This window comes from Vulpes vulpes, chromosome 4 (genome assembly GCF_048418805.1).
Source record: "Vulpes vulpes isolate BD-2025 chromosome 4, VulVul3, whole genome shotgun sequence".
In the NCBI taxonomy this organism is placed as follows: Eukaryota; Metazoa; Chordata; class Mammalia; order Carnivora; family Canidae; genus Vulpes; species Vulpes vulpes.
Window position 1 is genome coordinate 69046287 of NC_132783.1, and position 288358 is coordinate 69334644.

The following is a 288358-nucleotide window of genomic DNA, read 5'->3' on the forward strand; positions in this document are numbered from 1 at the left end:
CATCAACTGCAGCCCGACTTCCTGCCTGCATCTCTCCTCCCTCTCTGCTGAGCTCTGAGCAATATTTACATGAATTGGAGACAGGCCAGAAGTTAATTTCTCTGCTTCTTTTGTCTATTTTTTTACTTTTCTCGCAGGGCTTTATGTTCTGATGACATAGTTCTTAGAGCCAACAGTTAGTACATTCCTTTTGACAGTCCCATAGATCTTCCCTCACTCACCTTCTTTGTGAATGATGAAGGTGAAATGTGAATCCCTAGAGGAGGAGGAATTCCCTTCTCTCTACCAGGTGTTTCTTTTCTGTGGGGTGCCCCAGTGTCACAGCAGGATTATCACTTAGGTTGATAAAATATTGAGAGACTCTTTTGGGTGATGTTCTTCTTTTGGTCTCTGGAACATTTGGAGATGGGGAGAGGAAGAGGAGAAAATACAGAAGAATAGGATAATTATAAAGGAAATTAATAAAAGCTATCACATAGAACATATGCTGTGTGCCAGGCCTTGTACTAGATGCCAGAGATTCTGAGAGAAGTCACATAGAGATGGTGTTCCGCTGCTACTTCCATTTTTCAGTTATCCAGGAGGCCTTGCTCATGGTGGGTGCTCAGACATCTCTGATTTGAAATGTTCGCTTGTAGGTGGAGTGTCAGCATTGCCGCTCTAGAACTGCCTGCTTCTTATAGTGTGTACAACCACTCAAGAAGTTCCTATGAACAGTAATGCCATGGATCTAGCCCATGAGCAAAGAACAATACCTTGACTACTTCTACCAGGTCACTTGGGGTGATGCACAATGATGCCCTGTCCACCGATGTGATATTCTGCAAGTTCAAATAGGATAATGTCAAATGTGGCTCAAGAATTTTAAGATCATATAGAAATATTTCATTACACATAGCACTACTTCAACTATGCTCTCTAAACATTTTTAGACAAGGTCCACTTCTAGAAGTTGTCAGGGCTGTTGGATGTAGGGTGAATATTTCAGACTTTCAGATTTGTTCAAATGGTATCTCCATTTTTCAGGTAATAGAAAGGCCAGCCTTGTTAATAGTAGATACTCAGACATATGAATTATTTGTCTGTAAGTTGAATACCTACAGTTTATGCTAAGCCTGCCTGGTAAGTTGTTTTGTTTTGCTTTTTTCTTGGTAAATCTACCCAATGGTTCAGGAAATTCTCATGAACATTAATGCCTTAGATCTAGCCTATTAAGGAAAAACAAATTCCTTCTCTGCTAAGTTCAATTTAATAAAACAATGCTCAAAATCCAGTTTCGTGGCAAAATTCAACACTGTGTCTAAAACTTTACTTTCGTCCTGTTACATACATTATCTGATCTGATGATTCGGTCTCAACAAAGCCAGAAAATTGGCATGGCAAAATATCTTCTTTAATTATTTTACTGTTTTAAGACCACATATGTTTATATTGGAGATATATGTCATGTTTTTCTACCACTTTATGTGCCTGACCCAGCACATGGGAAGATAGCCGACCTTTCTACATATATACAATACATAGTGCTGACGTCATGCTGAGTCACTGGATAAGCAAAAAATGGCTAGCATGCTGGAGGCTTGATAAGACACTGTGTGTCAGATGTTAAGAGGTAAACCATACAAAGATTCTGAGCTCCATCCCTTACACTATATGACACAAAAGGCCTGCCCCTTTGAATGGGGCCTGGGCAGGAAAGAACTCTCTCCCTCTGTCCTTCCCACTCATGCTCTCTCTTTCTTTAAATAAAAAAAAAGGGGGGGGGGTGCTATAAAGCTCAGAATCTGTGAAGCACTTTACCACATAGATTTCTGTCTGATAGAAAAGATAACCTTATAGGTGACAAGGAATATTTGGTGCCAAATTAGAGAACTGTTACTTAGGAAAAGTAGAAAATCTTTGTGTCTACCTGACTTTTCTTCCAGGAACAAGAGAATATTACCTCTGCTCAATAAACTTTATTAAGTATTGTGGGAGACTAAAGGAAAATGGAAACAGACCCATAAATACAGAGAACAAACTGATAGTCTCCAGAGGGGAGGGGATGGGCAGAAATGAGTGAAGGAGAGTGGGTGATGCAAGCTTCCAGTTATGAAATGTATAAGTCATGAGGATAAGAGGTAGAGAATAAGAAATATAGTCCATAGTATTGTACCAGCATTGTATGATAACAGATGATTATCAAATGGTAGTTATGCATGGTGTAACATACGGACTTGTCAAATCACTATGCTGTACACCTGAAACTAATGGGACGTTGTGTGTCAGTGATACTTCAAATAAATAAATAAATAAATAAATAAATAAATAAATAAATAAATAAATAAATAAAATCCAATTTTCAGCCTATTATAAATACTGCTTATTTGAAATACCAGTTATATGCATGTTAACATATTAATAGAAGACATCCAGTAGGAAAGAAATCTGTTTAGCTGTGGCTTAACTGACTTATTAAGAAAAATGATCCAGGGGCACCTGGGTGGCTCAGTTAAGCTTGACTTTGGCTCAGGTCATGATCTCAGGGTCCTGGGATCAAGCCCCATATCAGGTTCCTGACTCAGAGAGCCTGTTTGTCTCTCTCCCTCTCCCTCTGCCCTTCCTCCTGCTTGTGTTCCCTTTGTTTAAATAAGCAAATTAATTTTAAACAATTAATTAATTAATTTTAAAGAAGAAAGAAAAATGATCCAAATTAGGATGCAGGCTAAAGGTATTCTTGGGGATTGTTTCAGTATCCAGGTAAAAGTTGCTAGCAAGTTTGCTAGAAAAACCTTGGTTTGACTTTCTACTTACTATTGATTAGGATATTTTGCAACTCTAAAGATTAGCTTGAGAATGCCTGGGTGGCTCAGCAGGTTAAAGCCTGCCTTTGGCCCAGGGCATGGTCCTGGAGTCCTGGCATCAAGTCCCACACCGGGCTCCCTGCATGGAGCCTGCTTCTCCCTCTGCCTGTGTCTCTGCTTCTCTCTCTTTCTCTCTTTCTCTCTCTCTCTCTCTGTTTCTCATGAATAAATAAATAAATAATATTTAAAATAAATAAATAAATAAAATAAAGATTAGCTTGAACACGGTTGGTAGTACAACAAATAATATTTGTCTTATTAGAGTAAATATAACCCCCAAAAGTATTGTTTATTGCCCTGTGGGAAATAAAACATGTTTGTATCTAACACAGGAATATTATTCTACATTAAAAAAAATTTTTTTCCTGATTAACATATGGACTCTTGTTATTCAAATGATTCTTGAACTAGTTTTGCCATCCTGCTATTCCTTCATTAACAATGCAATTAAAAGGATGCCTAGGTGGCTCAGCAGTTGAGCATCTGCCTTCGGCTCAGGGCATGATCCTTGAGTTCTGGGATTGAGTCCCACATCAGGCTCCCTGTGAAGAGCCTGCTTCTCCCTCTGCCTGTGTCTCTGCCTTCCCTCTGTATCTCTCATGAATAAATAAAATATTTTTTAACAAACAATGTAATTAAAGATCTTTGACATATTTTGATTTTATATTTGTAAGAGGTAGTCATGCTTTGTAATTTATTGAAAATTATGCTTTAAAAACTATTTCCAAATTCACCTGCAGAAAAAGCATTAGCTTTTTTTTTTCTAATCTTATTTAAGCCCATTGACATCCCTTGAAACTATATAACAAGAAGTCTGCTTTGGACACCTGCTGCCAAAGCAGTCTTAGACAGGAGAAATAAGGTGTGCATGGTTTGTAAGTAGGCATGATGATCCTTCTTGATTAAGCTGAGAGAAAATTTCAAGCAGCCCCAAAAAAGTCTAAACAGTGAGACAGTTATTCAATTTACATACTCCTCCTATCCCCTAATCACCCCTGACATTAAAATGAAGTACTGCTGTTTAGGAAAATGAAAGTAACATATACATCCTGATTTCAAATATTTAATTAGGTATTTGAACCTTGTTATAGATACATGTGTGTATATATATATATATATATATATATATATATATATACATACAGATATATATATATGAAGATGTATGTATATATATGAGGGTTTAAAATTTTTATTTATTTGTTTGTTTGTTTGTTTGTTTATTTATTTATTTATTTATTTATTTATGAGAGAGAGTGTGCAAGCAAGGGGAGGGGCAGAGAGAGAGAGGGAGTCTCCAACAGACTCCCTGCTGAGCAGGTAGCCCAAAGCAGAACTAGATCACAGCACCCTGAGATCATGACCTCAGCGGAAATCAAGAGTCTGTTATTTAATGGACTGAGCCACCCAGGCACCCTGAGGTTTTGTTTGTTTTAAATCAAAAGCAGGTTCTTTTTTGTTAAAGGCTACTAGGCAAAGACCAATAATCACAAAAATAAATATTAGAATTACAGGCAGCCACACAACCCAGAGAGAATCATACAATGTTTGGCTACTTACCCAATTCTTTTCATTTGAAAAATTGGGATCATACTGATGATGTTACTAATGTCATCTCCCTTTTTTCACTTAATAATATGTTATGAATATTTTCTTTTGTCATGTCTTCTGCATGATTTTTCATGGCCTTATTGTAGGGAGTACCATGGGCCATTTAGTTTGATGACCATTCCTAACATTTTCTTTAGTCTAGGTTCCTAGAAGTGAAATACTAAAAGGAAGTGTATTTTTCTCTCTTTTTTTTAACATGTTGCCAAATAGTCCTCCAAAAATAGTGTACAATTAAGAATACCACTAACAGGTGCATGAATGTGCGGTTCCTTACATTCTCCACAGTAGTTTTATTTGTGTTTCTGTTTTAGTTGCTTATTGCTATTTTTAAATATTGGTCCAAAAAATTAAATAAATAAATAAATAAATAAATAAATAAATAAATAAATTGGTCCATTTAATATCTTAGTCAATATGTGGTTAATTTAATAGAGAGATTGGTACCTCATGGTTTTAATTAACATCTAATTACTAGTAAGGTTGGGGATCCCTGGGTGGCTCAGCGGTTTAGCACCTGCCTTTGGCCCAGGGTGTGATCCTGGAGACCTGGGATCGAGTCCCATATCGGGCTTCCTGCATGGAGCCTGCTTCTCCCTCTGCCTCTCTCTCCCTCTCTCTATGTATATCATGAATAAATAAAAAATCTTTTAAAAAATAATAATTACTAGTAAGGTCAATACTTTTTCATATTTTTTCATCTCAATTTTCTAGTTGTGTGTTTATTTTTCCATGTGAATTTTACTTCTCTAGAAAATATTTTTGATTTTTTTATTAATATTGCACTAAGTTTAGAAATTAACCTTCAGAAAACTGGTGTGTTTATGATACTGACCTGTTCTATCCAAGAACACTGAACATATTTCCATTTGTTTAAAATCTATTTATGTACCTTTCAGAAGTGTTTTAAAATATCTTTATATAAGCTTTGAACACATATTTTCATTTTTATTCCAAAATGTATTGCCATATTATATAATTATTGTGTATCTGAAGGCTTTTAATTTTTATATGTTGATATTGTATTTTGCTATCATAATGAAACTGTTGTTTCAGTCAGCTTTATCATTGATAAAGTCTCTGAGACTTTCTAGGGATACTATCACATTATCTGCAATCCAGACAGTTTTGCTTCTTTTAAAAATTCTCCCACTTCTAATTTAGTTCCTTTTATTGTTTGCATTGGCTAAAACCTCCAGTAATATGTGAAATAATAAAGTAGATATTGGGTATTCTTTCCGGTTCCTGATCTTAACAGAAATGCAGCTAGCACTTCCTCTTTAAGGAAGATGTTGGTAGAGGAGTAGGGGAACTCTAAGTTTGTCTGGCCCCTTGAGTTCAGCTAGATGGTTATGAAATCATTCTGAACACCTGAGAAATCAATCGTAGATCTGAAAAAAGAAATGCTGCAATTCTACAGGTAGAAAAGCAAGTTTTTGGGAGTTTCTTTTAACAAGCAGACCAAAACACACCCAGGATCTAGTTTTTTGTTTTATTGTGTTTTGTTTTTTGGGTTTTTTTTTTCCTGTTGTCATTGTTATTGTTGTTTTATCTTTCTTTCTTTTTTTCTGTCCTGGACAAAATGATGATACAGAGAAATTCACCCCAAAAGAAAGAACAGGAGGTAGTACTCATTGCCAGGCTTTTAATCAATATGGATGACTAAGATGTTTGAAGTAGAATTTAAACAGTGATTATAAAGATACTATCTGGGCTTGAAAACAATCATAAAAGACACTAGAGAATCCCTTACCATAGAAATAAAAGAACTAAACTTAGGCTGAAATTTAAAATGCTGTTACCAACACAGTCCCAAGTGGAGGCTATAAAAAATTAGGATAAACAAAGCAGAAGAGAGTATCAGTGATATAGAAGATAAGATGATGGAAAATAAGGAAGCTGAAAAGAAGAGAGAAAAAACAGGTCAACACCTCAAAATATAATAGTGAAGCTTGCAAATTTCAAAGATAAATTCCTGAAAGCAACTTGTTACAAGAGGTCCTTAACTGACAAGGGTAGACACACAAGATTGATAGCAAACCTGTCCACAGAGACCTGGCAAGCTGGAAAGGGCTGGTATGATATATTCAATATGATAAATGGGAAAAATATGTAGCCAAGAATACTTTATCCAGCAAGGCTGTCATTCAGAATAGAAGAAGAGATAAAGAGTTCCAAACAAATGAAAACTAAAGGAATTTGTGAACAATAAAACACCCTGCAAAAAATATTAAAGAAGATCCTTTGAGTGGAGAGACCAAATGTAACAAAAACCAGAAATGAACAGAGACATACTATAGGAACAGCAACTTTACAGGTAATACAATGGTGCTACATTCATATCTTTTGATAATTACTCTGAATGTAAATGGACTAAATGTCCAATCAAAAGACATAGGGTCTTTTGGGATTAAAAAAAACAAGACTCATTGATATGCTGCCTACAAAAGACTCATTTTTAGATCTAAAGACACCTCCAGATTGAAAGTGAGGAGGTGGAGAACTATTTATCATGCTAATGGACATCAAAAGAAAGCTTGAGTAGTCATCTTTATATCAGACAAACGAGATTTTATTTTATTTTTTTTAAAGATTTATTTATTCATGAGAGACAGAGAGAGGCAGAGACATAGGCAGAGGAGAAGCAGGCTTCCTGTGGTAACCTGATTTGGGATTCAATCCCAGGACCCCAGGATCACAACCTGAGCCAAAGGCAGATGCTCAGCCACTAAGCCACCCAGGTTCCCCAGACAAACTAGATTTTAAACCACAGACTACAGTAAGAGGTGAAGAAGTACACTATATCATAATAAAGTTGTCTATCCAACAAGAAGATCTAAAAATTGTAAATATGTATGCCCCTAACTTGGGAGCAACCAAATATATAAACCAATTAATAACAAAATTAAAGAAACTCATTTATAATACAATAATAGTAGGGGACTTTAACACCCACTCACAGCAATGGACAGACACCTAAGCAGAAGATCAACAAGGAAACAAGGGCTTTGAATGATACACTGGACCAAATGGACTTAAAGATGTATATAGAGCTTTCCATCCTCAGCAGCAAATTATACTTTCTTCTTGAGTGCACATGGAACATTCTCCAGAATAGATCAAATACTGAGTCACAAGTCAGGTCTCAACTGATACAGAAAGATTAAGATTATACCATGTATATTTTCAGACCACAATGCTATAAAACTTGAAGTTAATCACTAGAAAAAATTTGGAAGGACCACAAATACATGGAGGCTAAAGAACATTCTATTGAAGAATGAATGGGTTAACCAGGAAGTTAAAGAAGAATTGTTTTTTTTTTTTTTTTTTAAGATTTTACTTATTTATTCATAGAGACACACGGGGGAGGGGGAGCATGGGCGGGGCAGAGACACAGGCTGAGGAAGAAGCAGGCTCCATGCAGGGAGCTGGACATGGGACTCAATCCCAGGTCTCCAGGATCACACCCCGGGCTGCAGGTGGTGCTAAACTGCTGCACCACAGGGGCTGCCCTAAAGAAGAATTTTTTTAAAATACATGGAAGCAAATGAAAATGAAAACACGATGTTTCAAAACCTTTGGGATGCACCAAAGGTTGTACTAAGGGGAAAGTATGTAGCAATACAGGCCTTGTTCAAGAAACAAGGAAACTCAAATACACAACCTAACCTTACACCTAAAGGATCTGGAAAAGAACAGCAAATAAAACCTAAACCTAGCAGAAGAGAAATAGTAAAGATTAGAGTAGAAATCAATGATATAGAAGTAAACAAAAAACACAACAGAACAGATCAAGAAAAGTATGGCTGGTTCTTTGAAAAAATTAATAAGATTAATAAACTCCTAGCCAGACTTACCAAAAAGAAAAGAGAAAGGACCCAAATAAATAAAATCATGAATGAAAGAGGAAATATCACAACCAACACTGAAGAAATATAATCATAAGAGATTATGAACAATTACATGCCAACAAATTAGGCAATCTGGAAGAAATGGATAAATTCCTAGAAACATGTAAACTACCAAAACTGATATAGGAAGAAATAGAAAACCTGAACAGACCAACAAAGAAATTGAATCAGTAATAAAAAAAATCTCCCAATGGCAATGCCTGGGTGGCTCAGTGGTTGAGCATTTGCCTTTGGCTCAGGGTGTGATCCCAGAGTCCTGGGATCGAATCCTGCATCAGGCTTTCTGCATGGAGCCTGCTTCTCCTTCTTCTTCCTATGTCTCTGTCTCTCTGTGTGTGTCTCTCATGAATAAATAAATAAAATATTTTTTTAAAAATCTCCTAATGAACAAGAGTCCAGGGCCAGGTGGCTTCCCAGGGGAATTCTACCAAACATTTATTTTTTTTTCTACCAAACATTTAAAGAAGAATTAATACCTATTCTTCTGAAACTGTTCCAACAAATAGAAATGGAAGAACAACTTCCAAACTCATTCCATGAGGCCGGGATTACTTTCATTCCAAAACCAAAGACCCCACTAAAAAGGAGAATTATAGACCAATATCCCTGATGAGTATGGATGCAAAAATTCTCACCAAGACACTAGCTAATAGGATCAGACAGTACATTTAAAGGATTATTCACTGTGACCAAGTGGGATTTATTCCTGGGCTGCAAAGTTGGCTCAACATCGACAAACCAATGTGATACACCACATTAATTAAAGGACAAGAACCCTATGATCCTCTAAATCGATGCAGAAAAAGCATTTGACAAAATACAGCATCCTTTCTTGATTAAAACTGTCTGCAGTGTAAGTATAGAGAGAACATGCCTCAATATCATAAAAGTCATGTATGAAAAACCCACAGTGAATATAATTCTCAATGGGGAAAAACTGAGAGCTTTTCCCCTAAGGTCAGGAGCACAGCAGGGTTGTCTACTCTCACCACTGTTGTTCAACATAGTACTAGGCATCCTAGCCTCAGCAATCAGACAACAAAAAGAAATAAAAGGCATCTGAGTCAGCAAAGAAGAAGTCAAACTCTTACTCTTCACAGATGACATGATAGTCTATGTAGAAAATCCAAAAAACTACCAAAAATTGCTAGAACTGATACAGAAATTAAGCAAAGTTGCAATAAAATAAATAAAGTCAATACACATAAGTCAGTTACATTTCTATACCCTAATAACAAAGTAGAAAAAAGAGAAATCAAGGAATTGATCCTATTTACAATTGCACCAAAACCCATAAGATACCTAGGAATAAACCTAACCAAAGAAGTAAAGGAATTGTGCTCTGAAAACTATAGAACACTTATGAAAGAAATTGAGGAAGACACAAAGAAATAGAAAAAAATTCCATGCTCATGGATTGGAAGAACAAATATTGTTAAAATGTCTCTGTTACCCAAAGCAATCTACACATTCAGTGCAATCCCTATCATATTAAATACCATCAACATTCTACATAGAGCTGGAACAAACAATCCATAAAATTTGTATGGAAGCACAAAAGACCCTGAATAGCCAAAGGAATATTGAAAAAATAAACCAAAGCTGGAGTCATCACAATTCTGAACCTCAAGCTGTATTACGAAGCTGTAATCATCAAGTCAATATGGTACTGGCACAAAAACAGACACATAAACCAATGGAACAGAATAGAAAACCCAGAAATGGACCCTCAAATCTATGGTCAACTGATCTTCAACAAAGCAGGAAAGAATATCCAACGGAAAAAAGACAGTCTCTTCAACAAATGGTGTTGGGGAAATTGCACTGCCACATGCAGAAGAATGAAACTAGACCTTTTGCTTTACCATAGACAAAAATAAACTCAAATTGTATGAAAGACCTAAATGTGAGACAGGAACTCATCAAAATTCTAAAGGAGAATGCAGGCAGCAACCTCTTCGACCTCTTCTATAGCAACTTCTTGTTAGACACATCTCCAAAGGCAAGGGAAAGAAAAGCAAAAATGAACTATTGGGACTTCATCAAGATAAAAACGCTTTTACATAGCAAAGGAAATAGTCAACAAAACTAAAAGACAACCTACAGAATGGGGAAGATATTTGCAAATGACTTATCAGATAAAGGACTGGTATTCAAAATCTTTAAAGAACTTATCAAATTCAACACCCAAAGAACAAAAGATCCAGTCAAGAAATGCTCAGGAGACATGAGCTGACATTTCTTCCAAGAAGGCATACGAATGGCCAATGGACATATGAAAAAATGCTCAACATCACTTGGCATCAGGGAAATACAAATCAAAACCACAATGAGACACCACCTCACACTGGTCAGAATGGCTAAAATGAACAATTCAGGAAACAATAGATGTTGTTGAGGTTATGGAAAAAGGAGAACCCTCTTACACTGTTGGTGAGAATGCTAACTGGTGCAGCCACTCTGGAAAACAGTATAGAGGTTCTTCAAAAAGTTGAAAATAGAGCTGCCCCATAACCCAGCAATTGTTCTACCCGGTATTTATCCAAAGGATAGAAATACAATGATTCAAAGGGGCATATACACCCCAATGTTTATAGCAGCAATGTCAACAACAGCCAAATTGTGGAAAGAGCTGAGATGTCCACCCACAGATGAATGGATAAAGAAGATGTGGTGTATATATGCAATGGAATATTACTTAACCATCAAAAAGAATGAAATCTTGCCATTTGCAATGACATGCATGGAACTACAGGTTTATTATTTTATTATGCTAAATAAAATCAGTCAGAGAAAAACAAACACCATATAATTTCACTCATATGTGGAATTTCAGAAACAAAATAGATGAACATAGGTGAAGGGAAGGAACAGAGAGGGAGGCAAACCATAAGAGATTCTTAACTATTGGAAACAAACTGAGGGTTGCTGGAGGGGATGGGGTAATTGGGTAATGAGCATTAAGGAGGGCAGTTGATGTCATGAGCACTGGATGTTATATGCAACTGATGAATTGCTAAATCCTACCCCTGAAACTAATAATACAGTATATGTTACCTAAATTGAATTTAAATAAAAGATTTTTTAAAAGAACTGATATATATAATCACATTGAGAAAATATCCATCAGGGGATCCCTGGGTGGCTCAGTGGTTTAGCACCTGCCTTTGGCCCAGGGTGTGATCCTGGAGTCCCAGGATCGAGTCCCACGTCGGACTCCCGGCAAGGAGCCTGCTTCTCCCTCCTCCTGTGTCTCTGCCTCTCTCTCCATGTCCATCATAAATAAATAACTCTTTAAAAAAAAAAGAGGAGAAATTATCCATCAATTTCTAGTATTCTGATGTTTTTTAAAAAGACGAATAAGAATTTAATTTTGTCAATAATCTTTCTGATTTAATGGATATGATGGTACTTTTCTTTTTAAATCTATTAAAATGGGGGACACCTGGGTGGCTCAGCGGTTGAGCATTTGCCTTTGGCTCAGGGCGTGATCCCGGGGCCCTGGGTCCATCGATCTCCCTGCACGGAGCCTGCTTCTCCCTCTGCCTGTGTCTCTGCCTTTTCTCTGTGTCTCTCATGAATAAAGAAAAATCTTTAAAAATAAATAAATAAATCTGTTAATATGGTATTTCCATATTGTAGGTTTCCAAATATTGAATCAACGTTGCATTTCAGGATTTAACTGAACTTAGAAATGAAGTGTGCACTATTTTCTTAACATGATTTTAGATTCTGTTTACCAGAATTTAGTATTTAGTATCTGTTATGGGCTGCATTGTGTCCCCCGAAAATTCATATGTTGAAGTCCTAATTCCCAGTAACTGAGAATGTGACTATATTTGGAGATAGGATCTTTAAAGAGGTAATTATTTTAAAATGAGGTTTTTATAGTGGATCCTAATCCAATATGACTGACTGCTGTCCTCAAGAGAAGATCTGGACACTGGCACACATACAGAGAAAAGACCAAATGACAACACAGGGAGAAGATGGGTATCTGCAAACCAAGTAGAGAGGATTCAAAAGAAACCAAATTTGCCAACATCTTGATCTTGGACATCTAACCTCCAGAACTGTGAGAAAAATCAATTTCTGTTGTTTAAGCCCCCGTCTGTGGTATTTCTTTTGGCAGCCCTAGCAAACTAATATAATATCTTAGCCTAGGTAATCATAAGTAACATTGGTCAGAAATTGCTTTTGTATTATTTTTAACAGCAATAGGTATCAACATTACACTGGTGTTACAAAAGGAACTTATAAGTTTTTCTTCATTTTCTATGCTATGAAAAAAGTTATGAAAAATTATGACTATTTGCTCTTTAAAGTTTTGGCAGAATTTCTCTGTGAAATCATATGAACCTGCTGCCTTTTTGTGAGCAATTTCCTTGATAATTTTCCCTATTTCTCCTATGGAATTGTACTGTTGGTCTATCTCCAGAAAATTCTAGTGAGGAGCAGTTTCCCATAAAATTATCTATTTCATTGGTGTTTTCAACTTTATGTGCATAGTGGTCCACAAAACAGTCCCATGGTTTTATAAATTTCTTCTCAATAGGTGTTTCCCCTTGGTCATTTCTTACTTTGTATATTTTATGGCTTTCTCCTTTTTTTCCCTACTAGGTTAGTTGTTTGAATACTTTATTGATTTAAAAAGACAGTGTTTTAAAGTTAATTATATCTATTTACATATCATCAATATCTGCTTTTATTTTTTATTTCCTTCTTGTGTTTTTTTTTGTTTTGTTTTGTTTCATTGTGTTATGTTTTTGTTTTTGTTTTGCTGTACCTTTTAGGTTCCTAGCTTCTGAGTTGAATATTTAATTCACTTTTTTTTTTTTACTTCTATTGATACAGATTTAAGGCCATTGATTTTTCTTCTGATAACTGCTTTAAAATAAACCCAATAGATTGATACATAGTTTTTTTTAAAAGATATTATTTATTTATTTGACATGGAGAGAGTGCAAGAATGCACAATTAGGGGGAGCAGCAGAGGGAGAGGGAGAAGCTGGCTCTCTGCTGAGCAAGGATCCCAGTGCAAGGATCAATCCCAGACCCTGGGATCATGACCTGAGCCAAAGGAAGACGCTTAACCCACTGAGACACCCAGCCATCCCAGATACGTAGTGTTTTAATTAACTAATTAGATTCTGTAATTTTTCTTTATAACTTCCCTTTTATTCAAGTGTTATTTAATGAAAAGAAGTTTTAAAAAAATTTTGATGAAAGCTTCCTTTTATCATCTGATTTTATTAATTCTGAATTGTATTGCATTGTAATCATAGAGTGTGTTTGTAATGATTCTGTTTTATGGAACTTATGCTTTTTTGCAACATAATATATAATCATATTTTGTGAATACTACACAGGCACTTGAGAAAGACTGTTATTAGGATGTGAAGTTCAATATATAGCCATATGATCTATCTTACTGATTTTGTTGTTTCAATTTTCTATATCTTTTTTCAATTTTAGTCCATCTTGACCTTTTTTCTATGCAGATTGATATGTGCAAGTGTGCTATCATTAGTGTGCTAATGTTTTTCCTGGCATTTCCAGTTCTTTTTTGCCTTCTAAGAGTGGCTACTGTTATCATTGCTAATTCTGGCTTTTATGTTAAAATATGTGCTTCTTGGGGCCCCTGGGTAGTAGCTCAGTCAGTTGAGCTTCTGACTCTTGGTTTCAGCTCAGGTCATGATCTCAGGGTTGTGAGATTGAGCCCTAGGACAGCCTCCCTGCTGCGCTTGGGAAAAAAAAAAAAAAATATATATATATATATATATATATATACATATATATATGTTTAGTTTAGTTTCATGTTTAGTGCTTCTTTATGTTTAGTGCTTTTTTTTAGCTTGAATTCTACTTTGCTATCAAGGTCACAGAACTTGCTTTTGTTGGCTTCCATTTTTCCATCACTTTGTTTTCCACCATTCTTTTATATAAAGAATTCAATTGATCTTCATTTATTAGACACATTAGAAAACTGTTTCATAGATTAACTAAATCCATTCACATTTATTTATTCATTTTGTGTTAAAATTGCCTTGTGTATAAATAATTGATATGTTCCTCTACATGATGCGTTTTCTTTGCTCTTTTATTTTTAAATTTTATTTTAATATTTAGGAAACTTTGTATTTTTATTCTAGAGCTTACTTTTGGAATTCTCTCTTTTCTGATGCTAACTCCTTTGCTACTTTCCTGATTTGTCCATTTGTATTCATATTCACGGATTCCCATCTGTTGTCTAGACAGTGAGTTCATTTTGCTTTTGCTTTCTCTTTTCCTTCTCCTCCTATTTTAGTGGCTTAAATTTTTATCTAGAATATATCACATGTATATATTGCTATTTTATCTTCTTTCCCAACTTTGTTTTGGTTATTTATTTATTATTATTTTTTTTAATAGACTCCACGCCCAATGTGGCACTTGGACTCACAACCCAGAGATCAAGAGTCATATGCTCTACCAGCTAAGACAGTTGAGACACCCCCTTGCTCTTAGATTTAAATTAATTACTATTATATACTCATCATCGTCTTTTTGCTAAAGATTTCTCAGTCATTTTTTCATTGAAGGTCATCCTCTCATAGAATCCTCAAGAAAGACTCATAAGTTCCATATTTCCCAAGCTTTTCTATGTTCAAAACTATTTTTCTGTAGTTTTGATACCTAAAGGATAATGTAGTAAGTTGAGTAATATCCTGCAAAAAGAGATGCTCAAGTCCTAACTCCACGTACCCTTGAATATCAACCTAATTATAAAAGGGATCTTTGTAGATATAATTAAGGATCTTGGGATAATACTATTCTGGATTTCAGGTAGGCCCTCAATCTAATGAGTAGTAACCTTATAGAGGAAAGAAGGTGAAATTTTAAACACAGAGGCACGTAATGGAATGCCATGTGAAGAAACAGATAAAGATTGGAGTTACACAGCCTCAAGGCAAGGAATGCCAGAATTACCAGCAGCTAGGAGACAAGCATGGAACAGATTATCTCTCAGAGCCACCAGAAGAAACCAGTGCTGCCAATACCTTGATTTCAGATTTCTGGCCTCAGAACTCTGAACTGATACATGTCCATTTGTTTTAAGCCACCAAGTTTCTGGTAATTCATTATGATAGCCCTAGGAATCCTAGGCAACACTGACAGCTTAGTTTGGTTATAAAATCTTTAGTTCATGCTTTCTTTCTTCAAGTTTCTCTTTTCAAAAAATGCTGCTCCATAGTTGCCTTACTTTGCATGTTACCTTTGAAAAGTATGAAGGCTGAAAGCTGCCTGATACTCTTGCCCTTGCAAGTCATTTGATCCTTTTGCCGGGAATCTTGGAGAATTTTTTAATCTTTAAAGCTTAGCCATTTTGCTATCATATGTCTCAGAATTGATCTTTGTCAATTTTCTCAAGTATTTGCAGGCTCTTTAAATAGTAGATTCAGATTATTTTTATTTTTGGAAAGTTTTCTGAGATTATAAGTTTTATCTGTTGTTGTTTTAAAGTAGGCTCTAAGCTGAGTGTGGAACCAACACAGGGCTTGCACTTATGACCATGACATCAAGCCCTGAGCTGATATCAGGAATCAGACACTTAACTGACTGAGCCACCCAGGTACCCTAGATTATAGGTTTTAATATTAGTTCTGGTCTATTGTTTTGATTTGCTTCTCCATTATAAGGGATCCCTGGGTGGCGCAGCGGTTTGGCGCCTGCCTTTGGCCCAGGGCGTGATCCTGGAGACCCGGGATCGAATCCCACGTTGGGCTCCCGGTGCATGGAGCCTGCTTCTCCCTCTGCCTGTGTCTCTGTCTCTCTGTGACTATCATAAATAAAAAAAAAATAAGAATTTTGGAACTTCTTTACTCATATTCCATTTCAGCCATTTATTCTTATTTTGATTGTTTTCCTGCGTCTTTTTTTTTTTTTTTTAAAGATTTCACTTATTTATTCATGAAAGACACAGAGAGAGAAGCAGAGACACAGGCAGAGGGAGGAGCAGGCTCCATGGAGGGAGCCGGTCGTGGGACTCATCCCAGGATTCCAGGATTACACCCTGGACTGAAGGCGGCGCTAAACCGCTAAGCCACCGGGGCTGCCTTTCCTGAGTCTTTTGAATGCGACTTATTAAATTTTTTTATTTGAAACTGTTTTCCCTCTGGCATTTAGCCATTTAGTCTTCAACTCTGAGATGATTTTTCATTTTCTTCCTTTTCCTTCTTGAGTCCAATCAACACATTTCTTCTCTTCCTAATTTTGCCTATTTTGTTCTTAGTTTAATTTCTGATTCAAGGCATTTTTCATATCCCAAATGCTTGTCTGAAAATATTCAATTTAATTTTGTGTATGGCATCGCAGTTTTCTTCTGCTTTCTGTCATTTTTGGGGAAATAATTTTTTTAAAGGTTTTATTTATTTATTCATGAGAGACACTGAGAAATTGGCAGAGAGAGACATAGGCAGAAGGAGAAGTAGGCTCTCAATGGGGAGCCCAATGCAGGACTTGATCCCAGGTCCCAGGTCCCAGGCAGATGTTCAACAACTGAGCCACCCAGGCGTCCCTTGGAGAAATAATTTTTAAAAAATATTTTATTTATTTATTCATGAGAGACACACAGAGAGAAAAAGGCAGAGACACAGGCAGAGGGAGAAGCAGACTCCCTGCAGGGAGCCTGATGGGGGACTCGATCCCGGGGCTCCAGCATTACGCTCTGGGCTGAAGGCAGGAGCTAAACTGCTGAGCCACCCAGGGATACCCTGGAGAACTAATTTTTATCAGCTGAAATGCTTTTATCTTCCTTTTCTGTTTTCTATAGTTTTGTGTTGATGAAAAGTCTATGCGTACTATGAGTAGAGTTGGCAATTGGGGGGTTGGTTTACAAAATGGCTGATTTGAGGGTGCTCTCCTTTGTCAGGGTAGTAAAACACAATTCATTTAGTGGATGTCTCTCTGAAGGGAGGAGAAAGGGATTGTGATTGTTGATTTTGGTTCTTACAGAATTCTAAATTCCCTTCTTTCTTCTTTTTCTCTGAACCACCAACTCTCCATAGCGTACCCTTCCCTTTTTTTAAAACTTTCTTCCCACTTTCCCTTTTCAGTTTTTGAGGCAATGACCTTGAGTCCTGCTTATTTTTAAGTTATTTCCTTGTGGTCAGTGTTTTGATCCATGCCTCCCTCTCTACCATAGTTTCATTTTTAAGTTTTCCTTCTCTCTCACGATTTTAGGTCAATTTTGGACTCCTTGTCCCTCTCTTCTTGTTTCATGTTTTTTTGTTTTGTTTTGTTTTTTTTGTTTTTTCTAAAATCTTCCTGGGCCCAGTTCTAAAATCTTCCTGGCCTCAGTTCTGTTCAAAGCCTCATGACAGAGCTGGACAATAGTTCTGATAAAAATTGGTGCTTGGGGGATCCCTGGGTGGCGCAGCGGTTTAGCGCCTGCCTTTGGGCCAGGGCTGATCCTGAAGACCCCGGATGGAGTCCCACGTTGGGCTCCCTGCATGGAGCCTGCTTCTCCCTCTGCCTGGGTTTCTGCTTCTCTCTCTCTCTCTCTCTCTCTCTCTCTGTCTCTCCATGTGTGTGTCTAATAAATAAATAAAATCTTTTTTTAAAAATTGCTTAACATAGAACCTGGTACATATCATGTATTAGTACTTGGTCTACACATCCAGGAAAATATCTCTTCATTTTACTTGAATCTTATTTTTACCTCAGTACTGCTTTGTTATTATATTCACATTTGTCTTGTACATTCCTTTTACTTTGATTACTAGGTGTTTTACTTTTTTTTTTTTTAAGTAGGCTTTACACCCTGGGTGGATCCCCAGTGCAGGGCTTGAATTCATGACCCTGAGATCAAGACCTGGGCTAAGATCAAGAGTCAGATGCTTAATCAACTGAGCCACCCAGACACCCCCAGGTATTTTACATTTATATTGCAATTATTAATGCCATTTTTTGGCAGTGTATGCTCAACTTTCATTCACAGGAAAACTTATTTTGTCAATTCTGGATTCAACTACCTCATAGAATTCTCTTATTGCTTCATTATTTTTTCACTTAACTCTCTTTGGTTTTTTAGGTAAATAATACAATTTACACGTAATGATAATTTCATCTTTCTTTTGTTGATAACTACATCTCATTTATTTTTGTCTCTTCCATCAGCTAGGACCTCCAGCACCATGTTTAACGGCGGCAGTGATGACGGTGTCTTTGTCTTACTTCTCTCACTAGAGAAAAATTCACTAGTAAGTATGATGTTGGATGACGGCTTGATCTAGATGCTCTTTCTCGGGGAACTGATTGTGCAATGTGACAGTTCTATTCTTACCATGTTAGTTTAGTAATAATATGTTTTTTAAAAATATTCTGTTGGATATGATTTGCTGTTGTTTTATTAAGGACTTGTATGTTGATATTTTTCTATGTTTTGCTTTTGGTGGCTTTGTTAGATTTAAATGTTAGGGGTCATGAATCTCATAAAATAGACTGAGAAATCTATCTTTTCTTATGCTTTGGGGTAGTTTATATACCATGGAAATTTTTCTTTAAAAATTTGAAAGAGGCCTTAACACAGGGTGTGTAAAAATAAGAAAAAAAATCACAAATAAATAAAAATATGAAAGAACCTATCAAGCATATTTTTCAGGTAATCCTTTGGTATGTTTAAATTTTTCTTCTTTTTTCTACATAGAAGGATATCTTTTATTGTTTTCTTAATTTCAATCAATAATTTTAACATATTTTTGAATAAGTGAAAGACCCAAAATTTGGAAAAGGACACATACCCTAATACCCTTAGTCATTCACTTCTCTCTACAGAAAACCACTGTTCCTTGTGTATCCTTGCAAAGATACTTTGTTAATATATGAATGTAAGCATGAGTATATACATATATTTGTTTTTATTTTTTACACAAACATAGCATACTATATATGCAGCCCTGCACCTTGCTTTTTTCATTGGACTTCTTAGGGTATGGTTCCAAACTGGCACATGTAGAACTGCCTCATCCTTTCTAAAACTTGCATGGTCTTCCATTGCCTGGATATATCCCCAATCTATTTAAATAATGCCCTAATACTAGCCTGTAGTTTCCAGTCTTTTGCTATTGTAAACAATACTGTAATGCGTATCTTTGTATGTATTTATCATCCCACACATGTGGGAGTATGTATACGCTTTAAATTCCTAGAAGTGGCACACCTATTAGAATAACTAAAATCCCCAAATACTGACAACATCAAATGCTGGCAAGGATGTGAAGCAACAGATGCTTTCATTCATTGCTTGTGGGAAGGCAAAAACAATACAGCCACTTTGGAAGACAGTTTGGCAGTTTCTTACAACCCTAAACATACAATCCAGCAATCTCTCCCCTTTGTGTTTACCAAGAAGAGTTGAAAACTTATGTTCATATGGAAACCTGAATGTGGATGTTTATAGCAGCTTTATTTGTAATTGCCAAAACTTGGAAGCAACCAAGATTTCCTTCTGTAGGTGAATGGATAAACTGTGGTACAGACAAGGAAATATTATTTAGGGCTGAACAGAAATGAGCTATCAAGCCATGGAATGACATAAAAGAAACTTAAATTCCTATTACTAAATGAAAGAAGCCAATCTGAAAGGCTACATGCTATATATATATATGACAGTATATATTCTGGAAAAGGCAAAACTTTGGAGACAGTAAAAAGATGAGTGCTTCCCCATGGCCAGGGGGAAGTAGGGATGAGGATTTTTAGGGCAGTGAAACTATTCTGTATGATGCTATAATGATAGATACATGTCATTATACATTTTTCCAAATGTACAACACCCGGAGTGAAGCCTAATGGAGGGAGTTTGGGTGATAATGATGTATCAGTGTACACACATCAATTTAACAAGTGTACCCCTCTGGTAGGGAATGTTGATAGTGGGTGGGGGCTGTGCGTGTGTTAAGGCACAGGGTACATGGGAAATTTCTGTACTTTCTTTTTGATTTTATTGTGAACCTAAAACTGCTCTAAAAAATAAAGTCTTTGGGCCAGTCCAGGTGGCTCAGTGGTTTAGTGCCACCTTCAGCCCAGGGTGTGATCCTGGGGTCCTGGGATCGAGTCCCACGTTGGGCTCCCTGCATGGAGCCTGCTTCTGTCTCTGCCTCTCTCTGTGTGTCTCTCATGAATGAATAAATAAAATCTTAAAAAAAAATAAAGTCTTTTGAAAATTCTAGAGGTGACATTGCAGGACTAAGGGATATATTTAAAACTGTAATAGCTGTAACCAGTGCTTTTCATAAAAACTGTAGCAGTTGACATTCTTCTCAACATTCTTCTCATTCTCTTGTCCATGTTTACATCTCAGTCTTATCAAGACAGTGTAATAAAACTTTTTGATTTTTATTAAAATGATTAAGGAAAAACGTATGGGCTTGACATTTTAGTTTTTATACCTTCTATCATAAATTACATAGAACATCTTTTCTTTCTTTTAGTAAATTTGTATCATTTGAATTTCCTTTTGGGTGAAATGCCTGTTCATTTTCTTTGCATATTTTTCTATTAGTTCTACACATACTTTTATTTATTTTTTTAAAGATTTTATTTATTTATTTATTCATGAGAGACACAGAGAGAGATAGGCAGACAGAGGCAGAGGGAGAAGCAGGCTCCATGCAGGGAGCCCGATGTGGGACTAGATCACGGGACTACAGGATCACGCCCTGAGCCGGAGGCAGACTCTCCACCATTGAGCCACCCAGGTATCCCCTGCACATACTTTTATAGTTAGAAATTCAAATCGGAATGGGAATGATGATGCTGAAATCTCATATTTTGATTTGAAAATTATAGTTACCATATACCTTGCAGTCAGCCTCCCATCTTTTTTTCCCCCCTTTATATTTATCTTTCTAAGTAGCCTCCACACTGGGTTTACCACCCTGAGATCAAGACAAGGGCTGAGATCAATAGTTGATCCTTAACTGACTGAGCCACCCAGGCACCCCAGGCTTGCATCTTTAAGCATGAGATGAAACTAGCACAGAATGAGAAAAGTGATAGGATATGGGTAATTTTTCTCTACATCTGGGTCCAAGCTCAGACTCTTTAAACATAAGAGAATACACTGTCCCTAAATATTATAAAAATCATAGAATCAGGCTCACTGTCTGGCTTCATTCTTGCTATTTTTGTGTAGTAGTCATGAGCTTCATTTCAACAGATCATGCAAGCTTCTTTGTAGCCTGAAATCTAGACCAGCTATGAAACATACTCCTGGTAAAATAAAGTTAAGCGTTGTAGCAGATAAGACCTGCAAACTGTTTAGAGTAGCCTGAATAACTCAATTGCTTATTTGGCTAAATAGGAGTTAAATGGACAAATACTGAGCATCTATTGTAGTATTATATAAGACACTGATGTTAGGCCTATGTAGTACTTTCCTAGAGCTGCTTTAATAAAATACCACAAACTGTGTGGCTTAAAATAAATTTATTGTTTCATGGTTCTGGAGGCTGAAATCAGGGTGTTGGCAGAGCATGGTCCCTCTGAAACCTATAGCGAAACCCTTCCTTACACCTTGGCAGCTTCTGGGGATTAGCTGGCTGTCTTTGACATTTCTTGGCTTGCAGCTCCCTAACTCCTATCTTTGCCTTGGTTTTCATACGGCATTTCCCTCTTTGTGTTTTTGGCTTCACGTGGCCATCTTCTCATAAAGATACCCTATTCCTACTCCAATATGGCTTCATCTTAACTCAATTAACTATGCCTGCAACCCTCTTATTTCCAAATAAGGTCACATTCTGAGATGGGGGGGGGGGCGGTTAGGATTTCAACATATCTTTTTTGGAGGGACACACTTCAACCCATAACAACCTTTCTCTAGAATCTTTGGGGAGAAGTGAGGGAGAATGTAAAAGCCAAAGATGCTGACACTTATATACGTTGCATTCAGCCCGCCTGAGTCCAGTTACTGAGATAAAGTTACAGCCTCAGCATTCACTGGAAGCACGCAGTGCAGAGGAGCTACCAAAAAACTTCAATCAATCCAGACTTCAGAGGAATTTACAAATCCAGCCCTATATGCATTCCACCCCCTTCCTGGTTCATGCTTCACTGAACTGCATGCTCTACCTTCAGCCTGTCACTCCTGTCCTTGATTGGAGGAATTACAAGCTTGAGTTAAGAGAAAAAGAAATGTACCAAGAAAGGTCAAATGAGGGCAGCCCAGGTGGCTCCGCGGTTTAGCGCTGCCTTCGGCCCGGGCTATAATCCTGGAGACTAAGGATCGAGTCCCATGTCGGGCTCCCTGCATGGAGCCTGCTTCTCCCTCTGCCTGTGTCTCTGCCTCTCTCTCTCTCTCTCTGCGTGTGTCTCTCATGAATAAATAAAATCTTTAAAAAAAGAAAAGAGGTCAAATGACAACCCCCACCCTCATCAGATTATAGGCTTCACACCAGGAAGATTCTCGTTTGCTTCTTGTGCTACTGTGCTTCATGGACCCCCTCCTGCTGTCTACATGAGCATCCTTATCACCCTCTGAAGGAGAGGAATCCACGGATGGAGCTCTTCTTGAAGTGATCCCAACTGCTCTCAAGTTTCAGTCAAAAGACATCCTTTTTGAATTCAACACCTGTTGGCCACTAAACCTATTTAGAGTCTATTCACGGAGGGCCAGATTTTACTGCATGGTTCAATCACACTTCCACCAAGAGCCCTTTCTGTCTGTCAGTGGGCAGGATTTGGACTTTTGTTTTTTCTTGCTTTTCCATAGTATTTATACTATTAATCCACTCACATCTAAGGGTTTGAGTCTTACTTTCCCAAATACAGTTTAGAGTAATTCTTGCCTTTTTCAGTGGCCAAAGAAATTCTAAAAAAGCAACAAGAAGTTATCCTTATATTAAGTGGGAAGAAGTCATAGTCATGCAAAGTAATAAAATATATACATATGCAAAACATGTTTATTGTTTTGCACCATAAGCTTCTCATAGGAATGAATATATATATTGAATATGTATATACACATATTTTTAGAGTAGCTTCCCCCCCTTTTTTTTTATTTTGGTGTGATGACTGTGTAAGTAAGTCCTTCTGCCAATATTTATTCCCTACTCCATTCTCCCATTGTATATATTTTTAAAGAGCCGGGACATTTTCTTTTGCATCTACAGTAGTAAATAATCCTTGCCTTGTCTGTTATATGATGGCTGAGCAGGATTTTTTTTTTTTTTAATAATTACATTTTTGTCAAGGTTGTTTTCCTATTACCTGCCTGATTTTTAGAAATTCAAAAAACCAACAGTTGTTTTGTTTTGTTTTTGAAATCAACTACACTTGAGTTATTTTTCTGTAGACATCAGACACCAGAAAGTGCTTGCTGACAAAGCCTGGTAGACAACACTCTGGGGAAGGCAGAAAGCAAAGGACCGTCCTGCTTTCCCCAGTCCTTGGAGCAGCAACTGTTTTCTGGAAAATGGGAAAAAGAAAGTAAGAGGAAAGTTAGGTTTGACTTAAAATTGTCACTTTCCAACAGGGAGAATGTCACTTTTTTATATTGCTTCAGCTGAGGCTTAAATGGGAAGTAGCAGAATGTATGATGTGGGGAATGAGGTACTATCTCCCCACTTTTTAGAAGTGACCTAATAAAATCTTTCCCAAAAGGAATATGCCTGCTCATAAATCAATGGAGTCAACTTTCAACCTATACCCTGCATTCTAGATTTTAGACACCAATGAGAGGCTAACAAAAGTCGCCTGTTAACTTGGGGGGGGGGGGGGGGGAGGGCGGGGTGGCCCCACGCTGCCCTTCCTCTAAGACGTTGGGATTTAAAGGATGGCATATGCTTCCTGCTCACTTCCTGCTCATCCGGGCATATAAAGCACCGTTTCATTCCACACTTTCTATTATCTGTACCTCCTCTCCGATGTCCTACACTCCCTGCCTACCAGGGCCCCAAGTACGGTGAGGTAAGCGAGGCACTCTCCTGGAGTCGAAACTTAATGGAGGCCTGAAAATGTCTCAGTTAATCAAGATCAGTAATATCTAAATGCAAAAATTCTTTTAAAAATTGGTAAACTAGGCCAGCTGCTGACTGCCTAGTTCTGTAAATAAGGCTTTCAAGGGTGGGATTAAGGTGAGAAGACAGGCAGGATCGCGCAAGTGAAAAGGTGCTTTTGAAATTTTGATATGTTGCTTATCATGGCTTTTTTTTTTTGGATTAATTTTGATTTTTTTAAATTATTTTTGACTTTAAAAAACATTGCATCAAAATATTTATCTTGATTATGGAGGTGTGGGTTGTTTTCTTTTTTTTTTCCCGAATGCATAAATTTTGGAATTGAGGCACGTGTCTCTCCCTAGCCGTACCCTAGCACTGGCCCTGTAAAATTACGGGTCAACGAAAATCTATCCACCTTGTTCAACCACGACTCTTACAGGCAAGAGAATCAGGCCGCTCCCCTCCCCGACCCCCAGCGTCCAGGTGCCCGCGCCACGAAGCCCCCTGCGGCCCGGCGGGGTTTAAGATCTTCCCCTCGGCTTTGGCTTTCCTCGCACGTGTACTAAGAAGCTACGCTGCCCTTGGATCGGGTTCTCGCTCCGAGCAGCCCGAGCGCCTCGACCGTGCTGTTAGGAAACGATCGCTCGCTCTCCTGCTGCAAGCTGTCCGGTTTGGCTGCTCAGCAACTACCTCCTCCGCCACGGGGCTGACCCGCAGCGACGCCGTCTCCAACAGCGTCTGCCCTCCGCACGGGGACGCCAGGTGACAGGACCTGCCCCAGCCGGGGTCGCCCGGGCCGCGGACCCGCCCCAAGCCCGGATCGGCTCGCCGTCCGGCCGCCACATCCTGTCACCGGCCATCGTGTGCTCTCGCCTGCGCGCCCCGCCGAGTCCTCAGGCGTGAGAAAGGGCTCGCGCCGCGCCCGGCTTTTCGCCGCACGGGACCGAAAAGCGCGAAAAAGCTCCCCGCGCGACAGTGCGCAGGCGCAGCGGCGCCCAGGGCTTTCCGCAGCGCGGTCCTCGGGGGCGCTGGCTGCGCGCCGGGCGCTCGGCAGCCCGGTGGGGGGCGCTGCGGGGAAGGCGCCCGAGGAGGGAGGGGGCTCCTTGGAGGGTGGTGCCGGGCCCGGGTCGCCGCCCTGCAGGGCGGGGACCGGTGCGGGCGGAGGGCCGCGGCGGGGACCGGTATGGGGCGGGCGCGGCCCGGGGCGTGCGCAGGGTCCGCGGGCCCGACGAGGCGGGTGACGGCGGGTGACAGCGGGCGGGGCGGCGGGCGGCGCCGCGTTCTCGCCGTCTGCGCGGCCGGGCCCGGAGGGTCGTCGGACTCGGTGCGCGCCGGGCCGGGCGGGCGGAGGCGCCATGCACGGCCCCCCTGCCGGGCCGCTGCGGCTGCTCCTGTGGCGAAGCCCGGCCGCCAGCACGTGGACCCTGGGCGCCCGCGGCCCGGGGCCCCGGCCTCAGCGGACGGGCCTGTGGCCGGCGCGGCCTTGGGGCGCGGGGCCGGGGCTCCCCGGGGCCGCCGGGGCCGCGCGAGGCCCGCGCCGCTGGAGTAGCGGCTGCTCGGCCGGGGGCCCCCGCGCGGCGGGCGGGGGATCGGGCCTCGCGCGGCTCCTGGCGCTGTGCGCGCGGCTCCCCGGCGGCTGCAGGTGCGGAGCGCTCCCCGGGCCCGGCGCTCCCCGGCTCCCGTGCGCTGGGCTTCGGGGCGGCCCCGCGGCCGCCGCCCGCGTCGGGGGCAGGGCCTGGCAGCGCGGGCCGGAGGTGCCTGCGGCCGCCGCGGCTCCCGGAGACGACTCGCAGCTGCGCCCCGCGGCGGCCAGGCGCTCGGAGGCCCGGAAGCTCCTGGGGCTGGCGTACCCGGAGCGCGGGAGGCTGGCAGGTAGGCTCGCTGCGTCCGCTTCCCCTCCGCGGTCAGCGCACCTTGCACCCCGCGGCCCTGGGCCACGCCTGGGCCACTTGTAACCCCGTGGAGAGGGACAGGCCGGGATCCCCCTTTACGTGGGGATCTTGAACCGGTGCTGAACGAGGAGTGCTCACCCTCGGTCGCACTGTCAGGCCTTTCAGGTTGGCTGAGAACCTGCTCACGGCTGTGCTTTATGTTTGTTTTCTCGGCCTGACACACGTTGCACAAGCGAGCAGCGGCGGCTCGTTACTGGAATCTTTGGGTCCGTTCCGCTTGGCCATTGCCAGCCCCCCCGCCCCTTACATTTTAAAATTTATTCTAGCCAAAAGTATATCTGGTTTTGTATTATGAAGTTATACTACTTTTTATGAACATTGTGTAATGTGTTGGGCCAAATAAGTCAGAGAAAGACAAATACCACTGGATCTCACTCATATGTGGAGTTTAAGAAACAAAACATGAGTGTAGGGGAAGGGAAGGAAAAAGATAAAAACAAAGGGAGGCAAACCGACAGGACACTCCTAACTATAGAGAACAAGCAGAGTTGCTGGAGGGGAGGCGGGGGATGGGTAACTGGGTGATGGCCATTAAGGAGGGCACTTGTTGGGATGAGCATTGGGTGTTATATGCAACTGATGACTCGTTAAATTCTGTCCCTGAAACTAATAATAAACTATACGTTAACTAAACTGAATTTAAATAAAAATTTAAAAAACATTATTTGATTTAGGCAACTTTATTAAACAGTCAACACGTTTTTTGTGAATTTATGTGAAGTAAAACAATGTAAACCTTTCCGTTTTGTTTCATGTGCCTTTTGCTTCCCTGAGTGGTAAGCAGGAAGTTACTAGCTCTTCAAGAAAACCAAACACTGGCATAGTAAGTGACCTGTGAACTCCAGAAGCTATGAGAAACTGTAGATCATAACCTAACTAAATCATAATTGAGTAATTTTTTAAAGGAATCAAAATGAATGTTTTTAGTACAATTTTCTATAATTCCTCATTTTTTAACCATAATTGGGAAAATGTTATCACGCAAGAGCCTTTTAAGATCTAAAAGATCCCAGGACCCAGGGATCACCACCTGAGCGGAAGGCAGACACTCAACCGCTGAGCCACCCAGGTGTCCCTCCATTTCTTTAATAAATATTTATTGAGCCTCCTCAATGTCATGGGGTTACATTGGGGGGTGGGTGGGGGCAGAAAGAAACATGATTTCTGTTCCTGTCAGGGCTTCCAGCTTAGTGGGGAAGAAACAAATGAAAGTCATATGACTAGAGAGAAAACTGCAACCATGATGAGGGCATGGGAAGAGGGTCAGATGCAGCCCTTGAAACAGGTGAGAATTCCACATGCTTTGCTGCAAATCCATTGCCTTAGAAAGGATTTTCCTAGAGAGTCATTTGTGATGTAGGGCAGATGGGTGCTGTGGAGGAAGGCAGGTGGAGTAGGAATGGCTTACTTCTCACTGTTGAAGCTTTGGGGAATTCTTGCTATCGTTTAAGTATAAAGAGAATTTATTTCATTGCTCAGTTGGTCCTATGCAGATTTTGATGGAAATAAGATCTTTTACTCTATTAAGAGAAATTTTTGAGACTAGAAGGTCTCGCTGGACGGTGAACTGCTTGAGACAGGTGCTGTTTCTGATTCTGTCTAGTTCTTAGCATGTGTGCAGCACAGGGCAGGGGCTCAAGAGTGCCTGAGATGAAGGAATAAGTAATGGTCCCACCAGGCCCAATTTTAGTGACTCTGAGCACTGCAAGGTGTGTCTGTCATTCCCATATGCAATTTGAGTGCAAGGAAAGCCAGTTTTGTTTTATTTCTGAAATACCAGGTGCTGAGAAGTTTTTTTAGATAAACCTCTCACCCTGTGGGCCAGAGTACTTTCCATTTTAGGCTTTGCTGGTGCCCACATGTGCTCAGCACTGTGGATAGTCCAGCCTGGCATCTCTCATAACCATCATCCCTGTACCTTCTTTCCGTTCCTACATGTCTTGCCATGCTAGTATGTTGAGACAGCTTTAAATAAAGCAAGAACTGTACCTCCTTTTATTTTAAGAAGAGTGATTTTGATCTGCCTCATTGAATGATTGTGAGCATATATATGACCTGAGAAAATAAGTCCAAGGTTGGTACACTAATTTTTTTTAAGATTTATTTATTTATTTATTTATTTATTTATTTATTCGTGATAGACATAGAGAGAGAGACAGGCAGAGGGAGAAGCAGGCTCCATGCCCGGAACCCGACGCAGGACTCGATCCCGGGACTCCAGGATCGTGCCCTGGGCCAAAGGCAGGCACTAAACCACTGAGCCACCCAGGGATCCCCGGTACACTAATTTTTTTAAACAGATTATAAATACATATTGTATCTTATGAGGAAATCTGATGAAAAACACTTACTTTGGACATATGGTTTCCTTAAAAGTCATTATATATGATATATTGAAACCAATCTGGGTGTTGGCATTTGTGAGATTAAAAGGAAGTGGGGTGTCATCATTAATTTGTAACTTACCATCATAAAAACAGCCTCAGATGTTGATACATCTCTTTGAAAGGGTGTGGATAAAGAGCTGTGTGTGTGTGTGTTAATCAAGAGGCCAAAATCAAGAGGCCAAAAGAAACTGAATTGAAGAGAAGAAATTCCAGTGTTAATTTGCTAATTTTTAGGAAAATAAATGCAAAAATCTTTTTTTAACGATTCAGCTCTACATTTGATTAACAGTATTTTCATCTGTCTTCAGCAATTTGTTGAATATGCCACCTGAAGTCTGTGACCAGAAAACTTTGATCTGAAGTAATTTATGTCAGAAACTTTAAAAAAGGTCTACCATTTGAAATGTTTCCAGATGTGTGGGGAGAACAGTTTTAGCATTATTCCCATTTTTTCAAGGAATAGGCACTGCAGTCTTCTCACCTGCCCCATGCCTCTCCTCCCTGCAGCTCACTTAGTATAGGAATTTGCAGCCATCTTCCTATAGCTGTGGCCTACAAAGTTGTTCTCCAGTCTCTCTCTGTTAATTCTTCATCTTAGCACCTTGGCCAGAAGAAGTCTTAAAAGTCTTCTTTTAGAAGGCACTGCAGTCTTCTCACCTGCCCCATGCCTCTCCTCCCTGTGGCTCACTTAGTATAGGAATTTGCAGCCATCTTCCTATAGCTCTGGCCTACAAAGTTGTTCTCCAGTCTCTCTCTGTTAATTCTTCATCTTATCACCTTGGCCAGAAGAAGTCTTAAAAGTTACTGGAGCTCACTGAGGAGCCCCTGGTGGACTGCTGGGATAAGAAGTAATTTGTTCCAGCCCTTAGCTGCACCTGGCAGATAGAAGGGGACTGTGGAGGGCTCTAGCCATCCCACTGAATTAGGGGCAGAGAACACTGCATAAATTGATCTTGGAAGTGAGCTGTGGGTCATTGGGGTACTGTAAGGTTATAATGACAATGCCAGCCTGGAGGTGCCCACAGGGGCAGCTTGCCTTCCCTACACTTTGCAGGCAGGTTCCTGGTTAGATTGTGTAAGGTACACCCCCACCCCTCCACACACACAGTTCAGCTGAGGCCTCTGTGGAGAACTGGGGAGGGTGCCTCTCTTGATAAGGGCTTGTGTGGTTTGAGATTAGGACAGTTCTTAGAACCTGATGCCCACCAGGAGCTTTTGCTAAATTAATATTTTATGAAGCGATCAAAAAGAATAGAGTGATAAAACCAGTGAATAAGCAAAGAGAGGGTGACAAGTGTTTAGAATGGCTGTTTCCTCGAGCCCAAATCAGGACAGAGGCTCTACTAAGGACTGTACTGCTGGCACAGTGAGGCTGAACCTTTGAAATTGAGACTGCTCCAGAAAACTGGATGTTTGTTCGCTCTGGAAATACCATATTTCAGAGAAAACATGAACATTCTGTAGCTGTGCTATGAAATGTGTTAGAATTCATTTAAGCAGAGAATGCATGCCATATTTTAAATGAACTTGGGATGAAAAAAAGTAGAACTCATTATTTTTATGTTGATTACAGGTTAATTAATATTTTGGATCAAATCTGTTGCTAAAATTCATCTTCCCCACGCCCCCTTACTCTTTTAATGTGGCAATTAGAAGATTTAAAAGTACATAGGTGTCTACTGAACAGGGAGTGCTGGAGTTAAGGGCAGGACTACCACTATTGCAGATATGGCACAGATGCCTCGGTCTCCAGCACATGCTGACCGTCTGGAAGATCTTTATTCTACAGACTAGGTGTCCATCCACCTGAGCAGTTCTCTAAACTCTGCTAGCCTGCCAGCCCCTGATGTTTTCATCCCTTCCCCAGCCAGCTTAGATGCCAGGTTTCTTCACCTCTCCCTTTACCTTGAAATATCCTCACCTCCTTTGCGCCCTATAATACCCACCTGTGTCCTTGGAGGTATCTCCTAGGCACCTGAAAATGCAACATGTCCAAAAACCAAAGTACCCTTCTCCCCAAAGCTACCTTTTCTGCTCCGTCACTTCTCTCAGAGAGTGGGCTGCTGTGTCCTTTGTCAAAGCTGGAGACATTCTTGGTTCCTCGTAATGACAACAGTAATACCTAACTATTGTACTAGATACTGGGCCTTGTATCAGATGCCTTACTTATACGTACTTAATTTACTTCTTATAATATTTCTGCAAAGGAAATATGACTTTTATTGCCATATTATAAAGAAACTGAGGCACAGAGAGGTTGAGTGACTCGAAGTCAAACAGCTAGATGGCAGAGTGAGGTCCATTTTAAAACCTACCCTCCTAACATGCTCCCCCAATCCAGCCAATCCTCAGGTCCTAAGAGTCTAGTTCTTAAAAACATCTGCAGTCTTTGACACCTTCCTTGTCCTCTCTGCCCCTACCCTAATTCCCTCCAGTCCCTCTTGCGTGGAGCAGGGGAACAGAATATTCTAACCAGTCTCTGTAGTCATGATGGCCTCTAGTTCTCCCCTCTCACTCTGCAGCCAGAGTGGATCATTTAAAATGTACAGTTGGCTATAGCACTACCTACCCTAAAGCCCTCTTAGCCTGCCATTCTGCAAATTCCCCATTTCAGTGTATAATATAGAACCCACTCTTTCCCCACTTTATTTCTCAATACTTCTTCCTTTGCACCACGAGGTCCCTGTCCTAGCTCTGTCCTCTGACCATCAGGCAGGTACAGCTAACCCCAGGGTCATTCCAGGATTAAAGATGAAGCACAAAAATGAGACCCCACCACTGTCTGAAGCATTTAATAGGCATTATCTCCTTCAATCCTCCCCAAAACCCTCTTACCCACCTTATTTCAAAGGAAACTCAAGCACAGAGAGGTGAGGGAGCTTGCCCAAGTTCACCCAGTTCATATAGTACAGAACTTCACTGAAAGAAAGACTTCCTCATTGTACCACACTATATTACAAGCAGAGAAAAGGACACCAGCCTGGGGTTTGGGACAGGCCAGGAAGCAGAAAGGCTCCTGCCTGATGGTCAGAGGAATCATTAAAAGATTGGCACTGTGTCTAGTAGGTGGTGGGCATGCTTCTTCCACCTAACCCAAACCTGTTTTTTCATGAGCTAACTCTGCATTTTAGGGTTTTTTCCCTCCTTTTGAAGACTATTTCTTTAACTTTTTGGATGCCATTATTCAGTAGAATGAGGATAACAAAGAAACCTGAAGGTATCTGTCAAGAGATACATAACAGTGGCTGAGGTCCCATTAGCAAGGATAGGAACAAGCAAGAGGCTTAACCATGGAGAAAAGTTGGAGAAGGACTTCAGAAGGATTGTAGTATAGTCAGCATGTTGGGTTTAGGGAGGAATCTGAAATGACAGGGTGCAAGTCTAAATTATTCATTAATGTCTTAAGACAGTGATATGTAGTAAAACCTGCATTAACAAGAATCCATCTAACTGAAATCTGAAAAAAAAAACCTTTTATTTTACTTTTGTCTACATTCAATTTGTAGGAAAAGGACACAAATGGCAATAAAACAAATGGATTATATATATATATATTTTTTTATTTTATTTTATTATTATTATTATTTTTTTAATTAAAAGGCAAAGGGGATATCCTGGAATGAGTTTGGATTCAACTAAATTCCTTCCTATTTATGATCATTATCATTACTGTGTAAGAACTAGTGTTCAGAATCAAAATCATAGGGCATTTCATTCACTAACTACAGATTCTAATCTGGAATAAAAACTTTGAATTAGAAGATTGGAGGAGAGAGGGAGAAATGGGCCCTTCTAGCACTTTGCATACGTTATACTCTTGGAAGCATTTGCCAGAGTGAAAGAACAGCCTGGAGAGACTAGCAGCTGGTGAAAGATGAAGCAGAAAGGTTTCTCAAGTTAATCCCTTGTTCCCCAGGACACCTCCCCCTGGAGCATGCCAAATCACCACAGTTGTGTTATGCTGAATGCCGGGTGAGATGTTCTGCATACCTGTGGGTTTCAGTCCCTCTGGGCCCTGTCATCAGGAGCGTGGCATTTCAAAATAAGACCCCAGCTTGACTCTTGGCCAGGTTCACATTTTTTGGTTATATTGTGATATTGGGATTTTAAACCAGACACAGGAACTTTGTGGCTCTGTGCAAGGAGTTGTTTCTGTTTGGATTTTCTGAGGTGCCAGATCTTAAAGTTCCTCTTTAGGCTACTGAGTAACTTTGGTCTGATACACTTTTGTGCCTTCTTTGCCAAAGTTCAATTTATTTGTTCATTCATTTGACAAATGTTTATTGAACTTCTACTATGTGTCTCTGGGGTGGGGATATAGCAGTGAACAAAGCAGACAAAAATCTTTATGTCCTGGGGCACCTGGCTAGCTCAGTCAGAAGAACATGTGACTCTTGATCTCCGGCTTGTAAGTTCAAGCCCCACCTTGGGTGTAGAGATTACTTAAAAATAAATTACCCTTTAAAAAAAAAAAAAAGATGTTTATTTATTTGACAGAGAGAGAGAAACAGTAAGCACACACACAAGCAAGAGAGAGTGGTAGACAGAGGGAGTGAGAAAAGCAGGCTCTCCCCTCCCTGAGCAAAGAGCCCAACGTGGGGCTCGATCCCAGGACCCCAGGTTCATGACCTGAGCCAAAGGCAGACACTTAACTAACTGAGCCACCCAGGTGCCCCTAAAAATAAATTCTTAAAATCATTTATGTCCTAATGGAAAAATAGACAATAAACAAGTGAAACATTTAGAATGCCAGAGGTGGGGGGTGCTAGGAGAAAAATGAAGAGGGAATGAGGCAGCCAGTATTGAGTATCTATAGTTTAAATAAGGTTGTCAGAAGGCCTCGAGAAAGGAAAAGAGTGATTATGTGAAATACTCCCTATTTAAAAGGCTCTCATTCTTCCTAGAGCTCTGCTCTATACTCTTTTTTTAATATAAGAAATACTTTATTTGCTCTATACTCTTTTTTTAATATAAAAAATAATTTTAAAAAAGATTTATTTATTTATTCATGAGAGACACAGACTGAGAGAGAGAGGCAGAGACCCAGGCAGAGGGAGAAGCAGGCTCCTCACAGGGAGCCTGATGCAGGACTCGATCCTGGATCCTGGGATCACAACCCAAACTGAAAGCAGGCACCCAGCCACTTAGCCACCCAGGTGTCCCTAAAAAATACTTTTTAAATTGAAGTATAGTTGATGTACAATGTTATATTAGTTTCAGGTGCATAATATATTGAATCATCAATTCTGTTACTCAGTGCTCACCACAATAAGTATAGTCACCATCTGTCACCAAACAGCATTTAGTACTTTATTACTGACTATATTCCCTATGCTGTGCTTTTTATCTCTGTGACTTATTTATTTTATAACGGGAAGATTGTACCTCTTAATCTCCTTTATCTAATTCTCAATACTTCCTCCCACTTTGCCTCTGGCAACTACCAGTTTATTCTCTATATTTAAGAGTCTAAGATTTTTTGTTTGTTCCATTGTTTTATTTTTTATATTCCACATATAAGTGAAATCACATGATTTCACATGATTTTTATATTCCACATAAAAGTGAAATCACTTTTCCCACAGCTTCACTTTCTTTGTCTGATTTATCTTGCTTAGCATAATAGTCTCTAGGTCCATCCATCTTATAGCAAATAGAAAGCTCTCATTCTTTTTTATGGCTTAAGTAATAGTCCACTGTGTGTGTACCACATTATCCATTCATCTATGGGTGGATACTTGAGTTGTTTTCATATCTTACTATTGTAAGTAATACAATCTACACTCTTTTTATTAAGGTTACATAAAACTAATACCTTTAACTGCAGTATTAGTATTAGGTAAAACACAAAGAGAAGTACCTATTGTTAGGAGAGTGTGAGAGCTCCCATCTCCCAGGGCTCAGTCCACATAGTATTCATCTAGGAGCCTTCTTATTGAATCTGTAATGGTGGCACTAGCTGGGTTCCTAATAGAATCAAACTCAAAAGGTATGTAGTGGTATATACAGTGCCCCCAATCACCCCAATCTTTTTTTCTAAGATTTTATTTAATTTAAGGAAAGAGAGAGAAAAGAGAGAAAAGCAGAGGGAGGGGGACAAGCAGACTCCCCACCAAGTGCAGAGCCCGACGCAGGGCTTGATCTTACCATCCTGAGATCAAGACCTGAGCCAAAACCAAGAGTCGGATGCTTAAGCCACTCCCCAACCCCAGTCTTAAAAAGGAACTACTGTTACTTGTTTCTTATTATTTTCCAGGAGATGTTTTGTATGTGTATGAACTTAAAAGCCAACAAGCAAATGTTAACACCTGTGTCCTGGGCTGTTTTCACTAACAGTGTATTTTGGTGACCTCAATACCTGGAAAATTGCTTCATTCTTCTTAATGACTGTGTAATACTCATAAAATAAATGTTCCTTAATTGATTTAACTTGTTCTCCATTGGCAGTTTGCATGCTTTGAGTCTTTTGCTGATACAAGTAATGCTGTAGTGAACATCCTCAGATGTGCCTGTTTTGCATACATATATGGGAGTATATGTATAAGTTAAAATCTTAGAGGTAGAATTATTGTATCAAAGGGAATTCACATTCATATTTTAACCAATATGATCACATTACTCTCCATTGCAGTCGCACCACTTTGCACACCCACTAACAGTATAAATGCTTCTTTTCCCACAGCTTCACCAACATGGTGTGCTATTGAACTCTTTGATCCTTGCCAATCCAATATATGAAAACTGGTTTATCTTTGTAGTGAAAATTGCATTCCTCTTGCTATGAATGCACTTAACTTACCTGGGGTATGTGTTGTTCCTAATTGGATTTTCTCAATATTTTCCTTTTTGATAAGACTGTCTCCCTGTTTTTTAGATGTGGGAACAATTGTGTTATTATGTATTTCTATATCATGCTGGTATTCTGGTGCTTTAATCCCAAAGCAATAAGATTAAGAAGGAACATATCACATGTGTAATGGATGCCAGTAACTATTTCAATACTTTAGATAACCTTTGGAAATAGTACACATAATCAAGAGCTTTACCTGCATTGTTTGATCTTCAAGCAAAGACACAGATGCCAGGCAATGACAATGTATAGCGTGAACGTTGGAAAAATGTCCTCTGAGCTGAACACCCAGATCAAGAGGCAGGAAGGGAGGCCAGAATGGATCTTCAGATTGTCATAGTTAACTCTTGGTTATTTCTGGCAAGGAAGATATCATCAGACCTGAGTAAAGTAAAAGTCATTCTGCCTGATACTTGGGTATGATCAGTCCCTCCCTACAGTCACCCTACTTCTTCTGTCCCTAGGACCCCCTGGGTTCTTGCCTTTAGTCAAGGGTCCAGGAGCATGAAAGGAAGGAAACTCCCAGCACCTGAGAGCAGCACCTGCTCTGAACAGCAGCTCAGGGAAAGAAGCTTGGTAAAGTTACCATCCTGCCCCTTGCTGAAGTGCTCACGGACCTGAAGCTGCTTGTGTTTTTCTAGCTGCAGTTGGGTTTCTGGCCGTGTCCAGTGTCATCACCATGTCTGCTCCTTTCTTCCTGGGAAAGATCATCGATGTCATTTACACAAACCCCACTGTGGACTACGGCTCTAACCTGACACACCTCTGCCTGGTGCTCAGCGGCGTGTTCCTGTGTGGTGCTGCTGCCAACGCAGTTCGCATCTACCTCATGCAGACTTCAGGTAAAAAGGCCCTCATTTTGAGAAAATGAGTGAAAATATCAGTGAGGGTGACAAAACATGAGAGACACCTAACTCTGGGAAACGAACAAAGGGTAGTGGAAAGGGAGGTGGGGTGACTGGGTGACAGGCACTGAGGGGTCACTTGGCGGGATGAGCACTGGGTGTTATGCTATATGTTGACAAATTGAACTCTAATTAAAAGAAAAAAAATATATATGCCCTCATTTTGCACGAGCAAGGCATTCCAGAGGACTTGTAGTGGGGTCACATGGGGTTGTTCAGGTGTGAGCTTCATGTGCTCCAGGATGTCTATTCCTCTTTTTCTACCCCTTGTTCAGCAAGGACAAAGCCCCAAGTGTGGCCAGATGGGCCCATGAGTTGTTTTAGATCAAGCACTCTCTTCACAACTGTCTTTGTACATGAACTGAAGTGAGGGAAACAGCCTATCTTATGGAAGGTTTGAGAACGTGGTCCATAGTCGGAGGGCTGGAGTTCTGAGCCTCCTCCAGGGACCTGTGGAAACCTTATCTGCTCTGTGTTTATATTTCCCTTTCAGTAGGCAGTGGGGTGATGAGTTTTTACAGTATTTCCCTGATGAGGCCTGGTTGTTAACAGGTGGGCAACTACCACAATAATCATAGAGCCCAGGATGCCCGACTCTAAATCGCTGCTCATTATTTAGCTAATAAAATACTCTGCAGATAATTAACCAGTTCTTGCCATTTGAAAGATCAATACAAAAAAGCATTGCCAAGGAGGAACAAAATTAGCTTTAGAGAATTTAATGTAGTAAAGCTTATTTGTAAATAATACTTTTTAAACATCTCTCAGAGATAATTGTATTTTATCACTGCATCCTGTTCTCCACATCAACAGTCTGTGTATGGTTACTAAGAGAAAATTAGTGCTTGTTACTGGTGCATGCATGTCAGTATGCCAGGGCTCAGGTGAGTCTGTTCCCATCAGATGGATGCAGGGTGCCAGACATGCCTCAGAGGGTGCAGTGCTCAGAAGAGGTTGATGACCTCTGGCCAACCTGCTGCCCATTAGGTGGCTACACCCAAGCTGATACCATTCCTGTTTGCTTTTGCAGGTCAGCGTATTGTGAATAGGTTGAGAACTTCATTATTCTCCTCTGTTCTGAGGCAAGAGGTTGCTTTCTTTGACAAGACTCGCACAGGAGAATTGATTAACCGCCTCTCGTCAGACACCGCACTGCTAGGGCGTTCAGTGACGGAAAACCTCTCGGATGGGCTCAGGGCTGGGGCCCAGGCTTCTGTTGGCATTGGCATGATGGTATGTTGGCCTGGCTTGTGCTGGTACCTTCTAGTTAGGGCTTTGGCCTGTGCCAGGCCTCTCAGTCATGAGATGAACTCAAGTTGAGCTGTTCTTATCACCTTGTAAGCCAAGAGTGCTATCACAGGCTGCAGGGACATGGAGATGGCTTCTTCCTTTGGGACCTCCTGCAACTTTTGTTTCTCCAGAATGACTTTCTGGAGAGTGGACAAGAGAGTGGACCATTTAGAAGAGATTACATTGTTGCCTGGATTTTCTAAGAATGTGTGAATGAATGTTGCAGAAAAGAGCCACAGGTGGAAGGAGCCCTTTGGGTTAGAGGAAAGATTGTAAGTTACATTCTCTCCTTGCCCGGCAAAAAGGCAGTGCCATCTTGACAAGACCAGAGGATCATTTCCTTTCCTCTTCTTGTAAGGAGGAGGATAAATGCCATCTTTCTATACACAGAAGTATATCTATACTCCATTGAAGTGAACTCTCTCTACCCCCACAGCCTCTTTCCTGCCTTAGCTGGGTGGCTAGAGCACTGTCATGTCTGCTTGCTTCACTTCTTCAAACCACGTTTCTCTTCAGACCTGTACTGCTGGCCAATAGAAATGTAATGCAAGCCACATAGGTAATTTTTAATTTTCTAATAGCCATACTTTAAAAAGCAAAAAGAAAGATGAGTTGAAAAAAACAAAAACAAAAAAAGAAAGATGAGGTGAGATTATTTTTTTTTTTTTTAAGATTTTATTTATTTATTCATGAGAGACACAGAGAGGGAGGCAGAGACACAGGCAGAGGGAGAAGCAGGCTACCTGTGGGGAGCCTGATGCGGAACTCAATCCCGGGACTCCGGGATCATGGTCTGAGCCAAAGGCAGATGCTCAACTCCTGAGCTACCCAGGGGAGGTGGGATTATTTTAATAATATATTTTACTTAACCCAATATAAACAAAGTATCATCAGTTCAACATGTAATTTACATAAAAATTATTAATCTGATAGTTAATATGATTTTTTTCATATTAAGATTTCAAAATCCAATGTGCCTTTTATATTTAATGGAACATCTCAATCCAGATTGGAAATATTTCATCTACATTTAGATTTATAAACTTTGCCATTGAAAAAGTAGATTTACATACCAGATTTTCCAGACATCTAAAACTTAACCAATAACTAAATAGAATATTCGTTTTTAAGTTTAAATTTTAATTAAAACTAAACAAATTTAAGAATTTAGTTTCTCAGTCACACTAGCTACATTTGATGTGCTCAGTAGCTATGTGACCATTATCATTTTAAGCAGTGCAATTCCAGATCTCTAGAATGAGGACTGTAATTAATCCCATATCCCAAGTGGAATAGCTTGGGCTTATGTCCTCTTTGCTTTCCATGTAGCACTATCAATCTGGAGCAGAAGGACGTGTACCAGACCGAGCTAGTAAGATCTGATTATGAAATGGAAAACTGCTTTTGTTTTCCCAGCCAAGAGAGAAGCCAAACTGGAAGAAGACCCACCCTGCACTAAAGCACCATTTCTAATATTTCTAAATATTGATAATTCTGGGGCTCAGGTTGAGTTTGGAACCTCTTTTTGTAACAGTTTCAGACAGTTCAGTATAAGTCTCATAGCTAATCAGAAGGAGCCTTAGTTTGCTCAGGCTGCCATAACAAAGTACTAAAGAGTGGAGACTTAACCAACAGAGATTTATTTCTTACAGTTAAAGAGGTTGGAGTCCAAGGTCAAGGTGCTGGCAAAGTTGGTTCATTGTGAGGCCTCTTCTCTTGGCTTGTAGGTGGCTGCCATCTTGACATATGCTCACATGGCCTTTCCCCAGTGCTTGTGTGAAGAATGCAGGTTCTTTGGTGTCTCTTCTTTTAAGGACACTGATCCTATCAAGGCCCCACCATATGACCTCATTTCACCGTAATTACTTCCTTAGAGACCCCATCTCTAAATACAGCCAGACTGGAGTTAAGGCTTCAGCATGTGAATTTGGGGGGACAGACATTCAGCCCATACAGGGCTTTATGATGTGGCATCACCTGGTCTTTAGCCCTGGAAGAACAAAAAGTATTCTTTGTTTCTCACAAACTCCCTGGACCTGATTTATGATTAGCCTGCTAATAAGAACCTAATAATGTCTATACCATACTGCAAATTTAGTAACTTAAGTCATGGGATCTTCCTTCTTATGTTAAGATGTGTGTTCCTACTATTCTAACACTCCTTTTTGGTGACAAGATCCCTTCAGAAAGTTATTACTAAACATGGAATCAGAGCACACAGAGGTGGGTGGTTCTGAGACAGTCTACCCAGGGGTTCTGATGCCCGTTTCTACCCTACCGCAGAGGATACCACATGCAGATGGTTTGCTTGAGCTCTGTTCTATTCGGGCACCAGAACCAGCAGGCCTACCCTAATTGAGTCACTGCCTCTGCATGTGCCCTGCTGGACTGCATGACTTGTCTGCTCAGGGTGGATCATTGCAAAATTGAAAGTACCAAGCTCATCCCTGCTTCAGGGCCTTTGTGCACTTGCTTTTCCAAGACCCTATTACATCTGAAATTGTCCTCTCTCTTTTACCCATTTTCTATCTAGGTCTCACCTTGGATAAAACTCCACATGGGTCAGGTATCTTTCAGGTGCCTGGAATAGCATGTGCTGTGTGTAGGCATTCAGTAACGAGCTGTTGAATAAGTAAATGAGTGAATGATTGGTTAATCCATCTATTACTGCACATTTCAGTCTGCAACTTTTCCTCAGTTTTTCAAGAACGCTTTATGCTGATTATACTATTTTCTGTACAAATGAGATTTGACAGATTTAATAATTTGTTGAAGAGATGCTAGGGCCATTTAAAATCCAATCACTAGATTACAGGGTTGACAGGAAAACCCACTATGTTATTTCTATAGAAGTTGATTATTTCCTCTTTCAGTAACTCCAGTTGTTAGAAATTCCTTATGTTGAGTCCATGTCCATCCTGCTGAGACTTCATTCCTCTGAGCCATGGAAACAGCTCCAACTCTCCTTTCACTTATTAGTTATGCCTCTCTACTGAGTCCTCTTTCATCCGTCATTTGATATGGGTGTCTTTGCCATCTTGATCATTTCAATGAGACATGTGGCCCTGGTTGTTCAGTGCCTTCAAGGGGATCCAGACTTGAATACGGAAGTCATGGTATGGTCTGGTCCGTGTGGAGCAGCCTGGGCCTCCTTCCTTTACTCCTGGCCTGTCTTCCTCTGCTCTGTGGTCGAACAGGGTGGTCTGCTGTATGCAGCACTGTATCAGCAACAGTACAGCACTGGAGGATAAAAATCCTTCCATCCTTTCTTCAGCAGCTCTGTCACCTTACCCCGGTGTGGTATGCTGAGTTTTCATGGAGTTTTATGAAGATTGTAGATGTCCAAAAAGTTCTACCAAACAGGATGTACAACTTTGAGACAGCACCTTCAAACTTGCCTACTAATTTATTTATTTATTTTTTTAAGATTTTATTTATTTATTCATGAGAGACACAAGAGAGGAGAGGCAGAGACACAGGCAGAGGGAGAAGCAGGCTCCATGCAGGGAGCCCGACACAGGACTCAATCCCGGGTCTCCAGGATCATGCCCTGGGCTGAAGGCGGTGCCAAACCACTGAGCCACCCGGGCTGCCGTTGCCTACTAATTTAAATACATACCCTGATAAGAGGTAACGAGAATATTTTGCTCTTCTGTGTAACAAACCCCTTTTGGCTTTTGTTTTTGACAGTTTTTTGTGTCACCGAATCTGGCCACTTTTGTTTTGAGTGTGGTGCCTCCAGTATCCATCCTTGCTGTGATTTATGGACGTTACCTACGGAAACTAACCAAAGTCACACAGGATTCCCTAGCACAAGCCACTCAGGTAAAGGCCCCTCCCCTGTGTGGTCTCCACTAGAACAAGCTCAGAGCCAAGGACTTGCAGGCAGACCCTAAGAAATGGACTTGGGCTTTTCAAAAAAGTACTTACTTTTCCTTAAGTTAGTCCTCAAGGTCTTAGAAACCTAGATGCTCTGCCTTCTAGACTAGATGACTACCCATACCTTGGTATAGATCTCACTTGGCTGAACACTGTATGAATTCCTTAGTTCTTTACCATTACTATTTCCTAGAAGATGGAAAAGCTAATTATATTTTAAAAATAGTTTCTGCATGACAATCTGTCCTTCATTAATTAATAAGTAAAGCTTTGCAATGCTATCCAATATCATATTTTTTTTAAGATTTTATTTATTTATTTGAGACAGAGAACACAAGTAGGGAGGAGGGTCAGAGGGAGAGGGAGAATCAAGTTCCCCACTGAATGGGGAGCCTGATGTGGGGCTCTGTCCCAGGACCCCAATATTATTAAGACCTGAGGGGAAGGCAGATGTTTCACTGACTGACCTACCCAGGAACCCCCAAAATTGTATTTATTAAAAATTAAAAATAACTTGCATTTTCATGTTACAAAAACCATGCATGTTTGTAATTGAAAATTTGAAAATATAAAGAAAAAAGTAACATATATAACCCTGTCTCTCAGAATGAATCTTATTAACATTTTAGAGTCCTTTTTAATCTATCTTTTTTCTCTGCATAAAAATATATTTCAGTGTCTGTTTCTTAGCCCTCCTGTTTGCCTTTTTCTCTACATATGTATGATGTGTGTATGTATAAATATTTGTTTCCAAAAATAGGATTGTTCATACACTATGCTTTGTAACCTATGTCTGATTTAGTCATGTATCATGCATGAGCAGCTTTCTGTTGATAGTGCCTTAAAAATGAGAGCCCCATTTTAACTTGCCTGTAGAAATCTTGTAATGTGGCATTCCTCCCCTTGAAACGTATTTATTATTCTCCTAGCTAGCTGAGGAACGTATTGGAAATATAAGAACTGTTCGAGCTTTTGGGAAAGAAATGACTGAAATAGAGAAATACACCAGCAAAGTGGACTGTGTGATGCACTTAGCAAGGAAAGAGGCATTTGCTCGGGCTGGCTTCTTTGGAGCAGTAAGTAGATGATTTTGAAAAGTGCAAAGGATGGATGTTATGACTGAAAGACATTTGTATTCTGTGACTTTGCCATGAGTAGAAAATAATTCTATTCCACTTCAAGACTAGGTGTGAGCATTCATAAACTGTTTCTGTGAAAGAAGAGAAAAACTGCTACATGTAACAAAAAACAGTGGGTGGTAAGACCGAAACAGTGTGGGATCAGACAGCTTCCTGGTGTGGCCCAGACCACCTGTATCCGCTTCACCTGGGAACTGGCTGGACACTCCAGACCTACGAATCAGAACCTCTGGGCTGGGGGCCAGCAATCTGTTTTAACAGGCCTCCGGGTCATTCTGATGCAGGCAGTGTGAAACCCACAGAGTATTAACCAAAATAACTTCAGTGTATTTCAAGAAAGAAGTATGACAAAATTGATCACATTGGTCACAACTCAAATACAACACGATTAGATAATCACCCTGAAGGGAAATCCATAGCATGTTCAAGTTGGAAAGAATTTCAGGTGATTCAATAATTATCATGATTTAGGGACACAGAGGCCCAGATAAGGCAGCACTGACCAGGGACCACACACCTAACGTCACTCAAGGCAGTTCAGAGAGATAGGATTCCATCTTCTTATCCAGCTTTGCTGGGGGTGTCAAATTAGAATATATAAACACATACATTAGCTATGTATTCGTCTTCTCCTTAGAGAGGGAGATCTTAATATTGTTTTTTCCTTTGCAAACTGAATTGATTGAATAAAATAGGAATCTGGTGGGTGACTCAGCTTCTAGGTTTTCATGTTGATGAGATTATTTCCTTCAGTACTGCACTATTTCAGAAGTATTTTTGTATTTGAAATTCAGATAAAAACTTACTATTTGGGAAAAATCTTGTTGTGATAGTTAATGCAAAAAAGGAAATTATAGGCCATGCTAATCCTTCTAGCGTTTAGGTCTCTGGTTCCCACCTGACATCTCTGTTTTCTTCATCTGACAGACAGGGCTCTCCGGGAACCTGATCGTGCTTTCTGTCCTGTACAAAGGAGGGCTGCTGATGGGCAGCGCCCACATGACCGTGGGTGAACTCTCGTCCTTCCTAATGTATGCTTTCTGGGTTGGATTAAGCATTGGAGGTATATAATTTAAATAGGTTTGGGAGTTACAAATTAAAAATCAGGTTATTGTTTCTGAAATAAAAATTTAACTTTCCCATTATATCACCTCTCATCTATTAACTTCAATTGAAAAAACATTTCCTAGAATGTTAGTCCAACTTGACTTTGAAAGAAGAAATAAAGATATGAATGTGATCTTTCCATGAGGTGAGCAGTTCCTTAGCTGGGATGTTGAGGATTTTTACAGGCCTCTGTGGCTCACTGAGCTCAGGGTCATACTGGAGCCATATTTTCCAACTTGCATGTTCAGACAGCTTGTTTGCTTTGGCCCTAGAATGTGAGGAGGAGGAAGGACAGTGACGAACAGGTGTGTACACAAAACCCACAGTCCTGTGGTAGTGGTTGTTTCACGACTGACAAATCACTAGAGAATAAAACTCCCTTTGTACAAAGTCAACCACTTTCAAAACTGATGAATGGTCATAAAGTATAAATTAGAAAGTACATGGAACAGAGTTGTTTACTTTTATCAGGAATCTCTCAGAGTTCAGCTTTTTTTGTTCATTCCTGGCTAAAGGGAAGCAAGGTCTATGGAGACAAAGCTGTGTGAAATCTGTGAAGTTTTCTTTTCTGTACTTCTCCTACATGCCCAGCCAAAGAGGGGCAAGCGATTTCCTGCTTTTAGTTTCCTTTCTTTGAAAACTGAGATGGAAAGATTAGATAAATAAATAGCTTGAGATTTGATGAATGCAACTCTGGTATCCCGCAGTGTCACCTCAACCCGAGATTTTTATTGTCTGTGTTTATTTTTTTTTAATTTTTATTTATTTATGATAGTCACACACACACACACACACAGAGAGAGAGGCAGAGACATAGGCAGAGGGAGAAGCAGGCTCCATGCACCGGGAGCCCGACATGGGATTCGATCCCGGGTCTCCAGGATCGTGCCCTGGGCCAAAGGTAGGCGTTAAACTGGTGCGCCACCCAGGGATCCCTATTGTCGGTGTTTAAAGGTAGAATCTTTTCCTTAAACATCTGCAAGCAAGTGAGGATATTTTCTAGACTGAGATTTCCAGAGATCCTGTTAAAATAGCCTGTTAGTTCTGCTGGCTGCTTTTGAAGAAGAACCTGCTTAAGATGGTTCGGGGTGCTGAGTGACTTGAGAAGTGAGTCGGTCTGGGAGGACCTGGTGATGTGCTGTTGCTTTTCTCTCCACCCCTGGGTTGAGCCTGCTGGGCTGCAGGGTCTCACGCCTGGGTGGTCGTGGTCCTTCAAGACTTCTGGCCTGCCGTAGAGTAGATTTGCCTGCCCCATGTCCCTTCCCTGTGGCCTCTCTGCCCACATTCCATGCTTGACCACAATCAGCTTTCCTCCCCGGCCTTCCCTAATCTTATGTTTTCTGCCACAAGTTGTTGAATTGATCTTTTTTAGTCTTTCTGCTTCTCCTGGCTGCTTTTCTCCAAACTATTTGACCTGATAGAAGCCATCTCTGCTTTGGTGTGCTCACTGCCTTACTTTTTGTCCTGACAATTCACAACTGTGTCTTGCACAGAAATAGTTTGGAAACACAGTTCTGTCTACTGGGAGTCCGTTACTTCTCTCATTTACAGAAGCTGCCTTTGAGGCTTTGTGCTCAAGGTTTGAGGATAACTTGGCTTTCTGAGCTGCAGGCTATCCCACAACTCTGGTCACTGTCTTATATGATACCTGCCACTTGGTGATGGAGGGAGGAGAAAAGGTATAGGTAGATGTGTAGGGATCTATTACCACACAATTTCCCCACATTTACAACCCAGATAACTACATAAGACTACAGGAACTTAATTCAAGAAATTGAGTCGATTTTTAATGTTTTTGTGAAGCTCACTCTTCAAAATAATGAATCTGCAAGCAAGAAATTCTATTTTATTTGTTAAATAAATAAGAATTTTTCAATGTTGTTTTCTGCTTAGAATTTCATAGTGAAAAATAAAAACAAATTCTACTTACGTTCTTTGCTGAGAGAGCGTTAGAATTACTGTTTGAAGAAAAGTATGCCTATTTGTTTTTTTTTTTTTTAATTTCTATTTATTTATTTATGATAGTCACACACAGAGAGAGAGAGGCAGAGACACAGGCAGAGGGAGAAGCAGGCTCCATGCACCGGGAGCCCGACGTGGGATTCGATCCCGGGCCTCCAGGATCGTGCCCTGGGCCAAAGGCAGGCGCTAAACCGCTGCGCCACCCAGGGATCCCCTGCCTATTTGTTTTGTTCAGAGAATGCACTTACATCTTCCTGCTGAACCCCAATCTCTTGTTTCTTACATATGTTTATTGAGTTGAAATTCACATAACATAAAATTAACCATTTTAAAGTTTACAATTCAGTGGTATTTTGTACATTCACAGTGTTGTACAACCACTACCTCACCTTAGTTCCAAAATATTTTTGTCACCTCAAAAGAAAATCCCATACTCATTAAGCATCTGTCTCCATATCCCTCCCTCCCTCAGCCCCTGGCACCACAGCTTGCTTTGTGTCTACATGTATTTACTTTAGTCCATAGAAATGGAATCATATAATATGTGGCCTGGTATGTTTGGCTTCTTTGACTTAGACTGATGTTTGCAGAGTTTACCCACACTGTAGCATAGGTTGGTACTTTATTACTTTCTCTGACTGAATACTACTACGTTGTATGGATAGACCACATGTTGTTTATCCAGGGCCATTTTGTTTTGTTTCTATTTTCCAGTGTCTAAACTACGTTGAACTATTTCCGACTCCTTCCTGCCTTCCTTTTTTTAATTAATAGAATTTTTTTCGATAAATTCTAGATTGAGGAGAAAAGTATAGAGTTCCCACATATTCCCTGCTTCTATGCAAGCACAGCCTCCCTCACTATCAACATCTCCCACCACAGTGATACGTTTGTTATGATTGATGAACCGACAGTGACATGTCATTATCACCCAAAGTCCATAATTTATATTATGTTCACGGGTGTCGTATATTCTATGGGTGTGGACATGTATCTATCATTACAGTATCACACAATCCTTTCATTGCCCTAAAAATCCTCTGTGCTCTCCCTATTCCTTCTTTCCCCTTACATCTCACAACCACTGATCTTTTTACTGTCTCCATAGTTTTGCCTTTTCCAGGATGTCATATAGTTCAGATTGGCATCTTTTCATTTAGTAAATAGCATTTAGGGTTCATGTCTTTTCAGGGCTTGATAGCTCATTTCTTTTTAGCACTGACTAATATTTCATTGTCCGATGTACCAGTTTATTTGTCCATCACATATTGCAGGACCTCTTGGTTATATCCAAGTTTTGGCAATTATAAATAAAGATGCTATACATATCCATGTGCAGGTTTTGGTGTGGACATAAACTTTCACCTTCTCTGGGTAAACACAAAGGAAATGAGATTGCTGGATCGTACATATGGCAAGAGTATGTTTAGTGTAAGAAATTGCCTTCCAAAGGGGCTGTACCATTTTGCATTTCTGCCAGCAATGAATAAGGATTCCTGATGCTCCACATCCTCACCAGCTTTTTGTGTTGTCAGGATTTTGGAGTTTTGTCATTCTATTGGGTGTACAGTGGTATCTCACTGTTGTTTTATTTGCATTTCCCTGATGACATATGATGTGGACCTATGTATGCTTATTTGTCATCCTTAGTGAGGTCTTTATGTTCAGATCTTTTACCTATTTTTCAGCTGGGTTGTTTGTTTTCATATTGTTGAGTTTTAATGAGTTCTTCTTATATTGTGGTTATCTGTCCTGTATCAGGTATGTCTTTTACAAATATTTTCTCCCAATCTATGCATCGCCTTCTCAATCTTTTTGGAGAGCACAAGTTTTTAATTTTAATGAAGTCAAATATATCAGCTCTTTCTTACATGGATTATATGTTTGGTGTCGTATCTACAAAGTCATCACCAAACCCAAGGTCATTTAGGATTTCTCCTATAGTATCTTCTAAGACTTTTAGCTTTGTTTTTACATTTAAGTCTATGATCCATTTTGAGTAATTTTTGTGAAGGGTGTGAGGTCTGTGTCTGGATTCTTTTTTTTTTTTTTTTTTTTTTTTGCATGTGACTGTCTAATTGTTCCAGCATCACTTGTTGAAAAAACTATCCTTTCTTTATTGAATTGCCTTGGCTCACTTGTCAAAGATTAATTGACTATATTTTTCTGGATCTTTTTCTGCCCAGTGCAATTTTAATTTAACCTGAAGAGTTTAAGCCACTGTATTTTGCCCAAATTTCCACAAATATATGCACAAAAATACCTTAGAAAGAATATGTGAATTGCATTTTTGCAGCATCCTTTCTCAGGGAAAGTGTTACAAGTATATAGTTGATATAGCCTAGTGTACTTGGAATTTGTTTGCTTTAAAGTCATTAATTAATTCATAGTTCAAAGGTGACTTTAAAATTGTTGGAATCTTTAACATTTCCAAATTCCTTTTCAGTTTTTAGTCTAGTAAAAGTTCTCTCTGTTGAGTACCTGAAATGGGGGGTTTGATTTTGTGGATTGAATTTAAAATGAATATTGGGATGTTTTATATTCCTTTAAGTAAGCATTATATTTTATTTATATGCTATGTTTTTTGACTAGGTAGATTTTCTCTATAATGCTGTGGTTTTAATTTAGTGGTTGATTACTATTATGGTTATATGCATTTGTAAATTCCCAATCAAACATTTAATCTTTATTAGAAAACAGTGAAATTGGAGGAGGAGAGGTTGAGGGCAAACAAGGGTATGGGACAGAGAGAATGTTGAATATTCCCTCTGGTTTCCCAGGTTGTGCCTCAAATCCTTTTTTGAAAGTTAACAAATTTTATATTAAAAGCAAATTATTATTACTATTCACATAGAACAAGGAGTAGCAGTTGGTTGTTGCCTGGCATCAGTGATGGTTATGTTTGCTTCTTGTCCTTAGGTCTGAGCTCTTTCTACTCGGAGCTGATGAAAGGGCTGGGTGCTGGGGGACGCCTCTGGGAGCTCCTTGAGAGAAAGCCTGAGCTGCCTTTTAATGGTGGGTCTCCCATGGGTGTGTTCTTTGCTGGGATTAAACAAATGTGGCTTTGGACAGTTAGACCAACTTCCTGCTTTACCTGTGAAGGATAAGTGTGATACAGATGTCATCCCTGCCACACAGCATAAAAGGGTAATCAGGGGTATGCAGTGAGAGAGGAAGGATGGTGCCAGGTGCTGCTGCGGGGCAGAGGATGGCCCTGGAAGTATGGGGGCTGACCTTACAGTGTGCTGTCCCTGCAGGTGACCACCAACAGCAGGAAGGAAACAAGTGCCCCCTGGGGGTGCAAATAGGAGGGGCCTTGGCGAGTCCACCAGATTCATCTTCTGGAGTGATTTTGATGTTGGGGTGGGGGGTGGGGGAAGACAGATCGCACAATATAAAAGCCTCTAAATTTCTGGGCTTTGGGGATTGGGCTCCCCAAAGGAATGCTGGTGTTAATTGACTAGAGCCATCTTTATCAATTCCTTTCTTGGAAGCTTGTACTCGGGAGAGCTGTGTGGCCTGGAGCAGTAACCACTCCTCCCTCACTGACTCCCAGGACATTGTTGCTTAGCCTCAGACCATGAGTGAAAGCCCAGTATTCTCTAGTGTGACAGGCTGGAGGAAATAAACCCAGCTGAAAGAGATTGAGCAACTTCTCCCAAGTCATTAGCAAGGCAGTACCAAGCTCTGAAGCTGTTGTGCAAGGCCCTTCCATTTACCATCATTCTCTCAAAATATTTATTTAGAGTAGGTAAGATAAACCCTGGACCTAGGGAACTACAGAGGTAGTGGCACAGAGAAGAAAGGCAATTGGGTTTGAAATCAGACTGTTCCGCAGGTGGAAACTAGCTAAACTAACTCTACTACCTGTCAGCTTGGACAGTTGGTTGTCTCTGAGACACAGTGTCCTGTCAGTAAGACTGGAGCAGTTATCTTTGCCTCTTCAAGATGAGAGAATGGATAAGCACATATATATAGTGCCTTATACAGAGTGGGTGCAGACCAGGCTCAAGGTAAGCAATGGACAGAGGCTTCTCTCTGCCAGCCCAGGCTCATACTCCAGGACAGCATGGGAACTGTGGTCAGGTCCCATCTGTAGTCAGGCAAATAGGAGAACAGAGTTCTGCTGTCAGCTTGATCTTTGCGTGACGTGACTAATATTCCATCTTGTTTCAGAAGGGGTCATTTTAAACAAGGAGAGCTTCCAGGGCACTTTGGAGTTTAGGAACGTGCATTTTGCCTATCCAGCTCGCCCAGAGGTGCCCATATTCCAGGATTTCAGCCTTTCTATCCCATCAGCATCAGTCACAGCGCTGGTTGGCCCAAGTGGTTCTGGCAAGTCAACAGTGATATCCCTCCTGCTGAGGTTGTATGACCCCATTTCTGGTGAGTGGTTCATCACACTGTAGGGGGAGGACTCTCTAGAGCCCTCTACTTGGATGTTTTAAGAGAGGACCAAATTATGCAAAGAGTTTATAGTATCAAAGTCTTGAAGTGCCAGGTGGCCTTTGTGTAAGGGAGTTGTTCCCAGGAAAGAACTCCCTTATACAAAGGTGTCCCTTTTAAATGTATACAGAAGGGACGCCCGGGTGGCTCAGCGGTTGAGCGTCTGCCTTTGGCTCAGGGTATGACCCCAGAGTCCCGGGATCGAGTCCCACATCGGGCTCCCTGCATGGAGCCTGCTTCTCCCTCTGCCTGTGTCTCTGCCTCTCTCTCTGTCTGTGTTTCTCATAACTAAACAAATAAAATCTTAAAAAAAAAAAAAGTGTATACAGAAGACCTGTCACACAGTTTGTATATTTCGTGTCTGCCCTCTTCAAGCCCCTGTGACTTCCTGAATTCTGCCTCCACTTGCCCCATGCTGATGTCTCCTTTGACACCCGCTCTCCCGGGAGAGGACGAGCAAGGTTGCTCCACAGCTACACGAAGGCGCCCCATCCCATGTGTGGCTGAGCATCACCGGCCACCACCAGCGGCTCAGCTTGTAAAGCTTCTCTGGGAGCCTTCAGGCCACGTCTGCCCATTAGTTGCCCTGTGGCTAGTGTGCAGACAGGTAGTTTGGCAGTCGGTGATTCACTTCTATGTAATTGCTTTATTGAAGCTATTTTGAGGTAGTAGGGATTTTCTTAATGGATTTTTCTTGTTCTGGTATTTTTAACTGAATTATAGTATCTTTTAGAGTAAAGAACCTATTACTTTATTTCTTTATATTCTTTGTTAATTAAGATATAATTAACATATAACATTGGTTTCAGATGTGCAACATGATTCACTATATTGTGACTATGATTGCGTATATTGTGAAATGTCAGGTTAACATCCATCACCATACATAATTATAAACTTTATATCCTTCTTTATATCAGAGCCTGGAGTAGATAGTCCATATTAATGGATTTAGTTTTGGACTGAGAAAACAATGATGTTTCTTAGCAAGAAAATGACTGTTATTAAAAAATTTTATTAATTTAAAATCAGTATGTCTTGTGGTCTCTGTATCTGTACTTTTTGGTTAAAACCATGAGAGAGGGCAGCCCAGGTGGCTCAGCAGTTTAGCGCTGCCTTCAGCCTAGGGCCTGATCCTAGAGACCTGGGATCGAGTCCCACGTTGGGCTCCCTGCATGGAGCCTGCTTCTCCCTCTGCCTGTGTCTCTGCCTCTCTCTCTCTCTCTCTGTGTCTCTCATGAATGAATAAATAAAATCTTAAAAAACAAAACAAAACATGAGAGAGCTGGTTATGTGCCAGATAATTATTTGATTTGCAGATCCTGACCCATAGAGTCACTGACTATATTAAAAGGGGTGTTAACTATACTGTTTGCCTCTGGAATCCCTGTTTTGATTCACCCTACTTGCTATAAAACTCTGAATTTAGAAAAAAATCCTAGTTAGGTGGATGCAAAGCAAGTCAAAATATGAAGCCTCTAGTTTCTTTCTCATGGTGGATCAATCAAGGAGAAAGAAACTACATGTAAATTCCAGCCTTGCACAGATTATAGAACCTTTGTACTTTTTAAGTTAAAGACCTCGGGTTGTTGCCAGTTTGTGAAAGTTTACAGCTGGCTTGTATAATTCCATACCACTGACAGAGAAAGCATGGCATTTCTTAGTCACCGTCATGGTCATCCCCAAGCATTATTGAGTTCCCTCTGTGTTACAAAATTAATTCTGTTAGCTAGGATCAGAGAATTACATTGGATTGTTTACAAGCTCTGCTATAGTATCAGATTCTTGGTAATAATAATAATGATTCTTTTCCAACTGCATCTGTGCAGGAAGGAATATTTGAAGGAGTAATAAAAGAGCTAAAAACGTCACTGGCAGATTTGAATTTCTAGTTCTCAAAACTTCACCACAGAACCAGGCCTTCACGGTATATGCTGATACTGACAGGGTCAGGAAACTCCAGGGTTGAGCAGCCACTGTCCTCGGTGCCAGCTTCAGAACTGTGCTGCCCGTATTTATGCCATCAAGCAGACATCACACTGCTTGCCCCCTTCCATGGACCTTGCTTCCAAATCAGTTTTGCACAAGTGAATCTTCTCAGGAGCCCTGAATAACTCTAGAAAGGAAGTCATTGCAGCAAAGTGAGGAGCTGGATGAGTGAATTAGTGGATGGGCTAGTCAGTAGACAGGGAAATTCCGTGAACTATGTTGATATTAGATTCTGTTTGGAGATTTTGAGTGTACTTTTGATCTTTAAAAGAACTGAATGTGGAATTTTTCCACCAGATCCCTTCTGTGTTTACATTAGTCTTAGCCCCATGACACTCTGTGACTTTCCTCTCCTCTCTACAAGGAACAATCAGTCTTGATGGCCGTGATATCCGTCAGCTAAATCCAGTCTGGCTGAGATCCAGGATTGGGACAGTGAGTCAGGTAGGAAGAGAGGCATCTGTTTTTATTATACTGCCTTTAAAATTTGATTTTATTATTTATTGTTCCTTAGACTTGAACCTCTTAAAAGAGAAGGGATGGAAATTCTCCAGATGTACTAAACTAATCTCAAATGGCATGTTTTTTAAGGTTTGTAAATAGTGCTATATCCTCTTCAGGATATTATTACCTTAAACACTTGAACCAGTTGAAACTGGCTTTTTATCAAAAGCTGGGCGCTAGTGTTACTTTGTAGTGCAAGTAGTCCAGAGGATAGGAAGAAAATGATAGAACTGTTTAGCTTTTACTGACTTCCCACAATTCCCATTCTCATCACCGGCACAGTGGTCCACTGTTTTACATAATGGGTTTCAGGGATAAGCAAGCAAAGATTATGGCAAGGGCCAGGGTCTCTTTGCAAAGAGGTTGCAGATTTCAAGGCAGAATGTTAGTGTAATATGGTCACTTTAATGAGACTGTTTTCATGAGACCATTTGGTGCAGGGAAATTTTGATGCAGCTGTTTATATTTTATTACCAGGCTGCGTGCATGGCAGACAAACCTGAGCCTTCCTTCATTTCTGAGCCTCTCCCTCTAATGAGCTTCCTCTCAGACCTCACCCTCACCCCACTCCACTAGGTGGGGAGCAGCGGTGGTGGTGATGGGGGCTGCTTGGTAGTTTAAGTATATCAACAGTGTATATTGTTTAGGGATGGAGAAAAGAAGCTGGAGGTTTATTTGCTTTTTTAAGACTATTCCACAGGGTCCAGTTAAAATGTCATGTTCCCATCTGGTTTGTGTATATTTCAAAAAGTAACGAATAGAGATGGATTCCCCCTTCATCCTTAGTGGGAAGTTTGCAGCTGGAAAATACAGATGGATCCAGCACCTTCCATACCTGACAGTTCCTAAGGGAGGGAGCTTACATTTATGAAGTATCTACTATGTGCCAGGCACCTGCCATGGGATCTCATTTCCTGCAATATAATGATGAAATCAATCCTGTTCATGGAAAAACATGAATTTTTCAGAAGTCATCTGTGTGAATTTATGGAGAATGAGGAAGTAGAATCAAAATAGTATAAAGTTGGCCACCTGGGTGGCTCAGTTGGTTGAGCATCTGACTCTTGGTTTCAGCTCCGGTCTTGGGATTGAGCCCCAAGACAGATTATAGGCTCAGTGTGGAGTCTGCTTGTCCCTCTCCTTCCCCCTCTGCTCCTTGCTGCCGCCCCCCCCCCATTCATGTGCATGTGCACATGTCGTCTCGTTCTCTCTCTCTCTCCAATAAATAAATAAATAAAATTTTTAAAAAAATAGTATAAAGTTGACCCTTGAACAACATGGGTTTGAACTGTGTGGGACCACTTATACATGGTTTTTTATGGTACAGTACCGTAAATGTATTTTCTTTCTTATGATTTCTTAATATTTTCTTTTCTTGCTTACTTTATTGTAAGAATACAGTATAGAATATATATAATACATAAGAGATGCATTAATCAACTATTTATGTTATTAGTAAGGCTTCCAGTCAACTGTAGGCTATTAGTGGTTAAGTTTTGGGGAGTTCAAAAGTTATACTCAGATTTTCAACGGCATGGGGGTCAGCACCCCTAACCCTCATGCTATTTATTCAGCTGCCAACTGTGTATTCTTTGGGAGGAATTTAATAGTTGCTTAGATATAAGTACTTTTTAAGCTTCACTACATTTCCTAAACATGGTTGAAGTCTCTTCTGAAATTTGCAATAAATATGTTTTGTTTCCAATTTGCAGGAACCAATTTTGTTTTCTTGCTCCATTGCTGAGAACATTGCTTATGGTGCTGATGACCCTTCCTCAGTGACTGCCGAGCAGATAGAGAGAGTGGCTGATGTAGCCAACGCAGGCACTTTCATCCGAAACTTCCCCCAAGGATTTAACACTGTGGTCGGAGAAAAGGGTGTTCTCCTTTCAGGTACCTTTTTGTTACTGCTTGGCAGCAAAAACTCTCTGCTCCAAATAACTCCGCAGTGTTTCATATAGCAGTATTAACTTCTAATTAGGCTTTTGTCCTTAGAGTTCATGATATTAGCCTTTCCATTTTCTAAAATCTTTTTTGTGTGTGGACAGCCCCCCAGTTTCCTTCACTTTCTACCCCAAAGGTGCTTCCAAATATCCACGGAGTGTTCACTGAGCAGTACTCAGCCATAGCAGCTTTTTCTCATCTGAGAAAAAAAAATATGTTTTGCAGCTTGAGATCCTTAAAATTGCAGAAAATAAGACAGATATCAGGTGGCAGGATGATTTGTTCAGGGAGCAGGGGCTGTAAATCTGGAGCAGAACTGAAATTGAAGTACTTTGTACTTTACGTGTTAGACCAGAGGTCCACAAACTTTCCCATAAAGGGCCGCAGAGTAAATATTTTAGATTTTATGAGCCATATGTGGTTTCTGTCACATATCCTTTGTTGATTTTTTTTTTAAAAAACAATCCTTTAAAACTGTGAAAACCACTCTTAAATTGAGGGCCGTGCACAAACAGGCCCTGGCCCCGATCTGGCTCACAGCGCCGTGTGCCATGCCCTGTGCCAGACACATGCAGGACTTTGAGGCTCAGTTGCTGTTCCCTGGGATGTTAGAGCACATCAGAGCACATTGCATTATGGGTGCCATATTTTCAGGAGGGAAAGAGAAAACTTGTATTCTATTGCTTTAGAGTGCAGTAGTGGGATCAATGAGTACTTAAAGGGAAATACATTTCTGGGTAAACATGGATAATGTTTTCATTACAATTATTGGCATGTGCTCACTTCCGTGGAATGAGCTCTCTGTCCCTGGAAGCATCTGAGCAGAGGACAGATGCCTCCATGTCAGAGTGAAGGTGGCTGGGTTGAGCTAGAGCAGTAGTCCTTTCCAACTCAAAACTTTTTGCTTCAGGTTAGACCACAGAAAATTTAACACAAGACATGTTTTTATTGTGTATGATTTTTTTAAAACAATAGGCAGTGGATGAAAAAATGTTTTTGATAGATTTGCGAGATTCTAGCAGTAAAATTATACATTGCTGTGTAAAAGTGAACTGCTCTGGCATCTCTGAAACACGCCCTCAAATAGAAAACCAGTTTCAGCTGCTCATGGTGACATTATTGAGCATCAGGATGTGGAGCTGGGAGCTACCTCACTCTGTCCAACAAGCATGTCACCTTGTCCCCTGGAATAGATTCTATATGTCCTTCCCTCTACCAGGATTTTCAAGCTTACATTTCAGAGTGAAATAGCCAAAAGTTTCAAACCATGCTCACTTTCTGGAAGGAAGGAAGAAAGGACATCTAGTGATAGATCCTCAGTGTACTGATTGGTACTGAGGATTTCTCAGAGCCGACCTGAAGTCCTCAACTGGCTACTCGACCAGCCCACCTCAGAGCACTCAGACATCCTCACCGACTTGGGGGGATCCAAAACAAAGGGATGTCCCTGGTTTCCTTGTTGTGAGCACAGGGCTGCCTATTTGAGGACAGCTTTTAGGAGCACCATATGTTTCAGATGTAATATGATGAATTGCACATTTCAGTTGTAATTTAATTTTGGTTCATCATTTGATGAGCTTCTCTTAGATGAAGTAATATAATTCAATTACTATTAATAAGTATTTCATCCAATAAAATCAACCAAAAGAGGAATGTTTTCATCAAAAATGGAGTGAGTTTTCTAAAACAAAGTAAGTCGGGAGGAGCCCTGAGTACTGGTGTCTGAGACTCTACTCGTGGTAACTTGGGAGTCCTGTGCCCTGGAGGAAAGGAGAGAGGGTGCTGTAAGGCAAAGTGGAGGAAGGGAATTATCATAGATATTCTGCCTACTGCTGTGCCATCTGCATTTGCCCACTCCCAGCCCCCAGTTTCTTCCCTTGCTTTTAGTAGAATTTGAGTTCTAAAAGGGAAGGATTAAAGTGGGTTACTCAGACCTTGGCTCTGCCGCTTACCAACTGTGAGACCTGGGACTGGGTTATTTTGTGCCTTGGTTTTTCATCTGTGAAAAGGGAAAAATTACAGGATCTACGTCATAGGACTTTTTTTTTTTTAAGATTGAATGAGATAACATTGTAATGCATTTAGACAATGCCTGGTACATAGGAACTCCTCAAGAAATGTTAGCTATGACAATTGCTATTAATTTTGAGTTTGATGAGGAGACAATATTTTAAAAATAGGTTTCCTTTCTACTGTCAATCTCAGCTGTGCCTAACCGGAAGAAGCTGTCTTCAAATTGCCACTAAGCTTATCAGAAAAACCTATTACCAAGAATTTTTGTTTAGGCTTTCACGTTTAAAAAAAAAAAAATTGTATTGTCATTGTCAGGTGGGCAGAAACAACGGATTGCAATTGCCCGTGCTCTACTTAAGGTAAGCTTGAAGCCATTTGGCTGGAATATTTCTATCATTTTTAATTTATAGGCCTTATAATTTATAATTTACTATTCTCCTTCCCTTTTTTTTAGAGGGGGAGGGTAGATGTATGGTTGATAGTTCCCATGAAAAATGAGTTGGGAATTCCACTGAGTATATGTTGTCCTGATTTAACAAGTATTTCTTAGGTATTAAGAGCCCAAACTGTGGTAGGGTTGTTGGAGGGAGAAAAGTTTAACACATGGACCTTCTGTCAAGAAGTATATGGTCTTGGTACGCCTGGGTGGCTCAGCAGTTGATCGTCTGCCTTTAGCTCCGGGATCGAGTCCCACATCGGGTTCCCTACATGGAGCCTGCTTCTCCCTCTGCCTATGTCTTTGCCTCTCTCTCTGTGTCTCTCATGAAAAAATAAATAAAAATCTTTTAAAAAGCAAGCAAACTAGCATATGGTCTAACGAGTGTAACAATGATTATATCAAAATATTGAAACAATACAAGTATGATTCCTTGTATAATCTATAGTCCACTGCTAAATTTAGTAGTATAGACTGGAAATACTTACACAAGACTCCTAAGTGTAGAGGGAAAGCCATTTCAGCTGAAGGCCCCAGACATTGCAGTTTTTAGGAAATGCCAGCATTCCCCTTTATTGTATAACTACTCCCCTCAGGTTTATAGGTGATGTTAAAAAAAAAAAAACAGCTTTATTGAAGCATACCATAAAAATTACCAGTTTTAAATATACTCTTCAGTAACTTTCAGTAAATGTGCAGTTGTTCAACCATCACAGTCCAATTTTAGAACATTTCTGTCACTCCACACAGATCCCTTGCACCCCCTTGCAGTCTTTCCCCATTTCCACCCTCATCCCAGGCTGCCACCAAGGTACTGTCTGTCTGTCTGTCTGGATTTGCCTTTCTGGGCATTTCAGATAAATGGAGTCAAACAAGATGTGACCTTTGCATATCATCTCTTTTGCTAGTATAATGTTTGTTTGTTTAAGCGGGGAGGGGCATAAGGAGTAGGAGAGACAGAATCATAAGCTGGCCCCACTCCCAGCATGGAGCCTAATGCAGAGCTCCATCTCATGACCCTGAGGTAATGACCTGAGTCAAAATCAAGAGTCAGATGCTCAACCAACTGAGCCACTCAGGCGCTCCACTAGTATAATGTTTTGGAGGTGTGTCCATGTCGCAGCCTACACCTGTCCTTTACTTCTTTCTCTGGCTGAGCAGTATTCCTCTGTGTGGGCACAACAGGACTCGCTTATCTGTTTGCCAACTGATGAACATTTGGGTTGTTTCCAGCTTGGGACTATTGTGAATCATGCTGCTGTGAGCAAGTAGTGGACAAGCTTCTGTTTGGACATATATTTACATTTTTTCTCAGTAACTTCCTAGGCACAGCTAGAATTTAATGTGTTAGAGACATTAGTTGATGACCTTTTCTGTTTTATGTGATACTCTTTAACTATAAGCAGGATCTTTTTTTTTTTAAGATTTTATTTATTTATTCATGAGAGAGAGACACACAGAGAGAGAGAGAGAGAAAGAGAGAGAGGCAGAGGGAGAAGCAGGCTCCTCACAGGGAGCCCGATGTGGGACTCAATCTCGGGCCCCCAGGATCATGCCCTGGGCTGAAGGTGGTGCTAAACTGCTGAGCCACCCGGGCTGCCCTATAAGCAGGATCTTGAGAGTCTAGACTCTGTCTCACTCACTTTAGATCCCTGCCTCACACTGCTAGTTGATTGGCCAGCAGGATAAAACTGCATCATCTACAATGTCCAGTCCAGTGACGCCTGTGATATTGCTTCAGAGTCAGCTCTAACTTTTCCATTTATGCACTTATCTCAGACACTTAGGAGTTTATGCTTTTCTTATTTGTAGCAGCTTTATTGTGATATAATTTACATTCTATACAGTTCACCCATTTAAATTGTGCAGTTCAGTGGGCTTCTGTGTATTCTGAGTTGTATCTATCACCATCATCAATTTTAGAACATTCTCATCACCCCAGAAAGAGATGCTTGATCCTTTACTAGCCACACATGACCTCCTCTCTTATTTCTCTGTTGACCCCAGCTGCAGGTAAACACTTACCTACTCTCTGTAGATGTGCCTGTTCTGAACATTTCCTCTAAATGGAGTCCTACAATATGTGGCATTTTGTATCTGGCTTCTTTTACTTAGCAGAGTGTTTTCAAGGTTCATCCACATTGTATCCTGTATCAGTACTTCATTTCTTTTTATTACTGAGACTTTGTGTTTTTATAATAAATTGTGTTCCTTTTTTTTTTTTGATATTTCTCTTTTTTCAGAATCCCAAAATTCTTCTCCTAGATGAAGCAACCAGGTGAGGATATCTTAACACTATGTGTGCCTGTATAAGCCAAATTCTTCCTTTACCAAAAACTTATTATTCTGTACTTCAAAGTGATACAACTGAAAATGCTGTTTTTCCCACTTCCACTTTAAAGTGACCATATCTGAATGGATAATGACAGTTGGGAGGCAGAGGGCAGGCCGAGTCAGAAGTTGAGGGTCCTAGTCTCAGTTCAGTCACATTTGTGATGAGCCCTGGATCACACTCAGCAGCAGCTTTACAGAGTGCTCTTCTCCTTCTGTGACAGCAGTTCTATGGAGAACAAGGATCCAAGTTTCTTTTGTGTAGTATTTTTATAATATAAAAAATATATAGTGGAATTATGTATAGAGTAGAAGTGATTTTGATTACAGTGGAAATTCACTGCTCCTCTGGGGCAACTGCGTTTATAAGGGGAAGTGCATGAGCACACAGCATGCACAGCACTGATGTCTCTGCTTTCTCACATGGTTCCTGTGAAAGCGCGCTGGATGCTGAAAATGAATACCTTGTGCAAGAAGCGCTGGACCGACTCATGGAAGGAAGAACAGTGCTAATTATCGCCCACCGTCTGTCTACCATTAAGAATGCTAATATGGTGGCTGTTCTTGACCAAGGAAAGATTACAGAATGCGGGAAACATGAGGAATTGCTTTCAAAACCAGACGGGATATACAGAAAATTAATGAACAAACAAAGGTTTGTTTCAGCTTAAAGAAGCAATTACTGATAAAGTGAACATGAGAGACTTTAGAGCAAACCCTTGCTGCAGGATAAAAAGAAATTTAGGGATGGTATCTAATCTACAAATCATACTTCAAGTTATTTAAAATATACCTATTTTTTCCAAGGTGGATAAAACATTGTTTTGAGATGTACCTATTCTCAAGACTTTTTTATTCAGAGTTTTAATAATTGTAACTTTCTAAATGTCTATAGCACTGAAGTTATTTTCAGGTTTTTTTACTTTCTTTTATCCTGGAATACTTTAATTAATATAACATGATGCCTCATTTTTTTTAACCTGCTGATACACATTGAAACTGTTGTCAAATGACAACTTTTAAAAGGGGATTATAAATAAAAAGCTTAACTATTTTAGGTGAGTTTGCCAGTCACTCTGTGTAATTCTCTTGGTAGTGTCCTACCTACATTATGTCTAATTTCACTAGATGAAAATCTCCCTCTTTTTCTATTCTGATAATCTCCTGAAGCAAACCTGACATACAGACATACAGGAATAGTTAACGGCACATGGCGAGGAGGGAACATTTATGTTCCCCACCTCCTATGTCTTCAGGGATGTGAAACTTTAGAAATATGTGTTCTTCTGGGATGAAACTGTGTTTAGATGTGTGTGGTTTTCAGCATTTTTAGCACATGAAAGTCTGATGAATTCTAAAAAGGGAAGAAGCCCATCCTTTGAATACGGAAACTTCTGTTTTCATTATTCGTACATTTGTTACTTTGGGAAGCGAGGCATGAACTGCTAGGTATTATCAAGAAGTAAAAATGAATTTTACATATAAGTTATCCAGAGGCATGTATTTTGAAAATCATCTTTTAAATATTTATAATTCCTAGCCAAATTTTACATTTTACCAGTTACTGAAATACTTTTGAAGTTGTTTCATTCAATAAGGCAAAAATCTAAATAATATAACTGTAATTTTCAACCTTAAAACATTTGAAGAAAGCTTAGTTCTTCCTTTTGATATTGTTTGTATCAGTAGTTTTCCTATTGATACAGAGTATCAATAAACTTTCAGAACTTGTCACTCACTCTTCTGAAAAGAGGATGATAACCCTTTTGATTTATGGTTATAATTTTATTCACCCAAATGCCTCAGAATTCTGAAAGCAGTGCTGAAAGCCTGCTTTCAAATCACTTCTGTTATTTTGCTGTTGCCTCAAGAAAAAGTGCTTTTTTTTAACATTGATGATGCCAGAACCTAAGAAATAACTATATTGGTATAATTAAAATGGAAGTTTGCCCATGTTCTAAGTATTGATTAGTTCACTGATTATACTGGAAGAAGAAACCACTATTTCCTGATGAGCGTGTAGTGTTATAATTCATTCTACCTAAGGGAATTTATCATTGAATAAAATGAACTCAGTGAATGAATGAACTCCATGTTCTTTGTATTAGGAAACAGTATATTTGTGACAATCATTTTAACAAGCTTTACTTGTATTCTTTATACAATTTGCTATTATGGCATGGTTCACAGCAGACGAAACAATTACAAGTTGGATCTGAGGGAAATCTCTTTGTGCCATAGAAATTATTTACAAAATTGACTTTGATTATATTTTATTTTCTAATACAAGATGTTCAATTGTGTCTTTAAGGAACATTTTATATCCCAGATTAAAATTTATAGTAAACTTTATTTGAGTCTGTCACTTCTTATAAAGCTTTATTCTTACTGGAATTTGACTATGGAGGTTCAGTAATAAAGAAAAAACTAACATTATAAATAAAGGAAAGTAGTAATTACAAGTTCCTTTCATATCCTCCTTACCTAAAATTGTTAATGTTCTCATTTTTATTTTTACCCTTTTGTTGTTTTGCTAGTTATAAACTGTTAGAAGGTGGGGGAGGGATAGTAAAGTATCCCCCAAACTGAGAAGGTTAGAGACGGGAGATTGAAATAGGTGACTCCATCCAATTCACATGGAGTTTACTTCAAAGAAACTTGTCGATGGGGGATCGAGTTGATGATAATCCAGGCAACTGCACAGCTATTCTCCATAAAGTCCAAACCTTGGTCTACAGACTTCATAGAGCAAAGGGATGTGTGGGTGGGGAGCATACTGTAGTGAGATCAAAGGGCTTGCATGCACCTAACCGGCAGCTAATCTTTAATTAGATATTGTGGTGCCATCCATAGGAAGTGTAAAGACTCTGTCTAACAGATTCATGGGAGACCAAAACAAGCCTCCACACATCCCAGCCTTGGTGTGCACTTCTAAGGTATGTATATTAATCTTCAAGGGACCTGGAACACAAGAGAGGTCATTGAGCAAAACTGAACAAGATGGAGGGCTAAAGATAGAGTCAGTATTGTCAGTACTCCTACATAAACTCTCTATTTAGTTGCTTTAGTGCAATAAATAAGTATCCTCTACTCCCACTGTGGACAAGGAATTCTGCTTTGGAGGTGATGACAGAATGAGTATCTGCCCTCAAGGAGCTTCTAGTTTATTTAGAAAGAGATAAAGGAAACAAAAAGTAATTACAAGAAAATAGCTAAATAGCAGAGGAGTTACTGCACCAATTTGTTTCCCGAGTGTTTGCACATGTTACCATGTTTGATACTTTGACAGTTCTATAATTTAAATAAAGGCCTATCATCCCCTTTTCACAGAAAAGGAAATAAGAATAGGCAAGTTGTAAATTAGTTCAGCACTGGTGCTGTATACTAGGAGATATTAGAGAAATGGGAGCTGGATCATGGACCTTCAAAATCATGCTGAAAATCTTAGCTTTCATTCTACATGCATGGAGAACAATTGAAGGATATGTATGTTCATATAAGCAATTTAAAAAATAAGCAAAAAACATTTTAATCACCAGAAATACTGCATGTGAGATAAAATTTCATGTTAATGAGCTTAGTGTTTGTTGTCCACCTCCCAGGCTCATCTCTATGTGCAAGGCCTTCTCTGACCTTGGACTTGACTTGTTCTCAGGAAATAACCATAAGCTAAATAAGCTGTTTTAAGCTAAACCCATTTTTATAAACTAAGGTTCTATTTTGAGAAATCCATTTTATTCCATAAAAATGCCAAAGCTGTTAGAAAATAAATGAAAACAGGGATCCCTGGGTGGCGCAGCGGTTTGGCGCCTGCCTTTGGCCCAGGGGCGATCCTGGAAACCCGGGATCGAATCCCACGTCGGGCTCCCGGTGCATGGAGCCTGCTTCTCCCTCTGCCTGTGTCTCTGCCTCTCTCTCTCTCTCTGTGACTATCATAAATAAATAAAAATTAAAAAAAAAGAAAATAAATGAAAACAAATATAAATGTTACAAAACATTAAGTGTATTAATGAAAGAAGTATGTGAGAACTACATTGTAAATGTTCCTTTGGGGGTGTCCTTCTACATGATTTTTATGTCAGGCATCATGGCAATCTCTGTTCATTCATTTGAAAAATATTACTGAGCATTCTCTACTTCTCCTATGCCTACAAAGGACCCATGTCTCCTCATGAAACTAGCCCATGGGTCAGTAAACGGACCTGCTGCCTGATTTGTATGGTCTGCAAGCTACGGATGGTTTTTACAGGTTTTTTTTTTAAGATTTTATTTATTCATTCATGAGACAGAGAGAGAGAGAGGCAGAGACACAGGCAGAAGGAGAAGCAGGCTCCATGCAGGGACTCAATCCTGGGACTCCAGGATCACACCCGCTGGGCTGAAGGCAGGCGCTAAACCACTGAGCCACCCAGGGATCCCAGTTTGTTTTTTAAAGATTTTATTTATTTAGTGAGAGAGAGAAAGAGAGCACACGTGAGCTGGGGGAGGGGTAAAGGAAGAAGGAGAGAGAGAATCCCAAGTAGACTACACTGAGCATGGCGCCTGACTTGCGGTTCCATCCTACAACCCTGAAATGATGACCCAAGCCCAAACCAAGAGTCCGATGCTTAACCAACTGAGTCATGCGGGCACCCCAGTTTTTACAGCTTTAAATGATTTTTAAAATCAAAAGAAAAATATTTCATAACACATCAAAGTTATATGAAATTTAAATTTCAGTGTCCATAGAGTTTTATTGGAACACAGCCACACTCATTTATGAGCAGTTCCAACAGACTAAACGGCCCGCAAGCTGGAGACGGTCTTTGACCCTTGACAGTCTCCTGACCATTGAACTAGTGAAAACAATATGCATTCTTCCCTGCTTGAAGGACTAAATTCCTTTAAACTGCAATGAAATTTATAGTTATCTCAAAGTCCCATTGCCATTAGATGGCAATTAAATGAATGCCTTGAAAATGATTGGGCGTGGATGATTTCTATCATGAGTTTTTCATTGTTCCCCTGCCTTTCGATTTTAATGTCACCATTACTATGTCAGTGATAATGGGATTCTAACAATTCTACCACAGCTGCAAGAAGTGATTCTGGCTACTGTCCCATTGTTGATTGCAGTGATTAGTACCACATAAATCAAAGTTTGGTTTTAACTGAAAGGGTAGCACGTTAGGAAGGGAGGCACATGTTCAGGTTGAACGTCTCACAAATGTGCATGTGTCTAGACATACAATGAGATATTTTATTTCATTTTTTAAAAATTTTATTTATTCATGAGAGAGACACAGGCAGAGGGAGAAGCAGGCTCCATGCAGGAAGCTGGACGTGGGACTCGATCCCAGGACAGGGATCACAACCTGAGCCAAAGGCAGATGCTCAACCACTGAGCCACCCAGGCGTCCTGAAGTATTTTATTTCAATTAAAAAATGGGCTCATCGTGGGAAATATCAGAGAGGGAGACGGAACATGAGAGACTCCTAACTCTGGGAAACGAACAAGAGGTGGTGGAAAGGGAGGTGGGTGGGGTGATGGGGTGACTGGGTGACGGGCACTGAGGGGTCACTCGATGGGATGAACACTGGGTGTTATGCTATACATTGGCAAATCGAACTCCAATAAAAAATATACAGAAAAAAAAGGGCTCATCGTGGACATACTGTTCTTAGACCAACCTGCTTTTTAAAATTTTACAATGGAATATTTTCCTATATCCTTAAGTATTCATTACACGCATCTACATGTCTTCTTTTAATGTGAATATACTACAAAGCTATCATTGTACATCTTTCTAGTCTTCGCTATTATAAACAATACTATGTATATAATGACTTTTGTTTTTTTCAGATAATTTCTAAAAGTGAATTGCCAAGTTTAAAGAGCATGTGCAAGTTATAAGGCTTTTTGATAGATTATCTTCTTAAAAGATGGTCCTAATTTATAAAAATCTCACCAGGAGTGTAAATATCAGCACATATTACTCCACAGCCTTTCAACACGAACTATTTTCATTTTTTTAAAAACTTCCAGCTAATTAAACAGGCAAAAAATACTGATTGGTGGTTTGATTTGTATTTCTTTAATTACTAGTGACATTGAAGATCTTTTCATGTGGTCATTTCTAGTCTTTGATTTAATGCTAGTTCATGCCTTCCACATTTCCATTTTTTTTTTTTTTTTTCCTATTGGGGTGGCTTGCTTTCTCTTGCGGATTTTCTTTAAAGAGTACTATTTTATTGGAAATACCGTTTTTCTTCAGCTTGTTTGCTTTCATTCTATGTTTGTTTTTTGCCACCCATGAATACAGTCATGTCTCCACCATCTAATTCTCACAAGCGAGTACTTTCAGTAATTTAATAGAGGCTCAAAAAGGTGACAGAGACAGTGAATAGCAGAGGTGAGATTTAAAGCAAGTCCCATTTAATTCCGGAGTCTATACACTCAATTACTACGTGAGTGGTTGTCAAAATATCCCCAGACAGCAGCATCACCCACACCGGGAAGCCTGTTAGACGTGCACGTTCCCAGGCAGTGGGTGGGCAAGCTCGAGCGGGAGACGCGGCTCCGCACCATCCCTCCTTCTAGTCTCCTGTAGAAGGGACCACGCTGTTCAAAATAAGGTCAGAGGATAAATAAGGAAATGACTTTAAAAAAAAAAAAGGAGATGGCAGCCACGAGGAAAACGTAGCAGCCCGGGTGGTGATACCGAAGTTCTTGGGTCCCCGCTGTCTGGGCCAGACTGGCCCGGGTGGCCCGACTCAGCTCGGCGCTCCGGGGTGTCGCAGCGGCGGTCGGTGCGCCGAGTGGCTCCGGGACGAGCTCTCCTTTACCCGGGGGCAAAGGGGTCCTCAAGGAAAACAGGAATCCAGTTTTTGACACACGGGTCGTGAGGGGTCTGCAGGACACGCAGGTCCCATCGTCCCCCAGGGAGCTGCTGCAGAGGGCAGCTTCTGAGCCAGATCCGGGCTAGAGACCTGGACTCTGCTAGCGAGGATGAGACGGCGCGGAGTTGAGTGGGGAACGACAAACCTAGAGGACAAACATAACCCTGAGTGTGACACCACTGGCGGCCTTTCAGCGTGGACCAGGGATCCGACACTTTCCAGGTCGCGAGAGGCTCAGGAGAGACCAGCACACGGAGACGCTGGTGTTCAGGCTGCCGGAGGGCCAGCCCCACCCCTCGGGGTCCAGAGGGCACCTGGCTTTCCAGTCTCACTTCCCTGAGGCTCCCGAAACCCGCCGGCCCCCCACACTCGCCGGCCCCCCAAGGCCCCAGAAGAGTCACCTCTTCGACCACGCCCCGCGGCCGACCGCGCCGCTCCGACGTCATTACCGCGCGCCCTCCCACCGTCCCCACCACACCCCGCGCCTCGGCGCTGCGCTTTTACGTCTGACCGCGCGCTCTGCCCCCGCCACCCTACAAAGCCCGGAGCTTGGCGCTGTGTTTTTACGTCATCACTGCGCGCCCTCCCGCCTCTGGGCGTTCAAGCTCCGCGCGCGAGCAGAGCTTTAGGCCGCACCGGCGGGATCGGCGCGTTCTGTGTCGCCTCTGCCTTCCGTCATGTTCCCGGCCGTCTCCTCTCCGCGGACACCCGGGCCCGGAACCCGGAGGGGCCCGCTAGGCGGAGTCGGGCCAGGTTCCACGCCCCGGACGGCGAGCAGGAAAGGGCTGTGCCTGGGGTCGGCAGTCAGCTCCCCGGTGGTCTTTTCGCCCGTCGGCCGGCGTAGCTCGCTGAGCTCGAGGTACGTGATTGTCCCCGGTTCGGTCCGGTGATGCGCAGGCTTACGTGCCTCGCGGGCCTGCTGGGCCAGTGTCTCCAGAAACCTCTGGAACCGGGGGCGGCGGGCAGGAATGCCAGAAGTTTGGGGGAAATAGACCTTCGCCATCTTTGCGGGTTATTTCAGCCTCGCTTTTAATTCGTCGATTGTGCCTTCACTTTTTACTTTTCATGGAAAAGTTCTCTTCTACCTCTGTGTAGAAGGGAACAAGTTGGATTGCAGTGAGTGGTTACCTGCCGCCTCCTTACTGCCCCTGTGTTCCGGTGCAAGCCAGTTAGTCATTCTTTTCATCTGTGAAATGGCGATAGTATTTGACCTGAACCTGCTTCACTCAAGGCCAAGTGAATCAACATGAAATTCCTCGACGATGGTGGGAATGAGCGTCTCCAGCCTAGGAAAATCGTATAATGCCTGATATAATTACTGCCGTTAATGTATCTGCTGATTGATAATTAAGGGACTTTAGGCCACACAAGTTAACTTTGTAGCTAAATTAAATAGGGGAAAGGTTTTCCCTAGCATTGACATAAGAATAGTTACCAGAGAAAAGCGTTTCACATTAGTCCACATCACCTGTTAAATCGTGCTCCATGCCCCCCTGTCATAATTAATTTAGAACTTTAGAAGGTAGCATGTTTTAGTTTCCTCAGAATTCGTCTACCAAAAATGAACTATTTTTTGCAAGAAAACTGTGATACTGGATTTTGAATTTATAGTTAAAATTTATCTCTGAATGTTTGCAACGCTTTAAAGGAGAAATGGTTTTTAAAAACTATACTGCATCTTTGACTTTTTGCTTTTGAAAGTGCTCTTCGAAGTGGTGATCTTGTCAGTGTTTTCTACTTTTGAGAAAAATCAGGGAATAAAAGCTGTACTTTAATGTGTTTTAAAAACTTTTCTTACTTTCCAGTGATCATTTATTTTTTTTAAGATTTATTTATTTATTTGTGATAGACATGTGGGGGGGGGGGAGCAGAGACACAGGCAGAGGGAGAAGCAGGCTCCATGCCGGGAGGAGCCCAACGCAGGACTCGATTCTGGGACTCCAGGATCATGCCCTGGGCCAAAGGTGGGTGCTAAACCGCTGAGCCACCCAGGGGTCCCCTCCAGTGATCATTTAAAGAAAAATCTTTGTTATAATGCTCTGTCAGGAAATAAAGCTCATTTAATCCTCATAAGAGAGAATAAATTTTATACTGGTAACTTCACATTTTTTTTGAAGGTTAACAAGATGAGAAGGAGACACAATTTTTTTTTTTTTTTTTTTAAGATTGAGAGACACAAAGGGAGAAGCAAGCTCCCTGCAGGGAGCCCAACATGGGACTTGATCGTGGGTCTGCAGGATCACGCCTTGGGCTGAAGGCGGCCCTAAACCACAGGAGATACAATTTCAACTGCTGTATCTGGTGTTGAAGAACAGATAACAGCAGATATTCAGGACCCTATTTAATTTCTTGATTGTACAAGTCTAGTAGATTTCATAAAATTCTATAGCTGATGAGGGCAAAATGGGTGAAGGAGAGTGAGAGGTACAGACCTCCTGTTACAGAATGTGTAAGGCATGAGGATGAAAAGTACAACATCGGGAATATAATCAGTGATATTGTAATAGGGTTGCATGGTGACTGTAGCTATATTTGTGAGCAGAGCATAGTTTCCAATTACTGTATTGTACATCTGAAACTAATGTAACATTGTATATCAACTGTACTTCAATAAAAAGAATTCTGGGGGATCCCTGGGTGGCACAGCGGTTTGGCGCCTGCCTTTGGCCCCGGGCGTGATCCTGGAGACCCGGGATCGAATCCCACGTTGGGCTCCTGGTGCACGGAGCCTGCTTCTCCCTCTGCCTATGTCTGTACCTCTCTCTCTCTCTCTCTCTCTGTGTGACTATCATAAATAAATAAAAATTAAAAAAAAGAAAAGAATTCTGGAGCTGATGAGAGCTTAAGGATGATCTAACCCAATGTTTGTAAAGCTTTTTTGACCACAGTGTAGAATAAATTTTAGATTATATTCTATTTCATTTTTCATAAATGTTGATTGAGACCTTCAAAGTGACCCACAATTTGGAAAACACTGATCTAGTCCAACCTTTGTATTTCACAACTAAGGAAGCAGTTATAAAGGGTCTAAGCAAATAGAGCATGCATCTGATTGCTAGAGCAGAAAAGTCAGAAACCAAGTTTTTCTAGATCCTGTCAGTCTTTTTTTTTTTTTTTAATGAAAAGTATGGTTAATTGCAGTAGACGTGAGCCAAAGCAAGATCTTCTCTTCATGTGAAAATAGGTACGTAAAGATTAAAATAACACAATTTTAAGTTATGATTCAAATAATATGGTTTCTTTTCTTTAGAGGAACACCTACGCGGATATTGCCACACCACTGTGTAACTGAGTCTATGAACTATGATGTGAAAACTTTTGGATCTTCTCTTCCTGTTAAAATAATGGAAGCCTTAACATTGGCTGAAGGTGGGTATCATTTTCCATTTGCCTTCTATTAGCAATTCAGAATGCAGCCTGGCTCTAGCTTAGATCGAGATTTGTGCTTTCTGTGATATACCTTCACTTAAATCGGGCAGAAACAGATAACATATTTGATCTTCACTGTAATTGAAAAATAAAATAAATTTCAGAAGCAGAATGAGTCTAAGCACAATCACATTACTTCTTTTATGGCTTTAAACATTGCATATGCAAAACTCAGTCCGATTTCAGAATTTGTGTGTATGAAGTTAGCTTTAAAACAAAACAAAACAAAACAAAAACCACTGCCTCACAGTATTGGGTGTGATACTGCAATCAGGTCAAATCTTACTTCTATTTCTGGATCCTGTGTAGTATCCCAGAGGTTTTATGTACACATTTATGTTATCAATGTGGTACCTGTAGAAGATTCTCTTGGCAGAAAATTAGAGTGGAGATTTGGAAGATGCAGTCACACAAGCATCAAGAAGGCAACACTAAGGACGAGGGGTTGGGTGACTGGGGGCAAAGTTCAGAGCATCCTCAGTGATGAACCCAAGTCATTTTTGTTTATGATTCGGTTCTAGATTTTTGTGATTTTCTGGAAGTGTTTTTCAAACTGTAAGTCATGACTGAAGTCATTTTAGTGGCTCATGGCCAGCACTTAAAAAAACAGAGTGCATGATATCAGAGTGCATTTCATATAATAATGTTAGATAATTTTTTTTAAGATTCTATTTATTTATTCGTGAGAGATAGAGAGAGAGGCAGAGATACAGAGGGAGAAGCAGGCTCCATGCAGGAGGCCCGAGATGGGACTCGATCCTGGGTCTCCAGGATTAGGCCCTGGGCTGAAGGTGGCGCTAAACCGCTGAGCCACCCAGGCTGCCCTGTTTTTTTTTTTGTTGTTGTTGTTAGAGAAATACTGATTTTAATTCAACATAAAGTAAACTCTAGGCATCTGTCATCTTTCAGCCTAAGAATTAGCAAAACTGTTGAAACAAGGTACAATTTTCCCCATATTTGTTACGTGGCTCCAGTTACAAAAATTTTTTTTATGAAAATGTTAAAACATAAAAATAGAAGGCTGATTTTAAAAAAAAAAAAAGCTATAAAACAATCCCCACAAAACCTGTTAATGTTGATCCTGATTCTACAAAATAGCACCAGTAAGAAGAATAAAAGTTGTTAAAAACCATTACGACAGCATTCCTGAAATCAGGTTGCCCTGTTTTATTTAAATTGCATTTGAATGTATTGTGATACAAAGTGTATTTCATATTGTGACTGACAGTCAAAAAAGGTTAAAGTACCCTATTCTAGAAAGGAATATTTCTCATCAACTTGAAGTTGCATATCTTTGTCTATGAGTCCTTGGGAACTCAGTTATGGTGGTGTTCAGACAACTAAATTTCCACAAACCTCTATTATGCACTGTTCTTGTTTTAAATATATATGTTATATTTTTCTTTACTCTTCAAAAAATTTCAGCTTAAATTGTATTTAAGCCTTTTAACATACTCCTTGTTCATGCCACCAGGCTTGAACAAATAGCACAGATAGTGACAAATAGCACTGTTAATAGTACAGAGCCTCAAAGGAGAGAGTCCCTAGAAATTAGGATGTGCATATGTAAACTATAAGAACTTTTCCCTATATAGAAACCTACCAAGTACTGTGTGTTAAAACAGAGACCTCAGGGGTTTGCCTGTAGAGTATTTGGAGCTGCTATATTGCTTTTAGGAAAAGAAAATATTGAGCAAACATTCTAATTCAGCAAAAACCACACACTTAGCTTAGGCATGATTTAGTATTGTAGCTTGTATGTTATTGATGCCTTTTGTTTTGCCCTCTGTACCCTGCTTTTAAGCAAAGAGCAGAGCTCAAGTTAATTAAATTTCTAGGGCTAACACACTGAGGTCGGCCACTAATGCTTATGACAGCAATATACTAATTTAGTTTTGCCATTTAATATGGAATGTAACCCATGAGACACCTGGGTGGCTCATTTAGTTAAGTGGCTGGCTCTTGGTTTTAGATAAGGTCGCGGAATTGAGCCCTGTGCTTAGTGGGGAGCCTGCTTTAGATTCTCTTCTACTCCTTCTGTCCCTCCCTCATGTATGCGCTCTCTCTCTTTTTAAAATAAATAGCTTTTTAAAAAATATGGAATGTCACCTTTGATATTTATATATGTTTGCATATAATGATTTATCATACTTTTAAATAAAGTATTTGAAAATCACATTCTTTTGAAGGAACAATTTTTCCTTGAAATTTTTTTATATATTTAATGGGAGATTGTGTTTCCATATCAAAATAAAATTATAGATGTTACTAAATATTGCAGAAAGTAAGATATCTGTTTATAGCAAATATTAAAAGATAGTAAACCTAAGCCTAAAATATACTTTTTGCCTTCAGATACATTTCCAAAAATGGTTATAAAAGTTAAATAGATTCTTGTTTTGGATATTAATAAATATTGATTTACTCAATAGCATTTTTTGGAAAAAACATTTTTTGATGTGAATGAATCTTTTCTGTATGCGGTAATAACTTATATATATATAAAGAATGTAGCCATAAAGAAGATTTTCATATAAGGAATTGTAAGGATCTTTTTTCTTTTTAACAATTTTTTAAAATTTATGCTTTAAGATTAATTACATGCTTTTTTTTTAAGTTGATGATCAGCTCACTGTTCACATAGATGAAGGTGGATGGGCTTGTCTGGTCTGCAAAGAGAAACTCATTATTTGGAAGATTGCTCTGTCACCTATTACTAAGGTAATTGCTGTTTAGAGAACTAGTAGGAGATAGAGGAGAGGATTACCAATTGGCTCTAGATTTTTACTCTATAAAGTTTTAGAGTTGTTACAGGACAGTAATCTGAATTTATACAACATTATAGATTTCCATTTTTGTTACAATATGAAACACTGAGCATGCATACACATTTCTATTGGGGGGAAAAGTTCATCCCATTTAATAATTTTAAACTAGAGCTATGTTACTTACATTTAATAACATTAGAGACTTTAAAATTTTTAATGATTGTTATAAGCATCTTGTCAGTCTGTCTAATGGAGTTTAAAGACTAAATGCTGTCCACATAAGCTAATGAACTGAGTTTATTTATTTCTAAAATAGGATTGTGTTTCACTGAATTTACTGAATGATGCTTAAGAGAGAAGAACTGAGTGGTGTCTGGGGGGGTTCGGTCAGTTAGGCAGCAACTCCTGATTCTGCTCACATCATAATCTTGGGATCCTGAAATGGAGCTCTGCCTCACTGCACTCAGTGAGGAGTCTGCTTCAGGATTTTCTCCCTCTACCCTCGCCCCCCAAATAAATAAATGTCTTTTTAAAAAACAAGGGAAAAATGATACCAGTTTTAGCAATTGCTAGTTTAACTTTCAGTTGTCAAGTTTCTCACATAGGGTTATCATTTGTGTTTCTAGAACCTTATCCTCAGCAACCTATTTTCCTGTGTGTTTCAGATCAGGCATCCTGTCTTACATCACTCACTGGTTACTGTTACTGGGCCTTATTCCTTTGGAACTGGGGACTCCTCCTTACCTAAACTCTTGATGTCTGTGACCTCTGTACTGCTACTACATAGAAAATGATATTTCTAAGCATAGGAAAGGGAGACAGATGTTCTGGGTGCTGTGATGAGTTAGCAGAAGGAACCTGATACCTGGCTGAGGCTAAGAAATATTTTCTAGACAACTTGGTATAATTAATTGCTCTGTGGTAATGCTGATGTTAGTTGTCAAACAAATCAAGACTAGCCTAGGAAAATTCCATACGTATTTTTCTTAACCAATAGACTTTATTTAGTCCAGAAAAACATTGGAGTAGTTGATATTCAGGGTCTAGTCTAGCTTTTAAGTTTTCCTAATCCTATATCTGTTAAAAAACTTTGTTTTGAAATTACCAAAAGCCTGATCAAAAAGATGTGAGAAGAAAGAATATTTGTAGAATGGTATTTCCAGCAGTGAGTCAGAATCTAAAATATGCAAGGAAAGAACATAGTGAAGTCAGGTGCATATTTTAAAAAATTCGATTGATGTGAAAGATTTTTTTGTTTGGGTTTCTTCTTTAGTTATCTGTTTGCAAAGAACTTCAACTGCCACCTAGTGACTTCGACTGGAGTGCTGACTTGGTGGCTCTCTCTTACTCTGATAACTCAGGTGAAACACAATCTACTCAGGTAGGTGACTTAAATGCTTATTGATACGCATTTTTTTTTTTTTTTAAATAAAGAAGTTCTACTATTAGAGGAATCATCCAACCTGATTTAAAGACATAATGATAAAGCCACAGGAATCAAGACTTGTATTGGCAAAGGGACACATAAGGGCATTTGAACAGAATAGAGAGTACAGATACAGAGTGGCCCTTTGATCTTTGACAGCTGCAACAATTATTCAGTGGAGTAAGGATGGTCTTTTCAGTAAATGGTGTTGGGACCATTGGGCATCCTTATGCAAAGAAAAAGAGAGAAAGGAAGAACTACTCCCTAAATCTCCTACTTTATATAAAGATTAACTCAAAATGGATCATAGGTTTAGATGTAAAATATAAAACTATAAAATTTTTAGAAGAAAACAGGAAAAAAATCATCATAATCTGGGGTTAGACAAAGAGTTCTTGGAAATCACCGAAAGCATGATTCATTTAAAAAATGGATAAATTGGATCTCAGCAAAATTTAAAAATTGGCTCTGTCAAACACAGTGACAAGAAAAAGAGACAAGCTACAGCCTGGAGGAGAATATTAAGTCCTATGGCCATGAAAGGACTCAATGCAAAATGAACTCTCAAGGCTTATTAAGAAAACAACTGAATTTAAAAACAGGGCACAGGACTTGAACAGACACCAAGGGCGTCACAGAGATGTTCATGTCATTAGCTATTAGGGAAATGTAAATTGAAACAATAGTGAGATATCATAATACACCTCTTAAAATGGCTAAAATACAAAATACTGACACTACGAAGTATTCCCAAGGATATGGGGCAACTGGAATTCATACATTCCTGATGAGAATGCAAAATGGTATAGCTACTGGATTTTCACACTTGCTGTTATGACCCAGCAATTCCCTTCCTGGCTGTTTACCTTATAGAAGTTAAAACTTATATTTACACAAAAAAATAGTGTATGAATGTCATGGAAGCTTTTTATTTGTGGTAGCCAAAGGTGGAAACAACCCAAGTGTCCTTTAACAAGTGAATGAATAAACAAACAGGGTTCATCCATAGAATGGAATTCTACTCAGCAGTGAAAAGGAATGAACTCTTGATAACAGTAACAATCTGGATGGATCTCAAGACATCTGAAGTAAGATAAGCTGGTGCTTAAAGGTTACATTCTATATGATTTCATTTGATTGACATTCTCAGAAAGATGGAACTCTAATGATGGAAACAGTGGTTGTCAGGGTTAGGATGAGGGAAAGGTGTGATAGCACCAGGAAGTTTGGGGTGTTGACAGAATTGTGCTGTGTCCCTATATTGGTGGTAGTTACGTGGGTCTGTACATGTGTTAAAATTTGTAGAACTAAAAAAAAAAAAAAAAAAAAATTTTGTAGAACTACCCAACAAAAGAAAGTCAATTTTATAGTCTGATAATTTTTAAAATATAAAAAGGAGGGGTTTTGTCCCCCCTAATTTTTGTTAAATAGTAAATTGCCCTGGTTTCTTTTTATTGGTGTTACCAGACTCCTAGTTTCAGGGTCTTTTTTATTGTGATTACTGACTGTTATATTGTTTCAAGGCTGTTGCTGTCATGGTTGCCACCAGAGAAGGAGCCATCCGCTATTGGCCAAGCCTTGCTGGTGAAGATATCTACACAGAGACCTTCGTAGATTTGGGAGGTGATAAGACTTACAGTTTCCTAACAGCAGTGCAGGTATACAATGAGTATTCTTTTATATTTATTGGAAAGCTGTGTTTTGGCTTGGGAGTGAGATGTAAACGACTAAAAATTGTTTTGAATAGACCGTACAGGCCAGAGGGGGATCAAAAAGAGGTGAGAAGAATGAAAGGGTCTAGGATTTCAATAGGTGGACAAAAGAAACCCCTTCTCCTAGGACTCTGAAATACCAATATTGGATCATGGCCAGTGGTATTCATTTCTTTCAGAAATTTTCAGACAGTGACTTAGGAACCCTTAAATGGTATGAAGAATAGTTTACTAATGTCCACTCTACAAGTTTGCCAACAATAAAGTGTGATACTCGATTTGTTGAACCTGCAGTATGGTGAACCTGTTTAAAAATCAGAATTAAGAATACATGCATTTGGGACTCCTGGGTGGCTCAGTGGTTGAGCATCTGTCTTTGGCTCAGGTTGTGATCCCGAAGCCCCGGGATCAAGTAGCAAATCAGGCTCTCCATGGGGAGTCTGCTTCTCCTTCTGCCTATGTCTCTGCCTCTCTATGTCTTTCATGGATAAATCTTTTTTTTTAAAAAAAGAAAAATATGTGATTAAAAAAACAATTATAACTGAAGTTTTTCGTTTTCTTTTTTTATTTTAAAGATTTTATTTATTCATTTACAAGAGACATAGAGAGGCAGAGGGAGAAGCAGGCTCAGGCAGGAAGCCCCATGCGGGACTTGATTCCAGGTCTCCAGGATCACACAGGCTGAAGGCAGACACAACTGCTGAGCCATCCAGGCATCCCTGAAGTTTTTCTGTGTAGAGTTAATATCATGTGAGTGGATTCATAATTAAATCATTTTAGTAAAATGACACTTAAAATTCTTTTTAGGTTTGTTTTAAGGTATAGATGATAGATGATTTATTTCTATGATCAAAGCATTTTGTGTTAATGTTCTTTATCTTAGTTGTAGATGCATAACTGCTTTCACAATATTTGTTCATAGGGAGGAAGTTTTATTTTGTCCTCATCGGGAAGCCAGCTGGTTCGGCTGATACCTGATAGTTTAGGAAAGATTCATCAACATATCCTACCTCAAGGGCAAGGCATGCTTTCAGGAATTGGTCGGAAGGTTTCTTCTCTTTTGGGAATTTTATCTCCAAGTAGTGATCTCATCGTAAGTTGATAAAAATAATTTTGTTTTACAAGCTTGTTTCTTAATGAAATCAGTAAGTTGGAAGTTTCCTATGATGTTGATATTGCCTCCGTATGAACACTAGTGTATATGAAATAGAACCTTTGATTTTTTTTCAGTGAAGCATGTTTTGATCAAATGAGTTCGTATTAGCCAAACCCTTTTGCAAACCCTGTAACTTTAATATTCTTAAATCATACAGATTCTAAGTAGAGTCTTTGAATTAAAATTGTTATATAAAATTATAAACGTGTTTAAGGACCAATTTTGCTTTTTAGATTTAACCAAAAGTGTGTTCTCCACTCCCATGACTCCAGCTGTATGTGTGGATGACTCAGATCTAGATCTGTCAGCCGGGCTTCTGCCTCAGGCTTTGGAATAGTGAAAGGAGGTGGACGGGAGCTAACGTGGACATCTATTCTCTGCTAGGTGCTCTGTATTTGTTATCTTGAGTAATTGTTATGATGACCTATAATGTAGAGAGCATTCTCCCCAGTTGGCAGATGAAGATACAGCCTCGGGACATTATGTAAACTGCCTGCGGTTGCACAGCTACTCTATGGCAGATACGTGCCCAGGCCTCTGGGAATAAAAAGCACATTTTCTTCTCACTGTGCTGTTCTTCACTGCAGGTTGCTCTCATCATCCACTTTCTTGATGGTCTTCGGACCTAAAACCTGATGTGTCTGAAAACACATTGCTCATATTCCCTCTTCTCTTAAGTTTTCTGTACCAGAAGTGTATTTAAACTCGTTTCTCTTTTGGGCTGTTTATTTCTGTTCATGATCCTGTCACTTTTTTTAGTAACCTCAATATAAAACCTTCATCCGGGATCCCTGGGTGGCGCAGCGGTTTAGCGCCTGCCTTTGGCCCAGGGCGTGATCCTGGAGACCCGGGATCGAATCCCACGTCGGGCTCCCGGTGCATGGAGCCTGCTTCTTCCTCTGCCTATGTCTCTGCCCTTCTCTCTCTCTCGCTCTCTCTCTCTCTCTCTCTCTCTGTGACTATCATAAATAAAAATTTTTAAAAAATAAAATAAAATCTTCATCCTGTATATATGTATCTTCCCTTCTATAGCAAATTACTTATTTATCAGATACTATTGATTTGACTTCTACCATGTCTCATTTTAATCCCTATCTCTTGCTTCCATTGTTATGCCCTAATCTACACTCTTGTTAAATTTCCCCTAAGTTCTTCATGCCAGTTTAGTTTACTCACTGTTGGCCCCTTATCCTGTTAGAGGCCAGAATCATGGTAACAGGAGAAAAGTAGGGCTTTAACTCAAAACAATCATGTGTGCCCAACTAAAAACATAACTGTACTTCAGAACCCAGTATATACTTGAAAAGGCAAAATAATCTACCTTCATAGGGCACCTGGGTGGCTCAGTCAGTTAAGCATCTGCCTTTGACTCAGGTCATGATTCCAGGGCACTGGGATGAAGCCCCATATTGGGCTCTGCCTCTGCCCTTCTCTCTGCTTGTGCTCTCTCTCTCGCTCTCAAATAAAATCTTTTCTATAAAAAAAAAAAACAAAAAAACTACACATAACTTGCCACATTCATTTTCCTATAACAGCTCTTGAGTTCAAAAGCCATTGATCATATCTTGTTTACTAGATTTACAAACTCCTATTCAGGACTCTGCTGTGTGTTCGTAATTTTTCATTTGAATGTTATTTCTAATTCTTTTTTTGTTATAATCTACATTCCAATGTAATAGGACTACATGTTTTCTGAAAGACCTTATAACTTTCCCACACTGTACTCTTTTTGGGCTGTATACTTTTATATTTCTGCCTATGGAAATCTTACCTTGCTTTCAAGGTCCATTTCAGGATCCTTTCTTGAATCCTAAATGAAGAATTCTGCTAGGATTACTAATAGAATACTCATAAAATACATAAAACTTGAATTTCAGAAAAATAGTTCATTAACATGAGAACTTAGAAATCTGTAAACTTTTTTCTTCTCTCCATACAGCTTTCAAGTGTCCTTTGGGATAGAGAGAGAGCAAGCTTTTATAGCCTGACAAGTTCAAGCATTAGTAAATGGGAATTAGATGATTCTTCAGAAAAACAAGCACATACTTGGGATATAAACAGAACCCTGAAGGAAAACATCACTGATGCTATATGGGTAAGGAAAAATAATATTCAGCTTTGTAATTCACATTTTTGGTTATATGAGAATGCTAGTTTCTTTAATTGTTTTATTTATTATAACACATTTCGATGCAGTGTAATGTAGCTTTTAGCCATCAGATAAGCAGAAATGGGACCTTCAGTCTCTAGAAATACTGGAGCTTACTGATTTACTTAGTAGTTTTTAAAATGCATACATTATTTGATAACTCTTTGAAATATTTAGTAGGTGCTGGGAATACAGAGGTGAAAAACTGATCCTTACAGTCATGGAGCTTATGTTACTGATTTTTTCATATAGGGATCTGAAAGTAACTATGAAGCTATTAAAGAAGGGGTTAACGTTCGGTATTTGGATTTGAAGCAAAACTGGTAAGTAATTAGTTTGTCACCAAGAACATAGGTAGTTATTTGGAAAAATAATGTTTATTGTAAAGTGATGAGCAGTCTTGCTATCTGTTTTTTACTGCTAATCTCATCATACTCTCATACCTAAGTGGTTTAGTGTCCTTTTCTAGAGATGCTGTTTCTTTCTGAGAAACAGGCAGTTTTCAGCCTTTGGCTGTATATTTTTATATTAGCTGTCTGCCCTAGTTTGAGACCAATCTTTCCTGCTGTCATGGCTGGAGCTTCTCTTACTTCATGCAAAGAGCCGTCCTCCCTGCTGCTGTCATTCTTTTCTGAGCGGAGATTCCAGGCATACCGTTGCAGCCATTTTGCTTTAGTAAGCCTATGTTTGTGGCTATATTAAAGAAAGGAAGGTGAGGTGAGATCTTGTCTTGGCAGTACAAGTAAGAACTCAGGGTTTATACTCAGTGAATTTCCTCTTAAAGACAAGAGGAGACAATGCTTTAAGTCGTGCTTAAGACCCTAGGTTAGTCTGTTAAAGCTGAGCTTTATCGCTGTGTTGTAGTTGTGTTAGCTTTATTAGCTGTCTTACAATTTACTTCTAATACCAAAGATTGTATGGAACTTAAAAACCAGTTGTAACATGGCTTCCATGAGAAAGTTCATAATGAGTGCATTATGGGTACTTGATTTGTAATTCTTCAAAACACAACTTACCAGAAGTTAAGGGCAATTTTTAATGTGTTTTAGAGTAATTTAGTTCAGTAGAACAAATTCTACTTGTTTTTTGGAAGGATATTGAAATTCTGTAAAATTTTTCTGAGGCTCTTGAGAATGTCAGATCTTTTTTTTATACTAGAAACCTCATTTGAACTATCAAAGAGGTAGAAATAATAGTATCTATTTAATTTCCATAAATAGTTTAATTACATATAGTTTATGTGTTTTCATGTATCTCTACCAGACTTTCAGAAGTTTAGAACTGCTGCTGGGACACACAGCCCATGTGGGCGTGTGATGCAGACATTTTTTTAACATAGTTTTCAGAATGGAGAAGTAGACTGAAAACAGGAAGAGAAGCATGCTTAGGAATTGCTGTATTGGATCAGAGCCCAGGCTCCTCTCCCCTATTGTCATGCTTAACAAGATGCTTTGGGGCTTTCAAGACACAGCTCTCAGTTCTCCTTCTGGACCCTTTGGTGATCCATACAGTGTGTCCATGTCTGCATACATTTTTTCTATTTAAGAATAGTGTTCATATTCCTAATGCTCATTGGTGCTCCTTGCTGCTCCTTAATCTACTGCTCGTTTTAGCCAGGTTTGCAACCTAAGCATGTATTTTTAATGAATAGGCTTATAAGTTCTTTTATTAGATTATTATTGATATGGAACTCAGCCTCATTTTTGGTGTGAGTTTGTGTTTTTTTTTTTTGTTTTGTTTTTAAGATTTTATTTATTTATTCATGAGAGAGAGAGAGAGGCAGAGACACAGGCAGAAGGAGAAGCAGGCTACATGCAGGGAGCCCGACGTGGGACTCAGTCCCGGGAGTCCAGGATCAGACTCTGGGCTGAAGGCAGGTGCTAAACCGCTGAGCCACGCGGGCTGCCCTGGATATTTTTAAGTCTTAAATGTAGTATCTTGTGTATATTCACATAAAAATTTGTTAAATTTTTACTGGTCTGCAAAATTTAGATTATCTGTGTGTCTTCTGTGCTACCTAAAAGTGCATCATGTTTTTTTCAAACGTGAAGATGTTTTTTAAAGATATCAAATACAACTGGTCTAACACCAGTCTCTAAGGAATTCTATTTGTTAGACATATCTCTGTGATTTGGTGAGCACCTTTCATCACCCAGTGATAGTCTTTAGAGTAGCTTCAATATAGAACCTTACCATAGGTCTAACCAACTATACCTCACTCCTTGGTACATTCAAGACCACATTCTCTGGGGCCTCACTTGGTTCCTTTTTTTGCTTTGTTTTGTTTGTTTGTTTTTGGCTACACTATTTATAATTGGAAGTTTGTATCTACTAATTCCCCTTATCTGTTTTGCCCATTCCCTCAACGATCTCCTTTCTCACAACCGAGAGTCCTTAATTTTTCTGTTTGTTCATTTGTTTTTAAAATTCCACATATAGGGGAAGCTTATGGTACTTGTCTTTCTGTGTCTGACCTATTTCACTTAACAGAATATCTTCTAGTTCCATCTATGTTGTCACAAATGGCAAGATCTCACTCTTTTTTATGACTAATATTCCACTATGCATGTGTGTATGTGTGTATATATGTACTACATACATTGATACTTAGATATATATATATATACCCATATACACACACATCTTATTTATCCATTCATTTGTTGATGGGCTTTGGAGTTGCTTCCATGTCTCAGCTGTTGTAAACAATGCTCCAATAAACATAGGGGTGCATGTATATTTTCAATTTAGTGTTTTTGTTTTCTTTGGATAAATCCCCAGTGGTGGAATTATTGGATCATATGGTTTTTTAATTTTTCAAGAAACCTCCATACTGTTTTCCACAATGGCTTCACCAGTTTGCATTCCCACCAATAGAGTGTGAGGACTCCTTTTTTTTCTCCACATCTTCACCAATACTTGTTAATTCTTGTTTTTTATAGCCATTCTAATAAGTATAAGATGCTATCTCATTGTGGTTTTGATTTGCATTTTCCTGATGATTAGTGATGTTGTGCATCTTTTCATGTGTTTGGTGGCCATCTGTATGTCTTCTTTAGAAAACTGTTCAGGGCCTCTGCCCAAAAAATTGGGTTTTTTGGGTGTTGAATTGTTAAGTTCTTTATATATTTTAGATATTAACCCCTTATCAGATACGTCATTTGCGAAATTCCATTCAGCAGGTTGCCTTTTGTTTTGTTGATAGTTTCCTTTGCTGTGCAAAATCTTTTTATTTTGGTGTAGCCCTAATAGTTTGATGTTGCTTTTTTTCCTTGCCTGAGGAGACATATTCATAAATATGTTGTTAAGGCTGATGTCCAAGGGATTACTGCCTGTGTTTTCTTTTAGGAGTTTTATAGTTTCAGGTCTCAGCATTTAGGTCTTTAATCCATTAATTCCTTTTTACATATGACTTCTATGTCCTGTATTAGCTCTTTAGGTCACTGCCAGTATGTTACAAATTTGGGCCAATATTTTTGGATTCCTTTCAAGAGTCCAAGTAGAAGTGATAAGGGTTCAGGGGCTGGGTGAGGAGAACGGTGGAAAAAGAAATGAAAGCCATGTTAGGATCGCTTGATTTGGAGTGATATCAATTAGTCATCAGCTTGTTTTTTTGTTTTGGGGGCTTTTTTTTTTTGGCTTCTTATTTTTAGTTGTCAATAGAGGGCGCTTCATCCCTGTTAATATTTCTGAGACTTGCATGAAAGTTGCTAATAATAAATGCTACTGAATGTTTTGGAGGGGTTGAGATTAGAGACTATTCTTTGTTGAGGGCAACAATTTTGATAGACTTGAGAGGAACATACAAGCTTTAAGATAGGAAAAGGTTTGTTTTCATATTGAAATTTCTGTAACTAGTTGTTAAAATTAAAACCAAAATGATGTTCCTCCTAACCAGAGTAAGCTTTATTTTTTTTTCTTTTTTTTAATTTTTTTTTTTTTTCTTTTTCAGAGTAAGCTTTAAAGAACAAATTAGGCAAGGGTTTGGCAGCCTTTTTTGTGAAGGGCCCCAAACTGACTATTTTAGGCTTTGGGGGCCATGTAGTCTTCTAGGCTATCAATGATAGATAGCATGAACTATTCTATCAACAGTAGCATGAAAGCATCTATGGACAATATAGAAATGAGTGGGCATAGCTGTATTCCAGTAAAGCTTCATTTATAAAAATTCACTTGGGCACAATTAGCTCTGAGGGTTCTGTTTTACCAGTCCTGCATTTGATTTGTTGATCTTTTTTTTTCTTTTTCAAGATTTTATTTATTTATTAGAGAGAGAGAGAGAGAGATAGAGCAAGCACAAGCAGGGGAAGTGACAGAGGGAAAAGAAGGTTCTCCACTGACTGGGGAGCCAGACCTGAAGCTCAATCCTAAAACCCCTGGGATCGTGACCCAAACCAAGGTGCCCCTGTTGATCTTTTTTTAAGTCAGATTTATTGAACTGTGCTTTACGGACAGTAAAATTCACCTGTTTTAGTGTATAGTTTAATGAGTTTTGACCAATGCAGACTCAGTCATTTGTAAGATCTAGTCAGTATATGGAATAGTCCATCACCTCCAAAATTCCTTCGTGCCTCTTTGTAATCAATTCCTCCTTCACCTTCAACCCCTGGCAACTATTAATGTATTTTCAGTCCCTGTAGTTTTGCCTTTTTCAGAATGCCCTATAAATGAGATCATAAAGTTTAAAGCCTTTTGAGACTAACTTCTTTCACTTGGCATAATGTATTTGATACTCATTCAGTGGTTTCTTTTTACTGCTAAGTAGTGGCACACTGTAGAATTACCAGGGTTTGGGGCAGCTGGATGACTCTTGATTTCAGCTCAGGTCATGATCTCAGGGTCGTGAGATTGGAGTCTGCTTGGGATTCATTCTTTCCCTCTGCCCCTCCTACTCATAGTCTCTCACAAATAAATAAAATATTTTTAAAAAGATTACCAGGGTCATCTATTCAGCAGTTGAAGGATATTGGGCTTCCATTTTCAGGCAATTATGAATAAAGCCACTATAACCATTTGCACACAGGTTTTTGTGTGAACATAAGTTTTTACTTTTTTGGGGTAAATATCTAGGAGTAGGATTGCTAGGTCTTCTGGTTAGTCCACATTTTAATTATATAAGAAACTGACAAGCTGACTTCCAAAGAGGCTATAGATCTTTCTCTTTTATTGATTAGTGATGGGCTCCTGATCTTGGCAGCTGCATGGCACCCAGCAGACAATCCGTGTCTCATTTATTACTCTCTGATAACAGTAGAAGATAATGGCCACCAAATGTCAGATGCAGTAACTGTAGAAGTCACTCAGTATAATCCACCTTTTCAGGTAAGATTTCTGTCTGCAGATTAAATTAGGAATGACAGTAATGTAACAAGTTGTTTGTCTGAACCATTGCAGGGTCAGGTTCTTTTGAGAGATTGACCTGCAGGGCTTGGAAATATTTTTAAACAGCTAGTTTTTAGGCATTGCATTTTGTTTGTCATCTTAGACTTGTTCCTTTGCACAACCTTAGCTAAAAAGAAATGAGAGTGGAAGCAGCTGACCGTAAGCAGTTGTTTAATATTGTAAATATTCTTGAATGATGATGATGTTCATAAGGAAAAGCCTTAGCTGTAAATTCATTTCATTTAGCCTTAAGAAGTATAGTATCTAAAAAAAAAAAAAAGTATAGTATCTAATTTTGTTAAGTCTTTATTTTTAGTATGACTCTAACTAAATACTGTAAGGAAATCGCTTATTTTGTCCTTTTATTTCAAATAAACCTTATTATGCAAGAAAAACATGCTCAGTGTTAAGATTTTTCAGGCAATGCAGAAGAGGTATAAAGAAAACAGTTTCAGAATAAAAAAAATCATGGAATACTACTTTTAATGTTTCATTTATAAAATTACTTCTTTAATAATAAACAGTATATAGGGATCCCTGGGTGGCGCAGCAGTTTGGCGCCTGCCTTTGGCCCAGGGCGCGATCCTGGAGACCTGGGATCGAATCCCACGTCGGGCTCCCGGTGCATGGAGCCTGCTTCTCCCTCTGCCTGTGTCTCTGCCTCTCTCTCTCTCTCTCTCTCTGTGTGACTATCATAAATTAAAAAAATAAAATATTAAAAAAAATAAAAATAAACAGTATATATTTTTAGCATTTGCTGATCTCATTTAATTAGGTCATATTTCTTTCGGTTTCTGTTTTTATATATGAACAAATTAACTCAATTTTCTTGTGCTCGATAGCTTCACAGTGAAGTAGGAACCAAAATGTTTACCAAGAATCGCTTACAAAGTATTTGCCAATTTTAAATCAATAATATAGTAAACTAATCTTTTAATTTCTCACATTTGTTAGAGACTTTTAGTTAAAATTTCATCACCATGGAATTTTCAAAATTTGTTGATTTACAACTTGACAAATTGTTTCTCCAATTGATGTTTATAAACTTACTCTGTGTCATATTTTGTAAATCATCCCAAGGGTAGTGTTTAGGTTTTGACAAGGACAACCTGAATTATTTTATCATTTTCATGAGATAGTATATAAAAATGTAAATTTACAAAATTATACAAGTATTTTTAATTCTCATTAATGTAACCTTTAATTTTCAGTCTGAAGACTTGATTATGTGTCGGTTGATGGTTCCAAACTTTTCAAATCAGACTGCATATCTGTATACTGAAAGTGCAGTCTACGTGTGCTCCACAGGAACTGGGAAGTTTTCTCTTCCTCGGGAGAAAATTGTCTTTAATACACAAGGTACAGTATCAGTTTTAGAAAGGATGATTAATGATTAATCATAATTAGTCATTCTTAGCAGTTTTTATTCTCTTTCATTCCATAAGTGTTGTTTTAAGCATGATACCTCTAAATGTTATTGAGACATTCAGTACTATAGCAATAGTTGCTGGAAGTTACAAACCGTACTGAAAAACTGAAAGGGTAGTAAAATTCCCAAACTGTTATGTTTGTGGGCAAAAACATAGTAATGTTTTCCCCCAGAAGAGGTCAAGAAGCAGAGAACTGACATTTAAAGAAGTAATTGTTGATTCCTAATTAGACTAACTTATTACTCTGAGCTGATGGTCTTTAAGTTTGTTCAGACTCCTAGTTAAGAAGAATCCCAGGTGCCAGACTCATGCAAGGGGGCCAGAATGGAGGCACAGGACAGGGGGAGCCATCCAGGAGTGGAAAAAAAGCCAACCAGGCAGTCTAATCAGGATTTTTATCTTAAAGAGATTGGGGAGAGGGGAAAATCCAAGTAAGGCATGGATTTTGAATGGAACCTAGATTTTTCTAGTTTTAACACAAGAGCCTAGACTTTGGGTATTGAGATTGTTATCAAGGCATTGAGCAACCTGAGACTTTTTCCCTTCTCCATTGGCCTATTTAATAAGTAAAGAAAGACAGAGGGCAAGAAGACTCCCTTGAATTGGAAAAAGCTGTCATCTGAGTTTTGCAGAATGAATAATTTTATTTTTTGGCTGATTATACTTACCGCTATCTTGCAAGGCTAGTTTTCAATTGTCCCCAAAATGAAAGACACAGAGCTTGTTTTTTCAAATAACAACAGGTTCCTGACATTTGATCTAAAATTAAAAAGCTGAGTTCAAAGTAGGAAGAATATTGTAAAGGGAAAAAAAGTTTTTAATATATCAAGATGATTTTTTAGAAAGAATTTTATTTGTTATGTATGTCTGTATATTTTCCTTTTAGGAGATAGTATTTTAGGAGCTGGTTCCTGCGGTGGTTTTCCTATCCTTTTTTCTAGAAACAGTGGATTGGTGTCTATTACTTCAAGGGAAGGTGTGTCCATATTAGCAGAAGACCTTGAAGATTCTCTAGCATCTTCAGTTGCTGGACCCAGCAATGAGGTAATTTGGTTCCATAAGATTTTAAGATTTTTATCAGAGTATTTCCCACAGATGTTTTAGTTTAACAGTTTTAAAAGAGTTGTGATGAAAAAATAATTCCCTCATCTCCTCTGTCCTCTTTTCCAGTAGCAACTCCTTTTAAGTCATTTAGCTCTATTTGTCTCCATATTTCTAAATAATATCATATGTTGCTATCCCTTAATTCATCAGCTTTAGACATTTGTTGATATCCTATTACAGGATAAGGATTTAGGGTAATCTGTAGTCCTGCCTCTGCGTTTATCATCCCAGTATAAATTTTTTCCCTTTAATAACAATGTGAATATTACTTATAGTTCACTGAATCAAGTAGTGTGCTGATTACATGTCCTTCATTATTCACCTTTATGTGATTCTCGGAGTGTTTAATGGACCAATTTTATATTTCCTTTCACTTTTCTTTAATATATGGCCCATCTTCTCATGGCCTCCAGGAGCTCTTTAAATGCCTGACAATATGGTTTTCCTCACAGTCAAATCTTTAGAAACTGCATCTACTGGCATCTTCGAAACTTCCTTTTCATTATCCACAAATCCTTGCCAGGACTTGTGTCTGCATCACACACCCTGGTTTGCCTGTCTCCTGTCTGCTCTGTAATCTTTCATTCCTTCTTCTGGTTTCCATCTTTATGTGTTGTAGTTGGAATCACAGATGTTCAGGTGGTTGCGCTTCTGGCTATTTTGGGATGATTTTGACAGAGTGGAATAAAAACCATCAATTTTTTTTCTTCATCTAGAATTATGAAATACCCTGATCTGGGTATTTGTATCATTTACAAGAGACTAAAAATACCACTTGAGGTCATTTCCATTTGAATACAATATGAAATATATAGACTATTTTTAGAGTTCAAAATTAAAATAACTTGGTAGTTTCAACAGAAGGTAACAATTTTTTTTTTACTTTTATTCATTTGTAGTCATGTGGTTTTTATAATACTGCTTATGTTCTGAAGCTTAGAATATTCTTCTTTGAAATTTTTCTAAATCTGTTTAAGCTTGAAATCAACCATTTTCCTTAGTAATATCCATTGCAATGAATTGTGTAAGAGCAAACCAATAAAAAGTTGTGTGGCTAATGATGAAACCCCCAGATAGTTTTATTTACAATATAATTCCTAAATTATATGTGCCTTTTTTTTAAACTGTATGTCAATCCATATTTTTAATTTATTTTTATTTTTAATTCCAGTGTAGTTAACATAGTGTTATCCTAGTTTCAGATGTATAATACAGTGATTCAGTAATTGTATACATTACTTAGTGCTCATTATGATAAATATACTCTTAATCCCCATCACCTATTTCACCCATTCCTTACCCCACCCTCCCCTTTGGTGACCACTAGTTTGTGAAATAAACAAATAAAATAGGAGTCTGGTTTTTACTTTGTCTCTGTTTTTTCTTTATTTATTTGGTTTCCTAAATTCCACATATGAGTGAAATCATATGGTATTTATCTTTCTCTGACTTATTTCACTTAGTCTTATAGTCTCTAGATTTATCCATGTTGTGGCAAATGACAAATTTTCATTCATTTTTATGGCTGAGTAATATTCCATTTTATGTATGTACCACATCTTCTTTTTTTTTTTTTTATGATAGTCAGAGAGAGAGAGAGAGAGAGAGAGAGAGAGAGAGAGAGAGACATAGGCAGAGGGAGAAGCAGGCTCCATGCACCGGGAGCCTGATGTGGGATTTGATCCCGGGTCTCCCGGATCGTACCCTGGGCCAAAGGCAGGCGCTAAACCGCTGCGCCACCCAGGGATCCTGTACCACATCTTCTTTATCCATTCATCCACTGATGGATACTTGGACTGCTTCCATAATCTGACTGTTGTAAATAATGCTGCAATAAACATAGGGTTTCATATATATTTTTTGAATTAGTGTTTTTGTATTCTTTGGGTAACTACCCAGTAGTGGAATTACTGGGTCATATGATAGTTCTGTTTTAATTTTTTGAGCAATTCCTATACTGGCTTTTTAAAAAAAGATATTTATTTATATTTATATTTATATATTTATATATTTATATATTTATATATTTATATATTTATATATTTATATATTTATATATTTATATTTATTTAGGCGGAGGGAGAAGCAGGTTCTCTGCAAGGAGCCTGATATGGGACTCAATCCTGGGGTCATGCCCTGAACCAAAGGCAGACGCTCATCTGCTGAGCTACCCAGGCATCTCTCCATACGGTTTTCCAGTGGCTGCATGAGTTTGCATTCCCATCAGTAGTGTGCAACAGTTCCTCTTTTTCCACATCACCAGTGCTTAGTATTTCTTGTGTTTCTGACTTTATTCATTCTGATAGGTGTGAGGTGATATCTCATTGTGGTTTTGATTTGCATTTCCCTGATGAAGAATGATTTTGAGCTTTTTTTCATGTGTCAGCCATATGGATGTCTTCTTTGGAGAAATGTCTGTTCATGTCTTCTGCCTGTTTTTTAATTGGGTTGTTTTTGGGTGTTGAGTTGTATTAGTTATGTTTTTTTTAAAGATTTTATTATTTAATCATGAGAGACAGAGAGGCAGAGACATAGGCAGAGGGAGAAGCAGGCTCCATGCAGGGAGCCGGATGTGGGACTCAGTCCCGGGACCTCAGGATCACGCCCTGGGCCAAAGGCACACACTCAACTGCTGAGCCTCTCAGACGTCCCTATCAGTTCTTTATATATTTTATATACTAACCATTTATCGGTTATTTGCAAATATCTTCTTCCATTTATTAGGTTGTCCTTTAGCTTTTTTTTTTTATTGTGCATAAGCTTTTTTTTTTTTTTTTTTAAGATTTTATTTATTTATTCATGAGAGAGAGAGAGAGGCAGAGCACAGGCAGAGGGAGAAGCAGGTTCCATGCAGGGAGCCTGACGTGGGACTCAATCCCAGGTCTCCAGGATCAGGCCCTGGACTGAAGGCGGCTGAGCCACCTGGGCTGCCCTGTGCATAAGCTTTTTATTTTGATGTGGTTCTACTAGTTGATTTTTTCTTTAGTGTCCTTGGCTTTAGGAAACATATCTAGAAAAATGCTGCGTCCAGTGTCAGAGAAATTACTGCCTGTGCTCTCTTCTAGGATTTTTATGGTTTTAGGTCTCAAATTTAGTTCCTTAATCACATTTTGAGTATATTTTTGTGTATAGTATAGGAAAGTGGTCCAGTTTCATTTTTTTGCATGTAATTATCTAGTTTTCCTGACACTGTTGAAGAGATGATCTTTTTCCCACTGCATATTCTTGTCTCCTTTGTTGAAGATTAATTGATCATACATTTGTAGCTTTATTTATGGGCTCTCTAGTCCAATGATCTGTATGTCTGTTTTTGTGCCAGTACCATACTATTTTGATTACTACAGCTTTGTAGTATAACTTGATAATCTGGTATTGTGATACCTTCCCTAGTTTTTTATTTTTCAGGATTGCTTTGATATGTATACCTTTTTGATAAGACTTTTTTTTTTTTAAGATTTTATTTATTAGCGCACACAAGCAGGGGGAAGGGAGCAGCAGAGGGAGAGGGAGCAGCAGGCTCCCTATAGAGGTTTAATCCCAGGACCCCAAGATCATGACGTGAGCCGAAAGCAGATGCTTAACTGACTGAGCCACCCAGGCACACCCCTTGATAAGACTTTAGTTGATCATTTGGTCCATTTTATTTTGTTCCAATAAATATTTAAGTATATAAAGTGGTAGTATGAAGGACATGGTAAACAGCTTGTGTCTGTTTTGTTGTCATAGGTGGGTTTGATCCAGTTTTTAGTTCAATAATTCAGAATATTCTGATACCTTCACCTCTGAATTACAGTTTTTTTATTTGACAGAGTATGGTTTTTGAGGCTACTACAAAGAATGAAACCATAGCCCAGGAAGATAAAACCAAATTGTTAAAAGCTGCTTTTCTGCAATACTGCAGGTATGAAAAGTTTTTTAAATTATGGCTTAATTATGTCACATTTTCGTGACATGCTACTTATTTGTTGACTGTTGGGGGCAAGTAGGAGGAATGATGCCACTAAGGAGAAAATGTTTTTCTTAGCTTTAATGCTTTAACAAACTTATTCTAAACTTGGTAGCCATAAGAGGCTTTCAATTAGTCTAGGAAAAAACATGATATGACGTACCCTCCCACTTAATGGATAACTATATGCTGTTTAAAATGGTGATCCTGAAAGACATCTTGCAAGCATGTTTTATGTTTACTGTGAAGGCAAATTACTTGCATATGAAGGTCTATTGATGTTATAAAGAAATTAGACTTGGCTTATTCATTCGGTTATGTTGCATACAAAATCACCAGAGAACTAGTGGCTTATTTAGCATAACTCATGATTCTGTAGTCTGGCTGTTTGAGATTGGGCTCAGGTGGACACTTTATGGTTCCTATCTGGATTCACTCTCTGTGATCACCTGCCAGCCATGCCAGCTAGACTTGCATCCAGGCCCTGGCTGGTCATCTCTCTGCTCATATGCCCTGTCTTCATTCATCTAGCAAGCTACCCTAGTCTTGTTTATGTATCTCAGGGTTCCTGGAATGGCAAGAGAGTAAGCTTCAGTGTACAAGTGCTTTTTAAATCTCTCCTTGGGTCATATTTGCTGATATCCCATTGGCCAGAGTAAGTCACAGGGGTAAACCCCTAGCCACCCCACCCCCTATTGGGAGGGTGCTAATAAGGAGTGTGTATATGGGAAGGGAATGATTGTGCTGAGTTTGCTACAGTTGCTGACCTGTACTTCTGGTTTTAAGGTGAATTCAGTCATGTGTTTGTCCCAGTTATGTATTCTGCATATCATATGCCTTCCTTAAAACATAAGTTCACATTTGAATGAACACTAAGGAAAATTGAGATCTAGCCTTTGCCCTGCCCCTAAGTAGCTGTGTGAGACTTTAAACAGATTCCTTAACATTCCTTAACATTTCTTAACATTTGTTTCTTTATGAGGTGTTGAGTGGGTTGGCCATTGGGGTGGCCATTGAACTGTATGAAGGATCATTAGTTTATCTGGCAGATTTTTATTTTGAAGTTAAAAACCCAGAGTTAACTACCTCCATATTCCCTAGTTCTCAGTTTGTGATCCCATAGTCCCACGTAGTAGTATCTGGTGTGTAGGGGCTTACTCCCACAAAAGAGATAGTAAATAGTTAGACCCTACAGTGCTTTGACAGTTTTACAAATTTGTGCCATCATAATGATCTGCTGAGCTTAGTTCTTAGCCAGAAGAGGGCACCATTAGACAACTTCAGTCTTACTGCCAAGATTTGGATTAAAAGATTACGATTATGCCTTGCATACATTTGGTCTTTAACAATTTTGACAGATCTGTGGCATCTCAAAATTTAAATGATAATAATGCAAGTCACCATAGTCCTAGTATTAGTTTCCTGTGGCTGCTATAAGAAATCACTACAAACCGGGTGACTTAATAGAAATTTATTCTGTCACAGTTCTGGAGTCCAGAAGTGTTAGCAGGGCCATGCTCCCTCTGAAGGCTCTAGGGAAGAATGTTTGCTTGTTTTCCTCCTAGATTCTGGTGGTTGCTGGCAATCATCAACATTTCTTAGCTGGTACATAAATTACTCCAGTTATCTCCATAGTCACATGGGCTTCTTCCCCATGTATCTGCCTTTACATGTCGTAATAATGACACAGTCATTGGATTTAGAGCCCACCTAATCCACTATATCCTCATCATAACTGATTTTGTATGTGTGTGTGTGTGTGTGTGTGTGTGTATGCAAAAACCTTATTTCCAGATAAGTTATATTCTGAGGTTCTGGGTGGATGTGGATTTGGGAAGGGATGCTATTCAACGTATATAGTCATTTCTAAATGTCCTATAGGGGAAGATTTTGTTTGTTTGTTTGTTTATAGGGGAAGATTCTTAAGCAAGAAAAGGAATCACTAACCTGAAGTCCTCAGAGTATAGTAACCTTAGAAATAGGGTCATGGGTCTCTAGCACAGCCATATCTTCTTCAGCTTACCCTGTGTGGCATGGTTGAAGTACTATGAGGTTAACAAGTAACCACTTCTGGGGTGTTGTCGCCTATTAATAGTCTTAAAGAATTAGACTCTTCACAAATGGAATCATACTTTTATTTGTTTTTTTATTTTTATATTTTTTTAAGATTTTATTTATTCATTCATGAGAGACAGAGGGAGAGAGACAGGCAGAGGGAGAAGCAGGCCCCATGCAGGGAGCCCAATGTGGGACTCCATCCCAAGACTCCAGGTCCATGCCCTGGGCCAAAGGCAGGTGCTAAATTGCTGAGCCACCCAGGGATCCCCGGAATTGTACTTTTAAAGCAGTTTTGCAACTTCATCACTGTTGACATTTGAGGCCATCACAATTTTTTTATCCTGTGAATTGTAGAGTGTGTAGCAGACATAACTGGCCTCTTCCCACTTGATGCCAGTAGCATCCTCCCCCAACTTGTGACAACCAAAATTATCTTCAGACATTGCCAAATGCTCCCTGAGGGTTGAAATTGGTAGATAGCATTCAGAAGTATTCTGTGTTTAGTTTTTGCTAAGGTAATATTATAATTTTTATGGCATCTTTTCTTTGAAATTAATTTTTATATTATTTTGATTTTCATTTTATTGGCTCTATATAAATATAAGATCTTTGCTCATGAGAGTTTTAAGGAACTTACTCTGTTAATTTAAATTATTGGTTATCTTGCCATAGTCAACTGTATTCCTGTAACCCGTAGCATAATCAGGTTCCCAGCTTCAGCTTGGCCTTAACCACTTCTAGGCAGTTTTTCTGTGTTTATTTAGTTCCATCTCCTGTTCTACCAGGGGTCCATTTCAGTGCTTTTCTACCTCTCCTCCACCTGTCCCATTTCTCTGCCTCCTCTCCCGTACCTAGCAGACAAATCAGCCTCCTATGTCACAGAGATAATAGAAGCCAACTCCCTGGACTTACTACCTACAAACTTAGCTGCGCCTCAGCTACTTTTCCTCTTTCCCTCCCTATAAAATAGGAAGGGGTGTTCTTTCTAAGAAGAAGCTCTGTCTTTTGTTATTGTCTTAAAGATTCTATTTATATATTATATATTAATATATTATTTATATATAAACATATATTTGGGGGGGGGGTAGTGAAGGGGAGAGGCAGAGGGAGAAGAGAGAGAACCTCAAGCAGACTCCTGGCTGGGTGTAGAACCAACATGGGCCTCAGTCCACTGAGCCACCCAGGCACCCCTCTTTGTCTTTGTTTTGAATTTCATTTTGAAATTATGTTCTTTGTTACTTATCTTCTGTATCTTTGACCTCTTTTGTGCTGGCTTCTTCTCACCAGCCATTAATCATACTTAATGTGTCATTTAAAAAAAGACCAGGGGCAGGAGACGCCTGGGTGGCACAGTCAGTTAAGCATCTGACTTTTAGTTTCAGCTCAAGTCATGATCTCAGGGTTGTGAGATAGAGCTGCACATTGGGCTCCATGCTCAGTGGCACATCTGCTTGGGTTTCTCTCTCCCTCTGCTCCTCCACCCCTACCGCGATCTCTCTCTCTCTGTATCTCACACACACACACACACACACACACACACACCTTTTAAAAAAACAGCACCTGGGTGGCTCAGTCCTTTAAGTGTCTGATTCTTGATCTTAGCTCAGGTCTTGATCTTAGAGTCATGAGTTCAAGCTTCATGTTGGGTTTCAGCTGAGCGTGGAGCCTACTTAAAAAAAAAAAAAAGACCAATCTGACTTTTTGTGTTCCACTTTGAGCTACCACCCCTTTTGTTTGTTCCTGTTTATAACTAAACTGCCTGAAAACTAGTCTACCTAGTCTACCTTTGCTGTTGTCTATGATAATTTTTCTTTCTCCTTGCCTTTTTTTTTTCTCTTTCCTTGACTTCATTTGCCAAAGAAACCCAGATCTACCATACTCTAGGCCATTATATACAAATGAAGAATGTTCCAGAGCAATTGTACATTCACAGGCACCTCAGTTTGAACATACCCACAGCTTGTCTTCTCCAAGCTTATTTTCTTTTTTAGCCCCTTTTGCTACCACTGGTGTTCTACAAGTGTTCTACCATAATCCATTCAATTTCAGAGCAAAAACATACAGATCCGGCCAGTTGCCAATATTTACCTCAATTCTTTTTTTTTTTTAATGTAGGACTTTTTTTTAAGATTTTGTTTATTCATGAGAGACACACATGGGGGGCGGGGGGGGGAGAGGGAGAGAGAGAAGGAGAAGCAGGCTCCTCACAAGGAGCCTGATGCTGGACTCAATCCCTAAGCCCCAGGATCATGCTCTGAGCCAAAGGCAGACACTCAGCCACTGAGCCACCCAAGTATCCCCACCATTAACTTTTTAATAGTGAATTTTGAAAATGATTTGCCTCCTTTAATACTTTTATTTTCCAATTTTATTTCAGAAAAGATCTAGGTCATGCTCAAATGATGGTTGATGAGCTCTTTTCCTCCCACTCTGATATGGATTCTGATTGTGAATTAGACAAAGCTGTTACCCAAATCAGTGTGGACCTGGTGGATGACTACCCAGCCTCTGACCCACGGTGGGCCGAGTCTGTCCCTGAGGGTAAGAACTTCTACTTTTCATATTATGGAGTGATCTGTTTTGAGAATATTTTGGTTTTTTTATTAAAGCATGTCTCAAAGCATGTTTTTTAGGTGAAACAATTATAAATTTACTATTTTTTAAAAAGTTGTTACTTTATAGTAGATTTTGGAAAAGGCTCAACAGATCTGCATAATAAAAACTGAAGGAATAATGCAGCACATTCTGCTTATTCTGTCTGAAGGAGATTAATTAGCCCTACTTACCTTTCTCACCATCTTGTTTCTAAAAGGAAATTGGTGACATAAGTAAGCATATTAGCTCCCGAGATCCCTGGGTGGCGCAGCGGTTTGGCGCCTGCGTTTGGCCCAGGGCGCGATCCTGGAGACCCGGGATCGAATCCCACATTGGGCTCCCGGTGCATGGAGCCTGCTTCTCCCTCTGCCTATGTCTCTGCCTCTCTCTCTCTCTCTCTCTCTGTGACCGTCATAAATAAATAAAAATTAAAAAAAAAAAGCATATTAGCTCCCAAATTAAATGATACTTTTGGCATAATCCCTGTATTTGCCTAATAGAAATTATACATTTCCCTAAGAGCAGCAATGAGCAAATCTCAGTGTATAGAAATGGGCATATCATGTCTCTCTGCCCAGTGCTTTCCTTTTCGCCCTGGGTGACTATCCCTCTTACACTTCCACCACAGCATACCTGAGGGGCACTCAGGCATACCCAAATACCAACAACTGTCTCAAATGTCCATTTCTCTCCCAAATTTCCTACTTAGCAAGTTTGCTATGCCTCATTAGAAGGTTAATAAGGAAACATTAATGCTTACCTTTTTTCTTTGACTTTATTTTGAGCTGTCAAGCTCAGAAAGATATAAATGATTAATAATAACATGGCTTGTGTTTTGAATAAATAAAATATGAATTGTGTCGAACTCCCAAAATTTCCCTCTAAATTTTTTTTAACTCTTGGGTAATGTTACAAATAATTGCATTGAAAGGTTGGCAGTTCTTTTTGTATAAAGATAAAAAAATCTATATATTCATTTTAATAGCAGTAATTGTAAAGCCAGTATGTTATGTGTTTAAATTTTGTTACTTTGTTTCAACAGAAGCACCTGGGTTTAGCAATACATCACTGATTATTCTTCATCAGCTAGAAGACAAGATGAAAGCCCATTCTTTCCTTATGGACTTTATTCACCAAGTAAGTATCCTAGTTGCTGTGAACAGGGATGGCCAGGACACTTGGCTTTACTGTGTCTTTTGTTAGATCTCCCTAGGATAGTGGGAGATCCTCTTACTCTGAGGTGGTTTTTGGAGTGGGACATGACCAGTGAGTGTTTCCCATTTTCGTTGATGCCATAAAAATAGATATAACTCCAGCGTTGGTAGGGGAGGGGGAGCTATTCAAGTATAAAAACTGCATTGAAAACAGGATAAAAAGAAAAAAAATAGTGTATTTCTGCAGAAGTGTTTTTACTTCTAATATTCTGTGATATTCTATGTGTTTTACTTCTAATATTCTGTGATAACCTATGTGTAAACTTAGGTTTTCATGAATTTACTTTGTATTATTAAAAAGATAGTGAAGAGTAACAGATTTTGATATATGGGTTTATGATTTTGAAGTACCATTAGAATCAATTCCTTATTTCATTTTTTTTTTTTTACTGGAGTATCCCCCACTGAGCCCTTGATATTAATTCTTATCCCCTTTGACAAGAGATATGGCCTTGTTGGCATGGAGTCTGGCTTGAGGAGGAGAGCCTTCTATTCAGAAGTATTTCCTTGGATATAAGTATCTGGTTATATAATTATTTACATTAATAATAAACAGTAATAAGCTCTAAAATATTAAAAGCAATACAAACAAAAGCATACCCAGAATGGCTTTTAGATCCAGCTAGATACTACCTGGCAATGGACACTGCCTCCAAGAGCTGAGTGACTCCGGCAGGGTTTCTGAAGCCCAGGGAGGCTGTACCAGAGATATGGCAACCACTCCTGCTCTGTGGCTCTCTCATCCTCTGATAAATTAGTGTGTCCTCGGTGTGGCATATTAAGGTATGAACTCCTTTCATTCCACTATGCACACCTTCTCTTCCATGGTTAGAGCTTCTCTTCACTCCTCCTTTCCTGGCCTTGTTATTCATTTGGGATGATAGAGAATATTCTTGAGATCCTTAAGGTCTGACCTACAGTATTATACTTCATTCTGGCCCAGGTTTATCACACCCATTCTGTTTCAGTTGTATTCACTGAAGGAAGGGTTCCTGTGTGCTGTCCTCTTAGTTGATAGTTTATTATGTATGTAATTGCTATAGATTCTCAGAAGTCAGGGTGCAGCTTTTCTTGGAGCAGTTAAATGAGTGAATTCAGCAGCAAAGTGGCAAGAAATGGTTCTCCAGCCAGAAGAGGTCCTGTTCATCCTCTTATTGCCCAGATTCTTGCTCACAGTGATAGGGAGAGGCACCACTGGTGCCTTGTCCTGGGCACACGTCATTTCCATGTTGGGTTGCAGTGTAGAAGTAATCTATCATTCAGAAAAAATGAAAGAGCATTTTTGCACAGAGAAAAAAGGGAAAAGACACATGAATGTCATCTTTTATCTTTTGTTTCCAGTTGGCTGATGTTGCAATTTTTGTTTTCGACATACAATTGTAAGCCAGACTTGCCGAGACACAAGTTGTTTTGGCTTTTCACTATAACTAATTCTTGTTCCTCCTGTCTTGACTGCTGATGTTCCTCAATGATTCTGATGTCTATTGTATGGGAAGCAGCCTTCCCTTGTGGCTTTCCATTTATACACAGTGGAGCTATCTTTATACTTTAAAAAATAAGAGAAGACTGTTACTAACCTCATGAGGGATTTGCAGAAAACTGTTTAGCCCATTTAGCAAATGGTAGATTCCTCATTGTTTTAAGAAATCTAATTCATAAAATAAAAAAGTTTTCTTACCATGTGTGTTTTTTTATCCATGTTAGTAGGATTTAGAGATTTGGGGCATTGTTTATTTTTGCTTTCTGTGTACTTTTTAAAAAATAAACCTAGGCATACAAAAATCAAGTCACTCAGTAATAAAATGTGGAAAAGATTTCAGTATTTAGATGTATCTCTTGGTTTCTTCCTAGTTGGTATGTTAACACTTTATCAGATGAGAAAGCTCACAAGAACTCAACCTAGTAACACATCAGGAATCTGCCACCAGGCAGATCAGAGGTAGTAGTGCAGAGGATTAAAGACTCTCCCACCCGCCTCATGGCTTTAGGGTTCTGGAAATTAGTCACTGAAGATGAAGACTGCTGACTGTCTTGTTCACAAAGATCTAGAATCTTGGATAGGTAGTAAAGAGCAGTTTTACACTTTTGATAACCATAAATAATGAGAAATAAGGTAGAGTAGCAAAATTACCATAATCTCAGAAGAGGAGAATCTATACTTTCTTACAGGTGCTAATGGCTCTGGCTGAAGGAGAGGGGAGGGGAGGAAAGGGGGAGAGAGAGAGAGAGTGAGTTTAGAACAGCAAAAAGGAGAGATAGCCATGGTACTTTCTTGGGGACAGCTAAGGCCAGTGGCTCTCTACCCATCATGCTTCTGGTGGAGAAAAGACTGCATTATTTCATGTGTTACTGTAAATGCTTTCTAAGAACATGTGTTTGTATTTTCACTAGGTTGGCTTATTTGGACGTCTTGGCACTTTTGCAGTAAGAGGGATGCCCATGGCAACTCGACTATTGCTCTGCGAGCATGCTGAAAAGTTATCAGCTGCCATTGTTCTCAAGAACTACCATTCGAGGCTCTCTGACCTGGTGAACACAGCAATAATGATTGCTTTAAACAAGAGGGACTGTGAAATCCCATCCAACCTGACTCCTGCAGACGTCTTTTTTAGAGAAGTAAGAGTCCTTTTGCTCTTACTGTGGCTTCGTAGAGCTATGCCATTTGTGGATTATGCCGTGAACAGGGATGAGATTGAGGACAAAAAAATCTCAGTGAAATTTTAAATAGGACTCCATATTCATTTAACACATTCCGTATAAATTAGAGCTTGCAAAATTAAGTTTTTTCTACTATCTGCTGAATGTTTTCCTTTTGCCTCTACAAATCCACTCTTGACTGCCCCAGAGGGCATCGTCATCAGCAGGTTCCCTTGACCCTCTGGCTTCCTGTTGTCTTTGATAATGGTGAGGCACTATCAGGTGGGGAGTGGCTGTCTGTTGATATTTGTTCTTATTCCTTCCCTGCTTCCACTGCAGTTTGCTCTGCCTTCTGTCAGAGACTGTGGCTTCTCCATGGCTGCTTTTCAGGTTTCCAATAACTGCTTCCTCCCAGTGCCCTTTCACACCTGGACTTAATAGTGGCTCCCCTAGATGTTGCACCTTCCTTTGTAGATCCCCTTACCCCTGCCAGCACCACTGTAAATCATCCCTTTACTAAACTCTTCTCGCTACCTGCTAGGATCCTATTATCTACTTTGCTTTTAAAATCAGATTTATTTTCAAAGGAAAAGAAAAACCTACTGCAAACTTCAGAGGGAGAAAAGATTAAGATACTGTCCAGTTGGTGGTAGCTGATCATTGTGATAATAGTATACAGCTCTTGTTCTCATGCAACTTCTTACAACCTCGTGAAGGGGCAGGGGAGACTTTATTCCCTCTCGTAAAGATAGTGATACTAATGGTGCTAGCTCACCCCCCACCTCTGAAATTTGGAACTGTTTTTTACATTTGGGGAACTTTTAGTTCTTATTTGGTGAGTATATATCCTGCCAGCCCTTTCTGGCCTGCCAGGTCTCTGTGGAGAGGTCTGCTGTTACCCTAATATTCCTCCCCATAAAAGTCATGGACTTTTTTTCTCTTGATGCTTTAAGGATCTTCTCCTTATCTTTGGAATTTGCAAGCTTCACTATTAAATGTCGAGGTGTTGAATGGTTTTTATTGGTTTTAGGGGGGGAATCTCTCTATTTCCTGGATCTGAATGCCTGTTTCCCTTCCCAGATTCGGAAAGTTTTCAGCTAGGATTTGTTCAAATACATATTCTGGCCCTCTGTCCCTTTCGGTGCCCTCAGGAACCCCAATTAAACGTAGGTTTTTCTTCCTCAGGCTGTCATTTATTTCCCTTAATCTATCCTCATGGTCTTTCAATTGCCTGTCTCTTTTTTCCTCAGTTTCCCTCTTTGCCATCAACTTGTCTTCTATGTCACTCACTCGTTCTTCCACCTTGTTAAGCCTCATCGTTAGGACTTCTAGCTTGGATTGCATCTCATTTAATTGATTTTAATTTCTGCCTGATTGGATCTAAATTCTGCAGTCATGAAGTCTCTTGAGTCCTTTATGCTTTCTTCTAGAGCCACCAGTAGCTGTATAATAGTGCTTCTGAATTGGCTTTCTGATATTGAATTGTAATCCAGATTTTGTAACTCTGTGGGCGAGAGTGCTGTTTCTGATTCTTTTTTTTGAGGTGAGGTTTTCCTTCTAGTCATTTTGCTCAGTGCAGAATGGCCAAAAACAAGTTGTATTGGGAAAAGGAGAAAAAGAGAAGGAAAGAAAAGAGAAAAAGAAAAAAGAGAAAGAAGAAAAAAAGGGGGGAAAAGAGAAGAAGAAGAGAAAAAAAAGGAAGAAAGGAGAAAAAAAAGGGGGGGTGGGGTGGGGTAAGCAATCAGAAATCAAAAAGAAAGAAAAAAAACACAAAACAAAACAAAAACAAAAACAAAAAAACACGGGGGAGTATCTTCCGATTCTGTATACTTTAAGTCCCTTGACTTCCCTTGGAACTGGTCCGTCTCGCTGGTCTTCTGGGGGAGGGGCCTGCTGTGCTGATTCTCAGGTGTTAGCACTTGGGGGAGCTGCTCTGCCCCTGCCTGGTGCAGGGTTCAGTGGGGGTTGTCGACCCCGTGAGGCCCCGGGAGGAAGCCTCAGTGGCGGGGCGGCAGCTCTGGAAACCTGGATTCGGCCCCCGCAGTAACTCCGGGGCTCTCCGTCTGCAGGGCCTGGAGGCTCCGGGGCGGGGCCGCTGATCTGCTCAGCTCGGGGCAGGAGCGTCCTCGCTGTCCTGGGCCCTCCCGGCCTCTGCCAGTCCCGGGGGAGGCTGGATCCTGGGCTGTGTCCCGGCGCCCTGTGCTCCGGCGCCTGCGCTGTTGGATTCGCGCTCCCGCCCCGCAGCCCCCTCCGCGGAGCCCCTCCGAGCTGCTCTGGGTCCCGCCGTGCGCGCTGCAGCCCTTAGGGAGCTCGGCGCACTCTCCTGCGTGCGCCACAGGTGCCTGTTAGTGTCCCAGGGAGCCCGAGGGCATCCCCGCCCTCCTGGGTCCTGCTCTAACTCCCTGCGGGCCCCTTTCCGCGGGGAAGGTTGGTGCAGCTCCTGCTCCTCCGGGACGGGGCTCTCCTGTCCTGGGGACACTCACCCCAGCCTCAGCCCGGCTCCTCGCGGGGCCTCTCCCCCTTGGAGGCCTTTTGTTTCTTTATTTCTTTTTCCCCATTTTCCTACCTTGATAGAAGCGCGAACTCTTCTCACTGTAGCGTTCCAGCTGGTCTCTCTTCAAATCTCAGGCCGGATTCGTAGATTTTCAGGATGATTTGAAGGTTATCTAGGTAATTTGGTGGGGACCCTACTCTTCCGCCATCTTGCCCCTCCTCCTCATTTTTATTTCCTTCTGACTACAGTCTAGCTATGATCCAGGATCTAACAGGCTATGCTAAGAAGTCTTTTTTTCCTTCTTAATACAGTTGACCCTTAAACAACATGGGGTGCTGACCCCCTTGCACAGTGGAAAATCTATATATAACTTCTGACTTTCCATCGGAGAAGGACAAACATTGTATCTTCTCATTCATTTGGGGAATATAAATAATAGTGAAAGGAAATAGAAGGGAAGGGAGAAGCAATGTGTTTTGCATGTTATATATTACATACTGTATTCTTACAATAAAGGAAATATTAAAATTTACGTAAGAGAAAGTAAGCTCACAGTATTGTATCGAAAACTAATCTGTGCATCAGTGGATGGATGCAGTTTAAACCTGCATTGTTTAAGGGTTGACTGTGTTCCTTGTACTATAACCTAAAAATAATTTAAGACGCTGAACTATGTTCACATTTTCTTTTGATTCCATAAATGTGTTTAGTTTTAAGAATGCCTTGTTTTTATATATTTGGTTAGTTTTTTTCCTAGGGAATGTAAGGCAGAGCACTTTTTAATTTAATTTTGTTTTTCTTTAATCTAGGAAATATGCCCAAAATTGAAAGAAATAAAAATAGTTTACCTCACATTTATTTTATTTTTTTTAAGATTTTATTTATTCACAGGAGACACAGGGAGAGAAGCAGAGACATAGGCAGAGGGAGAAGCAGGCTCCCCAGAGGGAGCCCAGTGCAGGACTTGATCCCCAGACCCACCATCACGCCCTGAGCCAAAGGCAGACGCTCCACCGCTGAGCCACCCAGACATCCCTTAACCTCACATTTCACGATCTTATCATTCTGAAAGGAATCTATACAAAGCCCCCATTCCCCTACCCCTGTCCAAGCTTACAGATAAAACTCACAGGTGTCTGCACTTAGCCCTAACTCTTTGTTATTTAGGAAGGGGAGGAGAGTGATGGTGTCAGAAATAGAAGCGGACAAAGAAGGACTGCGGAGGAGAAGGTCGCTTACAGGATGAAGTACTATTTGGGAGGGAGAAATCAGATATCTGATGCTAGAGCTTGTCCAAAGAGGTGGGGGCCATTCCTAAAACCCTGCGAGAGAACTGTCTACCTACTGTTGAGAGTGTAAGGTGTTGGGGTCGGTCTTGGGATTCTGGGGAGATGGGAATAGTGAAGAATGCGTCCCACCTTGGAATGGTGGGGGAGAAGAGTGTATATGTAGATTGGGGACGATGAGGGGGATAAGGAAGACTGCCTCATTGATAATTCTAAGATCCTGAACTAGTCTGTAAGAGCCATCGGGCTTTTTGACTGGAAGAATTGGAGTACTATAAGGAAAGTTAGTAGGTTTCAGTATATTTGAGGAAAGGGATTTGAAATGAGGGGTGGTAAGCCTTGCAAAGCCTCAAGTTTGAGAGGATTTGGGGTTTTGAAGGGAAAAAGGTAGGATCCTTAAGGCGATTGTGATTTCTTTCACAAACTGTTAGAACTTTTGTGTCCTTTTTTGGTCTTTGTTCATACATTATTTAACATGGCAAAAGAAAGATTTTAAGTAGTTAACAAATTTTTTGAAAGAATTGAGTAAGAGCCTGGTTCCTTTTTCTGCATTTGGATCAAAATGGAAAGGATACTAGTTAAATTCAGTATACCTGCATTTTCCACTTACCAAAAAAAAAAAAGAGAGAGAGAGAGAGAGAGAAAGATCTGGAAATTATCAGTTGAATACATTAGTTCATGAGTAGTATCTTAGGAATATGATAGAACAAAACTAAAAATATGATTGGTTCTCCAAAAGAACACTCCATATGGAAAATGGTAATGTTTAAGACCATTGATACCACCATTTATCTTAATTCCTCGGGACATTTACTGTTCTTAAGATTCCTTCGAGATGTAGTTTTGAATCCTAGGGTTCTATAAAGCAAAGTTAACTGCCTAAGGGATGGACGATTGGGTCAGCATATGAACAGTATTTGAAATCACTGAGTATGTAACTCACATGATTGAAGGTGTTTATTAGCAAATGTTTTGACATTTTATTTGCTTTTATATTATCTTCTCTTTTATGTCATATATGCTTTCTTATGATTTTCACATTAACAGTATTAAGAAATTCTTTTTTTTTTTTTTTTTTAATTTTTATTTATTTATGATAGTCACAGAGAGATAGAGAGAGAGGCAGAGACATAGGCAGAGGGAGAAGCAGGCTCCATGCACCGGGAGCCCGATGTGGGATTCGATCCCAGGTCTCCAGGATCGCGCCCTGGGCCAAAGGCAGGCGCCAAACCGCTGCGCCACCCAGGGATCCCAGTATTAAGAAATTCTTAACATTTAATCTTATAAATTAAATGAGCCAAAAAGTGTCTTGCTGGGGTCGTTAGGATACCTTTGACTAATACCCGAAATAGAAAAGGAAGAACAGGGTTCTTCTCTTTGGGCCACATTTTGCATGTGCATATGTCTTGTTTCTTCAACTAGTTTGTAAGCTTAAGGGCAGCAAACATCATTTCTCTTTTTTCTTTGCATGCCCAATTGCTGTGCAGACTCTAAATGTATTTAGTAAGTATTCCACTTAAAGGGAGGAAGTTTAATCATGGGCTGAAACTGGAAGCAGGTATTTCAGTGCTTAAGAACATTTTTACGCCATTACATTCATATGTTAATAATGACAAAAAATTAGAAAAAACAGTGAGAAGTTATATAAAATTGACCCTTGAACGCAGAGGGGCAGGGGGTTAAGGATGCTGAACCCCTACGCTGTCAGAATATTTTTACAAAAATCATAAGAGAAAGTACATATATAGTACTGTACTGTATCAAAAAATATCCACGTGTGAGTGGACCCGTGCAGTTCAACCCTGTGTTGTTCAAGGGTCCCTTCTCTACTTCTTTTAAATTTATTTTCACCATTAACTATTTTATTCTGACTATCGAGCTGAGGGCATCCTTTGATGAGAAACCCTTTGAGTAGATTCTGGGCAGTTGTAATTATTACCCATCACCATAATTGTTGTAAGTATTGCCTTCTCCTCACTCTTTCAGGTGTCCCGGGTAGACACTGTCTGTGAGTGCTTACTGGAGCATGAGGAGCAGGTCTTAAAGGATACATCATTGGAATCCATTGAATGGGCTGAGGTGGTCATCAATGTGAATAGTATTCTCAAGGTACAAAACTACAGTGAAGATTTCAGCAAATCAGAGACCAGAGTGTGGATAGAAGAGAAAGTGGTTTCCATATTCTTATCTGTATCACCATTAATTTATAAATGTATTTAACCTTTAATTCCAAAAATGTAGAAAAATACCAGTCATTTTATTAATCAGCCAAACATAAACATTAATTACCAAACATTTAATGTTTGCCTTGTGCATGTTGAAAGTTTCTATAATCCTGAGTTCTATTTGGTAAAATAAACCTTTTATTTGGAGAAAGATATGTATATATCATTGCAAATGTATTAATGTTATAGTAACTAGATAAGTCTCTTACTCAAAAGCTTACTATTTATATTACTGATTAAAAGTTCCATCTTATACAAAAAAAAAAAAAAAAGTTCCATCTTATAGCAGTGGTTTTCTTACTTTGGTTATTATAATTTTCCAAAACTGCAGCTAAATTATGAAGTAAAGCATTTCAGTGCAGAAAGAACCAAAAAGTAATTCTGCAGACTTGGTATTTTTTAGTATTAATAGACTTTGGTGTTTTGAATTACCTTTAAAAATACTGAGATTCATCACTTTCTGCATGTGTTAACATTTTTTTCCAGGACATGCTACAAGCTGCTAGTCATTATCGACAAAATAGAAACTCCTTGTATAGAAGAGAAGAACCGCTAGAACAAGAACCTGAATATGTTCCTTGGACGGGTGAGTTTGCAAGCACCGAGCCCAAACATACTGATTTATTATTAGCAAAATATATTTCTAATGACTGTTTTTGGAAGCTATAATACTCCCATTAGTTCAGGTTTATAAGTGAAATGAAAAATAAATGCCATCTCCAGAATGAGCAATTCTTGTGAAAACTGCTTTTTATTCTCTTAGAATAATTTATAGATCTTTTCATAATTTAACTAGTACTTCTTATGTGTACACTAGATTTTTTTTTTTTTAAAGATTTTATTTATTCATTCATGAGAGACAGAGAGAGAAAGAGAGAGAGGCAGAGACACAGGCAGAGGTAGAAGCAAGCTCCATGCAGGGAGCCCGACATGGGACTCAATCCCGGGACTCCAGGATCACGCCCTGGGCAGAAGGCAGGGGCTAAACCACTGAGCCACCCAAGGATCCCCCTAGATTTTTTTTTAAGTACTCTCTACCCTCAATGAGGAGCTCAAACTTAGAATCCCAAGGTCAAGAGTCACATGCTCTAGTGACTGAGCCCACCAGGCACTCTGTGTCTACTAGATTTTAGGATGTATGGTTACTCAAGGAAGCAGGTCCTGGCTTTCTAGGAGAGAGAGAGTTCACTATATTTAATGTTGATTTAATACAAGGAAGTAAGTGGAACAGCATAAGAGGGAATTAGGAGGAAGAAGTATCATGTTTACCTGGCTTTGTTGAGGAAGTTTCCATAGAGAAGATGGGATTTGAGCAGGACAGAGGTATCAACTGAAGCCCTATGTGATTTATTTTTCCAGCAGCAGTGAGGTGATAGTTTTTAGGCAGTTGGTTTTTCCCTTAGCCGCCATAGAACCCTTACTTACCATATTACTTTGTGTGATTTCATAGCAACAAGTGGTCCTTCAGGCATCCGAACAGTAATAGAACGCCAGCATGGGATTGTCCTGAAAGTGGTTTATCCTCAGGCAGACAGCAACCTCCGAAACATTCTGACAGAGCAACTGGTAGCACTGATTGATTGCTTCCTGGATGGTTATGTTACCCAGCTGAAGTCTCTGGACCAATCTTGTGATCAAGAAAGATACAGCAGTCTGGAAATGGAGTACCTACAGAAAAGATCAGATCTCTTATCCCCACTTCGTAAGTACATGGTATTTAGCAAGGGCCGTGGGTCTTTGAATTTGCAGAACAGATGAAGGAGTCAGATCATTAATGTAGCAGATACAATATACTATCATTCATCCAACCATAACCAAGAACTTAAAGCAAAGCATATGTGTACAGTTTTCTTTTATTTATTTATTTATTTATTTTAAAGATTTTATTTACTCATGAGAGAGAGAGAGGCAGAGACACAGGCAGAGGGAGAAGCAGACTCCATGCAAGGAGCCCGACATAGGACTTGATCCCGGGTTTCCAGGATCGGGCCCTGGGCTGAAGGGGCGCTAAACCGCTGAGCCACCTGGGCTGCCCCTATACAGCTTTCTGTGTTGATTTGTTCAACTTTGTTTTCAAAACTTCCCAGTACAAGTGCCATAGGCGGTGCTAAAGAAGATTTGAAAATGAATAAATTAACAAATGGAAACTGCCCTCCAAGAACTTGGCATCTGAGACCTTTATGTACATAACTAGTCTGCACAGTAGAGCAGGTTGAGGCCTGTTAGAGGGCACAGCTAGGAGAATGTGGCCGTTCAACAAAGGACCCATTATTTTTATAGAGAGGAGGAAGGGTAAGGGCCTGTACACTCAGGAAGGAAACCGCCTCCTAGAGAGACAGGAATGAGCAGCAGATTCACTTTGTCTCTTTAATGAATTTGTGTGGATGCCAGTAACCAGAAAGGTTTCTTTTTTTTTTTTTTTTAATTTTTTTTTTTAATTTATGATAGTCACAGTGAGAGAGAGAGAGGCAGAGACACAGGCAGAGGGAGAAGCAGGCTCCATGCACCGGGAGCCCGATGTGGGATTCGATCCCGGGGCTCCAGGATCGCGCCCTGGGCCAAAGGCAGGCGCTAAACTGCTGCGCCACCCAGGGATCCCACTAGAAAGGTTTCTATTCCATTATGTTTAGAATATAATATGAGTTGAAGGTAAAATCTCCAGTCATTTTTTATCACATATTAAGTTTTCACTAACGGGATTTTTTTTATCTGTTCTCATTTTTACAGTCACACTAGGCCAGTACCCGTGGGCTGCTTCTTTAGCAGAAAAATACTGTGATTTTGATATCTTAGTACAAATGTGTGAGCAGACCGACAACCAGAGCAGACTCCAGCGCTACATGACCCAGTTTGCCGATCAGGTAGTGATCATCAGGGACCATAGGCAATAGGTCCTGTAGTGAGGTTTTACCAGATCAGATCCTACTTGGGTTTTTTGAAAGATATACAATCTTTTTGTAGTTAACTTAGCTACTAATTTGTGCATTATGTTTCTTGGTAAATTCCAAGTATTATTGAATGATTCTTTTAAGGTTTGAAGAATATGTTAAAACTTTCATTTCTATTCAGATATTTTCAGTTATAATTAAAAGTACTTAGGTATACGAATGTTGGGAGAGTTCTTAAACTTGGAAAAAAGATCTTGGGAGCACAAGATGCTGCAGCTTTGGGAGAGCTTAGCTTTCCATACACCAAAGATTTTTGCTTTTCTTGTTTGACATCATGCTTATTTTTTTAAAAAGTTCTCATTATGACACTCTCTAAGTGAATTCTAGTTGCTCCTAAAGGCCACGTTATTCAGTTGATCTTCATGTGAAACCTGATTTTTTTGCTACTATAAAGTGACATTGTATACAGACAGACATGTTTTGCCAATTGTTTGTTTACCTTAGTACGTCACAAACATTTGTCCTTATCATTAAGTATTTCACAGCAATGTTTTTGATGATGTTAAGGTGTAACGTGGACTAGATGTAACTTATCTTATTTGATAGGGCCTAATTGTGGGACACGGCTTATTTAGTATTTCATAATAGCGCTAAGCCCATCATGGTTTTTATTCTTTTTGTGGATTCTAGTCCTTTGCTGACATTTTCCATCCATTTTTGTATGCTTTTATTTTCTTTAATATGTTTAGTAAATACTTAAAAATCCTTCTGTGCTACCTCCAAAATATGATCATTCTCAGGTCTGCTTCTGTTGCCTACTTACTTGTCATATTTTTCTGCTTTTATGTCTTATAATTTTTTTTTTTGTTTGGATATTGTGTATAAAAGAACCGTACAGATGGAAATGAATGCTATTTTTACCTGGGGAGGCAGATATGGTGAGAAGCAGGTCACTCAGTTCAACCAGAATAGTGGTGGACCAAGGCTTGGTTGTGGCTTTTGTTACATTCACTTCATTTCTGGTTTCGAAGTCTTATGGAACCGGTTCATTGCAGAATTCCCCCTTTGGTGGAAAGATCTCTTACATGTATGGCTGTAGGACTTTTTAGTCTTCCTTTCCCCCCTAGCCTTCCATATTACCTCAACATCTGGTGGGAAAAACTGACTAAGCATTTAGGGCCTATCTAGCTTTCTATTTATCAAACCAGCCTGCATGGCCTTCTGGCAAAGGATTCAATTCTTGAGAATCTTTCATTCTGCACTGTTACATAGAACTTTCAGGGACAGTGGAGATCTTACTCATATTTTCTGTCTCAGCACATATAGGGCCATTGAGCACTTAAAATATGGCTAGTGTGACTGAGGAACTGAATTTTTTTATTTTAATGAAGTTTAAACAGCTACATGTAACTAATGAGTACCATTCCACACCATCCATGTATAAAGTTTACATGATCTTGAGCAGGATCCCCTTTCTGAATCTGAATTCCTCATTTGTTAAATGAAGTTTTACTAAGTTAAGTTTTCTTTAGGACACTACCATATAGAAAATAAGTGTTTAAAAGAAGATTTCTATTCTAGAATCTAAGACCTTTAAGAAAATTTAATATTTTATTTTCAGAAATGTACTTTTTAAAACTATACTCCCGAATATTGTTGGATTCTTTGTTTTTTGTTTTTTTGTTTTTTTGTTTTTTTTTTTGTAGAATTTTTCAGACTTTCTCTTCCGTTGGTATCTGGAGAAAGGAAAGCGAGGCAAATTATTATCTCAGCCCATTTCTCAGCATGAAGAGTTGGCAAATTTTTTGCAAGCTCATGAGCATCTTAGCTGGTTACATGAAATTAACAGCCAAGAATTAGAAAAGGTAAGGAAGATTGAGTTACATGGAGCCGATTTAGGCAGTTTTTTATTTAATTAGTTTAGCTTATAGTGATTAAAATATTAGTTAGAGGTGATTTTAAATATGTATCTCCTGTTCGCTGACGTAATTTGAATAAAGTGTTCTTTTTTATTTATGATGGCATAAAACAAAAAAATGTTCAGATTTTGGGTAAAAACCATACATGAATTAATTTTAAAGTTTGTCCTTGACAAGTTGTTGAAGTGAATATATAATTGTTATAGAACGAATGTTTTATGTATGTTTCTTTTCCCAATAATTAGTGTGGTGGGTTGATATTTTATTGTGCAATCGCTCTCAGTATATAGTACCAATCAGTTTTAGGTTTGCTAGTATTAATTTGATTTTTCATTGTTATCAGTTGGGAATAATTTTGGGTTGTACTTAACTTGAATTAGTACTGAGAATCTTACCATTTTTCATATTTTGTTTATTGTAGGCTCATGCAACACTTCTGGGTTTGGCAAACATGGAAACTCATTATTTTGCAAAGAAAAAAACCCTTCTTGGTTTGAGTAAATTGGCTGCATTGGCTTCAGACTTTTCAGAGGATATCCTACAAGAAAAAATTGAAGGTAAAAGAAAGGATTTGAATGTTAATCATACTATCAGTGAACTCTTAGAATGCATTCCTGTTATTAATAGGGTTTATTAGAAACAGGACCCATCACTCCTTTAAGAGGAACGATTTTTATCCAGTCTCATTAGACACTTAAGTACATATTTTTTGGGATTCTATTTTTTACAGAAAATCTGTTTGTTAAATAAGAATTCCTAAGAATTATGTATGATTTGAAGAGTGCTCTGAGTACACCCTGAGTGACTCATAATCTAAGAACAAGAAGAACTGCAAAGAAATCTTGACCTTTTTAATCAATGGGTTTGTTGTAAATAGTGGTAATTTTGAAGCTACTGGTTTCAGAATTCAAAACTTTTTGGTGTCATAATTGTATCCAACTATTTTGTTATATTGTAGGTTGAGAAAATGATACATTGTCATTTTTGAGAACCAAGGGGAAGGGAGATAAAATCTAGAAGGAGGAGAAGAACCCTGTATACAGCATTTGAATTGGAGATTTCAGATGGAATCAAGATTATTTAAAATTAAAGTATTCCTTGGCTCTGTTCACTGAAAAGGGCTAAAAGCAGTGACACCCCAGTAGCATGAGTATACCTAGTCCTATGTTTTGGCTTCTAACTACTTCTAACTATTTCTTAGTAAAAACAAAGGTTATTGAGGAAAGATCTTGAATCTTGCTGAGCCAGAGAGCAAGGTTTTTGTAGAGATGTCAACAAAATAGCCTCCACTGGCCGAGTTTGAACACCAAAAATAATGATAGTAAAATGATAGTAAAGCATTTTATTTCACCATTTAAAAGCAAAAATTCATAAATCTACAGTGATGCCCAGAATGGGAAGGATCAGTGAAATTCTTCTTTACGAAAAAAGAATACCAGCTGATAAGTGTGGAATAGGACTTGGGAAGCATCTTGCAACTATAGTGACTAATTGTTCATCAAAGGATGCTAAAACATTGAGTCTAGGGGTTAGGGGTAGAAGATCATCTCATGTTTTCAGACTGTCATTACACACATCTAACAGACCATCATCAGCAGTGAGACAGATTAACATTACATACTTCCTGGAGTGATGCAGAATACCACCTGCATTGCTTTCGTGCTAGAGATGTTCAACCTGAATCTAACAACAGGGAATGATTGGATGTATCCTATTTGTGGGGCATTTAATATAATCAGCCCAGTCTTTTCAAAATTAAGCAACATAAAGGGAAAAAAAAGAGGCTGTTTTAGATTAAAGTAGCCTGAGAGCTGTGACAACCAAATGCAGTACTTGATCAGCTCCTCAGTCATCCCCCAAATAACTGTGACAAACATTATGGTGACAACTGGGGAAATGTGAACATAATTAATATTAGATGACTTTACTATATCTGTTAAGTTTTTCAGACTTGATAATGATACTGGTTGAATGGCCTTGTTCTTAGGAGGTATATGCTAAAGTAATTAGAAATGAAATGGTGTGAAAGTCTGCAACTTCTATATTACTTAAGGGGAAAAGCAAATAGGTGGGTTGATAAGTAGATAGGTAGATAAAGCAAAGATGGCAAAATGTTAACAGCAGGTAACTCCAGGTATACAGTGTACACTGTATTCTTTAAATTTTTCTGTAGGTTTGGAATTTTTCAAAATAAAAATCGGAGGGGGATCTTAGCTATGTGTTCAGGGGTGAACTGTATGCAAATACAGGTGTTGGGTTTCAGGGCTTAGCCACAGAGTCCAGTCTCTTAGGTACAGATTCTAATTATACTGCTGTCATTTGTTTCTTCAAGAAGTGGGAATAGTGGAAAGAATCTAGATGGAAATTGGACAGATCTGATTTCAGATATTTTCTCCAGCTTACTATCTTTGTGACTTTGGATACCCTCTGACAGGCCTCAGTTCCTCAGCTATAAAATGGGTAGTTACAAGGATTGGAGGCAATCCTTGTAAAAAGTCTTCTTGAAAAAAAAAGTCTTACATATATTATTTAATAAATCCTAGGATTAGCATTTAATTTTTATTATTAAAATTATTTGGGCAGCCTGGGTGGCTCAGCAGTTTGGCACCGCCTTTGGCCAGGGGTGTGATCCTGGAGACCCAGGATCAAGTCCCATGTCGGGCTCCCTGCGTGGAGCCTGCTTCTCCCTCTGTCTCTGCCTCTCTCTGTCTCTGTGTCTCTCATGAATAAATAAATAAAATATTTTTTAAAAAAAATTATTTTGCACTGTTGAGGGAAATCTTCAGTCTTTTATTTTTAAGCATTGGTAGTCCTTTTTTGTTCTAAAGAAGTGTGTATAAATTCAGCAAGGTTGGCTGATAATCTGACGTGGGAAGCCATAATTTAGTCTGATCACCAGAGATAGACCATGTTAATTAAATCAAGGTTTTATTTCTTGTTACCTCACCCACCAGAAATCGTTAGAACTGGTCATTTTGATTTGATTACTTCTTAACTTTCACATTCTTAACACAATGGGAGTATTTTCAGATGTCAGTAATTACCTACAGACTGTCATCAGTGTATCTGGTCATAGGGAGTAGATTTTTGAAAAATAACTTCCTTTCTGGTAATGTGAATAATTCCTTATGGAAATTTGTAAATTACCAGGAAAAACACAAACAAAAAAAAAACAAATTGTCTATATAATATCTCACTGCCACAGAGATTACTACTATTACTGTTTTGTGCATCCTCCCAGTCTGTTTTTCTATGTATGGAAATTGCACAAAAATGATTTGATTGTGAAGTGATGTCAGTATTTGTATGAGCATATTTGTGCGTTGGTCACTGTACTTTGCTGTGATGTGACCACTGTGTTTATGAGGCTGCATGGCAGTTCTAGATCCTTTTCCTCTGTAGCCCAGCCTGGGGATGGGCTGCAGCCTGGATAGCTTATGGCAAGTAAGCCTCACCCTGTCACCTCATCCTATTGAGATTACCATTGCTAGTTAATAGGTTTGCCACATAAGCTTCCAGGTTTTGTTTTTCCTGGAGTATACTCATTGTGGCTTTTAAGTAGATCATTTCCCCTAGTGAAAGATTATGCTAGAAACTCTGGTGGGAGTTCCTAAGTTACCATAAAATGGGACTGGATTCCCCCGATCTGAAGGACTTGTGCCTCATGAGATAGCCATCTGTTCTACAACTTCTTCAAGCAGTAGGGTGTATTTTCATAGCTCTTCTCTCCCCTCCTGTATCTGGTGATAGTGTTTGTTTATATGATTTGGATCACACCATGAATATGTTTTAGCATAATCAGAAATCAAGAGTTAGCAGAATTAATAACATTTTAAGTTCACCAAATAGTGATGAGATTACCTTTAGAGATGTTCCTCTTTTAAAAAAAAAAATTCAGATTTGTTTTATGATGGAGCAGAAGAGTTTATTCCTCTCCCCACCTCTCATTTTGAATTCTAGAAATGGCTGAGCAGGAGCGCTTTCTGCTGCACCAGGAGACCTTGCCTGAACAGCTGCTGGCGGAAAAACAGCTAAGTCTCAGTGCAATGCCAGTCTTGACTGCCCCACAGCTCATCAGTGTGCGTGCTTTTCACATCCTTGCACCATTCCTTAGTCTCAAAACAACCTCTCAGTATTTGAGTCAGATGGCATAGTTCCTACAAGTAGTCATCTGCCCACTTCCTATTTTTCTGGTAACTTTCCCCTTCCCCTAGAATAGTTGTTAGAAGTTGCTTGAGAGCAGGACTCAAGTTAGTGGAAAGTAGTGGGTCAGCCTCTGCCTCCACCTGTTCCTAGAGATGCTCATCCAGGTGACCAGAAGAAAGTATTTGTATTTTTCAGCATAGGACAGACATGTACCATGAGGTTCAGGCTCTTCCATAAGAAAAATGTTTAAGGAACTGGATTTTACATAGCCTATAAGTACCATCCTCACCCTTTTTCTCTGGGACATAGCACATTCCTAAGGGCATAGCTAGATTATGGGCTACAGCCTAGGTAGGCTAGCTTTGTTGTTATGTACGCTTGTAGTAACTTTGCTTCTCCTTTGCCTTTCAAGAAAGCATTTCAAATGCAAGAACAATGTAGGATCACTTTGAATTTGCTCTAATTCTATTAAAAAGAAGACAATTCAAAAACTTCAGTATTTTAGCCATTACTAATAACAGATTTCCTATAATTGAGCTCACAACAGCCTCTCCATATATAGCATATTGCAAAGAATATGATCAAAAGAATACTGAAATACATAACTATCTTGAACTTAAGAATATAAATGTACTGACATTTTAAAGGTACATATACCAAGTTACGCAAATTAAATACTGTTGAGCATAGGCACATTTTGAAAGACAGTTTATTGTGAGGGTAGATGGAGTGTGAATTCCAAAGATGATAGTCTTCTTACTATAAAATAAAAAATACCTGTGACTAACTTGAAAGACAGAATGACTTACTTTCTCCATAAATTTCTCTAGTCTTGGTTATATGATTACTTAAAATAATCCTCAGTCTTATTTGAACTTGCCATAGCTGTATATCTGTGAAGAAAACAGAAGAGCTAATGAATATGATTTCAAGAAAGCTTTGGACTTGCTGGAATATATTGATGAGGTACGTAAATCACTTGAGATGATCATGGGCAAGTATTACAATTTATATATTTGGCTTTCTGTAGAGCTAAAGACATAAAAAGAAAAAAATTACTCTTTTAGCCAGTTGTGACAATGTGTTAATTTAAAAAGACTCTAGTTCAGATATTCCTAACTTGGCTTGTGCAAAGCTCTTTAAAAAAGCTGTCAGGAGATTCCCTTTCCTGATAATTCTCAGACATTCCCAGATGTCTTTTTCTGCACATGAATAAAAAACACTGCTTTTCAGAATCCTGGGATATTTTTTGTCTTTCATTTATGAAGTCATTATTAGTTCCTCAGTCTGATATATTGCTTTATCAATTTATTCTTCACAGTATTTATCCTAAGAGGAGCTGTTCTCAGCCTTCTTTGGCGGGGTAGGGGAAGATTATAATGACAATTCCGTAGGTTAAATAGTTGGCCCTGCAATTGAAAGTAGTTTGGTTAAAAAAAAGAAAAAAAGTAGTTTGGTAGATTTTTAAAATGTAGTATATTGGCTTTTGTATTACCTTGTTTAAAATCTTAACCCTTTCAATCAGATTATCACAGAACAATCAAACTAATTCACACACAGTTATTAATTGGCTTACATTTCTGAGTATTGATGTCTTAAAAGAAATTTTTTAAATTATGAGTTAGAGTAAATCAGTCATTTATGCAGAATTAGCTAACTCAAGTTTAAGCATATATTTTTAAAATCAGGACTTAATGAGGATTTATTTGTTTTACTCTAAAGGAGGAAGACGTAAACATAAATGATCTAAAACTGGAAATCTTTTGCAAAGCTCTTCAGAGAGATAAGTAAGTTCTTAGTTCTCATCGTATGAATCTAAGCTATGGTTTTGGAAAAGGATTCTTTAGGAACATTATATCATACATCAAATGGTTTTATAACCTAATTGTATTATAACATAAAAATCTTACTGCATGGGCAGCCCTGGTGGCACAGCGGTTTAGCACTGCCTACAGCCCCAGGGTGTGATCCTGGAGACCCGGGATCGAGTCCCATGTCGGGCTCCCTGCATGGAGCCTGCTTCTCCCTCTGCCTGTGTCTCTGCCTCTCTCTCTGTGTCTCTATGAATGGATAAATCTTTTAAAAAAAAAAAAAAAAAAAAAAAAAACCTTACTGCATGCATTAATAATTAAATTTTTCATTCAATAATAAAGGGAGAGTTTAAGGACTTAGGACCACTGGTATGATAAATTTCTACTTCTGATTTTATTTATTTGAGTGAGCAAGAGCAGAGGTGGGATGCAAAGGGAGACTGGGAGAAAGAGAATCTCAAGCACTCTGCACCCAGTACAGAGCCCTATGCAGAACTTGATCTCATGATCCTGAGATCATGATGACCTGAGCCGAAACCAGGAGTTAGTTGCTTAACTGAATGAGACACCCAGGTGCCCCTCTACTTTTGATTTTAAAATTTGGACTGTTTGCACAGAAATATATATATATATGTTCCTGATTTTCATATAAGCTGGGCCTGTTCTGCTAAACAAGAAACTGCATTTTGTTTTAAATAAAAAGTTTATTAGCGTATCAGTACCCTCTTATAAGTTACTGTGAGACCTTTATCACAATCCTCTCCTTCCCGAGGAGGGAGATTTCCATGGGAAAGGGTGGCAAAGAAAAGGTGGTAGCAGTGAAAGACAAGAATAATCGCTTGTGAGGATGAATTATTTCTGGGAAAAGGATTTTAAATAGATTGTAACTTGAGTGCTAACACTCTTCCCTACTCACAGTTTTCCTCTTTATATGAGAAATTGTATTACTACTTTTACTAAAGCATTTCTTCTCTGATCACTCCCAGATAGTTAAAATTGTTGTTCTCTTTGGTCTTGGAGGTCACTCTCTAAAGCATCTGGCTCTAACCACTTGATTCTTCTTCCTAATCTTAAAAAAGTGTATTGTCATTTGGCTGGAATTCCTTGTCATGACTTCATGTTTAAAAACTTTGAGGTATGGGGCAGCCCTGGTGGCTCAGCGGCTCAGCGGCTTAGCGCTGCTTTTGGCCCTGGTTGTGATCCTGGAGACCTAGGATCAAGTCCCACGTCAGGCTCCCTGCATGGAGCCTGCTTCTCCCTCTGCCTGTGTCTCTGCCTCTCTCTCGCTGTCTTTCATGAATAAATAAATAGAGCCTTTAAAAAATATATTAAAAAACAAAAACAAAAACAAAAAACTTTGAGGTAGGGCAGCCCGGGTGGCTCAGCGCTTTAGTGCTGCCTTCAGTCCAGGGTGGGATCCTGGAGACCCGGGATTGAGTCCCATGTCGGGCTCCCTGCATGGAGCCTGCTTCTCCCTCTGCCTGTGTCTCTGCCTCTGTGTGTGTGTGTGTGTCTTTCATGAATAAATAAATAAAATCTTTAAAAACAAAAACAACTTTTAGGTATTGGGACACCCGGGTGGCTCAGTTAAATGTCCACCTCCTGATTTCGGCTCAGGTCATGATCTCTGGGTCCTGGAATTGAGCCCCGCATTGGGAGCCTCCTTCTCCTTCTGCCCCTCCTCCTAGCGCCTGCTTGTGCGTGTGCTCTCTTTGTCTCTCAAACAAAATCTTTAAAAAACCCCCACAAAACTCTAAGGTATCATGGGATATATATATTCATTAATTACTACAAAGCAGTGAGTGGATCTGTGTGTGTGTGTGTTTCAACAATAGATAATCTAGACTAGATAAAGAAAACTTTATGTGCATACTAAATTCAGGCCATGTGCTACTATTTTATTTTAATGAAAAGTAGAATATGTTACAATACTATAACTATTACTTGTGCTCTGAAGATCATGCTTGGGAGTCCTTACTAGATTTGTTACTTTATTTTACAGAATTTTTTTGGCAAAGATGGCTCATTCCTTGGTTTTGACATCAAATATATATGGTTGTGTTGGGGGAATAGCTACCTAAGTGTAGCATTTTGTATCTAATATGGAGACTCTGAGTATAATACAACATTTAAACCTCTCTTATTTAAATAATTTGAAACAGTATCACAAAACTCAAGATTCTCCAGCCAGGCACAACCATCAAAACAAAACTACAGGAGCAAACAGAAGTCATTTATATTTTAGATAATCTGTTATTTCATTTTCTTCTCATTGCAATTTTGTTTTTTAGCTGGTCCAGTTCAGATGGCAAGGATGATCCAATTGAAGTATCTAAAGACAGTATATTTGTGAAAATCTTACAGAAACTTTTAAAAGATGGTAAGTGGTTTGTTAATATTGGAAATTGTATCATCGCTCCTCAGTTTTAGAAATCTGAGTATAATGGGTATTGGCTAAGGTGTCAGTGCTAGGGCAGTTTAAACAGTATCATACTCAGAGAAATTTTTTTAAAATGAAGGAAGGGGTTTTTCCTTTCCTCTCCCAGCTGAGGGAGCATGTGTGAAGGTGAAGTCTCCATCCACATAGGTCCCGGGGGACTCCAGTGGGCAAAGTCTCCATGTTGATTCAAGATGGACAAGGAATGGATTCAGATACTGGTTGTGACACCAAAAATCTGTATGATAGAAGTAACCATTTTCTTTTAATTTTTCAGTTAACTCTTGTGAAGATAGAAAACTTGAGATATAAATGAGAAATAACTTTTTGTTATATAACTGACCATACTGTGCTTAAGTACAAATTATAAAATGCTTTTATAAATCCATTTTGGACATTAACACTCTAAAATTCATTTTAGGAACAAAATAAAAAGAAACAAGGGAATATGTTTTGTATATGTTTTTTACCGAAAATAGTGAGCAAAACTCCATTTGCTGATTGAGACACAAGTTAAAGGAGCTATTCTAAGGGGGAATACGAAGTAGAGGATACAGTTGACCCTTGAACAATGTGTGGTTGAGGGGTACTGACCCCCAGCACAGTTGAAAATCCACATAAAATTTTTACTCCCTAAAAACTTCACTACTGTTAGCCTGCTATTGACCAGAAACCTTACCAATAACATAAACAGTTAACACATAACTTTGCATGTGTATTATATACTATATTCTTACAATAAAAGAAGCTAGAGAAGAGAAATTGCTATTGAGAAAATAATAAGAAGAATACATTTACAGTACTGTACCGAATCCAAAAAATTTGGAGCTAAGTGGACCCATGCACTTCAAACCTGTGCTGTTCAAAGATCAACTGTAGTTACCTTCACCTTTTTTCATATTACTGAGAACTTAACATATGGAGAGTGTTAGAGATGAGCAGTTTTGCACATTTTATACACGTGTGGCTCCTGTTATATCATGTTCTATCAAAATGTGTCATACTAAATTCAGGCCATGTACAAAATAAGGCTTAGAGTTTACCAGTCTTTGCATAAAGATAAGGACATTCTTTTGGACCACATGGGAAAAATATACAGTGATAAGTTATTGTAAATTCAGTCCTCCTAAATGGATGGGACTTTAATCCATCATAGTGACATTTACACACATTTGAAAGTTTTCTATACATATATATATGCAAGAGACATTTTTTAATATACATAAAACATGGCAAACTGAGTCCCTGGTATGTAGTAGTCACTCAACAGACACTTGTCCTTTGAATGCCTACGAGTATTTTGTAGATTCAAAGCCCCAGCTCCTCTGTAGTGGATTGTATTCTGCCATCTTGTATTTTAGAATTGCTGGCTTACCCTGGAAAGTAAAAGGGGGTTCTTGGAAAGGTAGTGTGAAACCAACCATACCACCCCATATTCGGAGGTGAAACAAAAGCAAACTCTCAACCATTTGTGTGTCAGAAGCTTTTGTTTTACAGCCCATCAGTGGTGGTCTCCTTGCATTCATTGCTTTTCAGATTTTTAGTCGCTTTTTATAAGTGATCCAGTGAAAATACAGTTCTATGACTAGACAACTTGGAACTTGCCTAGAATTGATATGGATTTTATTTTATTTTATTTTATTTTATTTTATTATTATTTTTTAAAGATTTATTTTTATTTATTTATTTATGATAGAGAGAGAGAGAGAGAGAGAGAGAGGGAGGCAGAGACACAGGCAGAGGGAGAAGCAGGTTCCATGCCGGGAGCCCGAGGCGGGACTCGATCCCGGGACTCCAGGATCGCGCCCTGGGCCAAAGGCAGGCGCGAAACCACTGAGCCACCCAGGGATCCCCGATATGGATTTTATTTATGAAAAAGGAATGCTTGATCATCCTACATGACAGATTTAATAGTGCATTTATTTTCAAAGACAAGCAGATAACACAAAGGTTTATCAAGCCTTTTCATTGTTACAAAATAAATAAAAATTAAAAGTGAATTAAGAGATATAGCAAAAGAACCTGACTTTTGCTTGAAAGTATTTGAAATACTTGAAATTCAGAAACAGCTAAAACACCTGTAAGACTTTTTTTCTGTATTTGAAAATGAAGAAATAACTGGATATAGTTGATTTCTCTGTGCTGTTGGAGAGATTTTCCAGTTGGGCCTAATAGATTATTAGAAAGCATTTGGACTCAAATCCAATGTTTTTCATGAAGCTTGTTCTCATAAAAGTGCCACAGAATTGAGTTATTGCTCAGGTAAGTGTTTAGTGCCTTTTAAAGGTGACTTTGCTCTTTTTGTTATTCTTAGATTATAAATCATAGATGGGCAGCAGGAATGGAAAGTTGTGGTTTTATAGAAAGAATTACTGAATTGTGACCAAAGGACAAAAAAAAGTAGAAACTATTATGTAAATAAATACATATACACAAATGAAAGATATATATATTTATTATAACAAGAAGGTAGGGACATCTGTTTTTGGAAAATTTTTAATAGTACTGTAGAATAATACTATATACAGTAGTAAGTGTTTTTAAAGGACAGATCCTGAAGGTAGAGAGATAAATAGCCTCAAATTTCATAGGCTTTGACAGCCAGCAATTAACTTCAGCTTGTGGAATGTATTCATCCAACAGATATGTTTAACTTACCCACATGGAATTTTTTGGTTTGTTTTTATATATTATTGAAGTACATTATACACACAAAATGCACAATCTTTGTTGAAAGTATTTTAATTGTAGTAAATGATCTATAAATATTTTGGATTTAGCCTCATAACATTTATTAACCCAGATTTTTATTATATAACAAGTACAAAAAATGGTGCTAGGCACTTTGATGGTATTAAAAAAAAAAAAACTCCGTATTTGATTTTGAGAACTTAATGCTAATGTGATGTTATATTGTCTTATTGAAATTTTTTCTAGTTTTCTTTATCAAGTGAGAAAATTTTACGTGCCTCTTTGTGACTACACAAATCCTGATTCCAGCAGTTCCATTTAATCAATGTTCATTGGCTTTCGAGCTTTATAGATTCTTCTTCTCCTGTCTCATTTCAGACTGTATTTTGAGACATTATAGCTAGCTTTCATGGTATTATCTCTGCTAAATTATTTCTCTCTATATATAATTGGGTATATATTTAATATATATAATTCTTGAAATACTTGAATATATAATTGTTTGAAATACTTGTTTTCAGGTGATTATTAGTTGAAAACCTCCATTCTGAAGAAATGACTTAAGCTATAGAGAAAAATGAAAATATTTCAGATCTTATTTAAAAGACTTTAATCGGATTGGCTGTTTTGACCACTAGGTGGAAAAATACTCAAGCACCCTCCTCTAAGTAAACAATGTCCTGTCGTTAGACCTGCAAGTGTGTTTGACAGTGGAAGGAATTTAGAACAGTATTTCCCAATAGTGGAGTGAGATTATATTTTAAATAGAAGCACAGATGTTGTTATCATTAATCATCTTAATTCATTTGAGAGTTTTATGAAAATAAAAAAGGACTGTGTGTTTGTGTTTATAGGTATTCAGCTCAGTGAATACTTGCCAGAGGTGAAGGACCTCCTACAAGCAGACCAGCTTGGAAGCTTAAAGTCCAATCCTTACTTTGAGTTTGTTTTGAAAGCAAACTATGAATATTATGTTCTGGGACAAATGTAACTTTTTCTAATAACAGTCACTGTTCCTGGAAATGTATATAATATAAGCCTATCTTTATAAAAATCTTAGGTCTTAAACATCTAAAAATTTGTACAGTTTTATAACGTGTTGCTGAATTTTGTATACTATATTTTAAAGCTGCTACAAAACAGCTGTGTGACTAGTTTTGGTTTTTTGTTATAATTTCTCTTACCCTTTTTCCATCTGAAATTCATCACTTGTGATTTCCATGCTTTCTACCCTTTCTTTCTCTCTGTCAGGGGTTCTGGAGTTCTTACTCTGGTTCTGGCTACTTGTATGCACAGAGCATTTCTAGGCCTCATTTCTGTAACTCTAAACATGAACAAGCTTGCACTGTCTCTGAAATTGCTGTGACTTTAGATGGTATATCCTGAAGAGAATCTGGAGTATGTGATGTCTGTTTTGGTTAGGGCTAGTGGGAAAGATGTAGTAAGCGAGATGTGAGATATGCTAACTTGCTGTAGGACTAGAAGACGAAACAAGTGCCAAAATTCATGTGAGCTTGAGAACTGATTAATTCACTGGGAGGATATTAAATATTTCTACATGAATAATAGAGTATTAGAGTAGTGAATAAGACCCTTCAGTGTTTTCTAACCTATCTGTAAGTTACCGTAAGTATACAGTATTAATGTTAGCTACAGTCTTCCAGTGTCGGGAATTCAGTTAACTTCATATATTTTCAAAGTGTTTTACAATGAATTCCAGCTTTACCACAGTCTGACTAATGTAAAGCATGTGTTATGCTAGAAGCCATTATAAGTTTTCTTAAAATGGCATCTGATTTAATGAAAAGTGGTGGTTCTCAAAGCTTCATTGTTCTGACCAATGTCATCACTCAGTTTTTATCAGCTTCAAATAAAGACCAGAGATTGGACAGGGAGTTGCTGGCATATTCAGACTTTGGCCCAGTTGAATGCTCACTAAACAACTTGCTCCAACAGCTGAAAAGGTCAGAAGTTAAATATGGTGAAGAGAGTCCTGTTCCTGGTTTCATAAAGTACAACCATCATGCCCTCTTCTCCTCTAGGCTTCAAATCCAGCCTTTGAACATGGTGGCAAAAACAGGTTAATGGAGCTCATTACATTAATAATGAAAGGAAAGACACTAGCAACCTTGTCTTTTTCTGTTTGCAGCTTGTGCGTTGGACAGCATCAGGGCCCAGGTTAGGAACTTACTGATGGATGCTAAGGGAAGTTAGGAAGAACTTGTCAAATGGTAGCTAAGAAATTGTTAAATTATTAATGTTATAGGACAAGGCTTTGGTTCTACATAGACATTAACAATTTTTGCCTGTATGATCCCTTTAGGTAATAATGTGCTCTTGAGGATACAGGATTGTGCCCTCTTCAACATACTGCCACAAATCTGATATCCCTAGTGTGACAGGAAAGCCAGTCTGACAATGACCCTGGCCCCATTGATGGCATGATGTGGCACTACTGCTGTCACAGTATAATGCATAGTCTTAATTTGAGGGAGAGAAAGGCTCACTCTTCTAACTCTATCTTGTAGTCAGCCTAGCACCAAAATAGTTGGGTTTTTAAAAATTAGTAATAGTAAAATTAAGGCTTTAAGATTTTAAATAATTTTTCTAAATTTTAAAAAATTTGTTTCACAACAGTCTTTAGCAAAGAATTGATTTTATATAAATTGAGTAATTGATAAAGACATTATAAAAGTGAGCATGTTCTCTAAGGAAAGAGAAATTTTACTGACGTGGGAAAGGTTTTTTTTTTTTTTCACTCACATTGTGCTGTTCTGAAAGTCACAGCTTGCAGCCTGATTAAATGAAACAATAACATGTTTTTTAAAGTGAGCAGCCAGCTTTGTGTGCTGAATGTTTTAAGAATTTGTGAATGTGTCAAGGATGAAGGCAGAACCAGAGATATACATAAGGGACTTGCTGAAACTCCAGTGAAGGAAAAAGCTATTGATACCCTCTATTGTAGGAATTTCATTTTTGAAGAAAATTTCAAAACTGGATTGTTTGTTTTACTTTGAGGTCTGAACCAGAGTCCTGAAGTGTTATCACCCACCAGGCACATTAGGCCTGCAGGTAAATGGTACAGCGCATTTCTCCTTTGAGGTGGATTTCTTTCTCTAGAAACAGGAACAGAAGGAAAGCCACACTATAATGCCATCAGACTCACTTCTTATTCTGTTGTAATCCAGCACACTTGTACATTTTGAGGCTGAGGAACTACAAAAATATTAATGTAGCCCCACCTGCTTATTCCTGGACCTTTTACTTGGAGAACGCCTGAAGAGAAAATAGTTTTACTATTTCTACATAAAATCTACTCATTAATACCAAAATATTAAAAATTTTGTGTAATTCTAAAAATTTTTTAAAGATTTTTATTTATTTGTCAGTATGAGGTGGGGAGGCAGAGGGAGCAGCAGACTCCCCGCAGAGCAGGGAGCCCAGTGCTAGGCTTGATCCCAGAATCCTGAGATCATGTCCTGAGCTGAAAGCAGACACAGTCCATTGAGCCACTCAGGCACCTTTAATTAATTCTAAAATTAAAAAAAAAACAAACCTGTAGAAATGTATAACGTATTTTTTTCTAAGTATATGGAAGAAGATAAACCCCTGTAATCCCACCAGCTAGAAATAGCTTCAGTTACAGGTTTGAAATGTATATGAGGGACACCTAGCTGGTTCAGTCAGAAGAGCATGCGACTCTTGATCTCAGGATCATGAGTTCGAGCCCCATATTGGATATAGAGATTACTTAAAACTTTTAAAAAGTGAAATGTATCTTAGACTGGGACTGTGCATACTGTGTGTTCTATAACCTAATGTGTATTGTGAGCAACTCCATGTAGCCTTAATCCAGTGTTCCCCAGTCTTTTTCCCATTGTCATTCCTGAGGAGTTTTTAGACCCATTTTGCCCTAATCAGTCCACACACACCCCACCCCTGTGAAAGTTTAATACTGCAGATTAACTATATTTTTTATGTGCTGTGCCTCTGGAGGGCACAGATCATTGTAATATCTAATTTAAAATTTTTTCACACCCCCAAGAAACAATTCTCCTCCCTTTAAGAAACCACATCTTAATTAATTAAATTAAATAACCACATCATGAGAGACACAGAAAGAGAAGTAGCGACACAGGCAGAGGGAGAAGCAGGCTCCATGCAGGGAACCCGGCATGGGACTCGATCCCAGGTCTCCAGGATCAGGCTCTGGGCTGAAGGCGGCACTAAACCACTGAGCCACCCGGGCTGCCCAACATCCAGTTTGTTAATGACCACATGACACTTTACCACATGGCTATGCCATGCTTTATTTAATAGTTCTCTGCCTCCTTAATGATCTTACACTTGAGAATAAATGGTTTGGGTTGGTTTTTTTGTTTTTTTGTTTTTTGGTTTTTTTTTACTTTATTTTTGCCACTTTAGGTAATACTTAAAATAGTAAGTCTTTGTACAAAAATCTGTGTGCACTCCAAATTCCTGTGAAATTACATGACTCTTGTTGAGTTTTTGATGTTGACACGTGTTTAGCGAACAGTTCTAGTCATATTGAATGTCCTTTGCTCCCCTCTTGTACCATCTCACCCCCCTCCCCTCCTCCAAACGCTCAGAAGAAAGATACTGTACTATTTGAGTGTCCGTGTTCTAGGCACTTCATTCTAATCTTCAAGTCAGTGTTCAGGAGTAGGTAGTGTCCTCAGTTGAGAATATGGAGTCTTTCTTGAGGTAAGCTGCCAAGGTCATGTAGCCAGAGTGGAGGGGAGTACACCCAGAAATAATGCACTGCAAAGTGCAGGCTTGTAACACACGATGCCAGATACTGGGGTGGGGGTGGGAGCTGATGTTTCCAGTGGAATCCTAGGCCGGTAGAGATGGCCAGGTCAGAAGTCCTGACTTCACTGTAGGACGTCTTGGCCCCTCGGAAAAGGTTGCTTAAGGATCTCTTATGTTTCCAGAACCAAACCAAGTGTTGGGGAGTATTTAAGAAAGGTGGAAAGCAGTTCCCACCCCGCCCTGACTGCTAGTGGGAGGGAGGGTCGTCCAAGCCTCAGCTGTGGGACTTGGGAATGTGGTCTAACTCACTGAGCCTTAAATTTTTTTAAATTTTTAAATTTTAAATTTTTAAAACTGACTCACCTGTCTACCTCAGAATAGTTAAAAGCATATATGCTTATATATATATATATTTTTTTTATTATATATGCATATAAATGCCTATATGTGGATTCATATTTGAATCGATAGGAAAGGACAGAAGGCTTAGGCCCAGCGAGGGTGAGCATACAGGTTTGTGAGGAGCTCAGAGGACAGGGCTGAGGATGAGGGAGCTGTGAGCACGCAAGGGCCCTGTCAGAGTGTCCAGAGCCGGGTTGCACCTGAAAACTTAGAAGCAGGCGCTGTCAGGCACGCCCTACGTGGCTGAGCTCGACTTAGTTCTCAAAAGGGTATGCAGGCAGTTACCCGCTTATCAGGCGAGAGCAGGGCACTGGTGTGTTTCCCCCCAAGTGTACATGTATGGAGACCGTTTTTCCACTCGCTGGTGAAGTTGTTCCCTAGGCCAATGAGAATTCAACAAGACCAGAATGGTACTGGGTGGCTCTGTAGTGCCCGGGCAGAGACTATTTAAACAGCTCTAACCGTGGGCAGAGAGCAGATGTCTGGCTGGGTGTTCTCAGGGCCGCTCCCCCAGGTTTGCTGAACCAGGAGCCTCTTCCTTGGGAGTGTTTTTTTTTTCTTTCTTTCTTTCTTTCTTTTTAAAAAGATTTTATTTATCTGTTCGTGAGAGACGCAGAGAGGTAGGCAGAGGGAGAAGCAGGCTCCCCACAGGGAGCTGGATGGGGGACTCCATCCCTGGACCCCGGGCCCCGAGCTGAAGGCAGACCCTTAACCACTGAGCCATCCAGGCATCCCGGAAGTGTTTTGTTCATCGCTTTGTGTGTTTGAAACTGCTGGACTCTGGGCTTAGGAAAGCTTGCTGTAGGAGAGAGGACTGCACTGAGCAAGAGTTTGGGAAAATATTGACAACCCCATTCCCCTTTAAAATACCAAATTTCTAGCTATTCTTCTTACTTTCGGGCCAAAATTTAAGCTTTCCTCTTCTATTGTATCTACAGCCCATTTGCCAGTTAATTTTTTTCTACTGAAAGCAGGACATGAGGTATTAAAAATGAAATATAGTTCTGTCACTCTCTAAAATAATTGAAAATGTTGAATATGAATCCACAGTAGCTTTTGACACACCCCTTATACTCATCACATAGGCCCCATACTAATCAAACTATTTTTTAATTGATGTTGATGGTTTTAGGAAGAGCTGCCATGAGGTGGGCTACAGAGGAGGGTTACATGTGCTCTTGTGTCCCTCCTCCAGAGAATCCACACCTGTCCCAGTTGCTGAGCTCCACCACCAAATGTGAATTGCAACTATTCTGGGAACAGTTAAGCACGTCAGAAAAATGAATGATTCCATTCTCACTGATGTACCCCCTCAAAGCATGTCACTGAGTTCATCACAGAAAATTGTTTCTCCTTATGCCTTCTGCAGCAGCCTTAGGACTGTGCTGGTTCCCCCACCCCTGCCAAAAAAAAAAAAAAAAAATGTGAGCCAGGCACCAACTGGATAACCTCCTCTGACCCTCACTCCACCTTACCATAAGTAGATCCAAATCCTTCTAGAAAATTTGAAAGGCATATCCCCATATATCAGTGATATAAATAGAACCGCTTCAGCCAGTCTCTGGTGGATGGTGACTCTCCAAGGTGGACTGGGAAGTGGCCTGGCCTTGGCAAGGCATCATCCTCTAAATATAAAGAGTTTGTTCAGCCTTTACAGAAGGAAAAATTGCTACCCATCCTAGAGTGCAATGTCCTTGTCCTCTTTACTGGGAGGAAAGGTCGAGCAAGGCTTCATTTAGTAAGGGCGCTTCACCCGTTCCACCCCCAGGTTGTGGGGTGTGACCCTTGCCTTGAAGCCCCAGGACGGGGACACTCTTACCCCACCGAGGAGGTGGGGACTTGGGGACTCAGTTCGGCCCACTCAACCTGGGGCAGGTCCGTCCAGGAGAAAGAGAACACTCCCCAAATTCACTCTATGAGCCCTCCCCCCCCCCCCCCCCCCCCCCCGCCGTGTGCGCTGCGCGTCCCCGAGGCGAACAGCTCCCGGGCGCCCTGGCTGTGTGCCTGGCGCTGCCAGAGCCGCCGACCCGGCCTGTCCCCGGGAGCCCTACGCTTCCTCCTCCTCCCCGCCTCTCCGGCCTCCCGCCGCCAGTTGTCCGGCCCGCGACAGCTGCGCGCCCTCCCGCCGCCGGCGGCCCTCTCCGCGGCGGGGGCGGGGGCCGACTGGGGTCAGCGCTCTGAACCGGGAGCTCAGGGGTGGGGAGGGAGAGTGAAGCCGACTGGCGGGGAGCGGGGTCTCCTTCCTGGCCTTCCTGGGACGCCGGGGCTGCGACCCCCGGCCTTCCCGTCCCACCACTGGCGTGGCTCCCTCCTCCCTGTGGCCGCGCGGGGGGCCTTGGGGGCCTGAGGAAGCCCAGGGAAGGGTTGACATGTGGGAGGCACCCTCCGGAGCGCCCGGTGCGAGCAGAGCGGACGGGGCGGGGAGGCCTGTCGGACAGGTGCAGGCTCCGGGGGCGCAGGCGCACGCACGCACCCACTCAACTGGCGCGCGCGGTGACCCTCGCCCCACCCTGTCCCCTCGGGCGGGCAACTGGGCCGGGTCGGGAGGGGCCGACCGGCCGGGGAGACACTCCATATACGGCCCGGCCCGCGTTACCTGGGCTCGGGCCAGGCCGCTCCTTCTTTGGTCAGCGCAGGGGACCCGGGCGGGGGCCCAGGCCGCGAGCCGGCTGGGGGTGGGGGCTCTAGTGTCCAACACCCAAATATGGCTCGAGAAGGGGAGCGACATTCCTGCGGGGCGGCGCGGGGGGGGCGCCCGCGGGCTATATAAAACCTGAGCGCGAGGACCAGCGGCCACCGCAGCGGACAGCGCCGAGAGAAGCCTCGCTTCCCTCCCGCGGCGACCAGGGCCCGAGCCGGAGAGCAGCAGGTGTAGCCACCCGCCCAGGTAGGGCGGCGGTGGGGGAGGGGCGGGGCGGGCGGGCGAGGTGACGGGGCACCCCCGCGGGGGCCCGGAGAACTCCGGGGTAGAACCCAACCGACCCACTGCTCAACCCGAGGCCTGCTTCCTGCCTCCTGCGTCTCGGTCCTCAGAGACGGCACCACCAGTTTGGGGAAACGTCTCCAAATTTCTCCCCCGCGCCTTTGGGCTCCTCTGCGGGCCTTCAGCGTGTGCCCGGCAGCCTCCGGGCTTTGCGTCAGTCCCCCCGAGGGCAATGCCCTCCCGACGAAGGCCAGAGCCAGAGGGCTGCGGGGCCACAACCTCGGGGGGCCTCAGGAGGAAAGGTGCCGCCCGCCAGGGTGCGGCGGGGCCGCGCCCCCCGTCCCGAGCGCCGAGGCCCCTCCCGCGGGCGCGCCGGTGCTCCTCGGGCCGGGCCTAGCCTGGCAGGTGGGGCGGCCGCGGCGCCGAGAGGCGGGGCGCCGGCGCCAGGGTCCGGCCGCAGGTAGCCGGCCGCGAGGGCGGAGAAATGCCGGCGGCCCCTATGCCGGGGCCCGGGCGGGAGACGGTCTCCGTGAGGTCGAGGTCGCGACGACCCCGTGGCCCTGTCCCGTCGCAGCGCAGCCCTGAGCCCGGGAGCGAGGCCCGGACCGGTCCTTTGGGCGCCCCCGGGCCCGCGGCGCGCGCTCCCGGGCGGGGGTGTCCTTCGGGCCCCGGGCCGGCCGACGCGCATCTCCGCCGCCTCCCTGTCCTCCGCAGAAGCCAGACACCATGTGTGACGAAGACGAGACCACCGCCCTCGTGTGCGACAATGGCTCCGGCCTGGTGAAAGCCGGCTTCGCCGGCGACGACGCCCCTAGGGCCGTGTTCCCGTCCATCGTGGGCCGCCCTCGCCACCAGGTCAGGCGGCGCCCCCGGCGGAGGGAGCCGGGCGGGGTCCGCGTGTGGCCGGGGTCGCCCCGCGCCCCTCGGGGCCGCCGTAACCTTGGCGTGGTGTCCGCGCTCCGCAGGGCGTCATGGTGGGGATGGGTCAGAAAGATTCCTACGTGGGCGACGAGGCCCAGAGCAAGAGAGGCATCCTGACCCTCAAGTACCCCATCGAGCACGGCATCATCACCAACTGGGACGACATGGAGAAGATCTGGCACCACACCTTCTACAACGAGCTGCGCGTGGCCCCCGAGGAGCACCCCACCCTGCTCACCGAGGCGCCCCTCAACCCCAAGGCCAACCGCGAGAAGATGACCCAGATCATGTTCGAGACCTTCAACGTACCCGCCATGTACGTGGCCATCCAGGCGGTGCTGTCGCTCTACGCCTCGGGCCGCACCACCGGTGAGCGCGCGGCCCGCCCCGCCCCGCCCCGCCCCCGCCCCCCGCTCCCCCGCCCCCCCCCCCCGCCGGGCCCGGGCCCGGGCCGCCCGCTCACCGCGCCGTGTCCCCCGCCCCGCCCCGCCCCACGCGCAGGCATCGTGCTCGACTCCGGCGACGGCGTCACCCACAACGTGCCCATCTATGAGGGCTACGCCCTGCCGCACGCCATCATGCGCCTGGACCTGGCCGGCCGCGACCTCACCGACTACCTGATGAAGATCCTCACCGAGCGTGGCTACTCCTTCGTGACCACAGGTGCGCGGCGCTGCGGGCGGGCGGGCCGGGCGGGCGGGCGGGCGGGGCGCCCCGGGGCCGGCGCTGAGGGCTCCTCTCCTGCGCCCGCCCCCCACAGCCGAGCGCGAGATCGTGCGCGACATCAAAGAGAAGCTGTGCTACGTGGCCCTGGACTTCGAGAACGAGATGGCGACGGCCGCCTCCTCGTCCTCCCTGGAGAAGAGCTACGAGCTGCCCGATGGCCAGGTCATCACCATCGGTAACGAGCGCTTCCGCTGCCCGGAGACGCTCTTCCAGCCGTCCTTCATCGGTGAGTCGCGCCCGCCCGCCTGCGCCGGGGCCCCGGGGGCGCGCCCGGCCCGCCCGGCCCGCCCGGCCCGCCCGGCCCATCCGGCCCGCCCGGCCCGGGGCGCCCCCGCCGCTCACGCTGCCCCCTGCGGCCCCCAGGCATGGAGTCGGCGGGCATCCACGAGACCACCTACAACAGCATCATGAAGTGCGACATCGACATCAGGAAGGACCTGTACGCCAACAACGTCATGTCGGGCGGCACCACCATGTACCCCGGGATCGCTGACCGCATGCAGAAGGAGATCACGGCGCTGGCCCCCAGCACCATGAAGATCAAGGTGGGCGGCGGCGCGCGCCCCCTGCCGGCGGCGGGCTCGGGGGCGCGGGCTCGGCCCGGCTGACGCGCTCTCTGCCTTGCAGATCATCGCCCCGCCTGAGCGCAAGTACTCGGTGTGGATCGGCGGCTCCATCCTGGCCTCGCTGTCCACCTTCCAGCAGATGTGGATCACCAAGCAGGAGTACGACGAGGCCGGCCCCTCCATCGTCCACCGCAAATGCTTCTAGACCCCGTGCCACCAACAGCGAGCGAATTCTCCTCAGGACGACAAATCGGCTCAGGTTGCAGGTGGCTGACCTCGAGTCACCGCTGCAGCAACTTTGTCTCTAACAGCTTGAGTTGCTGCCGCCGCAACCCTACACAATGTTTATAACGTGTACATACATTAACTTATTTACCTCATTTTGTTATTTTTAAAACAAAGCCCTGTGGAAGGAAATGGAAAACTTGAAGCATTAAACTCAGCCATTCTGTCTGTTGCGTAAAGTTGTTTGTTGTGTTTATTTGCTGGGGTGGGGCGGCGGGGGGGGCTGGGGGGGACGAGGGAGGAGGAGGCCCCACCCCATCCTCTTGTGTCCATTTCCACAACACTTGGAACGAGTGCTCTCCCTGCAACACCATTACTTAGGTCTTCCCTTGCTCGGGATTTCCCCCTCTGGATCAGATCCATTCCCAAACACTGGCCGCCCCGTCGGGGCCCCGACCTGGCCCTCTGTGGTGGGGTCCGGAGCCTCTCCCTGTGCAGGGCGCTGCAGTGAGCAGCGGGCGGCTCTGGTCCGCCGCAGGCGCCGGGCGCTGTCCACGGTGCTGGCGCCCGGGACCTGCTCCACCTGCGGCGGGGCGGGCACTCCCGTCACAGTATTCCCTACTGAGTCTTGGGATCTAACTGAAGAGTTGTGTTCGGCATTTAATGAACTAGTTTGCGTTTGTAAGTGAAGACAGTCACTTCTCTTCCAGGCTGGGAAGTCCTTTGCTTCATGCCAAAGTGGTATTAAAAAAGTGCCTCTTCCAGTGTGGGCCCGGGGAGGATCCCTGCTCCGAAGTGGAAGGGAGGGGTGAGGAAGGGCCAAGTGAGTACGCAGAAAGGACAGCGCATGCTGGACGCCGACGGGCACCAAGGGCAGCCCAGCAAGGAGGTGTCTGCAGGGAGTGGAGCTGAGACTGGCACTGGCAAAAGAGGGGCGAACTAGGGAGGAGGAACACCACTCCCTCGGTCCCATCACTGGCAATGTGCTAAAAAGGAACAACAAATACCAACAGAGTTGGAATTTCAATGGGAGAGCACAGTATCTACTTTTTTTTAAAAAAAAAAATAGCTTAATGTTTTCTAGTCAAGATACCAAGGACAGTGGCATCTAAATAAAATAGATTCTGACTCAAAAACGGTAATACACTTTTTTGAAAATAACTTTATAAATAGAATTAACAATACGCAGTGTTATATACCACGTAGCCATATGTTTGTTCATTCTCTCTCTTTGTGGCCAACTGAAAAGTTTCTGAAATGTTTGAGGCCTCTCAGGTGGGAATACTGACAAAACCAGATATCAAGAAAATCAGTTATTCAGAATTTAAAATTTTAATAAAAGAAGGATATGATTCCATGTATTATTTCCCCATGAAAGGTGGATAAATGTTAAAAATAGACTACATTCGAGTTTCACGGAGGAATCTAGGTTTTATTGATAATAACAAATATACATGGGCATATCTAAGCAAAGCAAACCCACATACACGCAAACTGAATAATTCATGTAGCCAGCAGCCTGGAAAAATATCAGAATTACATGAATTAGCTAGTTATCATGTTAAGCATTTTTTAAACTAAAACTCTAAATCACTTAATAAAGACTTTGGTAATCTATGTAAGGAGATAACGACCCATTTCTCTTGTGATCAACGAATCATTAAATGATCGTTGTCATTTAGAACTCACAGAAGTTTTCAACACAATCTGGTAGCATTTCTTTGTGCACTACCTTTGACACTGCTTTTCTATTTAAAAAAAAAAGCCTATTGAAAAAAAATATTATTAATTGTGTGGTTTCACTGAGAATGTGCCAAATCTAAAAATTACTTTCCTTTTCTGACACTTCTCTAAAAACAACAACAAAAACCATACATTTTATTAGTGTTCTGCTATCTTTCCTGCTCTCTTCTTTTTAAAAGATTTTATTTATTTATTTGACAGAGAAAGAGAGAGAAAGGGCAAGCAGTGGGAGCATCAAGAGGGAGAGGGAGAAACAGGCTCTCTACTGAGCAGGGAGCCTGATGTGGGGCTCAATCCCAAGACCCTGGGATCATGACCTGAGCCAAAGGCAGACACTTAACGACTGAGCCACCCAGGTGCCCCTCCTGCTTTCTTATTAGGTTATAATTATAGTTATTTTGTAAATTGTATTATTTGTATATTTGCCCTGAAAGAGGATGTTGGGTGTGGTGTTTTGAAAATATGTATCTAGAGCATATACAAAATGTTTGTGCTGGGTAAAGGGAGAAATAACTAAGTCCAGCAGCCCTAAGAGTGTAATAATAAGAATCAAGAAGTCCCTGTGTGGTGGCAGTGTACTTGGCAGTGGAGTGAATAAGGTTACATCTGATTCCTCACTGAAAAGCCATCTCAGAGAATCAATTTCTGGAGCTGTGAGAGAATTGAAAACAACAAGAAATTTCTCCCACCCATTGCTTATTGCTTATGGTGTGTTTCCTTAGACTTGGCAGTGGGACTTATTTCCTTTTCACAAAAGCTTGTGAAGTTGCCACCGATTTGTTTTCACTAAATCTATATTACTGGTGCTCAGTTGGAGAAAGAAGGAATAGAGAAGAACATGGAAAGAGAGAATGTGTCAGGATTTAAGAGAAAGATTAAGGTTGAGTGGAAGAGATGAAAGGATCCAGTACCACAGTACACCCTGGGCTCTATCATTAAACATTTGGAAGTTCAAATTAGACCATGGAATATCAGGGTCCCTCCCAGCTGCATCTCTCCCCCCGACCTATTATGCTAGTTGTGGTAGAGCCCACAAAAGGTTAACGAAATATTTTGTTGTCCACCTACCATGTGCAAGGAGTACAGAGAGGGCTAAGATATGGTCCCATCCTTAAGAATTTGGTGCCATGATACCCAATTTCACCAGGCCCTTATGCCTTGACTCTGATTACTGCAAAACCTATTGAGCTCTTGAAGGAGAAGGCCCACTCTATACTGTGAACCATCAGATGCTATGAGCACTGTGGCTGTTTTGTACCTGGCTCAGCCTCTTGCCACTACGAAGCAGGCTTCCCTCCCAGTGTTTTCTGATAAGACTGGTTGGGTTCCAAATATTGGTTAGTATGGTTAGTAGTAATACACCCCTCATTGTGCTTAAGAAGGTCTGCCCTGCCTCTGGTGTTGGAGACACAGAGTAGTACTGCCTCTTACCGGATTACGCCTCAGCCCCGAGGATTGGAGGTGGAAATGGGCTCATGCCACAGGCCAGCACTGCCATGTGGGCATTTGTGTGTCAGCTTACCAACTGAATGCTTCCTTCTCCTCTTTGTCTCATTTCTATCCCTGTCATTTTTTTCCTGTCCTGTCCTTTGGAAGGCATCCATTTCAGCACCATTGATATGTCATAATTCTTTTGAGTAACTACCATAAGCTGATGATATATACCTCAACAGCAGCTCTCAGAAAGAAAGCTGAAAAAATCACGCTTTGATGGCACTCTGTTTAGGTAGGTAGCCTAGTAGGAACACAGGATTCTGGGCCCATCTGCACCCTTGTCACCCACAGCCAGAGCTAGCTCCCAACCCATCCTGGGCTGCAACTTCCAAAGGTGGTTTAAGGAGGCAAAGGCAGTTAGAGGTTAGCCAGATGTGAATAAGGAACATGCGGGGCTTCACCAAGGGTGGTCCTATCACACAGGAAGCTGGACTTGTCACTGAGTGAAGGAGCCCTGAGCCCTCTGATTGATCCTGCCCTGCCCCCCTTATCAGTTTCTTAATGGCTTCTCCTGATATCGAACAGTTGCTGAAGGTGATATGTGAGTGAGTAGAAGACAGATTGTGGAAGGTGCATAGATGATATTGGTGGTTCTCATATGTGTCAAAAGAAACAGGACTGCCTTTTTGTTATGATAATGATTGGAGTTGCCTAAACCTCATCACTGTACAGAGTTGCTGGTCACTAGACTTGGCCTCAGAAATGTCTGATTCTCTGTATCACAGGCCAAGGGGCAGCCATAACACCCTTGGATGCTTATCCTACCACATCTTCACTTATTTCCTTCATGGTACCTATATTAGGATCCTGTGGCTGCTGTAACAAATTACCACAAAGTAGGTGGGTTAAAACGACAAGATTTAACTTTTTCACAGTTCTGAAGGCTACATGTTCAAGATCAGATAGTGGCAGGATTGGTATCTTTGGAGGCCTCTCTCCTTGGCTTAGAGATGGCCATCTTCTCCCTGTGTCTTTACTCCATCTTCCCCCTTTCCCTGTCTTGGTCCAAAATTCCTCCTGGTAGACCACCAGTCATACTGGATTTAGTGCCCACCCTACTGACTTCATTTTAATTTAATTACCTCTTGGAAGACACCACCACTGAATACAGTCACATTAGAAGTACTGGGAGTTAGGACTTCAAAATTTGAATTGAGAGGTGTGCACAAGTCAGCCGGAAATAGGGGGCAGCAATATGATCCACTAGAGTATCTAAGAAACCCTGTAACAATTCATTTATGTTAACATTAACAAGTCATGCATCTCTTACGTTAATACTGTGTCTTATGCTATAAGAAGCACTTACACATACATGAACTGATTTTAGCTAATAAGGTAGCTAGAATAGAGACTATTATGCCACATTTGTATATGATAAAAGTAAGGCTTCAAGACTGAATGACTGGCCCAAGTTTATAAATTAGGAAAAGTGGTAAAGCAAAGATTTGAACCTGGAACAGTTGACTCTATTCTTTTATTTTCAACCTTTGTATGTCCTTATGTTTTATATGTATTTCTTGTAAATAGTATATGATTGAATAGTTTTTCCAGCTGGACAATTTTGTCTTCTAATTGAAACATTTGGTCCATGTATATTTGATGTAATCACTGACACGACCCTGAAATCATGACCTGGGCTGAAAATGAGAATTGGACACTTAACTGACTCAGCCACCCAAGCTCCCCATTCTATCTTTTTAAGTCCCCAGATATTATCATTTGTTGTACATTGGTCATGGCTTTAACTTCCTCAAGATATTATAATTGTTTTATACAGTTTAGATTTACTTGTATATTAACAATTTTCTTTGCCCATTTCTTCCTTCTTATGGATCCTTTCCAAGTGGGATCATTTTTTTGCTTTTCAAAGCACAGAGTCTTTAGATTTTTTTTCATGAGAATCTGTTGATTGTAATATCTCTTAGTTTTTGTTTTTCTATGTATGTCTGTTTCTCCCTTGTTCTTAGAAGAATTTTTCCTGAATATAGAATTCCTGTTTGACGGTTACTTTTTTCACCATACTGAAAGTGACATTTCTCTACCTCCTAAGTGCCATTGTTGCTGTTGAGATGTCAATAGTCAGCCTGGTATTTCTTTGAGGCAATCTGTAGTTCCCTCTCCCTACCGCTCAGCTTTTTTTTTTTTTTTTTTTTAACATTTCTCTTTGCCTTTGATATTCCTCAGTTTCTCTGTGATATACCTAACTGTAGATTTCTTTTTTACTTACCTACTTTGGAATTTATGAGCTTTTTGAATGTGTGGATTGATGTCTTTTGAACAGGTGTGGGAAATTATCAGCCACTATTTCTTCAAATACTGCCTCCAGTCTTATGTTTTCTCTCCTTTCTTTCTGAAAAATTGACAATTTGGGCTTCACCAAAATTAAAATACCTGTTCATCAAAGGACATCATTTAAAAAAATGAATAGTCAAGTCTAGTACTGAGAGAAAATATTCGCAAAGAGGTATTTGCCCAAACATATTCATAACAGCATGATTCACAATAATCAAAAGATGGAAGGATCCCAAGGGTCTATTGATAGATGACTGGATAAACAAAATATGGTATATGTGTACATTGGAATATTATTCACCCTTAAAGAGGAAGGAAATTGCCCCCCCCCCCCCCCCCCATGATTTGATGCCAACAAGTTAACTTCAGAAGGCGCGGCTCCAATAGCTCTGTGGCTCCCATCCTGCAGATCCGATTGGAAGCTAATCCAGAGAGGCTCAGAGAATTTCCTTCCTCTTGAGCCCTGCTCCATGCTCAGTGAGGAGTCTGCTTGAGACTTTCTCTGCCCCTCCCCTCTGTGCATTCTCATTCTCTCTCTCTGTAATAAATAAATAAATCTTTAGGGTAGGAAAAAATAAAAGAGTCACATGCTCTACTGACTGAGTCACGTGCCCCGAAATATCCAATACCCTCTACATTAAAATTTTTTTACTACTTTTCATTTTTGGGGGTTTATCTGAATTGATCTAATGGATCATCCAATCTACTAATTCTTCCTTTTACTTAATCTATTATTAAGCTCTTTTATTGATGTTTAAGCTTTTATGTTTCACTTATAACTTATATATATGTTCACTTATAAGTTTCTTTTTCACTTACAGAAATTTTTAGATACTCTATTTTGTTCTTTTCCAACCCAATTACGTCATGTTTTTATACTTTTTGTTCCCCATGAGTATTTGTTAGCTTTTCCCCTACTTCCTCAATAGAGCATCCAAGGGTTGGTTTTGTTTGTTTGTGTGTTTGTTTGTTTTTAACAATGTGGACCTAATAATCCCAGTAGCTGAAGTCTTGGAGTGTGTTTCTGTTACCTGTTACTTTGGTGTTTATTCATACTACCTTGTTTCCATGTGTTTCCCTGTTGACAGTGTCATGTTCACTGTCCTTAAAGAATTACTGATAGAACGCTTGGAAACCTAGAATAAAAGTGCCTCTCTCCGGAAAGGATTTATTTTGCTTGTGCCAGGGATCTCCTAGGATACAACTAATCGGAAATGATGGTAAAATTCACAGCCTGAGGTCTCTTGGTCCTCCCAGGTGTTACAAATTGGGACTGCAGATACATGTGAGGACTCAGCTGTGTTCACAGTTTCTCAGAAATCTGTGCCCCATACTAACACTGCCGCCACCACCACCACCACCATCATGTGCTCAGAGTCAAGGCAACTTATCTTTCAGATGCTTGAGTGTCAGTGTGGGTTAGGATTTACTTCTGGCTAACTCCTTCACTCTTACCCTGTGGCATAGCCCTTCAGGGTCCCAGCTACATGAGTAGGCAGGCCCCAAGCTTTACAAAGCTGTCAAAGCCCATGTGCAAGATAATCTAGATAAGCGAACACTCACTCTCAGAGCAAGAGCTGTTCCTAGAATTGCTTTACTTCTGGCTTCCATTAGATTTTGGCCCTAGCAATTCTTTAGTATCTTGTCAACTCTTCAGTGCCTGCAAGATTTTTTAAATACTTTATCTGGCTTCCTAAAAGTTGTTTTCAACAGGAGTGTTGATTCTGAGAATTTAGCTTGCCACATTCTCTAAAAATAGTACTCAACATCTCTTACTTCTCAAGCTTGGCTTTAGCCACCCCTGAAAAACAGCACAAATGTCATATGCAGGCTTCAGGAATTTTGCCCCAACTTCTGCTGCCTTATTTTAAGGCTGTTGTTCTTTCTCTGGCCCTAAAAATGCTCTGGGTCTGAAATATTCCCCAGGATGACAGGGTACTGGCTGGGAGGCAGAGGTGCCTGGAGCCCTTGCCGCCTAACGCTAATGTGCCATGTGTCAACAGGGATCAGGCGAACCGTGACAAAAAAAAAAAAAAAAAGAGAACGAAGGGCAAAAGAGACAAAGGAACTGGGTCAAAGTGATAAGTCACCACAACAGCTTCGGCAAGTGAGTTAATGGGTGATTTTTTTCTGCCTTTTTGTATTTCAGTATTTCTTTTTTTTAAGATTTTATTTACTTATAAGAGAAACATAGAGAGAGGCAGAGACACAGGCAGAGGGAGAAGCAGGCTCCCTGAGGGGAGCCTGATGCAGGGACTCCATCCCAAGGACCCAGGGATCACACCCTGAGCTGAAGGCAGATGCTCAACCACTGAGCCACCCAGGCATCCCTCAATATTTCTTCCAACTTGATTTTTCTTCAAGAAATGCGTATAATGTTAATACTAAAAATAGTCAAGTGAAAAATGAAAAACAAACAGAAGAGAGGAGGCCTCAGTAGCCCAATAGTCCTGGATGGTGTTTTCAGCAGAGGCGGGGATGAGGCTGGGCTGATCCATTCACAGCCCGCCTGGTGCCTGAGGCTCGGCTCCTGAGACAGGTGGAGGCACTTTGGGGTTTGGGCCTGGCGGGAGATCAGAGGACCGCTGTGTCATGCATGATCCCAAGGTGGCACCGGCTGAAGGGAGCTAAACCTGCTTCTCTCATTCCTCTGCTCTGAGCTCCAGAGCTGTCCTGGGTGAACCTGGCCGACAGCAGTGAGGCAAGAGTCTCCGGGGTTCCAGAGACTGCCTTCTAGTCCTGGCTCCATCTCTAGCAGGAGGGAGAGGCTTCCGGTCTCTCATTCCCCTGACTGTGTGTGACTGCCCTTGGCACACCTGGGACGGAAGGGAGAGGTGGTTCTGAATCGCCTCAGTGAGCAGGACAACCTGGAGAGCTAGGAGCAGGGGAAACGCAGTGCCATTGAAGAGTGTCTCCCTGCCCAGGGCCCGCCAATCCCGCAGAGGCTCCATTTCACATTTGGCCCTTCCCAAGCCAGAGTGCTCAAAATCCCCCCTCTCCCCCCATGCATTCACCCACACACAGTGACTGGATGTCTCTTCTCGGTAGGCACCCAGAGGCGCTATACAGAATCACTTGACTGCACTTGAACTTCAGCAAATGCTTAAAAGGGATGCCTCAAATGCTTCACATCTATCTCTGGAAGCTTCTCAAGAACCTGGGTTTCCTCTCATTTTTGTTTCAGACCTCCAAGAGAGCTATGCTGAGTAGGCAGGTGAAGGGCAGGCCACGGGGGTTGAGCCAGGCCCCAGACAGAAGATGCCTCAGACCACCAGGGACACTGGGGCTGAACCTGCCTGCCTGGAGCTGCCTGCCCAGGGGAGCCCCATATTTCTTCTTTTACTACATTGGCACCGGAGGCCAGGAATCTGAAAGCCAGGGTCTTGGCACCTCTGCAGTTAAACGGACTTCCCAGGGGAAGACACACTCTGGCCTGGACCAAGATGGGGTGAGCACTGTCCTCATGCAGACTCTATCTCTTCCTTCCCTGCACCCCAGGTGCCTTGCTCGCCGCACCCTCACCTCAGGCCTGTGAGGAGCGACTGTATGTTTTCCAAAGGGCAATCTGGGCACTGCGAGACCAACAGATTTGTTCCAGGCCACAGGAGAATACAGGGTCATGGTTTCCAGCCAAAGAAGTATCCCTTTCCTCTACCCAGCTTCCTGGTCGTCCAAGGACATGGGTGTGGGGGCTGTCCTCCTCATCAGTCTGAGAAGTCAAGACATCCAAAATCTAGTCCTGATTATGCTGCAGCTCATTTTCCAAAAGGATCCAGAACTCTCACCCCACTATTGCCTGCTCATTGGCACACCCACCAGTCAGCAGTTAATTTGCTGATTCACTAGACGAATATTTATTGAGCGTTTACTACATGCCAGGCACTGTGCTAGGAGATAACATGGTGAGCCAAAGGCTCAGAGTCTCAGCCCTCAGGGAGCTTAGAGTATCAGGGTGAGGGGAGACGTGTTAAATAGCACAAATCAATGTAACTCTGTAAATCCGGCACATGCTGCAAAAGGGAGGTGTGGTACATGACAACAGAGGGTAAGCCAAGGGCCACAGAGGGGTTCGATGAGCAAGAGCAGATTGAGGTTCCTCTAAAGGGTCAGTAGAAGTCAGCAGGGGGAGTGGGAAGGAACAGCTGGTTCTTGCACTGGGAGGGATTGAAGGTGGAGTTCCCCACCCAGAGGAGAGGTGGGTGTGGCTGGGGTGGAGGGTGGCTGCAGGGTGGGTGCAGGACGGGGTGTGCCTATGCTGGAGCAGACCCCACATTGCAGAGTATGTATTTCTTCTTTAATCTAAGAGGGATGGGAAGCCATTGAACCATTTTAGGAGGCAGAGACAAAGAGAGACAGAGACGGAATCTAGCATCGCTGGGGGTAGGAGGAAAGACTCCATGACGCTCTCAGGCCTCTGCCTCATTGGGATGCTGGCCGAAACAGGGGAGCTAGTGAGCTGTGGCTGGCGCCCGACACCGGGCGGATCCGCAGTGCTGGAGAAGGAGCCGGAGGTGTGGAGGGCCCAACAGGCCTGGGCCCTGAGGTGGGGGACCCTAGGAGGGGCGTGCGGCCTGGGCCCCTATCATGGCAGTATGGCCTGGGTGGTAGCCTTTCCACTTCCTCTCAGTCTATTCTCACCTTGGAGTTGGCAGGGAGGATCATTAGACCTGGAATGTTCTCTGTAGAAAATACAGAAAGACCACAGGAGAATGAGTGTTTTTGCTATTTTGGCGTTTCCTCCCGTCTCAGGCACGAATGCAGGGGGATCTGAAATGGTAAATGAGCCTTGGGGGAACCTGCCTCAAATAGCACTGCTTTATCCACTGTCTGCTCTGAGGACCTATGCTTGGGGACTGCGCAGGGGAGGGGCGGCGGGGAGGGGAGAGGAGCCAGGAGGAGGAGCAGGCAGGGATGGGGGAGGCGGGAAGAGGAGGAGGGAGAGGAGATGGGAAAGAGCAAAGAGGATGGGGTAGAGGAGGAGGAAGAGGGGAGGGAAGGGGGGAAGGACGGGGGAGGGAAGGAGGCCCGCAGCTGTGCGCCCAGCGCCGCCCGCCACCCGGTGAGTCACGGTGCCAGCTCCCACCGCCTGCCTCTATTTTTGCGTCAGCGCCTGCTCCTATCTGACTCGTTAAACAAGCCTCCCGACTGCGGCGGGAGCCTGCTGGCAGAGGTGGGGGCCGAGGGAATAGCTGAGGAGGCTAAATAGGAATTATAAAGCGATCCCCCTCTTATCAGAAAACCTCGGCCTCTGTCCTAGGCAGGCCGCGCAGGGAGGGAAGGCCACGACCAGCCCGGGGGGGGGGGGGGGGGGGGCGGGGGGTGGCTGCGGGAGCGGAGGGGCTCGGGCTCCGCAGCGCGGGGTTGGGCCGCGGGGAGCCGAGGGTGGCGGCCGACCGACGGGGGACCGCGGCTGGCACGCCAGGGCTCCCTAGAGCGCCGCTGCCCGCTGCCCGGCCGTCTAGAGAGTTAGTGCTGCTTTTCCCGTGATCTGCGATGGGAACACCAGCCTTTCTGAGGTCCCTGCAGGGGTCAAGGCCACAGGTGCCCCGGTCGGAGCCTCTCTGGATTGTCTTCCAGTCGGATCTGCAGGATGGGAGCCACGGAGTTATTGGAGCCGCGCCTTCTGAAGTTAACTTGTTGGCATCAAATCATGGGGGGAATATTGATTATGTCAATCCTGGCACTTCAGAGGTACTTGGAGAGGAGAACTGGGGTTCACTCTCGCTGGGAGGACGGGTGAGCTGGGAGCCATGCATCCTTCTCACCATGCTTTCTTTGCAAAGGTGTGTGGACAGCTGGAACACGCATGTGTCCTTGTGTCCCCAGGATGGACATGCGCTCCACTCTTTTCTCCCAGATCCTGGGTCTGGTGGAGAAGAGGCATGAGCGTTTCTGGTCTCTCCATGGCAAGAACCCTCACATTCAGAGCAAGATCCTGGTGACCCAAGGCCCTAGGACCTGCCTGTGCACTCAGGCTGGGGGCCAGACAGGCTGAGCCCCTGACCCCAGCACAGCTCCGAGGGCCCTGAGGGTCAGGCCTACAGGAGCAGGTGCCGGGCCACTGGCACAGGCGTCTCCTTTCTGGGGCCTCCCAGAATAAGCAGCTGTCTGCTCTTTCATCTGCTTTGCCTGACCCTAGAAGGAAGCAAAGGGACACTGACAAGTGGCCTGGTGTTTTTTCCCCCCCTTTCTCCTTGCACAAAGAAGTACAGCTTTAAATCCAAACTTCAGTAGGCCCTGGGGAGAGACAAGAGCATCCAGGCCCTGTTAGGAAAGTGCAAGGGGCCGGCCAGGCTCAGGGTGCGTGCTGTCCTCTCCCACCTTGTCCTCCCCTGTCTCCTACCTATCTGAGTACTGTGGCAGGAGCTGAGGGCCCCATTCTCCTGGACATTGCCTCGGGTGCCTGGCCCCCATGTGCTCACCTCCACCTCTCACACACCCCCAAAGCACTTGCGCCTTTCCTGCCAGGCATCTGACCCTTTCCCTTTCCTGTGTACTGTTAATGGCCCTAGGGGGAAAGGCAGCGTGGCTTTGCGTGGCTGGGCCACTCCCATAATGTGACTCCAGAGCCCACAGGGTTCCTTTCACCAGGGCTGGCCCCGTGAGGCTCTGCTGTTGGAGCAGCAAGCCTTACAGAGTCTCTACCCGTCATGAACTAGACTGAGGGCATCTTTGCTTGTGGCCAACGAGCAACCTGCTCACGAGGAAAGCTAGAAGTATTCCCATTCTGCAGGTTTGAAAGTCAAGGCTGAGAATCGATCACAAAGTCCAAGGCTCTTACTGCATCAACAAGCCTGTGTCTCCAGCCTGCTGTTTCTCCCGCCCCGGAGCCTGGTGGTGGGGATTGTGGATAAGTCCCGGACAGCCCCGGAATCAGGAGCTGCCGGGCCTCTTCCGGGGATGGGAGGAGGCGATAAAAGAGGGCATCTGTGTCTCGGATCCCTTCAATCAGTCAGCGTGGAGGACAAAGCCCACCACCTTCCTTTAGCAGGTTTTTAATTTTCCATCTCCCTCGTGGCCTCGGTTCACTCTACGCGGCCGATTTTCCACTCGGCAGCGTTGGTTATCCTCTGGGAGCTGGCTCTGGAGGCTGGGGGCAGGAAGGAGGGTGTGGGGAGAGAGCAGGCTCTCTGGGCGGGCTCACGGACAGCTCACCCCACATGCCTCCACGGGCCACATGCCTGCCATTCCCTCTGGCGCTCTCATCCTCTCAATATAGGGTGCTTCTTGCACAGCCAGGCGGGGGGCCTCCGGCTCCAGGGTCGGACACCCTGCTGCTTGAGGGCGAGGCCAGCGGGGACAGGCTAGGGCAGGTGTCAGCTTTCTTCCTCTCCTTGCATGGCCAGGGCCTGCAGCCGGCCTTCTGATTTGTGTGTATTATTAGGTCTCAGGGACTCCGGCCGTGGGGGAGCCTCGGAGGGTGGGGCGCTCCCCAGCCCGTGGAGGGAATTCATCCCTGAACCTGAGTTTGGCTGGGGGCCCTCTGGCCTGGCTGAGAGGGCAGGCCCCCCACCTCCTCCAGGCGGGATGAGGAAGATGCCTTAATACTTCCCTCAGTCTTGCTGCGCCCCCGACAGCCCTGGGCTCACACAGGGACCCACCTCCTTTAGCTGCCCCTCGTGCATCCCCCAGCCCAGGGCTGGTTTCTGTTCTATAAATTAACCTAGTTCGTGGCTGATAGGGGCTTAATTGCCTTTCCTCCCTGGTAACATATGGGCATGTTTACTAGGGCGGTTAATGTCATGGCCCTACCGGAGAGCTAATTTGGGAAACTGGGACCGCACTGCCCTGGAGATGCAGGTGGAGGCCCCTCCCAGGGCGCAGAGCCCACCTGGTCCCATACAGGGCCTGGAGCTGCTGAGCTCCGGAGGGAGGAACGCACACATTTTTGCTTTCTGCCCTGGCCCCCAAACTACTTGACCGTGGCTGGCAGCAGCAGAGAGGCTGAGCTGCTTTGCCACCAGATGCCGGAAAGTGACAGGCGTCTTTGGGCAGTGGGAGAAGAGGACATTGCCCTTTCCTGGCTGCATTTAGCTGGAGAGAAGCCTGCCCTCCGCCTCTCCAGTGGCTCAGAGCCAGGCCAGGCCTCGTGGGCAGGTCTGGTCTGATTTGATTTTACTACCTTTCTTTCTCTTTCTTTCTTCTTTCTTTCTCTCTGTTCCTTCCTTCATTTCCTCCCTCCCTCCCTCCTTCCTTCTCTTAACAAAGAGCTTCATTAACTTTTGTTTCAAACTGTATTCCTAGGCCCCTTCAGCTTAATGAGCTGCAGAGGATGAGTGGTACATAAATAAGACCTGAAAAGAGCTGCAGGGTCCATGGGGCTTGGGCTTAGAAAGATTAGAAAGGTAGATCTCATCAGGTCCACAAAGAGAATTTTGGAAAGCAGTCGCAGTGCAAACTAGCAGCATCCAGTAACTTCTCTCTCTTCTCTTCTTCAGAAGTCGGCACAATTCTGTTCACCTCATTCTCAGAAGCCTCATCCCAACTCCTCAAAGGACCTGGAACTTCAACACCACTGCCTGAACCCTGGTACACAGAGAACTGCTCCCCGGGGGTGAGCTCCTGAGAAGCAGCAAAAGAAGCCACATCGGCTGGGCTGGGGGGACATTGAGATGGGGACCCCTTGGCCGGGATCCCTTTGCTGCTGGAGGATACACGGGTGTGGGGCTGCTTCCCCCGGGGAACCAGCTTTCTCCACAGCAAGGCCCCATTGAGCCAATCTCACTGTGTCCTCTGATAACCTTCGGTGCACCCACCTCCTCCTGGGCTGTGCCACCTCTTTGCTCAAGGCTGATTGTCCCAGGTCTCCCAACCTTACTCTGGGACAGTCCCTCTGAGACCTGGTGCTCCCACTTTGGGCCTTATCTTCCACATCTGTCAAGCAAGGAGCAGAATCCTTACCTCTAGGGTCCCTCTCTGCCCAGAAGCTCTGAAATCCTGCCCACAGTTACTGTTTATAGCTCTGGGACACACTGGGCTCCCGAGTGCCATCTTGGCCTGTGGCAGTGCTGGCAGGTCCTCAGGCCGCCCCCTCCCTGCCTGCAGAGCCCCTCCCTGTCTCTGGAGTGAGTTAATGCGGGGCTGGTTCCCTGCCAGCTAAGGGACTCCAATCTCAGGCCAGGCTGTGCCCTGGGGGGAAAACAGCCAATTGTGAAAAGCTCCCCTCACAAGACAGGGTGGGGGGCAGTAGAGGAAGGAGAGGTTACCATCTGCAGCCTGAGCTCTGCTGGGTGGGGGTGGCCCGGGCACTGCTTTTCAAGATGAGCCCTCTGCGCTCAACTTAGACATGGGAAAGCTCTCCATTTCTCCAAATGTTCAGTATGCAGTCAGCCGTACACAAAGGGCTTTTGCGTGAATGGGTTTATTTGCTTTTGTGTTGGGGAATTTTTGGAGTGACAGTCAAAGCAGGTCTGAGATCAGCCTCGGTTGGCGTGGTGCAGGCCAGGGCAGCAGACCTGAGCTGAGAGCAAAGGCAGCGAACACTCGAGAATGCGGTGCCAGAGCCAGGCAGCCACGCAGATTCAGTGTAACAACAATAATGTCAGAGGAGGGGTTAATACTTGTGTTGCACTTTGAAAAGTTTCTTGAACAGGGTTAAGTGTGATGTATATGTTGGTTGAATGTCTAAAGGATAGATTATTTAAAAACCTCAATTGTTTTTTTTTTAATAAACACTTATTTTGGAAAAAATTTCAATCTGCAGAAAAGTTGCAGTGAAAGCGCATAGAGCTTCTGTACATCCTGCCCCCAGGCCCCCGGTTGTTCATATCGTCACATTCCTGGCACAGCTGTCATGCTAAGGAGCCAGCTTGGTGTGTTACTATTACTGTAACTCCAGAAGTCATTTGGTTTTCAGCAGTTTTCCCATAAACACCCTCTCTCTGTCCCAGGACTCCATCCAGGGCATCATGCTACGTCTAGTTGCCATGTTTCTTAGTCTCTCCTGGCCTCTGACAGTTTCTCAAGTCCTTTCTCATTGTTGTTTTTTGTTTTGGTTTCTTTTGGTTTTCATGAGCTTGACTCTATTCCAGTACAACAGTATTTTGAAATGATCCATAAATTGAATGAATCTGGTTGTGGTACTAGCTCAGGGAAAAATATGAGAATGAAAATAAAAATCTCCATTCCTGGGGTATAGAGGGATGATATTGGATTTTACACAGAACGGATTGAGGGTTAAAGCATTTATTTCAATCTTAGGAGACCATGTGACCCCAGTTGACATCTAGATGATGGAGAGGACATTTCATTACCTTGCATTTTCACTTTTCAGCCAGTTGTCTGCCATCATATGGGTGCAGATAGAGATAGACTTAAATGATACATCATCACATAAAGAATAAGAAAATCTCCCCCATTCCAGAGACAGCTCTATTAAGGGTAGGGAGGCAATGCTGTCCAAGCAGTTGTGTCTTTGTCTTCTGGGCTGTGTCTTTCTTTCAACTCTGGACACTGCCTACTATGTCTATGGGGCCTTGACAATTTAGATGCTGGCACCTTCAGCACCTACCACCATCTTCGCTGGATTATTAGAGCCCATAGCTCCCCCTTGCCTGGGTGGAGAAGTACCACAAGGATCACAAGAACCGGGTCTTCACTCTTTTAGGAAAAAGCCAGTTCAGTCTGCCCCCAGCACAGTCCAATCCAGGCAATGTTGGCTTTCTGATTCCCCTGTCTGAAGGTGGCCCAGCTTTACCATTATGCTGAGCTCTGCCTTCAACTTTGAGGGGACTTCGTGGCAGGTAGTAGGGCACACCTGGCAGTAGGAGCCCAGTTCCCCTTACCAGCTCCCCCTCCTCTGCATGAGCACAAAGGCTATACTGCTTGAGCTTCAGATCTCCCTCTTTGAGTCAGGCTAAAGGCTATGTCTGAGAGATAGATAGGGTTTATAGATTCTGGAAGTTTCTAAATTAAAAGGAAAGGAATCTTGCCTTGAAGCACCAAGACTCTTAAGAGACATGGCTTGTAAAACAGAAAAAGGTATCTAACTCTGCCTTCTGCTTAGGACTTCCTACAGGCGTGGTGCTTAATGTGTGCTAATCCTGCAGGGAACTGTGTACCCCCCTGGAGAAAGAAGTGGAATTTACATCTGAGGCAGGTAAGATAAAGTAACAGGCACTTATTGGACTGTGTATCTAGTACTCTTCGCCACTGTGTATCCAGCACCCTGCTGGCCACTGGCGGAGTGGGCAATGTAAAGGAAGGCATCTGTCTTGCCCTGACAAACTTACCAATCTCCTGGAGATGGTGAGATGCACAAGAAACCACACCAGGAGTGTGAGCCGGGGCCTGAGAGACCTCTGTGGGCCAACCACTCGTGACCAGGGCTTCCCAGAGGCTGTGAGAGCCAGCAAGGAGTGACATTTGGGAGCAGGCCCCAAGTATGAAGGTCATGAATCCTAGGGGTCACTTTCCAGATGTGTGATCTTGGTTCACGTCACTATCTCAAGCCTCCACTTCCTTGTCCATAAACTGAGAAAAATATTCGCAAGACTGTTGTGAGGATTGATGTGATGATGTCTACATAGCCCTAGCGGGGTGTGAAGTGCCATTCAGCTCCTGGTAGTAGCTATCAGCGTTATCGAAAAGAAAAGGCCAAATTCTTCCAGTTTTGGCTGTTGGCTGCTGTGTCAGTTTGATCTACCCCATCACTGTGGGATTTTTGTTTTTAAATCACTCCCTTACGTTCTGACACTACAAGATACTCCAGGCTCTCCTTGCATATTTGCTGGCCCAGTCCTAGGATCAGCTAATTCTCCAGGGAGTTCTGGTTCCTTGTATTGGAGAATGGTTTTAGAACACAAAGATCTGAGGATGGCTGTGCTTATGGCTACTTGTGTGTCCTTGCCTAGAGGCCCTCTCAGCTGACAGAGCGAGAAGGTATTTATGTACTGTAAACCTTGTATACACACAACTGTCAATACTGCTATATTGAGCAATCTGTGTACTATAACAAATACGAGTTCATATGATGTCTCCAAATGCAATACATTAGCACGTGGTTTATTTTAGCCACCTCCCCCTGCCTTTGTAATCTTCTACTTCAACAGTGGGGACACTGACTCCTGCTGTCATCCATTTACTTCTTTGTTCGAGCCCTTACACATATACAGTTGACTCAGAATTATGAAGCTATAACCCCATGGGAAGCCCCAAACTTACCAACTATGGGTCAGCAAAGAAGAGTGATTTCATAGTGGAGAAACCTGTCAACCGGGTGACCAAGTTAACAGTGTTAGGTGACATGACATGTTGACATGACGTCAACAGTGTTAGGTCATGCCCTTGGTGCATGTGGCACTTTACATCTGTGGTCTTCCTCTAAAAAAAATGCATAACCCCAATATAATTATGAGAATGACACCAGACAAATCCCAAGTGAAAGATATTCTATAAGACACCTGACCCAGTATTTCTCAAAACTGTCAAGGTCATCAAAAATGAGAAAAGTTTGAGAAAATGTCACAACCAAGAGAAGCCCAAGAAGACATTAGGATTAAAAGGAATATGGGATCCTGGAACACTGAAAAGGGACATTGGATAAAAACTAAGGAAATCTGAATAGCGTGTGAACTTTAGTTAATAATAACATATCAATGTTGGTTCATTGACTGCTTTAAATGTACCACACTAATGTCAGATGTTAATAATAGGGGGAACCGGGTGTGAAGTATACGGCAGCTTTCACACCTTCACAATTTCACTGTAGGTCAAACACCACTCTCAAATAAAAAGTTTACTTAGAAAAATAAATAAAAGAGAAGGCCAAGTCTAAGACCACTTGCTCTGGCTACTCTCCTCCCACATGCTCTCAGGGCATCTTCTAGGATGCCTGCTCCTTTAGGAACACAAGTACAACCTGGGCCCTTCTGATCTTGCCTTAAATTGGAGCAGGCCAAGCAAACTGGGCTCCTTACCTGTTCTCTTGGAAGCAGAAAATGTGGATAGAATAATAACCCCCAGAGGTGTCCATGTTGTGGTCCCCAGAACCTGTAACCCTTTTAGCTTCTAATGCCAAAGAGACAGGTGTGACTAAGGTAAGGACTCTGACATGGGGAGGTTATCCTTGGTTATCTGGGTGGACCCAGTGTACTCACAAGAGTCCTTACAAGAGGGAGGCAGGGGTCAGAGCCAGGCAAGGCGATGTGACAGTGAGGGCAGAGATGGGAGTGACCCAGTTGCAGAAGAGACCAAGAGCCAAGGAATGCAGGTGGCCTCCAAGGAAGCAGACTCTCTCCTGACAGCCTCCAGAAGGAATGCAGCCCTGCTGACCCCAGCCCTTCTGACCTCCAGAAATGCTAGACGATAAATTTGTGTTGTTCAAGCCACTAAATTTGTGGTAACATTACAGCCACAATAGGAAACAAATATAAGTGTCTTAAGAAAAGTGATCATCTCTGGGGCTGACTTCCCTCTACTGGGCATGGACCAAACTGCCCACAGAAGCAAGAGTTAGTGTCGTAAAGGGGGCATGTTTTCCTTAGAATCTGTACCACAAACATCTGTATTACATACAGATTACCCGGGTAATCTCTATCAGCCCAGGGTAATTAACACTGGCGCTTCTGCTGGGTTTCCACCAGCTTCCACATCAACAGCAAATTTATTATCTGCAGCCTTACTTGGTGGAAGCGAACTTGCTTTCCTTTCTTTGAAATTCTTGCCAACCTCTCTTTGGAAGGCAGTAATTATCTGCCTTTGCTATTTAGAGCAATTTTTATTTCCTGAATATCAGGATGACAACAGTATTCTGTAGATAAATTCTCTGCAGCCTGAAGATTTATTTCACACGTCGCTTTTCCTTTCTAAATAATAAAGTGTCTCAAGGGAAAGGCAGCTTCCGAGAGCTGGGCATGTAGGCCTGTGAGGATTCTGTGTGTGCACGTGTCTGTGAGGGTGTGGATTCCATGTATTCTAAACCTCTCCAGAAATAGATGAACCAAACTTTCCATGAGATTGAAGAGGCTTTAAAAACAACAAACCTATTTTATTCTCTGTGTATCATAGCTGGTTTAAAATTGAAGCAGAAATACATACTTTTAGGTAAGGCTCATCTGCCAGCAGCACCCTCCACAAAAACAAATCCTGGGTCACATCACAGATGTAGCCAGTGAGAATGCCTAAATCCTGATCTCACCTACATCAGTAAAATGGCACTTTAGAGTTTATACAGCAGCACTTGCACACACCATTTAAAACCTATAATGTAGTCGTTATTATTTTCATTTCATTTTATTTTTTAAAAGATTTTATTTATTTATTCATGAAAGACACAGAGGAGAGAGAGGGGCAGAGACATAGGCAGAGGAAGAAGCAGGCTCCATGCAGGGAGCCTGATGCGGGACTCGATCCCGGGTCTCCGGGATCAGGCCCCGGGCCGAAGGCGGTGCTAAACTGCTGAGCCACCTAGGGATTCCCTATTTTCTTTTTTTTTTTTTAATAATTTTATTTTATGATAATCACACAGAGAGAGAGAGAGAGAGAGGCAGAGACATAGGCAGAGGGAGAAGCAGGCTCCATGCACCGGGAGCCTGACGTGGGATTCGATCCCGGGTCTCCAGGATGGCACCCTGGGCCAAAGGCAGGCGCCAAACCGCTGCGCCACCCAGGGATCCCCCTATTTTCATTTTATAAGTAATAGCTACTTTTTTTGGTCTTTCCTGAGAGTTTGAAATACAGCAGGGGCTGTGCTAGGCTTCTTACCTAGTGTAGTGGTTGGGAGCTCAAACTGCCTGGATTTGATTCCTGGCTACCCCCTCATACCCTCTCCCCTTATCAGCTGAATGGCTTTGCCCAAATTGCTTACCCTCTCTGCGCCTCAATTTCCTCCTCCATAGGAGAGAATAATTGTATTTACCCCCAGGGGATGGCCATGAGGAAGACATGAGATGATGTTGTAACAGGTCTTAGAGTGGTGCCTACCATGATGGAAGACCTCACAGCACTCTTGTGAAGTAGGTAACTGTCAACTGTATCACTTGCCTCTCTCTAGGGCTTACAACTGTAATTGGATTAGCTTGTGTCATTTGTAGTCTTTGACCGATGGCCAGTTGATTTTCAACAAAGAAGCCAAGACAATTCAATAGAGCAAAGAATAGTCTTTTCAACAAATGGTTCTGGGACAACTGGGTATCCACATAAGAAAGAATGAAGTTGGACCTCTACCTCACACCATACACAAAAATTAACTCTATTACCATCTTCTATGTGGGTTTTTCTCATTCACTTGATGTGTAAGAGTCACTCAGCTAGTCCCCCCTCATCCTCCCCAGAGGGCATTGTTCCATATGTAGCTGTAGATTCTGTGTGTCCATGGGAGGAAGGGAGTTGCCATCTTGAACTGGAACTCCAAAATTGAAATTTTGTCTTCAAATGACACCATCAAGAAAGTAAAAAGACAACCCATGAATGGAAGAACATATTTGCAATATATGTCTAATAAGGGACAGTTCTGTGCTGGTCTCAACCTACCGATAACTAGGGTTACAGCTGGACTGGCCTCTTTATCTTTCTTATTAGATTGCAAGGTGCCCTCAGCAACAACCATCAGGAAGCTTTGAAAAAATAGAAGTTTATTACTTACAATACCTAGAAATTACACAGCATACTTGGGGCAGTATAGTGAGGTTGTGGGGGAAGAGAGAGAGTGCACAGCCCTGGATTCTGCTTTTATTGGGGTTGCGGGTGGGGGCCTAGGGTTCTAGAGACTCAAACTTTATTGGTGAATTTAAAGCATAAGAGTGGGAATTTAAAGCATAGGAAGAGACTAGTGACCCAAATGGCCAGTTATCAAAATTAACCAAGATCTCTAAAATAACAGAGCCTGAGAGGGTAGAGGGAGCCTGACTCTTTATCTAATCATGTGGCCAGCAATATGTTTATTCAAGATAGCCATTTTTTAAACAGATACCTCATTGAAATGGTTGCTTAAGCAATCAAAGCTGAAGTCAGGCACTCACATTACAAAAAAGAAAAAAAACAATTAGAGCTTACACTACTGGCACTTGTATTCAGAATAGATAAATAACTTAAGGGACGCCTGGGTGGCTCAGTGGTTGAGCATCTATCTGCCTTTGGCTCAGGTCATGATCCTGAGGTCCTGGGATCGAGTCTCGCATCGGGCTCCCTGAGGGGAGCCTGCTTCTCCCTCTGCCTCTGTCTCTGCCTCTCTCTCTGTGTGTCAAGAATAAATCAATAAAATCTTTTTAAAAAAATAAATAAATTCAACAATAAAAAATAACCTAAATAAAAACAAGGAAGGGGTTGAATGGACTTTTCTCCAGAAAAAAAAAAGGCAAATAAATTGCACTTATACTCAACATCACTTGTCATTATGGAAATGTACATCAGGACCACAATGAGATCCACTTCATAACCCACAAGGATGTGAATAAAGACAGACAGTAACAAGTATTGGCATGGATATGGAGAAATTGGAACCCATACATTGCTGGTGGGGATGTAAAATGGGGTAGCCGGTCTGAAAAGTAGTTTTGCAGTTCCTCCAAAAATGAGACATAGCACTGTCCTATGGCCCAGAAATTCCACTCCTTGATTCATAAACCAAAAGATCTGAAAACAGGTATTCAAGCAAATGGTTGTTCATGAATGTTCATAGCAGCACTATTCATCACAGCCTAAAAGTGAAAATAACCTAAATGTCTATTAAGAGATAAATAATGGATAGGGGCCCCCAAGTAGTTCAGTAGGTTAAATGTCCAACTCTGAATTTGGGGTCAGTTCATGATGTCAGGGTCATGAGACCCAGCCCCAGGTAGGGCTCCACAATCAGTGAGGAGTCTGCTTGAGATTCTCACCCTCTCCCTCTGCCCCTCACCTGCTTGCACACTCTCTTTCTCTCTCAAATCAATAAATCTTTTTTTAAAAAGGAGGGGGGAGATGAACAAACAAAATGTGGTCAATACATACAAGTAGAATATTATTCAACCATAAAAAAAGAATGAGGCACTGACACATTGACACATACTATAACATACATAAACTCTGAAAGTCTTATTCTAAGTGAAAGAACCAGACACACAAGGTCACATAGTGTATGATTCCATTTATATAAAACATCCAGAATAGATAAATCCATAAAAATAGAAAGTAGATAGGTGTTTGCCAGGAACTAGGAGTGGAAAGGGGAGTCATGGGAGTAACTGCTGAATAGGTAATGGGGTTTTGGAGTAGTGATAATGTTTTGGAACTAGACAGAGGTGGTGGTGCACAACATTTTAAATGTACTAAATACCACTGAATTGTTCACTTGAAAATGGTGACTTCATGTTATGTTAATTTCATCTCAGTAAGAAAAATTAAGATAGTAATTATCCTCGGGGGATGAAGAGGATGCTGGGGCTTCTGGGTTGCTGGTAATCTTGTTTCTTAACTAGAATGTGGAATGTGCAATTAGATTGGATGTGTGAAAATTTGTTGAGCTCTACATTTATGATCTGATACTTTGCTAGATATTTATTATAAATCTAGAAAAAGTTAAAATGGAAAAAAATGCCCAACATAGTATATGCAGCATAAGAGAGGCTCAACACCCATTAATCTCCCCTCCTCCCCCCACCCTCCCTTATCAACCTCCCTTCCTGCCTTGCCTGTCTCCCTTCCTTATTGCTATCAGCAGCACAGTTTGGAGAGAGGGGAGAGCCTATCAGTAGCTGATTTGATCTTAAGAGACTTCTGTTGCTCACACTAGAGACCTTAGAAATCACAGCTAAGGGCAGCCCGGGTGGACCACCAGCCTGGTCCTGGAGACCCGGGATCGAGTCCCACGTCGGGATCCCTGCATAGAGCCTGCTTCTCCCTTTGCCTGTGTCTCTGCCTCTCTCTCTCTCTGTGTCTCTCATGAATGAATAAATAAAATCTTAAAAAAAAAAAAGAAATCACAGCTAAATTCTCAAAGTCTACTCAACTGCTGAATCTTAATGTAGAATGCAATAGGTAATATACTGAGGAAATATTTTATGAGAAAACAGATGGCAAGGGAAATAGGCATAAGTGTTTAATATTTGAAAGATTCTTTCTGCCCTTGGTTATTAAATACCATACTAACTGGCATAAAATATCCTCTAAAATAGTTTTCATGGTAGATCTAAAAGAATCTTTTCCTGTGCCAGGTTGTTTGTGTTCATGCACAGAGAGCCCTCCTATCACCACGGTGTGTGAGAAGTTCACGGTGGCTTCTAAAGCCCAAGGAGGACATACTGTATGGATCCTGAGCTTCAGGCATCAAGAACTCCAAAAAGGAGCTCTGGGAAGCACAGGCTTCCCATAATCTCAGTACAGAAGGCACATGTGGAGGATGCACTATGCCACCATGTTCCTGCCACTGAGGTCATTTCTGGGCCCTCACATAACCCATCATCTTTTTCCTGCCCTGAGCCTTTACTCATTTTATTTCTACTTCCTATGAACCCAAGGTCTGGGCATGTTGGCTCCTTCTCATCCTTCTGAGAAGGGTTGAAGCACCAGCTCGCAGGGAGGCTGTTTTTAGGGGGCCCAGGATTTGTGTTAATCAGGTGTGGTAACACGCACAGACATGGAAATGAGTGAAGAAAAAAGGATTTTTTTATACTGGCAATTTCCAAGAAATAGGAGGCATACCAAGGTATGCAGGGCTACTCAGGAAGCACCAGGCTTCATCAGGAGACAGAGGGAATAAGAAAAAAATGTGGGCAACAGGCTTTCTAATGGTGTCTGTGGAAAGGAACTTGAGAGGCAGGATAAGCAGACTCTGGCCTGGGCTAATTTGAATCATTCCAGTGGACTCTGGGTGTAGAGGTGTCCCTCCCTAGTTGTCTTGCCATGGAGTGATTAGAGCAGGTGGTAGTGGTCTTGAGTAGGACAGCCGGATAGAGGACATGGTCAGAGGTGTGGGCTCTGGGTCGGTTGGTTTGCATTTGAAAAACCCACTCTTGGGGCAGGTGTCTAGGAGTTAACCAACGCTGCAAGAGGCAGTCCCTCCAGGGTCAGCGAGGCCCCAGGGGTGAAAGCATCAGAGGACAGAAAATAAAAGACTTAGTTACTACGGAAGCTTTCCCAGGACAATAATGCTTATCATATTTCCTATGTCTCCTCCAGTTTGATCTGTTTCCTTCTCTAGAATGGAAGCTCTGGGGGAAGGAGCCAGGTCTATCTTCTTTACCAGTGTATCCTGGTATCTAAAGCTTAGCAGATGCTCAATAAATAGTGAATTAGTGAATACACGAATCAAATTTTATCAATTTAGGGAATCTCTGAAATGTTAAGGTCTATTCTGCTAGTGTCCTAATTGTGCGTGCATATGTGTGCACTTGCTTTTTTTTTTTTTTTAATTGGAGACACCACTGGTCTCAGGTGCCACCAGGTCCCCTGGTGTCCTGCCCCACATGCTATCAGATCTCCCAAATGTTCTGACAAATGTTCCCACTCATGACTTCGGCAGTGGAGAGCTGCCTGGAGGGGACAGTATGGGATGAAGTAGGCCAGAACACCTGTCACTCATGTCCTATTTTCCTACCAGTTCCTTTTTTTTTTTTCCAATTGCCTTTTTTTTTTTTTTTTTTGCTTTGAAAATGGCAAGACAGCGGGAAGGTTGTACTGAAGGGATGTTTCATATCCAGCCGAATATTTTTGAGACCAGGCCTCTAATGGGAAATAATGCTTGTGCTAATTCCCGTAGAATTAACTCCCTGACCACGTAATTCTCCAAACTGGCCTAATGTGCTGCTGGCACTTCCCCAAACTGGATTAATTCCCTTTGGCTGTGGCGTCAAATTAGAGGTTTCAAATTAGGCTGTGGAGTCCGCTGGGACTGGAAGAAGACGAGAGCTGAAGGTAGGGAGGCTGCCAAGCCCTCACGCAGAAGACGGGCTGTAGGAGTAGAAGGTGTGGGGGCCCCTCCCCACGCTGGTTACGATCACTTTTTTCTTTAGAAATGTGAGAGGTGGAAAAAGGCACTATTTGTATTTCTTTGCTTACTAGTGACATTGAACTTTCCTCTCTGTGCAGTGTGTGTAGAACATGCTTAGTTGCCAAATTTGTCCTCCTGTGACTGGCCTGTTCATACCCTTTGCCCATTTGTTGAACAGCACGCCCACTCCTTATTACTTTGTCAGAACCATCTATATGCCAACTTCTGGGCTGGTGTATAGGTTGCAGTCGTTGTTTATGGCTCTTCACTGCCAGGCAGCTTCTTTCTGAGTGGCCAAGCTGAGGTGGTTTCAAAGTTGTTTACACCTTACCAGCTAGCAGAAGTGCGTGTGTTTATGGTTCGAGTCTAGTTTTGAGTTTCATGCTGATGAGAAAAACTCTTGTCACCAGGGATGATAAACTTACTTCCCTCGGGTGTCTTTTACTGAACGGGACTGAGTGCTTGATGGGCTTCCACAGCTCTCCTGACACCCTTGCAGGATGGATGAAGAAGAAGTAGCTGCAGAGCCCAGAGGGACAGGGAACTTAGGTGGTAGGATGGAAGTTTCCTAACTTGCAGTGAGATCTTGGCAAGAATTGCAGTTTCTCTGGGCCTCTGTGACCTCATCTAAAAAGTGAGGGGATGGAGCTTATGGGTGGCTCAGTTGGTTAATTGTCTGCCTTCAGCTCAGGTCATGATCTCAGGGTCCTGGGATGGGTCAAGCCCTGTGTCAGGCTCCCTGCTAGTGGGGAGTCTGCTTCTCCCTCTGCTCCTCCCCTTGCTGGTGCTCTCTCTCTCTCAAAATCTTTTAAAAATAAGAATAAAAATAAAAACATAAAAAGTGAGGGGATGATGTGAACAGGGGATGCTACAAATTTATAGAGGTTACCCAGACGGAGACAGTAGCAGTGGGGAGTACAGGTGAAGGAGAACTTTTCCTTTTCCCTCAGTCCACTTCTGCTCCACATGAGCATTTAGAACCTCCATGTGCTCGTGCATTTCTCCAACACTTTATTATGAAAAACATCAAGCATACAGAATGTTACAAGTATTGTACAAGAACCGCCATATGCCCTCCACCTAGGATCCACTGCTAACATCTGACTCCACTTGCTTTACCACTTATCTATCTACTCATCCCTCTACCCACCCTTTAATCCATCTGATTTTTTGATGCATTTCAAAAGAAGTTGCAGATATATACAAATATTCTTGTAACTTCTTGTTAAGTCTGTTCATAAAGAGAAGTGTTTTTCGTTTGTTTGTTTTTAGAAAGGAGAAGAAAAGGGAGGGGGAGAGAGAATCTTAGGCAGACTCCACACCCAGCATGGAGCCCCAGGCAGGGCTCCATCTCACAATCCTGAGATCATGACCTGAGCGAAAATCAAGAGTCAGATGCTTAAGTGACTGAGCCACCCAGGTACTCTACCTTTTTTTTTTTAATTTATTTTTTTTAAGAGAAGTATTTAAATGAAATAGTACTTAAGGTTGTCTTGTATTTCAAAGACTATAGTATGGCACTTCTTCCAAAATGTCTGACTAACAGAAAGACTTAAGCCTCTCACTGAGGAATGTATTTTACCTTCATTTCTTCAATATAAGTAACGTGTGTTTTTTGTCAAAAAATGAGAAAATAGGGGCACATGGATGGCTCAGTCAGTTAAGTGGCTGCCTTCGGCTCAGGTCATGATCCTAAGGTCCTGGGATCAAGCCCCACGTTGGGCTCCCTGCTCAGCCGAGAGCCTGCTTCTCCCTCTCCCTGTGCTCCTCTACCTGCTTGTGCATGTGGTCTCTGTCAAATAAATAAATAACAACTTAAAAAAAAGAGAGAGAAAACAGGGGCAAAAGGAAAAAAAAATTAAAATCACACAAAGATTCAATTCGATTATGTTTGGATCTAGATTTTTTTCTAATGCAAATATATAAATAAGCAAATGGTATCACACTTTTGTAGCCTTATTAAAGAGAAGTGATAAGATTGTGAATAGATACCCATCTGCCACACTGTGTGTGAAATTTTTCTTTCATAGCAACCTATCAGGGCAGGTATTCTTACCATGTACATGTTTTAGATGAAGAGATGAAGGCCCAGAGAAGTCGAGAAACTTGTCCAACACAACACAGCAAGTAAGTCACAGAGCTGAGATTTGAATTCAAGTCTGGCTTAATACAAAGCACATATACTTAACTATTATATTTATTTCCAACCAAAAGGAAATTAGCACTCCTGTACTGAGAAACAGATGAATGTTTTTAAATTATGAAGATTATTCCCAGCTATAAAATTAGTATTTACAGGTATTTAGTTACATTAAGAGAAGGAGATAGGATAGAGATTGGGTAGTGAGTGCAAAGTAGCCCAGTTAGCTTCAGGAAAGGTAGGAAGGAAAGTGGATTTTCAGGATGTGGGAGATGCAGTCAGGCCTCAGGGACGGAATGCACAGGGGGGCTGGAAGGGCTTTGGACACATCTCTCTGTTGTTTGCCAGCCTCTTCTTTGAATGTCTGCTTTGTTCTTCCCTTCCTGTTTGTCTGGCTCATCATAGACCACAGACACTGAGCAACTCCAAATTTATACTTACCGGTCCAACCATAGGCAAAAGCTCAGATTCTATCTGAGTTCTATCTGACATTTCCAAGAATAGGGAAAATTGGATTGGCCCAGCTTGAGCTAAGTTTCCATCCGTGGTTCAATAAGCACTGCTTAGGAAAAGGGATGCCCCAGCATTTGCATGGCCAATGGGTGTTCTTTGTTGCCAATCTAGACAAGCAAAAGGCAAAACTTCCCAGAGAAGAGCATCAGCAGCTTATGAGTGGGCAAGCACCCCAACAGATTCCCCTCAGCAGAACTCGTGGAACAGAAAGACCAACAATGCAAAAGCCACATCCTATGGTCCCAACCACTATTGGAGACCACTTCACCTGCAGGGAAGGAGGGGTAGGACACAGAGTCTTTAGGGAATGCACAGGCATTAAACAGGGATGGTCTTCAGTGTGCTGCAGGGACATCAGTGTGTGTCGTGAGAGGAGGGGCCCAAAGGGCCTGGGCTGGTTCCTGTATTCATTTGCTAGGGCTGCTGTACCACAGTTCAACAGATGGGTGGCTTAAACAACAGAAAATGTATTGTCTCACAGTTCTGGAGCCCAGAAGTCCAAGATCAAGGTGTCAAGACGGTGGGTTCCCTCAAGAGCTGTGAGAGAAGGATCTATCGCAGGCTTCTCTCCCTGGCTGCTAGGTGGCCCTCTTCATCTTCCATCTTCACATGGCCTCCCCGCCACCCCCACCATGTATGTCAATTTCCAAATTCCTCTTTTTATAAGGACACCAGTCATATTGGGTTAATAACTCTAACCCATTCTGCTGACCTCATTTTAATCTGATTACCTCTCTAAAGACCCGATCTCCAAATAAGGTTATATTGTGAGGTGCTCGAGGTTAGGACTTCAACATAGGAATTTTGGTGGTGGGGGGGGGGGGCGCACAACTAAGCCCATACAGTTCCTCTCTGAGTCTCTGTAAGGATTAATGGAGGCATGAGAGCCTTACCAGCAAGGTAGGAGGGTGGAATCTCCATCAGCATCTCTCTCGCAGTGAGTTCAGAATCTATTCTTTTATGTTCCAGGGTGAAATCCAAAGCCAACACAGTCTCTGTTTTAGAAAGGACAAAATAAATGTTCAATAACTATTCAACGAATGAATGAAAAAGATGATGGGCTTCTCAAAGCCTACAGGATAAGGACAGGAGCTACAATCCTAACTGGGTCTCAAAGAAATGGAAAGACAATGTATGTTCATGGATTGGAAGAACAAAGATTGTTAAAATGTCTATACTACCCAATCAATCTACACATTTAACGCAATTCCTATCAAAATACCAATAGTATTTTTCATGGAACTAAAACAAACAATCCTAAAATTTGTGTGGAACCACAAAGGACCCCAAATAATGAAACCAATCTTGACAAAAATTCTTGAAAAAGCAAAGCAAAACTGGAGGCATCACAATTCCAGACTTAAGTTCTGCTGTAGTAATCAAAACAGCATGGCACTGGTGCAAGAGTAGACACATAGATCAACAAAACAGAATAGAAACCCCAGAAATAAACCCACAACTAGGGCAGCCCTGGTGTCTCCGCAGTTTAGCGCCACCTTCAGCCCGGGGTGGGATCCTGGAGTCCTGGGATCGAGTCCCACGTCAAGCTCCCTGCATGGAGCCTGCTTCTCCCTCTGCCTGTGTCTCTCTGCCTCTCTCTCTGTGTGTGTCTCATGCATAAATAAATAAAATCTTAAAAAAAAACCCCACAACTATATGTTCAAGTAATGTCTGACAAAGCAGTAAAGAATATCCAGTGGGAAAAGGACGGTCTGTTCAACAAATAGTGTTGGGAAAACTGAACAGTTACATGCAAAAGAAAGAAACTGGACCACTTTCTCTTACATCATGCACAAAAATAAATTCAAAATGGATGAAAGAACTAAATGTGAGATCTGAAACCATAAAAATCCTAGAAGAGAACATAGGCAGTAATTTCTTTGACATCAACCAAAGGAACTTTTTTCTAGCTATGTCTCCTGAAGCAAGGGAAACAAAAGCAAAAACAAACTATCGGGACTACATCAAAATAAATAGCTTCTGCACAGCAAAGGAAACAACCATAGTAAAAGGCAACCTATTGAATGAGAGAAAATGACATCTGATAAAGGGTTAGTATCCAAATTATATAAATAGCTGATACAACTCAACACCCTAAAAACAAATAGTCCAGTTTTAAAATGGGCAGAAGACATGAACAGATCTTTCTCCAAAGAAGACATCCAGATGGCCGACAGACACATGAAAAGATGCTCAACATTATCCATCATCAGAGAAATGCAAATCAAAACCATAATGAGATACCACTTCACAACTGTCAGAATGGGTAAACTCAAAACCACACACAAAAAAACCCCACAAGGGTTGATAAGGATGTGGAGAAAAAGAAACCCTTGTGCACGTTGGTGGGAAAGCAAACTAGTGTGTCCACTGTGGAAAACATTATGGAGATTCCTCAAAAAGTTAAAAATAGAGCTACCTTATGCTCCAGCAATCGCACTACTGGGTATTTACCCAAAGAATACAAAAACACCAATTCAAAGGGATACCTGCACCCCTATAGTTTATAGCGGCATTATGTATGATAGCCGAATTATGGAAGCAAGCCAGATGTCCATCACCTGACGAATGGATAAAGAAGAAATGGTGTATATGTGTGTGTGTGTGTGTGTGTGTGTATAATAGAATATTATTCAGCCACAAAAAGAATGAAATCTTGCCATTTGCAAAAACATGGATAGATCTAGAGGGTATCATGCCAAGTGAAATAAGTTAGCCAGAGGAAGAAAAATACTATGATTTCACTCATATGTGGAATTTAAGAAACCAAACAAATGAGCAAAAGGAAAAAAGAGATGCAAACCAAGAAACAGACTCGCAACTATAGAGAACACACTGATGGTTACCAGAAGGCAGGGCATGGGTGAAACATGGGAAGGGGATCAAGGGAGGCACTTGTCGTGATGAACACCAGGTGATGCACAGAATTGCTGAATCACTATATTGTACACCCGAAACCAATACTACACTGTATGTTAATTAACTGGAATTAAAATAAAAACTTAAAAAGAAAGTTAGTTACATGACCAAAAAATGATGTTACATGACAAAAAAAGAAGAAATTGGGTCATGTTGGCAAAATAGGCTCAAGTCCCCAACCAGAAAGTTCTCTCCCTTGGAGTGGTGGGAAAACACTCTTCTAAGTGTTTGCTCCTGTGTGCGTGTCTGTACACGTATGCATGCGTCTTGTGCGTGTGCAAGCTTTTGCTCTGAGTCCTTCCTGAGACTCCAATGCCTTTATTATCCTTACTCAAAAAGTCAGGTGCTTGCAAATAAAACCCTTGACCTTTGATACTGTGTCTTGGGATGGATTTCAAGGCCCCAGTTTAGAAGTCAAAACCAAGGATATTCTGCTCTCTCAGCTCAGCCTCTCCGGAAGCAACCAGACTCAGGCTCCTACTGATGAAGAGTCACCGGGTAGGAAGGATGTACCAAGAATAATGATATTTCAAGATATTCTCCTGCTCATTAAGATCAACAGATGTAATGATTCATGTGTCTCAGAGGATTTTGGGTAATAAGAAACAAGCTGAAAGAAATAGACCTCAGCAGCCTTGGCACTACTTCATCTCTTTAGCAGCAGATGACATGTGTCATTTTTGTTGAAGCCACTTCTCCTTATGGCCCTGTGACCTTCCTGATTTCAGTAGAAAGAAAGGAGTGTCCTCTGAGGAGTGGTACTGATTTTGATCACGTCGTCGAAGGGCCACTTTGGAATCAGGAGAGAAACGGACCTGAATATGAACAAATGACTCATCCCGGGCAGACCGGTGCGAGGCCCAGCCCCCATTCCCAATATGTGTGCAGATCATTTTCCACAGTCAGCAGTCAGGAAGGAAAAACACTCTGTACCTTCCTACAAAATAAAAATAATACAATCACTCTGTCTGGTTTTGCTCTCCAAAGCACAAGATCTTGAGCATTTCCTGTAAGCCTGGACTCTCGGCAGAAACAGCCTCATCCCTGGCTTTCAGAGTTGACGTCTGAGGATGTTAACACAACGTGTAGCTGATAATTGTGTGAGGAGTTTATGCTTTTTCCTCCATGAAAAGACAGATGTAAACATGGTAATCTTACGGAGTTTTTTGTTAGATACTTGCTGGATTATTTTGGATGAGATAGTGTTCCTGAGTTCTGGCTCTCTTGCCCCTTTTTGTAAGTAAATATATTTTTTTTTTGGAGTACTTTTTGCCTCTACACCTTCTCTTGACAGATATAATACATAGATTTGATTTCCCAGTTTTAGAAAATCCATGGGGTGCCTGGGTGACTCAGTTGGTTGAGCATCTGACTCTTGATTTTGGTGCAGGTCATGATATTGAGCCCCGTGTTGAGCTCCTCACTGGATGTGGTGCCTGGTTAAGATTCTCTCTCCCCCTTGCCTCCATGTACTCTGTGTCTTTCTTTAAAAAAAGAAAAGAGGGGATCCCTGGGTGGCGCAGCGGTTTGGCGCCTGCCTTTGGCCCAGGGCACGATCCTGGAGACCCAGGATCGAATCCCACGTCGGGCTCCCGGTACATGGAGCCTGCTTCTCCCTCTGCCTGTGTCTCTGCCTCTCTCTCTCTCTCTCTGTGTGACTATCATAAAATTAAAAAAAAAAAAAGATTTATTTATAAAAAAAAAAAGAAAAGAGGGGATCCTTGGTCCCTGGGTGGCTCAGCGGTTTAGTGCCTGCCTGCCAGCCCAGGTCATGATCCTGGAGTCCCAGGATCGAGTCCCACATTGGGCTTCCTGCATGGAGCTTGCTTCTCCCTTTGCCTGTGTCTATGCCTCTCTCTCTCTCTCTCTCTCATGAATAAATGAATAAAATCTTAAAAAGAAAAGACAGTTACACATATCACTCTTTGCCACACAGAACATCCAGGGGCCCCAGGGTCCTGGTGCCTGCTTTGCCATGCCTCCATCCCTGGGCTGGACTCTCCTTCTCCATAACCTGGTGTCAGGGTCTTTATCTCCCTCAGTCCAGGGGACAGAAATGGCCTCATTAGAAGCATGGAAACATCATGGGTGTGCTTCATTTGGTCCGAGTATATTCCATGCAAACCATAGTGTGCACTTTAATTTCCTTAAAAGACCATCTACCCCTGGGACTGCAGGGAGGCAAAATGTGTGAGTCTTAGAGGACTCTGGTGACTTTCAAACTATTCACCACCTGGGGCCACTTATAGGGCAACCGTGTATTTGGAAGAAAATATCAGGATGCATGGCCTGATACCTGGACCAGCCATCATATATTTGAAAGCACTCTGCACTGAAAATCTAGAAAGCTGTCCCAGGAGATGTCTTAGGTCTCCTGGGAAGCCATCATGTCAATGTGTCTCTGGTTCAGCGTCAAAGTCTTGGGCTTCTAAGGGGCCTTCCTACGCACCCATGGTCGTCTGGCAGTTGTGTTTAGTAACCCCACATTACACCTTAATTGAAGAAGCTTTTCACAATGGTGGGGGTTGCTAGCAGAGCACGTGCCACGTCTCTGTAGTCAGCTTCAGTGTGAGAACGTGAGTGCTGAAATCCCCCCATATGGACCCTTCAGCTGTGGGGGAAAGCAGAATAGTTGCTCATAGCTTGGGAAGGTGTGGCAGAGGTGTCTCTCCTACAAAGCACACTGTTGCTCATGTAGGTGCCAGGTGTGGTGTGGATGCTTCCTGGTAACCATCTGTGTTTTAGTCTGCCAGTACCCTTCTTCCCTCCCAGTGCTATCAATCACATGGTTGTGCATCACCCATCCCCCCAAGAAACAGGGACCAGGCCCATGTCCCAACTTGAGCCAAGTTGGAAACAGCAGTTGGTCCTGGATGAACCAGCGATCCAAACCATCCAGAGAGAGCCCTTGACTACACTGGTCTACGGTGTTCAGAGAGGGAGGCTCACTTCTGCTGGGCCTGGACACACTGAACAGGCCACAGTTGGGGGGTGATGGAGGGGGGGTTACAGGCAGCCGTGGCCCCTCAGGTGGGGGCTAGGAGAGGGAGAGTCAGGTGGAGATGCTTAGACTGGATCTGGGGACCCGGCTGTGCCTTGGTGCATTCTCATTACCTGAGTTTACAAATTCCTTACCCTATTGTTTGTTTGCTATGAACCAATTTGATTGGGGTCTCTCACTTTCAACTAAAATAGTCCAGACGAAGTGTCCTTCATACTGAGGCAATTACCCTAGTGGCTAAAGTTTCAGATTTAGGCATCAGATTGCCTCAGTTCTGATCTTGGCTCCACTTCTCCAAATTCATAACTTGCAGGCGCTAAAGCCTGTTTCCTTAGCTGGAAGATGGGCCAGAGCCTCCCTAGGGCCCATGAATCATGCCTGAGTTTAATGAGCAAAAAAGTGTGCAATGCCTGCCAGTTACTATGACCGAGTCCTTTCACGATTGCCTCTTATAAAACTACTGTATGCTTTTGCTCTTAATGTGCAAATCCTTACGGGAAGCTGCAGTGTTTTCTTCACTTACTTATACGTTGTCTTATCTAAAAAGGATTTATTATAGAATATAAAAGATAAAATGAAAACAAGTGAAGAAATTGGAGCACAGAGGGTTGGAAAGCTACAATAAACCTAGAAACAAGATTAGACCGGCAGGTATGAATGAACTGTAAGTTAACTTCTGAGCTCACCAAAAGCTTCTGCAAAGAGGGGGATACAATATGATTGTGTTGATCATGTCTTGATTCTGATGGCTTGGGGCCCCGATGGGCTTGTGAAGGCCATGCCTGTCCCAGGAATAGCAAATTCCTAGAGCTCGTCAACAACTCATCTTCAGGCACCTTACATAGGCAAACCCGCCAATCCAGAGCCCAGTCACCTCTTCCGTGGGCTCTCACACTCTGGGCCACTCTCCCCCTGTCCTAATCACCGAGGCCCAGGTGGCAGACAACTGGGGACAGCTCCTATGCTCCCTATGCCCCCAAACCTACTGAGATTATTTATTTATTATTTTATTTATTCATGAGAGACACAGAAAGAGAGAGAGAGAGAGAGGCAGAGACACAGGCAGAGGGAGGAGAAGCAGTCTCCATGCAGGGAGCTCGATGTGGGACTCAAACCCAGGACTCTGGGATCACGCCCTGAGCCAAAGGCAGGAGCTCCACCGCTGAGCCACCCAGGCGTCCCTCACTGAGATTATTTAAACTAGCCAGTCCTAAGCCAGGTTCTGTTGCCTCGCCTTATCTTTCCAGTGGAAGCCACAACGAAGGCTCTTGGCAACATCTTCCCCCTCTCCCTCTGCCCCCTCACTGGCCTAGCGTTCCCTGGGTGCCTCTCATTTGTAGGGAATCTGTAGGTATATAAAGAACTTCTTCCTTCATGACAGATATTTTTGAGTCTGTGTATCTTATCGTACCCGAATAAAACAAATCCCTGGCACGTCTACAACAGTGAGTCACCGTACCCAGGAGAAAAACCAAGCCGATTGCTCAGAAGCACAGTTACTCAGAAAAGCGAGGCCAAAGGTAATTGTCACTGGTAGCCCTCTTAAAAAGGATGTTGCATCATGGACTAAGTAATGTCCTCAAAGATAAATCCATAATTTGTTGGGTTGCTTTCAGCAGGAAGTAATGGAAAATGGGCTGAAACAAGCTTAAATTCCAAAGTTCAGAGGGGAGGGTGGTTCCATGGACTTTATAGCTATAGGGGAGCCTGTTTTTTCCCTGATCCTTTGGGCTTCCTGTTTCACCCCTGGGCACTTCCTGAGACGTAGAAGATCTGTTTATCTTAATGTGGTAAGAAAATGTTTTGAGGGGCGCCTGGGGCCCAGCGGTTGAGCATCTGGGGATCAAGTCCCACATCGGGCTCCCCATGGGGAACCTGCTTCTCCCTCTGCCTATGTCTCTGCCTCTCTCTGTCTCTCATGAATGAATAAATAAAATATTAAAAAAACAATAAAAGAAGATATTTTGAAATATCAGCTGCTCATTTTTATTCTTGGTATTCCTTTCTATCCGACGGCCCTTCTTTCCAACATTAGAGGCTAAGTTCAGAGACAAAAACAACCACATCTTTAGCCTTGACACTAAAGAAAATGGGCTTGTGCAGACCACAGTTGAATAATGTCTTAAAAACTGAGGATTTCAACTGGTATGTGCCTGATTTGAAGGGGGATAAAAAAGCTGAGAAATGAAGAGTTAAGTGTTTGAAGTTTGCCTAGAAGTGACGAGAAGACACTAGAACGTGACATTTGAAAGCTTATTTTCTGGGGCGCCTGGGTGGCTCCGTCAGTTAAGCATCTACCTTCAGATCAGGTCATGATGATCCCAGGGTCCTGGGTTGGAGCCCCGAGTCATGGGGGGGGGGGGGTGCGTCTGCTTCTCCCTCCTCTGCCCCTTTTCCTCACTCATGCTTTCTGTCTCCCTCCCTCCCTCTCTCTCTTAATAAATAATCTTAAAAAGGGGGGGGGGGAAGCCTAGTTTCTCCAACCCAGAATGAGGTGAGGAAAGCTCTTACTCAGATGCAAGGAATAGAGTCTTTCCAAATTTGGGAGAGTAGGGTAGGGTAGGGAGGCCACCAATGCTGCAGGTTTCTGAGAAGGAACTTTGTATCAGGCACACCCAGGCTGAATGAGCCATGGTAGTGACCCCTTGATAAGTTGACAATGACCCCTGAGCCCTGGGAGCTGTGCACAGATGTGGCCAGCATAAACCAGAGCTTGGAGGAGCATCTAAGTGGGGTCTTCAGGGGCCCCAGGCTGTGGTGCTCAGGCTGGATCAGGGAAAGGTCCTGAGAGCCCACGATGTCCCGGAAGTGCTGAGAGGACCAGGGGGCACCTGGAGGAGCCCAATAGTTTTGTCAAGGAGGGCGTAACTCCTTAGAGAGCTGCAAAGGATGCAGAGTTGTGGGAATGAGGACCCACTGAAGGACCACATGGGCAAAGGTGGACTAAGGTCACAACACCTCCTCCTCAGCACCTGGCTGAGTCCCCAGAGCCTTGCCTCATCCCCAGGGAGAAGGAGGGCGGAGGCATCAAAACTGAAATCTTAAAATGACTTCATAGTCACTAATGGAATTTCTTTGCAAACAACAAGGTTATTTTTGCTCTTGGGAGAAAACAGGGGCTCAAGAAAAGGTATAACATGATTATAGAAAATACTGTTTCATTCTTGCACAGTTGAGCTCACAAGTTCTAGGGAAACTGTGTGTAAGGTATTTTGGTTTTGGTATCTCAACAGTTGTTGCAACTCCAACAAATACCCAGTTGTTGTTGATTATTATCTATAGGCAGGACTCAAGCATGTGTCTCATTTTTTTTTCTCTTTTATCCTTATAGGAAAATAGTTTGTTTGTCTGTATTTCCTCAATTTTGTTATTTTTCAGTAATGAACATTATTGCCTATGGCATTTATTCATTCAATAAGCACTACTGAGGACTTCTAGGCAGCAAAGGCATGGTGGACCAGTGTGGATAAGGTTCAGTTGTCAGGAAGAGACACAAAATAGTGACTTAAACAAGATAAAAATGTATTTCCCTTTCCTCTAAAAGGCTGGGGATAGATTATCCAGGACTGGAATAATGGCTCTACTCCGCAAAATCCTCAGACGCCCGGAACTGCTTACCTTCCTGTGCATGGTCCCAATTCACGTCACCACTTCCCTGTCCAATAGGGCTGCATAGGTCCGATCATCACACACACATTCCAGCTAGCATGAAGGAGGAAGGCGAAGGACATGACTAGTTGTCTTTTATGGAAAGCTCCTGGAAGCGCTCATGTGATACGGCTAGTTTTGTTTCATTGGTCAAAACTTGACCAAAATACATTGTTTCGAGGGTGACTCAGAAAAGTCATTTTTGGGATCCCTGGGTGGCGCAGCGGTTTGGCGCCTGCCTTTGGCCCAGGGCGCGATCCTGGAGACCCGGAATCGAATCCCACGTCGGGCTCCCGGTGCATGGAGCCCGCTTCTCCTTCTGCCTATGTCTCTGCTTCTCTCTCTCTCACTGTGTGCCTATCATAAATAAATAAAATTAAAAAAAAAAAAAAAAAAAAAGAAAAGTCATTTTTATTCTGAGCACCAATGTGCTCAACTAAAATGTGGGGGTTCCATAAAGATGTAAGAAAGGGGAATGGTTTGGGGAATAATGAACAACCTTTAGAATAGTACTTCAGGAATTCTTTATGTCAATCCAATTCAGCAAACATTAATTGGGCAACTATGATGTGCCAGGCACTGTCAAGGCAGTTACTGGAGACGCCTTCCATGGCGGGCCTTTCTCCTATCTCCTGCTCTCCCTCTGATGAGGAGATCACTTCCTCTTCTCCTTTTGATCTGATTTGGCTTTGCAGAGAGAGTTTTTAAAAACATCTTTTCTGCTAGCAATATTGCCTGCTGCTGAACTCTGAGGGGAAGTAATTCCATTTTACTGAACTGAAGCTCTGATTCTTTATGAGGAATCACCAAGCCCACAATTACCTCTAGGCCTTGAGTGGGAATCACTAATCAATATTAAAAATCTCAGACCCAGAATCATAGAATCTTAAAGCTAGAATGGTCTCTGGGAGCACAGAGCCCAAAGCCCTGGTGATACACAGGAGGGCCCCCAGCCTCTCAGGCGTGTCGAAGCTTGCCAGGGCTCCATGGAGCCTGGGGTCCTTGGCCCTCTCCAGTCCCCCTGGCAGAGAGAGAAGCACATGGTACGATCCCAGGCCTCAGGCACATGTCACCAGGCAGGGTCCTGGGAGGTTGCAATGGAAGCTTCATCCTGTTCCTTAATCCCCAGGTGACCTGTCCCAGTTCTGCAGATGCCCGTTCCCAGCCCTGCTTGAGGCAAAACTCGGTTTGGATTTGTGTCCTCCTGGTCCCTGTGCCGCTCCCCTGCTCCTCCCCTCCCAGCCACTGCAGCACCTGCCCACCTGTTTCCCTGGGGGCGGGGGGTGGGGGGGTGGGGGGCAGGAGTCCCACACACTCGCAGGCCTGTGCTCAAGAGACCGCTGCAGGGAACGTGTTGCCCCAGAAGTAAACACTCCCAAGCCCTGAATGATGGGGTGAGGGTACAGAGAAGTGAGATTATCCCTCTACTGATGCCATCGGACCTTGTACGCTGGTGACCTTTCTTGAGTGGGGTTGGGGGGAGGGCTGACATTAGGCCCTGGGACTGGGGATCAGCCCAGCACTGACACACCTGGGGAGGCAGTCTCGGGGTGCTCCAGCCTCTCCCCTGTGCCCTGCCAAGGGACGGGGTGCTAAATGCTGCTCACACTACCTTCTGCCTCCATTTCCCAGCAGAGAAGGCACAGGGGAGGGCTGAGGGGTGGGTGGCTCCCTGGTGGCACCACCCAGAGAGACCTGCTGTTCCCCACTGTCCCTTGCTGTCCCCCCAGTTATCCCTCACTATCCCCCTGAAGTCCCTCTGCTGTCCCCTGTTGTTCTCCTGCTGTCCCCCCCACTGTCCCCTGTTGTCCCCTTGTTGTTACCCCGCTGTCCCCTGCTGATTCCCCCCACCCAGTCCTCCGTTGCCGGCAAGCCTGGCTTCTGTTCCCTCCCTGGCCCCTTTCCTATGGGACCCAGAGGACAAGCAGCATCCAGGATCCGGGTCCCTGGTCCTAGGAACGGTGTCTCGTGGGGTCCGGGTTGGGAAGCAACGGCGGCAGGCCAGCCTCTGCACCCTCTGCCCAGCGCCCTCAGGAGGGCCGCTCCCTGCCTGAATTCTCTGGCGCCCCCGGAGCTGGAGCTGGGCGGCCAGCATTGTCCCCCCCTGTGTGTGAGTGAAGATGTGTAGATGAGGTGGTGGAAAAGGTCGGAGGTAAAGAGTAAGGGACACTGCACTCCACCTGATACAACACAAGCCCCCTGCCTCCCCGCTAGGGAACAAGGCCATGCGCCCCGATCTGGGTTCAGCTGACTCAGGGTCCTGCCGAGGCAGGTGCTTGGCACGGGGCTGCGCTGGGGCAGGGCGGCAGCACTTGGTTTGCACCAGCCTTTAGTGCATGCTGGGGGCGGAGGTAGGGGGGGATAAATGTTGCTACATGGGGGGGAGGGTCGTGCCTACTCTGGTCCCCAATGAGGCAGCAAAAGTGCTGTCTGATGTGCCAGCAGCCCCTTTTCTCTCACATGCTTTTTTGCTCGTGTATCTGGCTCTCGTACGCATCAGAATCTGTCCCAGAAAATCTAATGGCAGGGAAAAGCACATTTTCAAGCCTGAAAAAGCAAGATGCTTCCCGGAAGTTATGATGTCACTGCCTCTGACGATCGCACTGTGCTTTTGTGGTAAAGAAAAAGGATGGTTATTATTCGTGTGAGATACAGACTGGTGGGTGGCCAATTTCCTTGCACGTCATCCCGAGTGGAAGGCCTCACTGCTTCTCTGCCCAGCTATTCTCGTTGAATTCACCTGCAAAAAATTGCTCTCAGAGTTTCCTACAGGAAAAAAAATACCATATTATTTTATAAGAAGGGCAAACACAGGCCACAAATTCCCAGTCCCCTCAGTCTTGTTTTTTGGTTTTTTGTTTTTGTTTTTGTTTTTGTTTTTGTTTTTTCCCCTCAGTCTCGTTTACCACACGCTTCCCCATCCCAGGCCACCTGCCTGCCAGGGAAGAGCACAGTGTCCATGCTCAGCTCTACAGGAAGGTTTCCTTCCTTTCCTGATTCCACACTCACTGACGGGTATTTTTTTAGGATACGGTGAAAGAGAGATGAAATGCATTTCTGGATCGCACTCCCCAACACTTAGCTCCTAATCTAGTGCATTTTGAATGTGGTGTGAGTGACAGCATAGGTACGTCTACAAAAATACCCTCAGGTCACCAATAAACAGAGCCCAGGAAAATCCTAGAGCTGGAGGTCTGATCGGTCACCTGTCAGATCTATCCTTGAGGCCACAGGCACTGCCTCAGAGGGGTTCCCCCTGGAGCCTATACTCATATTTCTTCTTCTGTTTCCCAATCCCTATAAGAAACTTCAAGATTTAAGGTCAGGGCAGGGACGTGGAATTGGACTTGGTTAGTGAATCTTCACCTTAGGCTGAGAAATAAAGTGAAGGATCTATTTCAGTTCACCATCCTGCTTTCAGTCGCCCCATTGTCACCATGGAGTAGATATTATTTATCAGTTCTTTTAGGGAAAGCACGGGTGTTTATTCGGAAGCACATGTCCATAAGCTGCCAGCCCATATAGTGAAATAAGTCCCAGAAGGGGATGGCAAAACCGAAACAAGACCAACAGGTACCTGTTTACTTTAGGGAAGGAAGGAGGTGGCTACGGAGAGATACAAGGAAAGGGGCCAGTGAAAGGGTGAGCCCCCTTTATGACCCCAAATCTCCAACAAAGTGGACTAAACTCCCCAAACGCTCAGAGTGCGTGTGTGGACTTTTGCTGGGAACAGCTGAAGAGGCTCCCTTTGCTTGGGGGCAGACACGTGCAGCACGTACAAATGTAGGAGTCAGACACAGGGGGTCAGAGAGGAGGACTTCTATTCTGATGGGCCCTGGGATTGATGGTGGGAATGGACATGGGTCTCAGCCAAACCAATTCAGCATAAGCTAATTTATGCTGCAGGGAGACTCCAGCGCACATCTGTGATCTACCACAAACAAGTGAGTTGGAATGAAAAGCCAAATCAGCCTGCATTACCCTTTTTATGTTACTTGAGAATATCACCCATTTCAGAACCATGGGCTGGTCTTTGAATGTGTTCGTGCTTAAGGAGAAGTGTTCCATATTCCAGAGACAGCACCAGTTCCTTCCTCACCCGCGTGAATCAGGAAATGCACCCATCCCTCTCCATGGCAGATAGAGTTCGAGCCCCATGTTGGATACAGTAATTACTTAAAAAAAAAAAAAAAAAAGTTGGGACGCCTGGGTGGCTCAGCGGTTGGGCACGTGCCTTCGAGATCCTGGGATCTGGAATCAGGTCCCGCATTGGACTCCCTGTGGGGGTCCTGCTTCTCCCTCTGCCTGTGTCTCTACCTCTCTCTCTCTCTCTCTCTCTCTCTCTGTCTGTCATGAATAAATATATATAAAAAAAAGTCCCAGATGACTCTAGTGCAGACAGACATTGGTGAGCAGCTGCTGCAGGGAAGAAAAATACAGTCACTCGTGGCAGAGTCTAGGTTGCTATGGCCCATGGGCTTGTGCTGCTGCTGCTGTGTGCACCATGTCTTCCTTCTGTGCCCCCAAGTGTTGATCTCCTGACTCCTCAAAATGGATCTGCTTCATGGGATGGCTACAATAATTAGCCATTAACTTCAGATCTTGGCTTAATGAAGCCTTGGGGGAAACTACTGCCCAAAGGGAAAATAGCTCAAGAGGCCACTGAAGCGAGGCAGCAGGGGGAAGGACCCTCACCCTACTTTGTTTCGGGGCGGCATCCCTTGCGTCCCCAGCACTCGTCACAGAGCAATCACCGGAGCCGGCAAGGAAGCTGAGGGCCCAGTGGATGGCACAGAGCCGGCAGGCAGGAGCCTGGATGGCAACACAGGATGCAGCCCTGGGGGCAGTGGCGGCTCTCTCCGTGGTGGGTCTGAGAGCCTGCGGTGGATCCACCATAAATCACGGCAGAGAAATGCAGTTTAGCATAGCAGACGCTGCTCCCGCCCTAGCTGCCAGCAGGGCGTATGCTGGATCCCATGCCTGAAAAATGTAGGTGACAAATCATACACGGATCCGGTCACATGAGCAGATGGTGTGGTCCCCTTGACATTCACACCTGGTGGCTGCTGAAACCCTAGAAAGAGAGTGTAATTAGAAAATAAACCACCTTGCTTCATATATTCATTTCTCTTGCCAAATGAGAAATTTCACCCTGAAGCAATGACTTTCTCTTCCATGAAGGTTGTCTGCTTGCCGGTGAGACGGTAGATGGTTTCTACTTTCACCTTAACGTGGAGGCTAACAGTTCTCTTAATATTGCCACCGCCTCCATGAGTGTGACTCCGATGTCCCCTGTGCGGAAGGGACTTACGCTTCGCAAAGCACCTTTCCTGGTGCCAGATCTACAGAGACCCAGAACTAGCTCGCCCTCTCCCTCTCTTCCTTCCTCCCACTTCCTGCTATGTGTTGAGTGGGCATCTCCGAGAGGAGAGACAGCTCCTGATACCAGGAGGTCACAGAGTATGGGCAGACAGACAGACGAACAAGCTGTTAGAGCCACAGTGATGAGTGCTGCAGGAGTGGTGAGGACGTGCGCTGTGATGCAGAGGCGGGGAGGCTGCTGGAAGCGGCAGTGCCCAGAGCGAGCCCTGGAAGCCAAGCAGGAGTTTTATATACTAAGCCTAAAAGGTCTTTCCCATTCAGGGAGCTGTAAGCAGCTCAGCGCTGGGGCACTTCGGAGAAGCAGCGTCTAGGCGGGGATGAAGACGGGCAGACAGGGGCTGCATCAGGAAAGGCTTTCTGTGTCCAGCCAAGGGGCTTGGCTTTCCCTCTTGTAGGAGCCCCTGCTAGGTCCTTCGCAGGGGAGCTTCCAGTGAGGTCCCTAAGGCAATGTTGAGGAGGAGGTCCTGGAGGAGGAAGCCATAGCTGATTGCCTGGGCAAGAAAGGCCTTGTTATGGGGCTTCTGGGTGTCTTAGTCAGTTGGGCTTCTGCCTTCAGCTCAGATCATGGTCTGGGGGTCTGGGGATCAAGCCCCACGTGGGGCTTCCCACTTAGTGGGGAGTCTGCTTCTCCCTCTAACCCTCCCTCATCTTGTGCTTTCACTTTCTTTGTCACTAATAAATGAATAAAATCTTTCTTAAAAAGAAGTGGAAGGTCTTGTTGGTAAATCATTTTGGCACTTGAACTAGTAGTGATTTTTGCAAACTTAAGTGCCCATCGTGGGTCAGTTCACTCACTATCTTTCAAGCTCCATTTGAAAAAAGATATTGGTGCCCTGGATAGATCTATTCAGTGAAGACAAAGGGGCTGTTCGTCCAGCACTAAGAAGGAGATGGTAGGACTGATGGAGCCCAACCACCAATTCATTTCCAAACAACTGACAGGGAAAATACTTGCCACAATTAGACGGAGAAATGGTTAATATAGTCATAACTAAAAAAACCAGAAAACTGACCTTTAAAAATCATGATAGAAAAGCAGGCAAAGAACGTGTGCGAACAAATCAAAATTTAAGATAAATAATACACAGAAGCACAAAGAACATAAAATAAATACACAAACCAATGCACATGAAAAATATTTAACAGTATTACTGGTCAAAGCCATGACCAATTAAACACTGAGAGTTACTGCTTTTCATGTATCAAATTGGTGATGTTTAAGAAGCTAACACACAACTCAGTACTGACAAGACTGGTGGTCTGGGCACCCTTCCCAAAATTGTGGGGGTGGGGCATGGAAGTGGAAACTTTTCTGAAAGCAATTTAGACAATTAAACCCAAAGCCATAACAATGCCTTGCTCTATGATTTTACTTTCAGGAATCTATCTTAAGGAAATAATGAACGAGGCAGCAAAGATGTGTATGTACAAGAACACTGCTGTATTATTTCCGAGGAGCCTAAATCGTGGGTCAGGACTGGCCCAGTTGGATAAGCTTTGGTGTGTAGGGTAAGACAGACTGCTGAGCAACCACTAGAAATATGTACTCCAAGATCTGGAAATGGTTGAGGAAAATGACCATGATGCAGTCTCACATAAATCAGTAGATGAAACCACAAATTCGGCATGATCTCAATTTCACTTTTTAAAATGAGTCAACAAAATTAAAAGGCAAACTACAGAATGAGAGAAGATATTTGCTAATGATATATCAGATAAAGGGCTAGTATCCAAAATCTATAAAGAACTTATCAAACTTAACACCCAAAACACAAAAAAATCCAGTCAATAAATGGTCAGAAGACATGAACAGATATTTCTCCAAAGAAGATGTACAAATGGCTAACGGACATGTGAAAAAATGCTCAACATCACTTGGAATCAGGGAAATACAAATAAAAACCACAATGAGATAACACCTTATACCACTCAAAATGGCTAAAATTAATGACACAGGAAATAATACGTGTTGGCAAGGATGCAGAGAAAGGGAACCCTCTTAACATTGTTGGTGGGAATGCAAGCTGGAGCAGCCACTCTGGAGAATAGTAAGGAGGTTCCTCAAAAAGCTCAAAATAGAGCTACCCTACAAACCAGCAGTTGCACTACTAGGTTCTTAACCAAAGGATACAAACACAATAATTCGAAGGGGTACATGCACCCCAATGTTTATAGCAGCAATGTCCACAATAGCCAAAATATGGCAAGAGACCAGATGTCCATCAACAGATGAATGGATAAAGAAGATGTGCGATATATATTTGTAATGGAATATTACTCAACCATCAAAAAGAATGAAATCTTGCCATTTGCAATAATGTGGATGGAACTAGAGGGCTGCTAAGTGAAATAAGTCAGTCAGAGAAAGACAAATATCATGATTTCACTCCTATGTGGAATTTCAGAAACAAAATAGATGAACATAGAGAAAGGAAAGGAGAAATAAGATAAAAACAGAGAAGGAGGCAAACCATAAGAGACTCTTAACTATAGAAAACAAACTGAGGGTAGCTGGGAGGGGAGGGGAGTGGGGAGAATGGGGTAACTGGGTGATGGGCATTAAGGAGGGCATGTGATGTGATGAGCAACTGATGTATCACCAAATTCTACCCCTGAAACTAGTAATATAGTTTCTATATACTATACTATATATAGTAATATAGTTTCTATATATATAGTTTCATATAACACTATATGTTAACTAAATTGAATTTAAATTGAAAAAATAAAATGAGTGTACACTTTAATAAATGTTGGAAGGACATGCATCTAAGAGAGGAGGTTATGGGCATTTCTTTTAATGTAATTTCTCTGTTTCCCTGTATTTTGCAATTTTCTACAGTAAATATTACCTTTTGACCAATTTTTAAAAATTAGTCTACAAAGCGACATGGTCCCTACAGGTACAGCAGGTTGGTGTTGGCATCAGCTGTGGTCGGGGCAGATGGAGTAGCAGGTGGCCCTTTGTTGGCCAGGTGCTTGGAGTGCTCGGTGTCACTGTGTCATCGGTCCCTGTGGAGGGCCTATGTGTGGAAGTGCCTGTGACCATGTAAATAAACCCCACCAAACCCAAACATACATCTCCCTATCTCGGCAGCCTACCAGCCAGATCCCAAATTACCTGTAGCCACCCCTACACCATGTGAAGGGAAGCGCATTGGAGGGAAAGTTGTAGTTAAATTACTTTTATGAATTGTACTCAAACCGAGGACTTTCTAAAAGCATTGTTAGAGTCTCTCTCAGAATCTTGATAGGGATCAAGGCAAGTGAGGGTCCCTGACACTTGAGCTTAATTAGCTTAATTAGATTTACTATGAACTCAGCTTCTTAGTGGTAAGTATTTGTTGAATTGAGAAAAGGGTGTTGTGATACTGTGATTTATAATAAGAAACATATAGTTGGTCTTTGCCCTGTTTCTGGCACAGAGCTCCCAAAACACTTGGAATTTCCTGAGCAATAGGCACAAAAGGAGCTTTTGTTATAATACTTGATCTCTTGTCCTCAGTTCTTAAAACTCAGATCCCTGAAGGAGAGTTGGGTGTCTTGTTATTCATATAGCTGGGTTTATGGCAATGAAGTGACTTTTGAAATGCACCTAAGGATGGAAGCTGGTTGCCAGGGAAACCACCTGGTGAATACAGAGTTGGAAACTTTCAGTCCCAGCCCTTGACTTCCGGGGAAAGGGAGAGGGTCTAGAGATGGAGTTCAATCACCAATGGCCAATGATTTAATCAAGCATGCCTTTGTAATGAAGTCTCTATAAAAACCCAAAAGGATAGAGTTTTGACAGCCTCCAGGTTGGTGAACAAATGGAGATTTGGGGAGAGTGGCATGCTCAGAGCCAGCATGGGATCTCCTCACCCTTGCCCAATACCTCGCCTATACAATCCTTCCATCTGGCTGTTCTTGAGTTATATCCTTTTATAATAAATTGATGATCTGGTAAGTAAGATGTTTTTCTGATTTCTGTGAGCTGCTCTAGTAAATTAATCAAACCCAAGGAGGGGAGTCGTTGGAACCTCTGATCTATAGCTAGTTGGTTAGAGACACAGGGAACCAAGCATCTGGGCTTGTGAAGTAGGGGGAGTCTTGTAGAACTGAACCCTTAGATATCTGACAACCTCTCCAGGAAGATTGATTCATAATTGAGTTGAATTGTAGGACACCCAGGAGGTGTCTGAGAATTGCTTATTGGTGGTGTGAGGGAAAACCATTTACAGGTTGGGATTGGTATTCGAATATCAGACATGAACCCAGCCCTAAGGAAGTCAGGTTCTAGTTTACAGCCCCAGCCTGCAGGATACAGGGCATCTTGTCCCAAGCTAGATTCTCAAGCCTTCCAGGGCATCAGATGAGCAGCAAGGATCCTGTAGCTCACTTCAGAGTCAGGAAAAATCTGAGTCACTTAGGAAGTTGAATACTACTCCCAAGAAGTCCTTGGAGTCACTGGTCTGAGTGAGTCTTTCTCCAGGGTGAGTCCTCACACTTCAACCTGAAAACTTGGGCCATGGGCTTGAGGCTAGGGGCTGCTGTTGAGAGCAGAACCTTAGTTCCTACTTTCCCAACCAGTGGCAGTTAGAAGGGGAGGTGGGGGTTGTGGCATATTTGTTCAAAGGATCTACTGGAGTCCAAAGGCTCAGATTCCTGAGCTCTGAGTGGAAACCAGAGCCCTGTTGGGTTCTTGGTTGGGAAGGGCAGATACAAAAGAGAGGTATTTTCCTGGACTCCTGGGGTGGGTGTAGGAACCAAGGTCATTAAGTGGATGGCCATCGTGATTTCAATTGTATTTGGGGCAGAGGGGCGGGTTGGGGAAGGGGGAGATTGGGGTCACCTAAGAGACAAAGACCATGCAATTTGCTTCATATATGGCTACCTCTTGAGCAAGAGGCTTTGTCTGCTCTGCTAGCAGGAAAGCATTCAAGCACTCATTTAGAAATCAACACCCTACCCCCAGCAAGTGCATACTTGCCCCCAAGTGGGATCTATATAGTTGTCTGCTGATCAGAGACCTTCCCCCAGCCTTGTGCTCACCAAGCATGGCTCCCACATTACTCAGGCAGTGAGAGGGACAGCGCACCCCTTTCAGCACATAGGTGGCCCTGTAGACAGTAGAGGCCTGCTCCCTCCCCATGTTATTCTTTTTTTTAATGTTTTTTTTAAATTTTTATTTATTTATGATAGTCACAGAGAGAGAGAGAGAGAGAGAGGCAGAGACATAGGCAGATGGAGAAGCAGGCCCCATGCACCGGGAGCCTGACGTGGGATTCAATCCCAGGTCTTCAGGATCACGCCCTGGGCTAAAGGCAGGCGCTATACCACTGCGCCACCCAGGGATCCCTCCCCATGTTATTCTTGGACTCACTTCTTGCAGGACTGGGGGGCCGAGGCTAGAACCTGGCTCTGCTGTCCAGTTGGGCCTTGCCCTCCACTCCCCACCTCTGGGGATGTAGTCAGTGATAGAAAGTGATGAGGCCACCACCAGTGTTGTGGTGTTAGGTGGGTCACGTCAATACTTACAGCAGCCTCCTGCTCAGCACACAGGCCCAGGAGTGCAGAGTGCTCAGTGGACGGTTGGTCAGCCGTAATCTTTGATACTTTAGATCTCTGAAGTGCACGGCGTGTCTATTTCAGACCCAGCCCTGGATGCTTCACCGCTGCGTGGGTTTAGGGTAAGGATTTTTGTAGTTGGAATCAATTCTGCTGGCCACTCTTCAGATAATTCCCCAACCAAGTCCACTTCTGTTTCTCTCAAGAACGCAAATCTGGACCTTCAGCTTCACCCACGAGAAGGTGCTGAGCCTGACCTCGCAGCCAAGACCCCTAGAGAAGATCAAGCTGAACACAGCATCAAGTCAGAAAGCCACGAAAGGGCTTCGACCTTTTTCAAATAAACTGGGCCATCAGCATCTTTAGGAACTAAGTCTTCTATTCTTTTCAGTACCTCAGTCCTTTACAGATCTTCCCAAAACTAGTTCCCTAAATTCCCAGAAATTTTCTAGTCAAGTGCTGACCATTGCTGTTAGAAAAGCCCAACTCTAACTCCAAAAGAGAGTGCATCTAAAAATCCCTGGCTCTGTAACGGGCTTGGTTCAGTGTTTTCACTTCACGCAGAGCCAACTGCTGAAGAACTTTAAAAAATTCTCCTTTTTTTCATCTCAGCCAAACCCTTTGTGCCCAGGGGCCCCCCGAACCCCTCCAGAGATGTTTGGAGCTATTTATAAATGTGACACATGATTATGTCTGCCTTGGCAAGCAGATCACACAGAACTTGAAGTTTTGGGAGGAGAAAACAGATACCCTAGTCTGAATCTGGCCATGATATCATTTACCTTCTAATTCGTGGTGGCCTGCTGCCCGGGAACCGCCATCTGAGCCCTTGACAGATCCAGGGCTCCATGAGAAAGTTCAGTCCCTGAGGACCCCAGCTGGTAGGTTTGGAAATATCTGGACCTATAACATTCCAACTAGGGTTGGAAAAGACTCCAGCACTTGGTTTTCTTTGTCAAGTGATGCCCCCAGAGAAGTTCTCGCATGTTAAAATGAAAACCAGAGTTTCCCTTGGTCTTGTCATCCTCTGCATTGTCCTTTTAGGCAAAACAACAATCCAGGGCAGAGCCAGATGCTTTATGAGTTTCAGACTTCAGATCCAGATCATCTATAACTGGGGATTCTGAAGACGCTCCTGGATATAATTTGGAATCCTTTTTGGTGATTTTAAAGGAATCACAGGTGATAGGAATATTTAAAAAGATTGAAATCAGGCTGGATTTCTTTCTCCTTTCTTTCTTTCTTTCTTTCTTTCTTTCTTTCTTTCTTTCTTTCTTTCTTTCTTTCAAGGAAAATATAGCAGATTCTGAGAAACTGTAGGTCTGCTTGACATTGCTTTCCAGAAAACTCCTGGGATTGATTGTTGAATGTATGATTTTGATGATGAGGGAAGGGATAAGGAGATTTCTAGGAGTCTGCACTAGTTCAGAAAGAGCACATAGGTTGTGCCAAACTCGCGCCATTCTATGTTGAGATTGCAGTGCTCACTTAATACCAAGGAATCCCACAGAGAGCATTTTTTCTGTTTCATATGGCATCTGACATAAAATCCTATACGTAAAATGGAGAAATGTGGGTTGGGTAGTAGTACACTTGGACAGGTGAGAGATGAGTGGGCTGGACAATTATGTTTAAAAACTGGATATCAGTGGAGTGTAGAGCATTCTGTTCTAGCTTCTCAATGTTTAGAAATGGAAAACTTGCTTGCTAAACTCATAGACACTACAGAAGTGACAGGGAAGGCTAGTCTGTAGGTAACCAGATTTGACATCTAAGCTTTATAGCCTGAAATGGTGGGCTCAGATCAATGGGTAAAATACCAACCGGGACAAATGCTAAGTTTGGATTTAGATCTTTAAATATGGGAGAGATATTTTGCCAATTCATGTGGAAGATCACGGGGGAGTTAAATAGACCATAGTGTGCTGTGATCCTGCACCGCCTTTCTGGAGCATCCATGCTGAGCTCATGTCCAGGCCATTACACATGAAAATAAGTTCACATCTAGTTCCTGGTAGGCCACATCTCAGTTCAATCCTGGGATCTGAATTTAATGTCCAGGAGCAGTGACAAACCAGAGGACATTGAACAGCACGACCAGAATAAGGAGGCATCTGGAATATCATACAAAGGAGAGTAAAAGAAATTTTTTAACATTTGAAACATGTATTTTAGCTTTTTACTGTAGAAAAATAAACACATCACAAAAATTGGGAAAACCAAAGAGCAGTGGAGAAAAGACACTCATTCTCTCCAAGGAAGAATCATTTTTGGACAGGAAAGGTGACGGGTGGTGAGGAGGTTGGTTAGGGGACAGGAGTACTGCCTTGGCCTCTGAGGTTCAGGTTCATCTTCACCAAGATGGAGGGCTTGATTAGGTGACCCTCAGGCCACTTCTAATGTTATGAATGACTTACTGATAGGACAGGACTGTCTCCTAAGCTGAAAGGCTGTCAGGTAATCAAAAGGAGTAGATTGAGCAATGCTATTCCAAATTCCAGGAGATAAAACTAGAATCAGAAGGATAGGCAAACTAAGAAAGCTTATTACAGCTTATCATTAATTAAAAACTTATTAATAATTAGAACCACCCCCAAAATAGAAAGGATTGCTTGTCAAGCACTGAGTACCTGCCATGGGATAAACTCATGCTTGTCACTTTCAGTTTTGGCCAAGAGAGGATTTCTACAGTTGCCTCGAAGTCCCATGTGCCCGGCTCCTACACAAGCCTCATCAACCCAGATCCCCATTTACGGAGAAACTACATCTATTGAGAAAGGAGATTCTTTATAGATTAGAAGTGTTGAAATAATATCTTCCTTCACATTCTCAGAATCTTAAATACAAAAGGGAAAAGTTACCGAATTTCAAGACCTTTTCAAAGGGATATCCCAAAGAATCAAAGATCTTTGCCACACATTTTGAGGCCCCAGTCAAGCTGATATTTATACCTGTGGAAGGCTTTCTATTTTCATAAGGTAGCAGTGCATAAAGCAGCCGGACTCTGAAACCCCTCCCCTTCTCCTTGTGACCTGGAAGCTCTATGTTGGGATGGCCTTAGCATGGTTGTGTCACAAGATGGAGAGATGGGAGATTTCTGACTCACTGCTGGGAGAACAGCCCCCTCTTTGTGTGAATGAGAAATAGACTTCTATTGTTTTGGGGTACTGAGATTGTGGAATCTGTCTACTGTAGAAGCTGACCTGACCGGGTAGGAAATACTCTTCGGGACTACTACCCTTACCCAGATGAGATGAACAGGAAGTAAAAACCTTATAGAAAAAACAAACAAACAAACAAACAAAAACCTCATAGATACTCCTGTTTTTCTCAAGGGTGAGGATCACTACCTGAACTTCATCTAAAAGAACTCTCTTTCTGTCTCTTTCACTTGTTTAAGCTTTCTTGGTCAGACTTTCTTTAATAAAAGATTTCCTTTTTTTTTTCTTTTTTTATGGCATAAAATTTCAAAAAGTTTCTAGCATTCCTGGAGTCCTTGTGAAGCCCTCAGTGTGCATCTCACCTAATCCTCACAATGACTGTATGACATAGGTGTTGTCACCATTCCCATCTTTCAGGGTCTGGAAGCTAAGGCTCACACAGGCAGATGGCCAACCTGGGGGCACACTGGGAGTAGGTGAGGAAGCTGGGTGTTCAGCCCAGCTTGGACCAACCACAGAGCCCTAGCTCCTAACTGGTAAGTAGCTCCACTGGTATAATTCAGTCCTCCACTAAACACCTGGATCTCCAACAAGGGTCTTCCATGACCTACCTAATAGGGGAGCCAATCATCTTATTGGCCCATTTTAATTTGTAAGAAAGTTCTTTTTTTACTCTGAGGTGAAATCTGCCTTCCAAGCCTCCAATGAATGCTTAATGAATCGAGTCACCATTGTCCTCCTACACTAGAACCACTATATTATGTATGCATCTTTCCATTTTAAGAAGACAAAGGATCTGTACAGGAAAAGGCAAAGGCTAAAGGATAGTTTCCAACCAGCCTTCTATTACAGAGAGAGATATTATTATAAAATGTTGTATTTCACCATCATGGCAAGGAATGAAGTATGATGTTGACTACTGATTTAAGGAACAGCAGTCCCCTTGTGCTGTACTTCTGTTGCTATTTGAACACCCTATATATCTAAATTATATATTTGAAACATCTTTATTACAAATCATGAGCAGCAGTATTCTCCTGAATCATCTTTGGAGTTTATGTCAAGTGGGCTTTTATATATATATATTTTATATGTATAAAATATATATATTTTTGTAAAACATATTTTTAAAATATATATATAATATATATTTACCCATCCATGTGGATATATATTATATATATATGTATATAATATACATATCCATATCCATGTAATATATATATTACCCATCCATGTGAATGGCTAAAAGCAAAGTAAATTCTAGTCCCTGCTCTGACAATAAGCGTATGATCCCGAGGAACTTACTTACCTTCACTAAATGACCATATAAACACGCTCTCAGTTTTTATGACTAGAGGATTGTGGAGTAACCAAAATGTAAGCAGCTCTGAATTTCAGGAGATCCATGAAAGGAGATTTGTTTCATCTACTCCCACCCACTCTTACCAACAGACTCTAATTTAACTTTGTAGCAATGATCATAAGGTTCAAAATTTTTTTCTCTGCTTTCTATACTTTTAAATCAAGATTCCTTTGATACACTGTGTACTTCTGTTTAATCTCTAGTATGGAGAAGTTAGGGTGCATAGTTCACAAGACCATCCTCACTTCAGACACCAGCTGCAAGTCTGGACTCCCCAGGTCCACTCTTAGGTTTGATCATTCTTTAAGAGCACCCACAGGACTCCCTCATGGTTGCAATTTATAACAGCAAAAGAATAGAGATTAAAGCCATCCAAGTGAAGAGGGGCAGGTCCAGGAGGGCTCCAAATGCAGAGGTTCTTGTTATCCCCTCCCCATGGTGTCACGGGCAGTGTCAACAACTCCCAGGAATGATGTTGACAGTATTTGTGGAATATTACTAACCAAGGAAATCCACCCATGACTAAGTGTCGAGTCTGTATGGAGGCTCCATAGTCAACTGCATATGTAAGTGGCCTCAGTCTTCAGATTTTTTGGAGGTTGAGCTGATACTGCATGACTTAAAAGCACTCACCATAAGTCACATTGTTAGAAATTCTGGTATGGTCCGAGACCCCCAAGTAAACAAAGACACTCATCAGTGAGGACATTCCAAATGCTTGGAGATTACCCACCAAGAGCTGAAGGCAAAGGCCAGACCTCCTTTTGGTTAACCCTTACTATGTATGTAGAAAAGTTTTCTTTTAGATAAGTTTGTGAAGATCATTTTTTTAAAAAATCTTTTTCTATCTGAAGCAAAACAGTCAACTGCATCATCAAAAGCAAAAGCATTTGGAACATCTACTATGGTGCTTGGAAAATCCTGTGTTAATTGCTGACAAATTTTACCCTAAATGTCTAAACCGTGTCTTATCTATCGGCAGACATGCTGACATGCTCCAGTAGCGCCGGCTGGCTGAAATTATAGAGGTGTTATCACCTCTTGACCACACATTGCTAAAGGTTCAGCCTGGCTTCTGATCAGCCATTTTTGTCATGGTTGCCAGTTCCCAGGGTTCTGACAAGAAGGCATAATGAGATGTGGGACAATGTCACCAGCCTCTGAATCTGTAGTTCATTTGTCACAGTCACTCAATTCCCTTTCATGTACCCACTTTCTCCTCTCCAGGTTCAGAAAATGGGCAACTCCCTGACTCTCCAGAGTCACTTTTTTGGGCAATAAAGTTCAGTTGGCTCTGAAAGTTGAGTGCACTTTGATCACAATGGATCTCCAGAACCATCAAAGTACATGCTATGAACTGAACTCTGTTCCTTCCAATTCATGTGTTGAAGTCTTAACTCCCAATATGATTGTATTTGGAGACAAGACCTCTGAGGAGGTGATAAAGGTTAAATGAGCCCACGGGGGGCGGGGGGTATCTTGAGATTATAGGACTGGTGCCCTTATAAGAAGAGGAAGAGCTCTCTCCACCAGGTGAGGACGTAGTGAGAAGACAGCCATCTCCAAGCCAAGAAGAAGACTCTCACCAGCAAACGACTGTGCTGGACTTACAGCCTCCAGAACTCTGACAAATAAGTTTGTTATTTAAGCCCCCTGTCTATGGTATTTTGTTATGGTAGCCTGAGCTGACCAATACAGTATAATTTCCCCAAAGTGATCAACCTGGCTCTCTTACAAATGCAGGAAGAACATGTGTCAAAGTTTTGTTTAAACTCTCATTGAAGGGACCTGCATGATAGTGAAGCTGGTTCTTGGTTAGACTTTTATTTTAAGATTTATATATTTGTTTGAGAGAGAGAACACATGTACATGAGCAGGGGGGGCAGAGGGAGAGGGAGAAACTCAAGCAGACTCCATGCTGAGTTGATCTCATGACCCTGAGATCACAACCTGAGAAGAACCCAAGGATCAGATGCTTCACTGGTTGCACCACCTAGGTGCCTTTTGGTTAGACTTTTAAAATGAGCACCTTCCTCTGACCTGGACTCCTCAAGGCATAGGGTCATTCTGTGCTGCTGCTTTTAATAAAAAGAGCTACCATCTACTGGTTGCTTATTAAATGCAGACGCAGTTCTATTAACTTCATAAGCTGTAATTTTATCCAATCCTCTTAAGAACTGCCATTATGTCTATTTTACACATAGGGTTACTGAAGGACAAAGAAGTTAAGTTACTAGATCCAGGTCACACAGTGGCAAAACCAAGATTCAAACTCGGGCCGCCTGGCCCTGGTGCCTGCTATACTTCCCCCCCACAGTGCATGGTCCCCACCCTTTCATTCTCTGCCTTAGGGAACTTGGCCAGCTACTCCTTGGGCAAATTTCTTTTGTCGCAATCATCCCTTCTAGCAACATGAGTGTTAACTCTGGAGTCAGCCATACTTGGGTTCCAGTTGTATCTCTGCTACTTACTAGCTGTATCATCTTGCTCCAGGTACTTATCAGGGCTAGTCTTCAGTTTCATTATTTATAAAAAAGTCTATTTCACAGAGTTGTTTTGAGAATTAATTGAGATAATAGGAGTAAAATACCTGTAAGCATTTGATGCTAGCTTTGTTAGATATCTAATTATATAGTTTGTCTCAGGAATAGGAGATAGAGATTCTTTTCCTGGGATCCACAGCCAGTAGGGGAGAGGATTACATCAATTTTTTTGTGGTGAAAAAGTCTATAGCTTTTCTTAAAGATTTTATTTATTTATTCATAGAGACAGAGAGAGAGAGGGAGAGAGAGAGGCAGAGACACAGGCAGAGGGAGAAGCAGGCTCCATGCAGGGATCCCGACGTGGGACTCGATTCTGGGTCTCCAGGATCAGGCCCTGGGTTGCACGCGGTGCTAAACCGCTGAGCCACCTGGGCTGCCTTATAGCTTTTATCATATTCCCAGAAGAGTAGGTGACCCCACGCCTCAGCAAATTGGGCACCTGTGACTGTAGTGAGCATGGAGGTTGAGACTTGAGTCCTTTACTCTTCCTGCCCTCTGCACAGCTGGATACGTAGCAGGATCTGGGTCTTTTAGCTTTCCTCCCCTGAACACAGTGCTGGACACACAACAAGATCTCAGTGGTGTGCATGAAATTAAATTCCACTGAAATTCAGCACTGGATGTCAAGGCCTAGGATGTGGGGTCCCTGATGTTGCCAGCCTGCCTTCCTTTCATACAAATATGCCCACTGTGAAATGATTTCCGAAATTACTCCTTTTGTCCAACAACAATAATCCAAAGCTGAGTATTCCAAATGCTGCATTGGAAAAGGATGCTGATTACACCAATCAAACTGCATGTGACGTCTACTGCTGGGGTGGTGGTGGTGACGTCTACATGGGTGGTGGGGGTGGTGTATACAGCAAGCCTGTATGTCTGTATTAGCCCTCTTTGCCCTTCATCACTCAAATACCTTGAAATAATAGTGACTACCATGCAAAGAATGGAAACACAAGCTATTCAGTTTTATTTTTATCTATTTACTTGTGGATTGTTATACCTATCCTCAATTTAAAAAGGATTTAAGTATATTTAGATACTGATTTCCAAATAAGGTTTTTAATATGTGTTGCCCTCCTGTGTGAGATCTGTGTAGTTTATATTACATACTCCTATAAATCTCATTGAATTAAGAAAGTTTACATTTTACATCAATTCTGAAGAATGAATAATAATTTTCAAACAATAAATTAATAGATTAAGAAAGGACTTTAGTGGGATGCCTGGGTGGCTCAGCAGTTGGGCATCTGCTTTTGGCTCAGGGTGGGATCCTGGTCCCGGGATTGAGTCCCACATCAGGCTCTCTGCATGGAGCCTGTTTCTCCCTCTGCCTATGTCTCTGCCTCTCTCTCTGTCTCTCATGAATAAATAAATAAAATCTTTTTTAAAAAAGAAAGGATTTTAGTAAGCATCCAAAATGCACATCATACAAAAGAATAAGTTCAGTAAAAGAGGCAGAGGAAGAAAAAGAATATAAAATAGAACAAAGTTGTGGTAGGTTGGTGTACAAGAGTGGGCCATAAATTTGGCTTTACACAGCAGTCAAAGCAAAGAAAAACCACAGAATTTTCAGTGTCCAAAAGTTAAAAAAAGGGATCCCTGGGTGGCGCAGTGGTTTGGCGCTTGCCTTTGGCCCAGGGCGCGATCCTGGAGGCCCGGGATCGAATCCCACATCAGGCTCCCGGTGCATGGAGCCTGCTTCTCCCTCTGCCTATGTCTCTGCCTCTCTCTCTCTCTCTCTCTCTCTCTCTGTGACTATCATAAATAAATAAAAATTAAAAAAAAATTAAAAAAAAAAAACAAACAAAAGTTAAAAAAATAAGCCAATTTGTCAATAGAAGACTAAGACAAATTTCTTCTATAGGATTTCACAAAAGGATAATGGGTAAAGGAGCAGACAGACCATTGCAACTACCTTGCATGGATTTATTTATTTAAAGATTTTATTTAATCATGGGAGACAGAGAGAGAGAGAGAGAGAGAGAGAGAGAAGCAGAGAGAGAAGCAGGCTCTATGCAGGGAGCCCGACATGGGACTCGATCCCAGTCTCCAGGACCAGGCCCTGGGCTGAAGGCAGCACTAAACCGCTGAGCCACCCAGGCTGCCCCACCTTGTGTGGATTTAGACTATCTGGCTGTTTCTTGTAGAGTCCTCCGGTGAAGCCAATGCTCTAACACCAAATGCAATTCAGAAAAAAACAATTCTGTGAGGCACCAGCAATGCTCCTGAAGAACACTTTCTAAAGGATTGGCTAGAATGCAAGGAAAAGATTTAGGAGGGAAAAAAAATCACCTCAAGTAATGGAGGGAGTGCATATCCATTAGGCAATCCTCCCTGAAAAATATGTTCTTGTTCCCAAGCCTGCTAAAGTTGGAGGTTCTATTCTCTGGGAGACAGGCCTGGAGTATAGATATTCTATGTTGTTTAACTAAATGAAGAGTCGAATGTCCATCATTCCACGAGAATTATGAAGCTTCAGAAAAAAGATGGGTATCCTGATGTGCACAGGAGTGGGGTAGGCTGATGGAGTATATGCAAATAGGGCCAAGAATTTCTTCAGAAACACATACAAATAGGCAACCATCATGGAGCAAGACAGCAAGGACTGCAGTCTGGGCACTCTGTCAAAGCAGGCGTTACTGATGCAGCCAGATGAGACTGCACATAGAATTGCATGTTCTGACAAATTGCCATGGTAATCACACTGTGTTTCTGGATGTGATGGCTTATTATGTAGTAGTCAAGGTAATTGGAGATATTTTTGTTTCTTTGTTAGATGGGAGCACAAGGAGGAAGATTGGAGAAAGGGGATTGTTCTGGAGGGAGTCAGAAGCACTGTGCTTGAAGTCAAGGAAAGAGAGAGAAGGAGGTAGGGAAAGGGAGGGAGAAGGAAAGGGAGAAAGAGCTTGTGTGGCTGTCTAGGGAATGAATGAGAACAAGAGGTAAGAGGTAGCGGTGGTGGAGGAAGCAAAGGGGACACAGGGGTTTTAAAGGCTGAATGTTCGTGTCCCTCTGCTCCCAAATATGTTGAAACTTATGCCCTGCCAGCTGGTGTTAGGAGGGGGCCTCTGGGAGGTGATCCAGTCATGAGGGTAGAGCCCTCCTGAATGGGATTAGTGCCCTTACAAAAGAGGCCCTACAGAGATCTCTCACCCCCTTGCCTGCCCTGGAAAGACACAGAAGACACCATTCATGAACCAGGAAGAGGGCTCTCACCAGAACCCAACCGTGCCGGCACCTTGACCTTCCAGCCTCCAGAACTGTGAGAAATACATTTCCGTTGTTCATAAGCTACAAAGCCTATGGTCCTTTGTTACAGAAGCCTGAATGGATGAAGAGAGCGTTCCCATCTGAGAGCCAGCCCTAGGGTCGAGTACCCTCTTAGAGGAGTTCAATTAGTGCTCAAGCTCGGGGTCTGTGCCGAAGTTCTGGCACAGAACCTCTCTTTGCCTATTCTCAATAAGTGAAGGACTTAGGGTGGTTTTCCTTGTAAGGCTCCTGAAGCCACTGACTCAGAAGAGTCTGAGTAACCTGACTTCTGCACAGAGACCATGTATATGGCTGGTGTGGCCTTGAGAAGTAAGGTTTTAACTACCAGGGATAATCCAGTCGAACAAATGATTTTAGTCTAGATCTCGTTCATGAAAGGACTTATCTATACGTATTTTTGTATATGATAGTTCCTGGCTCTGTTCATTGCAGATGAGGAAGGAAAGAAGGCAGTTAAACAGTGCTGACTGTACTTGATGATTAAAAAAACTCTTTTTAAAAATATTTTATTTATTCACGAGAGACACACAGGCAGAGGGAGAAGCAAGTTCCCTGCGGGGAGCCTGATGTGGGACTTGATCCCAGGACCCCAGGATCAGGCCCTGATCCAAAGGCAGACGCTCAACCACTGAGCCACTCAGGCGTCTCTTGATGATTTTTTTAAACGTTAGTTTTCTGTGCTCTCTCATGGCACAGGCGTGGCTTCCCCTTCCCCCGAGGACTGGGGGAGGCCCTGTGGCTGTAATAACCCATCTAGGCCTGCTCCTGGGTATAGACCCCTTATTTACTCAGGTCTTTGCTCCCTGCTTGGTGCTTGTGAGTGTGCCCCCAACCAGGATAACAGGTGATGAGAGGATGGATGCAGGAGACACTGTCTGAGAGACATGATCACACTGGCAAGTGATTGCCACTGTGGCGTCCCCAGTCACAAAGAGGACTCTGACATTTGACTCTGTGTGTGAGAGAAAGAAAATGCTGCTAGCAGTACCTGGGAATACAGAAGAAGGGCTTGGTGGAAGGGAGTGGGATGGTAGACGTGAACACAGAGAAGGCAGTGTTGGCAAGCTACACACAAGGAGATAACAATGGACAATAAGCTGCAAGGTGGTCTCGCTCTGTAGTGAAGGCCAGGACATGGGGGCGCTGATACCATGATAGAGAGGTCATCAGTGCGATGGGATCCCGGGTGCAGAGACGGTGAGGGAAGAGAGACTAGGAAAGAATGGGGAATCCTTAGTTTAAATGAGTAGAAGCAGGAATAAGAAGCTGCCAAGGAAACTGGGAATCCTACAGAGAGGAGGAAGGAGTCAGCTCTGTCCAGTGTATTAAACAAAGTGCTTAATCGTTCGTCAGAGAAATCAACTCTGCTAATTTTAGAAGAAAAGACACATATATAAAACTTGCCTGGGTGCATTCCAGAATCTCTGGATGGGCTGAAAAAAAACAGGCTTGGAACTCTGAAAGAATAGCAACAGAGACAGCCACTGCCCTGGAGTGCCAGGTATGCAGTTGGCATCCCTGACACCTGGAGCTCTGGATGCCAGCATTTCTCTGAGCACTGTGGCCACTGCTGCTCCAGGAACTCAGTCTTGAAATTAGCCTTTCAGCCAAGGAGAGAGCTTCCTGGTCCTGGCTTCTATGCAACAGTAAAGCCTGATGCTGAGCCTGTGGGCAGGAGTATCTGATGAAGGGAGTTTAGGGTCTCACAACTGCACTCTAGCTGCAAAAGAGGCTGGGGAAAATATCTAGCATTTGTAGCTTCTCCCCTGGGAGGTAGAGTTATAAAAGGGGCAGAGGGGACAGGGGACTTCTGGGTACGTTTGTGTTTGGAGAGGGGGCAGATGGGAGGGATCAGGAGAGTTAAGAAGAGAATATGTGATATGCAAAGAACATCTCCGAAGAAAGGAAGAGCGAAGCAGAGGAAGCCCTTGGGAGACAGGCTCCCTGGGCTCAGAAGGACAGTTATTGACACAGGAGGGGGTGGCACCCTGAGGGAGTGATGGCACCAGAAGCTTTGGGTAGGTAGGAAGGGCTCTAGGAAGCAGGGGCCTCAGAGAATTAGCCGTGCATCCCTGACATGGAGAACAGCCTGAAGTGCTCACCTCTTGAGGCCTCTGTTCCATGGCCGGCCAGACTTAGTCACCAGCAGGTCTTACACGGAATCTGTAGGCCTAAGCAGCAAATATCTACTGCTGGAAGGGGTTCAGCATTCCTTTCTATCAGCTCCGCAGACACCCCGGTGGAGAGGCTCCCCCAGGGCTGCCTCTCACTGAAACCTCCCCTCTACCAAAGTCAAGGGGGGCAGATCTTCCCTCTCCTCCCCATCCAGGACCCTGCAGCCTGCCCTCAGGGGCTCTCCTCCAGGCCTGCTCACTTTCCACCCTCTCTGTTTCTTCTGTGAGCTTCTCAGGCCATTCCTTAAATTTCCCTCCTGCTTAAGAAACTAGTTCTAAGTCCACAACGTTGGCCACAGTTGTTATATCTTGTAATCTCTGCTCATTGGTCCTAATTCCACCCAAAGAACAAGTGGGCACTCTCATCCACAGAGGCTGCTTTCAGTGCTATGTGAACAGAGGACTCTTTAGAGGGAATGTTTACCTCCCCTGATGTAGAAATATAATTTGATAGATATTGTCTATGATTGTACTCAATTTCTTAGCAGCTGTACCTTATTTATGATCACCTACATCCCAGGTTCCCCCTCTCCCAAGCGCTGTCAAATTACAACGGCGCTCATCTGTTCTTAGACACAAAGACAAACACACACACGTGCACATGCAGTTTTGTCTGCCTCCCGCTCCTCCTTCTGAGAGGCCACTCCCTCCTTATTCCACGTGTTTTTCATGGGGCTGTCAATCTCAGCCTGTCACCCTATCGCCATCTACAGGGACGGGCATGGTGACCCACGCTTGGCCAATCATATCACGTCCTACACCTAGCAACAGCTAACCATGTGACTAAAGAATCTTCCTCTATAATTAGAATACCAAGAAGTTCTCTTTTTGCTGGTGATCCTCCCGCTAAGACAAGATAAGCTTGGGGCTAGCAAGAGTACCTCCTCAGCCATGTGGAGGAAGTCCATTTACAGTCCGAGACAAAGAAGCCAGCCCCAGGAGGAAAGCAGAGCTCAAGGGCAGAAAGAAATAGAATCCCAATAACAGTGACTGGGTCCCTGGGTTTAGCTCTGCCAGAGTCACTAAATATCCTGTTGAAGCTGGTTGAATTGGTTCTTGTCCCTTCCAAGTGGATAAGCCCTGATAAATAATAACACTTTAAAAAATTAGAATGAAAGTAATAGACTTAATTGTGCAAAACAGGTAAAACAAGTGTTCCTAATTCTATTTTTTTTTTTAGTTATACAAAAAATGGCATATTACCTTATACACTGTGTGTGTGTAGATGTGTGACTATAAAGTACAATCACAAATTTCTCCATCCAGAACTCATGCCCCTTTGCAAGGTAAGTTTGCTGCTGCTCCTCTCCTCATGCAGAGGTGGAGTTTATTTCTCTCTTTCTGAATCCAGGCTGGTCTTGTGGTTTGAACCGTAGTCTGCAGCAGAAGAGCTGTGTATATGACCTTCTCAGGCCTTACAGCTTCTCAAAATAGAGGACAAGGTGAAAAAGCGGGTCTAGCCTCCTGGAGGAAGAGGCCATGCTGAGGGAGACCAAGCCAAGGCCAATGCACAGCCAGGCCCAGGACCAAGCAGGCATGTGAGGCCCTCTTGAGCCTTCTGGGACAGCTCTCCCTCTAGCTGAATGCAACTGTATGAGTGGATCTAACCCAGCAAAGTGAAACCAGAGAGGAACTGCCTGGGTAGCCCATGAAATTGTGAGGAATAATAAATCTTAGTTGTTTTAAACCACTGAGTTTTGGGGTGGTTAATTATGTAGCCAAGGCTAACAAACAGATTGTGTTCTGCATGTTTCATAGAACTGCATATCGTCATCCCCCCCCCCGCCAAGTTATTAATATATTTATTAAAATTCTTCTGGTTGCAACCATCTGAAACCAACCCTGGCCAGCTTAAAAAGTGAAAAGCATGAGAAAGTTCCTGGGGGTATCTCAAGGAACAAATGTAAGGCTGGGAAGAGAAGTCAGGGCTACTATGGGGAAGTCTACAGTGGGAGTCCATGAAGTGTCTGTCCAGAAAAGTGCCATTAGCACTCCAGTGGCAATGACTCCTGGACTGCTAACTTCAAGTTCTCAGGATAATTTGACCCGTCCCGCTTGGGCAATGAGTACCTCTGGATCATTCAGCTACAATGAATGTCTGGGGCAGAGCACGAAGACAGAAGCAAAAATAGTAGGTGAAAAACCATAGTAGGTGAACGGGGGAAATCCCAATATAGAAGCCAGAACCCAGTAATTCATTCATGGCCTCGGCCTGCTTTTCAACTGCTAATTGATTTTTCAAAGCTTCTTTCAACTCTTTTTGTAAAGAATGTATCAAGGCTCCTTTTGAAGAGAGGGTAAGAATCTGCGTGGGGTCATTCTTGAAAGTGTAACAACCAGAGCAACACTGTATGCCCGCACAGCGCAGCTGAATCCGCCGAGGTTTTTGCGCAAAGGTCCCTGAGAGGGTGGGTTGGCGGTTTTAATTAAGTTTAAAAATGTGTGGGGTGTGTCGACCAGAAAAGAATTGTACTGAAACGTAAAAAGGGGTTAAAACCACAGTTAACAGGTGCCGTGAACGCAGAAGGGAGGGAGGCAAGAGCCAACGCGTGCACTGCTTTCTGGGACCCGTGAGCGGCGCAGGTGCGTCCGGGGGGGAGCGCCGAGGGTCACGGTGGCGGGCGCGGGGCGGCGCCCACTGGGGACATGGGTGCGCGAGCGCCTGGGCCGGGGGCCGGGGCCGGGGGCCGGGGACCGGGGGGCCGGGGGCCGGGGGGCCGGGGGGCCGGGGGCCGGGCCCGGGCTGGCAGGCGCGCCGCCTCCCCGCACCTCGCGCTCGGCAGCGAAGCAGCCGCCCCCACGCAGCGGGGCGGGGGCCGGGACCGGGAGCGCGCGGGGGAGGCGTCCGCTCCGGGGACTGAGGCGGCGCCTCGGGTTCCCGGCTGCCGCAGGGACGCGGGCCGCCGCGCCGTCGGCGACATCTTGCTCGGGAGGAAAGCGCGGGGAGAGCGGGCCGCTCCGAGCTGCTGCGCCGAGCGCACCGAGGGCCGGCCGGGCGCCGCGGCACCCAGGAGGTAAGCCTGCAGGGCGCCCCGCCCCCCGCCCCCCGGCCCCCCGCGGCCCGGCCAGCGGGCCTGCAGCCTCCGGCGGCCCCCCGGGTGGCCCCCGCGGTCCGGGCCGCTCCGCCAGCCTGCAGGGGTCTCCCGCCCGGCACCCGCCGGGGCTGTCAGGACTGGGTCACCGGACGCTACCTGGCGGTCCTCCCGGGACCCGCCCCTTCCCGGGGCCGGCCGCCCCCTCGCCCCCGCCCCCGCCCCGCGCCCCGCTCCCGCCCCCGCCCCGCGCCCCGCTCCCCCGCGCCCCGCCCCCGCCCCGCCCCATGCCCCCGCCCCCATGCCCGCCCCGCGCGGGCGGGGCTCCGGGTTTAAACGTCGCGGCGGGCCGGGCCGGGCCGGCGGGAGGGGCGGGGCTGCCTCCGTCGTGTCGCGGGTTCCGTAGGCGGCGGCGCGGAGCGGCTGGCGCTCGAGCCGGCGGGAGGCACCATGTCCCCGGGCAGCGGGGTGAAGAGCGAGTACATGAAGCGCTACCGGGAGCCGCGCTGGGACGAGTACGGGCCGTGCTACCGCGAGCTGCTGCACTACCGCCTGGGCCGCCGGCTGCTGGAGCAGGCGCACGCGCCCTGGCTCTGGGACGACTGGGGCCCGGCCGGCACCTCGGACGACTCGGCGTCGTCGGCGTCGTCGGGCGCCGCGGGCCCCGCGCCCCCCTGCGCCCCCGCCTCGCCGCCCGCGGAGCCCGCGGCGCGGGAGGGGCCGGAGCGGCGGGCGCGCGGGCCGGCGGAGGAGCAGGGCGCCGAGGCGGCGGAGGCGGCGGAGGCCGAGGAGGCCCGGGACGCGGAGAGCGCGGCGGCGGCGGCGGCGGCGGCTGTGCCAGGTACTGGGCGGAGGGGCTGCGCGGGGCTGCGCCCGGGTCCGAGCGGCCCGGCTCCGGGTCTCGCAGCGCGCAAGGCAAGCCCTACCCCCCCCCCCCCCGGGGTAGGGGAAGAATCCACATCCCTTGACAAAATAAGGATGATGTCAGCCCCGCCTCCGCCCTCCCACCCTCGATTTCCGTAATTGGTAGCTCTGGGTTGAGCCAATTGTGAATTCCGTTGAGGTGCCGCTCAGCTCCAGGTCTCCTTCACCCCAGGGCCGTGGGCGCCTTCGTGAGCTCTGAAACCCCATCTCTTTATATCTTAGCGCCCCTTTTCCCCGCGGACTAGCCCAGCTTTCATCCGATTCTCCGAGAGCACCTGCGGCGACAGGTTAAGAATCAGAGCCAGGCTTTCAGTCTGGTGATTGGGGCCGCGGTTTTCTCTGTGAACTCTCTAATCTCGCTGCCTTGTCCCTAAAGAATATTCCGAGTTTGTTTACGCAGGCTGTTGCGTAACTCCTAGTTGGTGGGAGAACATTCCTTGCAAGTGCTCGGCCCTCTCCACCCCTGGCCCATCCACCCCAGAAGCGCATCCTGGTGCAGAGGCAGGGCGGCAGCTCTCCGGGGCTGCGTGTCTGGTTTCGGCCGTGGCCGGGCACCTTCTCTCCTGGCCGGACGGCTGCAGAGCTGGGGGCTCCGCCTGAGAGCCGGTCTGCACGGTCGCTGGTGCTCAGGGCCAGATTCAGAGCCTCAGGCAGGATACAGCCTGGAGTAACCAGGGTCCTTCCTGCTGCTCCCCAACCTTGGCCCCACAACCTCTCGCTCTCCACGCCGGGCCGGGGTCCCTCGATTTTAAAAGCCCCTCTGGCGATTAAAACAACCAAAAATTATTGAGAGCTTATTATGCCTCCAGTCACTTAGAGGACTTAGAATATGTATTTTCCCATTTAATGTTCAAAATAATTCTAAATGGTAAAATTTTAATCTCAATTTTATAGATGAAGAAATGGAAGCTCGGTAAATGATTAGTGGCTTCTTGTTGCTTTAGGGCATTGTAAGTGGCAATCAACTCTTTTCAGGTTGTCCTCCTCTCCTCTCTGTAATAGGCCGAGGAGGAGAGGAGATGTAAAAGGGCCAGGCTACTGTGCTCTTCAGTTCTTCTCAGTTCAACATCTGGGCCAGAGCTGCCGCTCCATCCTTGGGTTCCTTGTAAATTCCCAGAGATTGCCGAATATCTAGAAGCATGAGTCCTAGCTTCAGGGATCACTGGTAGGAATTCCAATAACAGAAGGTGGTGGGGGTAGGAGAACGTGCCTTCTGGTTTATTCCTGTGGCACAGATCTACCAGCTAAGTTGTGAAATGTGCTTTATCAGACGGGACATGCTTTCCTCCTTCGGGCCCTTCCTTTCCATTGTTTGTGAAAGGGGTGTCAATTATTTCTGTGGGTATATAAATGCAATTTTTAGACAGCATTGTAGTATGGATGGTGCCTGTGTTTGCATGAGTTCATGATTATTTTGGTGTCCTTAGAGACACTGACTCCTACCAGTGGCTAAGGCCAGTTGTTTCTTCTCTGCTAATATTCTGGTTTAAGGCATCAGGCAGAAGAAAGGATGTTTGCTGAGTCCAGGACTCCTAATTGCAGGATCATTTGCTCTGCTCCTGCCTGATGATTCCTGTGTCTGGTGGGACTGAAAATCCTTGTTTTCAGTGGATGGTTTTATATACTAGAATGACGAGCACTCTTGAGCTTCTGTAGAACATAAACATTTGGTTCGTGTTTTTACCGAAGCCACGTGTGTACATAGGATCTTATAGTTCTGTGTGGCCTATTACAACAATCCAGCAGCTCCCTCGCCAGACACAGACCAATTACCTGTTCCTTAGGGGTCCACTTTCTACTCCTCTGGTTTTTCCCTTGGTGTTGATTTCTATTTCTCCAAGTAACCGGGAGATTGTTACTTGTAAATACTAATAAGTAATTACTATTTGCATTTAATAGTATTGGTACTTCTTAATTTTTTTTTTACCAGTTTTTAGCATTATTTATTGGCTTTAATTCTTTTTACCCCCTCCTAACCCCTACACATGGTCCCTTCCCACATCTTCGCAATATGTCAGCACAGAGTTTTTAGATTACAATTAGCGTCTGCAGTATGGTGCCTGGAAAATGTTGCTCAAAGCTGCCCAATATTGTTTGCCATGACTCCCTTTTCTCTCTTTCACAATACAACCAACACATCAGGTTCACTATCACTCTCGACATCTTAAGACATCCCTCCCCGGGCCTCTGACCTACTTCCTATTGGCCTGGTTGCTGCTCATGCAGCCTGCTGCCTGCCAGTTCCATGTTGGGAGGGCCCTTGGCCACCACCCTGCAGACTCCTTGGCTTCTCTCTTGGGTAGGAGCCCTTGTGTGGCCCTTACATCATCTTCCATCTTGCTTCACCCCTCCTGTTGGAGTTGTCTTCTAGTAGCTTCCTGAGAAAAAGAGTACATAAGTTAATTTTCTAAGACCTTGGATGTCAAAAAATAGCGTTAATCTGCCCTCATGATTTGGTGGGTTTGTGGCTGAGGATGGAATTCTAGGTTGGAAGTATTGCCTCTAAAAAATCTGGAGGCATTGCTCTGTTGTGTTGTAACGTATAGTATTGCTGTTACAGTCCCAAGTCCTCCTGATTCTTGAGGACATGTCTCCACCCTCAGGAAGCTTTTAGAGTCTTCTCTTTGTCCTTTGTGTCCTGAATTTTTTCCTTGATCTAAGTCTGTTTGCCTCCAGTGTGCTTGGTGAGTCCTTACAGTGAAACTCCTGCTTTGTAATTTTGATGAGTTTTCTTGGATTGTTTTTGTTATTTCTTTTTTTTTTTTATGCTTTTGTTATTTTTATTTCTGTTCCTGTTCCTTTTTATCTAAACTCCTTAGTTGGATATTAGACTTCAGGAATTTATCCCCTGATTTTCTAATTCTAATAAAATATCCCCTATTTTCATCTTTTTCTTCTGTTTTTCTGGGTGATATTCTCAATTTTATCTTCCAACTCTTCTATTACATTTTTTTCTTTATTGGTGGGATCCTATTTACTTTTAAATTTATTTAATTTTATTCTCTGGACTTGCTTGCTTTCTTCCTGTCCTCTCGCCCCCTCCCTTCCTCTTTTTATTTTTTCTTAAAAAATAGTATTCTGTTCTTGATTCATCCACATAGTATTTTCTGTTATCTTGCAGAGGATATTACTAGAAGTTCTCCTTGAATTTCTCCTTGAATTTCTGTAGCATAGTCTCTGGTTCCCCACCCTATCCCCATTTTTTGTTCTTTTTGCCTATAAACCTTTATTTCATGTTAGAGAGTTTTCGCAAATGTCTAGTGATCCTTGACTAAAGAGCTGTCAGGACATTTTTTTTGTGTGAGATAAGGGTGGCAGTCAAAGTGTTTACTGTGACATGCTTTGAAGAGGTCTGGACTGTCTCTAATTCCTTTTTTCATTGTCACATTTCTTTTTAATTTTTTTAAAGTTATGCATAATTTTTAAAAATGCTTAAAATGAAAAAACAATAATTCTGACCTATTTCCCACCCATACCCGTTGCTCTCTATGGGGTATTCCAACTCTTTTCAGCCTTGGCCGCCCTCTTCTTATCTAGACTTATTTGTCAGCTTTTTTATTTTAAATATTATGTATTGACATCCCATCATGGGAGATGTTTCAGCTTAAGATTTTAGCTCTGCTACTTCTACTCCCTGACATATATATAGCAGCACCCATTTTGTCCCACATTATTAACTATATGACTATTTTGTTGAAACACTATTCTGTGAATTATGGTGGCTATGTAAAATAGTATTTACATGTGGACCATGTAGTGTATTTAGACTACATTTTCTTTTCATTTATGTTTTTCCTGAAGTTAATCATTGTTTCTTTTGTTTGTTTGTTTGCTTATATATTTTTTTATATTCCCATCACTAATTCAGCTTGAAATAGTCTGGTAGTACTTCAGAATTTGTCATATACTAGACACATTAGGTATTCTATTCATTTAATTTCTTTTCCTTAGAGACTTTTTTTTTTTTTTTTTGGAACGCAATCCTCCTATTCCTATTTAGGCTGCCCGCATCTGACACAGCTTCAGTCTGGGTGTTCTCTTCACTGTTTGCCTGAATATTCCTTTTTTTGCTTACCTCCTTTATCTGATCCCTGTCTTATAAATCTCAAATGCAGGGATCCCTGGGTGGCGGTTTGGCGCCTGCCTTTGGCCCAGGGCGCGATCCTGGAGTCCTGGGATCGAGTCCCACATCAGGCTCCCAGCATGGAGCCTGCTTCTCCCTCCTCCTGTGTCTCTGCCTCCCTCTCTCTCTCTCTCATGAATAAATAAATTAAAAAAAAAATAAATCTCAAATGTTCCTTTGTGTTGCTAATCCCTTCCTTTTGGTGTAATCCATACTCCATAAGTCCTGAGAAACGTTGCATGAGAAGTAATAATTTTGTGACCTTGCATGGCTGAAGATACCTTTATTATATCCAAAGTTGGATTGGTATTTTGCAAGGTGGAAATTTCAGTGTCTTAAGGCATTATTATACTGAATCCTAATTTTTGGTCTGCGTTTTATTATTTTTTTAATTTTTTAAAGATTTCATTTATTTGAGAGAAAGAGATAATGAGAGAGCAAGCAAGAGTGGGGGAGGAGAGGGAGAAGCAGGCTTCCTGCTGAGCCAGGGAGCCCCAGTGGGACTCAATCCCAGGCAGATGCTGAACTGACTGAGCTACCCAGGTGCCCCTGGTCTTGCATTTTACAGTACTGTGCCATTCTGACCCAATGTGGTTTTTGTTTTTTTGTTTTTTTGGGTTTTTTTTGGTAGCGGGGCATTTTTTAAGAGATTCTCTTAATCCTAGGTGTTCTAAAATTCTACGTTTTTTTTTTGTTGTTGCTTTTTTGTTGTTGGTGTTGTAGTTTTGTTGTTGGTGTTTTTTTAAATGTAAGCTCTGTGCCCAATGTAGGGCTTGAACTCATCACTCTGAGATCAAGAGTTGCATGCTTTACCAACGGAGCCTGCTAGGTACCGGATATGTGTATGTCTTTTGTCATTCAGTGAGGGTGACAACTTGGTGGGCCTCTTTAGTCTGGAAAGTTTTCTTACAGTTCAGTAATATTTTCTAGCATTCTTTTAAATAATTTCTTGTGTTCTATTCATTTTTTCTTTCTATAATTTTTGGATGGGGTAACTCCTGGATCAAATCTCTAACATTTTTATTTAAAACTTCTTTGATATTGGAATTTTGAGTTATGTGTTCTTGGAGAACTCACCAATTTTATCTTCCAAACTTTACACTAAAATTTTTAATTCTAGCATCTAGTTTTAAATTTTGAAGAGATCACATTTTTTTGGTCCCAAGTGTTATTTTTAAAAATTAAAAATAAAAAAATAGCATCCTGTTCTTGGATTTCTTTTAACTCAAAAAAAAAAAAAAAAAAAAAAGAGAGAGAGAGAGAAAGCCATAAATATCCTTTGAGAGCTCTGTTACATTTCCTAGTCTTTTCTGTATATTTTGGTCTTTTTCTTTTTAGAGGATATACTCACATGTTTGCTCTTAGCCTGTCTCCTCATATATAAGAGTAAGGCTTGAAGAGCTTTTCAGGAACTCTATATGTGGGGGTGCTTTTGAACTAGAGGGAAGACTACACAAGAAGTATCTACAACTACATAACAGAATTACCCTGCAAACTAGTGGCTTAAGATTCCCACACTTGTTTATTATTGCTCATGGTTTCTGTGGGTTGAAATTTGGCCTGGGTACAGGGATTTGCCTTGTTTCTACTCTTTGCTGTCTGCAGCCTCTGCTGGAAGGTGCCAGGCTTGGGGGCTGTCTGCTAGGACACTCGTATGTGACATCTTCATGCCCCTGGCCTTTCTCATAACATACTGGCTGGCCAACAAGAGCATGGGTTCCTGAGAGAGAGCCGGGCAGATGCTGGATTGCTCTTTATGACTTATCACTAGGAGCTTTGTAGCACCCCTTTCATCCCATTGCCTGCTTACAAAAGTCTACCCAGGTTCAAGGGGAAGAACCGTCCACCACCCCAATTCTCAACAAGCATGTTCATATTCTGTTGTCAGAAGAGCATGTGGGCTGGGGCACTGATTAATGCAGGACCTTTGGAAAAGGCAATCTGTTGCTCTAGCCTACTACTTCATTTTCCAGTTCTCTGGGGTTCAGTTTGTGTCCTATGGGGCTTTCTTGTACAGGGAGTTAGGATTCATCCTATTCAATTCTGCAAGGTCACTTCTACATCTTCATCTACTTTCTAGCTTCCAAAATTTTATTGACGCCTGATATATTGCCTCCCTTGCTTTTTATCCTGTGAGTTCTTCCTTTTTTCCTTCACTCTAGTGGGCTTTTGGGATGAAGGGACTATATGCACATGTCATTGGTATATATTTAATCTAAATTCTATTTGTTAGATTTTTACTTTCCTTTCCTTTTTCTTTTTCTTTTCTTTATTCTTTTCTTTCTTGATCAATCTTGCCAGAAACTTATGAATTCTATTAGTTTTTTTCCCCAAACTAACTCTTTGGCTCTGTGGATTTTCTTTATTATGTGTTTTTATTAATCCATGATCTTTTTTCCCTTATTTTAATTTTCTTTTTTTTTTTAAGATTTTATTTATTTATTCATAGAGACACACACACACACACACACACACACACACACAGAAGCAGAGACCCAGGCAGAGGGAGAGGCAGCCTCCATGCAGGAAGCCCGATGTGGGACTTGATCCCAGGTCCCCAGGATCATACCCCGGGCTACAGGCAGAGCTAAACTGCTGTGCCACCGGGGCTGCCCTTTTCTTTTTTTTCTTAAGATTTTATTTATTTATTTGAGAGAAAGAGAGAGAATGCATGTGCGAGCTGGGGAAGGAGCAGCGGGGGAAGGAGAGGGACAAGCTGACTCTGCACTGAGTGTGGAGCCCAATGAGGGGCTTGATCCCATGACCCTGAGACTATATGACCTGAGCTGAAACCAGGAGTCAGACACTTAACCAACCAAGCTCCCCAGGCGTACCCATAATTATGTTTGAAAAATTACTTGCAGGAATAATTTAAGGCCTTGGGTCTCCAGAGAAGAGTGTAGTTTTTTGTGTTGGGTGCCTGAGGACACTCTGGGTTATTAATAGCAGCCTTTATTTATCCATGGTGGGGAGGGTTGGTCGAGGAGCCCACTGTTACCAGAACTGAAGTCTCCACTCTGTTCACCCCATAACCCGCTGTGGTCTGGTTCCCTAACCCCATGTTCCCTTCTGTCAGCCATGGGACAGCTTGCTGGCCAAATGCCACGTCCCTTCCTCCTCATCTTACTAACCCTCCCTGTCGTATTTGGCAGTTAATTGCTATCTCCTTTATCTATTTATCTATTGCTATCTTCTTTATCGGTCTTCCCTTAGTTGCTCACCTGGTTAGTTTTTATACTTTTCTGGCAATTCTTTTTTCCTTCTTGGGCTCTCCTTCCTCGGCCTGGCTGTTACTTAAATAATGGTGGCCCCAGGGACCTGACTCCACTCTCCCCTCCGACTGCATTGCTTCTTGGTAATCTGTTTCACATTCAAACCTCAGCTCCCACCTGCTCATTCACCACCTTCTCTCCTGGGTCACAGATGAAGTATCCAGTGGCTGGGTGGCTGCTTGGTTGTTCCCGAAGCATCTCACATCTGAGGCGAGTATCTTTTCCTTATTCTGTGGTGGGCCTTTTCTCGGGGGATGGCCTGACCATCCACTGCAAACACTTGTGGGAGCAGTAGACCCCTCTTTGCTCCCAGTGCTATGTTGTGTCTGTGTTTACCTGTCAGTCTTGCCCAGCATTGCTGGGCTGTCTGCCCTGGAGAGGCTTTGGCACCACCTCCCTGCTGTTCTGATGAGTGTGTAGTTCACAAGTGCCCAGTGAGTCTGAGCACCTGCCAGGCCCGGTGGGCGCCCTCTGGTCCTTCTTTGCCTCTCCACCCTTATCATTACTATTGGTCCCCACTTCCCCCGACTTCCCCCGCAACCTCCAAGCCCTGCCATTATTTGGTAGCTGGCCTTTCTGGCCTCACTTCTCTAACTCATCCTTCACTTTCGCAGGAGGCCTTATTCCTAAAATGCAAATAGGGCATGCCATTTTCCAGCTTAAAATCCTTTAGTGATTCTTCATCATTTTCAGGATAAAATAAAACTCCTGAGTTTGGCATAGAACGTATTTCACCCTTGCTGCCTGCTCCATGCCTTCATCCATAGACTCTCTGTGTACTTGTCATTTTGAACTATTTATATTCCCTCTTCTCTCCAGGCCTTTGAACAAGACATTCCTCCTTGCTGAGATTCTCTTTTCTATTTTCCTCCTGGCTAGCTTGTCCTTTAAATCATTTTTACCTTCTCTGGGTAGGCTTCTCTGGAAGACCTAGGTTAGACACATATGGAGTAGGAGAGGAAGAGGAAGAAGGGAAATGAATCAAGGAAGATGATTTGGATTGTTTTCCTTCTCTTTCTCAGTTCTGTGACTGCACAGGCTTTGGTCCCCCCCCTTCTGTTTCCCTTTGTCTTGATCTTGATGGGCTCCTTTCCCCCTCTTCCTAGAGCCAGCAAAGAAGAAAACAAAGATGGACACTTCACTCAGAAATGTTTGAGCAAGGAATGGATTTAGATCTCATGGTAAAATGGAAAATTGGCATCCCATCTTATCCACAAACAGCTCAAGTGCTGTGTTTAAAGATATGGCACAGTGGTACAAAGCGCTAAACTCCAGGGTCAGTGCATTGTTTGTTTCTTAAAATATATAGTAATAAATGAAACAGTCTGGTAGAGTCAAGGTCATTGCTGAAGACAGAAATGACAGATGATCTATTGAGTTTCCTTATACTTCTGCCCTGGGATCAAGATTTCCTTTTCAGGGGCTCACTCTAAAGGGAACATGGACAGAAGCAAGAAAAGAATCACAACTAAAAATAGTAAGGGACAAGGGGCACCTGGGTGGCTCAGTGTTTGAAAGTCTGCCTTTGGCTCAGGGCAAGATGCGGGGTCGAGTCCTGCATTGGGCTCCCAGCGGGGAGCCTGCTTCTCCCTCTGCCTATGTCTCTGGCTGTCTCTGTCTCTTGTGAATGAATGAATGAATGAATAAATAAATAATCTTAAAAAAAATAGTAAGGGACAAGAGCATGTCCTAAAGAAGTGATGAGCTTTTGGAATAGCAATCTATAAAATCATCACCTAGAGACAAATTCTGGAGTATCTGAAGTGAGGGGGTATCCTTAAGACCTAAACAGCTGGAGTAAATGAAATGGAGCCCTAGATGCATAAGGAGCTCTTATTCAAAATAATAAAACTAGATCACAGTCTTACACCAGACACAAAAGTAACTCAAGTATATTAAAGACCCGAAACCATGAAATTCCTAGAAGAGGACATAGGCAGTAGTCTCCTCATAGCAAGGTGTTTTTTGGATCTGATTCCAAAGGCAATGGAAACTAAAGCAAAAATAAATGAGAATACAATAAGCTGAAAACTTCTACACGGTGAGGAAAACCATCAACAAAAAGGCAACCTATTGAATGGGAGAAGATATTTGCAAATAAGATATCCCATAAGGGGTCAATATCCAAAATACATAGAGAACTCACACAACTCAACAACAAAAAACCAAACAACTCAAATGAAAAAAAAAAATGAGCAGAGGATCTGAATAGACATTTTTCCAAAGAAGTTATACAGATGCCCAATAGGCATATGAAAAGATGTTAAACATCAGTAATTATCAGGGAAATGCGAATCAAAACAATCACCTCACACCTTAGAATTGCTATTACCAAAAAGATCGGATAGAAATCTTAGGTGTTGCAAGGATGTGGAGAAAAGGAAGCCCTCATACACTTGGTAGGAATAGAAGTTGGTACAGCCACTATGGAAAACAGTTTGGAGATTACTCATAAAAGTAAGAATAGAACTGACCATATGATCCAGCAATTCCACTTCTGGGTATTTATCTGAAGAATACAAAAACACTGATTTGAAAAGACATAGGCAGCCTTATCACAGCATGAGTTACAATACCCAAGATAAAGAAGCAACCTAAGTGGCCATTGATGGATGCATGGATAAAGAAGGTAAGGCATATATTGACACACAACGGAATATTACTGAGTAGCTACCAAAAAAAAGCCAGGAAATCTTCCATTTGTAACAACATGGGTGTTTGTTCCTCTCTCTCTTTCTTTCTCTCTCTCTTTTTAAAAAAATTTTTACTTACTTATTCATGAGAGAGACAGAGACATAGGCAGAGGGAGAAGTAGGCTCCCTGTGGGGAGCCTGATGCGGGACTGGATCCCAGGACCCCGGGGTTATGACCTGAGCCGAAGGCAGACGCTCAACCACTGAGCCACCCAGGTGCCCCAATATGGGTGTTTCTAAAGGGTTTCATATTAAGTGAATAAATCAGAAGAAGAAAGGCAAATACTATTTGATCTCACCTATATGTAGAATCTAAAAAACAAGACAAATCAATGAACTAAACAAAAGCTCATGGATACAGAGAACAGATTGATGGTTCCCAGAGGAGGGCAGAATGGGTAAAGGGGCTCAGTCACACAATGATGGATGGTAATAGGCTTACAGTGGTGATCACTTTGTAGTGTATTCAAATATTCAAATTATAATGCTGTACACCAAAAATTTATATAATATATACCAATTTTATGTCAATAAAAACAATGTAAATTTAGGCCAAAATGAAACATGAGCTTGCAAAAGGTTTAAACAAAACAGTAGAACTTTTATAAAAAGTTTATAAAAAACAATGGAAATCATGGAGGACCTGGGTGGCTCAGTGGTTGAGCGTCTGCCTTTGGCTCAGGTTGTAATCCCAGGATCCTGGGATTGAGTTCCGCATCAGGCTTCCCACAGGGAGCCTGCTTCTCCCTCTGCCTGTGTCTCTGTGTCTCTGTCTCTCTCATGAATAAATAAAATCTTTTTTTAAAAAAAGGTAATGAAAATTATAAAAAGTAAGGGAAGTGGGTGTGTTTTAGAGTGTATTCTTAATGTCCAGTGCTCAACCCAGATAGGGCAGTCCCATTTTCCTTCAGAGTTTCTCCCACTCTGCTGACAGAATTTAGGACTGTGTAGACTGTGGATTCTGATTCATTTAGTCATTTCTATTGCAAGTGTTTTTTGGGGAAGCCCTCAGAGCAGGAGCTTGAGGCTCTTCAGGCTGGGAATGCGTAGCTGTGCACCTAGGTAACTATGGAAACCACTCCCTATTGTGACTGAGGACTTTTCAAATTAAGGTCACCAGCTCTCTCTCACAAGGAGCATGTTAGAGGTTAGAGGCATAGAGAGCTCTCCATATTCATGGAACATCAAAAAGAAATGACATTGAGCATGTAAGAGCCATCAGGAGCTCTCCCCAATCATAGTGCTGTCAGGAAGAAATGGAATCCTGGAACTCCAGTTGAGTGACTTAAAAACTAACTTTTACAGCTGCTGAGTGATTACCACAAATCCAGATCTTTCTCTGAAGCCAGACATTGATGGCTGGGCCTACTTTGGGGTTGTGGAGAAAGCTGTTAGGTTCTGGTGCTTTCTAGCTTTTAATTTAATTGAGATGCTTAATCTCAGAATATGAATAAATGGGGGTGCCTGGAGCTCTGTTGAGCATCTGACTTGTGATTTTGGCTCAGGCCATGACCTTAGGGTCTTGAGATGGAGCCCTGTGTTGGGTTTTGTGCCAGGATTTGGAGTCTGCTTGGGATATTCTCTCCCCCCCCCCCATGTTTGCACCCCCACACACAAAAAACCAGATCTTAAAAAAAATAATAACATGGAGGCACCTGGGTGGCTCAGTTGGTTAAGCATCTGCTTTTGGCTCAGATCATGATCTCAGGGTCCTGGGATCAAGCCCCATGTTGGGCTCTCTGCTCAGTGAGGAGTCTGCTTCTCCGTCTCCTTCTGCCTATGCCTCCCTCTGCTTGTGCTCTCTTCTCTCTCTTGTGCTTTCTCTCTCTCAAATAAATAAAATCTTTTTTAAAAATGTGAAAAACATCTGTTCTTTTGGATAGGCTTGGTTCAATCTTGGTGTATTTGTTGATTTTAAAAATGGGATAGACTGAAAAGTATGGTACTAACTTGTTTCTGTATTTCTGCTTTCTAGGAAATTCTGAATTGAGCTATCAGTGAAAAAGTTACTGAATTAAGCATTGTGAATTTTACAACCCAAATATTTAAAGTAATTCTATGTAAACATGATTTTACAACATTCTCATTTTGTTTTATCTCCTTTTTTTTTTTTTTTTAAGCACTGGAAGTGAAAGATATAAAAGAAAAACCTGAACAACAGATCAGAACAAAAGAGACTGACAAGTTACTTAACAGTACTGAACCTCGACAGCAACAAAGTGCCTTATTTGCTAGAGGAAATAGGAAAGCAGTCAAAAGTCCTCAAAGATCATCAAGTAGAATAAAAGAGAACAAGCATCCATTTGCCCTTTACGGGTGGGGAGAAAAACAGATGGATACAGGAAGCCAAAAAACTCACAATGTCTGTGCTTCCGCCTCAGTGCATGAGGTGGGTTCGTGTGCACCCAGCTTCTCTGCCTTTCCCTGGAGGATGGGGGTTGGGCTGTGCTCCTGTAAACAGGTCCTGTGCTCACTGCGATGCTTTGGGTCATGGTAGATCTAGGGGATGGTGGGGGCAGGTGGGGGGCAAGGAAAGCCCAGGACTGGGCATCTCTCTGGGCGTTACCTTCCCAGCAGATTGAGGGATTTTGCTGGGAGTTAGTTGGTGTCTGGAAGGTTTACCCAACTTGGAGCCAGGTGAAGAAGTGGCTGGAGTCAGGGTTTTCAGGTTCCTAGGAGGCCAGTTGGTGCACAGGAGAAGCACAACCAGGGCTGGCAGCTGCCCATCTGGGTTTGCCATGGGCCTCTTGAGAGGTTTCCAGTTCCTTTAGGATTGATCACTGGTATCCCTTGACTCCTTTGTTTTCTCCTGTTAGATGGCTTCCCCTCTCATTCTTGGCATCTGCTATAGAGTCCCTTTTGCTCTTTGCATTATATTTGGATGATTATGTTTTCCCCTGCTCATCCACATCCAGTGGCTTTTGCTCCTTGGAACCTTGGTTGTCTCATACTTAGTCCTGAGAACGTGTCTGACAGGAGGTCTTCATGTGTGGAGCCCCAGAGCAGTGATGTATGTTAGTGTCAGCACAGCTCCCACAGCCTAGAGCAAAGAGTGAATGGAATGAAGCAGAAAGTACAATTTGTATTCTGATGAAATACCATAATCAGACTTTTACCAAACATACTTCTGAACAAACCCTAGCAGATGGTGTTTTTTGGAGTGATATTTGAGACAATGAAGCTGTGGTTTAACAAAAGACTATGGCAATTCCATGGGATTAAGTTTAACAGAGTTTTGTTTTGTTTTGTTTTAAGTTTAACAGAGTTTATAGTGTGAAATGTCTTTTAAGTGGTGAAATCCCTTGAGATTTTTTTTTAAAAAATATATTGCCATAAAAATACTTAAAGTCTTTTAATGGAATACTTATCCAGGCTTAATGCTCAGCTTTTTCAATAACTTTCCAGAGCCAGTTTCTAGGGGCATGTTGCAAATTAGTTGTTTACCATTTCTATCTAAGATTCAGTCCAGTGGACATCTCTTGTGATTGCCTGTCTCTGTCACTTACAGTGGGCAAGGGAACGGGTATTCCTAAGGAGCTTTTACACAAAGGAATGTAAGGAGGCTGGGCTTGCCTCTGCCCTGCTTCGGGTGGCCTGGGGGTAGCTTCACTGCAGGAATTCTTGAAAATTATTACAAATGCCACATAAGTTTTTATACTTTTATTTTTGAAGTAAGAATAATTTTTTACTTGTGACTTAGATTCATGAATCAGCATTACGAGCCAAGAACAGAAGACAGGTGGAAAAAAGGAAACTGGTCACCCAGAGGCAGCGTGCTCACTCTGTGGAGGTGGAGAAGAACAGACGGGTGAAGCCTTCCGCCTCCGAGAACCCGTGGATGACAGAATATATGAGGTGCTATTCAGCACGAGCATAAGCAGACACGGTTGCTGGGACAGCCTCTTTGGAAAGGTATAAAGAAAGAACAAGAGAAAAACCATCAAAAGAACACAGGTTTAAGAAACCAACAGATTATTTAAGGTTTTTCATAGGGAATTTCCTAAAGACTGCTCTGTCTCGACGGATCCTGGTCACCTACCTCAGCCGTAGGGTGACAGTTGAAGCCATAGACATTTGGTTATTTATGGAGATAATTCCCTAAATATTTGATATTCTTACAAGGGTTTTGTTTTAAAGCATCTTAATCTTTTCAGACACCGACACCGAATGCCTTTAAATGGCTACAGATGCTTAACATTCAGTATTTTCATCAGTTTAGCCGGAGCCTATTTTCATCCTGTTCTAATAACTTTCGGATTCCATAGCCAGTAAGATCATTCCAACTTGCAGCTTAAGACCCATTTTCCTTATGTGGAGTTTTCTATGTGAAAGAATAGCTTGTTAAAAGTGAGTTTCAACACTAATGCTGACTCCTGTGTAGCGAAACCAGAATCTTGGTAGTTCCTGAAAAATTAAACTTATTTGTGTTTCAGATTCGGCATCACGTCATGTAGACTGTGAATTTAAGAATTATCTGGGTTGGGTTGAGGGTCCTCTTTTCTCTTTAAATTGTCATTGAGGCACTTATTATTTCATAGTTTAATAGATCAAATGCATTCCAGTGAATGAAGTGCTAGTGCCATGTATTTAGAGTAGTACTGAAGTTTCTTTTGAAACTTTTTTTTTAATTATTGCAACTTTTTTTTTTTTTTAAACACATAATGGGGAATCATTCCTAGCTGCAGTCTGGCCTTTTGGCACATATGCACTGTGGATTTTTGCCTCTTCTATATATAATAGTTGGCAATGATGTTTAGAACTTACAATGTGAAATTTCATTTAATTATGCTGAGATTGTTTTGCTCACTTGGGTTGGGGGACAAATGTTTTGATACCAGTTAGAGATGTGGCCCACCCCTCCTTTCTGCACTTCTCCCCTACAGACTCATTTATAACAAAGCCTCGATGATGTACATTATTCAGACTTCTGGCTGAAACACATGACTAGGCAGCAGGTGTTACAGAGAACTTACAGTGGGAGAATGGTGATGTGTGTCTAGGCACAGATGTGAGTATGTAAACGAAGTGCTCCTTCCCTGGTACAATTGCTTTTGGGGTAGAAAAATGGTTTTAAGAAACTCTGGTTTCCATCCAGCAGATAGAGAAAAATCTACAGGAAGGTTGAGTGCTAAATTCTCTGTAAGAGACTCCTTTGACTAGGCCAGGCACCTGGAGATGGGCAGATAAAATTTGCTGTTAGATGTGAGGTTGAACATTTCCTTGATATTTTTTACTCTGGATCTTTGAAGTATCATGGTCAGTTTTTACTTTTTTTTTTTTTTTTTTTAAGTAGGCTCCACAACCAACATGGGGCTTGAACTCATGACCCTCAGAGCAAGAGTCACATGCTGTACTGACTGAGCCAGCCAGGTGCCCCCATTGTCAATTTTTAGAACACAGATATGTTTTTATTCTACATAAAGTCTTCCCACAGTATCATTGTAATACTGTAGTAAACTTTGAAAACTCACCTAATCATGAGCTTTTAAAAAAGTACTTTTTAAATGTTTGCATCATTTTGAAATGAATTCTTTTACATAGAGAGCTCTCCTAATCTTTGAGATGTATATTTAACAAGAAGTTCTATATGTTGGTCCAAACAACCTTGCTAATAATTCTGGTGATTGTTGCTGTAATTATTGTTCAAGTCCTTAAACACTGCAGGTACCTAACAATCAAAATCATGTGGCATTGTGATGGTGTAGCTGACTGTAAAAACTCTTCCTTTCAAACCACTTCTTGCATGTTTGGTTTTAGCCATGAAGCTCAAGCGTTCCTGTTGCACCTGACAATCTTAGGGAAGCTAGCCTTGGGGGTAGCTTAGGCCCCACACTGACAGGCTGCCTTAGAAACCCAACTTTCTCTAGGCTTTGACCGAGCCAGACTCTCTCTCCTTTAGAGAACAGACTCGTATCTAACATTCTTACTACTGAAAACTCCAGATGGAGATAAAACCTAGGAGGCAATATTGGCCAGTTTCCCCCCCTTTTTAAGTAGAGGACAAGTGACCACAATTTTTAGAGTACTTTTAATATGCATGCACAATGAATAAATCAATCTGAATTAATTGTGAGTGCCCTTCCTATGCCCAAGTCGTTAGTTAGTTAGGGTGTCTTTTCTTTTTAGGGGTGAAAATTACCTTTTGAGCCCATGATGTTTTTTAAGTGATAACAATTTGATGGTCTTACTTTTCCCTTCTCACTCTAGAAACTAATGTAGTTTTAATTATGTTTCTAATTCATGGGACAAACTGAAAGACAGTTTAAAATTACCTTTCATGTTGAGAAGTTTGAAACTGTTGAGAATCCAGTGACATTTAAAATGAAAGATAGAATAATTGCTACATAAGACTCTTCTAAATTTTGGTTTTAAAATTAAAACAGTTTGCCATAAACATGTTTTCTGTGTTACCTTTATTAAAAGCAGTAATATAGTATTGAATAACATCTAGCACTCTGCTGGACCAAAGTGAATGAGAAGTAAATAGGAATCTATTCTTTCTTTTAAAACCTAAAAGGCAAAAAAAAATAAAAAATAAATAAATAAAATAAAACCTAAAAGGCTGCTCTTATTTAGGAGGTATCAAAACACTTGGTACCTCTGGTTTTTTATATATATAAAAATATATATATAAACATATATATATATATTTGTTCCTCCATCACCATAACATTTGTAAGCACACACATATATTTTTTTTAAAGTTTACTAAACACATAATAGGATGTAGGTTATCTTAATTGATCATGATGTAGTACACGCATATTTATGGCACTTCATATGTAATAGCTTTGTCATTGTTACATTAAATAAAAATTGCTAATAACTTGAAAGGTGTGGTTGTGAGATCACTCCAAGTCAGTTAACTAACTTGCATGAAAGGTGTCTGTGAGTTTTAGAAGTCACCTTCCAAAACAGAATTCGGCACTCTTGGCAGGGTTAAAAAAAATCTGTAGTGATTCCCCTCCTCCTTTAACTTGAAATGCTATACTGAGCATAAACTTTAAAAATGGAATGTTTATAGTAGTACTTGGTATTTAAAATGTTCAAAAGTATTATTGGCAAAGAGGGAGAGAGGCAAAGCATATGTTAGAAGTGAAAACAACTTTTCTTGTTGACTACTTCAGTAAAAAATAGTTTCATGGATAGTTTTACCCTGGACTAGAGTAAAAATGGTGCTAATGTTTGTTTATCTTGATTCTGTATTTGGTTTGATATTAAAATGCTAATGCCTGACTCATAATGTCCTCACTATAGTCTGGTGATAAGTTCCATAATATGTAAAAAGGGGTCCTACAAAAATGACCTGATCATTTCGAAATGTTTGCATTTGAAATGGATTTTGTACAACAGAATGAATAGGGAGTTAACAGGTGTAAGTATATGCCTAATACCAAATTCTTTGCAAGGAGCTATGTCTAGATACCCAAATTTGCTCCCTTCAAGTCTATGAGTGTGAGATGGAAATAAGTTGCTTCTTTTAATACTTATTGCCATTTTGAAAGTCAGGACACCTGCATGAAGACATCAGAAGCCTCTCTTTGGATTTCTTTTATAATTAGCAAAACTGTACTTAAGAACAGTCTCCCCCTGTAGTTATATGTTTATTTTGAGTACAGACTTCAATTTAACATTCTGAAGGAACAAAGGCTGGGAACCTATAATCACAAAGCTCAGGCAATGAGAATTTTGGGTTGTATTTTCTAAGAACTATGTATTGCTTTTAGCTTATATTTAATATTGCAATTTCTTGGAAAAATGTGAATAAAGTTAATATTACAGACTGAAATTTCTGTTTTGTGGGAAATAATTCTGATTAGAAAAAAATGTATGATCATGTTGACTCCAAAATGGATTTTTTAGGAGACAAATGTTTAATAAGACATTTTGTACCCAGGAAAAGATACTTTCTGTATATATACTTTGAGTTGAACTATGAAGTTTTCCTAGTCTTTTCCCTCACACTTTCCTATTTTGAAAATTACAAAAGCAATAGTGCCTAGTTAAAATAATTTTAAAAGAAACATAGAGTAAAAAGTGAAATTTCTTTCAGTACCACCCCATGACCAAAGTTCTGCATCCCTTCTTAGAGGAAACCAGTGTTAGGTATGTAAGCTCGCAGACCTTTTCTCTAAACACTTATCTATGGAGTTACATTAATGTTTTTTGGAGGGTGCACAAGTATGTAATGCCATACATGTTCTATCATATCTTTCTCTTAATATCGTAGAGAAGGTTTGTATTCCAGATTAGGTGGAGTTAACACACACCTTTTGTTCTCACTGAACACAGCAATACAACAGAATGGACAGAATGTATGGCACGACCATTGGAAGACTTGAAGTAAACAACACCAAGCAGGTTAGGGAGAACGCCAGAATTCTAAGTACAACTGAAGTGGTAATTTCACCAGTTTGTATTTCCTCTGGTATCTCCCAGCCAGAATGCAACATGGCCCCAAATGGAGAAGTGAGCACAATGGTACAGAGATCCTAGAGAAGCCTGGCTTGTGGCACAAAAACAAGTGCGAGAGCTCAGAAGGAGTGGGGGCAATGCCCTCTTCTTGGTCGCCTCCATTTTTCATGCTGGAGCCCCAGGCCAATAGTAGCCTGCAAGAGCCAACTCTGAGTGAAGGGAGTTTCTTTTCCATTTGGTAGAGGCTGTGGTACCATGGAGTTGGGGCTGGAACTCACTTATGGAGTGGGGTGGAAGTGTTGGGCTAGAGGACCCAGGAAGTACTGGAGCGAGCATAGGGATTCTACAAAGTTATTTATGAGCTTTACTCACCCATGACCTGCTCACCTGGTTCACATTGTTCACCTGTGGAGCTGACCCTAATTAGCATACCAAACATTTGAGACCTCAGCTGATAGATACCTCCCACATTTCACATTGATCGCAAGATGGTGACAAATCCAAATAGCACTGGAGAGGGTTTGAAAACTTAACTGGTGTTAGAATCAACACCCAGGGCAGCCCCGGTGGCTTAGTGGTTTAATGCCACCTTCAGCCCGGGGCGTGATCCTGGAGACCCGGGATCGAGTCCCATGTCGGGCTCCCTGTGTGGATCCTGCTGCTCCCTCTGCCTCTCTCCCCCTCTCCCCCTTTCTCTGTTTCTCATAAATAAATAAAATATTTTTTTAAAAAATCAACACTCACAGAAATTGTGGCCTGAACCCAACCAGATTGATTGCTTGCTAAAACAAAGATATCAACATTCTCCATAGGATTTTCTTGCATCTCCTCATGTAACTTTCAAAATGCCTGGGATACAATCCTGAATTACCCAATATGTAAAACAAAACAAAACAAAACAAAAAACAAAACAAAACAAAAAACAACATGAAAATAACTCTAATTGAAAAAAAACCAATAGATACCACCATAAACTTTCAGGAAGCAATGATTAAAATGTTCTAATAACTAATCACAAGACACTCTTGAAATACTCATTAAAGTAGAAATTATCAGTAAAGAAATAGATGGTAGATGAACCAAATGAAAATATTGGAACTGAAAAGAACCTAACCAAAATGTTTAAAACCTCACTGGATAGACTCAGTAGCAGAATGGAGATGAAAGAGAAAGATCTAGATCAATACAAGTCATCCAATCTAAACAACATAAAGTTTCAGGATCATGTCATAGGAGTTACAGAATGAGAAGAGAAAGCATAGTGCTTTTAAAACATCTGCAGAAATGATGGCTGACAGCTTGCCGAGGCAGCTGAGTGGACAGGAAACAGGTTCAAACCAAAGAAATCCAAGCCCAGACACATCACAGACTGTTGAAATCTAAAAGACATCTTGAAAGCAGCCACAGAAGTGAAATATTACCTATAGGGGATAGTTCCAATAACAGTCCATTTCCTCATCATAATGTGAATGTCATTATGTTTGATGGAATTCTCATTTTGCATATTTTTTTCCTCTCACCTGCTCAGCTTTACTACTTTCTATTACTCGGTTTTCCAGGTATTCATTCTTCTGCTTCGTCTAGTAAATTATTTCATCTAGTGTATTATTTCATTTATTATGTTCATCTCTTCTGCTTTTTTATCTCATTGTTAAGGGTCTCACTGATGTCCTCCGCTCTTTTCTCAAGTCCAGTGAGTATCTTTATGATCATTAAATTCCCTATCAAGCATATTATTTCCATTTTACTTGAGTCTCTTGCTATGATTTTGTCCTGTTTTTTCATTTCGGACATGTTGCTCTGTCTCCTCATTTTCGTAACTCTCTGAGTCTGTTTCTCTGTGTTAAGAAAGACAGCTGCATCCCCTGCACTTGAAAGTAATGACCTTATGAAGAAGTCCTATAATGTCCTGCTGTGCAGTGACTCCTGTTCACCAGAACTTGTTGCTTCAGGGGTGTCTTCTATGTACTTTATATGGACCCTGCTGTTGTGATTGAGCCACTTTTTCCTTCAGTCTGATTGTCTGCAATGGCTTTCTTTGCCTGTTGGACAATGTTTGATACCTGTGGTGTTCATGAGCCAGTCTGGGGACACCTTGGTCTTGAGTCAGACCAAGCATTTTCCAGAGATGCAGTAGTACCAAACTGTGGGGCACTTTCCCTGTGTTGTCCTGGGAAGCTTTGGTTGGTGGGTCAGGCTCAAAGTCAGAATAATTGTCTGCCTCCAGTCCATCGCTAGGGCCTCTGACTAGTTTGTATGATGATCTTTCCCTCTATCTGAGGCAGGAGACGCTGTGGAGTGGTGCTGGCCAATGCAGGGGCTGCTTGCACACTGCCAGGCCTGTGGCAATGCCCTATATAGGCTCTGGTCAAGAGCATGTTGGAGAGGGCACATGCACCAACACACAGCATGGAGGTGTTGGGGTCAGGGTGTGATGCTAGCCCACTTCGTGTCCCTGCTGTGCCTGGATTAGGTGGGCTGTCCAGAAGGGTGGATTAGTAGAAGCACAGTGTGTGTATGGAGGGGAGGGGGCAGCAACGCTAGCAAATTAGTGCTTTCGGCAGGTGGCTGTGTGTTTACACTGGGGGGTGGGGGAGGGAAATGGTGCCTGCCAGTTCCTTTGTTCCTGGAGGAGTTCCCCAGGGATTTCTGTCCCTCCTGACAGGTACGTGCTCTAGTGCTCCGAGATTAGTAAACAACTCTCCCTTCTGTTTGCCCCAGGCATTTTTCAAACTGCTGTCCAATCTCCAATCTCCATGGGCGGTTTGTTGTGCTGTGTTTTTAAGGGTGGGGGTTCCAGTTCCTCTCACCCACATGGTCTCCCAGAGCCAAGCCTGCTTTTTTTTTTTTTTAAAGATTTTATTTATTATTCATTCATTCATTCATTCATTCATTCATTCATGAGAGACACAGAGAAAGAGGCAGAGACACAGGCAGAGGGAGAAGCCAAAGGCAGACCCTCAACCGCTGAGCCACCAGGTGTCCCCCAAGCCTGCTCTTTAAAGATTGCAAGTTTAAAGTCCCTCTGGTTATAAGAACTCATGAAATTTGGCCCCTCTGGTTTTCAAAGGCAAATGTTATGGGGATGCATCTTCCCTCTGTGGGCTCCTTGCTGTGAGGGGGTCTGTTTCTCTCCTCTCTATGCCTGTGCGGCCCCCTCCCTCCCACAGTCCCCAGAGTCCATTTAGTTCCTGAGTCTCCTCACTTCCTACCCTCTTTGGCCTCTTCTCTACTTTTAGTTGTGGAATTTGTTCTGCCAGCCTTCAGACTGTTGTTCTGAGTTATTTACACTGATGTGATCCCTGGGATGAGGTGGGCCTGGAGCCTCCCTACTCTGCCATCTTCCCTGGAAGTCTGTTTTTTAAAAAACTGAAGTACAGCTGATACACATTACAGTAGTTTCTGGTGTACGACATAGCGATTTGACAAGTCTGTACATTATGCTATACTCACCACAAGCGTTGCCACGGTCTGTCACCATACAATGCCATGACCTTACCATTGACTATATTCCCTGTGTTGTACCTTTCATTCCTGTGGCTTATTCATCCCGCAACTAGAAGCCCATATCCTCCCACTCTCTTTCACCCATGTTGCTCACCCTCTCACCCCTTCTCCTCTGACAACGAGTCTATTCTCCGTATTTATGGGACTGTTTCTGCTTTTTGTTTTATTGGATGTTATATTCCACAGATAAGTGAAATAATATGGTATTTGTCTTTTTCTGACTTATTTCACTTAGCATAATACCCTCTGGGTCTATCCAAGTTATTGCCAATGGCAAGATCTCATCCTTTTTTATGACTGAGTAGTATTCCATTGTGTATACACCATGGATATGTGTATATCCATTCATCTGTAGGTGGAAACTTGGGTTGCTTCCACATCTTGGTTATTGTAAATAATACTGCAATAAGCATAAAGGTTCATATATATTTTTGAATTAGTGTTTTCATGTATTTTGTGTAAATATCCAAAACTGGAATTACTGGGTCATATAGTATTTCTATTTTAAAATTTTTGAGGAAAAAAAATAAAATAAAATTTTTGAGGAACCTCCAAACTGTTTTCCACAGTGGTTGCATTTCCACCAACGGTGTATGAGAGTTCCTTTTTCTCTACATCGTCATCAATACTCGTTATTTCTTGTATTTTTGAGGCTAGCCATTCTGACGGGTATAAGGTGATATCTCACTATGGTTTCAAGTTGTATTCCTTTGATGATTAGTGACATTGACGCTCTAGCAATTTAATAGACCCAAGGAGGGTCATGGAACCTCCAATTTATAACTGCTCAGACAGAAGCACAGGTAACAATCTGGACTTGTGATCAGCATCTGAAGTGGGGAAGGAGGGTAGTCTTATGTGACTGAGCCCTTACACTGTGGGGTCTCATGCTGTCTTCAGGTAGGTATTGTCAGAATTGAGTTAAACTGTAGGATACCAGCTGCTGTCACAGAATTGCTTCATATGTGGAAACCCCACAAATCTGGTGTCAGAAGTGAAGTGGTGTAGTATTGAGAGGAGACACAGAGCAGGAGTGAATGTTTCCTTACAACCCAATAACAGTACTTCAGAATATATGTGTTTCTGTCCTAATAGTGCTGTCATGTGCATGTGAGTGTTCCTAAAACCTGGTGAGCTTCTAGAAGAGGTGTGGCAAGGATCATCCCTACAAAAATTACAATGAGCAAGAAGAACAAGAATTCTCTGTATGCCCAGGGAAAGCAGAACTATGACAGGAAACATAGTGACTATGGTGGCCAGACTAAGTTGATCTTTCAGAAAAAAGCTAAAATTACAAAGAAGATCGTGTTTGGGCAAAATATGCAGGAAAATCTGAAGATTGAAAGGAAAATGACAAATTTTCAATCATAGTTGGAGACTTCAACACTATCAGTAATAGAACTAGTAAACAAAAATCAGTGAAGATATAGAAGAGCTAAACAACAACATCATTGCCATCAAATAACTGGCATTTATAGAACATTCTACCCAACAACATAAAAACATTTTTTTTTAAGATTTATTTATTCATGAGAAACACAGAGAGAGAGAGGGGCAGAGACACAGGCAGAGGGAGAAGCAGGCTCCATGCAAGGAGCCCGATGCGGGACTCAATCCCCGGTCTCCAGGATCACACTCTGGGTTGCAGGTGGTGCTAAACCGCTGTGCCACCGGGGCTGCCCAGAAAAACATTTTTTCAAGTGCATATGGAACATTCATCAAGATCATATCCTATTTATAAAATAAACTAACAAATGCAAAATGAAATTATACAAAGTATATTTCTGACCAAAATGGAATTAAACTGGAAATCAGTACAGAAAGATAACAGGAAAATCCCAAATCAGTTGGAAATCAAACAATACACTCATAAGTGATTTCCCAAAGAGGTCTCAATTAAATATTTTAAATGGGAGAAAAATGAAATTACAACATAGTAAAATTTGTGGGCATAGCTAACACAATGTTCTTGAAGGAAATTTATAGCTTTGAGTGCTCATATTAGAAAGTTCTCAGATCAATAATCTAAGCTTCCATCTTAAGAAACTGGAAAAGGATGAGCAAAATAAACCTACGTCTAGTGGAATGAAAGACAAAGTAAAAAGTAGGTATCAATTAAATGGGAAACTAAAATAGAAAACAGCTCATTCTTCAAAAAGAACAAAATTGGGATCCCTGGGTGGTGCAGCGGTTTGGCGCCTGCCTTTGGCCCAGGGCGCGATCCTGGAGACCAGGGATCGAGTCCCACGTCGGGCTCCCGGTGCATGGAGCCTGCTTCTCCCTCTGCCTGTGTCTCTGCCTCTCTCTCTCTCTCACTGTGTGCCTATCATAAATAAATAAAATAAAAATTAAAAAAAAACAAAAAGAACAAAATTGATAAACCTGTAGCAAGACTGGGCACCTGGATGGCTCAAGCATCTGCCTTTAGCTCAGGTCATGATCCCAGAGATCCTGGGATCCAGCTCTGCATAGGGTTCCCTTCCAGCAGGAGCCTGCTTCTTCCTCTACCACTCCCCTTGCTTGTGCTCTCACTCTCTGTCAAATAAGTAAATAAAATCTTAAAAACAACAACAACAACAACAACCCAAACGCCAAAAAACGTATAGAAAGACTGGCCAACACCGCCCCCCAAAACAAAACAAAACAAAAACCCACAAACTAGTCTTATATTACCAAAATCAGGAATATTATCTTAATTTGCATTTTACCTGGTGAGGTTAGCATCTTTTTCATATTGTTAACCACCTATTTCTTTGATGAATATTCTGTTTGCATACTTGGCCAGTCTTTTAAAAATATTTTGGAAAAATTAGAAAAATGCACCTTTTTTTTTTTTAAAGTGCATTCCTGTTTGTGTAGCTTGTTAGGATCTGTATACATCTGGCATCAATTTTCTGTTAAATGTATTGCAAATGTGTTGTCATAGCCCATAGCCAAACTTTATGCTTTCCTTTTTCTTATAGGAAATAAAATATTAATCTGCAGAGTCAAACCTCAAACCTTAATTATAGATGGGGGATTTTGTGTCACCTTTAGAAAGATCCACCCTTTGATCATTAAAAAAATTATGTTCTCCCAATATCTTAAACAAATAAAACGACTGCCTTTTGCTTTCAGTTTTTTAATCCAACTGGAATTAATTTTTTGGTGACTATGAAGTGAAAATTGAATTATTTTTTCTCCCTATCAAATGAGTAGTAGATGGACTTAACACTATCTAGTGAAGAGCCCCTACCGATATAAGATGTCATCTTTTTTGTAAATTGCCATAGATTCATGAGGTTTCTAGATGCTGCTCTTCTATGGATCAATTTGTCTATACCTGAGCTCATAACACTGTTTAATTTTGTGATGTACTTTAGTATTTGGTATGGCAAGTCTTGCTATGCCCATCTTGTTCTTTGCTTTTCTTGGCAGTTTTCTTTCTTTGTTTTTATACATGAATGTTAGAATGAACTTACAAATCTATTAAAGTTCCCGTTTGGGAGTTTTACTAAATTGCACTGATTTTGCTAATTTTGGAGGACTCACATCTTAATAATACTGAGTCTTTCTATCCCCAAACACAGTAGGTCTCCATTTAAGTTGGTCTCCTTATATTTATTTCAGAAGTTTTCATCAAAAATTTCTTGCACATTTCTTGCTGAATTCTTCTCCCTTTCCATCAAATTTTGTAAATGATTCTTGCCTATATATAGGAAAGTGGTTAAACTGGAAAGAATGTTACTACTTTTTCTGATAAATAGGTTAGGAGAATGTGGTGAAGACTGAGACATTAACAATGCTGTCATTAATTAAATATTTTGGAATTACTTCGAAAGAACCAGAGACTTGGAAATTACCCAGTTGTTAACCAGTAAGGAATGGGTTAAAGAAAACATGGTCTATGCACACAATGGAACATTATGTAGCCTGTACTGAGAAGAAAGTTCTCAATGTACTGAGTGATATTTGCAAAGAGCTCCAAGATACATTATAGCTGGAAAAAAAGACAGTATATAATATGTTACCTTTTGTTTAAGAACGGGAAGAGTAATAAAAAATATCTGTATTTACATCAAGATACTGGAGGGATAGACAAACTTACAAATTGTTACATAGAGAGGTGAGGGAAGGAAGGGAGTATGTGTGTGTGTGGGGGGGGAGACTCCAATGTTTATCTTTCATACTGCTTTGATTTTTGAACTGTAAAAATGTATGTTATTTTTAAAAATCCTAGAGAAAACACAAACTAAATACCCCTCTTCAAAGATATGTCCACCACCTAAAGATTCTTTTGTCTTTTTTAAATTTTAGCCTTTCCATAAGTACTGTAGTAGTTATGAAGAAGGTAGACTTTTACTCCACAAACAGTAGTTTCTGGCCACTGTTATGAAGTATACAATGAGATTTTTTAAATTTTATTTTATTCATTCATGAGAGACAGAGGCAGAGACATAGGCAGAGGGAGAAGCAGGCTCCCTGCAAGGAGCCTGATGTGGGACTCGATCTCAAGACCCTGGGATCATGACCTGAGCTAAAGGCAGACACTCAACCACTGAGCCACCCAGGTGCCCCTACACTGAGATTTTTGAATAGTAAGATATAAATCCTAAAGTTTCACTAAAAAGACTAACTTTTCTAGGTTAGTAAAGACAAAGTATAAACCTCATGTTTGTTTTTTAAGTGCAGATTTAAGTCTGGGCCTCTTGCTCTATTAGTGGGAGTATAAATTGGCACAAAATCACTGGAGGGCAGTTTGGCTTTATGAGTCTTAAAAAAGGAACACATCTTAACTGGGCAGTTCCACTCCAAGAATTTCCTGACATACCCATGTGTGCAGGTGTGTCCTGACCAAGGGAGTTCAAACCGTGTAGGATAGCGGCAGACTGTGGCCCAACCGTGTTGTCTGACTCTAATCATGAGCTAGACCTACAGGGGAGGAATGAAGAATGCAAAATGCAGAACAGTCTTGAAGCATATACAAAACCCAAGTGGAAGCCCGCTTGCTCCACTGATCACCATTGCTAAAGACTCATGGACTCAGGGGGTTGCCTGTGGCGGGAATCTTGCTGTGTGTATAGTTTCAATTTAAATGTAAAACGCTGGTTTTGTTTACTATGAAAGACAGTCCAGGGATCCCTGGGTGGCACAGCGGTTTGGCGCCTGCCTTTGGCCCAGGGCGCGATCCTGGAGACCCGGGATCGAATCCCACATCGGGCTCCCGGTGCATGGAGCCTGCTTCTCCCTCTGCCTGTGTCTCTGCCTCTCTCTCTCTCTCTATGTGACTATTGTAAATAAATAAAAATTAAAAAAAAAAGGAAAGACAGTCCAATCTAGGTAAGAGTAACTACTTGTGAACATTGACTTTACCATTATCTTTTATTGTTTTTATGGCCTACGTGTTGACTAACACCTGTGATGACAACATCAGTTTCTATTTTTACATTCTTATGGCTTTAGGATTTCAGAACTGGGGAGTCCCTTTGTCTCTGCACTGCTTTCTGGTTATTGAGAGGATCCCTGGGAAGTCAGAACCAAGTGCTTGCTTCTGCCCCAGAGCCGCCTTGAGTGGCTCACCTTGCTCAACTGGCCACTTCCTTCTTCTTCTTCACGGCATCTGGCTCAGCTCCAGGGTCCTTTGTCCCATGCTCATTTCTGGATGCTTCCTGACACTCACCCTTCTTGGTTGCCTTCTATACTTTCTACAACATCCATTGAACTAGACTTTTACTTTATCCCCAGCAGACTACTCTGCTGTGCAGTGTCACCCAGTGACAGAACAGACCTGACACGTGGCTAAAACATTATGTCAACAGAAGAATGTTTTGAGCAAACACCAGACTTGGCCTAAAGTTGAGGCCACTACATGGATCCTGAAATGTAACTACATTTGGTGAAAGTGTGAAGCAACAGGTGATATTTTACTAGCATAAAGCCAAAAATATTCCGGAAATAAAAAGGAGAAAAGAGGGCTACAGTAGAATAATCTGATAGTTACAGATTAAGTTAAAAAAATTCCAGAGTAAATCATATAATTTTTCTTTTAGTCTTGCTCAAGGACTGAGTTAGAGATGAGAAGCAGCACAGGCCAGGACTAGGCTGGGTCAGCAGTTTATTGCACACATATAACACAGGAATGTGGCCATGGGAAATACGTGCAATGTTGCCATGAGGGATGCAAACCCCAGGGTATAAGGTGAAGCACAATCTCCCCACGAGGGGGGTGACAGCCACTAGCACAGGCCTCACATTCTTACCTTTAACCTTACCGTTTAACTCACAAACAACTTCAGCTCTGGACAGCTTAAAAGCCAACGACAAGAAGATAGTGGCAAGCATTCCAAAAACCAGTTAGCATGCACTTTGAGTCACGCACTTTAACTTTATACTGTTTTCAATTTACAGAAGGCAGGGACAAAAAGCAAGTTACCAAACTTGCAAGGTTTTTTTTTGTTTTGTTTTTTGTTTTTTTAAATCAAGACATGGTTTCACGGCAATGAGATCAACATATTTCCCACATCTAACAATTTAACACTAAAGATTATTTTTAAAATAAAAACTACTCTCATTAGTTAAAATAAGAACTTAGTTAATAGTTTTAAAAAATTCCAATAAATGTGTGTTTGAAATTTTCATAGTACATTGTGAGGGAAGAAAGGATTCTGGTCAGTAGAATCCCTAGTGCCTTGTCTGGCTGCTGAGTGGTGGGATCCGCAGCCCGCCCCCCTGCCCCCAGGGCCTCCCGTTCACCTCCTAGGGGTGGCCAGCTCCTACTCTATCTTCTGGGCCCTCAGTGGTGAGATGGGTCTTGTCATCTGCTCTGTACCACTGCAAAGGGCTGTTTTCAAAGTTGAATCAGGGTTAAACGTGAGAATATTTTTAAGTTGTAAAAAATGCAAAGCCCTTACAAGGTTTTATTATAGACGTTTTAATTGACAGTATTAAAAATGCGTTTGTTAAACTAAAAGTTGTCTCGTAATTTCACTAATAAACTGTTTTTTAAAGAATCTGTGGCTATCCCCTTGGCTGCTAGCTATCTGCTAGCTATTTCAGTTACCTGTGGTCAACTCTGGTCCATAATTATTAAATATAAAATTTCAGAAATAAATAATTCCTAAGTTTAATTTTTTTATTTTTTTAATTCATAAGTTTTAAACTGTGTTCTGTTCTTTTTTTTTTTTTTTTTTTTTTTTTTTTACTGTGTTCTGTTCTAAGTTGCATCGTGCAAACTTGTGCCAACCTACTCTGTCCCACCCAAGAGACAAATCATCCTTTTGTCCAGCGTATCCACGTTGTATGCACTACCCGCCTGTTATCGATAACCTGGCGGACGTGGTTACCAGATTGGCTGTTGTGGTATCATGGTACTTGTGTTCAAGTAATCATTATTTTACTTAATAAAGGCCTCAAAGCACAAGGGTGGTGAGGCTGGCAATTTGGATATTCTCTTATCTAGCTATGTGTGTGTAGGAAGAAACTGTATATATAGGGCACAGTACTCTCTGCAGCTTCAGGCCTCTTGGGGTCCTGGAGTGTATACACCATGGAAGGGGGGGGGCTGCAGTACTTTGATCAGAGACACAGTGGGCAACGAAGCTGCATTCAGCAACTGGATTTCTCCAAGTGCAAAAGTATAGTTCTCATAGCTTAGAGTGAAAGTTTGAAAAATCAGGTAAAAGCCTGTATAAACAACTTAAATAGATAAAGATGTTCAAGTTTCAGGTGAAATCATTTAATCTTAGTATTACAGTAGAACAACTATTTGCCATTCCCTTTGAAAAGACAGCAGTTTCCAAGTTTTCAGGATCTGGCTTCTCCAACATGGGGACTTGTCAACTGTAACAGAGTACGTAATTAAAAAAATGGAGAGATTTGACACATTTCACCCCAAGCATTTGTGACCATCATACAATACTTAGATAGCTGAGCACATCTAGGCCTGAAAGCAGAGGCTTATTAATAATCACAACCTCAATTGCTTCTCACAGTCCTCAAGCCTAAATCTCCATTCTTATAGCAGCAGGTCATGAAGATGGAGAGCATACCTTGAGTACCTGCTTGCCCACGGGTTGTACCCCGAGGTACTAAGAGGCCAACCAAGAGTACAGATAGAACTCCCAAAAAATACTAATCTGAACAAGAAAGGCTCCTCTCCAAATGTCAAAGCTCTTACCCCTAGAATGTAAAATAACTGGGTAACTCTGTTACCCAACATTTGGAAAAGGAGTATCATATGCATGAGGACATATGATTTTAGACACTTTTATTATAATGTGTCTTGGAGAAGACAGTTTTGAACTGAAATTTTGGTGTGACTCATCAGCTTCAAGAACTTGGATGTCCAGATGTCTCCCCTGGTTTGGAAAGTTCTCAGTCACTACTTCTTTATTTTTTAAAAAGTTTTGAGAGAGAGTGAGAGAAAGCTCACACAAGTGGCAGGGAGGGGCAGAGGGAGAAGCCTACTCCCCGCTGAGCAGGGAGCCTGATATGGGGCTTGACCCCAGGACCCCAAGATCATGGCCCGAGCCAAAGACAGCCACGTAACTGTAACCAACTGAGCCACCCAGGCGCCCCTGCCCCTACTTCTTTAAAAAAGCATTCTTGGGCAGTCTGGGGGTGCTCAGCGGTTTAGCGCCGCCTTCACCCCACAGCCTGATCCTGGAGACCCAGGATCGAGTCTCAGGTCAGGCTCCCTGCATGGAGCCTGCTTCTCCCTCTGCCTGTGTCTTTGCCTCTCTCTCTGTGTCTCTCATGAATAAATAGTCTTTAAAAAATAAAAAAGCATTCTCCTCCTTCTCCCTCCCTTTCTTCAGGGACTCCAAAGCCATGTATAGATTTCTTTTTTTTTTTTTTTAAGATTTTATTTATTTATTCATGAGAGACACAGAGAGAAAGAGAGAGAAGCAGGCTCCATGCAGGGAGCCTGACGTGGGACTCGATCCCGGGTCTCCAGGATGCCGTGGGTGGCGCTAAACTGCTGAGCCACCGGGGCTGCCCTAGATTGTTTCTTAATGGTGTCCCAAATGTCCCATAGGTTTTCTTCATTCCTTTTCATTGTTTCTTTGCTTCTCTGGGTAATTTCAAACCATCTGCCTTCAAGCTCGTGGATTCTTTCTTCTGTTTCATCCAGTCTGCTGTTGAAGCTCTCTACTGAATTCTTCATTTTAGTAATTGTATTCTTCAGCTCCAAAATTTGTGTGGTTATTGTTTTCTCAACTGGTTTTATTCTTGTGTTTTTCTGATTTTGTCAAACTGTTCACATTCCCTTGTAGCTCTCTGAGCATCTTCAGAACACTGTTTTTAATTCTTTATCAGGTAATGCATGTATTTCCATTCCTTTGCGGATCAGCTACTGGGAGTTTATGGTGTTCTTTTGGTGCTGTTATGTTCCCCGATTCTCTGTCACCTTGTGTAGGTGTATGTGCATTTGAAGAAGCAGTCACCTCTTCCAGACTTGATGGACTGGCTTCAGTAAGGAAAGACCATCACCTGTGAGTGGGGCCATGCTCTGTCTTCAAGAGCAGTAGTTCAGGGTACCAAGAGCAGGGCAGTATGGCAGCTCCAGGTCTGATGCTGCACTGGTTCAGGCCACTGTGGTCCACAGCATCAACTGTATGATCCTTTGCCAGTGCTGTGGGGGGTCTGCAGTGGCTTCAAGGGCTATTGGGATCCTCAGTGATGCCTTCAGGTCCAGTAGCTAGGGACCAGGGCAGGCAGCAGTGATGGCTGTGGAAGCCAGCCACAGGGGCTGGGGCCAGAGGCAGCAACTAGTGCTGGAGTCAGCTGCAGGCTCACAAGCAAGCAGCTGGGGGACCCTGGCTGTTGGCGTGCACTTCTATGATTGCAGGACTGACCAGGGATTAGAGTCAGGCTGGTGGCCTGCAAGGGCACAGCTGGAGGGGGGAGTGTGCATGTGGCATTGGGGGGTCAGGTATGGGGTGTGTGTGTGTGTGGGGGGGGCTGTCCCAGGCTGGTATCCTGCACTTGTACAGCTGCAGAGGCCTGGGTGAGCTGCCAATGTGGATCTCAGGCTCCCGCAGGGGCACTGGGAGGGAGCAGAAAGGGACTCAGGCATTTGGTGGTGGGGCAAAAAAAGAATGAAATCTGCAGGGGATCCACATGGTGTACCGGCTGTTTATTTCTTCAGTGGTGAAAGGTGTGGGGTCCTCTGCAGAGCAGGTCACTGGCCACCATGGTTGCTCTTGCAGAGTAGCTTCTGTTAGCCCTTGGCCCTCTTCCTTGTTCTTAGTCATACCAAGTTCCCAATGGTATGGTGATTATATTAAATTAAAAACAAATTATTTTCAGAGATGCATAGGTCTCAGCATTGCAAGCCTCTGAGTGGTGTAAAACTGAAGTGGGTCCTTTGTGTGATGCCCCAAAAGGCTAGGGAGACTGGCTGCTCTCCCGACTCTCCTTTCCCTGGTGCTGAAAACTCTTTCTAGCCAGGGAGTTCTCTCGGTGCTGAGCAATGCTGGTCTGCAAGATGAGACAACACAGGCAGGATGAAGCTGTTTTTCCTTCCCTTTATTTGTGGTTATTCTCTGGTTTTTTGTCTCACTGTGTTGAAGATCTTCAGTGGACTCCTGAGCTGTCTTGGAGCTGATTTTGCAGACAGCTGTCTGATGTTGTCCAAGCTGATCTGTGTGGGGAGTTGAGGGGGGGGGGGCAGAGGCTGGGACCTTCTACTTTACCATCTTGGTGATGTCATCTGGAAAGGGGCTCTAGGAGTTAGAGCCCTGTCTCCCTCCCAGACAGGAAGGGATTTAGCAGGATCATATGACCATCTTTTGGGGATTTTGCAAAAAAGGATCTTGCAGTGCATAGACTGAACATCTGACTATGTTAGAAAGCATTGGGGACAGAACTGACACCTCATCTGTCCTTTTCACAAGTACTCCTATGTACTGGGCATTGGGTGCACAAAAGGCAGCCTGTCCTAGGGAGGTCTCAGCCCATGAGTGAAGACAAATACGGATAACATACAGATAAATGTGACAATATCAAAAGTTAGGAGAGAGAATGACAAGAGCAGAATGTGTGGGCCTATGTCCAGGGGTGGGAAGGGGCTCAGAGAAGGCTCCCAGCAGAGAAATTCTACAGTGCAACACCACAAGACAGCAGGGCTGCAGCCTGACAGCCTGGGAGAGCAGGTGGGGTGTATTACAAATGAGGAGAACACACAGTCCACACAAAGCCACAGAGGCAATGGGAAAGCAGGGGGACATTCAGAGAAGCACGAGTGTCTTATCAGAGCATCACTCTCCCCTGGAAATGGGCATACTATGTACTATGGGGTATGTAATGTACACTTATGGCCATGGAAATGAATATAATAACTTTTCTGGAAAAGGGAATAATGTGGGAGACTTACTCTGAATTACTTATATTACAAAAAAAAGAGAAAACTCAATGCAAAATTATTGGAGCCCCCCCCCCCCCCCCCCCCGAAATCAGCATCCTACTTTCACACATAGTTAGCTAGGTCCTTAAATATTTAGTGAACACAATTATCTCCATGATATTTTGGAATGCAAATTTGCTTACTTAACACTAGTTTTCTTTAAAATGAAACTTATCTATGTCACCCAGAAGTTAGAGAAAGAAGTTGTCAGAGCAGCGGCTTATCTTTTCATTCAGTTCCCCACAGAGGTCTAAGGACGAGGTCTTCTAGCAGAAGCAGCTGAGATTACTGCAAGTTTATGACATGGCTCAACCCACCTCATACTTGGTTAGTGTAAGTCAAAGTTAAATACATTCTTCATAATGTGATACAAACACATTGAGAGGATTTAAATGAAGTATGCTTCTTGTTACTACACTGGCAGAGGTGATACTGAAAATACTTACCAACCAACATTTACCAACCGCTCTGATGCTGTGCTGGCCATGGGTAGCAGGCTGGCTGCCTGGGTGTTCCTGCCGCAGGCACGAGTGTCCCTTGCGCCACGGACAGCACTTCTGGTACAATTAGCCACATGCCCCGAAAATACTGTATGAAAGATGTACACTTTTTTTTGTTTGTTTGTTTGTTTTTAAGATGTACACTTTGCTTTCTCGTTATATGCTTGAAAACTTTATGTAACTCCAAGATAAGAGAAACCACCATTCTTGGCTTTGTATCAGTATCTTTTAAGAAGTTCCCAATGGTATGGTGATTATATAAAATTAAAAACAAATTATTTTCAGAGATGCATACCAGATAGTTTTGGGTGCAAGGACAGATGCCTTGGAGGTTTCCAAATGCCACAGAATTGAAAAATGGGGCAAAGGTAGAGCAAACGAAGACACACACACACAGGCCCAGATCCCACTACTGCCTTCTCACAGTAAGCAGTATTTTCTAACTCCATAGGGTGATGGCTGACAGTTACTCAGCAATGGGTCTTCCTGAATCTGTTGGGTGTTCTCAAATCTGTTTAAAGGGTCTAAAAACAACTCCTTGAAGAATTTAATGCAATTGGGAAGTAACCAAGCAACAACTAGGACAAACTCCAATTATTTGTATATGAACGGGTAGAATAATTAGGAAAGAGGTTCACTTTACAACTGGCACAAAAAAATTACTAAGAATTCACAGGTGTTTTAAAGTCCCTCTAAATCTCCCTTCCAAAAAAAGAAAAACAAAAGGATAAATTTGACAGAGAATGAAGAACCACCTACTATGTTGCAGTATGAATTGCTAATGATTTAAATTTCTAATTTTAACATCAGATTCTTCATCACTCCGAATAATACTGATCTGCTAGCAATCAATGTTCCGTAAGATTTCAAAAACTCTTACATAAGTCACAAAAAACAGATTTTCAATAAAACCATTACTGATGTGACATTCTTATTTTCACTAAATACTGGACTTGTAAAAGAATAAACAACTTCAAGTCTAAATGGAGTTTAGAATATTTTTCTAGGAAGACTGAAAAAATACTTTTCTAGAAATGTGAATTAAGAGCATCCTGAAAACTTAGTAAGTTGCGGAAAATGTATGCATAACATTTACTGGACTATGATATAATAACATATACTTGGTTTTTTGTCCCTGCTCCCTGGCACAGAGCTAAATTCCTGGGAACCTCAGATTTCTAGCTGGTTGGTCAGAAGCACAGATAACTTGCTTCTTACTGACGCCTGAAGTGTGCATGTGTGTTAAGGGGCAGGGCAGATAAAGCCTGTAACCTGCGGAATCTGATACTATCTCCAGGTAGAAAATGTCAGAACTGAATTGTAGGCCACCTCGCTAGCATCTCTAGAGACTCCGAGAATTGGTTGAGGGTGTTGGAAAACACTCCACTGACCAATACTAAATTATCCTCCTTCATTTCTCCTGAAGGCCTTTATTAAGAACCACCATAGTTTGGTTCTCCAGCAACTTTTATTGGTCAAAAGATGTGAAATTATATGCAGTACCTGTGGTTTAATTAATAGGCTCATTTATAAACCAACTTAACATCTTATTTTAAAAATTCTTGCTTTTGAATAATCCACTGTGGTAGAATAGACATGCTTCTATCCCATGCAAAAAGCTGTTCAAAAATGAGCAGCCTGCAAAACTACCATAAATGAGACATTGAATCAAACGTTCTTCCAGTGAGGTCCAAGAAGTAGTTCAGTCTGAGAATTTCCTTCATATTCTGACTTTTCAAAAGAAGATATCCAAAGCATTAAAAAAAGCAAAATTAAAATACCTAAAACAGATACATACTGATATTTTTATCCAAGTCACTTTCCAGAGTTTGTAGCGCCACTGTGCTCTGTTGATTAACTAAAACAACGAAAGCAGTGGGCAGCTTCTAACTGAAAGGCAATGAAATCTACCAATCAGTCTGCAGCTAAAAGTCACAGTGAAAGAACATATAGATGGTGAAGAATGCTTTTTAACCATTTAGCCTTAAATAATACTGTATTTCAACTTTAAAGAAAAGTTCTATTACATGTTTTTTGCATTGACATTTTAAAATATTAGAACAAGTCTTTGTAATACAATATATATTATACTTCAATATACCTTAGGTGAATTAAAAACATGTCAACTTGATAACTGTAGTAAGGCATTTAAGTATTCAGCGAAAGCTATACAGAAATTTCTTAATGAGTGGTATTCCTTTAATATTAACTTCATTTAGTGGGCTTCCTTAAAATGAAAACATAATAAAAGACTTAAAAAAGAAGCAATGTCATCATACACTGAATTCCAGGAAAAGCACAGTAACAAACAAGTTTTCCAACAGGGAGACCAGATAGAGCAGCAAACCAGGAACAGGTGAGCTGCCCCAAATTACACGGTTCATTGCATTTACAGACAGCTGAAAGCAGAATCAATTCCTTAGTAAGTTTGGGTAAAGATAACAGAATCCTTGGTGCTGATCACAGTGCCTAAAACACAGCAGGTACTCAGGCTATGTTTCCTGAATTGGTCTGGATGAAGATACTTTAAAATCAACAGAGTGCTGGACAGTGTAAAGTTCATGGAAAAGCTTTACTTTTCATTTTATTTCCATACATGAGTAACTACTGATCTAGTATTTCAAGGGTGGATTATGTAAACACTGTGTGGACTGTGGTAGACGGAATTAAAAAAGCACTGCACTGGCCATCAATGCCAGTCTTTGAATATCAGGTCATAAATATAACCAACTGTGCAATATACCTGACATGATGATCAAAGTACACCTCACCATTAACAGATTTCAGTTTCATATGATTAAAAAAAATAAAATTTTAGACTGCATTTAGAGCAACATTCTATCATATCCTACATCAGATACCATGCTGTGGAGACGTATTGAGCAAGAGTATATATACAGCACACAGTCAGGATTTAAACCAAAAGTGAAAGGGAAATATGGAACAGAAAATTTTTACATACATGTATACATCTAATGGTACTGTCCATTTAACGAGATTTATTGTTATATGATTTGCTGTGCCACATCTACTAGCTTGTGTAACACCCCAAATTATTTTTCTTCACACAAATATCTACTTCTGTATAAAGTAGAAAAAGATGGTGGTAAAAAACTTCTTCTTCAAGCTCCAACAATTGTCCCAAATACCACTGTATGAACACCTAAAAAATATTAAGAACAATTTAGAAATATGCAGAACTATAAATGTACAAATACAGCTCAAAGTTCCATAGGGACTTAGTGAATGTATCTTCCAACTTCACTTAAACTTACCTACCCGTTAGATAATGTGGTAGGTACATAAAAAAGTCCACTGTGGTAAATGAAAAAAACAAAAGCTTTAGAAAGGTAAACTCTCCATTTGCAAATTTTATAAATAAGCCTTCTATTTTAGCAACAGACATATTTAGACTTCAATTTACCACAAAAAAGTCTCCTTATGGATACAAAAGCAGAAAAATCTCTAACCCAATTACTCTCATCACCTACCACTCTTCTCTCTTTCTGACCAAGAACCCAAGAACCCAAGAACCCAAGAACCCAAGGATTTCCTATAAAGTTTAAATTCTTTCAAGCAGAACATCTTTTTTAATCGGTTTAATCTACCATTTCCTATTTGATCTGTTCTTTACTCCTTTCCTCCTCTTGCCTTCTTTTTATTCAAATTATATGTTTATTCTGTTTAAATTCTTATGTTGGATTAATAGCCCAAACTCTTTGTGATGTTGCTTTAAGACTTTTTTCTTATTAAGATTTTATTTTTATTTTTTTGAGCAATTTTAGGTTCATAGCACAGTTGAGGGAAAAGTCCCTAGATTTACCATATGCCCCTGCCTTCACACATGCAGAGCCTCCCCCATTATCAACACCTGGGACCAGAGAGGTACATCTGATGAAGCTACAATGACACATCACCATCATCACCCAAAGACTGTTATTTACATTGTGGTTCACTCCTGATGCCATACGTTGGACAAATATATAATGACATATATCCACCATTACGGTATTATAGAGTACTTTCACTGCCCCAAATATCCTCCATGCTCTGCCTATTCATCCTTCCCATCCCCAACCCCTGACCACCAGGGGGTTTCTTTTTTTTATTGTCCTCATTTTGCCTTTCCAGAGTGTCATATTGTTGGAATCATACAGCATATCGCCTTTTCTTCAGATTGGCATCGTTCATTTAGTAATATGCATTGAAAGCTCCTCTCTGCTTTTTCATGGCTTGATAGCTCGTATCTTTCCAGCACCAAATAATCCATTGCTTGGATGTACAGTTTAGTTATCCATTTGCTAAAGGCCATCTTACTTGTTTCCAAGTTTGAGTAATTATGAATAAAGCTGCTATAAACATCCATGTGCAGATTTTTATGTTTTCTTTTTGCATAGACTCCACGCCCAATGTGGGGCTTGAACTCATGACCCTGAGAGTAAGAGTCACACGTTCTACCAGCCAGCCAGGCACCCCAGACTTTTGTTTCCAACTCCCTTGGATAAATACCAAGGAGTGAGACTGCTGGATCGTATTTACAGAGCATGTTTAGTTTTGTAAGAAGCTGCCACACTGTCTTCCAAAGTGGCTGTACCATTTTGCATTCCCACCAGCAATCAATGACAGTTCCTACTGCTCCACATTCTTGCTCACATTTGGTGTTGTCAGTGTCTTGTATTGTGCCTATTCTAATAAGTATGTTGTCGTGGTACCTCATTGTTGCTTTAATTTGGATTTTCCTGTCAACATATGATGTGGAGTATCTTTTCACATACTTACTGCCATCTATAGTGAGTATGCCTTCTTTTTTTTTTTTTTAATTTTTATTTATTTATTATAGTCACAGAGAGAGAGAGGCAGAGACATAGGCAGAGGGAGAGAAGCAGGCTCCATGCACCGGGAGCCTGACGTGGGATTCGATCCCGGGTCTCCAGGATCGCGCCCTGGGCCAAAGGCAGGCGCCAAACCCCTGTGCCACCCAGGGATCCCAGTATGCCTTCTTTGGTGAGGTGTCTGTTATAGTCTTTGGCCCATTTTTAAATTGAGTTATTTTCTTATTGTTAAATTTTAAGGGTTCTTTATATAGTTGAATAACAATCCTTCATTCGGTATCTTTTAGAAATATTTTCTCCCATTTTGTGGCTTATCTTCTCTATCTTGTCTTTCCTCGAGCAGAAGTTTTATAATGGAGTCTAGCTTATCAATTATGTTTTTAGTGGATTGTGCCTTCCATGTTGTATCATTATACCCAAGGTCATCTAGGTTTTACATCTGGGTCTATGATCCATTTTGAGTTAATGTTTATGAAGGGTGTAAGGTATGTGTCTAGATTTTTTTTTTTAATGTGGATGCACAGTTGTTCTAGCACCTTTTGTTGAAAGGACTACCTTTGCTCCATTGCCTCATCTCTGTTCCTTATGCAAAGATCAGTTGACTATATTTATGAATGTATTTCTGGGCTCTCTATTCTGTTCTACTGATATATTTGTTTCTTCTTTCGTCTCTACCAAACTGTCTTGACTACCATAGCTATATGGTGTCTTGAAGTCCAGCAGCCACAGTCCTCCAATTTTGTTCTTCTTCAATCCTTCAATCCTTTTGCCACTCCATATAAACTTTAGAATCAGTTTGGTTTTCCTCATATAGATCTTGTACATATTTTGTCAGAATTATACCAAAAATTTTTTTTAAGATTTTTTATTTATTCATAAAGACACAGAGAGAGAGAGAGAGAGAGGTAGAGACACAGCCAGAGGGAGAAGCAGGCACCATGCAGAGAGCCTGACGTGGGACTTGATCCAGGGTCTCCAGGATCACACCCTAGGCTGCAGGCGGCGCTAAACCGCTGCGCCACTGGGGCTGCCCCCTAAAATTTTTTTGAATGCCAATGTAAACAGTATTGTGTTTTTAATTTCAAACTGCACTTGTTCATTGCTGGTATATAGAAAAGTGATTGACTTTGTATACCAACCTATATCCTGCTATATATAATCTTGCTATGATTGCTTAGGTAGGAGTTTGTGGATTCTTTGAGATTTTCTACGTAGAGAACCATGCCGACTGTGAACAAAGACAGTTAATTTCTTCCTTCCCTATCTGTATACCTTTTATTTCCTTTTCTTATCTTACTGCATTTGCTAGAACTTCCAGTATGATATTGAAAAGGGGTGGTGAGAGGGGATATCCTCACCCCACTTCTTCTATTAGCAAGAAAGCTTCAAGTCTGAAGATTTTAGTGGTAGTTTTCTGTAGATGATCTTTACCAAGCTGAGGAAATTCCCCTCTAGTCCTAGTTTACTGAGAATTTTCATCATGAATGGGTGTTGCATTTTGTCAAATGATTTTTCTCTTGATAGGACCATATGATTTTTCTAGCCCATTGCTGTGATGGATTACACTAACTGATTTTGGAATGTTGAACTAGCCTTGCAAACCTGGGATAAATCCCACTTGGAAGTGGTTTATAATTCTTTTTGTACATTGCTGGATTTGATTTGCTAGTATTTTATTGAGGATTTTTGCATCTATATTCATGAGATATTGGTCTGTAGTTTTCTTGCAATGTCTTTGGTTTTGGAATTAGGGTAATGCTGGCTTCATAGAATGAGGTAGGAAGAATTCAATCTGCTTCTCTCCTGTGAAAGAGATTGTAGAGAAATGGTGTAATTTCTTCCTTAGATGTTTGATAGAATTCACCAGGGAACCTATGTGGGCCCAGTACTTTGTTTTGGAAGATTATTAATTATTGGATCAATTTCTTTATAGATGTAGACCTCTTCAAATTGTCTATTTTTTCTTGAATTTTGGCAAATCATGTCTTTCAAAGAATTTGTCTGTTTCTCATCTATGTTATTAAATTTGGGGGCATAGAATTATTCATAGTGTTCCTTTATTAATCTTTAAAGTCTGTAGGATCTACAGTGATGTACCTTCTTCATTTCTGATTTTAGTAATTTATGTTTCCCCTTTTTCTTAATTAGCCTGGTTACAGGCTTATTGATTTTACCGATCTTTTCAAAATATCAGCTTTGATTTTATTGATTTTTCTCTATTGATTGTCTGGCTTTAATTTCATTAATTTCTGCTGTATTTTTTATTTTTTCTTCTGCCTACTTTGAATTTAATTTGCTCTTCTTTTTATAATAGCCTATGATGGACACTTAGATAACTGATTTTAGAGCTTTCTTCTTCTTCTTTTTTTTTTTTTTAAAGATTTTATTTATTCATTCATGAGACACACAGAGAGGAGAAAGGCAGAGACACAGGCAGAGGAAGAGGCAGGCTCCATGCAGGGAGCCCGACGTGGGACTCGATCCCGGGACTCCAGGATCATGCCCTGGGCCGAAGGCAGGCGCTAAACCGCTGAGCCACCCAGGGATCCCCGCTTTCTTCTTTTCTAAGTATGCATTCAACATTATACATTGCCCTCTAAGCACTGAGAAAGTGGGGCATCCCCCCACATTTTGGTATGTTGTGTTTTGATTTTCATTTAGTTCAAAATGTTTTTAAGTTCCTCTTGAGATTTCTTCTTTGACCCATGACTTATTTCAAAGGATGTTGTTTAACTTCCACATATTTTGGATTTTCCAGTTATCTTTCTCTTACTGACTTCTAGTTTAATTCCATTGTGGTCTAAGAGAAGACATTGTATGATTTCTATTCTTTTAAATTTGTTAAAGTGTGTTTTATAGCTCAGAATGTGGTCTATCTTGGTTTCATGTGAGCTTGAGAAGAATGGGTATTCCACTGTTGTTGAAAATATCTGACCTTTAATTATACAATCACCTCTGGGTTTCATAATGTAGCTACAAAAAGCAATAACAGCTTTACATTAAGCATGTGTAGAAATACTGAGTAATGAACATAGTTTAGGGTAAGAGAGCCAGCAAAGATGCTATGATGAGAGCACCTACCTGTATACTCTCATCCTGCTTCTAACAACCACATTCCTGAGCACTTGGGGCCTGTGCACGACGTGGTGACCGCAACTGTCTCAAGGCAGCATCTCCATACTGAATACCAGAGCCCATTCTTTCTGGGTCCAGCTCACCTGAGGACCAAGCAAATATATATATATTTTTAAAGATTTTATTTATTTATTCATGAAAGACATATAGAGAAAGAGGGGCAGAGACACAGGCAGAGGGAGAAGCAGGCTCCATGCAGGGAGGCTGATGTGGGACTCAATCCCAGGGCTCTAGGATCATGCCGGCTGACAGGCGCTAAACCGCTGAGCCACTCAGGGATTCCCCTTAAAAAAGTTTTTATGCTTCTGTGATCCCAAAAATATATTAAGTGAAAAAAGAAAAGTGTGGAACATGTGTATAAACAATGTTTTGAATAAAGAGGAAAAAATATATACATAGGTTTTCTTATATGGGCATAAGAATATCTTTGGAAGGAGACATAAAAAAGTGAGAATAACAGTTGACTTCAAAAAGGAGTTTTAGATGGGTTGGGGACCGGAGACAGGTAATGGAGGGAGACTTTTACTATATCTGCTTTTATATTTTTTAATTTGGGATTATATGAATATATTATGTATACAAAGATAAATTAATAAAATTAAACTACAAAGACACCATTTCCTACCTACCCAGACTGGTATGATAATATACCCTGTGGGCATGGCTTCAGTGAAATAACCCCTTTTATTCATTATAGTGGGATTATAAATTGCTACAACGAAAATAGAAGGAATTTGACAGCCTTTACCTAAATTCCAAATGCTTATGTTCTTTAACCTAGCAATTCCACTTTTGGTAACTTATCCTGTACATACACTTCACACATAGACTGGTTAAATAAATTATGGCAATATAAATAACTGAATATTAAATATACACACGTACACATGTATATGTATGTACATATGTATACATATGTATATGGAAGTCTCTATATGTTGATGTGTAATGATCTGTAGACCCAGTAGGTATAAAAGCAAGGTACAGTAAAATTTATAGCATGCTAACTTTTGTGCAAAAAAAAAGAGAGGAGGAGGGGTGTCTGGGTGGCCCTGTTGGTTAACCGACTGACTCTTGATTTTTGGCTCAGGTCATGATCTCAGGTGGTGAGACTGACCCCCGCATCGGGCTCCACTCTCAGTGAGCAGTCTGCTTCTCTCCTTTTCCCTCTCTCTGCCTTTTCCTTTGCTCACATGCATACACACTCTCTCATTCTCTCCTCTCTCTCTTTAATAAATAAATCTTTTTAAAAAAAGAGGAAATAATGGTTTTTGAATCATATGAATGTGCAGCTTATTCAGAAAATTTAAAGTACTGCTGAAATACTTCAACTTAACTTAGATGTAATTATGATTTTGATGATCTCAAAAGAAATATATCTTGAAAGTTTCATTATGTACTATATCCATGGATGCAATATTAAGGTAGCAAGGTAATTAAATAAAACTTCATGCCAAGATTAATAATAACAAGCATAAAAATTAATAACAATTTTGTACCAAATTTAGTAAAAAAAATTTTTTTTGTTTTCAGATCAATAAAATCCAGGATGAACTGTCTCTGTTTTCCATCTGGGTTCCTAACCCTCTCTCCCTGCACCTCACCCAGCACCCTAGTGTCTCTGTCATCTCCTCTCCACCCTCTTCTCCTTCCCCTCCCCCCTTGTTTTATCTCTCAGCATTCATACATGCTAACATTTCTTCCATCACCAAAATGTCTTTATTTTTTTTAGGATTTTATTTATTTATTCATAAGAGACAGAGAGAGAGAGGCAGAGTCATAGGTAGAGGGAGAAGCAGGCTCCCCCTGGGGAGCCCTATGTGAGACTGGATCCGAGGACCCTGGGGATCATAATCTGAGGATCTGAACCAAAGGCAGACACTCAACCACTGAGCCACCCAGGTGCCCCACCAAAACCTCTTTAAATTAACCCTTTATACCCTACACTACCAGCACTTTCCTTCTCAAGAGAGGAGTCAACACTCACTCTGCGTTCTCACCTCCTTTTCATTCCTCACTTGCTGCCTTCTATTTTCATAATTCTACTGGAGCTGTTCTTGATAAAGACACCCAATGACTTCCTATTACCCACCCCAGTGGGTATTTTTTTAGCGTAGTTCTTAGCTGAGGAGACTGTTCTCTATTGCGCTGATAGTGAACAAGTCTTTGACTCATCATTTTGGCTGAAATGATGCCCACTTTCCCCTGGCTCTTTCCATACTTTCCCCTGGCTCTTTCCATACATCTCTAACAATTTCCTTCTCTTTCTCTTTTGTAGGTTCCTCCTCTTCTCACTCTGTCTCCAAGATTCCACTTTGATCACTGTTTTTCTCACTTTTAGCTGCTCTCAGATTATCATATTTCTTCCATAGTTTCAACTACTCCTATATCCTGATGGCTCCCAATGTGTACCGCCAGTCCAGACTTCTCCCCAGAGCTTAGGAGAGAATTCCATGGGCTTGTGCCAGTGGTACTGCAAAGGGAACACATCCAAAACAGAAACATCCATATTCCCTTGAACCTACTTATCCTCTGGTTCAATGACATTTCTTTACCGAGTTACCCTAGTGTGACATCTAGCTACCCATGGTTCCTCATGCCTTCCTGACCCCACCTCCTCACCACTTCCCACCTCAAAACCAACTGCTCTGCCCTACTATTTAGCATATGAGTTATATGATGCTACTACCAAAATATTTCTTAGATTTATCTGTATCTTTTCATCTCTAATTCACATCCTCCTTAAAGCTCTAATCAGTCTTTTACTTGGATTATTAAAAAATGCCTTAATTGCCATCCTGGTCTCCAGTCTTGGTTCTTTCAATCTGTCTTCAACATGGCCACCAACATACATGATTTATCTCAAGTTCCAACCTGACTATATCAGTCACTGCTTACCATCCTTGAATAGCTTTCTGCCCTCTACAGCAGTGGTTCTCAGTCTTGGATTAACAGTAAAATCAGTCACAGAAGAGGGCTTTTATTTTTTATTTATTTATTTTTAAAAATTTTATTTATTCATGAGAGACACACACAGAGAGAGGCAGAGACAGAGGCAGAGGGAGAAGCAGGCTCCAAGCAGGGAACCCGACATGGGACTCGATCCCGGGACTCCAGGATCACACCCTGGGCCAAAGGCAGGCGCTAAACCCCCAGAAGAGGGCTTTTAGAAATGCTGATGCCTAGACCACACTTCAGCCCAATTAATCAGCATCTTGAGAGGTGGGGGCTGGGATCTGAATTTTCATACATCCCAGGAGACTCTAGTGTACAGCCAGGGTTGAGACTCAGTAACCCACAAGATAAAGTTCCAGATCCTTGATGAGGATCACTAGCCTGGCTTCTGCTTCTCTCCAACCTTCTCATTGGCCATCCCTCACTGTAGTCTCTCTGTTCTAGTGATTTCAATTTTCCAGTCATTTTCTGCCAGCCTCAAATCATGCTATCCCCCCTCTGGAGGACAACCCTCTCCTCCTCACTCCCTCAGCCAGCTCACTCTTCCTTACACTGTCAAAGATGAGTTCAGCTGTCACCTCCTCTTGGAACTCTGCCTGACACTACCTCTGTGACCTGGCTGGGCAGGTTCCCCTTCTCTGTGTCACCCAGGATCCAATGACCCCCTCAATTACTGTATATTTTTTTTTTTTTAAAGATTTATTTGTTTATTCATGATAGACACACAGAGAGAGAGAGGCAGAGACACAGGCAGAGGGAGAAGCAGGCTCCATGCAGGGAGCCCAACGTGGGACTCGATCCCTGGTCTCCAGGATTGCACCCTGGGCCAAAGGCAGGCGCTAAACCACTGTGCCACCCAGGGATCCCTCAATTACTGTATCTACCACACCGTATTATAATTATCTTTTGATGTCTCCCATGAAAGACAGTTACTTGAGGGCAAGGGTTACAATTAAATCATTTTTGTATCCCAGCACCTGACAAAGAACAGATATTCAGATATTTAAGTGCATCAATTAAAAAGTGAATGTCCAGGGAGCCCGGGTGGCTCAGTGGCATCTGCCATCAGCTCAAGTCATGATCTCAGGGTCCTGGGATCTAGCCTGCTTTCCCCTCTGCTCGTGCTTACTCTTGTTATCTCTCTCTCAAATAAGTAAATAAATAAATGTATATCTTAAATAAATAAATAAATAAATAAATACCTTTAAACAACAACAAAGTTAATGTCCACATATAATTTTGGTAATATTTAAAGAAGACTCAACTTTAATAAATGACAATTATATAGTACTGTCAGCTGTCTAGATTAGGGTTATTTTAAATTTATTTTTACTGAAGCAACAAATATAATAACACGACAGGTTATTACTGAGGCATGCTCAGCTGGCTTCAGAAATAATTTCTTCATGATGCCCAAGCTGTAAGTACCAGCGTCACATATGTACCCATAATTTCCTTAACGTCACACAGGCAGGTCCCCATCAGGCCACAGAACCACTGGCCCAGCAGGGCTAGCAAGCTGCTGACAGAGAGTGGACAAAGATCCAATCATCCTCCTCTAAGCGATGGATCCATGAAAGGCCATGGTTCTAAAAGCATACCCTCCCTGAAACCCTGTCTGCCCATCCTTTCACCAGTGGCTCATGGAGGGGTGGGCTTTCACTTCCGCCATGTAGATAAGACCTTCAAAACCACAAGTGACCATTTTAGGTTGGCAGGTGAAGAGAGAAATGCTCTTTGACCAAATCACTCCTAAAAAATTAAAAAGTGATACTTAGCTAGAGAGTAAAATATGCTGAAGATAAGTTTATTAATGGAAAGCCTTTTACCTGATTCAATTTTGTTAAGTATTTTTCTTGCACATTGTACAAAGGCCTCTTCCACATTCTCCCCCGTTAGTGCACTTGTTTCCAAAAACATCAGTTCTAAAAGTGACATCAAATAAAATGTGAAGGCATGTTTAGAAGATAATCACAACTGAAGTACTGACAGCCTGTTTAGTATTCTCTTCAAATAGCAGGCAAAATGGAATTTATTACTTAAAAACCACATATTTCTGTAAATACAGAATCAATAAATGTCAGTATATTTTTTTAACTGTTAGGAGAATTCTCAGCCTTTCTAAAAAGTGATGGGTATCTTGTGCTGGCACTTAAGTCTATTGGAAGGAAGTACTGGTATTAAATCCTGGTAAGGAAGCAGGCTGCCTGAAGCGGCTCAGCTGTCGATCCAAGATGAATATTTTCCACTCTTCATGTCACCACAAATACAACTGACAAGTTTATCATTTTAGGAGGGGGACTACACTGCAGGTTGTCATTCTGATGGTGAAGAGGTCCTCGATGAATTAATACTTTATCTACCACTGTACTTACTAACCCAGCAGAAAGGCTGACTCTCCTTGCTTCTGTATTTCTAAATGGCTTCTTTACAAATTCATGGTGGCTTATGTTTTTATCACATGCTTATTTTCTTAGCATAAAACCAGTCAATTTGTAAGAATATAATCTGGTAGTCCTAGAGTCCAACTGAAAATTGATACTAGGATATTTTAGTTCTTGACTGGTTCTAAAAATTAAAATTGTTTAAAATGTCTGAATTCCGATCATTCTGTTATCTATAAGCAACCATTAATTTTATGTGTCATCCTCTGGTATTCCATATGAAAATTCAGAGAATTTTCAAAGGCATATAATCAAATAACTTAAATTTACTGTAAGTAAAATAAAACCAATAAGGCCAGTATTTCTTCCACTGCTTTCCCCTTCTATTTAGATCTAACATTTCACCAACTTAGCTCCATATTATATTAGAAAAAAGACAGGACATCATGCGATTAGGACCTTTAAAAATTATTATTATAAACTTCACTTTAGATCAAAGCCTGTGTAATTCAAAGGCCCTAGACCAAAAAGTCACTATAGGATATTGGTACATTTGCTTTTATCATCATAATAACTTTGGTAGGTGGCCTGCAATATAGTGAAAATATGTTGAATAAGTCTAATTGCACTCAACAGGAAATTTCACATTTCTTAAAAATGGTTTTAATCTTAAAATTCTAGTAGCTGTTATAAACTCAAAGCAATGTTATTATCCTCAAATCAGCCCATTTGAAAAGCAGTAATAGGTAAAAAATCACTTGCCATTTTCTTGGGCAAATCTGGAGGCTTCTAAGAAAGTAACTTCACGATCTGCGTCCAGGTCCTTCTTGTTTCCACAGAGGATGATCACGATGTTCTGACTTGCTAGCATTCTGGCATCTGTTAACCAATTAGTAAGCGCATTGTAGGTTTCTCGGCTGCGTAATATAAGATTGTGAAAATAGCACATGTATTTTATAAAACTAGCAATTCTTTCCAGTCATTCACACTACTCACACTGCTTTTACATACGTCAGGGTAACGTCGACAACCTTTAAGGTGACTCAGGTAACTTGCATGCCCAGTTTACACCATACCACAGGGTTTGTTGGTTTTGTTTACAGAAAAATGAAACAGCAAGTCAGATATTTAGCTGTTTGTTTTTGCCCAATTGGGGTGCCAAAAGGAAACAGAAGTTCCTTAATTTGTTTTGCAAATATTTATTGAGCTCTTAAGTCTTAGCTCAATTATGTGCAACACGGGTAAGCAAGATCTAACACCTAACTGTTGCCATTTAGCAGATCTGTGCAATATGGTGGTACTCTGTTTTGTAGGAATTTATCACATTCTTTATAAGGACTCTGTGACACAGAATCTATCTCCCTTTTCCATGAGAAACCTGAACCCAGAGAGTTTAATTAAGTTGCTCAGCCATACCAGCAGCCAGTGGCACAGCCAGGCAGGACTTAACCAGGTCTATCTAACTCCAGGACCAACTCTGAGATCTGCTGTTTTCAGCTCTGATACATTCAGTATATGTATTCTGCAGTCATGCTTAGACAGCCTAAGGACTTCATACATTAACAAGCTGAGCCTTTCACACTGTGAGCAAGTACAGCAGGGCTGGGCCAGGAGCTGCACACCTTCTTGCCACAGTGCCTCATCCCGAACACGCAGACTGGGTGTGTGTTGCAGCAACAGAGTAACACCCTCTCAGCTGTGCAAGTTTCCAACCCAGAGAGAGCCACCAGATGGTGGGGTATAGATGACATTTTAACACTGAGATCAGCGCTGTCTGAGGGGACTTCCACAAGAAGAATGTGCCGTAACCCATAGTGTCCAATACAGTAGCCACCAACCACATGTGGCTGAGTGGTCAAGATGGGGCAAGTGAGACCAAGGAACTAAGTTTTTAATTTAATTCCTGATATGTGGATGATAGCTACACACAGAAGAGTGCACTAAGATTCTTAGGATGTGCCAAGAGCTTTATATTAAACAATTTAATAACCGGAAAATCTCATGAGTATAACACGATCATCATTATTCCAGGTAACAGATAAGGAACCAAAAGTCCAGATGGCTAGAGCATGTTGCTCGGGGACACCACACAGCTAGTGATCTGTGATCTGTTCAAACCTCAAACTGAGGTTTGAACCTAGGCAATCAGGGCCTACAGCCTGTGCCCTCAACTTTCATCAATGTCAATTACTTCTAATAATTTGTCACATGTAAACTTTCACTTTGTGAACCATGAGAAACATGTCAAAGTATCATGCTAAAAAAAATAATGAAACACTAGGGATGCTTTATATATCTAAAGCCTCCCCAGCAGATTTCCTTACACAGTTAATTAGTAGTAGGGGTTAGCTCAAACTCCTCTCAGACCCCAAATAAAAGGGCTGAGGGGATTCCAGATTCCCAGCCATACTGCCTAGCCTGACACACAAAACACACACCACATGTAGGTGAGCCTTGGGAAGACCAGACTCTGTGGGCACAGCCCCAAGCTGCTTCTTCCATGGGGAACTTCATATTACCTGGTGATGTCATAGACAAGGAGAGCTCCTGCAGCACCTCTGTAGTAACTTCTCGTCACAGACCTGAAAGAATTACACTGCTTTTACTTTCAGCCAATTGAGATCCTTTACTACTGAGCACCGTCATCTACTTTACTTTGTAAATCTCGACATGGGCACAGGCATTGCTTAAAACAGAAATGATTCAGACATTGGAATGTACGTATGAGGGGCTCTTCTGTCTGAAATCATGTCATAGAAACACTGGGTAGCACTGGGGAGGTGGGGACATTAGGCTGAGGCATGAGGCATGTATGACATTTTCCAGCAGGTAAATGAAGCTCTCCCACAGAATTTAAGATTATCTTGAATTTACAAAGAGGGGTAAAGTGTCTTAAGAGAGCTAGATGGACACTAAGCATTTAGCAATCCCACTCTGCTTCCTCTGGGGGTTCCAGACCTTCCCGCACGCCCCTGCAGAACTGCCCCTGCTCTTTCTCAGGGAACAGGAATGCCCTTGGATGGGAATACGCTCATCTTCCAACAGAGAACCATAGATACCCTGCCCTGTACTCACCTTCTGCCCCTTCCCACTCCTAACGAGGAAGCACAGCTTTGTGCACCTTACCTATTTTACCTATCTCTACTAAGGACCTCAGAAGACCTAGCCATTCTCACAGTCGTGCGGATCAGTAACACTTTCTCCCCTGTATTATCAGTCTCTTCTTCTTGGCTAGATCTTTCCCCATTAGCAACATAAAATGTGCTCTGGTACTTCCCATCTTAAAAAACAAGAAGCTATGCAGCACGATCCTTCAGAGCTCGTTTCTGCATCCATGTCCCACCAAAGAGTTGTCTTTGCCAGCTGTTTTCTCTGCTCTGCTGTGTCCTCTATGCCGTGTCTCTGAGTCCAGCGGCATTTCTTGGTTCTCATCCCCTCACCTTGCCTTGTCCCTCCCTGAACGTCTCCTTTGCTCTGCTTCTGCAGCCACAACCTCCTCCTCTCTCACTGGTCAGCTCTCCTTCTACAGCCCTGGGTCATTCTTCAGAGCCTGCCCTCTTTGTACTGCAGTTCCTCAGTGCTAGGGCTCAGTCCTGAGTTTTCTTTTCTACTCACACCTTAAATTAAATGTAATCTTTAGCTCGGACCACTTCCTTGTAAAACTACTTGTAAGATTCAGCTGCTGCCCCAACATCTCCATATGACTGCCTACTGAACATATCCTACTGAATATTTATAAGACAGAGTATTTTGGTTTCCAGATTGCAGGTCCATCCTGGTTTGGGGACCATGGCCTCACCATCCCTCTATTTGTACAGCCAGAAAGCTCTGCTCCTCACCTCCTCTGTTTACCTCACCTCCTCTTTTGCCCATCTCCTACTGGACCCATCAGTCAGGTTTTATCTCGCTAACTGAACATATCCTATATTGTGCATGTCCTTCCATCTTTACTGGTACCATCATAATCCAAATCACCAAGTCTCTGCCTGGACCCTTGCAGTCACCTATAGCTGGTATCCCCACTGCCATGCATGTTCCCACTATCACCTATGTCCCTTGGTCCATTTTCCTGAGCAACCAAACTCCTTATTAAGACCTACAAGGCTCCCTGTGCTCAGGGGCTAGACATTGAGTTCAATTGCCCATGGGCAATGATTTAATCAATCCTGCTTACCTATTGAAACCTCCATGAGAAACACTAAATGATGGAGTTCCGAGAGCTTCTGAGTTCATGAACATGTGGAGGTGCTGGGAGGGTAGTACACCCACAGAGGGCATGGGAGCTCAGCACTCAATTCCTATATCCATTGCCCGATGTATCCCTTCCATTTGGCTATTCCTGGGTTGTATCCTTTATAATAAACTGGCAAGAGTATATACAGTGCTTTTCTAAATTCAGTGAGTCATTCCAACAATTTATTGAATCTGAGAGATGGGTCACGGGAACCTGTGAATTTGCAAAAGTGAGCGTGGCCTGGACACCAACTTTGTGACTGGTGTATGAAGTGGGAAGAGATCTGATGCTAATACCAGAGAGTCAGAATTGAGGTGAATTACTGGACACAACGCTGGTGCTGGAGAATTGGAGAACTGGTATGGAAAACCCCGCCCCCCTCCATTTGGTGTCAGCTAACAGGTACCACAGAACATTGTCTACTCAGGGCAAAAAGGAAACTGGGGACCTTATCAAAAATAAACACAAGGACACATTATAACTTTGATACTTTGAAAAGGGCAGCTATTTTCAAATGTATTTTTAGTTCCTAAAACTCCCAAGGCAGATGGGTAGCCTGAAGCTTCCCCTTGCTACGTTTAGACTGCTCTGCAGATGGGCACGTGCTTTCAGAAATGGAAGAGAGGCGTCGCCTGAGAAGGATCAGGTCATTTCTTCTTCCTGGGGTCATCTCTCTGAATGGGGGGAAGCCTCTTTTCCACATATGTTAAGAAGCAAATCTTTTCCTATTTTAGTTTCTAGGAACTACCTAGTATCAAGTTTCTAGAGAAAGAGGTATGTAAGAGTTCTTCTCGAGATAAACTAAATTCTATCTACTGCTGAATCACTTATTTTAAAACACTGTAACTTGACATATGGTGCCTAACAAATTATTCAAGTATACAATTTAAGTTAAATGCTCAGTAAGAATACTTTTTTGAGTTAATTTTCTGAAAAGTAATTTTATTTTTTTATTATTTTTTTAAACAGCACATTTTATTTATTTATTTTATTTATTTATGATAGTCACACAGAGAGAGAGAGAGAGGCAGAGACACAGGCAGAGGGAGAAGCAGGCTCCATGCAGGGAGCCTGACGTGGGATTCGATCCCGGGTCTCCAGGATCGCGCCCTGGGCCAAAGGCAGGTGCCAAACTGCTGCGCCACCCGGGAATCCCTCAAAAGTAATTTTAACCAGAGTAATACAAGTACATAGTTTGAAAAGAAAATATTGCCAACAGGCTCAACATGAAAGTCTGCAGTGTCCTGCCCCACTCTTCCCTGGAAGCCCCACTCCCAAGGCCTTCGAATTTTATTTTTTTCCCCGGAATGAAGTCATTAACACAATACACGCTGAATATCTATGTGCTAGATTCTACTCTGGGCTTTGGAGAACAACAAAAAAAATAAAAACATCCCTACTTTCATGGAACTTAGTTTCATTTTTTTGGTTTATGCTTCCATATTTCTATAAAATGCTTATGAAACTCTTTGACTTACGAGTTTCAGGGCTCTCTGCTTACCTGCTTTGATAAGAATCTAGCTCGCTCACACCCTTCCAGCCCCCTCCCTCCATCTCCTCCTCCTGTCAGCTGCACCCTCTCCTGAGGGCCACCTTGTGACACCTGTCCTTTCTCTTCTCCCTAGCCGGGCCATCTGGCTGGACTGCATCGTCCTCTTTCAGGCTTTACCTCCTTATATTGAAGAAGTATATCCTCCTGAAGTTTCTAAGAAAGAATATGTGAAAGATAAACTGTTTCCCCTATTCTAGAATATCTAAAGGTTTTCTGACTTTATTCTCACATTTGATTGATAGTTTGGCTAAGTTGAGTATTTAAGGTTGGAAAGGAACTTTTCATGCTGAGTTAGAAATGCAAGGCTTCAGTATCTTCTAGCTTCCTGAAGTTGCTGTTGAATGGTAAAATGCAATTCCTCTTTTTAACCTTCAAAGTGACTGGTTTTCCTTCTTAGGATCTTTTAGCATCTTTACTTCATCTTTGTCCTCTGAAATTTTACATGACATAAATAAGTGAGATTTCCCCCCATTCATTTGTATTTGGTGTAAGGTGGGCCCAATATATCTGGGATCTCATTTCTTTGGTAGAAAATTCCAGAGATTGGGCTGTTTTATTGGGGAAGCTAACACATTAGTATATTTAGACCTTTCCTCTGGAGCTCTTCATTTTTCCGTAGAGAGAAACTGTTTCTCCTGTCTGAGAGTATGTATACCCCTGGCTGCCAGCAACCAGGGTGTGTGTGTTGTGGAGGGGGTGGGGTTGGGTCAGGAGTTGCAGACTTGCACTAACGTCCCTCTTTTCAGTCCTTCCCTCATCCCGGTCCTCCGCTGCTGTGCCTTTGGACTTTGTGTCTTGACCCTGTTTCAACTCAGATACTGAACTTCTCACCACGTGGGTGTGTGCACACGCATATGTAAACACCTTCACCCTTCCTCCTGCAGAACCTAATGCTTCCACATCCTGACCTCCTCCAGGATTCAGAAGAACTGACCTCCAGCTCACTGGCCTTCCCCCTTACAGATACTTAAGATGCAGCTCCCTCAGCACTCAGGCAGTCACCATTCACATCTTATCTCTAACATAGCTCTGAAATCTCTTCATCATAATTATGGAGTCTCCCTTTCTGGGTCTTTGTGAGTTATGCTATTTCTGTTGTTTTATAATCATTTCAGGGAGGGTTTGAGGGTAAGAAAACATTTAAGTCTGGACTGAATCCACAATGTTCAATCAGTGGTTCCAGAAGTGGTTTTCATATTTAAAAATTTTCAAAGCAAATAGTTATTGAACATTTCAAATATAATATATACCTGATTTTAATGCTATAAGTGAGAGTGAGTTTTACTTAACTAAAATTTAAAACTGTGGGGCAGCCCTGGTGGCTCAGCGGTTTAGCACCGCCTTCAGCCCAGGGCCTGATCCTGGAGACCCAGGATCGAGTCCCACGTTGGGCTCCCTGCATGGAGCCCGCTTCTCCCTCTGACTGAGTCTCTGCCTCTCTCTCTCTTTCTCTCTGTGTCTCTCATGAATAAATAAATAAAATCTTAAAAAAAAAACTCTCTTAAAAAAAATTTAAAACTGTGAATATCTGTTCTTTTTTGATCTTGTGTATTTGTTCAAAAAACACAACTAGAATATTAATCCATTTTCTTACTTTAGTAATTACAGTGTATTAAACATGTAACCTCATCTGCAGTGATCTGAGGTCATCACTCCAAACATTGATTATGACTGCAGTATAATAAAACTGTGCAGGAGAGAGTATCTGGTGGAATGTATATCAACCATCAGAACATGCTCTAGTTAATGTAAAACAAAAGAAAACCCCAAAAGAGGTTTTAAAAAATTCTCCTTTAAAAATCAAAGAGAAGGGGAGCCCCGGTGGCGCAGCGGTTTAGCGCCGCCTACAGCCTGGATTGTGATCCTGGAGACCCGGGATCGAGTCCCAAGTCAGGCTCCCTGCATGGAGCCTGCTTCTCCCTCTGTCTGTGTCTCTGCCACCCCCACCTCCCTGAATAAATAAATAAATCTTTAAAAAAATAAAAATAAAAGAGAAAAACTGTTTTACTATTTGTTTGCCTTAATTTTAATCTAAAAGTATTCTGTAGAATAAGCAATGCCACATCCTCCTAATGTACTCACTAGTCCCAAAGAATAAATTAGCCTCTACATTAGGGTGTGTTCACTCAAAAGAGATTCTAATGCATTTTTCTAATGCTGCAGAGAGACTTTTAGCTTGTGTTAAAGCTTCCAGAGGTGAAGTTTTTGAAATCTGTGCAGGGGAGGAGGAGACTATATATATGAAGAGACTAATTATTTCAAATCCAATTTTCAAATATTTTTATTAAATTAGAGAGAAAGCTACCTGAATCGTTCTTGGCCTGCTGTATCCCATATCTGTAACTTTACATATTTACCACCAACATTTATTATCTTTGAACCAAATTCCACTCCTATTGTATGATTTGAGTCATCTTTGACTGAAAAAGAAAAAGAACAAGATATTTAATTTCAGAACATTAAAAAAACACTTACAGACTTAAACAAATAAAATCATGGGTTAAAGTCAATGGAAATGTAATTTACTGTAGCCTTTCATTTTCCAATAGTCAGTTGATAAGAAGCACTCACTGTTTTAAACAGAACACACACAGTTCCTACTCTGAAAGAGACAATAAGGCTCTTTCACAAAACCCCTGAAGCAAACCATTCATTTTATTTTTATTTTTTTTAAAAACCATTCATTTTAAAGCCTAAGCTTGGAAGTGGCTATGGCACATGAGAACCATATCTACCTGACCACTGTTAGAGTACTGACATATGGGGACTGCATAAAATACCTGGGTGCCATCCTGAAGGGATGCCCAGTGACAGACTTGCAACTTGGTCAGGAATGAGGTGGTGACTGTTTATAATATTTGAATGGATAAATATTCAAGAGAAATAAAAGGGAAGGAAAAGCACTGTAGGCCCAAAAAGAAACTTGATGATAGACACCAAAGATTAAGGGAAAAAGAGGAAAAGATAAATAAAATAAAATGAAACCAAACAAAACAAAAACCAAAAACTCTATCCATATTATAGCTATTGAGTTTCCATGAATTTTAGTATTGTGTAGCAATAATTTTGAATGAATTTGCTGGAGAAGTCAATACTATCTGTACTGGGAGGCTGGCAAAGTAAGTAGCTTGCTAAACCTACCTGGGATGAGCTGTCTGAAAAAACACTTCTGTGGTGATGAAGAGCTGGGCTAGCAGCTAATATTATGGCTATACAGCCCAAGACTGACTTATACTTTATAACCTTAGGGCAGAATCCAAGTGTGCTAGAAATCATGAATGCTACTTGACGGTGTGTTGAGGGTTTCCTGGGGGTGGGAGGTGAAGGTGATGATAGGTTAATACTGACCACACCAGCCTGTCTCAGATGATGTGGAACTAGTGTGGACATTCTAGAATCAAGCTACTGAGAAACCGCAGAGTAAAAGTCTCAAAGGGTGATCGCTGAAGTCCAAGGGTGTCCTGATGACAGCATGGCCACAAAAGGAATAAAGTGAAGTCCTTCCCGTCATGCTATAGACCATGCAGACTAACCCAACACACATACCCATCTCTGTGGTGAGGAGTTAGGGGAGGACTGTCAAGGGAGAGCTCACACAAAGATTAATAAATAAATGGGCAGGTTCTGGGCCCAATGTCCTCAGGGCATCCTTTCCTGAGTGAATACTTGTTACATTCAGTACGGACTGGCTCTGTGTCACTGGACAGTGGTACCAATAAGCTCTTGGATAATGAAAACAGAAGTTGCAGAATACATTTCTACAATTTTATTCTTCAAAGCTCCTTGCCAAAGCCTTCCTCTACTGTCTCTTTCCCTATTTTGCCCACCATCACTACACACACATGCTTCAGATGCACTGCAGTAAGTAAAATTGTTTTTGTGCCTTTAACCGACTGCCATAAAACAGATCATCCTCCATAATTCTTTCCATTATTATAAAAGCACTGTTTATTTAAAGGGGCTTTCAAACTTACAAGTCTTTTACAATACTTTGGAATAAAAAATTCAACTTCCCTTATGAAAACAATGCAAGTCAATGGCAAAAAGATGGGTCTGTGGTCAACCAATTCTAGGTGACCATCCCAAGAGTACACATTCCAATTCTCTAAACTTGCAAAACAGAACTGATGACAGTTGATGACAACTGCCTTCACTATAATACAAGGCCACTGAGGACCCAACATGGCTGTTTTATCTACAATGTACTACTACTCAGGCTTCTTGGGCAGCTTCCTGTCAGGAAAGGAAATTCCTCTGCACCTTCCATCTCACCATGTTGTACTTCAATATCTAGAATGTATTTTAGTATCTGGAAAATGTATAGTAGGATAATATATTGAATAATGAATGACTATAAAACTGAAATAACTTAAAAATGCAATCATGCTACTAGAAGTTTAATATAACAAATTAATATTATTTTAACAAACTTTTAAACTATAACTTTTTTCTTGAAATAATATTCAGGAAATATTATCTGCTATAAACAAATCTGAGCAAAAGATAACTCTCAGGGGAAGACATGCATAAAAACACTGACCATCTGATGTCACTTACATTTTTTTTCAATAAACTGATGAAGCAAGCAGGACTTGCCAGTTCCTGCATTTCCAATAACCAAGAACTTAAACAAAAAATCTGAAAAACAAAAAGAGACTATGAAAAATAACTTTAAGACTTGTGCTACAAATTTATTCTTACACTATGACCAAAAAAAGTTAATAAAAAATCTTACTTGTTAATACAACAGAAAAAAGGGTAACTATTTTGTGAAAACAACAATAAACATGTCAACTTACCTTTTCACCTTTTTTGATATTTGGCTGACATGTCAATTCAGTGGTTTTCCAAACAGTGCTCTTGGGACAATTTCATTTGATGTTGGAAGTCTGAAGACTATTAAATAAAATTTGTTCTTTTGCTAGTCATTATTCAAAGAAATATGCAAAGCAGTGACAAAAATAGTTTAGAAATTTCAAGTGTTTTCTGCACAAGAGAAAAACGCTGGGAAACTTCTAGGCTTTGAGAAGTCCACTCCCTTCTCATTTTTATTTATTTTATTTTATTTTTTTAAAGATTTTATTTATTCATGAGAGAAAGAGAGAGAGAGAGAGAAAGGCAGAGACACAGGCTGAGGGAGAAGCAGGCTCCACGCAGGGAGCCTGACATGGGACTCGATCCCAGGTCTCCAGGATCACACCCTGGGCTGAAGGCGGTGCTAAATCGCTAAGCCACCCGGGCTGCCCCCCTTTTTATTTATTTATTTATTTATTTATTTATTTATTTATTTTTTTATTTTTTTTAATTTTATTTTTTTTATGATAGTCACACACACAGAGAGAGAGGCAGAGACATAGGCAGAGGAAGAAGCAGGCTCCATGCACCAGGAGCCCAACGTGGGATTCGATCCCGGGTCTCCAGGATCGCGCCCTGGGCCAAAGGCAAGCGCCAAACTGCTGCGCCACCCAGGGATCCCCCCCCTTTTTATTTTTAAAAATAAGTATGTTTCCCCTGCCCCTGCAGATTTCTGTGGTCTTGCTTCTATTCCCTTATCTATAATTTGTGGGAAAGAAGGCTTAAGCCAAGTTTGGGTCAGTATTCGAAGTGTGAAATTTGTCTCATTCGATGTAAAAAGAATTCTTCATTTCTTCTTTACATAGAGTAATATATTTATTTTGGAAGATTATTCTCCATACAATGGAAATGAAGACTCTCCAATGGGAACTTATTAATTAACTTAGCACGATGTAGCCTCAGTAGCCCCATGCTGCCTTAATGGTTAATTTTGCTTTTCCTGTTAGCAAAGAACTTTAGTTCTGCTGAGCCCAGGAACTGCAGAGCACCACCCTCCTCCACCCCTCACCCTTTGATCAGAGCCCACCACTGCTAACCCCCATGCTGCTGGACTCATTTTGTGGCCCTAAAGGCCCGCTGTGTTCCTAGTTCCCTGGTTTGCACCTTTGCAAGTGTTCCCTCCACACACCTTTTCCAAACTCAGACCAAGCACTCCTAGCCCTGGCTCCTTCTCTCTCCCCGGGTAAGTCGAAATAGCCTATTTCTTTGCTGCCACAGCCTAGCCCAGTCTCTTAGGACTATATTCATCATCACTCAAAGGTGAAAGCCTATTCAACCTCTCATGATTTTCACATGGTTATAGGCAATAAACTTATAAGATAATGCTATTAGAATTTTAAAATAACAAATTTTATGCGTCTCACCACATGTTTTAAAAGCATGCCACACTCATGTTCACAGCAGCATTACTCACAGTAGCCAAAAAGAAGCAACCCAAGTATCCATTTTTAGACAAATGGATAAACAAAATATAGTGTAAACATACACTGGAATATTGTTCAACCTTGAAAATGAGGAAATTCTGACATGTTTCAACATGGATGACTCTCAAAGATATTATGCTAAGGGAAACAATCCAGTCATGAAAGGAGAAATACTATAGGATTCCATTTATATAACGTACCTACAGTAGTCAGATTCAGAGACAGAAAGAATCATGGCTGCCAATGACTGGGGCAGAAGGGAAATGAAGAGGTATTGTTTAAAACATATGAGTATCAGTGTGGATGAAAAATTTCTGGAGACAGATTGTGGCAATGACTGACAATGTGAATGTACTTAATGCAAATGAACTGTAGATTTTAAAATGAGGAAAATGGCAAATTTTATATAATTTTACTACACACACACAAAATAAAACATACCAAATCTCAAATCTAAATCATTTTCATTGAACAGCTTTTATAAGCTAAGAAATCAAAGGTTAAGACTGCCAGGTTAAAATGAAAATACTGGGATTTCTCAGTTTTGTTCAATATTTTCTTCTATTTAAAATATAAAGCCCAATACATTGTATAGCTAACCCTTGAATGACTATGTGGGTCCACTTATATGTGGAATTTTTCACATTACAGTACTGTAAATGTATTTTCTCTTCCTTGTGATTTTAATAAGATTTATTTCAGAGAGAGAGAGCATGTGTGTGCAAGCAAAGGGAGAAGGACAGAGACTCTCAAGCAGATTCTGCGGTGAGTGTGGAGCCTGATGTGGGGATCAGATCTCACTACCCTGAGATCATAACCTGAGCCAAAACCAGGAGTTGGATGCTTAACCAACTAAGCCATGCAGGTACCCCACCTTGTGATTTTCTTTAAAGATTGTATTTATTTGAGAGAAAGGGCATGAACAGGGAGGAGCAACGAGGGAGAGAGAAAGAATCTGAAGCAGACTCTGCACTGAGTGTGTAGGCCCACTCAAGGCTCGATCCCACGACCACAAGATCATGACCTGCACTGAAACCAAGAGCTGCATGCTTAACCGACTGAGCCACCCAGGTACCCTGCTCCTTGTGATTTTTATTTTATTTTATTTATTTATTCATGAGAGACACAGAGAGAGACAGAGAGAAAGAGACAGAGAGAGGCAGAGACACAGGCAGAGGGAGAAGCAGGCTCCATGCATGGAGCCTGATGCGGGACTTGATACCAGGACTCCAGGATCACATCCTGGGCCCAAGGCAGATCTAAACCGCTGAGCCATCCACAGATCCCCTCCTTGTGATTTTCTTAATAACATTTTCTTTTCTCCAGCTTGTTTTATTATAAGAATATGGTATACAATACATATAATATAGAAAATACATGTTAACTGATTGTTTATGTTATCAGTAAGGCTCCAGCCAATAGGATATTAGTGGTTAAGTTTTCAGGAAGTCACAATTTATATGTGGGTTTTCAACTGTGCAGAGGGTTGGCACCCTTAATCCCTTTGTTGTTCAAGAGTCACCCATATAAGTTGTAAAGAGAAAAAGGTGAGAGCCAAATAAAGATGCTGCTAATATTGTAGGTAACAGTAAATAATGCTGAGAAAGAGAATAATTTGTATATGCAAACTGAAATGTCCTGGAACAAAAACTCATATCTAAACATAGACTTTGATATGATTCTCTTTCCATTTTTATTTTCTGCTTTGGAAGTTTTGCTTAAATGTATTTTATTATGCTGTTATCTAGATTGTACCATAGCTCCAACAGGCAAAAGGGTAACATATCCACTGAACTGCACCTTTCTGGACAAAAGACAAGTAAAACATGTAATTTCCATATGTAAAAATTCCTCAACAAACTCTTCATACTCCACATCTTTAGTTAAGCAAAGTATTCATATTTTAGTAGAAAACCTTTTTGGGTCAAACATCTAGAAATGGTGGATAAAATGGATCACAGTTTCAAAAAAAAAATTGCACTGATGAGGTTTTAGGAAAGAAAGGAAAATTCTAGATGCTTGGGAAAAAGCAGCAGCAGAAAAAAGCAGTAGGGGCCTAAATGTGGGAGTTTTAATACATGTATGGGACAGAACATAAGAGCTTGTAAAGAAGGAGCAGAGAGCTAAATTTGAGGGTTTTTTTTCAAGGCTAGGCCTAAAGTCAAAGGGTAGTCTGGAGTAAAAAATCTATTCATTAGCTCAGAGAGATGAGGAGCCTTCTTTCACTCTGCCTGGCCTCTGAGTGAATGGGAAAAACATTTCCCTTTGAAGATTAATCATGGGCTGGTATGTCAGGTGGGTTTGAAATTCAAATGTAAATAACCACATGGACAATGAACCTCCATATTAAGAAATGAGCAACAATAAAATGAAAGAGCCTGGAAGGATTTCTTTGGAAGGACAAATCCTCAGCCCAAGAAACACAGGATTCTCACGTTTACAGCTCCTCGAAGATGAGCTCACAATCTAAAATTACAAAACACTTAAGAAAACACTCTATCCCAGGTGAGTCAGTGATCTGCAGACAGATCACACTTCTAAGAATTCGATTAAAAAAAAAAAAAAAAGAACCTAATACAGTATAGTTGTTAGAGGCACTGACAGTACTCCATTCCCCATCCCATGTTGTGCAGTTGAAAATCCATATTAAACGTTTAACTCCGCAAATACTTAACTACTAAGAGTCTACTGTTGACTGGAAGCCTTACTGATAACATAAATCATAGACTGACACATTTTCTATGTTATATGTATTACATACTGTATTATCACAATAAAGCAAGCCATAAAAAAGAAAGTGTTACTAAGAAAATCATAAGGAAAAGAAATACATTTATATCACCATACTGTAAAAAAATTCACGTATAAGTGGACCTGCACAGTTCAAGCCTGTGTTGTTCATGGATCAAGTGTAAACTCAAGATGATGAATACCATAAAAGAGGAACTCAATTTATAGGAATAAAATAAAGAACAGGTAGATTTCTAGAATGTGTCCAGAAATAAAAATTGCAATCTTTAAAATTAAATTGTGAATGGATGAGTCAAAAAGAGGCATCAATCAAAATGAGGAGAAAATTGATGAACTGGAATAGGGACTAAAGAAAATTACCAGAAGGCAGAAGAGAAGAGTTGAGAGGAGAGGAAACTATGTGAGTTTAAGAAACATGGAGGATTAAGGCAAAAGGTCTCATAGGTATCTTGGAATGAAAACATAGAGAACGAGTATAGAGCCAATATTAAAAGAAATTATGAATGAGAATTTCAACAGAATTAAAATAAAAAAATTGTCAGGATCAAAAATAACTGTGAACCATGATAAGGATAAATAAGAGTAAGTCCACACTTAAAACACATCACCATCATAGTGAAATGGAAGAACACAGAACTATAAGGCTGTCAGGAAGAATGGAAAGTTTGCTTATAAAGAAACTAGGTTCCTGACCCCAAAGGCTAGAAGGCAGTGAGATTAACATCTTCACAGTGTTGAAGGAAGGAGCACAAAACCAAAAACTGTCTGATATAGAATGCAATGCACAAAAAAATCATACTCAATGCCAAGATATACCTCTGCTTCTCTGCTTCTTAGAAGCTGGAATAGAAGTGCTTTTTCCTATTCCTCCCACTCAGTACAACCTAAAACCCTAGACAAGTATGTATCAAAGAAACATAAGGAAACTTTGAAAAGTGTAATAAAAAAGACAGACTGGCCAGGGACCTTGGGGCATGAGGAAGGATGCAGTGGTGACGTTCCTTGGGTTTTCTTTTCACCTCACACACCCCAGACTTGGAGCTGAACAAGCTGGCAATCTGGAAATGGCAATGGTGCAGATTTTAAAAAGCACCAACAAAAGTCTGCTCTGTCTAGCCACATGGCTGAGTAAGGGCAGCCCAGCAAGTGATATAACTTCTACACATTAATGGCTCTACTCCAGCCAAACAGCATAGAAAAATCTGTGATTCACTCCCACCATCCATTCCAGCAAAGGCTGAGAGGGCACCCAGACATACACCAGTGAGACTGGAGAACCTCATTACAGCAGGGTGGTGTCAGAAAAGACCAAGTATGGAGTTGAGACTCTCATCCCTGGTAGCTAGTTATGAGCTGCCCCCAGCCCTCAGCACAGTGTCAGTGGAGACCTTGGTGGTGGTGATGTGGGAGACAAAGAACACTGAAGTCCTCATCCTTCCGAGCAGGAACAAGAGCACTCCCTCCACCTAGATGTCAAGGGAGTTGAGCAAGGAATATGGACTTCTACCTCAACCTGGAGGTAACAAGGCTGTGCCCAAGAGTGGAAACCAGTGAAGATTTAAATAAATATCTAAAATATCATAACATAATTAAAAATGTACAGGTTTCAAGTGAAAATCACTCATCATACTGAGAATGTGGAAGATCTCAAACTGAAAGAAAAAAGATAATCAATAGATTCCAATGCCAAGATGACAGAAATATCAGAAATGCATGACAAAAATTTTAAAGCAACTTAAAAAATCTTTTAAAAGGTTTTTAAACATAAAAATGTTTCAACAATACAAATATGCTTGAAACAAATAAAAAACAAATCTTTAGCAAAAACAAAGTCTTATCAAAGAAATAAAAGATAAAAAGAACCAAACAAATTTTAGAATTGAAAAATACAGTAACTGAAGTATAAAGCTCAATGAATGGGCTCAATAGCAAAACGGAAGGGACAGGAGAAACCATCAGTGAACAGTATGACAAAATGATAGAAAATATCCAATCTGAACAACAAAGAGAAAACAGACTAAAAATACACAAGCAGAGAGCTTCATGGACCTTTGAAACTATAAAAAAAGCTCTAATATTTGTGTCACTGGAGCCAGGAAAGAAGAGAAAAATGAGAAGGAGGTTGCAAAAGTACTCAAAGAAACAATGGCTGAAAACTTTCTCAATTTGGCAAGAGACATAAATCCAGATTCAAAAAGCTGAGGATGAATCCAAATAAATCCATGCCAATAGGTATCATAAGTCAACTTCTGAAAACTAAAGACAAAAAATCTTGAAAAGCAGTCAGAGAAAATGACAGGCCAGAGAAAATGACAGTTTGCCCAAAGAAAAAAAAAATAATCCAAATGACAGCAGATTTTTCATCAAAAACCACAGAAGCCAGAAGGAAGTGGCACAACATTTTTCAAGGGCTGACAGAGAACTCTCTATCCAGAATCTTCCATCTAGTGGAAATGATCCTCTAAAATGAAGGGGGAATCCAGACATCCTTGGGAGTGGTCAGAGGGACTCTTACAGAATTTGTCAGCAAGAGACCTATCCTAAAAGCATGAGTAAAAGAAATAAGGAAATAATAGTTCTATCAATTTTTGCTAGACATATACTTTATAAGCTCTGTTATTTGGTGCACACGCTTCGGATTCCTAGGTCTTTTTTTTTTTTTTTTTTTTTGAGGTATAATTGACATATTAGTTTCAGGTATGGATTCGTACATCTTACTGGTAGATTTATTCTTTTATCATTATGGAATAACCCTTTCGGTCTCAGGCAATTTCCCTTGCTATGAAGTCTGTTTTATCTGATGATAATAATGTTCTCTAAATAGAAAATAAATGATAGAAGGAGCCTTGGAACATCAGGAGGGATGAAAGACATGGCAAACAAAAACACGTATAAATAAGGGGCGCCTGACTGGGTCAGTCAGAAGAGCTTACAACTCTTGATCCCAGGGTCATGAGTTTGAGCCCCATGCTGGGTGTAGAGATGGCTTAAATAAAAATTTCAAAAAAAAAAAAAAAAAGGCTAAATACAATAGGCTTTTATTCTTCTCCTGTTGTGCTTTCTAAATTATGTCTGGCTGTTAGGCAAAAATGAGAACACTGTCTTATATGAGTCTAAATATGATTAGAGGAAGCATTTAAAATAATTATATTAAAGGTGGGGCAGACTAAAGGGATGTAAAAGATGGTAAGGTTTTTATATTTCCTTCAAATGGAGAAAATGACATCAGTAGACTGTGATATATATATATATATATATATATATATACACACAATGTATATACAATGCAATACATAGAGCAATCCCTAAAAAAGCTATACTAAAGAGATATACTCAAAAATATTATACATAAATCAAATAGAGTTCTTAAAAAAATTCACATAAACCATAGGAACACCAGAAAAAGAGATAAATGAAAAACAACAGAATTTTAAAAATGGCAAAATAAGTCCTAATATATTAATAATTACAATAAATAGAAACTGTATAAATATACCAATTAAAAGACAAAAATTGGCAGATTAGATAAAAAACATGACATGTTGATATGCTGTCAACAAAAAACTCATTTTGATTATACTGATACAGGCAGGGTGAAAGTGAAAGGATGGAAAAAGTTCTAGCATGCAAACATTAGTCAAAGGAAAGCATTATTATCATCAGATAAAACAGACTTCATAGCAAGGGAAATTGCCTGAGACCGAAAGGGTTATTCCATAATGATAAAAGAATAAATCTACCAGTAAGATGTACGAATCCATACCTGAAACTAATATGTCAATTATACCTCAAAAAAAAAAAAAAAAAAGACCTAGGAATCCGAAGCGTGTGCACCAAATAACAGAGCTTATAAAGTATATGTCTAGCAAAAATTGATAGAAATTTTTTTTTAATTTTTATTTATTTATGATAGTCACAGAGAGATAGAGAGAGAGAGGCAGAGGGAGAAGCAGGCTCCATGCACCGGGAGCCCGACGTGGGATTCGATCCCGGGTCTCCAGGATCGCGCCCTGGGCCAAAGGCAGGCGCCAAACCGCTGCGCCACCCAGGGATCCCGCAAAAATTGATAGAACTAAAAGGAGACACAGACAGCCCCAACCATTAAGGTTGAAGACTTCAACACCTCTCTCTCTACAACCAAGAGAACTAGACACAAAATCAGCAAGCATACAGAACAAAAACAAAGTAAACCAACATGATCTAGCTGACATTTATAGAATATTCTACCCAATAAGGGCAGAGCATTCTTTTCAAGGACCCGGAGACATATTCAAGTTAGACTATATCCTGGGCCATAAAACAAACCCCAACAATTGTTTTTTAAAGATTTTATTTATTCATTCATGAGACACACACACACACACACACACACACACACACACACACACACAGGCAGAGACAGAGGCAGAGGCAGAGGGAGAAACAGGCTCCATGCAGGGAGCCCGACGTGGGACTCAATCCCGGGTCTCCAGGATCACGCCCTGGGCTGAAGGTGGCGCTAAACCGCTGAGCCACCCCGGGCTGCCCAAACCCCAACAATTTTAAAAGAATTAAAATCACACAGAATGTGTTCTCCAACCAAATGTAATCAAACTAGAAATCTGATAACATGAAGACAACGGAAAAAATCTCCAAATACTTCTAAGTAATCCAATTCTAAATAATCTATGATATAAAGAAGTCTCATGAGAAATTAAATATTTGGGCTGAATGGAAAAGAAAATATAACCCATCAAAATTTGTGGTATAAAAAAAATTTGTGGTATAAAACTAAAGTAGTGCTGAGAGGAAAATTTAGAGCACTAAATGCATACATTAGGAAAAAAGAAAGTCTCAGTGATCTACCCTCCTACCTCAAGCACCTAGAAAAAGAGTACAATAAATGTAAAGCAAGCAGAAGGAAGGAAGTAATAAAGAGCAGAAATCAATGAAACTCTGAAAACAGAAGAACAAAGGGAAAAAATCCATGAAACTAAAGCTGGCCCCTTGAAAAGATCAATAAAATTGATAAACTTCTAGCAAAACTGGGATGAGTTCAAGAATTAGGGGCCAATCCAAGAAAAAGACATGACTATGAGATGGCACAATCCAATTTCTCTGGGCAGCACTTTGACAGGTTGCATTGGAGGGGACATCTCTCACAGCAGGAGAGCTGCCAGACAAGGTGCCCAGAAGGCGAACAGGGCAAGGCGACTTTGTGGGGGAAAGGGGATTTATGTGTCCAGATGATGTCACTCAGTAGGCTGGTGGGCAGCCAGCAGCTTGAGGTCTTTTAAAGCCCCCGAGTTCGTTTATCAAAGGTTACCAGATGGTAAGTGTAATTTCACAGAGTATGCAAAGCAGGAAGTCTCTAAATGGCTAAAAATATGCTTATTTGGGCTGTATTTTAAGCACTGAGTGTGTAAGAATTGGAGTTCAGTGCTGGTAGATTTTGAACTAATGTCTCAGCTTGCAGTGAAGAAGAACACAGGGGACAACATAAAGGGCCATCTTTAATCCACTTATATAACAAAGACTGACAAAGGAAAGGAGGAGAGGACAACAAACAGTCCATTTCAGGAATTAAAGAGGGCATATCACTACCAGACCCTGCAGACATCAAAAAGATAACAAAAGAATAACATGAACAACTCTACACGTAATTCAACAACTTAGATGAGATGGACCAATATTTTTTCAGTTTTTTAAATAAATCAAATATTTTCAGAAATATTTTTTATTCTTTTAATATTTTATTCTAATTTTTATTTTTTAAATTTAAATTCAAATAATTACCATATAATGTATTATTAGTTTCAGAGGTAGAGTTCATTGATTCATCAGTCTTATATAAGACCCAGTGCTCATTATATCATATGCCCTCCTTAATATCCATCTCTCAGTTACCTCACCTCCAACAACCCTGTTTGTTTCCTATGATTAAGAGTCTCTTATAATTTGTCTCCCTCTTTGATTTCATCATGTTTTATTTTTCCCTCTTTCCCTATGATCCTCTTTTGTTTCTTAAATTCCATGTATGGGGGCAGCCCGGGTGGCTTAGCAGTGTAAGCGCCGCCTTTGGCCCAGGCTGTGATCCTGGAGACAGACTCAGGATCAAGTCCCATGTCAAACTCCCTGCACGGAGCCTGCTTCTCCCTCTGCCTGTGTCTCTGCGCCTCTCTTTCTCTCTCTGTGTGTGTGTCTCTCATGAATAAATAAAATTTTATTCAATACTGTTTTAAATTCCATGTATGTGTGAGATCACATGATAATTCTTTCTCTGACTTATTTCACTTAAATAATACCCTCTAGTTCCATCCATGTCATTGCAAATGGCAAGATTTCATTTTTTGATGGCTGAGCATTATTCCAGTGTGTGTGTGTGTGTGTGTGTGTGTGTGTGTGTGTGTGTATCCCTCCCACATCTTCTTTATTCATTCATCTCTCAACAGACATCTGGGCTCTTTCCATAGTTTGACTATTGTGGACATTGATGCTATAAATATTGGGGTGTAGGTGCTCCTTCTGATCACTACTTTGTATCTTTCGGGTAAATTCCTGGTAGTGTAATTGCTGGGTCGTAGGGTAGCTCTATTTTCAACTTTTTGAGGAACCTCCATACTGTTTTCCAAAGTAGCTGCACCAGCTTGCATTCCTACCAGCAGTGTAAGAGGGTTCCCATTTCTCTGCATCCTCACCAACATCTGCTGTTTCCTGACTTGTTAATTTTAGCCATTCTGACGACTGGTGTGAGGTGGTATCTTGTTGTGGTTTTGAGTATTTCCCTGATGCCGAGTGATACTGAACATTTTTTCATGTGTCTGTTGGACATTTGTATGTCTTCTTTGGAGAAATGTCTATTTGTCTTCTGCTCATTTCTTGATTGGATTACTTGTTCTTTGTGTGTTAGGTTTGATAAGTTCTTTATAGATTTTGGATACTAGCCCTTTATCTGATAAGTCATTTGCAAATATCTTCTCCCATTCTGTTGGTTGTTTTTTAGTTTTGTCGACTGTTTCCTCTGCTATGCAAAAGCTTTTTATTTTGATAAAATCCCAATAGTTCATTTTTACCTTTGTTTTCCTTGCCTTTGCAGACCTGTCTAGCAAGAAGTTGAGGCTGAGGTTAGAGAGGTTGTACCAGTGTTCTCACCCAGGATTTTGATGGTTTCCTGTCTCAGATTTAGGTCTTTCAACCATTTTGATTTCTTTTTGTGTATGGTGAGAGAAAGTGATCCAGTTTCATTCTTCTGCATGTGGCCAGTTTTCCATAAACCATTTGTTGAAAAGACTCTCTTTTCTCCATTGGATATTCTTTCCTATTTTGTCGAAGATTAATTGATGATAGAATTGAGGGTCCATTTCTGGGTTCTCTCTTCTGTTCCATGGATTTATGTGTCTGTTTTTATGCCAGTATGATACTATGTTGATGATGACAGCTTTGTAATAGAGCTAGAAGGAGATGGATCGATTCTTTGAAAATAAGAAGTACCACAACTCACCCAACATTAAATAGACAATTTGAATAGCCCCAGAGCAATTAATGAAATTGAATTTGTAATTTTAAAACTCATAAAAAAGAAATATTCAGGCTGAGGTAGTTTCACTAGAGAATTCTACTAAATATTTTAAAAAGAACACAATTCTATATAACCTCTTTGACAAAATAGATAAGGGAACCCTTCCTAAGTCATTTTAGGAAGCTGATATTTATTATTACCTGATTTATTATATATTTTTATTTATTTAAATATTTTAATGTTATATATTTAACATACTAAATATGTTTTATATATTCTATGTAATATATTAACATAAGTATATATTAAATACATATTTATAAATATGTAATTGCATATTATAGCATAAAAATATTTTAAATTTTTGTTTACATACTTATATTTATTATTATACTGACACCGAACCAGAAGACAGTACTGAAACAAAACAAACTACAGAACAATATCTCTCATGAATACTTAATAAAATACTAGCAAATAGAATTCAGTAGTATTTATATTTATAAACATAAATACAATTATACAGTATGACCAAGGGGGCTTTATTTCAGGGATGAAAGGCTGGCTCAATGTTTCAAAATCAATGTCACTATTAATAGGCTAAGAAAGAAAAGTCAGATGACTCATCAATTGGTACAGAAAAGGCATTTCACAAGAGTCAACACTTGCTTGTAATAAAACTCCCCCCCCCCAAAAAAAATAGAGGGGAACTTCCTCAACTCGATAAAGAATATTTTAAAAATTGAACAGCTAACCTTATACCTAAGATTCATGAAGGACTACTTTCTCCCTAAGACTGGGAACATAGTAAGGATGTCAGCTCTCACCACTATTATTTAATACCACATAGGAAGTTCCAGCCAGCACAATAAGACATGAAAAGGAAACAAAGGCACACAGATCACAAAGGAAGAAATAAAACTGTTCATATTGGCAGGTGATATATGACTGTATACAAAGAAAATTCAAGGAATCTCAAAAACAAAACAAAGTAAAAAATCTCCTCCAAAGAATAAGTGAATTCATTAAGGTAAAGATCACAGAATACAAAAACCAACTGTATTTCTAATACTAGCAACAAATATATGGGCATCAAAATTAAAAATGTAATGCCACTCACAGTCACTCAAAAAATATACTTAGGTGTGAATCTAACAAAATATGAGAAGAACTTCTATGCTAATAAGTACACATTACTGATGGAAAAAAAAACAAAGAAAATCTAAATAAAGGGAGAGATATATTGTACTCATGGATTAGAAGACTAGAAATAGTAAAGATGTCAATCCTCTGCAAACTGACAGATATTTATAAAGTTTCTCTCTTTTTTTTTTAAAGATTTTATTTATTTATTCATGAGAGACACAGAGAGAGGGGCACAGACACAAGCAGAGGGAGAAGCAGGTTCCATGCAAGGAGCCCAATGTGGACTCAATCCTGGACTCCAGGATCATGCCCCAGGCCAAAGGCACATGCTCAACCGCGAGCCACCCAGGTGTCCCTAAAGTTTCTATTACAATTCCGATAAGGCTTTTTGGTATAGACAAGCTTATTCTAAAGTTTATGGAAAGGCAAAGGAACTAGAATAGCTAAAACAGTTTTGAAAAAGAAGAATAAAGTAGAAGGAATCCCTTTACCTGATTTAAAGAGTTATGTAGCTACAGCAATCATGTCTGTATGATATTGACATGTAAAGACACATAGATCAATAGAACAAAGAACCTAGAAGACCTACACTAAGTCAACCAACAGATTTTAAAACTGCAAAAACAATTCAACACCAGAAAGTTAGCCTTCTCAACAAGTGGTGCTGCAGCAATTGGACATGTATACGGGGAAAAAATGACATGGGAGTCATATCTTATGCAAAGTTAACTCAATATACATCAGAGACTTAAAGGTAAAACATTATACTATAAAATTTTTGGAAAAATTAGGGGAAAATATTTAAGATTTTTGGAAAAGCAAAGATTTCTTAGACTTGACTCTAAAAACAAGCCAGAGAAAGAAGAACTGATAAACTGGACTTCATCAAAATTGAAAATTTTTGCTTTGTAGAAAATTTTGGGGGCACCTGGGTGGCACCATCAGTTAGGCATTTACCTCGTGGTTTTGTCTTAGGTCATGATCTTGGGGTCATGAAATCAAGCCCCACGTCAGGCTCTGTGGTTGGCACAGTCTGAGATTCTCTCTCCCTCTCCCACTCTATATCCTGCTCATGTGCTCGCTCTCAAATAAATAAATAAATCTTAAAAAAAGAAGAGAGAGAATTTTGTTAGGAGAATGAAAAGATAAGCTACAGAGTGGAAGGAAAGACTGAAAACAAAAATATATCCAGCAAAGAACTAGCATCTAGATTATATACATTTAAAAAAAAAAACCCTCAAAACTCCACAGTGTAAACTGAAACAATCCAACTGGAAAATCGTCATGACGTGGAAAGACAGTCATTGAAAAACACAGGCAAATGGCAAATAAACATGTGAAAATATGTTTAACATCATTAGCCAATAATAATCAGGGAAATGCAAATTAAAACCATAATGAGAAATCACTACATACCTACCAGAATGGCTACAATAAAAAATAGTGACAACACCAAATGATGGCAAGGATGCTCAGAAATCATATCACTTACACACTGCTGGTAGAAATATACTTTTGGAAAATAGTTCAGCAGTTTCTTAAAAAAACTAAACATGCAACTACCATATGACTCAGCAATTGCACTCCTAGGCATTTATCCCAGAAAAATTTTTATGTTCACAAAAGGCTCTGTACACTAACATTTATAGTAGTTTTATTCACAGTAGCCCCAAACTGGAAACAACCCATATGCTCTTCAACAGGTGAACCAGCTCTAGTATACTCATACCAAGGAATCCTACTGAGCAGAAAAAAGGAATGAACTATTGGTATTTGAAGCAACTTGGAGGAATCTCCAGAGAAACAATCAAACTCAAAAGATTATGCAATGCATGATTCCATTTAAGAACACTCATTGGTGAAATGGCAAGATTATAGAAATGAAGAACAGATTAGTAGTTGCTTGGGTCTACGGAGGGGTGGGGGTAGAAAGGAAGAGTGTGTGCCTATAAAAGGGCAAGAGGAGAGATCTTTGTGGTGACAGAAATGTTCTGTTTCTGCAGCTGTGGCAACATCAATATTCGGTAGCAGAGTTTTATGAGAGTTCTGCATGATGTTACCAGTAGGGAAAACAGGTACATAAGATCTATTTTTTCTTAAAACTATGTGAATCTATAATTATCTCAAAATAAAAAGCTTTATAAAAATTTAAAAATAGGTGATAGTATCAAACAATGACTCCATAGGTTTACTAGGCACAGTCCTACATTGGAAGATTACCAAAGCATGTGCTTCAAGAAGGAAGGAGGGCAGGTAAGAAGCTAAGCTGTCCAGTATGCTATTTTCTGTCTGGAGACATCTGTACTTGGCTAACACTGACAAAACCAAGCACCATAATGGCTGATGAACTATTCCTTATATGTGAGAAGAATCCAACTCTATGAGTTTTAGTTGATACCCCTCATTTATGAGGGGATTCAGAGTTCACACACCTCCTTGTAGCTGAGTGCCAGGAGATGGGAGCCCCATGCATTCATCTTCAACCCAGGGGTCAAGAGGACAGCCTGATGTTGTCTTCAGAGAGGGAGCATTTGAGGTTTGCTGGCCTCATGCCCCCATTGCTGTGGGTATGGTAGCATGTGTGTTGATTCTACTGACTTACTTTGTTTTTATAATCTGTGGGCTTTATTTTCTTTTTCTCTTTCCTTGCTTGAAGTTGAATGACATACATCAGATATAAAGTATATGTTTCATATGTCAAATGTACAGTGCTTAACAGCTATGAAAGGATTTGGAAGCAGGTAAATAACCATATTACAGAGTAAAGCAGGAAAACTAGATTGTATAAGTGTATAAGAAGATAACCTAATGCAAACTAGTTAAATAATTATGTATACTTATATCAGATTTAGTGTAGTTTCATTATACAGGTATTTTGCATCCGATTTATGATGACTGCATTCACCTGATGAGGGTTTCCTCAGCATGAATTAATAAGCTTGAAGGTGGGGAAAGACCATATCCCAAAATACAGAATCTAAAATGAATATATGCTACTAATGTGCTTTTAATTTTTCATGAGAAATTTAAATGTGATAATAGGAAAAGCATCAAATAAATAGAAATCAGTTTCTACTTAGAAGTCAACCATTCAGGAACACAGGCAAAATACAGAGCAGGAACAAATGGGCTCCAAGCTAAATGAAACAGCTAACACAGCCAAAAGATTAAGTCTACAGGAGAAACCTCATTCATTTGGAACTTACTGATTTGTCTTTACATTCATTTCAAGGAACGTCTAACTCCCCAGACCATAGCAGATGAGAAGCATGTACTTAGGACTGTAAGCTACGGGTACAATGACAATCAAATGCTGACAGCAAAGGCAACTACTGACCAGGAAACAAGCCAGAAAGGGACCTGAATAGCACAGTAAAGTTGTTCAGCAATTGATTATCAACGACGACCTTGAATCTTCCAGAAGATTAAGTCATAGTGAGTAGACAAGATGGCCTTTGCCATCCTAGTTTCTCCCATGAACAGTGGCCTGGCTTTTAAGATTTCCAAAGGTCAGAAAGGAGGCAAAGGTGGGTGGCCTTGACTGCAGGATTCCTTCCATGTTTCATTTCCTTGCAGAAGAATGTGGTGTGAATTCATCTTCGCCTAAGGTGGCAGCAAAATCAGCCAGCTGAAGATTTAAGAAGCAGGATGCTACAGATAAAAAGTACTGACAATCCTTACAAGAAGCTTGGCTGTAATGGAAAGAAGAGGTGGGGTGTTCAGGGGAATTAGAGTGTAAGGCAAACAAAATGGAAGTTACCAGGAGGTTGGTGGTTAAGTCTGAAGACTTGAGGGATGAGGTCCAAAGAGGAAGGCAGGGACTGGTCTTAGAAGAAGAGAGGCCTCTTTTCCTCCAACACCCTAAGAGAAGGATCAAAGATGAGTGTGGAGGTAAGTAACTTCATAGGCTGGATAAGGGAAGGGGAAGAGAGGTAGTTTCCTCAGCAGAGCATGTTCTTCTTTCCTGTCATGCTGGACATGAGAAAATGGGCTTGAACAGATTAGTGATGGCTTAAAACAGCAGATGGAGCGAAAGGGCAGGATGACCAGGATAAGAGAGAGGATAGCTAAGCACTACTGAGTGTCCCTTGAGGGCAGACCATAAATCCATAGCGAACTTAATGGAAAGAGCTCTGTCTGTACAGCAGCAGGCAAGACAGGTTGGGAAGCCAGGGATGGGAATTTGCAAAGCACGTACAGCTGAAGGACGAAGAAGGAAGAGGTGGAAGGAAAGGCTGATGGTGTCCTCCTCTCTGGAGAGGGAGCAGCTCATCACCTGACAGAAGGTGGGGGGTGGTGCCCAGGAGGCTCGAGTTCTAGTGAAGACTGGGTGGGAGTGAGCAGAATGGGACATATGACCAGCCAGGGAAGTAAGTACCTCGGGTAGGGGCAGAAGAGAAGGTGCCTAGAGATGAAGTTAGGAACCAGACACTAAGCTGCTGACTGGCTTCTCTGCATGGATACAGTAGTCACCCAGGAGCAGGAAGGAGCTGGAGTGGAGGGTAAGATCCTCTGCCAGGTGAACGTGTAGAATAAGGAATAACCCCAAGATCAGCAAGTAACAGCAATGAGAAGGAGCTCACAGAGCTCAGAACATAAGACGGCAAACACTTCAAAGAAAAAAAAAATGTTCTGGTACACTGGTCAGAGAGGAATTAAGCTCCAAAGAGCTTGGTGACATGTTGGCCTAGGAGAGGGAGATGGTTTGGGCAGTGGAAGAACATGTGACCTGTGGAGGGCAGGTAAAATGAGGAAAGGCAGGTGGGAAAGACAACAAGGCCTAACTCTAGGACTCCACTGGCCTGCCCGAGCCTCGATGAAATGCCAGCAGAGAGGATCTGTGACATCTGTGGATTTCACATTTGCAGCACAGACTCCGATGACTGCTCAAGGTCTGGGACAGAATCTGTGATTTTGCTGAAGAGCTCACCTGGATAAAACCTACAATGGGTCAGGTGTGTAGACACAAGTAGTTAGCAGGTGAGTGAGTCTAGCCAGCCACCCGCCCTCGAAACTGCAAGTTCTCAGTTGCTTTCTACATGATATAATCACATACAAAAAAGAAGTAATTCTCCTAAAGTGGAAAACTGTCCAAAAAAAGAAGTCAGTGGCCAGGGCAGTGCACACAAAGAGACCTAATAAAAACAATCACCCTTAAGTGGGCAACAAGTTTTGGATACTTCAAAGAGTAGGATGTTCCATTTGATTTTGATACAAGAGAATAAAATTATATTAAGAAGGACAAGTGGTTTGTGAAATGTTTCCGAGAACACTATAACTAGTGTAATTCAAAGAGAGAAGCTGAACAGTTGATTGAGAATACATATACAAAATACTGTCTTTCTGAACTGTCTGACTCTGAGCCAGACTTAAATACTACAGTATTTGAAATTTTAGAGATTACACAGATCTGTGAAAGCATCCCTTGTAAATGTTAATGGTCTTCTGCATTAGTTTGGGAGGTATGAGCTTTGGTCCCTGCTACTCCCCCACTTTATGCTGAGTTCAGAGAAAGATTTTGACTCATATTAAATGTCCCATAGACATGACTCCAAAACTGGAGACAGACTTTGGTTGTCTAGAACATGCGCTAGAGTAATGACATCCAGTGGGAATGTTTCTTCTGGGTCACCACTGACCCGAGGTTTTATGGAGGAGATTTCTGTATAAGACAGAGAAGCAGAGTTAAAAACCTGACTGCCCTTGAGAATGTGATGCAAGGCAAAGCTGATTCCAAATTCTGGCTCTCCATCTCCCAGTTTTGGGACTTGAGGCAGAGTACCAAACCTCTGTTTCCTCACCCAGAAGTGGGCCCCAGTGAGGATCCGAGACACTGGACACAAAGTACTCTGTGTACACTATTCTAACTTCACCCTTTATCTAGAGTAAGAGTTAGCATTCAGCCTTGGGACACCAATGAGGAAAAATTTCCCGGTATAATCATGGAAACAGAACAATAGGTTAATACCAGAAGAATCTTCAACCAGTACACACCCAACAAGCTTCTTTAGTCATGCAATAGCTAGAAATAATACTGTTCTTGGGAAAATGTAATAGGGAAAATGAACTTTGTTATTATATAATACACACCAGAGGAAATACTCTAACTCATAATGCTTTTATAGTTGTAAACATTTAAAGGATCTTATTTGCATAATAACAAAAGACACCTTAATATCAATATGGACTTTATTCTTATAAAGGTGTAGTATCCTATGTTATGTACATATTTATGACAAGTTACTCAAGGTGCTAATATATGAGAAGTCGAAAAATAGCAATGGGCACCAAATAGCCAACTTCCATTTGCTCCCAAAGTATTACCATGGTCACAGTGACTCTGAAAAGGAATGTCAGGGACAGCCTCGGTGGCTCAGCGGTTTAGCGCCTGCCTTTGGCCCGGGGCGTGATCCTGGAGATCCAGGATCGAGTCCCATGTCAGGCTCCCAGCATGGAGCCTGCTTCTCCATCTGTCTGTCTCTCTGACTCTCTCTTTCTATCAAGAATAAATAAAATCTTAAAAAAAAAAGAAAAGAAAAGGAATGTCAGTCTTCAAAACACCAAGTATTTTTAGCACATTCACCAAACAATAAGAACTAAAAACAAGTGTAAGTTATCGTGTTTGCAAAATGACAAGAGAAATTTCAATTTTTCTAAGACAAGGGATTCTAATGTGTGTGCATATGGCCGACATAGACAGACACCAGGCTCTCTACTACTGTGCTGCTTTCTCTCACTACTTCCTCACTGGAGAAGCAAAGGCCTTGAAGAACATTTAAGTCCATCATCTTCAGGAAGATCACTGCCTGGAACAAATGATTGAAACTGAATTGTAGCTTACATTTTTTGGAGACTGTAGTAGGCACTGTTGTAGTAAATATTCTGCCTAACAGCTACTCCCCAAGAAGCCAAAGTAACAGGTAGACATGACCCCAAAACTGGAGGCAGACTTTGGTTATTTAAGCCAATTATGGTCATTCTGAGCCAGAGACTTGATCAGAAATACATACAAACTTAAGCTACACAGTGCGAAGTATTACCCTGGCCACATAATTGGTCCAGGGTCAGGCTCTTGACCCAACATGGCCCACCCAGATGGAGAGGAAGGACTTTGACTCCATAAATGCAGGGAAGAACTCCTTTTTTTCCCCATGGATATTGTAAGAAAGCACACCCTGATTACAAAGAGTAGTCATTTTATGACTCTGAGGAGGATGAGACCAACAGTGCCAGCTGGAGGAGAGAGATGGGAAGCATTTAGGTCCTAGCTGACACAGCTGAGCTTCTGAATCGCCAACCCTGAAACCTCCTCATCTATAGTTATTTGGAAAAAAACTCTTTTCATATTACCTATAGCATTTTGAGTTGGGTTTTCTGCCACTTGCAGCCGGAAGCTTTCTACCTGATAAAATGACCAAAGAACTAACAGAAATTCTGTTAATTTTAAAAATTATTTTATTCTTAGTCACATAAAATCAATTTACAAAGAGGAGGTTGTTAAGTAAGAGGGACTTAGAACAAGGGGAGTTCATTTAACTACTGTTTACTTGGTAACTACCAAATGCCAGAGATTTGAATGTTTAGTGACCACAGATTCAAATCATTGGATACACTGGCCACCACAATAGGGTTACTTTGGTCCCTAAAAGCCCCCTGGCTACTGCATAGGGTGCCAGTCTCCTCCCCCAAAGTGCTTGATGGATACACCTGCCTTCAAAGCTTATTTACTTCCATAGTTGACCAACTTCCACTTGATCACCATGTTCTCTCCTTAGGTACATTTAAGTGGGCAGCAGTCAGGCCCTTCAACTCCAGAAAGCAGTGAAAGTACCTCCACAAGTCTCTGCTCCCATGCACTGTGAACTGATTTAGGAATCGAAGTCTCAGAAGGAAAATCTATTTCCTAAAGGATGTATTGTGTGATCTCTTTAATTCAAGCAAATGTGGTCTGTGGAAGAGGTTTTAATTAGAGCTGCAATTACACTACACACAATGTAAAAACTGACTTCTACCATAAAGAAAACTATGCCTTAAAGTGGGGTTTTCTATTAACCTGGCCTTTCGTTTCATATTCTGTAACTTAGAAGAAAAACACCACCCTCAAATGGAATCAACAGTGCTTTCAGCAGTCCCTGAGGCTGTGTCCAGAAACCATTCACAGCACCAGGGACAGAATGTCACCCTAGCAGTCCACTGCTTTTAAAGGGCTTATGGTCTCATCTTGAAAGAAAAATGTTCTTTGTCATAACTGAGATTTGACCAAATTATAAAATAGATATGTAAAGTCCCTAGGTGTCTGGCTGGCTCAGTCAGTAAAGCATGTGACTCCTGATCTCAGGGTTGTGGTTCAAGGCCCACACTGGGTGTAGAGAGTTAAAAATAAAACTTAAAATGAAATATGCAAAGTCCCCACAGGCAGGGCAAAGATGTAGTACTCATTTTATGAGGGCTCCTATAATAATAAGCAGAAGCTAATGAACAAGAAAAATGGTATTAAAACTAAGGGAGCACACTACATATAATATTTTAAATTATAACACAAGAGAGAAAAATACTTTGTTTTTAAGTTCCCAATTTTTTTCTGCATGATTAAAATTTCATATTTGAAAAATTACAAACCTCTACAATACATCCACTCATTCATAATTTATTAGCATTTTATGAATAGCGTACCCTAGCTCCATATCTAAATATTGTTAGCTGCTTTGAAGACTTAAATGCCAAAGACACAGCACATAAGAGAAACAGAAACAAAAGACTGACGTAACTAAGTATTGCCATACAAGAGTTTACCATTCTGAGTAGCATAGGGCAGAGCCTCAAAGCATTCTTTCTCCAAGTATCACAGCCATCATTATGGGATTCATTTCTGTTGGTCAAATCTCTTCAACATAAACTTATTTTGGTTTGGAAAGCTTTGAGGGGGATTACAAAGGAAGAAAATCTGTAGCTATATAGTGCTTATTTCATTTATGTGTTATTGTGCCATTCATTACACTTGTCTTACTTTATCCATACCTCACATGTCATTTTAGCTTTTAAATCATACAGCTACAGAGAAGCAAAAAAAAAAAAAAATGTATTTTTCAAACATATAGAACGTAGTCCTTTATCAAGATGAGACTGATAGAGAAGCAAGGACAGAGACAAGCATTACAGAACACAGAGGATTCAAAGGTTTTCCCTCAACCTAGTTTCACTGGCATGTATCCTAATGGAGTTTTCAGGAATGGGGAAAAAAAAATCCATGACAGCAGTCTAACCAATCTCTAGTGGTTGGTTTATGAGAAGAAATTCAAGAAATGTCAGCTTTCTTCTTATTCCAAAGAAATATTCAGAGCAAAGAACATCAACACACTAGCTTGCTTATATACAGGTACAAGTGACCACTATAGTATTGAACCTTACAAAAGAATTCTATAATAGCTAGTTCATACAAAGGGCCCAAAGTGCAAGTTATTTTCCAAAAAACATTGGCGATATGGTCCTTAAAGGAGACCTTACCATTATTATTATTAGAAGTAAAGTGCACATTTATGCTGACACATAATCATCTTTCAAGGAGCACAACCATTTACTTAAATCATTATGATACTCCTATGAAGCTGTGGCACATGTTACCAATAGTCTGGGTCCCCAAATAAATTTGACCAAGACCCCTTCCAACATAGACCTACCAGAAACCACCAAGTCCATCCTTGCCCAGTGAGTTCATGCCAACTATTGATGCTGCTTAAGCAGTTACATGGCTGCCATGCCACGAGTGGTAGCAACTAGCATCGCTGCTCAAGTCACTGTGATGAAGAACCTTGGGATGATGGGTTTTTTTTTTCCTTATAATCCACTAATCTGACCCCAACATCATCTTCCCTTGTCTCTTCAAGGGTAAACGGTAGCTTGAACTATGTTAAGGGGTCAGTTTAAAAAGACAGAAACCAACTGGACTCCGGAGACAGGATGATGAAGAATTAAAAATGGACTAACTTTCTCCTTAGGCAAATGGATACATCAGACAAATAGAAGGTTGGGGTAGTAGTGGGTAATCAGTTGGGTCTGGGACACATTGTGTTAGGATACCCCAGGCCATCCAAATGGAATAGTTAGGTACAGAGTTTAATATAAGATATTAAACCTGAGTGAATGTGACTGGAAATAAAGGTTTAGGAGTGAGACATTCATAGGTAAGGACTGAAATGCTTTATAGTTTAAATGACCATGAAAAATTATCACAAACTTTTACTTTTCTAAAGAACAATGTTTTCAAAAGTCTATGGTATTGGAGCCATTGTACAGTATAGGGCCCTGAACCAACAAACAATACCTGTCTGGCCTGGGAGCTGATCAGGTGTGGAACCTCCATCCATTCCACATCTACTGTATCAGAACCCACACCTTCACACACCAAGGGGTTCAGAGGCCCATCAGTTCCAGACCCATTGGTGTAGTGTCCCCCAAACTCTGGTTCTTAAAATGTTCACCAATTCTCAGCAAATGAGAAAAAGAAAAATACAAACATTAAACATAATAAATGTATTCAATTTATAGAAATGTCCTTTATCCTGATGTTATATGCTTCCTTCATTAACCTTGTTTACATGCCCTGTCTTTTACAAAAATTTTTTTAAAGATTTTATTTATTTGAGAAAGCACTACAAAAATTTTTTGAAAGATTTTATTTGAGAGAGAGAGCACACAGACAGAAAGCATACACACACACACACACACACACACACACACACACAGAGAGAGAGAGAGAGAGAGAAAGAAGCAGATTCCCTGATAAGGAGGGAGCCCAATGTGGGGCTTGATCCCAGGACCCTGGGATCATGACCCAGGCCAAAGGCAGACGCTTAACCAACTGAGCCACCCAGATGCCCTTCCTTCAAGAAATTAACAAGGTAACGGTTATCTTGGTGATTTCTCTAACAGTAAGTTATTTTATACTTTATTGGTACCACATAACTCTAGAGATGTTATTTCTTTTGCCTGAAATAACCTCCTTACTCTACCTCTCCTAATAAGCCCCAATTTCTCCATGAATCGTATTCTAACTACCAAAGCCTATGTATTAGTTTTCTGGGGCTGCCATAACAAAATACAACAGACAGGATGGTTTAAAACTAGAGAAATTTATTGTCTAACAGTTCTAGAGGCTAAAAGTCCAAAATCAGAGGTCAGTAGGGCCATGCTTTCCCAGAGGCTCCAGGAAAGGATCCTTCCTTGCCTCTTTCTAGCTTCTGGTGGTTGCCGGCGATTCTTGGTGATTCTTGGCTTGTAGATACATCACTCCAATCTCAGCCTGCATCTTTGTATCCCATTCTCTCTGCATTATCTATGCAGATTTCTCTCATTTTATAAGAATATCAGTCATTGGATTAGGGCCTACCCTTATCCAATAGGACCTGTCTTAACCTGATTACATTACGTCTATTTCCAAATAAGGTCACATTCACAGGTCCTTGGGGTTAGGACCTAAATATGCCTTTTGGGAGATACAATTCAACCAACAACAGTCTATAATGATATATTTTTAAAAGAAGATATCTTGGTAATTCTCCAAATTAGGTGGTAAATATTTTAATACTGTGCTTTCAAAGTAAGGCACAAGGGCAGCCAGGGTGGCTCAGTGGTTTAGCACCGCCTTCAGCCCGGGGCATGGTCCTGGAGACCTGGGATCGAGTCCCATGTCAGGCTCCCTGCGTGGAGCCTGCTTCTCCCTCTGCCTGTGTCTCTGCCTCTCTCTCTCTCTCTCATGAATAAATAAATAAATCTTAAAAACAAAAACAAAGTAAGGCACAAAATAAAAATAGTAAGACTATATTGTAATAAAAATCAGCATAAGACTAAGAATTTGTAATGTTTCTGTTACACAAACTGTATTTACTATAGAAACCATGAACTCCAAAGTGTAGAGATTTATCTTAGATGTTTCCTCAGTGGTAGACTGCTTTACTCCTTATTTTTTTTTTTTCTGGCATTTCATGCACCACTTATTTTTTAGCTCCTTTCTGATCATTACTGCTTGGTACTACCTATTCAGTTTGTTAATTCTGTCTCACAAGTCTTGGTGTTAGGCATTACTTACAGCCGATTTCTGACTTCCCAAGTCTTGGATGGTTGGAGTTCCTCAGGAAGTTATAAGCCACACTAACTGGTCAAGGCTTTAAGAATGCTGTAAATCTAACAATATTTGGGAAACACTGTTTCAGTTTAGAGATATTAAAATCCAGGGTTTCAATCTGAAACCTGTTTAAAATTTCAACTTTGTATTACAATGTTGAATACACAGTATTCAATATTATATACAGTATGTGGTATATTACACGGTATATATGTGGTATATTCAATGTTGAATACACAGTATTCAATATTATATACAGTATGTGGTATATTACATGCACAGTATATATTATATACGGTATGTGGTATTGGTTTCAGGGCAGCAAAATGTTAAAAACTACTCAGTCTATGGAAGGTGAAACATTGCCTTAATATGCTAAAAAGCAGGTAGATGTAGCTAATTAGTGGTACTCTGTGTAAGCACTGGCTCTTTATTTTTCATCCTATCCCTGTCAAGCTACACAGAGACTCCTTTTCTGGAGGAGAAAAATGAGCGTAGAGCACGAAGGAGTTTAAAGGTTAGGCACACATTCCTTTACTAGCTATCAAAGAGGCAAATGTCTGGAAGCCGGAACCTGATTGTTTTACTTTTAGGGAACAATGCTGTGCAAATACAGTCAATGATAAATGAAGGTGACAGTTTAGGACTTTTGGTTGATTCTTATTTTAGGTTCACAATTTCAACTGCTACTTTTGCTGTTTCAAAAACGAATTTTCTATTCCATTAGTTTTCTCTAATTGCCTCTACTAGAGAAAAGATGAAATTGTGAGTAAAAACAGCAAAAACATATTTGGGAAGTATCATGACATTAGAATTCTATTGGTGAAAGCCTTTTGATCATCATTTAATCAGTTAATCTGTGATGCTCAAAAGTTCAATTAACTGTGTCTAAAGTGAAGCAGAGATATGCAGTATTTTATCAAGGCTATTTTATACTAGACAAATGACAAGGGTTTATCTCCTAAACTCAAGTCCTTCCTTACTAACTCATTATCCCCATTTGGTTTTATTTTGACTTTTCACCCCCATCGAATGCTACTTATCCAGGTTCAAGAAATAAAGCGTAGGGGGTAAGGAGCACTTGAAAATAAAGAAAAGCAAAAGTACAGCCAAAAAATTGCTAGAGAAATGTATCTTCTTCACAAAATCTCCATGGTTATCTAAAGGGAGAAGCAGACCACGTGGATGCACAGGACCATTTGCAGCTCTGACAACACTTAAAGCACCATGGACTTCTTGGAGGATTTCCCAAGCCTTCTAGGAATAGATGTAATGCCCCAAGTAGCCCCAAGAACGGGGCAAGCACAAGTCATAGGAGGGGCTGAAGGTGAAGCAAATGCGCTGTGACCTCATACCTCTGAGGAGAAAGGTGGAAACCTGCCAAAGGCCCTTTCCACCACACCCTCACCCCTGCTCCACTGTTTAGGCTCCCCTTGTTGGAACTCCACCTCTCTCCCATCCAGGCCTGGGCATCTGCTGTTCTGCTATGCTGACCAGCTACTAACTACCTCCTGGGCTCCCCAGTCTGAGCCAGGTTTCCTTCCAACATACTTTCCTAGGGCACACTCCTTCAGAACTCCAGCCTGGAGCTTTAACTACTCATTCTGTAGTATCATGATGGCATTAGCTCTGTATCCTCCACTAGACTGCATGCTCCATGAGACCAGAACCACGCCTGTTGTGTCGCCTGCAGCACTGACAGCGCTTCCCAGCACCCTGCCTGCTCCATCAGGCCCTTCCACCTATGTTGCCAGAGCAGCAGGCCAGCACCAGTGATCTAAGTTCAGGTACATACTTTTGAACTTGAACCTCTCCCTGGGATTGTAAAACTCCCAATCTAAGGGTTAATCTGAGAATGCACACATCTGAACAAGTGATTAGTGACTGGTAAACATCTCAAGCCTGGCAAAGGAGACATGTACGATATTATTTATTTTTTACCTCGCAGGGCTAAAACAACACAAACCCAAAGACAGTCTATGAATTGGAAAGGCTTTCGATTCCTCGAAAAATTATCTGTGGAGACCCCTCTAGGGGTGGGTGCTTTAGGGGAAGCAAAGATTAAACAGAGCTCTGCTTCCAGGGTGTTTATGGTTTTAAAAAGGCACATTTATAAATAGCCATAATGCAACCCAGAAAGGACTAAAAGCCCGAGAGATTGAGAAACAGAAATAAAGGAGGCAAGAGGTCTCCGGAGGAAGACACGGATTAGTCTATTGATTACTTCTCATTGTAATCCCAGGGCAAAGAAAGGAATTCCAAACCAGGAAAGGTCAAGCTGGAATATTCGGGGAACACACAGGAATGCAGGCGTCGCCCTGAGTCCTTCCCATCCCTCGTTGGGGACAACATCGCAGAGCAAAGTCCTGAACTGGCTTCCCAAACCCTGAGCTAATGAAACTGGACCAAGAAAGGGAAAACCCTACTGGTGTGAGCGCGGGGAAAAACAGGAGAAAACTTGAAAAAGCAGCTCACGTAAGTGGGCTCCACACCGCCCCCCGCGCCCCCGGCCCCCCGGCCCCCGGCCCCGCCGCGCCCCCGGCCCCCCGGCCCCCGGCCCCGCCGGCCTCGTACCGTAGGTTTCGGACATGGCCGTCTGCGACATCTTGGGAGCGGCACCGCCTCTCGCCGGGTGACCGGCTGCAGCTCCGGCCCGGCGGGCGGGACGGGAGGGCCGGGGTCGTCCTCGGCGCCTCGGCGGGATCGGCTCGGGGCGGGGGACCGGAGGAGGGAGGGGCCCGCCGTCCCCACGGCAACCGCCGGCCACCCCGCGGCTGCGGCCCTGCCGGACTGCGGGCTCCGCGCAGGCGCACGGCCCCCGCCCCCCGCCCCCCGCCGGGCCGGGCGCGGACGGCGAGGAGGAGGCGGCGGAGGAGGAGGAGCGGGGGCGAGGCCCGGCCCCGCCAGGGTAGCGCGTGCGCGCGCAGCTCGCGGCGGGTCCTCGGATCCCGAAGGCCTGGCGGGGGGCGGGGGCTGGGTGGGGGCGCGCACGGGGGCGCAGCCGGCCAAGGTCGAGTTGCGGAGGGTCCGCGGTGGGCAGGCTGGGGGGGCCGAGGCTGGGGGGGCCGAGGCTGGGGGCGCCGAGGCTGGGGGGGCCGAGGCTGGGCACGCTGAGCTCCGGCTCTCGGGCGGAGGCGGCGGAGGCGGCGGAGCCTGCGGGAAGGCAGCCCCGCCCGGTCGGCCTCCCCAGCCGACTTGGTCGTCATTAGCAGTTCGGAGGCCGGGAAAGACTTCCAAGCTGTCCTGATCGGTCGGGGCCTGAGGTTAAAGTATAACCCGCAGGCTGTAGCCCCAGGGGTCCTGCTAGAGACCAGCCCTGTGGGCCAGGAGCCTGGCTTGCCTGCGGTGGAAACTGAGCTTTGGCCCACACCTTCCGGGCCTCTCCCGTAGGGCTGGGCTGGTGTCGGCAGCTTAAGGAGCGCTTGTGGAGCACCCTAGGGTGGCCCCTCTGCCTCCCACTGTAGGGGAGTCTGGCTTATGGGCAGGAAGCATCTCTTGGTTCTCAACTAAGGTTAGGAGTTTTGATGTAAGGAGCAAAACTGAACTCAGAATCCCCTTCTGCTGGAAATGCAGAGATAAACATATTACGAAGATAATTTTGCTTGGGAGTTTGCTCTATCTAAGCATGATCAGGGCCACATCATAAGACCCAACTTCATTCAAAAGATATAGTAGAATACTAAAAATAGGCCTTGGCTAAGCTCCTAAGTAACTTGGACTATGGGAAATGCTAGTAAATACATTTTTTTTTCAAGTCCATTTGGCTCCATCCTCCATATAAATTGGCATCAGATTTCACTGAGGCCTTTCCCCTCTTCCCCAATGGCCATTTGGCTCTACATTTTGTTCTTCTTTCTGATCCTAATAGCAAATAAATATATCCTTGCTTCTAAATCACAGAGAAGGTCCCATGCTGAAATATTGTGAAGATGATAATTTCCTAGAATTATTTTGTATATATTTCTTGTTCAGTGGCTGAGGTACTTTGTTGCTGTCTTTGGTTTTCTGCCTGTTAGTTTTGATTTACCCTACTGAGTATAGCAGGCTAACCTGATGGAAGCTATTTCAGAAGAAAGACAGGGATGCCATTCTTTAGATCTAAGTTTTCTTCCTGCCAGAACCTTCTGTGGGTAAGAAAGGAGTCACTGGATTACAGTGATTGCTTGGGTTATTGACTGAAACCGGACCTCAAGATCTCTGAAATCTGGACAGAGTGATAGAAATAAAAATTAAGCTGCTGTTTCAAAGTTGAGAACAGTTTTCTATTCTGTGGACCATGAAGAGACTTAGACCTTTGAGGAAAACTATTTGTTTTGGAAAAATTACCCAAAGAAGTCATTTCATTTGCAAATAAAAGCCAGATATCACAACTAGAAAAGGAAATACTCAAGTTGAGATTTGAAGGAACTGTTTTTTGAATAATAATGTGAAAGGTCCTTTGCATCCTAGTAACTTTGCATCTTTGAGAGAAAATAAATTTCTCCTAAAAACCCTCAGAGACCACTTTCATTCTGAGGTGCTGTTGATTGTGTGAAAAGAAAGCTTACTGCAAAATTAGTGTTTTCTCCAGTTATTTTCTCCTTTCTTTTTAGAGGAGGTTTGTGATAGAGTAAAAGTAGATTTCCAAAAGCCTAAGCACATTGAAGATTTGTCTACAGGAAATGAAGGGAGAAAGATTTCTTCCAAAATAGATCTACTCTTTAAAAAAAAAAAAAAAAAGATCTACTCTTCCTATCCGCTCTTCCTCAGGACAGTGGGTCCTGCAAGTAGCTGGTACTCTCTCTCCTCCCTGGCAGTGCTTCACATTTAATGACTGATTAGGAACTTCAGGGGGCTGCCAGCCTCACAACAATTTCTGTTCCCCAGGACTGGCAGAGAGGACCACATGGGTTGGGACAGTGGTCTCTCTGTAGAGACAGTGGGCATATGACAATGACTGAAGAGCCTTTCAGACTCCTATGCATAGGGTTGGACCCAGAACGGTGATCCAGTCCCTTGGAAGGGAGTTCTAAAAAGGCCTAGAAAGAGAAAGCAGTGGCACTGGGAATGAAAGGACATGGCATCCTTGGCAGAGCTAAACTTGGTAGAGAGCATAACAGTCTGTGAGGCATGGTGACTTTACTTGGTGGCTAGAGTTGAAGAACCTAAGCCAATTTGTGTCTGAGTCCTTGAGGACTCAGAAATATCTAGGTGTTACTTTGAGAAGGAGCCAAGTTCTACCCAGGTAGGTAGAGGCTTGAAAAGGTGACCTTGTTAAATACCTGTGACATACAACTCTTCAGGTTGGAAGAGACCTCAGAGGCCAGTGGACCAGTCTGCCTTCTAAGGCCATCCAAAACTACACCTCTGTAATCGGACACGTCTGCTAGGGAACGTTTAGTCAGGATGGGCTAAGTTATCTGCAGTGAAAAAGATCTCCCAACAGGCCTGTAACTAACACAGTGAAGTTCATCTCTCACTCAGACCCACCTGCGCCACTCATGCTGGCTCCATTGTGAGCACTCAGCATCCAGGTTGACCCAAGTCTCATAGGCACACGCACTCCCACCGTCACTTGGACAGGAAAAGGAACCAGTGCTAATTGTGCATTAGCTCATGATGATCCCATCAGGAGTGAGTAGAATCACTTCCATCTATATTTTACAGGCCAAAGCAACTGATGTGCCCAGACCCGTTTTCAAAGAGAACAGAGTGCAATCTTGTTATGTCCCAGAAGGAAAAGAGGAGAGGATATATTTGGAAAGATGTGGTGACTACTATAGAGCTTTGTACCTGCCCAGGCAGCTCATTCTGCTTTGATTTTAAACAGCTTCATTGAAGTGTAATTGCCATAGTTGCACATATCTCAAGTATTCACATGATAATTTATGCTGTAGATGTATACCTGTGCTTGCTGCTACTGGGATGTCACTACTTTTGGCCTTTTCAGTGGACAGAGACATTTTCTATCGATTCCGTTTTATCTTCTCTGTTGCGATTAGGAATACCTTCCTGTAAGGTTATTTTCGTGGTTGTTTTAGCATTCATGGTATAGGTTTTTAACTTGTCACATGGTGCACCTACATAAAAGCTGTGCCTTTATGTAAAGTATAAGAACCTCACAACACATTTACCTCCATCCTCCCCATTAACCATGCTGTGGAAGTCCTACTTCTACATTCGTCGTATACCTCACATACTATGTTGTTATTTTTGCTTTAAGCAGCCAATTCTCTTTTTAAAAATTGTGGTAAAATATGCATAACATGAAATTTACCACCTCAACCATCTTCACGTGTGCAGTTCAGTGGCATCAAGCACACTCACGTTGTTGTGCAACCATGCACCTCCAGAACTTTTTTCATCTTGCAAAACTGAAACTGTCTCCCTTAAATACCAAATCTTTGTTCCCCCTTCTCCCAGGTCTTGCAACCACCACCCTATTTGCTCTCCCTATGATTTTGATACTCTGGGTACCTCAATATGAATGGAATCATACAGTATCTGTTCTTTAGTGACTGGCTTATTTCCCTTAGCATTATGTCCTTAGGGTTCATCCATGTTGTAGCATATGTCAGGATAGCCTTCCTTTTCAAAGAGGAATAATATTCCCCTGTACATATATATATTCCTTTGTACACAGTGGATTTCGTTTTTCTAGTCTCTGCCTTTTTTTTTTAAGATTTATTTATTTATTTATTTATTTATTTATTTATTTATTTATCCATTAAACTCCCTTGGCCTGTGAATTTAGTTTTTATCAGATTTTTTCAGCCACTATTTCTTCAAATATATTTTCTGCCCCTCCCCCTCTTCTCCTCTGGTGATTCCATCACATATGTATCAGGCAACTTGAATTTACCCCATAGCTAACTGATGCTCTGTTCAATATTTTTTTCTTCCTGTGTGTCATTTTAGATAATTTCTATTGCTATGTCTTTATTTTTTATTTTTTTAAAAATTTTATTTATTCATGAGAGACACAGAAAGAGAGGCAGAGACATAGGCAGAGGGAGAAGCAGACTCCCTTAGGGGAGCCTGATGTAGGACTGGATCTCAGGACTCCGGGATCACAACCTGACCAAAGGCAGACACTCAACCACAGCCACCCAGGCTTCCCTATTGCCATGTCCTTAAATTGATTAATCATTTCTAAAATATTTAATCTGTTAATCCTATCCATTATATTTTCCCTTTCAGACATTGCAACTTCCTGTCTAGCAGTTCAATTTGTGTATTTGTGTATCACATTCAGAACTATTTTCATTCTCTCCCTTAGCTTCTTGAACATATAGAATACGTTGTAATAATGATTTTAATGTCATTTTCTTTTTTTTTCATTTTTTACTAATTTTGTCATCTGAGAAATTTCTGAGACCATTTCCATTGATTGGCTTTTCTCCTTGTTGTGAGTGATATTTTCCTATTTTATAATGCAAGGTAATTTTTGATGCCAGACATTGAGAAGTTGACTTTGTTTAAGTGTATATATAATATATAAGGATTAGGGATTCTTCTGGACCTTGTGTGGGTGCTGAGGACTGATGTAAAAATTAGAGGGGATTCTTTACCAAGCCCTGGGTACTTTCCACACACTCCTACACTGACCAGCAGGTGAGGGCTTGAAGGGAACCCTTTGTGAATCTCTGGCCACTCTCTCTGTGCACAGCATCCATCTCTCCTTTTGGGTCCTGAGGACTCTAGCTACCTCTCAGCCTCCCTGCCTCCCTGCTCTGTTCCTTGGTCTCTCCAGCTCAGGGAGTGCTACCTCCTCCTCCTGTCAGCAACCCCAGAGCTCAGTCTGTGGATCTCTTGTCCACATTCAGTTACTCCTTAGTGGATCTCATCCAGTTGTGAGGCTTTAAATACCATCTAAAGCTAATGCTTCCTAAAGCTCTCTCTTGCCTAGTCTTCTGCATACAGTTGTTTATTTCATATCTTCATTTGAACACCTGTTAGGCTTCTTAATACTAAGAATAAAAAGCAAACATCCAAATTCCTCAACTGAACCTGTGTCGTCTGCAATCTTTCCTATCTCAGTGAGTGGCAGTTTGTGCAGACAAAATCTTGGAGTCCTCCTTGACTCCTCACTGCCACTCATGCCTACATTTGGTCCATCAGCAAGTTCTCTGCCTTTAAACATCCAGAACATGGCTACTTCATCCCTGTGCTATTCCCTTTTGGTCCAAGCCTGCCTCACTTCTCTCTGCATAAAGATCCTAATTGGCCTTCCTGCTTCTGTCCTTGTCTCCTGGTAGTCTATTCTCAACACAGCTGCCAGTGATCCTATTAAATGTAAGTAAACAAAAACAAACCTTAAAAGAACAATACCCCTTTAGAGCAGCCAGTACTGGGGGCAAGTAGGTGGGTGGAGAGAGGAGGGGAGAGGAATATAAGTTCCATCATGCTGCTCTGCTCAAAACCCTTCATCTCATTTACTTACCCTGGATAGTCTATGGTCTGACTCCCCTCTGACTTCTCTCCTTCCACCTTCCCCCTTATTCTTTTGGCTCTGACAACATAGGCCTTCTTGTGTTTTGAACATATCAAGAAGATTTCAGCCTCAGGGCCTTTGCATGTGCTCTTTCCTCAGCCTGGAATGCTCTTGTCTCAGATGTCTATATAACTTGTGCCCTCACAGCCTTTGTGCTTTCTGTTTATATGGCATTTCATCAGTGAGGCCTTCCTTTCAGATATAAAATAGTGATTACCCCCACCCCAGCATTTCATACACCCTCTACTTTG

General features: G+C 41.7%; 5 protein-coding genes and 2 long non-coding RNA genes across 14 annotated transcripts; 5 read left to right on the forward strand and 2 right to left on the reverse strand.

Moving 5' to 3' along the window:
- The first annotated feature begins 25591 nt into the window (after positions 1 to 25591).
- ABCB10 (ATP binding cassette subfamily B member 10) lies at positions 25592 to 61831 on the forward strand. The gene is made up of 13 exons (XM_026008668.2): positions 25592 to 26217; positions 36176 to 36376; positions 37470 to 37672; positions 41420 to 41554; positions 42538 to 42684; positions 43675 to 43810; positions 48736 to 48831; positions 49993 to 50202; positions 52616 to 52695; positions 54468 to 54648; positions 57028 to 57071; positions 59392 to 59426; positions 59919 to 61831. Exons 1-13 carry the CDS (start codon positions 25701 to 25703, stop codon positions 60148 to 60150), a joined length of 2217 nt encoding a protein of 738 aa, XP_025864453.2. The 5' UTR covers positions 25592 to 25700; the 3' UTR covers positions 60151 to 61831.
- A 3699-nt stretch (positions 61832 to 65530) lies between these two features.
- LOC140598613 (uncharacterized) lies at positions 65531 to 66839 on the reverse strand. Its single transcript, XR_012001082.1, has 2 exons — positions 66760 to 66839; positions 65531 to 66503 (listed from the first exon to the last, which is right to left on the reverse strand). It is a non-coding gene; the product is annotated as an uncharacterized lncRNA (long non-coding RNA).
- Positions 66824 to 122403, forward strand: NUP133 (nucleoporin 133). Its single transcript, XM_026008666.2, has 26 exons — positions 66824 to 67217; positions 69609 to 69727; positions 72405 to 72508; positions 73829 to 73936; positions 75505 to 75639; positions 76616 to 76786; positions 78789 to 78944; positions 79251 to 79321; positions 84173 to 84320; positions 85592 to 85739; positions 86697 to 86854; positions 90724 to 90815; positions 95296 to 95459; positions 96556 to 96650; positions 99119 to 99343; positions 105131 to 105253; positions 105856 to 105955; positions 106820 to 107071; positions 108097 to 108230; positions 109964 to 110122; positions 110598 to 110733; positions 114137 to 114255; positions 115208 to 115288; positions 116045 to 116109; positions 118425 to 118513; positions 122116 to 122403. The coding sequence occupies exons 1-26, from the start codon at positions 67036 to 67038 to the stop codon at positions 122250 to 122252; spliced, it is 3471 nt and encodes a 1156-aa protein (XP_025864451.1). The 5' UTR covers positions 66824 to 67035; the 3' UTR covers positions 122253 to 122403.
- Positions 122404 to 128890: 6487 nt separating this feature from the next.
- On the forward strand, positions 128891 to 132036 carry ACTA1 (actin alpha 1, skeletal muscle). Its single transcript, XM_072756015.1, has 7 exons — positions 128891 to 129323; positions 130074 to 130214; positions 130325 to 130649; positions 130782 to 130943; positions 131041 to 131232; positions 131370 to 131551; positions 131634 to 132036. Exons 2-7 carry the CDS (start codon positions 130086 to 130088, stop codon positions 131775 to 131777), a joined length of 1134 nt encoding a protein of 377 aa, XP_072612116.1. The 5' UTR covers positions 128891 to 129323; positions 130074 to 130085; the 3' UTR covers positions 131778 to 132036.
- A 10195-nt stretch (positions 132037 to 142231) lies between these two features.
- Positions 142232 to 164069, forward strand: LOC140598614 (uncharacterized). 2 transcript variants are annotated; one of them, XR_012001083.1, is made up of 4 exons: positions 142232 to 142385; positions 145765 to 145880; positions 148332 to 148424; positions 160855 to 164069. It is a non-coding gene; the product is annotated as an uncharacterized lncRNA (long non-coding RNA). The 2 variants fall into 2 exon arrangements; XR_012001084.1 differs by lacking the exon at positions 142232 to 142385 and adding an exon at positions 142697 to 143017.
- A 31393-nt stretch (positions 164070 to 195462) lies between these two features.
- CCSAP (centriole, cilia and spindle associated protein) lies at positions 195463 to 214729 on the forward strand. Of its 2 annotated transcripts, none has more exons than XM_072756016.1 (5): positions 195463 to 195479; positions 195788 to 195910; positions 196335 to 196769; positions 209061 to 209329; positions 210641 to 214729. In XM_072756016.1, the coding sequence occupies exons 3-5, from the start codon at positions 196379 to 196381 to the stop codon at positions 210815 to 210817; spliced, it is 837 nt and encodes a 278-aa protein (XP_072612117.1). In that variant the 5' UTR covers positions 195463 to 195479; positions 195788 to 195910; positions 196335 to 196378; the 3' UTR covers positions 210818 to 214729. The 2 variants fall into 2 exon arrangements, with proteins under 2 accessions (XP_072612117.1, XP_072612118.1); XM_072756017.1 differs by lacking the exon at positions 195463 to 195479 and having other exon boundaries at positions 195759 to 195910; positions 210641 to 210852; positions 211824 to 214729.
- A 17468-nt stretch (positions 214730 to 232197) lies between these two features.
- RAB4A (RAB4A, member RAS oncogene family) lies at positions 232198 to 282855 on the reverse strand. Of its 6 annotated transcripts, none has more exons than XM_072756023.1 (9): positions 282209 to 282349; positions 279599 to 279693; positions 254398 to 254478; positions 252146 to 252260; positions 246574 to 246636; positions 244817 to 244933; positions 243500 to 243595; positions 238662 to 238798; positions 232198 to 233911 (listed from the first exon to the last, which is right to left on the reverse strand). In XM_072756023.1, the coding sequence occupies exons 5-8, from the start codon at positions 246584 to 246586 to the stop codon at positions 238683 to 238685; spliced, it is 342 nt and encodes a 113-aa protein (XP_072612124.1). In that variant the 5' UTR covers positions 246587 to 246636; positions 252146 to 252260; positions 254398 to 254478; positions 279599 to 279693; positions 282209 to 282349; the 3' UTR covers positions 232198 to 233911; positions 238662 to 238682. The 6 variants fall into 6 exon arrangements, 5 of the variants coding, with proteins under 5 accessions (XP_072612124.1, XP_072612123.1, XP_072612121.1 ...); XM_072756022.1 differs by lacking the exon at positions 279599 to 279693 and adding an exon at positions 254640 to 254736 and having other exon boundaries at positions 282209 to 282333; XM_072756020.1 differs by lacking the exon at positions 279599 to 279693 and having other exon boundaries at positions 244817 to 244971; positions 282209 to 282830.
- Between the last annotated feature and the right edge of the window lie 5503 nt (positions 282856 to 288358).

Bases quoted from the DNA above. Each gene is read 5' to 3' on its own strand.
- ACTA1 (XM_072756015.1), top strand. From the start codon at position 130,086: ATGTGTGACGAAGACGAGACCACCGCCCTCGTGTGCGACAATGGCTCC. The intron at 130,215-130,324 runs GTCAGGCGGCGC...CGCGCTCCGCAG, and splicing joins TGGGCCGCCCTCGCCACCAG to GGCGTCATGGTGGGGATGGG. The intron at 130,944-131,040 runs GTGCGCGGCGCT...CGCCCCCCACAG, and splicing joins CTACTCCTTCGTGACCACAG to CCGAGCGCGAGATCGTGCGC.
- RAB4A (XM_072756019.1), bottom strand. From the start codon at position 282,840: ATGACGACCAAGTCGGCTGGGGAGGCCGACCGGGCGGGGCTGCCTTCC. The intron at 271,375-282,208 runs GTACGAGGCCGG...TCCTTCTCTTAG, and splicing joins GGCCATGTCCGAAACCTACG to GGTGTTGGAGGAAAAGAGGC.
- NUP133 (XM_026008666.2), top strand. From the start codon at position 67,036: ATGTTCCCGGCCGTCTCCTCTCCGCGGACACCCGGGCCCGGAACCCGG. The intron at 84,321-85,591 runs GTAAGATTTCTG...TTTAATTTTCAG, and splicing joins AGTATAATCCACCTTTTCAG to TCTGAAGACTTGATTATGTG. The intron at 116,110-118,424 runs GTAAGTTCTTAG...TTTGTTTTTTAG, and splicing joins AAAGCTCTTCAGAGAGATAA to CTGGTCCAGTTCAGATGGCA.
- ABCB10 (XM_026008668.2), top strand. From the start codon at position 25,701: ATGCACGGCCCCCCTGCCGGGCCGCTGCGGCTGCTCCTGTGGCGAAGC. The intron at 42,685-43,674 runs GTAAGTAGATGA...TTCATCTGACAG, and splicing joins GGGCTGGCTTCTTTGGAGCA to ACAGGGCTCTCCGGGAACCT. The intron at 50,203-52,615 runs GTGAGTGGTTCA...CCTCTCTACAAG, and splicing joins GTTGTATGACCCCATTTCTG to GAACAATCAGTCTTGATGGC.
- CCSAP (XM_072756016.1), top strand. From the start codon at position 196,379: ATGTCCCCGGGCAGCGGGGTGAAGAGCGAGTACATGAAGCGCTACCGG. The intron at 196,770-209,060 runs GTACTGGGCGGA...TTTTTTTTTAAG, and splicing joins GGCGGCGGCGGCTGTGCCAG to CACTGGAAGTGAAAGATATA. The intron at 209,330-210,640 runs GTGGGTTCGTGT...CTTGTGACTTAG, and splicing joins CTTCCGCCTCAGTGCATGAG to ATTCATGAATCAGCATTACG.